Raw genomic sequence first — 252,615 nt, forward strand, 5'->3', positions numbered from 1 at the left:
AAAGTGTTTCGTTCCCATTCCCAGTCGGTCCCGACTGTCCCATTTTTGGGTAACAATCCTTTTCTTGGTATAAACTTTTCTCGCGGTAATCTCACACAGGAAAATAAGACAACACATTCTTCCTGTCGTTCCACTAGATGCTTGTCAGGTTTTGAACGCGCACTGGAAGTTTTTGAATTTCCTTCCTTAACAAATTGAACAGCGTGACGTAGTCTCGATTCTCATTATGACCTTCAATCCTGCCCTCTCGTTTTGCATGTCCGTCCATAATTGAAAGCAGGACAGTTTCAAGATAGGACCATTGTAGAGGAATCAAAAAGGGCAGCATTTAACACGCAACAAGATGGGGAGAGTGAGAGGGGGAGGGACGCCTGTTGAATAATCCTCTTTAGGTACATTAAAATTCTGACATGCCTTGAGGCTTTCTAGTCATTTTTCTTCATGATTTGGCTTTCTTTGTGCTCAAATCTCTTCTAGGATCGAGATTCTGCGGTTCTTACCCGGAATAAACAACAACCAATCTAAGAAGCGCAAATCTTCTCCCTTGAAACCACAACCTAGACTGAAATCTTGCTTAAAGTTTGGTACCTCAATCGCTGACAACGTTACTAAAGTTGAGACACTTTGTCCTCAACGGCATCTCTCATGTTTTGACGGCACTATCCACCGCTTCAGGAAGAAATTTTAATGTTGTTCCGCCGGCTGTTGAAGCCAACTGTTTTGAAACAAAAAACCCAACACTGTTTAATTTTGTTCTTCAAAGTTTGCTCTGTTTGACCACGGTGACTCAACAATTTTGTCGCAAATTGTCTTTAATTTTAGGACCGAAAAATCCGGCATTTCAGCATATTTGGACAACCCTTACTCGTTGTTTTTACTTTGAGTCATTCATAACAAGGTCAACAAGAAGCTCTAACACCCGAACTACGATGACATTTTCCTTGGCGCCAGTCTCAAAGAATTCCAGTCTAATTTGCTCAGCAAATAATACCTTAGTACCTCTGTATTTGCGTCCACCTTAAAAGGAATCGAAAAAATAAGCAAGATTTTCTTGTACAAGATATTTCGGATTGTTCGGTCGAAATCCTTTGGTGTGACCAACCGAAATGTCTGACAAGTTCCCACGGGGAGGCACTCAACAAAATTTTATATGGAGAGGCTCCGCCGGCTAAAGTCCAACCTTTTATATACCATCCAGTTTGTCAGAAATTAGAGGGTACTCCCATTAATGGTACTCTTTTCCCACATCTAGTTTGGAATTCTGCATCCCTTTTAGCTGCTGTAAGTGTATCATAAGCGTACGTCTATTAGGTCCCTTAAGGTCCTTTTAATTTAGAGACCAAAATGAAAGACAAGTGAAATCGCTACTCTTTTATATACCTGAAGCAGTAGTGGCATTTAGGCACCGAATTAAACTTTTTTCTGGCGTATTTAAGCAACTTTTGTGAGGAATACATTAACGCCGATGACGTCATGACACCCTCCATCGAAAAATAACTAAAACGGGTTGAATAAAACTAGAGCATGCCAAACAGGTTAAAAACGGTCTAGGCTACGTGATTCTATTGTTTCTATTGTAGTAAGAATGAAAAAGATGGGAGATAATGAGATGCCTCCGCAATATATTCATGAGATAAAGAAAATAGGCTATGACGTCATCGGCGTAAATGAATTCCACACAAGAGTAAGTTAAATCCGCAAGAAAAGGTTCATTCGGTGCCTATACCACTACTTAAGGTCCCTGAAAAAGGTACCCCTTCTGGCAGGAGCCACACAGTATAGGCCGTATGGGACTGCATGCCTCTGTCTCCAATAGTTTTATCAACTGGGCCACTAAAGTAATTTTTCACAAAGTAGTAAGGTTTACTTTAACAACTTATTTGGCAGACGACTTAGAGATTAGAACAACAAAACTCAACGCAAGGCTGGCAATACTTATGACCAAGGGCTGGTTTATTTGAGGCCAATATTTCGGATAACAAAATTAGCCTTCCTCAGGACCAGAACTACACTGAAACGAAAAAATTTTGCGGCTCCGCCTAAAATAAATCAGCTCCTTGCTGTATTGCCAGCCTTGCGTTCAGTTTTGTTTCAAATTCCCACTTCAAGTGACGTCTGGTATTAGCATCTCTACATTAGAGATCTGTCAAGAAAGAACCAGTCGGTTTTATTTACTCGTTGAGACTCCATTCTTGTCAAGACCACGTGACCAAGAAACGACTGGCTCTGGGGTCGAGAATTGCCCTGCTCGCGTTGAGTGGACCTCTGAGCATGCTTTCAAAGGTTTTTACTGGAGATTAGGATTGCGGCCTCTTCTTGTCGGCCGTAATAATATCCCAGTACGCTGGAGTATTTACCAAATTAGATATGGAAATTTTCAGAAGTAGAGCTGTACAACAATAACTAAAGCTAATTTTGCTTTAGTCAACGATGCCCAAGAACAATATGAAATCAATTTTGCATTTATTGTTGACCTAATTTTTGTTAGAAGTCGACGTCAAAGAAGTCACAGACCTGATGTCCGTCTCTTTCTCATGTTTCTTTGCTTTTTGGCAAAATAGTGGTGTTGTGTTTTACATTCACGGATGAGATTACCACACGAAAATGTCCACTTAATATAATTAGAGTTCAATGTTAAGTGATCAAGCATGCCAACAAAAGTCCCCACAATTTATTGATTTAATTTACTTTCGGCTTACCGCTCCTGAATGGCATGAAATGATTCGTCGTTTGTAATCACGCAAGGAGGTCAATCAATGGAATTGCAAAGTTACAAATAGAACATAAACCAATAAACGAGAGAAAGAGGTTAACCAATGGAATTGCAGCGCTGCAATAAATTGAAGGAATTCCAACTGACGTTGAAAAATAAACAAAGGAAAGAGATCAACCAGTGGAATTGCAGAGAGCTGCAAATTGAAGAAAATCCGGCTGACGTTGACTGAAATAAACAGAAAGAGATCAACCAATAGAATTGCATAGCGGCAAATTGAAGGAAATTCACCTGACGCTGAAAAATATACAAGCGGAAGGGATCAAAGCATTACAAACAAATAAGGAAAACGTTGTTAGGGATAGAGACAAGTCGACAGCAACGAATCTGACGTTGAAAAGTAAACAAGCGGAAGAGATCAAAAGGTCTTTGTTAATATATCCCTTCTACGGCAACAGTTGCTGCTGAACGTAGCAAAGCACGAAACTGACTAAATGAACTTGTAATCCCCTAAAAAATGTTGTACAAATGAGATGAAAGGGAAGGATGATGCTGGTAAAAAAAAAATCGGCTGTCGTAATAAATAAAGGAGACGACCAGCCACTATATGATGGGCGCGTTTGATAGTTTGTTTTCAAAAACAACGCGGAATTTACGTCATAATCTTAATCAGGTGAGGACATAGGCTTCTGCTGGTTATATAAGTCGACATGCGTATAAAACATCGTCCCTTTATGCTAAGGAAAAGGATAATAGTAAGTTATAACGTCTGGTTTCGTTTGTATTGGTAAATGAACCAAACGGCCCAAAATCGTTCGATGAAAGGAGAAGCGAAACAGACCCTGGACAACCATTTCAATATAGGGGGGAATGTACAGCAGCATGCTATTACCCCATTTGTCCAACAAATCGCGGAGAATAGTTTTCAAATAGGTGCATCAACCACCGCCGAAACTAGTGTTTTCGAAAAAAAAGCAACTGAAACGATCATGCAGCAACAGATCTCTGAATCGTCAAAGCAGAAAGGCGAAGAGGAGAAAGTCCAGAAAATTGACAAAATACATGGCGAACAGTCTAGTCACAAGAAAAAAGTTCCGGAAAAATTGGTAAAAACAGATAGCCCAGTGCCTCAGATCCTAGTGCTACCTAAACAACAAGACGAAGAAAAGATTGTCCAGGAGTTCAGAATGACTAAACAGGCTATAGCCGGGGGAGGAACGGATGAAGGCATCATGGAGCCTTCGCAGATGACAACTCACCCCACAAGCCAAGAACAAAAGAGAAAAACACAAGAAGTACTGAAAAAGAGCGACACCAAACAACCCACAGCGAATCGGTGCCCGATGTTAAAATCTCGAATTTCTACACAGTTTAATCTTCTAGATCAAGGGATGGGCAGCACCAGCAAGGTATCAAAAGTGCCGAAATCCAAGCGACACACTAATGGAAAGAAGATCGGGCGCCAAACCTCACAGATTCATGGATTGCAATCCAAGCCGCACGGAGAAAACCAAAGCAACTACAAGCAAGGCACGGTGAAGAGAAAGAGCAGGTTACCGCCCATAGATCAGCATGGTTATAGAGAAGGCACATCCTTTCTTCTTCAATGTGAAGTGCCGAAATCCAAGCGACAAACCTCACAGATTCTTGGACTGCAATCCAAGCCACAGGGAGAAAACCAAAGTAACTACAAGCAAGGCACGATGAGGAGAATGAACAAGTTACCGCCCATAGAGCAGCATGGTTCTAGAGAAGGCACATCCTCTCTTCTTCAAATTTCGCTAGCCAAAGAGCACGTGCTGATCAGAAGAATGACAAAACTTTCCATGCCATGCAGTCACATTGATGAGGTTGAAAGAAACAGTGGAACTGTGATCCAGCAGAAATCGGCTAGACGCCCTGGAGTAATGCAACATATGACTCGGTCGCAGCTAAGTCCGGTTGGGGAACAACAAGCTAAAAGGAAAGAGGATGCGTTACATGTGAGCCGTTACCCAAGATCGCGTGAGATGGTACCACAGCGTAAATTAGCGAAAAAATACACGGAGATTAACCAAGCTAGGAGTAAAAGGAGTGCGGCTAAAGTCAGTATACGACCCGTGAATGAAAGCTGCAAGGCTGTAATCTTTAACGGTCGCCGTGTCGCTATTCAGCAGGAAAGTAATGACTACGACTTTCCTGGAAGAAGGAATGGACTTTGTGCCGGGACAGACCCCGCCCAACAGGAGCTGACGTTCATCCGGGTCCTAAGGAAGCGTTTCTGATGAGTGATAATGATGAGTGATAACCCGGATTTAAAGAAGAAGTAACTGTTACAGGACATTTCAAAAACAAGCTAAATACGCAAAAAAACACTTTTAGCACGTGTAAATATTCGGCGAATATTTTTCTTCTGATATTGATAGGAGAAAAAAAAGTGAAATGAGATTTAATCTTTGGATGCTCAGATGCTCAGACAAACGCATTCGAAATCCATTCTCACCATGGCCAGATCCTCCCTTTCAGTAAGCACAAAAGAAAAAAAAAAAGGTTCTGCTGTCTACCGCTAAAAATTTCTCTAGAAAAACTAAAGGAGAATTGTATTAAGGTTACTTTTAGTTCCTGAGCCTGGAAAAACAAATTAACAATTATTGAATATTCCTAGGCAGTTGAGGATTACGAGTATCGTTCACCAACTTATTTATTTATGCCTAATATGAGGGTCTGAATGGGGGGGTCCACTTGTCGGTTGTCGGTTAAAATTTAGTTACTTTGTCGGTAGTCGGTTAAAAATTTCGATCTTTGTCGGTTGTCGGTTAATCTCAGTTAATAAGTAAAAATGCATGTTAATTATTAATATTTGTTATGTGTTTCAATCAGTTTCAAGACTTTGATCCCTATAAAAGATGTAAAACTTGTAAATATGCATCATTTGATTGAACTTAAACTTCATTATGCAACATGATAGTGTATTTCACCAAAGCGTTTATTGCAAATGCGAGCTTGGTTTCCCTGTTGATCACAGGGCACTATAAAAAGTAATGAAGAGAGGTTAATTAGACACAGAGGGAAACGCCCAGTCTAACCTTTTGGATACGTAAATTATTTTTAGTGAAAAACTGCAAGGGGTGACAGGTTGCACATCTATACCGGCGTGAAAGACCTTTAATATTTTGGCTCTAACAAGCATGTTCTTTGCCATGGTTTTCCTTTCTTTCAGGACATAAGGGATGGTTCTTTAAAAAATTAGCAACGTAGCGGTTGGTTTTGTATGAGATTCCACTTTTCCATTAAAGCTTCTTTTACGACCAGAAGAGAGTTACAGTGTACTGCGCAAGCGCGACCAGTAAATTTCGTCGTCGTGGTGTCGTCGACGACGCCAAACAAAGTACAATCACGTCGTCCTGCAATCCCCAAGCTTCAGCAGGTATAATGCACCTATCAATGTAATGCCGGCGGGGAGGGAGCAGAGCGTAGGGTGGAGATTTGACTTTCTTCAAACATTTGCAATCAAATTCCCTGCCAACGGGCAAGTCATTCCAGTCAAATGCAACCAAATTTCCCCACCCTAGGCTGTACATTGCTGTCAATCCCAAGGCAGAACCCAAGAAAGGCACAATAAAAATATCTCCAAATAAAACCCTGCAATCTTCTATAAACGTTGCTACATCACCAAAGATACATGTTCCTGTGACAGCTGCAATTATACGTTTTAACCATAATTGGTGTTACACTGCGTAGAATACATAAACCTTTAGGAGAAAGTCCACATTTTGTAAGTTTAAAGATACCGTTCTTAGTAAAGGGTACAAAAAAAGTCAGTTTCGTAAGTTTACACTGATTGTAGCGAATGAGCCATACACTAATCAATTGTACTTGAAAAATCGACTTGGTCTCTCTTTACTTTCGTTTATTTTGATTCCACAGTATTTTAAGAGGTTCAATTGATCAAAAACACGCTAAAACAAACGAAATTTGAAGACAAAACAGTGAAATTCACTAAGCCTTCGCTTGTTCTCATTGGCCTCCATGATTTCCTGATCTTTTCAAACCGTACGGCGCATGCGTGAAGCGTGGAAGTGGGAAACAGATGTTCCGTCGCAGTCTTTTTCGCCCAAGTCGGCAGTCAAATACCTCCACGTCGGGCGAAGAAAGATTCAAATATCCCCTCCCCTGGGAGAACAAGATCAGTCAAATGCCCTACCCCAGGGCCAACAAAGACAAGCAAATCCCCACCCCATACCCTGCCTCCCCCCCCCCCCCGCCGGCTTTGCATTGATAGGTGCATAAATCCACTGTTTAAGCGATTTTTGACGTCCTTTGTTTTTTCTTATCCTCGTAAATCCAGGTATCGTTGCTTTTTTCTCGTAACAAGCGATGTTGATTGAAAATTCGACTAAGAGTGTACTGTGAAAGGTTTGAACCCAGGAGTCATTTCAAAAGTAGGTTGAGTTTGATCGTCCGGGTGAACGTAGTCCTGAATAGGACTGTTGTTATTGACAGTGACTGACGTTTCGACAACCTGTGCGGTAGTCATCTTCAGAGTCAAAGTGAGTTGTATTACGTCAGTTGATATTATTATACTCTGGTTATTGATCTGATTGGTCAATTACGTCACGACGTTATTGGTCGTCTGTCAGTTAAGCTGTGATGTTATTGGCTATGAAGACTAAAACTATACTATAATGAATTGTTTTTACTGCGAAGAATGACAACAGCTGTGGAGGCCGAGCGAGCGAACTCGTAAGTGAGAAATTTATTTGTACCAGTATTTAGGTAAGGCAAATCATATATCTTTAATATAGAGGAAATAAACTTTATATGGAAAACAGCTATCACATCAGAATGTCTCTTTTTCCAAATCTAAACTCTGACAGACACTCGGACTCGGTCACCTCATTCAGGTTGAAAGTTGAATAATCTTTGTGCGGAAAGCAGGTGTTTTTCCACTCGAAAAAGTCAGACAACACAAAAAATTCTCCATCGTCAGTGAAATTAGACGTACGGCTTAAAAATTAGACCTCGCATTGTTTTAAAAGACGCTATTGCAAAAGACTTTGTTGCGAACGAACATCACAGTTTTACATTTGTGTTTACATTCAGTGTCGTCGTCGTCGACCTACCGACCGATTGCATCTTAAGTTTCCTTTTTCCTGCCGAAACTGACGTTCTCGTTCCAGTCTTTTCCCAGTCAACAGACGTCGTCGTCGTGAACTTCGTCGTGGTTCTTAAGTTCCCTATTGTGTCAAGAAAGGCAACATTTCTTTTCCTTCCTTGCTCGGTTTTGTTTCAGGGCGCGGACTTCGGTTTCTGTGAGTTTCATTTATTTCTGATTGCAATTTGTCTTTCAAATTGTGTTGGTAGCCTCTGTACATCATCAACCATCAAGCGTTCTTTTGAATTTTGAAACACTTTCCTCAAACTCTTTTGACAAATCGGTGGGTGACAAGCCGCAAAATGTGTGCTGGAAGGTTTCCGTAGTCTTTACATCAAGGATAACTTTTTTTGTTTAATCTTGTGCCTTTGTATACAACTGTGTCTAAAAACATTGTCTCAATAAATTTCGGTGGTGAATTTAATAGTAGGATCATGTAAGTTTGCTTCTTCCAAGAAAGTTACGATGTCTGGTTTAAAGACGGTCTAGCTGCTTAGACTATGTGTTTCAATATATGACATGAAAATGTTGGCAGAGGAAACTGCTGTCTTTGTGCCCATCGCGGTACGGTGGGTTTGGAGGTAGAGCTTTCCATTGAACGGGAAAGAATTTTCTTTGAGGATTAATTTAAGCATTTGTCGCATATAATGTTTAGGACTAGGCGGGTTGTAGAAATTTTTGGCGTACGCTCTGCAAACCGATTTCAATATCCTCGTTTTGTGGTACCGACTTGTAAAAAGACTTGTGAGGTGGTATCTTGGGTTACTTCCTAGAAAGGGAGGAAAAATACAATATACTCTTCTTTCTGAAAAAAATATAGATAATGTCGGTCCATGTCGGTAGTCGGTTAATAATTTTCCTGTCGGTAGTCGGTAATTTTTTTCGCGTTTTGTCGGTAGCCGGTAATATTTTTTGCCCTTTGTCGCTAGTCGGTTAACCCCATTCACACCCTTTAATATAACCGTTCAAATGATGAATTTCTCCAGCTACGAGTCGGAGTTGGGGAAGGGAGAGGCTGGTTTCTACCATTCAGAATATTTTCAGGTTGATTCTTATTAAAGTTTTGAAATCGAGGCACCTGGCATCTTTGCTTGCTGTGACATGAAGATTGAAGACTTCTTCCCTCCCTTTATTAGTATAGCTTTTTACCCTAGTGTGATGGCAGGTGTACTCACACTTCTGTTGGTATAATATTGTTGTGCCTATGGTTTTTCCTAACCTGTGTCGCACAATATCATTCTCTAATTCTGTATAGACGGGCTATACTAATTGTCTAGACGATGCATGGACCGGCTAAGGGGGCGGGGGGGGGGGGGGGGAGTTGTTTGTGAGATTTGGAAAAAATATCCTGCAGCCTCCCAAGCAAAGAAAAAAAGTTCATGCATTGCCAGCTCTGAGGAAAAAAAAATCACGTATGCATGCATGGTGCAGCCAAAGAAAAAATTCTTACAAATCATTAGCCTGAGTAGCAAGCGTTTCTGCTTGGTTTCGGAGGAAAAAAGGACCGAGGAACGGGATTTTCGATTTTGGCGGCGCGAGAAATGAAACGAGAGCCAAAAAATGTATCAATGAAATTGATTGTAATAAGTAAACACTATTAAACCAGTACAGAACGTTGTCATATTTTGTAGCTCTACTGACATTATAATCTGAGGATGAAGTACATTAAAAGCAACTTTGAATTGAATGGAGCCCTGAACAAAACACAACAACACTTGGATTCTAAAATATAATTGCTGGATTGATTAATAATGGTAATTAAACTGAGTGGAGTGGAATTTGGTCTGAAGTCATAAGAGTGATTTCAAAGTCGGACGAGCGCGCAGCGCGAGTTTCTATTTGAAATCACAAGTATGATTTCGGACCAAAATTGCACGACATGAGGTTCAGTTACCACTTTATTACAGCCATTTTGAAATCGCAGAATTCAGTCAGTACCAATATTTTATTGATCAAGTAGCCGGTTTGTTGAAAAGCGGGCACAAAAAGGCGGTTACATCTCATTTTGTATTCGAAACAGAAATGACTTAATTTAATATAGAGCAAAAATGGGGCGATTTAGAACACGAATGAGGCGATTTAGAACAGATGTGATTTAGAGCAAAAAATAGTGTGATTTGTGAATTAATCACATTGCTGTGAGCCAATCAAATTGCAGGGATCACCAGTGGTTTCAAAATGGATATAATAAAATTTAAATAAGGAAACAATAAACAACACACGCAACATGCAACCTTTAACAATTGTGGATTAAATATTGACTGCAAGTGCTGGCAAAACACTGCACAATATTCAAGAATATTCTTAAAACAAGGTCCAGGTATAGGCAATACCATGTCTGATTCCGGAAACAACATTTAGTCAAAACAAGGCTCGAATCAAAACAAATTTTCTCAAAAGTCAGCAGGTGTTTTGCAATGATTTCGATCCCGAGATCATAGTTGTTTCATTACCACAACTGGTTATAATTCGTGATTAATCCAATCTCGACCTCAGAGCTCTTCTGAGAAGCGCAAGTACTGGGGTCGGGATTGGTGATTAATTAATTTTGCAACTTGTTCACACTGACCATTTCTATCAGTCAGGGAAAAACACCATCAAGTAACTGATCGACATACAAAGGCTTTCGTAAATAGAATTCAAATATGAATTTGTACACTTCTATTTGACACTTCAAAATCTATGTGAGACCAATATACCTTTTTCATTATAATTTTGTACTACTTCATGTAGGTTAAAAGCAGGCTTTTATCGAGATCCAGTTTTGTTTTATTACTTATTGAATTTGTTAAGAAAGCTCAGTCGAAACCCAGGGGTTCATGGTCGAACTGACACGGAAGAATTTTGCACAAGTCTTTACTTTAATAAAATAAGCGCGCAAAACACAAATTAAAGCAACAGGAGCTATTAAAACGTCAAATTAAAGTGGAGATGTCAAAACTCGAGGAGACGGGGTGTCATCAGCAACTAAGTTAAAAGCACTTTATTTAAAATGTTTCTCTTGAAAGCTGTCTGTGTAACTGGTCACGAAATTGTCTTGAACATTGTTGAATAAAATATAACTTTAAATACCTAGAAATTCTGAAGTTAGAGCATTCTCCGTGCAAATTTAGCGGAGCGATGATCCCTCAAGCTTTAATGCTTTTTTGAGGTATAAAAATACCGGATCTTTGTTCTTTTCGCCTAATTGAAATGCTTTGTACTGCTTTGTGTTCCGTTTTTCCACGCCCGAACTGCTTAAAATAAACACATACTTCCTTAAAGTCTACTTTAAAATTACTTACTCTTCTAGAAACTGTCATTATGCGTCATTACTGTGGGAGCTTTTGGTGCTCTTCGGGTATTAGCGGATCACTTTTTACCACAAAAGGCGACTATTAAAACAGCTGGCTTATTCCACTCAAAAAGACTCAGTTTTTCGCAGGACGACTAGCGTGGTTTTCCTCTTCGTGGCACTCACCTCTGATCTTATCTGAACCTTCCTATTTGCCTTGAACATTAATTCTATCTGTAGTTTTCGTTTCGTTTTAACACGCAGCCTAATTTGTCAAGAAAAAATTTTTTAGACCAGCGCAGTGCTTGGTCATCTGACTGATCTGAGGTAAGTTGAAACACATGCATTTTCAAGTAATTTATCAAAACAGGGAACGTTTCTTTCAAGAATCCAAAACACCGCGAGAGTGGGTTAAGAAAAGAAAAAGAAATGTAAAAGAAAAAGTAAAAAGAATCAGACGCAGTCAACTTGTTTTAATTTTACTTCGGCATCTTAAAAGAAATATTCCTTTGAGGGGTTGAAGTTATCCTCAAGTACTAATGAATTCAAGACTATTTGCAAATTAGACCTACATGTAACCCCCGTAATGGTAGCAATTTTTCTAACCATTCTCCTTATGAAATCACAAGATAATGAGTGTGGGTTGAACGCAGCTCTCTTACTGGGAAGTCGAGGGAAGCTATAGACGTCGCAAATGCAAATTGCTAGTTTAGTTTCACAATCTTTACTGAGTTCAGCTGTTCATTCCCACACAAATACTTCATTCTTATTTAGTTAGCCAAGAAATTCCAGGGAAAAAAATTCAGCCAAGTTTAATTCAAATTTTTTTTGTGTGTGTTTTACTGACGGGATATTAAAAATGTTGTTGTCTGTAATCAAGCTGCCTAAAAGAAGTATGTCCACTTCGGCATTACTCAGGTCATTCTGCTTGGATAAATAAATGTTAAATTTCATCTTATATACTCCATATTTAAGGCCCCGTCCACTTGTATCCGGATATTTTTGAAAACGGAGTTTTTTTTCCTCGTTTGCGAAAAAATAGTACGCGTCCACCCGTAGCAAGAGAGCGAATCGTTCTCGCCGGTCTACACAACGATGGAAATACGGTAGCAGGCCTCACGGAGCATGCGTGATCCTAATAGTACATGATGCATGCATGACGTCATGGTATTCGAAACCTCCGTTTTCGTCGGTCCACAAGTAAACGAAAGTCCAACCTTTTTTTAAAATCTCCACTTTAGAGAGCGTTTTTGAAAAGATGCGTTTTCGGAGACCGTTTTCATCGAATGTGTTTTGACGGTGGGCCAAACGGGAGAAAAATCTTCAGTCAATGTTGCCAGGGGAATGATCGATATTTGACGTGCAAAAAGTCATCGCCGAGCGTCACTTTGCGATTTAAAGCGCAACGAGTTATCTAAAAAGTCACGTGTCGCGTCACGTGACCATTTTTCTTATGCCCATTAGTTTTTGAAAGAGAGTCTGTTGATTATGCTGTGTTGCTGCTCTCGGAAAAGTACAATTCTGCAAACTTTAAGTCGGTTTCAATTCCCACTCTGTCGTCTTGTTATTTAAGAAACTGATTCACGGTTCGCTATCTCGAAATATTCAGCGATATTCACCTCTCCTAGCGAGTGGATAATGAGCGAGTTCGGTTTTTTGCTACTATTTTTGAAGGTAAGAGTCAGAAGTCTTCAAAATGTGTTCAAAACATCATTTTCAGCAGAACAACAGTACAGTTATTCGAATAGAAAAGGCTGTTTTGTGAACTCCTCCACACTAACTCCCTAAATATACACTTCGATAATTTCTTTTTATTTTGCTTTTTGCTATTGCATGAATATTTCGCTAGAGGATATTTTTAGGAGAACTGACCTCGATTTTTTGAATTTCCTTGGCTACCAATTTTGTTTTTTCGAAAATGCTAGCTTTCACTAATTAGCAGTGACCCCTACTCACAGTGTCGCTATGAAATGACACGGGGTGAGAGACGACGAGGATCAGGAGCCGATAACCCCTGATCATGATGACCTTATCTCCATGCATGTGATATGATAGTTTGAGGTGTCATTTCAAGAAAACCTATTTTAGTCAGTAATTAATGATAAAATTTCATAGATACTGTTCCTTGAGTGACGTTTCAACTTAAATAATACCATTTGAATAATAAACCTTCGATCGGATCAAGAGACTTTAACTCTAGAACCAGCCTAAATAATTCAACGTTTTAATCCCACGGTGAAAAGAATTTTTATAACAATCAGAAGGAAATTTTACATAATTAAAAACCACGGGAATCTGATGTTTACCTTTGTACCGGGTATAACATTGAAAAACAAACAAAAATTTATTATTTTTTACCCTCAATAGATATAAATGGACTGGAAGAATATGATATTTATTTCCTTCCAAAAGGACATACACTCCTTCTTAAGTTTCCTAAAAGTCACTTTTCATGTTGAAGAATTTGGAACGTTTGCTAGATCTTGATATACTGTTTGCTGCTAATATTTGCTTTTTCTGCGAGCACAGGTCTATCCATTCTTTCTCTTTACATAGAATTAAGCGTCTTATCTACCCGCGACCGGTATTCCAGTGACACTGTGTCAATATATAGTGATAGTAAAATGCATATTCATGAAATTAAAGCAATTACCCTGGGTGATAGAGACCTATATACTTTATTTGCTTTTTTTTCTTCTTTTTAAACATATTGCAATAATGTTTATTTCTTAGCATACAGGTGTACAAATTCTCGGGTGGTTTTTTTGCGCGATCTTAGTCGCGCCAGGGGCCGCTTTAGACTCGCGAATGTGTCAGTCAACAGCCATTCCAGTTTGTTTTCCCGTCGGAAAATTTACTATTCGTTCGAATCCGTGTTCTTTGTATCACGAAGAAAGAAGACAGAATACCGCAATTTTTTCTAATCAATTATTGCAAAACTGCAATTGATCTAATGCTGCCCTTTAAAAGCACCATTGTTATGCAAGCGTAGGACCAAACTCATATTGGACAACTGTAGATTTAATTCTACGCGGTTACGAATTTGTTGAGAGCGCTGCTTTTCAGAGCATAGATCAAAAGGTACTCTTCACTAATATCCGCCACAATCTGGGACGCTTTGAACAGAACTGCTGACAAACTGTAAGTATAAATTTCACTTTTAGGTATATCGTAATCCCTCAAAATTATGAACTGTACATAATTTTCATTAAAACGACAGTGTCATTCCATGAATCATTTTCCCGCTGTGGGGAAAGCCTCATTTGTTCGGAAGATATCCGTCATCTTAAAGACTCGCAATTAATTACTCTAAAAAAAGTCTCTGTAGGCAAATACTGTCTCAGCTTCTCGTAAAATCCGAATTTAAAAGCCTTTGTTTTTGGTTTAATCAAAGTGTTGTTTGGGATAAAAAACAAAAACTCTAAAGCTGATAGGAATGCTTATACAACGCCATTTCTATGGAATGAGTTTTTAAGAGAGCAGTGGGAAAATCAATCTCATCTCACATATACAATCAACTGCATTTTTTTTTATCCATGATAAAACGAAAAGAACCAGCGTGAATCGATCTTGCTTTGTGAAATGTTTGCTTGCTCTTAATCTAAACAGTGAAATGCGACGAACCAATCTAAAAATCAGTTTAAAAAAAATCGCGTAGGCAGAATTACATAGCTTCAATTGAAAATTTTAGTATTTCGCAAATAAATTTAAATAAAATTCAAATAAATACAAAACAACAACAACAACAACAAAAATCTGCGTAACCTGATGATTTAACTTTCGGTTGTAAAAGTTCGAGTCCAAAAAAGACTCGCAGTGTTCCTAAATTATATTTTTCTCAAATATATCGTTTTTGGGAAACCCGATGACTTAATTTTCGGATTTTTAAAATTTGAGGTCAAAAAAGACAAGGCGCATGAAATAGTATTGCATTAAAGAATAATATGTTTTTTTTTGAACAGCAAAATTTACATTATTCCTCTGTGGTCTTGTTAGATTGGCTCAAACGAACTTCAGATGAATTTTATTACGTTTTAGTTTTCTTTACTTTTCATTCAAATTTTACAGTAAATAAAACTGTTATTTTTTTAAAAAAATGCATAAACTTAACATAACGGACAAAGCCTAGTTCTTTTCAAAACGAGAAGCAATTTTAAACGCAGATTCCTCTTAAAAATATTAAATACAAACCCTTCAGTGGAAGTCGCTTTGACATAAAGATAAAAGCTGTATATACATGGAAATTGCAGTAATTACACCATGCTGGTGTTCACTATGATACTTTGCGTGCAACAATATTTTTATTGAAGAACAGAGGATCCCTGGTATATCCTGTACAATCGAAGAAAACAGATAAATTATTTACCTAAACCACTATGGCCTCCCACATTATAGACGGTGTAATGTCTATATTGTCGAACGCTATGCGGCTGATTCGGTCTTTGGAATCGAAACACTGCTAATAGTGGAACAACGATCTCATTAAACCAGAGGTTTCATATAGACCAAAATTCATTCAGCCCGTTTCCGAAAAACGGAAGATTTTCATTCTACTAATTCATTTAAATATATATTTTTAGTATCACCTAATATGTTTTTCCACCAATAGCGTAGCTTCGATAGTTGATGTACATGTATATGGAACTGGTAAGTTGAATCATTAGTTATTATTACACCATTTAAGACTAGTGGGAATATTATTAATTTCTTTCTGGCCAAAAGCGCTAGTTGTTATACATCTGTTTTATTTGACATCAATTTTTTTGCAAAAAAAATAGCTTATAACTAGAAAATAGTTCGTAAATAAGTGTATTTCATTATATTCTGATCTTTCTTGTCATTGCTGAAAGACATGGATCGTAATCTGCCTATGAAACAGTTTTCTGTCCAGATTTTACCAAAATATTGAAAAATAACCGTAGTTCCTAACAGTGGTCAACAGTGGGCTCGCTACCTTATTTCTCTTCAGTCAAACAGGTTAGCATAAAAGTGTTCGAAAAATAAACCGTTTCGAAAATATGAGAGGTAGTCTTCTTCACAAGAAACGACGCTTTTATGCGGAATTCGAGATAAATTCGACAATTTTTATGGTGCCATTAAACGCTTTTATATATACTTCTAGCAGTCGCTACAATTCAGCGGAATGAAGAAGCCGAGTTTGCAAAATTGGTAGCTTGCGAAATTATCATTGCTATGATCCCACCATAATATTTTATCCACACTGGAAATTTCGTGTTTGATAGTTCTTTTCTTAATGCTAGAAAACTATTTATTCTTCGCTTTTCTTGAATAATTAGAGCACCACTTTGTAACCACGAAAAATGAAATTGGAGCAAAAGAAGATGATATATATTATTAATGCTGCACAATTTGTGCCCTTATGAGCTAACATTAAATGAGCGAAAATCTCAAAGCGCAGTTCACTCATATGATAACGAGCCATGGACGATTCTATTAAATCACACTTAGGATGAAAAATAGGTTTCATTAGCGAAAAATGTTTTATTTAAATCACGCTCTTTTAGCTCTAGTTTTCTAGGATGTCTGGGCCAAGATAAAAACCAAGACTCCTTGAAGCCCTAACATTAACATACGTAAAGACCAATTTTTATACATTTCTATAAAAAATCAGTTAAGAGAATTTTAGAAAGATCATAGCGTTTTCCCTGTAATGATCATTTTGTTCATTCTCGTAATTTTTGTTTTGATGATGTCTAGATATTATTAGGAGAAAATTAAGGTTGGCCACTCTTGGGACCTAATACCACAATCTCCTATCATAATAGTGAAAAATCTAAGGATCGTTGCAAGAAAAAAAAACTGAACTACACGGGAGTTTTGGAAGCTTCATTAAAAAGATAAATAAATCCAAAGGTCTGAAGTTAAAGAGAACAAAAGCTTCGATTGCTACCTATATAAATTTTCAGGGTTTTGTGAAATTTTAATTAAAACGCTTTGATACTCAAGATTTGTTTTTTGCGCAATATCCTCCGATATTGTACACGTACCCAGTTGGTAAGTGTGTTTCAGTGCTAAAATTGGTATTGTGCTAATTATACTTCCCTATTTTTAAGTCACTGCGTGACTTAGAATTAAAGCGGAAAAGGTTGAATTGACGCGAAGGTTGTTTTTTAGCGACGTTTTCGGATTGTAAAGTCTCTTTAGCCTTAAGACGCGTTCTAAACCATCCAAGATCAGTGATTGTTATTTATCCTTCATTCAAAATATTTCTCTATTTTTGATAATTCTTCATAACTAGCTACCGTTGACCTTATTTGGAAGACGTTTGCGATAATATCCGATAAAATGACAGCAATTGTGCATGCGCAGGGTAACAACAGAAAAAGGCACGGTAGCCGAGAAGCCCTGGGACAAAGTGCGTTAGCAAACCGTTTTTCATGTTGGTAGAGCTGGAAAAAATGGCTGAAATTTCACGCGTTTTGCAAAGAATGAATAGTCAAACTACTTCCTAAAAACATCGCAAAAACAGAACTCCTGTTTGAAGAATATCTGCTAGATTAAACATCTCTTTTGCAACTATCCCCCGAAGGGGAGGTGAATAGTGGCGGAGCTGTTCACCGACCCTGAGGGGGATAGTTGTTTTAGCGTTTACCAAATCAGTTGGATAAAAACAAAAAAAAGTAACTTTTTGTTAATTAAAGACGTCACTAAGTAGGAACTTTGTTTACCGTGTTACAAACATTTCGGGGATTTTGTCAAGTGCATTTTTACGATTTTGTTGCAAATTCAGCTTTAAAATAAGTTTCTATCTACCACTAAACACCGACAAGCCAAAGTTCGTTGCTTTCTCGGTATTTGTTTGTACGACTGCTTCATTTATCGCTCAAATTTCGTCTTCCAAAAATGTCTTGAAACGAGACGCCATCTTGACTGCGGTCGCAAAACAGTGAATAGCCAAGGATATCCCGAGTTACGGAAGCCAATCAAAACGAGCGAAAATTGCTATTTACTGATTAATGGTAAATACACAATATCCTGAATTTTCTGAGGAACTAAAGACAATTGAAGACGGGACTTTACATCGCTCGAGGACAGCATGTTTTAGTTTGTTTTCAAAGTATGATTTATTAAAAGAAGTTATGACACAATTATTGAATTCGGCTTTCATATCATTTGGAGAATTATGCTGATCTCGGAGAGTGTTATCCTTCGAGGCTTTCACGCTGATTTGCATAATTGTTTAGCTTATACAAAAGCCATGTTTGCCAATAATCTTGGCGTTATAAAAAGACGGAAGTTTTTGAGCGAAAAAATAATATCATTTATGAATATATTAAACAGATTTAATTTTTTCTTGGTATTAACGCAACTGTTGGCAAGTCTTTAAGCTTTCGAGGCCAATTTATATCGATAACAGAAGCAAAAAGTAAAAAAAAAACTTCTGATCCAAAGAGATCGGTTTGCCATCTGAGCGTCAAAGAGGGGAAGCTAAGCACTCGAAACAGCAATTCCGAATTCCAATAAAAGGATGCTTCAACCTTCCTTTTTAGGAAGTGACAGCGCAACTTAAATCATCGCTTTAATATCGCCTGAATGTTAATGATGAAATTGGAACTGAAATGACCTAGTTTTAGTTGTGTGATCTTTCCAGAAAACTACCAGTTTTTTTATGACAAGGACAAGATTCATTCGTCAGAAGGTACGACAACCCGAAATATCGTGCAAAATTTATGGGAAGGTTCGAAGCCAAGTGCTGAGCCAATAACTGAGTTATTAGTCAAAATACTCACATTGCAGACCCAGAATAGACCCTCTTTCACGGTTTTTTCAACTTCTGAGTGTTACCATTTAGCGAACATCTGTTGAAGGAACACCTTAACTAAGTTTTAGAGTAATTTGTTGAAAACTAACGAAGATAAACCTCTGCAAAGTCGCGAAATTTACGGACGTTTTATAGCGTGTGGTGTAGGCAAGTTTGTGTCGCCCCCCTCCCCCCAACCATACAAACGTCTATAAAATTTCGCGACTTTGTAAAGCAATATCTCTCGATAGGAAGATGACATTTAAACTAATTACAATCGTAAGACGCTGTTTCCAGCGGTTTCGATGGATTTTCACTTACGCTATACTGAAGTATCAAAACTTGAAAGAAAATAACGTGAAAGGGTCAGCTATTGGAGCGTTCCGGGAACCACAAAATATTTAAGCAGAAAATATGAACGGGAGGATGATATTTTTAACGTTTTGACGAAATCTAGTTTTCTTTTTTCGTATATCATCCTGCGGAAGTGCGAAAATGTGGAGAGCAGCTTCCATGTGGGCGAGAAAAATTACAAATGGGCCCCAAAAAGGTCGCGAGATGAGAGACTTTTCGTAGAAGTTTTGCGTTCCTGGTATAGTATTAAATGAGCAACCACTTAGCTAGAAGCATTTCACCGGTGTTAAAAAATAGATAAGCCACCATAAAGAAACTTAAAAGTTAACTTTTCCTACTGGCAAGGCAACTTCGTAGTTTAGGAGTGTTTTCAATTGCATATTGTTATAACGACGCATTTTGCAATAACTTACACATTTATAGTAACAGATTCATTTCATATCAGTATAATTATATATATGCACCATGCGCAACCGACCGATCCATAACGAGTTCCTGTTGAAGAATTGAAGGTCGTCGGTGAAAACGAGAGCCGATTTGGCTCTGCTTTCAAGTGGTAAGTGTCTTCTACCGAGTGAATATTTTCTGACAGACCATCGCATTATATTTAAAAAATGACCCCATAAAAATAGTCGCCTTATCTCCTCTTAAATAATTAAGCATTTCCCCGCCTCTTATAGATAGTACCGGTAGGTATTGTTTGAACATTTCTTATTAATAATAGTTTATGGGAGTTCCGGAAGGATATTACAGGATAATATTTGCCAAAGACAATCAGAGATCCAGCTGAAGACACTAAATGCATGGCCTAAAAGTAATAGTTCCTCCGTCTATTATGGAATATCATAATGTCAATAATTTTTAAAATGTCTTGGGAAGACAATGGGCTTTGCTTCATTGTGAAAAGTGCCAAAATATAATCAGTATTGCAAGTAAAACATTTACGATTCTAAGTACATTTATTTATTTAATAAGACTTTTTTTTCCAGAAAAAATAAATGAAGTTAAAAAAAAATCGAACAATTACATTTCGTTTTAACATTTTGTGAATTGTTGAACAAAGGTTAGGTTTGGTTACATAACATTATTTTGAATTCTTGAATCATTTTTAGTTTCGCCACTTAAGCCATAAATATCGACATTTTTCTATCTTAAGTGGCTAAAGAGGAAAACAAAATTGCGCACAACATTTGCTTTTGGAAAGAGAGATTTTTTTTTAAACTTGAGTTGACAGTTCGTAAATCCGGGGAGGAATATTTTTATTGTCCATCGCATTTTAGTGTCGTGCGGGAGGAACGCTGGAATCTGCTTCGTCGGTTCCTTAATTGGTACTTCCGGATAAAACCGCAGCCCCCACTTTTCAAGATATTAAGCTTTCTAGCTGCTTTCCTTCGCAGTTCTTTACACGAGATCGAAACTCTGTTATACAGTATCTTTCATTAATATCATGATAGCACTCTACAATTTCCCTTGGGTTATGTGTTATAAAGAAAACCGCGGAGTGGATGGGTGCGGCTGAAAACATTAACGTATCAGAGACTTTAAAGTTATAAGAACTTTTCAGGCGAGCTGGCAATGAGGTCCTCTAGAGGCTTGCAGCTTCGTTCGGTGCTTATTCGCTTAACTTGACGTTTACTCAATAAAAGTAAAAAATCTTGGAATTTTTCCGAAAGTTTGATTGTCAGCTTCACATATCATGTCGTTTCTCCTAAGACCTGTCGAATTTAACTGATTTATTGGCATCCTTGAACACCTGAATACAAAAAACTGACAAAAAGAATAATTGTTCTCCGGTACGTTGAATATTTTAATATCTAAAGCGGATAAAATTTAAAAAAAGAGTGTAGTTGATCAAGGTCGATCCGGAGGGTTCAAACATTGCGATATTGACATGCGGTTGTAGAAACATGCAGGATGCATTTGCAGCCGGCCTTTAGTCTTTGAATATTTAATCATGTTTCGGTCATTGACTCTTGCTGTTAACAAAATTTCCTCGTTGCTTGAGTGTAATAAACAACTCAATTTGGCTCTGTTTTAACAACGCCGAGGACTTTCGCTCTCGCCAACTGACAAGGTAAGCTTTGAATGAAGTTCTCATAAGGAGATCCAGTAGAAGAAGCTAGACAGTTTATTGTTTGGGTACATGGTTTCCACTATTCAGGAGCGATGATCCGGCAAAATTTGGTTAGTGTTTCTAAAGCCAATAAAGCCGCAAGACAACAACTCTACAATTAGAATCGCGTTTTGTGTGAAAACCCTGAGTCAAAAGTGTAAATTTTCATGTCTTAACAGTTGCCTTTACTAGTTGCTACCTAGAGGCATATTTTTCAAAAATCTTCTTGATTGTAAAACTCTCCAAGTACAGTAAAGGCTGTACGCAATACGTTCCGTCGCATTCGGTCAGATAACAGAAAAGCTTTTAGAAGAGAATGTGTGCTGGAGGCCAAGGTATGAGAGTGGTGTTCTTCAGTTCAAGTGATGACACCTGTCGTACCTCATAGTCACGCTGGAAACGACGCCAGAAAACATTTTGAATGTTAACCACAATATGACGAGGTAGTTTTTGGCGATGATGCTGAGATCTCTTTGTCAGTGTTTTCACTGAAATTTTTCTGTTTTCGATGAAAAATTTTCGAATTCGCCAAAAAACTGCGGTATTTACCGTCAGAAGATTGTTTGCCTTCCATCGTTCGCTTATCAAACCGTTTACTTACTCGGACCGGCATAAATGAAAACAGCGGGTAAAATATACCAATATCGAGACTGTGAATAACATCGTATCTGAGACAGATAATTAGAAATTATTAGACAAGACAAGACAGGACAATGCTTTATTTGGTGTCTTATACAGTCTTACAGTATGTACATCGACTTTATCGAAATAATTAAAATCATAACACAATTGCACACTAGTGGAACTATAATCAATGTTAACCTAAAGAACTAATGATCTTCTTTACTCATAGCAGTCGAATACGTATTTTGCAAATAATTTTGGCACTGGTTTGTTCTTGCTGAGAGGGTTTATTAACAACAGAAAAACATCATCTGGTGCCATTCTGTTAACTGATATTCTGTAGTCTTTGTTTAAGTATTCAAATAAAGTACTTCTTTTTTCTTGATACGCAGGGCACAGAGTTAAAAAGTGTATTTCTTCTTCTACGTTTTTTTTACAGATAGGACAGATCCTTTCTTCCGGTTTCTTATAAGGTCTTACATACCGACCTGTCTCTATCGCCAATTTGTGATTACTTAGACGGAGTTTAGTTAGAGTTATCCGGTGTCGGATGTTGGTGACCTGACGAAGATAATCTTTATATTTATAATTTTCTATTGTTTTAAATTTTCGGAAGGTTCTTAGTTTGTTCTTTTGGTTGGCGTCTTTTTTTACGTCATTGTTTACGTCACTTAACCATCTTTGTAATTCGATGTCTTTCAGTCTTTGTTTGATAATGTTCAAGATTCCTATGTCATTTTCATGTGCTTTTGTCCAGAGGTATCCCAGCCCTATTTCGTCTAATACGCGTTTGATTTTTTGGCTCCATAATTCCTTATTCATTCTCGACTTCATATCATTATAAACCACCTGTGATAATTTGTGTTTTGGGTGTTTGGTTAGAGTTATTCAAAACTTAAAATTCCTGTATTGTGCTTCAATTTTTAATCTTCCTGTTTCAGTCCTACATGCATTGTTGCTGCAGTATTTATTTACACCTAGCAACCATTTCAAGAATTTAATTTGAACTAGTTCTGCGGGATCTTTTTCTATTTGGTCGTTACAGTCAACACCCCAAATTTCACTTCCGTAGAGACGTATGGGGGATATCAGAGCATCGAATAGCTTAATCGTCAGCATAATATTTTCTCTAAAGTTGTCACCCATCTAGAGATGTAACATGCAACAACTGGAAAACCCTCGGGGGGGGGGGGGGGGGGGGGAGGACTGACAAGATTGACCTGGTGCCTGCAGGCAACGAGTTTGTTCAACAACATGAAAACAGAAAGCTGGGCAACTCTTTTGAAAATTTACTGAAAACCATTTGCCTCGAAAGTTTTCTCTCCTCTCGGAGTTGACTCATGCATTACGCAAAGAAATGTTGTCCATGGTACCTATGTAGGTTTAAAGTGGTTAATATCTCACGCACCAGTGTCACTCTCCTGAAGGTTCATGTCTACTAAATTTGCGTAATAAACCTGTTCAATAAGGGACTTGTCAGAAATTAGCAGGGGGGAAGGGGGGGTGGAAGCAGAGGGAGGGTCACAACTTTTTGAGACTCAGAAAAGGGAGGGATCATGAAAAATGGGCCGTTAAAAGGGGGAGGGTCATGCAAATATAGGCCCGTGATCATGTAAGAGGTTCACCTACAGAAGAAAAAGGAAGTTCCTTATTTGGTAAAAAAAAGAAAAAAATTAAAGAACAATGGAACATTATGGATATAAACTGTGAAGTACTATTGCAAGAATTTAACAAACATCTACTTTTCATTTATTACACGGCAATGCTATAGAGTCTTATTGCATTTTTATTATGAATAATGTTGTTATTAATGTTATTAGAGTTTTGGCTATCCTTTTCATCACTGTCTTCAGCGTCACCATCAATGCTGCTGTGAGCATCTTGATCATCATCATTTATATCATCAGCATTGATACAATCACTTTCATCATCATCATGATTTTCATTTAAGTTGAAGCTTGGATATTGCTTGATAATTTCCTGTTATTCATTGGTGAACAACCCTTCTCAAAGGCTTATTGGGTATATGGCCTTTGCGTTTTGAGGAGCCCACTTATTCCTTCATAATGAAGAGATAATGGGCCAATAGGCTCTGTAACATTATGCGACTCTTGCTGAGGTGCAATGGTTTCAATAACTTTTTTGCAGTTAGCTTCCATTCTTTTTGCCCTAGCTTTTTTTGCTTTCCTTTTATTTTGTTTTTGTTTCCTTTTTTCTTGTTGGCTTGGAATACTGCACCTTAAAGAGCCTGGAACATTATTCTTTCAATTCTGTAAGTTGGGGAGGGTCATGATAATTTAGGCCAAGCTTAAGGGGAGGGTTAGCAAATTTCACTCCCATTGAAGGGATGCGTCACCTAATTTCCGAACCCAAATTTAAAATTCCCACCCCCCCTCCCCCACTGCTAATTTCTGACAAGTCCCTAAGGTTCAGCATTTTGATAAATGAGCATGCGCTGAACCGTGAACCTCTCCCTTTAACCCGGGTTCTACTGTAGCAGTTGTTATCTGTCGCTAGCGACCCGCATTCCTAGTATGTAACTTGTACCTAGGCCTTCGTTCAAATTATTTAAGGATCCCACAAAATGGCTATCATTTACTCATTATTTTGTTCATTCTGAGGTTGAGATTCTCGTATGGCTTATATCTTAAGCCCCAGCAAACGGACTCAACATTGTTGGCCAGCAACTTCCAACATTGTAGGATGTTACATGTTGCGTCTGTCTGCACACCCTGTTGCATGCAGTTGCGTGTTGTTGGGAGTTGTTGCGCAAAGTTTGAAACCAGTCAAACTTTGGAGCCAACAACTCACAACATTTCTTTTGTTCCGTGATCGCCAAAACGTAGCGCAACATTGTTAGATCCGTTTGCACAGCTCTTCTAACATTGTTGGGGCCGCGCACGCGCACAACACGTGGTTTACAAAGTCTTAAGGGTTGTATCCATCCCACGATGCACTGCAGGTGCCAACATTTTTGGGAGTGCTGCATCCGTTTGCACACCACTGCTAACACGGACGCGGCAACTCCCGACATTGTTGGCCCAACAATGTTGGGAGTTGTTGCGTCCGTTTACACGTAGCTTTAAAGGTAAAAATATCATTTGCTCTATAAGAACTAAAATGATAAATTCTATCATGTTTTTAAAGTTGAATCTTGTCCTTTGTCTATTCAGTAATGTTTTCGATTCTCATTATTTGTTTACAGGAAATCTGACACTTAACGATGGGAGATGAGCAAAGCTCTAATGCAACTTCAAACGGTGACCCACTTGGTCGAAAAAATGTTGAAATTGCTTTCGAGGCATTTTTTGCTACTTTCGTCTTTGCTGCCTCTGTTCTTACCAACTCGATCGTTCTTTACGTCATCAGGAGGAACTCCAACCTCAAAACCTTCATCAACAAGATCATAGCCAACTTGTGTGTCATCGATTTGGTGGAGACACTTTTTATAATGCCCCTTTGGATAACGAACTTGGTGAAGGGACGCTGGATCTTTGGAAAAGTGATCTGTAGCATTTCCGGATGTCTCTTTGTTGCCATGGCCAACGCGACCCTTTATTCGCTTTTGCTCATCGCTGTCAGCAGGTATTTTAAGGTTGTAAAACCTCAACTTTTTTCCAGCGTTTTTGAAAGGAAGAAAAATAGGCTTCAACGTTTGATTGCTCTGTGTTGGATCGTTCCACTGGCTATCTCTAGCCCTCCCCTTTACGGGTGGGGTGAGTATATGTACGACTCACAGTCCGGTCTTTGTGCATACGACTGGTCTTTTGATTCTCTGAATGTGTCCTATATGGCATTTCTGGTTATAACGCAACCGTCTCCCTACATCATTTGCTGGTGTTACTATAAAATATACAATACCGTTCGTAAAAACAGGATTCAGATCTGCACGCGGGCTAATCGAGCTGCCTGCCAAAATGCCCACAACGCTGAAAATATGTGTATTCATACAACACTCGGGATGGCGTGCGTTGTGGTGCTCTGTTGGCTCCCAAAAGCAGTGCTTATTATAATATTTGCTGCTGGAAAACAAGGTTTGGATTTGCCGCTTATGATCTCCAGTTATCTGGTATTTTTAACTTGTTGTTTGAATCCTGTGGTTTATGGAATGATGAACCCTCAATTCAAGCCCGCCCTTAAAGCTTTCTTTCAAAAACGGAACTCTGACAGCCGTCCAGTGACCATCGCTGGATCCTTGGCTTCTCAAACAGATTACCAGTTGAAAACTTTGATTGCGAGCGCGGGGCGGCATAGCTAGCCTAGTCACCTAATCATGGATATAAAGTCTAATACAGCGGGAGCTCTGCGCACATTCACCTCTATCAAAATTTTTATCCCTGAAGGAATGAAGAATTAGCTGTTGAACATGACGATTTCACAGAGAAATATCCTTCATCATAAAATTCTTGAAAGTTACACAAAACTTTCGGACCTCATCCGGATCTCTTCATCAGTGACGTTTGCTGTTATTCGCAGCCTCGTTTTAAAAAGCTCTACGGAAAAATTGTTCCATTGATTGGCGGAAGGTGGAAGCCCTGATCACTGCTCATTGCCTCACGCCTAGTGTGAATATTTATGGCCTAACAAATCTCGCGAGAAAGTAGGTGGTTTTACCAGCCAATAAATTTACACTGGCACAGTCGATGGAGTGACCTGCGTCTTTAGCGTGTTCGGACACAGCAGCATTGAGTTTGAGATCGATCTCCAACCATAAGGATATCGATGGCATTTTTCTGGGCGTAAACATGACTCTTGTAGACTACCATCCGTTCCTCATTCTACGCAATCCAAACGGTTAAGCTCGCGCAGTGTGACTTCCTCGGGGGTTTTCTAAATCACTGTCATCAACGGTCCCATTTAAGAAGATCATATTCCGCTTAGGCCCGGTTCAGACGTCGAACTTTTCATGAGCCGAACCTAATTCGAATTAAGGCCGACCCAAATTAGTTAGACCGGCTGAATTGATTCAGACGCCGATCTTAATTGTAGCTGAAGTTAGTTGAAAAGGCAAAAAATACTCATTTCGCTCAAACTCCTTACAAAAACGTTATAACAATTTATGCATTAGGCTCGGTTCATGAAAAGTTCGCCGTCTGAATCAAAGCCTTTCCAAAGTCGCTCCAAAGGCAAAATTCCCAGCCGAGCTAGGCGAAAAGAAAGAGAAATTTAGAGAAAATGTAAAGTCTGAGGTCAAGGAGAACTGTCCGTAATAACAAAGTGTCTTTATTAAGCGGGAGTTCGTAAAGTGGGGTTCAACTGTCCTTCATTCAAATTCAAATTCAGTTTACTAAATAAAAGTGCACGAAAACTGTTTTCTGGAGAAAAGACATGGTGACTTATCGTCATGTAAACTGCAATGTTCATTTTATCACGAGTAAATTGTTTTTGCCAAGAAAATGAGGCATTTAAGTAAACCATGAACGATGACTTATGTAAACAGTGAATCGCATGAGGCCAATGATATTTCTCTATAACGCTAATGAAAAAAAAAAATATTTAAAAAAACAAAAACTAGTGAAAATAAAACTGCATTAAAGTTAATTTTAAGAGCTGCTGCTATCCAGTCAGCGTTCTCAAATTTCTGCACCTGCGGCTGTTAATGGATAGAGATCATCCGACAACTGTTGCATCCTAAACAGGTCTATTTAAAAACTAGGTACCGTTGCACTATGTCACCATGTTCATTGAACAGTCAATAAAAATTCAAACTTTCATTCATGCTTTTAGTACCAGCTCTTCTGATATTTACACCGGCCGACTTTTTCGCTGTTTCCACTCCTACGATCGGCCTACAAGATAAAGACCCGAAAGAAAAAAAAGAAACTGAGAAGCACGCTAGTCACACTAGTCCTCCTCCGGATGGTTTCAATACAGTTCCTTACAAAAGGCAACATGCTTTTTCTGTTACCCGTCGTTCAAAAATCAACAATTTTTTAAAAAATGTTGTGATAATGGCTGAAAATAGAGATTCGGGGAAGCAAAGAGGCAGTTAAATAAAAATGCTTAAGGGAGAAAAGATTTAGAACTTCCGGCGGGTGGCCCATAATTTCCTGTCAGACAAAACAAAGATGTAGGTGAACCGGAACCTTTTTTTCCCTTTTAATGTGTCGTGACTCTACCACTGACATTTGTATTGTTAGTGTCTTTACTCTCTTAGAAACTATTAATTTGAACTAAAACCTGAGCTATAGAAATTTCAAGTCAAATTTTCCTCTTCGGGCAGATTTGGTAGAATTCAGTCGTTGGCTACCTCTGTAATATTATGAAACAAATTTCCTTTAGGTATGGTCGTGACTTCACTAAAGTGACCCGAAGAGAGATGAAGGGGCTGTTTCAGACATGGAGGAAGGAAGATCCTATCCTAGAAGGCGGATCATCCTAGCGCCATATGCTTTCTGAATTCAGTTTAAATGTAAAGAGGTTGTACTTGTCCATAGCGCTAGGATAACTTCCTGAGAGGTAGGAACTTGAAGATCCTAGCACCATGTAAACTGCCTTCGCTAGGACGATCCTAATACTAGGGAAAAACCAGACAAAAATGGTGGTAGGTCACTCAGTGGGTAATCACGGTACTAAAGGGCGAGCTTTCTGTTTGGCGTAACCACGGGCTGATAAGTGTGATAATTCTACTGAAAGGTAGTTATTAACACTTGTCCAAGAAACCAAATTCGCATTTTTGTTATTGTAAACCCAACGAAAAGTTTGCTCCGTCTCCTAGGATCTTCCTGACACTTTGTATGAACCGTTCCCTAAAAGGTAAGCAATGATTAAAGGGAAGTAGGTCGGCAAAGCAGTGGTGCCGGTTACAACCATCTGCCAAGTGGGAAGTTCAAATTAGGCATATAAATGTGTTATAAACGTTGTCCAATGTTAGTTGTATTTACCCCATGAAGAAATCTCACACGCATCGGAAAAAAACTCAAAAGGTTACAACTACTAGAAGTTTCCGATCGTGCTGGCCACTTTAGCCTTTGTCAAAAATCAAAAACCCATTATAATGCCTTCGTCACCTGCGCTGGACGTTCGTAACCGAACAGAAGGATCAGCAGTGAGCGTTGCTTTCGTGATTGAAGCTGTCCTAATTATCGGGGGAAACTTGCTCACAATTGCCTTCTTTGCACTGGAGAAGAAGGATCGCAAGAAGAGCTTTTATCTAGTTTTCAATATGGCGTTTGCTGATGTGTTGTTAGGAGCTGTGTCTCTGCCTTTGTTCACTTACTTATCGATCGGTCCTGATTATCAGCTTTGGCGATCAAATGCACATCGAGATGTCTTTAAGAGTTTCTGGAGCGTCAGTGATACAATTCTGATGCATTCCTCGTTAATTTTCGCCGTCTGCATATCCTGTGAAAGATTTTACGCTATATTTTGGCCACTGAAGCATCGGGCATTGTCGCGGCGGACATACCGTATTGTTGCCATTATGGTCTGGGCTTCCGCCATTCTTGTTTCTTGCGCTATGTTCGCAATGATACAGTTTGCCCAGCTTTCACTACAAAATGCGTATCCTCTTGCCATAACATTCGAATTGATTTGTCTGTTTATCGTGTGTGCCTGTAACATTGGTATTTTTCAAAAGTTTAAGCAAGGAAATATCGCTTCACAACGGCAGAACAGTCAGAACAGAGTCAACTTAAACAAGCGCTTGACAAAAACCTTGCTCCTTGTTTCAGTCCTTGCTGTGTTGACCTACTTACCTTTAATCATTGTCAACTTTTTGATCTTTGTTCTTGAAGTCTCTATACCTCGAAAATATTTCTATTATAAAATTATAGTGTTTCTCAATTATTCTAACTCATTTGTCAACCCTCTGGTGTACGCATTGAGGATCCCCGCGTTTAAACAATGGCTGAGATCAATTTGTTGTTCAAGTCGTCAGGCCTTGGCTTACAACAATGGAGGACAAGGGCACGGGAATAACAGGGGTGCCATTTTGATGCTGGCGATCGATTCAGCTAAAAACGTTCCGACCCAAGCCATCTGAAGCAGGAGGCCGAACAGAATAACTTTCGTGAAACTGAATTAGTCTGTGTAAGTCAGTATCTCTTATCTCTGATCAAACTACGAAGGATAATAGGCATTGCCCTTTTTGTGGATGCAAGTCTAACAGTAGACGAAGTTCACTTTCTTTTTCGCTGTCCTACATACTCTATGATTAGGAATAAGTTTTACAATAAAATCAAGACACTGATTCCAAATATTACCCAGTTACCTGTAAACATTTTGATCAATGTGCTGATGGATTCCTCTAATTACTTCATCAATATGCAATTCATAAAATATATTTCAGCTTGCTTTGATGTTCGTGACAAATTATTAGCAAAGTAACGTAATGACGTACTTTAACTTGTAATTGAACACTACTCTCAGGCAGAGATAGATCACCTTTTTATATCTATTGTTTTACCTAATTTTAGCTATGCGCTTTCAGTCTATAGGACATCGGAGACCGATCTCACGGTTATACAAAATTTTTTAGACCGATGCCATAAACGCCGTTTTATTTCATTTCCAGTTTTTATCAAGAACCTTTTAAATAAACAAGACCGAAACATTTTAAAGAAATTAATATCAACGGATTGCCACCCACTGAAAGATATCATTCCTGTCCAGAAGACTTATGTACATAATCTTAGGAAAAAAGGCTGCGCACGCCCGAAAATTAATACAGAGCGTTTTATGAACACCTTTGTAAATAGGTTGATTTCTAAGCTCCATTTATTGTAATGACATACGTTTTTAATATATATATGTATATATATGTAGATATTTTTATCATCGTTTTCATCTTCCGTCTTATTGTAACATAAGATATGTAGTTTTATCTTTTGATGAAATGAAGACTCATTATTATGTACGGTCCTGCAAATAATTAAAAGCTCCTTGTTGTTGTTGTTGCTTATAGAAACTGGAGAGTCGTGCAGTTTACTAATCTGTTCAATGAATGATATTCTAACATGACGTTTCTTTTCCGGTGGTTCGCTTGGGTTTCTCAGGGTCAATGCCTCCAAAATTTGAGCATTATCTACGTCGCTATTAACAACAATTTGGAAAAATGATCTTCGCCCTATGTAGCGTAATCCAAGACAGTCTTGGATTCTGAATTCCACGCTGGGCAACTGAAAACAACACCCGTAATAAGGTTAATCCGAAGGGCGCATCAAAAATCTGACACAGGAGTTATAGCGAACAAGAAGATTCGCCCCTGTGACAAGAATGGGATTTGAATAAAGAATTAAAAGATTTCCGGTTACCAGAGAGAAATGCCCAGCTAACACATATGTTGCACGTCTCGCTGCGGTTTTGTTAACCTCCTCGCTTTCAAAGCCCAATGCTTTCTCTTAATGCAAATACTGTGCATTGAAAACTAAAGGGAAAGTCCTTTCACTTTTGAAGTGAGACAACAATGATAAGGATTTATTGTATCCCCAACGCTATGCTGCTCTGCTTGAATTTTAATGTCATTATGAAATATACATGTAGTTGTGATTACATGGAGAAAATCATTGAACATATGGTTGACTACCGGAGCGTGACCTTACTTTTTTTACCCGTTTTGCTATTAAATGTTCTAGTCATAAGAAGGCACCGGCCCCATGTCATCATAGACACACAAATGACCGTCAAACATGAATTCAAGATTTTAACATCAGCTCCTTGGCGATTTGTCGTTCACTCTATTCAATTTTCCGCGCCATGTTTATTAAAATTACGCAAGTTTTCTTTATTGCGGCCGGTCTTTGAGGGCGTGTTTCCGTTGGGTACTATGCCCGCAGTTACTATAGGGAAGGAAAGGTATTCAAATTCAAAATATATATACCATGTAAAACAAAACTCTAGCCTAGCCGACCCTGTTATGTGTTGTTATGGACAAGAAGCCAAATATTGCTACTGTAAAGTAAAAAGTTTCAGAAATCCCCTCCGGACTGAAACGTGGTTGACGTTTGGTGTACCGAGAGGTACTCATTTAACTTCATAACTACTGTTTCTGTGATGTAAAGCGTTGTAAGGTAGGTCGTTTTGTAGTTTGTCCTTAAACGGAATTCCCTACTGGTAAATAATTTTCCTCTTAGAAGTTCAAATTTTATGCAGTAACCTTTGCAAAGGGTCTACAAATTCAAACATTTCCACATTTTTTTCTTTGCTTATATAACTTGCATTTGTAACTGAAAACATGAAACTAAAAACAATCAGCTTCAAATTGTCAAGTAATCTCTTTTTTAACTTAACTTACCCTTCACTCTGAAAAATCATGAAATTTCGGTGAATATCGGCCTTATCACTTTTGCACAGAGTTGTTCCTGCTCTTTTTTGTTCTGTATCTTTCAAATACAACCTTAATAAAGACTAAGCATATGGTATTTATATTGCTTTTTGGTCTTTCCATTGTTTTGTAAAGGTTGTTATTTTCAATAAATGGAAGAGTAGCTCACATAACTTAGAGACGTATTGAGAAATTGGGGTCGAAACAATGGACATTAAGTTCGCTGAAATTTACGTTGACAAAAAAATAACGCGACTAAAGTTAACGCGAATTCTGGAAGTTCACATTAATTTCATGAAGCATTAATTTCCTATAACAAGTTACCCTGGATTTTCTTTACAAAGTTCAACCTACAGGTACAACTGTCAGCAAGGGAGACAACGCCCTTAATCTGTGTCTTTTTCCGCCTTCCTGAAACATCGATGTCATATTCTTTACAGATGTCTTTAAGTGTTGCCATTCGCCACACAGACAACTCATCTTTTGGCATGTTGCATAATTGAAGCGACTTCATGCATAATAGGGTGCTTGCACCTATTTAAATCTTGCTCTAAGGAAAGCATGATATTTTCTCTAACTTCTCGTAGAGCGTATTTGTTTTCTTCGGCTTCATAATCAGACTCAGCGAAGCAATTCAGAAACTATATAGTCTCTGACTTGAGCATATATTATTCTTTGGTTTCAGCAAACGACAATTCTTCACATATATTGTCTAAACTACCTTGCTTAATGTGACTAAATTGAATTTCAAATTTCTATGCTTGTAAACCCCACTCTCTGTTAAGGAGGAAACAAATATAGATTTCCGACATTTATACCCTACCCACTTCTCTTATGACCGATCCACGGAAAGGCGCAAGAGAAGAAAAGAATAAAGAATAATAATTGAGTTTCGAGGTCTAATAACCTGTTCAAAACAATAGAAAGGTGCATTTAAACAAACTGAAGATAATGGAGAAGAAGTGGAAGTTTGGCCCTTTCCAGTGGAGGGTTTAAGTATTGCTCCACCACTTTTCTCGTTCAAGAGGCGACTTACGCAATGCTCTTTCTGTTATAACCGTGATCATTGAAAAATTCAAATTCAAATTCACTATACTTCGCTTGGATATATTTTTCGCGCATCTACTTGAATACAGTCCTGGGGCGGGTGACTGAGGGTTGAATCCATTTATTATTACAATGAAAAAAAAAAAACATTGTCATAGCAAGAGAAATAAAGACATCGCAATTGCATGCGATGGATAACAATTTCACTTCATCACCAAGAAGAAACCAATAAAGCCAAAAACAATGCTGGCCATTGATTTGAAGGCCTTGAGTACTTAAAATAACTGATAACAGATTTAAATACCTTTTGAATTTCCTTCATTAGTATGACTGAACTTCGAGGCCTACGCGCTTGGTCCAAACTTTTAAGAGGTTCCAGGAGGGAAGGAATTATCCGATTTAATGCGTCTTTCCATTGTTTTAGATCCAGCCATTATTACGTGTCCAGTAAAGCGGAAAAACAGCTAATTATTTTTAGTAATAATCTCCTGTTCCACTTTAGCGAGCTACTCTTCCATTTATTGAAAATAATAAGCTGTTCAAAACAATGGAAAGACCAAAAAGCAATATAAAAACCATATGTTTAATCTTAGTTTATTAGGTTGCATTTGAAAGATACCTAACAATTAATAGCAGGAACAGCTCTGTGCAATAGTGATGAGGCCGATATTCCCAGAAATTTCGTAAATTTTTCAGAGTGAAGGGTAAGTTACGTTAAAAAGGAGATTACTTAATAATTTGAAGCTGATTGTTTTTAGTTTCATGTATGATTTTCAGTAGCCTTCGGGTTGCATTTCGTAATCTTTGATTTTATATGAGTTACAATACAAGTTATATAAGCAATTTGTAGACCCTTTACCATGAAGGTTACTGTATGAAATTTGAACTTCTAAAAGGCAATTTATTTACCAGTAGGGAATTCCGTTTAAGGACAAACGTAGTATGGCCCAACTGCGAATCGACCTACGTTGCAACGTTTTACATATTCAGAGAAACGATAGTTACGAAGTTAAATGATTACCTCTCAGTACACCAAACGTCAGCCACGTTTCAGACTGGCGGGGGTTTCTCAAACTTTTTACTTTAAAGTTATAGCAATATTTGGCTTCTTGACCATAACAACACATACATGTAACAGGGTCGGCCAGGCTAGAGTTTTGTTTTACATGGTATATATATAGCTCAATTTAGCAATACTTTATTTCGAACACCCAGATTTTCAGTATTGCTGTTTGCGCTGTTGATTTTGATTTTGAATATATTTCATGTGTCATACGTCAGTGCGGGCATAATATCCACTGAACGGAATCATGCCCTCAAAGTCTTGCCGCTATTAAGAAAGCTTGCGTACTTTTAATAAACATGGCGCGGAAAATTGAATAGAGTGAACGACAAATCGCCGACGAGCTCAGTGTGTTAAAATCTTGAATTCATGTTTTACAGTCATTTTTGTCTATGATGACATGGGGCCGGTGCCGTCTTATGACTACAACCTTTGATAGCCGAATGGTAAAAAATTAAGATGACGCTCTGTAGTCAACCATCTGTTCAGTGATTTTCTCCATATAATCACAACTAAATTTAATAATGATATCAAAATTAAAGCAGAGTAGCACAGAGTTGTCGAAAATACAATAAATACTATTGTTGCCTCACTTCAAAGGTGAGAGGACGTTCTTTTTAGTTTTTAATGCACTGTCATGGTTTGCCGTAAGAGAATGGATTGGGCTTTGAAAGCGAGGAAATTAACACAACCGCAGCGAGACGTGCAGCATATGTGTTAGCTGAGTATTTCTCTCTAGTCTCTCTCGCAACCAGAAATCTTTTAATTCTTCTTTATTCGAATCTCATTCTCGCCAAAGGGGCGAGTCTTCTTGTTCGTCATTACTCTTGTATCAGATTGTTGATGCGCCCTTCGGATTAACCTTATTACGGATTTTGTCTAATTTTCAGTTGCCCAATTATTTTTTGAACATTATTCAAGCTTCATGCTTCAAGTATTTGCATGTGTACTTAGATTATTGACCCATTAAAAACAAGAAAGATAATTTCCGGTAAACTATGGTAAAATCATTTTTGAGGGGCTTTTGAAAGTTGACAGGTTTTCCTCTATTTTTTCCTCTAGTCGTATGAGCTACGTTAAAAATAATCACATGAAAAAGCACCAAAAAAACTCACACAATTGCATTGCTTGTGTAACTGTCTCAGTCAGGCGAAATTGTTTTTATTGTCAATTAAAGATTTGAGACAAAGAGACGATGTCAATGACCTCGCGTTATTAGGTTTGAAATACACAAGCTAAAAAAATTCTTCCGGTTGCATGTGAAAGTTTTTAAGAATAACGAGCTGTCGCATTTGTTCTTAATTAAAAAAAGGCGTTAAACAAAGTCTTTCTTTGCAGTGGGTTAAAGCTTATTAGTTTAAACTTTGTTTTAAGTAGATTAAAAGTATACAAACAGGCGCTTCTCTTTTTAAGGCTTGGCTTAATCTATATATTATTAAAAATCCGATGTACTTTTAAATAGACTTAAAAGTCTATTTTCCCCACATTTGTGGTCTGTGAACAACGAACTAATACTGTGCGGTCATTGAACTACGGGTTTGGTTATTGAATTGTTGTTTGTTTAGTAAACGTACTTTTGTGAAGTTATTGACGTATATTTGTTGGCAAACATTCTGAAATAACACCACCTCGAATTGTCCATTTCTTGATTATCCTTTCGCAACATGGTACAGCCCCGTCTTGATGGGTCTCTGTGGATGTGACATTCCACTACCAAGATATTCTTTTTCCCTGACCATGGGTTCCTTCTTGTCACTTGCATCGAGTCTTTCTGTGTCTTCCTATGCCTGGCCAGCTGTAGCATGACAACCTGGGGTGACAGGCCACTTACACCCATCCTGCCGGGGAAGGGGCTGCCTTTAGGGCTGGCAGTCCCATTCACGCCGTTCTCTAAGTTGTATTTGTCTATGATTCATCTTCAGATACTATACTATACTATACTATACTATACTTTATTTTCATACATATCAATTTGCCATGCATCTCCGCCCGCAAATAGCAAAAGCTAGACGAGGGGGGCGGAGAGGAAAGGTTACAACAGTCATAACAGACGATATTGTAAAGTGACTAAATAAACTACGTTGATAAATAAGAAAAACAAGCTAACGTTACAAAATATATAGTCTTACAGAATGATATTACAAGATAAGTTTACTACTAATAGAACCTTTCAATTATTAGTGCATTGAGGATGTAGAATTTGCCATTTTTTCTAGGGGAAGAAGAAGAAGAGCTAATTTTTTATCCATTGACAAATTGCAAATTTGGAGTTTTTTCTCCTAGGTGGGTTTCCAGGCAATATAAAGGCTCTTGCCTGCACCGTACCGCAACCCTGACAGGGGTAGCTGAGGGGCTGCTGGCACTAGCAACCAGAGACTCTTGTGGGCCCGGTAGTCCACTTCCTCTTGATAGGCTAAACTCCAACCTACTCCATATTCTACTTTAATTAATGTTATTATTACGATTATAGTTATTATTATTATTATTATTATTATTATAATGATGATTATCATTTTTTGTCATCGTTATCATTTATCATCACAATTTTATCTTTTTTTCGTTTTTGCAGCCCAGCAATCTATAGTTTATTCTATCCTTCATATAATATGGCGAACAGCTCTCAAACTAGATCAAGTTCCCATGACCCCCTAGGGCGTTCTCGCAGTGAAATTGGTTTGGAAGTGGCCTTATCTATTCTTATTTGCCTCATGTCCATCCTCGACAACTTATTAGTCGTCTATGTTGTCCATAAAGACTCCAGACTCAAGAGCTTAACGAATGTATTCATCCACAACTTGGCATTGACCGACATTTCCTTAGCATCGCTTCACATGCCCTTTTGGGTAATAACCCTGTATACAGGGACTTGGATTTTTAGCGAGAGGTGGTGTGAGATTCAAGCTGTGATCCAGTGTACGTTAGGACTTGCTTCTATCCTGAATATGGGACTTATCGCCTTTAACCGGTATATCCGAGTCGTCAAACCAGCGTTTTACAGCAGACTTTTCCCGAGCAAGAGAATGGCACGATTCTACTGCGCCCTGGTATGGATAGCTTCTTTGCTTCTTGCAACACCGCCATTATACGGCTGGGGCAAGATGGCCTACCATCCTCTCTTTGCTGTCTGCACTTTTAATTGGACAATCGAGCATATTTCATGGGCCATAGTTACCGTAGGCGGATTGATCAACGGAACAACAGTTTCAATATTTTACTGCTACTACAAGATTTATAAGACCCTTAAAGACAGCACTCAAAATCTAAATGCCCACAGCTTACAAGATGGGGCGGCCTCGGGACGTCCTGCAACTGATATCAGACTCCTAAAAACCAGTTTCACGGTCGTTTGTGTATTTGTAATAACATGGGGACCAGTATCTGCCGTAGTGATTGTTGAGACCGCTGGGAGCTTTATCCCCAGAGAGATTTTTATGGCAGCTGTTTACCTTATGTTTACTAGTAGTTTAGCAAACCCAATTATATACGGGATTATGAATCCACATTTCCAAGGGGCCTTCAAAAGGGCTTTAATTTTTGGTCGTTATGGTAACAACCAAACAAGTCAGAGTTCTAAAAGAAATAGAGACAAGCCTTGAAGCCAACCTAAATCTCTGAGGCGACAGGAAGGCTAGGAGTAGGCTATTTGCGTAACGGCGTCGTTTTACTACTAGTACTAACAGAACCCATTTCGTGTCTCCTTTCGTATTTAAAATTTAATAATCCTTGCAAAGTTTGAATAATAATTTAGCCCCAGGTAAGAGGACCATGGATATACCATGTTCAACCATGGTTTTACCATGGTTGAACACGGTTTCCAGGTATAGTCTATCATGGTTTGGCACTGATATAACGATGGTTTGACCATGGTCAACCATGGTCAAACTGTTGTGACATAAGCAGGGATCAACCATGGTTGACCATGGTAAGGGAACATGTTAGACCATAGTAAGCCCGAATTTGCACAAGAAAGCGAGACCCTTAAGGATTCTGGTACTAGTAGTCAGAAGATGGCGTCATCTTGTAAATCGCCTCTGAGCCTGTAGAATAGCCGTGATTTCCCTGCTTCATTTCAGGCGAAACCGTTTATTCAGCACACTCTATGCAGCTACCCAGCAGCTGCTTCGACAGGAATGCGAATCAGGCAACGTCAACGACTGAGAAGGACTTCAAATTAATAAAAGAAGATCAAGATATGAGATAATATAAGTAAAAAAATTGCCTCTTTTAAAATCTTTACCCAGCCATGGACAGCAGTTTCTCCCTTGTTAGGACTCATCAGCACGGCAAAGCCAGCACGGTCTCAACGCCCATCCGATGCGTGACTCTCCAATTTAGAGACAGGCGCGGCGCAGCCTTGCTCCGTTACAGAAATCGCCCCAAAACCATCGTTTTTATGTGTGAACAGAATACCGTAAAATTCCGAAAATAAGTCCCGGTGCTTATATTTTCCAAAGGCCCTTTTTGAGAGGCTTATTTTTGGAGGGGCTTATGTACCGAGAGAAATTTGCGTTTAAAAATCGATTGGGCTAGCCATATCCTTGTTAGAAAATTTACCGTTTTCCTTTGTTTTACTTTGTATTTGAGAACAATTTCCAAGTACAAGCCCCTGGGGGCCTATATTTGGAGGGACGATTTAACAGAGGGTTTTTTGCGTTACGAGTTTTGGGGGCTTCTATTTGGAGGGGCTTATTTTCGGAATTCTACGGTAGGTTTGGAATTCTGCTCGGTATCCTAAAAAATTTATTTTCGCAAATATAGAAGGGAGCCTGCGCCTAACCCCTAAAAACTAATTAGAGATATTAAATATTTTTATGTGAGTACGTTGTAGCTATTAATTAAATAATCAAATTTGCTTTTCATTTAGTTTTAAATTTTTCTTACAACTGTTATGCATATCATTAGTGCCGCTGATTATCCCTTACTCTGCTCAAATTCTGCTCGAAAATGCCTTATTCTGCCGGCAGAATTCTCGCCTTAAAGACTGCTTATTCTGCTCGAACTGCCTGCAGAATTTATTCAAGCCTAGAACAGAAGCCCTAAGCTATACCGTATAGTTTGAAAATAGCCTTTGTCCTTTTGAACGTTCCCGCTTAGCAAGCATGTTTTTCCTATTAGACTGTATTTATTACGCTAAAAATTTGACTCCAATCAATGGAACTCAAATGCTTTATTTGACATATCGTGAATAATCACCGTATCATTGGTTGAGAAAATGTTTTCAAGAGCGTGAGGTTAATAAAAATCATGTCAGCATTTCACAATAACGCCATTATACAATACTTTGTTCATTCGTTCGCATTCATGGCGTAAAATTAAGGCTGAAACGCTTTTCATCTTCGGTCTCTCATTTCGTGATAGAAAATTACGTTTTCACGGCTAAAAGACAACAAGTTAGGGAGATTTGATTAGTCTGCATATATAAGATCGTGTTTTCAGTTTTTTGTCTAGTTTGGGTAATTTATTTTGTAATATATTATATATGCAAAACAGAGAAAATTGAGGATAAAATGCAGTATTACATGGATGAGAAAGGATTTCCTAAGATTAGAAATTGGACAAGGTAATCAAGAAATTGAAATTATCATCTTTTAAAAGAAACTGTCATTTGTCGTTAACTTAAACATATTCCTTGGTTTCACTCTAGTTCAATTCTTTTTTTCAGCCCAGCAGCAGACGTAAAATACAGCAATGAAAATGATGAAGCATATATGGGAACTCAGAAGGAAAAAAAATATGCACATAAACCAATATATTTCGGGTATTAAAGTTAATTCTTCATATTAGTGGCTATCATTTGTGTTTTCTGGTTTACTCGCTATGGTATATTTTAATCTTGCGTAACTATTAGAACTCAGGGCCAGTAACCCTGCGTTCGGTTTGAAAAGAACATCGAACACTTGTTAATTGGTTACTGAACGTTTGGAATGTATTTGTTATTACTATGGAAAAGGTACTGACGTTAAAAATATTTAACTTTTTCACAACAAGAAGAAGAAACTACTTGCATGCGATTAATAAAATCACTTTGTTACCAACAATGCCGAAGACAATAGACCTTTTTAACTTGTATGTTTTGTTTCCTTATTTATGACCGTGTTAAGTTACCCCAAAAAACAGTTTCTTCCAAATTTAGTCCTTTCCACGTGCATATGTACGCAAAATTTCTGAAAAGACAAAAAGTTAAATCCCTTGGGAACATACGTCATGTGGCCTGATTTGGAAAAACAAAACACAAGCTCAAAAGGTCTATACTGGGCCGTTTATTAGAAGGCAGTCGTTGACTACAAATTAATTTGCTGTCATTTATCTATCGATAAAAAGATCAGTTTCTTAGAGCTAAAATACTGAAAAGCGATATTACAACCACTATAACGAGTATTCATTTGATAGCATTCTTAAAAGTATACAAAGCAAAACGGAGCAGGAGCCTTCTGCAAAAGTAATGGGGCAAACTTCTTAGACATTTGCTCAATGTTTCAGATTGACATGTAAGGTGAGTTGAAAAAAAATTGTTATTTTCCACTTCAAAGCTTACCAATTTGGGTCTTACGATTTCCGGTAAACTAGGCCTACAGTAGACCTGCATTTTTTCTCATATCTTGATAATGTTTCGGTACTATTTTAGGCAAAAAAGTAGAAAACGTTTGAATTGATTTAAAAGGTCCCTTTTGAAAATTTTTACATAAGAAAATTGAAAGGAAGGAATACCCTTTCCTTTTCTTTCAGTTTATTTGCTTTTAATTCTTAAAACTGGCTGTATAAACATAAGCGTAGTTTTACCTTTTGAGAACTGTATTACACATGCACCACCAAATTTAAAAGTTGTGACTGGCACGATAGTTATTGAGTGAAATGAACACTGCGCGGTGGAGTAAACGTAAAACTGCGTTTGGATCTAGCGGGGACATTTTAAGTATAAATTTTTTATAGTTAACCCCCCCCCCCCCCCCAAAAAAAAAAAAAAAAAAAACCTTGTTAATTTGTCTTTTTTAAATTTCTTATCATTTTTTCCAAAATTCCTTTTACACACCACTGGAAATGAAAACGTTTTTGTAAAGCAAGGACAGGTGCACAGCCATTAATCTGGATAACAAATTGAAGTAAGGAAATTGATGTTTTAGACAATATTGACCAAATAATTTTCTATTTCGTGATAATCAATTTTCCACTTTGATGCCCAAATATGACAAAGCAAATCTCCTTTTTTGCGAGCTTTAATTTTTTTCCAAATCCGAACTCCCGTAATCTTCCGATCTCTCTCAGTATCCAGTTCTGTTTTATGTTTCCTACAGTTTGTGTATTAATTCTATTTTTATAATCATATTAGGTTCCTAAATTAGAGGAAATAATCTAGTAGGTTTTTTCCTTAGTCATTTTTGAAACTGAAATGGAAGGATGAGACATGATCTTGTGGCAGAAATGTATTTTAAGAACTAATTCTGGCATTCATACCATTTGCCACCACAATCTATTTGGTGTTTCCTTGCAAGTTTGTCATGTCCCTTTTTATGTGAATTCCACACATTCTACACTTCGGTTACACATTCTGTTTCTTGATCCTAGCTGGCTTGTAAGATGTCTGGGCTTAATACCTGATTCTGAGCTAAAAAGATGGGCGCCCCTCTTTTTTGTAACTCTCCGTTGTTATCCATCTCAAAGACTCGCTCGACAGATCATCTGTCTATGTCTCAAACTGCCCATGTAACGCCTTTGTACCCCAGTCCTCAACTCTCCCCTGCCTCCTACCTTTATATTTATTTGGTGATCCAACTTCACCATCAGTCTCCCTTCCCTATGCAGTTTTCCAGGGACGCTAATGACTTTGACTGACATGTAAATGAATATTCCGTTCTTCAGCGTCAATGGCTTTCTTCACACTGAACAATCCACGCCCTTCTCCTAATTTTGGAAGATACAAACAGCTTGCATTGACATTTGGATTTAGAGTGTAATGCATCGTCCCTGAGTTTTACCTTCCCATTCAACCAGTTACTTTTTGGTATATTTTACAATCCCTCCACTGTTTCAAAGTCGCGATATTGCTAAACTGTTAATGCCCTTGATGATATTGCCACCATTCGATGTCGGCTCTTCCTATCATTGCGTAGCAATGATTATACTCCTTCTTCATACTACCCTTCCTTGCCTTATTCTTAATGTCACCAGCCTCCGAAACACCCTAATATCTTACCATTCTTCTTCACGTCCAATATTCGGAACATACTTCCATCAGGTAACATCACCCCTTCTGACTATACAGACTTGCCTGTTTTCATTGCCGACCATCATAGCACACTATTCAGTTTAAAAATCCATTCCAGTGAGACTGTAGAACAAATAAACCCTTTGCACTGCCAAGTTAATTTTCTTGTTATATTTTCCTTCCATACATCTTAGAATCATCCAAGATAATCAGATGATTGACTTTGTCCTCTTCTTTGGTTAGCTGATAGCCAGCTTCATACTCACGCAGTATACCAATGATAGGCAATATTGCAATAACAAACATAGGGGAGAAGTGTGCAATATCTCCGTGCAATATCCCTTTCCCAATTGCCGCTTAAACCACACCCTCGCCAGGTCTTCATGCTTCCTTCATTAACCGTTTACTGTTGTCTGCAGAGGATAGAAGCTAAAGAGTTTTTTTATTATTAATGAATAAGAAATTTAACCGTAGGCTTTTTAATAGTCCACCCAGGCATGCAATCGCCAAGTTAGTTTTCTTTTTCTTGGAGTCACGTAATATTACTCTATCTATAGGCAATTGATCTTTGGTTCCCCTACTTTTCTCTCGACAGCCCTTTTGTTCATAAGTTAATGTTGTGATTGATACTAGTACAGATTTACTACTATAATCCCCGTAAGTACCTACTATCATCATCATCATCATCATCATCGTCATCATCACCATCATAACCATTATCATTATTGTCACCGTCATGGTCATCGTCAACATCGCTATCCTTATTATTATTGTTATTATTATCATCATCATCATTATTATCTATTTCATCTTTTTCCAGGCCGTGTCCTCATATAATATGATGAACAACTCTCTAACTGGAAGGAGTTTCCATGACCCCTTAGAACGTTCTACCAGTAAAATAGGTTTGGAAGTGACCTTGTCCATTCTTATTTGCCTCACCTCCTTCGTCGACAACTTATTAGTCGTCTATGTTGTCCATAAAGACTCCAGACTTAAGAGCTTAACGTATGTATTCATCCACAACTTAACATTGTCTGACATTTCCATGGCATCGCTGTACATGCCCTTTTGGGTAACAAGCCTGTATACAGGGACTTGGATTTTTAGCGAAACGTGGTGTGAGTTTCAAGGTGCAGTTTTGGGGACGTTAGTAATTGCTTCTGCCCTGAATATGGGACTTATCGCCTTCAACCGATATATCCGAGTCGTCAAACCAGAGCTATACAGCAGGCTTTTCCCAAGCAAGAGAGTGGCACGACTCTACTGTGCCCTGGTATGGATCGCTAGTCTGCTTCTCGCAACACCGCCATTATACGGCTGGGGCAAGATAGTGTACCATCCTCTTTTTACTGCCTGCTGTTTTGATTGGAAATTCGAAAATATTTCATACGCCATTGTTATCGTGGGCGTAGTGTTCAGCGGAACGACAGTTTCAATATTTCACTTCTACTACAAGATTTATAAGACTCTGAAAGAAAGCACTCAAAATCTAAATGCCCATAGCATGGAAGATAGATTGGCCTCATCAGGACGTCCTGAAACTGATATCAGACTCTTGAAAACTAGTTTCGCGGTCGTTTGTGTATTCCTGATGACATGGGGACCAACTACTTTTGTTGTGGTTCTTGAGACCGCTGGATGCTCTATTCCAAGGGAGATTTTTATAATATCCATGTACCTAATGTTCACAAGTAGTTTAGTAAATCCAATTATATACGGGATTATGAATCCGCAGTTTAGAGCAGCCTTCAAAAGGGCTTTAACATTTCGTGGTTACGGCAACAACCAAATATGTCACGGTTCTAGATGAAATGGAACCAAGCCTTCTAGGCAACTTTGATCTCTAGGTATGAGGGCTCAGAATGAGCCTCGAGGGCTGGCGTTTTTTTAGTGTTCGTGTTGTCGGTGTCGCCCTCGTTGACTTTGACAAGACAGGAGGATTGGGGAGGGCAGAAATAGCAACCAACAGGGTGGCTATTAGGTAAAGGAACGAGGAAAACTCCTAACTAGCTAACTCGCAATATTTCAATGAAACATTATTCATTTAAGGGTTACGTTTGATTGATTCCAACTACTCAAGGGGTTAAAGGCCTGGGTCAAAGGTGTGTTCTGAGGATATGAATGATTGGCAATATCTGTCGCTAGGTGACCTAGAACAAAATGAATTTTTCCTCAATAGTAAATCTTGAGGTTTTTCTTGTGCCTTAACGTTTAATTATGGTCACCAAAAACGAAGGAAATTGGCGAATTGGTGGCGAATTCACTTTGTTTGGATAAAAAAATTGCCTTTCTGAAAGAGGATAAACATATCTAACTTTCTACGTTAGGAATGAATGTACGCGAAGTTTAAAATTGAAGTTTTAAATAATTCAAGATTAAATTTGGGCGGTTAAATGAAGCTTTCCCTCATAATTTTTCAATGAAGAGCAATGGATGGTCACTGTCTAAACGTGAAGTGTTAGAAACATTTAATATGAATTTAAAAAATGTTGTTGCTTATTTCTTTTCTTAAACCAGCCACCAATTGCTCAATAATTTACGATTTTTAGCAAAATGGTCACTTGACATATCACATGACTTACGAACACAATATTTGTACTTTAAAATGTTAAGGAAAATGAGTCCTTTAAGTGCGCCAAATTTTAATCCAGCGCCATCATCTATGACGAAGTTATAGACAATAATTCATTTTCCACAGGTAAACCCCTTAGTTTCAGGCCTTAAACTAATGAGTACTTAAATATGCAAAGGTTTCTTAAAACAACATAGAGCCCAAAGTTTAATTGAGAAATCAATGGTTCTTCGGAGGATTAGTATTGTACGGTACAATAAAAATTCAAGCAGTATAACCAAAAAAAAGACTTAAAAATTCCATTGAAAGAAATTTAGCGTGAAAATTAAACCAATTTTCACGTATTTTAAAGAAGATCCATCTGACCGATTGGCAAAACCCGTTTTCAAAAACGGGATGAGGGTTGCGAATTACAAATAAGACGACCTTAATATGAAAGGTCTATTGTTAACTATTAACCTGTATACTGTAGCTGGCAGTATCTGAGTGCGTTTACTGCTTGTCGGCGACGGAGCGATCGGTGAAGCCGCAAGCGAAAATCCCAACTTCACTCACCTCCCATTTTTGGAGCCGCTTTACCGCCAAATTCATTTCACGGGGTAGTGTTGTGAACGGTAGTCGCACGGGGCAAGTTTTGCCAGCTACTTAGGCCACTTAGTGTTAGTGAAGTTATACAAGTCCCATACGCATAGAAGTGGACAAACCTCGAAATTTTTCCCAGTTAAAATGACTTACTAACTTATGACAGAAACAAAAAAATAAAATATTTGACTCAGGAATATTAAATACCACGCCTTTTCTTGAGGGCCATAAAACAAAAAAAGTGATAAATGGAGTGTTTGTAAATGATGTGATTATCTAGACTGAAAAAGAAATAAAGAAATAAAATACCCTGAGGTGCTTAATTTTTGCGAGTTAAATATTTTGCTTTCACTATTCTTATTTAATCATTAAACGTTTATTTCAAAGTCGAAATTCTATGATGTCACATTCATGGAATTTCGATGATTGATAGATTGTGGCACAAAACTTTACTCCGCTGTCTGAGGGAGAGTACTGGTATAAATCGAACCCGAGACCAAAGAGGGCATTACCGAGAAACAACGACCAGTGATATTTCGTACAAGGAGTTAAGTCCTCAAAACTTTTGGCGGAAGACGGAGTGCGACATGCTTTTCGGTTCCTACTGCAATCCGGACGAAAGGGTGTTACTATCCCTGCTCCATTTTAGACCAAACCGTTGCTGAAGCACACTCTGATACATGTTTTCATGATTTTTGATGTTTTCAGCTAAACAGAAGCTGCTTCGAAGGGAATGCAAACGCACGTCCACAACTGAAAAGGACTACAATTTAGTCAAGGCGCAACTAAAATGATGAATAATAGTAAAAAGCTGCGTTTTCGAAAATCTGTGTCCTTACCCAATTACAGCGCAAACTGTGCACTATTTTCGATAAAACCAATGTAATCCTAGATAAAACCAATGTACAATTTTCTGTGACTTTTTCAGTGCCTAGTTTACTACAGAAAGCACAATATTAGCTTAGATTTTGGGAAATTATTTACAAAAAAAAATGGGAATGAAATAGGAACGTAGTGCTTTGTTTGTAAACATTAGCTTATTTTAGGTGCAGCTCAAAAGATGAGTAAAAGAAAATATTGCGTCTTCTAAAATCCGTAACTGCCATTTCTAGCGCAAATAGTGCCATATTTCTGACGAAAAGAGCTGAAAAATATACTCCTTGGTGCCGCACATGTCTGTTTAACCTTTTAAATAAAACAACTTACATTTAAGTTTCTGTGACTTTTCAGCATCCAGTTAACGATAGAAAGCAGAACATTACCTGAGATTTTGAGGATTTCTGATTCGCAAGAAAGAAATGGGAGTGAGAACTTAAGAATGTAAACATCTGTTTCAGTAAACAATGGCTTGTTTAGGTGAAACAGAAGCAAAGGCTTTTCTTATGCCCAGCAAAGGATCATACACTATAAAGTTGTTGAAAAACTGCCCATTTTCAGCCCCTCATGCCAGCAACCCAAGCTCAAAGTCTTTACAATTGCTAGTTTACTATAAAAAAAGACACGTTTAAGAAAACGAGTTGGGTACATCACGAGAGACTAGTCTTGTAGAAGGAGCAATTACACCGAGGTAAATGGAAAACAGTTCATTTCTTAGTAGCGCCATTATGCAATATGCTTTATGTCCATTCATTCGCAGTAGTGCTTGTCTGATTTTAAGTGTAAGAGCTGACGCACTTTTTATCTTCCGTCTCTCATTTATTTATAGCTGATTACTCTTTTGCAGTAAAAGTCAAAAGGAGATTTTATTAGCCTGCATATATATGATCGTAGTTATCCAGTTTGGATTGAAAAGACGAAAAATAGTAATATAATGTGCAAAACAGAGCAAATTAAGGATAAAATTCAGTATAACATGGATGAAAAAAGATTTTATATTTGAAATTTACTTTGGTTTTACTTAAGTTCCATTACTTTATTCACTCTAGCAGGAATAAAATACAGTAAATACAAGGATGAAGCATATATGAAAGCTGAGAAGAAAAAATAATGAGGCGTTTAAAACCTGGGCTTCTCAGGTGCTAATAATTAAAAACAAAAGACGTAGTCAGAATAAATTTTATGACTTCCAATCGCACTTCGGGTAAACAAAACAGGATGAATGTGTTTTAGTTATTAAAGTTAATTCTTTCACATAAGGGATAATCATTTATGTGTTTTCTGGTTCATTCGCTTTGGTATATTTTAATTTTGCGTAATTAACTATAAGAAATCAGGGCCAAAAACTCTGCATTCGCTTTAATACTACATCGAACACATAGTCTTGGCATCAAGGTTGTTGGTAGCTTCTTGGAATCAATTTGTTATACTGTGAAAAAGGTACATTGAAATTATTTGACTTTTTCCCAAAAACAGAGAGAAAATAACCAATAAAGCCGAACACAATACAAGGCCGTTTATTAGAAGGCATTCATTTAGTTGACGACAATAGGCCTTTTCCACGATGGAGTCATTTTACTACTACTTAACTACAGAATCCTTCCGGGTTTTTCTTTCTTGTGCAAATTAGTCTTGGCGTTTTCAATGAATATTGTTACGTTATTACCTATGAAAAACTTTTAAAACTCTTTCTTCTCTTTTTTAACAACAAAAAGCCAATTTGTCCCAAATAAAACCAAAGACACCCTGTATGTTTTCTTTCCACATTCAGGACTATGTGATGTTACCCAAGAAAAGAGTTTCTTTCAAATTTTGTCCGACCCACGTAAACACAAGTGCGACATAATCTATGAAAATCTCTTGAGACCATTAAGTGATCTGAATGGGGGAAACAAAACATGCAAGCTGAAAAAGTCTTTACAAAGCCGTTTATTAGAAGGCAGTTGTTGATGATGAAATAAATTCCCATCATTAAGTTTTCATTATATAGCAGCATTTCATTTTACAGAGCAAAACCGAAAGGAGTCCTCAGCAAAAGCAACGAGGCCAAACGTTCCAGAAATTTGTTGAGTTTTTCAGATTGATAGGCAAGGTAAGATAAAAGCAAGGGTTTACATTTGCCACCTTCAAAGCTTACCGTTAGACCGTTTTAGGGCTTTTATCAGAAGACATTCTTAGTTACTGGCGTTCAATTGTTGCTATTTATCTATATAAATATAAAAACGAGAGTTACTTTGAGCTAACAGGATGAAAGCAATGTAACAACCATATATTAAGTCTTCAATAGGCACATTGTAGAATTAAAAAGATTAAAAGCAAACAGAGGAGGAGGCTGCAAAAGTAACGTGCCTAAACTACCCAGAAAGTGTACGCTCGATTGACAGGTAAGCTGAAAACAGTGTGTTCGCAACTTCTAAGCTTGCGTTTTAGTCCTCATTGTTTCGGTAAACTAATAGCTACAGTAAAACTCCATTGGTAAAATCTTGATAAAGTTACAATTTAATATATAAAAGTGAAAACATTTGAATTTTTTCAGTAAACCCTTTAAAAGAACACAACATGAAATTTAAAAGGAAAATTAAAAGCTTTTTTGGTGTTGCTCCGTTTACACGTTTTTTCTTCGAACTACCTATATCAATCACCATAGAGCTTACCACTACGTTTTAGGAACTGTTTAATACACGCACAGGTCCACCAAAAATTACGAAATTACAAAGTGGCACGATAGGTTGTATAGTGAAACTGTAGAGTAAAATCAAAAGTTCGTTTCAATCTAGGAGACTTTTCAGATATATCTTTTTATAGTTGTAACCCTCCAAAAATCATTTAATATTTGTCTCTCCTTATTTTAAAAAAAATTTCGGTTTTACAAACAAGATTTTTGCACAGTGACGACAGGTGCTCCCATTGGTGCTTATATTAACTGAAATAACAAAATTGATGTTTAGCTAAGAATGGGAGTAGGATAATAGTGGTGACCGAATTATCCTTTTTTGCAAGAAAACGTGCTTAGGAATACATTTACGCAAATAACGTCATTGCCTTTAAAGTTTTTCTCTTGAATAAAATGCGGGGGAATCTCATTATCTTGCAGTGCAATACATTAACGCCGATGACGTCAGAGCCGTCATAAAATGCGGAGGAATCTCAATATCCTACTGAGAGGCAATATTGCAGTCACAAGCAACATTGGGGATAGCAAATTCCCGTTGAATACCCCTCCTCACCCATATCCTCGCTGGGGTCTTCATACTTCCCACCGTTTAATGTTGTCTGCAAAGTCTACAAGCTCAAGAGTTGATATAATAATAGTTTAAAGAAATATTTCTTGTTTTGTAACAAAATAGTTATCATCAGTATCGTCACTTTCATTGTATTATTGTCGTTTAAGTATTGATATTGTTACTCTATCTTTATCTTTTTTGTGCAGGTTGTCCCGATATAACATGCAGAACAATTCTCAAACTGAACAAAGTTCCCATGACCCACTAGGACGTTCGCTTAGTGAAATTGGTTTGGAAGTGGCGTTGTCTATTCTTTTCTGCATCACCTCCATCTTCGGCAACCTATTAGTTGTCTATGTTGTTTATAAAGACTCCAGACTCAAGAGCTTAACGTATGTATTCATCTTCAACCTGGCATTGACTGACATTTCCATGGCATCGCTGCACATGCCCTTTTGGATAACAACCTTACGTACGGGGACTTGGGTTTTTAGTGAGAGGTGGTGTGGGCTCTCAGCTGCACTTATGATGACGTTGGCAAATGCTTCTGTTCTGACCATGGGACTTATCGCCTTCAACCGATACATCCGAGTCGTCAAACCAGCTCTGTACAACAGCTTTTTCCCGAGCAAGAGAATGGCAATATTCTACTGTGTAATCGTGTGGATAGCTTCAATGCTTTTTGCAACACCGCCATTGTACGGCTGGGGCAAGATAATATACTACCCTTCATACGCTGTCTGCGGTTTCGATTGGAAAATCGAGAATATTTCATATGCCATAGTTATCGGGGGCGGAGTGATCAACGGCACCACAGTTTCATTATTTTACTGCTACTACAAGATTTATAAAACTCTCAAAGAAAGCGCTCAAAATCTAAATACCCATAGCGTACAAGATGGAGCGGCCTCCTCAGCACGTCCTGAGACTGACGTAAGACTCTTGAAAACCTGCTTTACGGTCGTTTGTGTATTTCTGATGTCATGGGGAACAGTGTCTATTGCTATGAGTCTTGAGACTGCTGGGTTCCTTATCCCCAGAGAAATCTCTGTGTCAGTTGTTTTCATTATGAACACAAGTTATTTGGTAAATCCAATTATATACGGAATTATGAATCCGCAATTCAAAGAGGCCTTCAAAAGCGCTTTAAAATTAGGTTGTTTGAACAACAACCACTAAGTCAGGGTGGTAAAAAAAGGGGAACCAAGCCTCGTAGCCTACAAACATTAGAGGGGCTTTACTGTCACGAAATTAACTGATCAAAATTCGAACAGTGAGAACCGCCTCCAAATTGAGAAAAACATCCGCGCCCAAAACGTTGAAAAAGGCATAAAACATACACCAAATACCACAGGAGGCACAGATGGAAAAACTTGAAGAAGGTTGAAGCAGATTACAATTGTTGTTTTTGTAAACTTGTAGTTTGTAACGTTTTATATAGGGCTTGGTAGGTAGTTGCTGACACAGAACTAGAATTTGTCTTTCACACGTTGTTTTTTCAACTTCCATGGGCAATAAGGAAGTGTCACTGGCGTTATCATTAAATAAAAAATCCGTGACACAGCCGCATTTTAATCTCTTGAGACGATACAAGGCAAGAATTACGGGACATACTTTCGTGTGGTATTCTGATTTAACCTTGCATTGATAATGGCTGAAACCACTGTAAATAGGAATATGTGTTACACCCATAAGTCAGGATAAATTTGTTGCGATGAAATACAACGATGTTTACGCTAAATTAAAGGCTGCTTACCTAAAATACTGTTCAGATTATTAAAAGCGATCAAAAGCGGAGAAAATTAGGTTTCGAATGTTTGCACTAAATTTGGATGACTTTCAGCGGATATACAGTGTATTACAGATCACGATTTCTATGAGAATGTATCGCAAGATCGATAAAATGGTCAAAATGAATTAAACAGCTATTGAAGTGACCATACCTCATAAAGAGATGTCTCTGTATTGTTTTCTTTCTGTTTCTTGCCCTATAAACGCCATTTAAGCAGGCTTTGAATGAGAATGAATGAGAACTAAAGAACGTAAAGCTCTGCTTCAGTAAACATTGGCTTGTTTAGGTGAAACATATGCAAATTCTTTGCTCATGCCCAGCAAAGAATCATGCCCGGGGAGGGGGGGGGGGGGGGGGGAATCGGCATATGAGATGGGTGGTGATGCTCGTCGTCTCGCTTAGGGGTGTAAATTTCGGATTTTGGTCTCACTTAGGGTGTTCTGGGCAAAACGCCATCATATTTACCCGTGAAGGTCTCGTTTAGGGTTGCACGCGAAAAAAACTTAAAAATATATATTTGATAATGTATATTTTTAATGCGTTGTATTTACTCCAGTCATATAAATCCAAGTTTTCTCATTTGTCTGTGTCTTAACATGGTCTCTTTTAGGGGTCAAAAAAAGCTTGGGTCACGCCCAGATCGGTCTCCTTTAGGGGTTTCATTCAAAATTTCCGACGAGCATCCCCACCCCTTTCATAGGCGGAGTCCCCCCCGGGGGATCATGCACTATTAAAGTTGTTGAAAAACTGACCATTTACAGCCCCTCCTGCCAACAGCCAAAGCTCGAAGTCTTTACAATTGATAGTTTACTATAAAAAAAGACACTTTTAAGAAAACGATTTGAGTACGTCTCGAGAGACTAGTCTTGTATAACTAGCAATTACATCGAGGTAAATGGAAAACAGTTCATTTCTCAATAGCGTCATTATGTAATACGGCTTTATGTCCTTTCATTCGCAGCAGTGCTTGATATTAAGTGTAAGAGCTGACGCACTTTTTATCTTCCGACTCTCATATATTGATAGCTGATTACTCTTTTGCAGTAAAAGTCAGTAAGGAGATTTTATTAGCCTGCATATATATTATCGTGGTTTTTATCCAGTTTGGATTGGAAAGAAAAAAACTGAAAATATAATGTGCAAAACAGAAAATTGAGGATAAAATTCAGTATAACATGGATGAAAAAGGACTTCGTCAGATTTAAAATTTGAAATTTACTTTGGTTTTACTTAAGTTCCATTACTTTATTCATGTCTAGCAACAGAAATAAAATACAGTAAATACAAGAATGAAGCATATATGAAAGCCCAGAAGAAAACATAATGAGGGGGCTGGGCTTCCCAGGTGCTAATAAGACAAAAGAAGTAGTCAGAATATATTTTCTGACTTCTAATCGCACTTTGGCTAAATAAAACAGGGTCAATGTGTTTTTGATATTAAAGTTAATTCTAAGTTTCACATTAGGGATAATCATTTATGTGTTTGCTGGTTTACTCGCTTTGGTATGTTTTAATTTTGCGTAATTAATCAGGGCCGAAAACTCTGCATTCGCTTTGATACTACATTGAACACATGGTCTTGGCATAGTTGGTAGCTTCTTGGAATCAATTTGTTATACTGTGAAAAAGGTACATTGAACTTATTTGACTTTTTCCCAAAAAGAGAAAGAAAGTACTTGAATGCGACTAACAAAAAAACATTTTGTTACCAATAAAGCCGAGCACAATACAATGCCGTTTATTAGAAGGTATTCATAAGACAATTAGGCGACAATAGGCCTTTTGCACGATGGCGTCATTTTACTCCTACTTAAGTACAGAATCCTTCCGGGTTTTTCTTTCTTGTGCAAATTAGTCTTGGTAATAAAGCGGTTTGAATGAATATTGTTATTACCCATGAAAAACTTTAATGTATATTAAAAATATTTGACTTTTTTACAGCAGAAAACTCTTTCAACAAAAAACTACTTTGTCCTCAGTAAAACCAAAGACACCCTGTATGTTTACTTCCCACGTTTCAGAGCATGTAATGTTACCCAACAAAAGAGTTTCTTTCAAATTTTGTCCCATCCAAGTGCACACGAGTGCGGAATAATTATCTTTGAAAATCTCTTGAGACCATAAAGTGAAAACAAAACATGGAAGCTGAAAATGTCTATACAAAGCCGTTTATTAGAAGGCAGCTGTTGACAATAAAATAAATTCCCACCATAAAGTCCTTATTAGATGGCAGCATTTCATTTTACAAAGCAAAACCGAGCAGAAGCCCTCTGCAAAAGCAACGTGGCTAAACTTTCCAAAAAGTTGGTGAGTTTTTCAGATTTATAGGCAAGGTAAGTTAAAAGTGAGGTTTTTATTTGCCACCTTCGAAGCTTACCGTTTTAGGGCTTTTATCAGAAGACATTGTAAGTTACTGGCGTTCAATTGTTACCATTTATCTATAAATAAAAGAGGAGAGTTACTTTGAGCTAACAGAATAAAAGCAATGTAACAACAATATATTTAGTCTTCAATAGGTACATTAGTCTTCGATAGGTACATTAAAAAGATCAAAAGCAAACAGAGGAGGAGCCTGCAAAAGTAACGTGCCCGAACTGCCCTGGCTAATTTGGTGAAATAGTACGCTCGATTGACAGGTAAGCTGAAAACAGTGTGTTTGCCACTTCTAAGCTCGCCGTTTTAGGCCCTACATTTCAGGAAAGTTAGGGCTACAGATACATGCATTTGAAAGTTATATTTTTATAAGTTAGTCATTACGGAAAGTTGAAATGTTTGAATTGATTTAACAGACCCCTTGCAAAGAAAACAGCATGAAATTTATGAATGACAGAAATAGCGTTTTGTTTTTGTCCCGTTTACACTTTTTTTACTTCAAAGTGCCTATACCAAAATATAGCTTACCATTACGTTCTAGAAACGGTTAAACACAAGCACCACGCGGAACAAAACTTCAGGTCCACAAAAAATTACAAAATTACAGATTGGCACGATAGGTTGTATAGTGAAATAAATAAATATGAGTGGAGTAAACGCAAAACTTCCTGTCGATTTTGCGGGGACTTTTCCAATACATCTTTTTTATATAGTTATAACCCTATAAAAATCATTTATTTGTCTTTCCTTATGGTTTCCATAATTTTAATTTTACAATGGTTTTTGCACAGCGAGGACAGGTGCGTTCAGTGGTGGGGACATCAATTGGAATAACAAAAGGGATTTTTATTTAAGGATGGGAGTAGTATAATAGGGACCGAATTATCCTTCTCTTAAGTTTGCAGGAATAGATTAACGCCGATGACGTCATAGTTTATAAAAATGCGAAGAAATCTCATAAAATATTGTAATGAGCTCTTTTTAAGTGGTTTTACCGGTTTGACAGGTATTCTAGTTATTTAAAGGACGAGGAATGTCTCAGTTTAAACCTGCTCTTTCTTTCATGAAGCACAATTTTTTACCAACCTATTCTCTCCTCCTCCTCCTCGATTTTTTCCCCCTCTGTTATTTTTTAATTTTTCCATCCCAACCACCCTATTTTAACTGTTTTGCGTCCACCAGCGCCACTACAATTTTTATTGTTGTCCCTCCTCCTCCTCCTCCTCCTCCTCCTCCTCCTCCTCCTCCTCGATCTTCTCATTTTCATTGTTTTTCCTCTTCCTCCTCCTCCTTAATTTCTTTGTTTCCTCTTCCAGCCTCCTCTTTCTCCTCCCGCTTCTCAATCCGATTGTTTTCTTCACTTCTTAGTGTCTGACTGCTGTACACGCGAACCTTTTGCACAGGTGAGTTGCAATTCTCTTCAGTTCGTATTTCCTTCCATACAGTTCCAAATCGTTAATGAATATAAGATGATTCACCTTGTCTTCTTGTTTCCTTGGCTGCTAGCCAGCTATACATACTCGGGCAGTATGCTACTGAGAGGAAATATTGCAATAACAAGCAACATTGGGGATAGAAATTCCTGTTGAATATCCCTCTTGACTCATATCCTAGCCGGGGTCTTCTTACTTCTCTTACACGCCGTTTAATGTTTCAAATGTTGTTTGCAGCATCTACAAGCTCAAGAGTTTATAATAATTTTTTAACGAAATACTTGTTTTTTTATACCAAAATAATTATCATCAGTATCGTCACTTACATTGTATTATTGTCGTTTTAGTATTGATATTGTTACTCTATATTTATCCTTTATGTGCAGGTTGTCCTGACACAACATGCAAAACATCTCTCAAACTGCACGAAGTTCCCATGACCCCCTTGGACGTTCACCCAGTGAAATTGGTTTAGCAGTGACCTTGTCTATTCTTTTTTGCATCACCTCCATCCTCGACAACTTGTTAGTCATCTATGTTGTCCATAAAGACTCCAGACTCAAGAGCTTAACATATGTATTCATCTTCAACCTGGCATTGACTGACATTTCCATGGCATCGCTGCACATGCCCTTTTGGATAATAACCTTACGTACAGGGACTTGGATTTTTAGTGAGAAGTGGTGTGGGCTCTCAGCTGCACTTATGATGACGTTAGGGGCTGCTTCTATCCTGACTATGGGGCTTATCGCCTTCAATCGATACATCCGAGTCGCCAAACCAGCTCTGTACAACTACCTTTTCCCGAGCAAGAGAATGGCAATATTTTACTGTGTAATCGTGTGGATAGCTTCAATACTTGCTGCAACACCGCCATTGTACGGCTGGGGCAAGATGATATACTACCCTTCATACGCTGTCTGCGGTTTCGATTGGAAAATCGAGAATATTTCATATACCATAGTTACCGTGGGCGGGGTGATCAACGGAACCACAGTTTCAATATTTTACTGCTACTATAACATATATAAAACTCTTAAAGAAAGCACTCAAAATCTAAATTCCCATAGCGTACAAGATGGAGCGGCCCCCTCAGCACGTCCTGAGACTGATGTAAGACTCTTGAAAACCTGCTTTACGGTCGTTTGTGTATTTCTGATGTCATGGGGAACAGTGTCTGTTGCTATGAGTCTTGAGACTGCTGGGTTCGTTATCCCCAGAGAAATTTCTGTGTCAGTTATTTTCATTATGAACACAAGTTGTTTGGTAAATCCAATTATATACGGAATTATGAATCCGCAATTCAAAGAGGCTTTCAAAAGAGCTTTAAAATTAGGTTCTTTGAACAACAACCACTAAGTCAGGGTTCTATAAAAAATCGAACCAAGAATAAGCCTCGTAGCCAATCTTTATTCTTTTTACTGTACATGTGCTGTACTATATCACGGCGTTGATAATGGTTGAAACCGCTGTAAATAGTAGTATGACACGGGCTCATAAGTCACGATAACGAATTTCTGGTAACCTAGCCACGCAAGATCTCTCACACATACAAAGTCCTTGAGAGCCAAACAAGGAAAATCCCGAGGTTAAATGAGTGAGGAGTTCCATGTAAATAAAAACAGAGTCCAAAATTATACTGGTGTGTCTTTTCCTGACTCAAAGGCTACCATAAAAAGTCGAAAAACGTACTAAGAAGGGTCAAGAAACTCCCCTTTAATCCAAAACGAGAAATTTCCCTAATAAACCTCTTTCGAATGACGATAATAATTTTGCAAAAACAATTCTTTTAAGATAAATAAATATATCCGCGAAAAAAAAACCGAATGCACATTCATTTATCCAGTGGCACCCATAATTTCTTTAATAACAACACATTTGTTCTTTAGGGGCCGACCATTTGATTTTTCAGGATGAGGGGGAAGGAGGGTATGGGTGATTCGGCTTGGGAAAGAAATGTTTTTTCCCCAAACCTCTGGTAAAAGAATTTTTTCCTGGCATTCAACCGTGTACGATTTTTTTACAACATTATACATTATTAAACGTATTTAGTGCAAGATTCTTTTCCCCTCGAAAACAGTCTGCAGGATATTTTTTATATCACTCAAACCCCCCTCCCCCCTGCCCCTCAAAGTCAAATGGTCGGCCCCGTTGGAACAGGTGACCGCAGTCAATAATCATAAACTAAAGCAGTAATTACAAGAGTGAGGTTTATGAGTTTTTCTATTCTTAATGAGAAGACACCATGATACCATAAATTTGCATGCGTGTAATTATACTATTTTTTCTATAACAATATATTTCATAAGAATATCGAGGCCGAAATTTGTGGAATTTCAAGAATATTTTAAGAATAAACGCGAGGCTGAGAGTTTGAAAAGGACTCAACTTTGTATGTTGAAAATCCGTAAACGGTTTTCTCTCTATATAAAGGTAATACCTCTATATAGAGAGAAAACCGTTTACATAAAAACCCATAAATTGGCCATAAATCGGCCCGTGGACCACACAGGAGAGACGTGACTCACATTTTAAGTAAGGGAAGCTGTTTTTTATCGAAATCCTTTCATTTTCGTAGGTCACAGAAACGATAGGTTTTTTTCCCATACAAATCCTTATATTTTGAATGTTACGCAACAATGCCGATGCTCGCCGATGCTCATATTTCGAGCTTGGGCGACCTGTGTTCATGCTAAACATAAAACATTTTGCGCACTGACCGAATTCCAAAAATAATGGCCCAGTTTTGTTGTTAATTTTAGGTGTTGAAGTAAACTGTTTTTTGATGTCTGTTGCAACGAATGGCAAGGAGAGGCATGTATTGAAACGTGAAGAATTTGTGCCACCTTTTCGACTTTAATGCTCTGCCTGCAAAAATCACCAAAAAGCTATTATAGTTAATGCTCTATGATGAAATTGTTCTCCATCACTCAACAGGAGCTTTTTGTGTATGGGTAATTATAGGCAGTAAGTAATAACTTCAACACAGAATTAACATAAAAAAGCAATATCTTTCCCCTTAAATGTTTTAAGTAGCCATCAATTAAAAAGCTCTGGTTTAAACCTTTTAGAAAAGCGTGATAAGATGAGCTGATACCTTAGATGTAGGACTCGGTATTCCTCCATTCTTTCATTATCCCAAAATAGATTCAAAGAGTCAAGTCATCGAAAACTCTTAGAAATAGCCTGAGTATCAGGCGTTTCTGGGGGAAAAGGGGAAGGAGAGAGGCGAAAAGGGAGGGAGCGAAAGGAAATGAAATAATGCAATGTAATGCTGAAATATTAAAGAAAACAAATTCCCGGACAAAAGGGGGGGGGGGGGGGGGGGGGGCTGGACCCACCTTTAAATCCGCCCTTGGAGAGAAACTTGCAACTATTACCTATTATAACTAACTACTATACAGGTTAGGTACAATTCTCACTTCATTACAACTTGATTGCTGTAATAATTATCGTTTTTATTTTATTATTATCAGTTTTTGCAGGCTTAACAGTTCCATTGTCTCCTGATATAATATGGCGAACAGTTCTCAAACTGAACCGAGTTCCCACGATCCTTTAGGACGTTCAAGCAGCGAAATAAGTTTAGAAGTGGCCTTGGCCATTCTTATTTGCGTCACCTCAATCCTCGATAACTTGATAGTCGTCTATGTTGTCAATAATGACTCCAGGCTCAAGAAAGTTACGAATATGTTCATCCACAACCTGGCATTAACTGACATCTCCATGGCAACGCTACAAATGCCTTTTTGGATAATAAGCCTCCACAAAGGGGCATGGGTTTTTAGCGGGAAGTGGTGTGAACTTTCAGCTGCAATTATGTCTACGTTTGGACTCGCTTCTTTCTTGAATATGGGGCTTATCGCCTTCAACCGATACATTCGCGTGGTTAAACCAACACTGTATAACAAACTTTTCCCTGGCAAGAGAATGACAAGACTCTACTGTGTTATGGTATGGATAGCTTCTACGCTTCTTGCAACACCGCCATTGTACGGGCGAGGCAAGATGGCGTACCATCCCTCTTTTGCTTTCTGCACTGTTACCTATAATATTCAGTATGTTTCATATGCCATAGCTGTCACAGGACTGTTCATGGTAACCACCACTGCAATGTTTTATTTCTACTACAAGATTTATAAGACTCTCAGAGAAAGCACTCAAAATCTAAATGCCCATAACACAGAAGATGGAGTGACCCCATCACAACGTCGTCGAACTGATATAAAACTCTTGAAAACCAGTTTCACTGTCGTTTGTACGTTTTTGATGACATGGGGACCAAGCTGTACCGTTGTGATTGTTGAGACCGCCGGGTGTTTTATTCCCAGGAGGATTTTTATGACAGTGGCTTGCCTTATGTTCACAAGTAGTTTAGCAAATCCAATTATATACGGCATCATGAATCCACAGTTCCGAGCGGCCTTCAAAAGAGCTTTAAGTTTTGGTCGGCATGGCAACGACCAAGTGACGCCGAGTCGTACAGGAAATGAAACCAAGTCTTGAAGTCCATCTATTTCTTGGGATGACATGAGGGCTTAGAATTAGCTTGCAGCAAATGCGTATTATGCAGATACTAAACACACTGTACAAGTGAGCAGACATGGGTTGATGAGTACACCTTCATTTGATTAACTTGTGTTAGACCCAACCCAGCTCTCTAACGAATATCTCGCTTTGTCTCCGTGAGCACTATGATTCTCCTATATAAAACGTTTGTAGTTGTATATTTAGAATATTGTACCCATTTTGCCCTTCATTACCAGGAAATAAATTTTCATTAGAGTCAAAATATCAGTCAATATAATGAATGTGTAATCATTGCAGGAAAATAAACTAACGTCTTAATTTTCGTGCGGTCAGTAAATTTTGAAATAGAGAAGGACATTCAATAACGTCAATGAATTTTCGATTTAATAAAATGATAATCATTCGAAACAATAAAGAAACATTTGCAGCATCTAAATGTTCGTTAACGTTTACTTAATACATTATCATTACTAGTATCAACAGAGGTTATTAGTGTTGAATAAAAGCTCATGTTCCATATGCTTGCTTTTTCGAGTTGTGAGTTGCGTGAACCCAAACTTCTATTGATGTCATTATTGCGTTCTTTATTTTTATTTATCTTCCTGCTCCCTGATTTTACATGTATTGACTGAACATTGTACGCATCACTTGTTTGTTTGTGCGAGCACGGCAGCAAATTACAAACCTATTGAAATGATTGCAACGTACTATACGCGCCACCTCTGCAATACGAGTTTCAGGCAGTGTTGTAAAATTCGCTTCCGACTTAAAGCATGCCTCCAAATTCAACGTAATATTGGCAAGTAAAAATAAAAATAATAATATGGAATTTCCGGCGTTTGAGTGGATACGAATTAGCCAGAAATGAAATATTTCTGCGGCACGGGAGCAGTGGGGACTGGGGCAGTTGAAGTGCAGTATGGGTAGAATGGAGCGCTATAAAACGGATGCTTATCACGTGGGAAAGCATTCTAGGCCCACACCTCGTCTAGCTCATGTTATTTTTTATTTATTTATTTATTTTAGTATATATTTGATTCACTAGTGGCAGTTCGATTTTTCCAGGGGTTTCTTAGCTCGTTTGCGTTTCCTTAAATTATTTAGAGTTTGCCGTCCTTTGTTGGAATACTTGTTTTGTAAATAAGGGCAAAGTCCTTCCAGCCGTGTACCCTTCGTAGGATGGGCTTTTCAGAGCATGAGCCAAGGATCCTACCCAGATTTCCTGCCGAATTTTTTTCCTTACTGAGGTTTTTTTTCCGGCAGGTTTTTTCTGGCCTCTGTTCTGACTGTATTCTGTGTAAACTGTCGCTCAGCTCTGTTCTAGTTCTTACACCACATATTTGAATGTAATAGAAGATGTTGTATAATGTATTGTTATATCTGCGGTGCTCGGCCGAAACAGCCAAAATAAACAGAATGGTTTTTCTATTCATGTTGTACTGCGTAGTGGAGCCGAAATCGCTATTAATTTATATTCTATTATCAGAAACGAACATTCACCCAAGGAAAATGAAACGATAAAACGCTATAGAAATTGGCGTTAATGACTATGCCACAAAATTAAATGTTTGCTTCCTTGGCTAAACGGCTTATACATTAATTAATGCATCAATCAATCCCACCTGCGCCCAGCGCCGCCCCCCCCCCCGGACTACTGGGGGGCATTTGCCCGCCTTGTCAGTCCCAGGGATGGGGCATTTGCAAATTTTGCACTGCCCGGGGCCGGGCATTTGCCAACCCCGGGGCCATTCCCGAGCTTTTGACATACACGCGGTTTGCTATCAGAAGATAACTACACAGAAGGTTTTACTAGAAAAAAGGCAGATTGGCTCATATGTCAAGGATAGGAATAAATTGGAGAGGGTTGGAAAGGCATGTTCTCGATTTTATTCACGCATTTCTTGATTGCTTATCAAAATTACATAGCGAAATTGGAGCTATCGATGTGAATCAACGTTTTTTGGTTATTGAATCAAATTTCTGTTGAGATTACTTGTAGAACATCCTTTCATATTCATAAAACTATTCATAACATATAACTTTTCAGCACTCTATTAATTTTAATGTCAATTATTTTATATCAATACTAAAACCATAAACTGGTGCATGTCGTCGTTAGAATCGTTAGAATCCTAGCACTATTACAAAGGAAGACGTTAATTGAAATAAAAAATTAAACATTAAAATGCTTAAAATGGCGCTATTCGACTGTGCGATCAATGAAAAATGTTGCAGTGTTGACGGAGGACGGGGCATCTGCCATCTTTTTTCATCCCCACCCCAGGGGATTTGACCGCTCAAGAGTCCCCACCCCCGGGAATCTGCCATCCAAGGCAAAAGATGCCAATGCCCGGGGGTCAGCCTGGGGATGGGGGTGGGGGGCTAGGCGCAGGTGGAATTGACTGATGCATAAAATGAATAATAATTTCACGTTAATAAAAATTTATTTCCCGGTAATGAAGAGCAAAAAGGTGTAATACAGTTTTAGTTGCTCTAGGTAAGGTGCAGAGCGATAGACTCCAAGATGCTATCTATTATATCTTAAGAACTCTATTTAGGACTAAGAATGAAATCTACAAAAGCTTACTGAATCTCGTGGTCATGGATACTTTGAAACACCGTCGTTATTACCAAGCTCTGATGTTGATTTATAAATGTCTTTACTCAATAGGTCCAAAGTACATTGCCGGTTTTCTGAATTAATTGAGGTATGTTATAATCTAAGGGGTAAGGGAAGTAACTTGGTAAATCCTTTTCATTTATAGCCAGCAAGCTGTGGAACAAGCTACTGTCATACATTAGTAACTCCGATAATCTAACTGTGTTTAAAAAGGCTCTTCAAAAGTTCAATTTAAAATCATAATTTACTAGTTTTTCTCTTGCATTATGTTATACGGTTATTTTATCATTATTACTATTATATAATTTATTTTATTCTTTGCTGTCATAGTTTGTGACCTTTTTCTGAATTTTCATGTTCAATTTTCGCTCTTTTTTAAATATTTTTTTATACGATGATATATTTTTATGTAACAGATATTAGATCTTAAGTAGTTAAAGTTTTTACTGAGGTTTTTACTGTTTTCTAGTATAACTAACTTTTTTTACTACTTACACGAATGGAAAGACGACATGAAACCCAGAAGAAACTAATCAAATTATAAGCTTGCAAACCTGGGCTTCCTAATCGAGAACAAAATATATAAGCAGAATAAATTTCATGACTGTTAATCGCACTTCGGTTAAATAAAAGAACGTCGGTTTATTTCTGATATTAAAGTGATATAATTCTTTTATATTACGGATTCCTTTGTATTTTCTGATTTAATTCCCTTTGGTATATTTTTTTGCGCTTTTATGAAAATTCAGAGCTAGAAACCCTGCATTGAGCTCTTGGTCTTTCTAACTGAACGTTTGGAATCAATTCATTATTACTAGGAAAAAGGAACATTGTAAAAATATTTGACATTTTCACAACAAGAGGAAAAAGGTAATTGCATGCCATTAATAAAATTCACTTTGTCGCCAGTAAGCCGAAGACAATACTGGGCCGTTTATTAAAAGGAAGGTATTTATTACCTGAAACTAACAGTTGTTGAATGAATTTGCCGTCATTTATTTAGTTTCATAGATGTAACCGACTAAATAGTGACATGACTGCCATATAAATAGTCTTCGTTAGATGACATTTAAGATACAGAGCAAAACGGAGAAGGAGAACTGTGCAAAATTAATATATATATTGAGACCAAACTTCCCCGAAATTTGGTAAATTTTACAGATAGACAGGTAAAGTTAGTTGAAAACAATGTGTTATTTGCCACTTGAAAGATTCCCGTTTTTGGTCTCGCATGATTTTCGGTCAACTAAGGCTAAATGAAGTTCAAGACTTGATGTGGTTTTTATACAAATTAAAATATAAGCAAAGAAAATTCAAAAAGAAAATTCTGTGTCTCCCTTTTGAAAGGGAGACACAGAATTTTTCTTGTTGCTTAATTTATTTTAAGAGGCATTTTTTACCAAGTAGCGAATTCTGTTTAAAAACAAATGGAGCACCGCCGTACCATGAACTTACCTAGGCTAGAGGACGCTAAGATACGTACGATAGCTGATGGGTAAATGCTTGATGGAGTAGAGGCAACTGCGATTGGAACCGGGCGGGCTTTTTTTAAAATATATTTTCATTTTCATATTCAAAATCGCTAACAAGTGGAAATTTTATCCAGATTTGACATAAAAAAAAGAAATAGTGACAAATTCTATTTAGACCGTAATGTTTCTTCTGCTAATCAGTTGTTGCAACTAGCTCTCCTTGTTGAAAAAAATTTTTAAAAGACGAAAGAGGAAACCCAACCATTACTTCGTAATAACTGCTAAACTACTGGAGATACAAATTTTGCCTTCGTTGATGGTTGATAACTGTACTTATTATTTTTTATTTTATCATTCTTTTTTGCAGGCAGGCAATTAATAGTAACATTGTGTCCTGATATCATGGCCTACAGTTTTCAAAAAGGACCGAGTTCCCACGATCCACTAGGACGTTCGCGCAGCGAAATCAGTTTGGAAGTGGCCTTGTCTATTCTTATTTGCCTCATCTCCATCCTCGACAATTTCTTAGTCGTCTATGTTGTCAATAAAGACTCCAGACTCAAGCGCGTAACGAATATATTCATCCTGAACCTGGCTTTGACTGACATCTTTATGGCAACATTGTACATGCCTTTTTGGGTAATAAGCCTCCACTCGGGGACTTGGATTTTTAGCGAGAAGTGGTGTCAGCTTTCTGCTGCGATTCTGTCTACCTTAGCAGCTACTTCTCACCTGACAATGGGGCTTATCGCCTTCAACCGATATGTCCGAGTCGTCAAACCAGCGATGTACAGCAGGCTTTTCCCAAGCAAGAGAATGGCACGATTTTACTGCGCCCTCGTATGGATAGCTTCTACACTTGTTGCAACACCGCCATTGTACGGGTGGGGTAAGATAGCCTACCATCCCTCTTTTGCTATCTGCACTTTTTCCTGGAAGGTTCAGCATATTTCATATGGCATAGTTCTTATGGCATTATTGGTCAACGGAAACACAATTGCAATATTTTATTCCTACTACAAGATTTATAAGATTCTTAAAGAAAGCACTCACAACCTGAATGCCCATAGCACAGAAGATGGAGCGCCATCATCAGAACGTCGTCGAACTGATATCAAACTCTTGAAAACCAGTTTCGCTGTCGTTTGTACATTTGTGGTGACCATGGGACCAGGTTCTGTCCTTGTGATTTGCGAGACCGCTGGGTGTTTGATCCCCAGGACAATTTCTCTGGCAGCTATTTACCTCATGTTTACCAGTAGTTTAGTAAATCCAATTATATACGGGCTTATGAATCCGCAGTTTCAAGCGGCCTTCAAAAGAACGTTAAGTTTTGGTCGTTGTGGAAACAACCAAATAAGTCAGAGTTGGACAGGAAATGGCATCAGGCCTTGTAGCAAGGTTCGATGTCCTGAGACGATATGAGGACTCAGAATTAGCCTTCAGTACGTGCTTATTTTTTCAGGCAGAAGAAATCTTTTATCTCTTCTCTTGTAGTTAAATAGGATAGGACTGGATACGAGCTCGTAAATATGTGATGTAACTAGTAGTAACCATGGGCCTTTGTCACACGGCTGCCATTTTGTCCCCAGAGACTAAAGTAGCTTTGTTTTTTTCTGTCTAGCCTCGTTCCCAAGTTTTTCACTGCGAGGTCGAGGGTGGTAAAATAAAGCTTTTTCAGTCTCTCGGGACAATATGGCCGCCGTGTGACAAAGGCCTATAGACATGTATAGATTAGTGAGTGCCTTTCGAGTTTTCTCAACTTTATCGTCAATCATTACTTCAAAATAAGGGAAAGGTCATTTTTAAATAATAATTGTTTCTATGCTCTCCACGTAGACGGCTTCATATTTCAAAATGTGTTGTTAATGCTTAAGTATGGTCAATAAAAATGAGTAGAATTAAGATCGCAGAAATATTTATTTTGTAAAAAGTTAATATAAATACATCACTAAAAACATCCCAGGCATGGTAACCTCGAAGTAAATTCTGGCTTCTTTAGTTTAAATTCATTAAATAGACCACTTTCAAAGACTACTGTATGAAATTTGGAAGTAAGGAATAGTTTTTTCTTGTTCCTCGGTTTATTCGTTTATTTTTCTTCATGTTTATTGCCTATTGTAAACGTATTAGCTTACCATTTCTTTTTAAAAACTATTAAAACACACACCATGTCTCTTATATACGGGATTAGGAACCCTCATTTTCAATATTTTTTCTTGGTATCTTTACTTTTAATTGGTATTTTACTTGGGTAACTTTAAGGATTCAGGAACACACACCCGTTGTTACAGTATTCGCCCCGATAATTACTGCGAACGCGTAAGTCTTATTTACTTAAAGGGTGGGGAACTGAGCGTTGAATCCATTTGTTGTATTATTATTGATTACAAACATTGAACAATTTTTCAAGTATAAGAGGAAGCAACTGTATGCGTTAATAAAAATTACCATATTACTAACAGAGCCGAAAAGAATACCTGAGCCATTCATTTCTAGCCACTGTTCAGTTCTTAAGGTTAGACGTAAAAGCTATTGACGACCTTTTGAATTTCCGTCATCTTTTTAGGATGATGACTCAGATGAAAATGTTTTCCTTTCAAGGACGAATCATGGTAAATTGTAAGTCTTACGACAATGAGTTTACCATTAAAAGATACATTTAAGAAAACCACGGTTTGAATACACCACGAAAAAGCAATTATGAAGACAGAGCTATTGAATGATTTAGTGAAATTCAGTTGACTTCTTAATAACCTCATTAAACAATAGTGCGTTCGTTTTTGCGTATTCGGTGCTTACAATTGAGTGTAACAGCTGACGCGATATCCATCGTCCATCTCTCATTTCTTGGTAGAAATGGCGCAGTAAGGATTTTTGGTTGGTCTGCATAAATGAGTTTCTGTTTTTGTTGCCTAAATTGATAAAATAAGAATAAAATAAAGAATATATCATTCAAAGCAAAGCACCTTGAGAATAAACTGCGTGGATAGTTCATTAGATTTGAAATTGGACAGCTAGAAAATTACCTTTACAAGAGCGTGAAGGTTGGCAATAAGCGGTGTGCATTTGTGGTACCAACAATTTTTTTTTCAAAAAAATATAATTCAATGTTATTAGTTTGAAAAATAACTTATAATTTTGTATACAAAAGGAAACGAATCAGGGTCATAAAAAAGGTATCTTGTCTTAAACAGGATAGCGAAAGAACCATTTTTTTGTCTTAAACGGGATCAGGGTTTGAGGGCCTCAGCAGCACACCCCTACCCAAACTTCTCTTGAGTACCCCCCTCTCCGACCCGCCTCTCCCGCCCCCGCCCCTGGACTGCATGCTATTAATAAAAATGACTACATTACCAATAAAGCCAAACCATTAACTCTGGGGTATTCACTTATTGGCATTCAGTACTGAAGACTAATACGCAACAGCTATTGAGGACCCTTCTGTCGTTTTCATATAAGATTGTGAGTGCTGAGCTCTGACGCGGCCTTAGCCTTCTTTACGGACAGCATTAAAAGTTACACGAAGAGTACTGTGGAAAGGTAATAAGGTCAAAATTCCGAAATTTTTCATGAGTGACTGGTAAATTAAGTTGAAAACAATGTTTTTTACCACTTCGGAGCTTAGAGACTTTGGTTTCATTGTTTCCGAAAAAAAGGCCTGTGTGAAAAGTGCATTTAATTTTGTAAACTGTAATTTAGTTTACAGTACAAGTTATGCTTGAATTTATAGATCAAACGATATTACGGTATAAAGTTTGAACGGAGGGAAAAGCTTTTACCTTTTTTTCAATGTATTTATTTTAATTACTTATTTTCTAAAAGGTGCTATATTTATCAGAAGGAAATTCTGTTTAGAAGAAAGTTTATTCTGGTCCAACCAAGAACCAACTTCTAAAACAAGATTGTAATGAATAAATTATAGACACGAAAGTTGCAACGTAAAATGAATATCTCTCTGTGGAGCAGACTAATAATACCATGTTTCGGTCCTTGACACAAACACACTGAGAAGCGCAACATATGTTTACGAATATTTTCCTCTCGTAACCAGTAACTTTTTTAAGTAAAGCAAATGGGGAATGGACGGGAATATTTTATTGCAATTTTGAAAAGAAACAGTGAGAGGAGATCTGAATTGAAAGTTAATGAATACCACTTATCTGAGCGTGTTTTGTATCAAAAGTTAAAGCTACTGTTAAATAATTTATTAAGCCAGTTGATTTAAAATGGGAATTACAGAGATATACTTACACGAGAATCGCATACTACGTAATCATTTGTGATATTAAACTTCAATGAACAATGAATGAATTTTATATAATATATTTTAATAGAAACCAATACTCGCCACAGGAAGGAATCCTGTTTTTGTTTAATTACTATTATTTATGACCATTATTTATTGTTATTATTATTATTATTATTATTATTGTTATTATCATCATCATCATTATCATCATCACTATTACCATTATTTTTTGCAGGTCGTCAATCGTTTAATTGCATCTTGATATAATATGGCCAACAATTCTCAAACTCAGGGATCGAGTTCCTATGATCCCCTAGGACGCTCGAGCAGTGAAACTGGCTTGGAAGTGGCCTTGTCTATTCTTATTTGCCTCATCTCCATTCTCGACAACTTATTAGTCGTCTACGTTGTCAATAACGACTCCAAACTAAAGAACGTTACGAGTACATTCATCCACAACCTGGCATTGACTGACATTTCCATGGCATCGCTTCACATGCCCTTTTGGATAATTAGCCTGTATAAAGGAACCTGGATTTTTAGCGAGAAGTGGTGTGAGATTTCAGCTACGATTCTGTTTACGTGTGGACTTGCTTCTATCCTGACAATGGGGCTTATCGCCATTAACCGATATATCCGCGTCGTCAAACCGGCGCTGTACAACAGGCTTTTCCCGAGCAAGAGAATAGCACGAGTTTACTGCGCCCTCGTCTGGATAGCTTCCATGCTTCTTGCAACTCCGCCATTGTATGGGTTTGGCAAGATGGCGTACAATCCTCTTTTTGCCATCTGCTCTTTCGCTTGGAAAGCCGAGCATATTTTATATATCATACTTGTCGTGGGTGTAGTGATCAACGGAACCACAGTTCTAATATTTTACTGCTACTACAAGATTTATAAGACTCTGAAAGAAAGCACTCAAAATCTGAATGCCCATAGCATACAAGATGGAGCGGCCTTATCAGAAAGTCCTCGAACTGATATTAAACTGTTGAAGACCATTTTCACGATCGTGTGTATATTTCTGATGATATGGGGACCAGTGACCGTCGTTGTGATTGTTGAGTCCGCTGGGATATTTATTCCTCGGGAGATTTCTATGCCAGTCATTTACTTAGTATTCATAGGCAGTTTGTTAAATCCAATTATTTACGGGATTCTGAATCCGCAGTTCCAAGCGGCCTTCAAAAGGGCTTTACTGTTTAGTCGTTAGGGTTGGTAATTTTTACGTGCGTACGTGCGTAAAATTTACGTTCGCAAATAAAATAGATGCAATGTATGATAGTTCGGACGTAAGCGTATAAGTAGAACCTCGCTCACCTTCACGTTTAATCTCAACACTTTATATCTTGCCTCTATTTTATTTTCGTGATTAAAATTTATGTGCGTTAACGTGCGTAGCCAAAAACGCTTCAGTGGAAATCCACCCTTACAGCAACAAACAAATAAGTTAGAGTTGTACTAGATGGAACCAAGCCTTGTGGCCAACGTTGATTTCATGATACGACATGAAGTCTCAAAATTAAAGAACTTGCAGTGCTAGCCTGCGAAAAGGCTCCCAAGTTGAGAGCGGCGTAAAGGAATATCGCGAGCGAAGCTCGGCTATTACAGCGCAGGCGCATATTACAGACGGTTAAAAGCTAAGAGAGTCCGTGTCATCAACACGACCACCTTCTTAAATTTGATCTTAAAACAGAGAAGGATTTGAAAGTGCTTTCTTACTGGTTTACTTGTAAAATGTCTTGAACTAAAACCCAACAAATAAATTTGTGTTAGATATTTGGTAGTTGTTTACAACAAGAAAATGTAAGTAAAATGAGAACATAGGTATTCAAAGGGTCAGACCGCCAATTCGTTTTGCTGGATATGTCTGTACGTGGTAACTTTTCATGAGTGGGAAGCCTATAATGTGCGTGTCATTCCACAATAGACTGAAGTTGTTTTACCAATTTAGACGATATTCTCAAAGGAATTAAATTATGAACACATATGCACGTGGATACACGTTTATAGGACAATATTTGAAAACAAAAAAACAGTTCTCTGGGGTAACATCACGTGGTCTGAAATGGGAAGACAAATATATACAACCTAAAAAGTCCATTGATTTCGGCTCCGCTAAATCATCTTCCAATAGACCTTTTCCGAGTTACACAAACGCTCACTTTCAAAACGAGGCTAAGCGCAAAACCTTTCTTGTGTAAATGAGTTTTATTTGCATGAGGATAAAAATCGTTTTCAGGTCAATAGCTTCGCACTTAACCTCGCTTTTACGGACGAATTGCCTATTGCAAAACAATTTCTCCGAAGGAGGAGCCTGGCATAATATGAGCACAGCTACTGATAAGGCATATTATATATGGCTCAAAAGCCAATCCCATGCTTCACTAACCTTAATAAAACAATCTAAAATGTTGCGACTCAGTGGCGTAGCCGGTGGTAGTTTACTCGAAAAAAGTCTTTAGAAGAAATCTAGAATATGTATTTTTAAATAGGAAGTTCTTTCCAAGAAGAACATGGAGGTCAGATTTGAACATAGCGCTCTGTATGCAAACATTTCCTTGTTTGGAAAAAAACATAGGCAATATATGGTGTGCTTATAGTTAGTAAAGTACTTATACTCAATACTCCTATTTGATCAACAAAGACCTCACCACAAAAATATTTATGGAACCGGGGTCTCAGATGTAGTCTTTCAGGACGTTTTGGTGTACCAAACAGGTTTTTCCCGTTAGGCTGTATTTGGCACGCTGAACGTTGACACTGATCATCAAAACTCAAAGACTTCCTTATGGAAGTCAAACGTAACACCTCCACTTGAGAACGTGGCGCACAATTTCTCGGCTGAGTTCACCAGTGATGTTGGGCCACAGGTCAGTACCGCCACTTTACTCTCGCCCATCTCACTGGCATAGCCTTTCATCTTAGAGAATAGTTTTGGCAAGTCAGGGCGACCAAATTTCAGATCTGGTTGCATTTCTGGACGGATGTTGGCTTCTTCAAACTTGGACGAATCTCTCTCTCTGGTGAGATGGAAATAGTTTTCCATTACCTCTTGGGGCTGTCCCCGTACGACCAGATCGGGGCAGAAGGAGATCGGTAGTCTAAGATTCGTGTTCTTTTGGAAGTACTCCTTATCGTAATCAAGAACTGAGGTCACCATAAACAGGTCACGAACGGACCAGATAAACATAACCTTTAACCGACAAACAAAACCACTGTCAGAAATGCATTCCTATGTCACAGATCTTTCATAAGAATCACTACATTCTTAACGAGCGTTTTAATTGACAAATGATAATACAGACGCCAAGCTAAGGACATAGACTCATAGAGAATAGAAAAAAATGTTAAGCACAGCTAGCCCTCCGACTAGGCTTTCGTTTGAACTCACCATCGTAATGAAATTTAAGAGCTGGCCTTTCCAGTGCTAGACCCTCGCCAGACCAACCCTAACCAGTACAGTTTTTTTAGGAATGTGAGAAACTAACCCTTTACTGAAACAATAATTGGTCTTGTGTGCCTTAAAAAAAATTGTATCAACTTCATTGACATAGTAAATTTGCCTTCGGGCACACTGAAACAATTCACTCATTCGTTCCTCCTATCCTCTTCACATTAACAAAGTCTTATGTGGGAGTTCAACCCCTTAGCTTAGCCTTGTATGTATACCATTTTTGGCTGAAAGGGCACCCGTTTCGTACACCTTCTATTGACAAATGGAACCCCTTTCACATACTAAGTTTAAAACTTTGCATCCCTTTAAACTGCAGTACATGCACTGTCTTTTAAATATGAATAAATCACAAAACTAGAATTTTTTGTGACCGTTTTCGCAGATATAAAACGCAACTGTTAGCCATTTTGAGCCTTTTTACAGGCCGAAATGACACATTTCCCTACTCTTCCATATAATTCAGCTAGTGAAATCCTTACCCTTTCATGTACTTGAAGCCTGAAAGCTACCCGCAACTGATAAAGGCAATTTTATGAAAGTAAACCCCTGGGTGTTTGACCCCAATGACAATGCATCACCAGCCTTCTTAGAGACGATCTACTTTATGCTTGACACAATGTGGCGAAAAAAAACTTTGAATCAATTACCTTTTTGATGTCTCTCCCTCTTTTGCGCTGATGTAGTATATCGTTGCAGATTGATTGCATGGGAGTGATGCCAATACCACCACTTATAAACATAAACATCTTGTAACGATCACCATCGACGTCAAGACACGGAGCTCCGTAAGGCCCATCCAGGTACACTTTGATTTGTCTCGTCTGGTCCACATAGTCATAGAGTCGCTGGGTCCAGTCACCCAGAACTCGAATATGTAGTGAGACCATATTTTCGTGGGGTGAAGAGGACAAGCTAAATGGATGCCACTCGAACAGGGACACGCCCGGGACACATATAAAGCAGTATTGACCTGATTTGTATTTAAAATCCCTCTTAAGAAACGTGAGGCGGACCACGTTGGATGGCAAACGCACGGCTAGTATACTTCGTTGGTGCTTGTTGTTTGAAAATGAGATGAGCAGCCTGACTAATATGTCAAACAACCATGGAGCAGCTCCAAACGCAATCCCACCAGCGCCGTGTACGAATGCAGACCCAATTACAACCAGGAATAGAATCCAGTGGAAGCGATAAAAAGCTTCAAAGATACGCCGACGGATAAACCACAGGGAGAATAAACACAGAGCAGCCATGGTGCCGGTGAGGACTAGCCCAGATGCATCCCATTCATCTGACAAGAAGCCATGCCAAGCTCCAACCAGGACACTAAGATAAGCGCACAGCTTATGCCAAAATAGCGCTCTTTCAAATGGCAAGCCTGTGAAGAGAACCCACACAGAATTTCTGCAGGCAAAAGCGAAAGCCAGAGCTGCTGGAATGATCGCTATACTTCCAGTGCCCTCGGCTGCATCCTCGCCTTTCTGCATGCCAGAAGCCGCCAGAGCTCCAGCAAGACCTCCAACTAGCAGAAGAAAAAACAGAACTTCGCCAAGTACTATGCCGAACACTAGCCGAGTGTGGAAGATCTCAAGTGTCTTCCAGCGGCAATAATAGTACAGTGGCCAAGGCACCAATCGATTTAACACCGGTGATTCGTATTTGGAATTTTCATATGGCTTCCATCCTCTGACATCTTCTCCACGCTCAACGCCTTCAATGCTCAGTGGCTCGGCTCGATTATCTACAGGTTCTGTTTGTTGTTGCACGCCACTGTTGATAATTATCGCTTCAACAGCTGCTGGCCTCTCTTCCAGAGAGTTTTTAATGGAGACTTGGTAAGAATCTCCCATGTTACAGCTTCAACAGAACGTCTTTAACAAGACACACTAGTTTATATGTGTGTTACTATCATTGATGCGGTAGATGCGCCTACCAGTAAATAAATTCTTAACGGATTTAGTCACTCGCTCGCGCAGTTCGACGCCATTGTTTTGCTGCGTTGCTAAGAAAAACACAACGCGGACATTTCAAAAAACCACGCAAAACACACGTACGCATCATTTCGCTATACTTGCGGATTAAAATGATTTAAAAAGAGCATGATAGGCAGTACAAATAGCTCAAAACTTCAAAACCACGACAATTCCGCGACGAAAAAGATAGAAAAATTGAAGAAAGCTAATTTGCATGTTAAAGGAAAAGAAACTTTATGCAAATCAAGGCAGAGAAAGAAATCCTATTCTTTTAATAACTTAAACAAATTACGGGGAAAGAAGTATTCTAATTATGATTTAGCGACATGTGTCCGAGGTTCACAGCGATTAATACTATCAGTATTCTGAAATATTCAGGTTACGTCTGAAACGTCAAAATTGGTCGCTTGCACGCAATCTTTATTCCAAAAAAAAAAAAAGACTAAGGAATCATTCTGATGGATGAATCAGTTTATTATGTGATTTTTAACGACCGATTAGAACAGAGAGAAATTGTCAAAGTTCTTTTATATGATTTATCTTTCGACCCACCTCCTCCCCCACGAATTTATATACAAATCAAAGCAGCCTATTTCATCAGTGGCTTGTCGAGTGAAACTATTTAACTCGTTGAAGTCCCTTTGAAGCGTCGTGGACCAACGGTTGTCCATGTTCAAGATCAACTGCCATATTGGATTGTGCGGACTCTTGTGAACACAGGGAAATTCGCGGCTTAAGAACTCTAAATATAGACCGAAATTCTAACTGGCTCAAACACTTGTTAGAAGCCGGTTAACGTTACCGGATAATCATGTGATTGTCGTAGGCTTGTCATAAATACAGTTACGCCACCGTAAAATTCCCAAAATAAGCCCCGGGGCTTATATTTTTCAAAGGCCCTTTTTGAGGGACGTATATTCGGAGCGGCTTATCTACAGAGGGAAATTTGCGTTTCAAAATCGATTGGGCTAGCCTTATAGTTGGAAGTGTAGTTTACCGTTTTTGCTTTGTTTTACTTTGTATTTGAGGGCAATTTTCCAAGTACAAGCCCCCGGGAGGCTTATATTTGGAGGGGCGATTTAACGGCGAGTTTTTTACGTTACCGGTTTGGGGGGCTTAAATTATGAAGCTTATTTTCGAATTTTACGGTATGTTAATAATATGATTACTTTTGTAATATTTCTGGTCCCATTTGGTCCCAACGTAAACCTTAAGCTCCGTGCAAACGGACGCAAAATTGTTGGCCACCTCCCAGCTTTGTTGGATGTTGCATGTTGCGTCCGTCTGCAGACGCTGTTGCATGTTGTTGCGTGTTGTTGTGAGTTGTTGCGCAAAGTTTTGAAACCGGTCAAACCTTTAGCTACGTGCAAACGGACGCAACAACTCCCCACATGGTTGGGTCAGCAACGTTGGGATCGATTTGCTGTGGCTTTAAACCATGCGACGGTCACGGTCTAGAAGAACGCGTTTAAAACAAAGGAATAAAAAGGTTTTAAAGCAAAAAGTAACCATTGGAGCTCATTGGCAAATGTATAAAAAGAAGACGGTGTTAAAATCACAATCTCGTTATCCATCAAGATTTAACCCACATGCACCACAAGATAATTAAGCTTAGGTTAGACTACAGTTACCCCTGGTGCTAGTCTGCTACACAGCTGTTTTTAGTGTCGTCACGCTCCCAGCACCCCAGAAGGAGGATCGTTGCGTGACGACACTACAAACGGCTGTGTAGTAGACTACCCCGGTGCCAGAGGTTTTTCTCAAATCCTTGGGTACGGTTTATTTGGGGATTCTACGTTTCTGGGAAACTACCCATCTACCCCTCCCTTAAGCCAACATTAACACTTACTGATTTCTCACTTAGGGCAAAATTTTGGCTTAGGGGAGGGGTAGGTGGACAGTTGATGATCTGTTTCTTTCTTCCCAGGTCTTTCGAGAACGGACATCTGGAGGTAGGTTAGAGTACAGTGGGAAAAACTGTCATGAACATGTGCGAAGGGACTCAGACACGCTGAGAAGGAGTACATGAAGTCAGTAGTTTTTGTCAAAAGCAGGTTTAATCTCCTCCAAAGTCTTTCCTATAACAATGAAATCTATAGTGAAATCGCCGACCCCATAGAAAGCCGACACCCCAGCGAGGGTCTCCTTAGCCTGCGTGGCAAGCGTTTCCGCGCGAGTTCGTCGAGAAAGTTGGGACGAGGGCAAAAAAAGGGAATGACGGGGGAGGAGGAGGGGAGAGAAGGAAACGCTTGCCCGCAAACCCCACGATTTTGAAAAACTGCGTTTGCCCACGAACGCGGCTTTTGATTGGTGCGGTGCTGGTAGTGTTGATTAAATAGCAATCAATACATCAATCAGACCAGGTATGATTTGTTTACGTACGTCGCAGGTCTGGTCTGATGTGATTTGTGGTCGCAGATTACAAATGCTTTGGTCTGATATTTATTTGCATCGTGTCTGCGAAGGTTTATCATGATCAGATCTGAGTCCCTTCAAAGTATAATTGGAGATCGAGCAGTGGAGACTAGCGAAAGCCAATTTATTGGGAATGACGGCGTGCGTATCTGATTGGAAAAAATGGACTGTTTGTTGGAGATAACATCAACGTAAATCAGAACATCGGTAATCGACACTAGCTAGAGCCGCTATGGACAAGTGATTTGTCAACTTTTTGAAATGAAAAGATTCTTTTTGTTTATTGGAAATTTAGCATTTATTGTAGAGAACTTTTCGACACTGGCTGGCCTATGGAGAGTAGCCGCTCTGCAAAACTCATAGCCGGCGGAGTGAATTGTTCCGGGTAGATCATTTCTTTGCGACGTTTTGACAAGGTTTCAGATGAGATAAAACCACATATAACGTTCAAAATTTAACTTAACTATAAAGAACAAGAAATTCCGAAGCACTCGCTTAGCCGTTTCAACCTTCTTTTATTGTAACGCTTCTTTTTATTTCAGTTTTGCAATAGCGTGGAGCGTGTTTTAGGGAGCAAAGTAAATTTTTCAAATTTGGTAATCTGTCCGTTATCTATCTTGACGAGCTGTCAGTTTACAAATGAACCGAACCGTGAAATATCAAGGGAAGTTTTTCAGAATCGTGGGGTTTGCGGGCGAGCGTTTCCTCTTCTCCCCTCCCCTGCCCCCTTCCATTTTTTTTTGCTCCCGCTCTAACTTTCGCGCACTGACTTGATTGGAAACGCTTGCTACACAGGCTAGGGTCCCGTTCAACGACCGCTTGTGAAGTTTTAGGGGGCTTTAGCATCGACGACGGCAACGGCAACGGCAGCGAAAACGTCTCACTTTTAAAATAAATTCCCGTTTTTTTAAGCTTTGTCGCGTTTATTCCAATTTTCTGAAAATGGCAAATGTAGGCGAATTTCCCTGAAGTTGATTTCTTGAGGAGCGCACTCTGAGTTTAGAGAGAGAAAAAGAAATTCGTCGTCGCTTGTTTACGTCCTCCATGATACTAGCAATTAGGCATTTTCACGTCGTAGTCGTGCAAGGACGATAAAGAAATGTACTAAAAAGTGTGATGCACGTGCAAGGTTGTTGTTTTGCGTAATAAAGCTATTGCTTCTTTGACATCCTCGTTCCCGTCGCCGTCGTCGTTGCTAAAGCTCACACGGAAGCCGTCATTTATATTTTGGTCATCATACGACATGTTAATTTGCCATGAATTAAGATGAAAAATAACAAAGAAAGGCGCCAGTCTTCCGTGCTTGAGTAACCTTAAAAATCTCCAGTTTCATTTAATGTTTTTTTATGGTTCGTTGGCGTCTATTTAGACACAAAATATGTTTCTAAACGTTTGTTTTTTTTTTCGAAATTTCTACATCGCGGAAAAATAATGCAAAAACAGGACGTGATGCTGCAAATGTAAACTTTGTTCTGTTCTTATAAAAACAAAAGGCAAATATCACGCTGCTAAGTAATAGCCTTTATTTTCCCTTTTTTATTTAAAGTGCTGGACATCGTAAATACATTCATAACACCTGATGTTTTATGATCTAACGTTGGGAAGCCGATAACGTTGGGTAGCCGATATGAAGGAACTAAAAAGTGTGGTATGTATTTGAACGGAATTATTTACATCAGGCTGACTTTTCTTGCATTGCGCTGAGAAAAACCTTGCTTTCACAGGGTTATAGTTTTGCTTGCCTGCGTTGTTTTAATATGTTTTGCCAAGCGCATATTCTGATAAGCAGTAAGCAAATAAGGTTCGCCAAGTCGTGCACGAAAGGCATTTTTCATGGTTTTCCATAGCTTCTGGAGAACCATTAGTTCCTTGTGGGATATTTTTAATTGAATTTACAAAACTAAGCTATCCCAGTTTAACGACAATCAATTTGATAAGTGACTTTAAAACTTGTTTTCAAAATAATAAAATGTTAGCATGGACCTCACACAGCAAACTAGGGCCATTGGTAGACAAACAATTACCAGTTTTAAGCGACATTTTATGGGGATCGATGAAAGCAACTGACCTAAGTAATTTAAGGATAAAATAGGATATAAAACACAAGCTGCTTTCTCACGCAGTGGACTGGAAATTTTATGAATTTGCCGCTTGGTTTGTTTTCGTTTTCTATTTTGTTAATGAGCTGAGCCAATATGTATTAAAGCTGTGTCATGGTGCTATGAGCGATTAAGGGACGTAGCACACTTAGAAACAACCTTTTCACGGAAATGACAAAGCGAAATAGTTTTGTCACTCATTTTGGCTCAATATCAGCTTTTCGTTAAATCCAAAATCCATGTACTCATAACTGAAACCGTGACATATACAGAGGGGCTTATTGTAAATGTCATGAAATGTGTAAACGTTTTAATTTAAATGGTTTTGACCTGCCGACATTTTAAGACATTTTCGGAATATTGGTTCAGAAGCAAAGTAAATGAAACTTTTGGGAAAGGCACAAATAAAATAAATTCCGCTTACAATGTAAATCATGTACTCATATAGTATGGTGGTCAACATTTTTCGTCAATACGCAGACTCACAGAGGCGTAGCCAGCTTTTTGACTAGTTGAAGGCCTGGCTGACTGTAATCATTTCCGCATATCCTAAAATTGCACGCATACTGACCTCACCAACACTTTGAGCTCAGCAACGCATAATTTATTACAAGCAGTAGAGTAATCAATTAAAAATTTGTAGGCCCGGGTCTACAGGGCTTTGGGCTGATACATGCAATGGACGATACATAATTTTTAGCCTGGTCGAGTGAACACCAGCTACAAGTCTATGTGGGATCGAAGGCAAGAGTGAGTGAAACGGTCACTCTTACAATGAAACATTCAGTTGACAAAAATAGCTTCGTGTACCTTGGGTATCAGAGTTTTCTTTTTTTTCTACTGATTCCCGGTGGTTCTAGACAAAGCTGCGAGTGTGAGAGGCGAAGCCAGGACAGCGAGGCGCAAGAGTCATAGCACGCTTTATTTCATCCTTGATCTTTTGGGAACGGACCTCTGTGGAGGGCCACAGTTTGAACTGTATAACAAAACCAAATATTTTAAATATTTTATTTTACTGCTACTACAAGATTTATAAGACTCTGAAAGAAAGCACTCAAAATCTGAATGCCCATAGCATACAAGATGGAGCGGCCTTATCAGAAAGTCCTCGAAGTGATATTAAACTTTTGAAGACCAGTTTCACGATCGTTTGTATATTTCTGATGATATGGGGACCAGTGACCGTCGTTGTGATTGTTGAGTCCGCTGGGATATTTATTCCTCGGGATATTTCTATGCCAGTCGTTTACTTAGTATTCATAGGCAGTTTGGTAAATCCAATTATTTACGGGATTATGAATCCGCAGTTCCAAGCGGCCTTCAAAAGGGCTTTACTGTTTAGTCGTTAGGGTTGGTAATTTTTACGTGCGTACGTGAGTAAAATTTACGTTCGCAAATAAAATAGATGCAATGTATGATAGTTCCCACGTAAGCGTATAAGTAGAACCTCGCTCACCTTCACGTTTAATCTCAACACTTTATAATAATAATAATAATAATAATAATAATAATAATAATAATAATAATAATAATAATAATAATAATAACTGTTTATTCACAAATCCAAATCGAAAAAGTGAAAAGGAGATAAAAGAGGTTATCCCTTTCTAGTTTATCTCCTGATAATAAAATACATTAAGAAATAAATTATTTACAACTGTTTAAAATAGTAACTATATATGTATATAAAACATCACACAGTAAAAGAACTTAGTGTTCACTAGAAAAATCTATAAGATAACGTCTCGGTCTGTTCTTGAAAATATTCAAATTCTCCGCCTCAGCAACTTCCTTTGGGAGATTGTTCCACTTATCTATTATGCGTATAAAAAAAGAATGTTTAAAACTATTTAAAGTTGCTGATGTAAGCTTAAGTTTAAAACGGTGGTTGGCTCTTAAGGGCCGAAAATCATCTGCAAATGTAAAAAATGCCGAGGGATCAAGTCCATTAAGTCTATTTATTGTCTTATAACACTCGATAAGCGACGAAAATAATCTTCTTTGTTCAAGTGATGGCCATTTAAGGAGCTTTAGGCGTTCTTCGTAAGGCATGTCTTGCCCAATATTTCCAAGGGCGCATTTAGATGCTCTACGTTGTACTTTCTCCAAGGTGTTTAAGTCTTTTTTAAGGTGCGGACACCAAACTGGAGAGCAGTACTCGAGTATCGGACGTACTAGACTCTTATAAAGTTTTGAAAGCAACTGAGGATTTTTAGGACCCACCGTTCGCTTAATGAATCCAAGCACACTATTTGCCTTATTTGCGCATTTGTTAGCTTGTTAGCTTTATATCTTGCCTTATTTTATTTTCGCGATTAAAATTTATGTGCGTTAACGTGCGTAGCCAAAGACGCGTCAGTGGAAATCCACCCTTACCATAGGCGTACGGGCCGGGGGTCGAGGGGGACTGCAGACCCCCAAATTTTGGGCAACTCAGATTTTTTGGGCAGCGAGAGAAAATTTGGGCAAAGCTAGTTTTTATAGACGTCTCCATTTTATTTAATTATTTTAAAGACCTGAATATTAACCTAAAGTCGGCGTAATAATCCAGTTACATTACAGTGGTTGCTTAGCATGTGATGAGTAATTTACATATTTGCAGGTTTTTCTCGGTTTGGCACTATACTGCACTACACTAGCTGGAATGGGCTATTTCCAGTCGAGAACTGATTAAAATAAACTTTCGCATAACTTTCTAGAATCATCTCCACTCGACGAACAGTGTATGGCAGATAGCATTTAGCTATGGGTATTGCCTGCATAACAAGCGTTTCCGCGCGAGTTCGACTGGAAACGCTTGCTACGCAGGCTACAATGGGTATGAAATGAACAAGTGGCTGACTAATTCTCAGTTTGAATTACGAGAAGAATCTTAATTCGTTTAAAAAATCTATCGAGCGGTTTAAAATTATTCGCTAATTTGTTGACGTAGACCGAAATGTTTACAAAACCGCTAACAAGAGTGTATCGATACATACTAATCAAATCCTTCTTTCGATTATAGCAATCAAGCAGAGCTATCTCCACGATCTTTCACACATGTTTTTAAAAAGACTAAAACTACTATGAGGTGAAATTGCAGGTCAAAAGCGCCTCGTTTTCTACCGATAACGGCCAAAAATCAAGATTTTCCTTTTCTTACCGTATTTCTAATAATAAAAACTTCATTGCAAAATATCTCGATAACGCTCTTAAGGTTTTGCTTAAACTTCACGAACATCGAGGCAACCGTATCGGAGAAAAACGTTCCTGTGAACGATTTTGTAAGGTTCCCGTAATGGAGTCATTTCGTTGCTATGACAACTCCGATTTCATTGCAACCCTGGTGATGACAAATTTTCATCTTAATACAACTGTGGTCGCAATTTTTCCAAATGTTTGTTTATGGCGACGTAGTTTATGCTCAGACTTGGTATTGACTCTGAAAAAGTGTATCGACCCACCTTCATATGCCAGGACGGCCTACGTTGTTGCAAGATGGCCCTCATTTCTTTTCGACTCTTTCGTAAAAATTTGGGCAACGTGCGAGATGTTTTTGGGCAAATGGTTTACCGCCCCCCCTGGCAAAAAATTTCCCGTACGCCTATGACACGGCAATAAGTTATAAGTTATAGTTGTAGATGGAACCAAGCCTTGTAGCCAACATAAATGATTTCATGAGACGATATGAAGTCTCAGAATTAAAGAACTCGCAGTGCTAGCCTGCGAAAAGGCTCCCAAGTTGAGTGGGGCGTAAAGGAATATCGCGAGCCGAGCTCGGCTATTGCAGCGCAGCCGTATGTCACAGACGGTTAAAAGCTTAGAGAGTCCGTGTCATCAACACGACCACCTTCTTAAATTTGATTTTAAAACAGAGAAGGATTTGAAAGTGCTTTCTTACTGGTTTACTTGTAAAATGTTTTGATGTAAAACCCAGCAAATGAATTTATGTTAGATTTTTGGTAGTTATTTAAAAGAAGAAAATGTAAGTAAAATGAAAATATATATATTCAAAGGGATCAGACCGCGAATTCGTTTTGCTGGAAATGTCTGTACGTGGTAACTTTTCATCAGTGTGAAGCCTATAATGTGCGTGCGGTTCCACAATAGACTGAATTTGTTTTACCAATTTAGGCGATGTTGTCTAGGGAATTTTCCTTTTGACTCTTCATAAATTATGAACACATATGCAAGTGGATACACGTGGACAATATTTGAAAACAAAAAACAGTTCTCTGGGGTAAAATCACGTGGTCTGAAATGGGAAAACAAAAATATACAACCTAAAAAGTCTATTGGTTTCGGCTCCGCTAAATCATCCTCCAATAGACCATTTCCGAGTTACGCAAACGCTCACATTGAAAACGAGGCTAAGTGCAAAACCTTTCTCGTGTAAATGAGCTTTATTTGCATGAGGATAGAAAATCGTTTTTACGGACGAATTGCTCATTGCAAAACAATTTCTCCTAAGGAGGAGCCTGTCATAATATGACCACAGCTACTGGTAAGGCATATTATATATGGCTCAAAAGCCAATCCCATGCTTCATTAACCTTAATAAAATAATCTAAAATGTTGCGACTCAGTGGCGTGGGCGGCGTAGTTTACTCGAAAAAATTCTTTAGACGAGGTCTAGAATATGTATTTTTAAATAGGAAGTTGTTTACAAGAAGAAGAACATGAGGGTCAGATTTGAACATAGCGCTCTGTATGCAAACATTTCCTTGTTTGGAAAAAAACATAGGCAAATATATGGCGTGCTTATAGTTAGTAAAGTAGTTATACTCAATACTCCTATTTGGTCAAAAAAGACCTCACAACAAAAATATTTATAGAACCAGGGTCTCAGATGTAGTCTTTCAGGACGTTTTGGTGTACCGAACAGGTTTTTCCCGTTAGGCTGTATTTGGCACGCTGAAGGTTGACACTGATCATCAAAACTCAAAGACTTCCTTATGGAAGTCAAACGTAACACCTCCACTTGAGAACGTTGCGCACAATTTCTCGGCTGAGTTCACCAGTGATGTTGGGCCACAGGTCAGTACCGCCACTTTACTCTCGCCCATCTCACTGGCATAGCCTTTCATCTTAGAGAATAGTTTTAGCAAAGTCAGGGCGACCGAATTTCAGATCTGGTTGCATTTCTGGACGGATGTTGGCTTCAAACTTGGACGAATCTCTCTCTGGTGAGATGGAAATAGTTTTCCATCACCTCTTGGGGCTGTCCCCGTACGACCAGATCGGGGCAGAAGGAGATTTATTTTTATATTAAATATTACTTTTTAGTTATTTACCATGTATTGTATTTTGTTATGATTAATAAAGGCTGTCTTGTATCCCAAACAATGCCTGGCTTTCTGAGTTTTGTTGATTTAGTGTAAAAACTATGCCATTATAGTAATATCCTGTCACTGTAGGTGGAATACATACACACTGAAAAACTTAGTTGGCACTAAGCCTCTGTTATTATCAGATTATTTTTGTCCTGTATCATACAGTCAAACCCCTCTTTACGGACGCCAGCTTAATGTGGACTCCCTGTTATTATGGGAAGTTTCCTTGGTCACTGGGGAAAACCCTTGATATTTCTCTTTATTCAACCCTCTTAATACAGACTGCCCTTTTAAAGTGGATAATGGACGTTTTTTTCTTCCTCAATGAACAGATTCTCATATAAAGTCAACCTCGCTAATCCGCACACTCTCTAGTCCATTGTGTGCTGTAGTCAACCTCTTTTTTTGTAGGGTAAAAAACCTTTCACTTAATTGACGTCATGTCCATGTTCCCAGCATCATAGTACACCAAAATGAATGAATTGTGCACAACAATAATAGACAATTTTGACATCAATCGAGTTGGTAAATGTTACATAATTTTTGATCGATTTTCTCGAGACTTCCGTTTGTTTTCATGGACACAGTGTGTAGAATAAGAGCTTAGTGATGTTTAAATATGTTAGGTGTGATGCTGTAGTATTTCGATTAAAAAAGTGTATTTTTGACTTTTATAACAGGACCTACTTGATATGGATACCTCCGTTATATAGACACTTCCTATGGCCTCTTCAGTGTCCATATCAATGGGGTTTGACTGTAATTATGAAATATGGAACAGTTTTGTAAGATCGATCATTTGGTGTCCTGTTTAAAGTGTATTTTCAGCCATTCTTCACATTTTCCACCTTGCATGTCATAACCTAAGGCAAAGTAAAGTAACAAATAAATAATAAATTAAAAAATTATATGAGCAATCGAAAATACAGGCATTTTTTTAAGTACCTCAATCCGTGTACATTTAATTCATTGAAATGAAAGGGTTATCCAGCGATGACCAATGCTCTTATTATATTGTCAGCATTGACATTTTAATTCAGTAATCGAAAATTATATAAGTGGGAAACTGGTTTGCACTTGTCTCATGACAGTGATTAATCGACCACCATCATTTCAGTCAAGATTTTTGTATTCAAAGCTATCCTACAATGTGGGCTCGGTTGGGCATTTGTTGAACATCCATGGTGAGCCTGTTTTTATGTAGATTTCAAAAAAAGGTTTTCCAAAGGTCCAAAAAATGACACTCACCTTCTTTTTTTTCGATGTTTTGCTCCTTGTCGGGCAATTCTTTGAGCTGAAAAACTCTCGTGTTCGGTCGTTTTACCTCCCAAGAACGCACAAACGTTCATCGGACGGCATTTTTTCTTCACACCCCTGATTTCTCATTGTCTAAAGTCACAGCTCTCAAAGTAGTATGGGGAAAGGACACTTCTAGGCGCAGCAAAGAGCCAGGAAGTGACCTTCCCTCGTGTTTCTTGGCGTGAGCGCCATTTTGCAAATGTGGGTGACGTCATCATATATCCAGATCTGGTTGTGGCCCGGACTGTAAATCGCCCAAAGTCGCCTTAAGTTACGGTGACTTAAGGTCCCAGAGTAGACCTTACCCACAAAAAAACAATAAGACAATTAAGCACTGTTTTTTTGTGACCCTTTCTTTTATTCCTATATATAGGAATTACATCTTAACATTTTTTTATACTTGAATTTTAATATTCGACATCCTGACAAAAGAAAAATCAATGCATTATCCGCTTGTCGACAAACGATCAATTTCACTTGCGACTCAAATCTTGAGCATCTTTGTAAATTTTTCCCAAATCAAGGTTGTTGCTCTCCGCTGCTTTCATGTCGACCAGGGTAGCGAGGTCTTCATTCATAATAAACTCCACATCACGGAGTATGACGTCATGGCGAATGTAACTGGAGTCAACGCTTCTGATCTGAAGCACGTAATCCACACCATTAAACACCAAATGCAGCGTGTTGTGGCCTAAACAACGCAAACTGATGTTTTAGCAACTCATGCTGTTGTCAACCATGCTGGCCCAGGTAGGCGAATTTCACCTGTTGTTGGCATGGCGTGGGCGACAAAATTTTCTGGCACTGACGGACATTTAAACCCTAACCTTTCACATAACAACTGTTCCTAAAATGGTGACACAAACAACTGTACCCTTTAGCTATATCTGAAAGATGACATAAAGAAAAACAAACGTCTCCCTCACTCCTTGTTACTATAGAAAGACCATTCAAACTCTAATTTCGCCCAAGATTTTCTGCTCAGTTTTTACAATCTTGTCGTATTACTTGGATTTAATTATTCAACGTTCGATTCAGTCCCTATTTTTTGATATTTCAGATTCTGAACTGTTGAATATTGAAATTTTGAACTTCCCTATCCCTTCAAATGCTACAAAGATTAAAAGGCCCCTTTTCAAAAGATTTTTTCCGCATAGGCCATTATATGAAGTACCCGCCCCAAGTATGGCACATTATATTGTATTGCCAGAGATAACGTTTGGAGGTAATGGGTGCCTCTCTCTCAAGGCGAAGTCTTTCAATAGTGCTGTCATTGGGTAGTAAAGTGGCTATGAACCAAAGTCCTGCAACGTGAATACGGACACCGCTACTCCCCCTTTTTGTTCCACTTTCCTTCACTTGCAAGAAATAACTTTGTAAAGTTTAGAAGAAAGTTAGTGAAAATTCGTTTCCCATAGAATCACAGCCGTAAATGAGCCACAGAGTACTCGGCGAAAGGAATAGGCAATAGGAATATTCAGACACTTTTCAGTAGATTTTCTTGTAGGTCAGGTGACGAAGATTCTTTGACAATGCTGATAAAAGCACCTTAAAATTAGTTAAAAGAGCCAAGTTTAAGAATTTTTTTTTTAAATACTGGAGATATAGTCCCGTAAATGTGAAACTTTTTTACAGACGTTTGAAGGCGGACAAACATTTCCTTTCTCCAGTTCAAACGTCAGTTAAATTCTGTTGCTGTCTTAAAAGACAAATCTCTTAAACATGTCCATTTTACTAACTTCCAGGTGTTTTTGCATAAAGGTTAATGGAGTTTCTTTGCTTGTACCACATCAAACTCTAAAATTACCGTGATAATGGAGAATACCTGATTTGATACTGTACACATCCATGAGATTTTCTGTAAGTACCAAAACATCGTCTCCTTCCTTCAGATCCACGGTGTGGCTGCTTTTCGGCCCAGAACCTGGTCGTATAATTTTGACGAGATCATTCCTGTTTGTTCCTGTTAGGTCGGAAAGGAATTGGTAGTTATACTGTTCACCGGTAACTTGGACTTTCTTCATCCAACCAACGTACAGGTTTTTTGTTATTTTGCCGTTTACGTACAGTTCCACCAATGGTTCTACCTTGTAACTGAGCTTCAGTGTGCGAAGTAAGAACCAGGAACCGTCCTCGTTTCGTAGGGAGATCTTAAGCTCCTATCGATACCAAAGAGAGAAATACTTAACAATTAGACCCGTAGCACAATAGCCCATGAGGCGAAGTTCAGTTTTAAATCTTCTTCTTGTAACATGTTTAGCATAATCTTGACAAAAAACACCAAAATTGCAGTCATTAGGGCTGAGTCCCTTTAAAAGCAGGTGATGTAATTTGAAAACGGTCAAATTCCAGAAACTTTGAGGATAGAGACAGAGCACAACCAAGCTGGGATGCCTGAGATCGCACCAATTATGGTTTTCATAGGTTACCCAAGTAGCGTAGAAGCACATCTGGGAAGACTGTTTCAGGATGGCGGATGAGCAGCCTGTGTTTGTGCGCATGCTCATCTCACGCCGTTTCCCACTAGTGAAATTCACAAGCGTAAGATAAGCACAAGCAAGGGAAAAGGAAAAGGATTTCATTTTTTACGCTTGTGTCTGTTCCCCCTATAACGATTACTCATTTGCATAAGCCTCTGCTTATGTTTATCGCACAAGTGGGTACCAGGGCCGCTGAAGAATACTTGCGCGAAGAGTTGGATCTCAGACTTCCCGTAGTTCCGACCCCCCAACCAGGCAATCAAACCAGAGCTATCCGAATAAGTACAGCCTTATTGCGCATAACTGAAAGTTCTTCAAAACGTTTCTAATTTTATCTTTCGTCATTGAAAGCTAAAGATTGCTTTATGTGAAATATATTAGCCATGGACGAACATGAAGAACGACACTTTTACGCATTTTACTTTTTGTCATGTGCTTTGGTTTGTTTGTTGGTAGTTACTATAACAATGAGGATTTGTTAAAGCGATGAATAAAATTCTTTAATTTTACATTCTCGGCTGCGATTACGTTTAGAAACGGCAAGAAAAATGAATATTACACAAAGAAATGAGGAGGGTTTACAGAAATGAAATTCGTTACCGGGTCGTTGTAATCGAAGTTTTCTTCTCCAATATCCCCCGAGGACGTCACACGGATCCTGGGAACCTTTCCACTGTCATCAACTATGGTCTGCGTAATTCCCCCGGAATCTGTACTTACATGGATGAGGTCAATTTCGTAGACATTCTGCCCTTGAGATTGTTCTACCTGAAATCATTGCCATGCAGGACAATGTGATCGTTAAAAGGGCTTCCACGCACCAGAACTATGCCCTTGATGGTCCCAAACTCGTGCTTTTGGCGTTTTGAGCCATGAAAAAACCCTACACGTTCGTTAATACGATTAAAGTACACTCCCTTGATCTGCGCGTGCGCCTTCGGTATCCCTCCGAAAGTCAGTTCATTTTTAGCTGTACCAGTGGTGACATCGAGCACATTACTAAAGTCGGAAGTGAATTTGCCCACAGGACCATTAATAGCAATGACGTCATTACCGTAACCCGTTTTGACTTTAATGGTCTGACCAGGTTTCAGGTTGCCGAAGTCTTCGATGGTCACGTGATCATGAATATAATAATTTTCGTACCCGTCTGAATATGTCTGGATCACAGCACCCTTGAGTGGTCTTCCAGACGTCTTTACAAGTTTGGTATCGACAAAGACGGTTACACCTTGCGAGTTTTTATCATCTCTTTTTCCGTAAAAGTCGTACCCGATGGGTTCAGTACCACTAACGGTCCAGTAGGCATTTGAAAACTTTGACAAGTCGACCATGCGAAATTTACCAGCGCCAAGGTATTCCCCAGACATCGCACCTCCGGTTAAGGGCTTGAAGGAGAGTGGAGCGGGTGGCATGCCTAAAACGTCGATCATGTTGGCTGCGTTGCTCTCGTATATTGTGCCGAACTTTCCAAGAGGAAGCAAAAAGTTCCTGGTATCGTCCAACTCGTCTTTGGAATACTGCGTCAAAGTCCGCAGATTTTTTATGGTTACGTCAATATTGGACGAGGGATTGCTGCTGAAGACATCAATCAAAGTGGCGACAAGACCAAGGAGAGCGCCAACTATGGCGCCGAGAGGACCTGCGATTGTGGATCCAGTTGCTACGGAGTATATGAATGTACTTATTCCAACAATACCTATCAGCATAAACAGAACATGAACATTGATGGTTACTGTACATTTATTGCAAAGAAATATTGTAAGCAAAGAGCGGCTTTCAGTAGCGTGTCGAAAGTAATTTAGCAATTGCCTTGGTTTTGCGTTCCCGAGCTTCTCTATTGGCCCAATCTGAGTTAAGACAAAAACCAAACACACGCACTTTAAAACACTCTACTTGGTCTATACTCTCGTGACCACGGCACAGTATTCCCCAATACTGATGACCTTGTGTTCAGTTGGTAAGAAAATAGACTTGGTCGTGAAGTATAATCGCATCTTTGAGCTTTGAAAACGAGCGCACGCGTCCTGTGCATCTAGGGAAGGTCGCACGACTCTATACATCTTTACTGCTCTCATAAACCTGTAAGAACCTTTCGATAGATAAAAGATCGTCTTTTCCCAGCAAAATTTAGCCAACCTGCAGCTAAACTTTATAAAAGGAGACTGAAATGTGTTTTTTTTTTTTCATAATACAAAACAACACGACATATATTGGAGAAAAAATAAAATAAATTCTAGCAACTCGTAGTGACCCCTACGTTTAATCGCATAAAATGTAAGTAACAGGCATATTTAGCATGGTGACCAGCTCCCTGTTGACTTGATAGCTGGTAGAGTACATTAGTTCACGCGTTACCATGTTCCGCATTTTGAACGATCTTGATATTTTGTATTTAAAGGCAAATTGCAGGAAACTTTAAGAACAAGAGACCATTTAAGGTTTACCCGAAAAATGCCGACGTCAGCATTGACTTTCATGTTGAAGACCAAAGCACAATTTACTAGATGTCTACTAAAAAAATTAGACCCCTTGTCCTTGTTTCTTCAGCCCCGCCTCGATGATTACTCACTCATAGAAAACTTGGCCTCGTGGTATCATTGTTATATAGCAACCAATAAAAGAGCCAATCAGATTCACGGAATTGGAATGTAGTTTGGCTGTCGAACTTACCTGCGGCCATACTAAGACCAGACGATGCCATTCCAGCATCATTGCCATCCTTGCGAGCCGAGTCAAAAGCCCAGGCATTAACACCAATTGCAATAGCATCAAAAAAAGCTCCGAATACGTCAAGTGCTGTCCCAACTTTACTCCACTTTGCTGCTTTGTTAAGATACTTCAAGGTGTCGTCTGACTCGGGAAGAGAAGATACCACGGATTTGAATTCGTCGATAGCAGTGTCCTTCAATGCTTCAATCTTCGAAATAAAACTAAATTTATCCTTTCGCAGTTCTTTTATGTGTGGATTAATAAACATTACTTTATAGCATATCTGGAAATAAGGCTATAAGAATAATCTCAAGAACTAACAACTCGACGCGACTTCAGGTAATGCGAGAAAAGCTCGGACTGTTATCCTTATTTTGATAGGCGACGCTATGTGAGTTTACAAGTAGTTTTTAAGATCATAAGCAATTTAAATTGTCCTAGGCATCTGCAAGGATATTTTTTTTGGGATCTGGACTCCGAGGCAAGGACCTAAGTGATATCAGTGAACTCTATTTTCCGCGGGCTAAACAGCCAAAGCCGCTGGTAAAGACTGGACCTCGCCAAGGAACCTTGCATTTGTTTCAATGCTTAAGACACTTAGATATAGGAGATAACAAAAATGTGTTGCATATTTTTTTTCGAATTTAATTTATCTTATGTCTATTAATTAACAGTTGAGAAAACCCTCTCAATACTTTTTAAACGTTTAAATTGATGATCATTGGTTTATACCAGCGTTTCCTATTTTTAGATCCGCTGATCGATTTAATTATTATTATTATTATTATTATTATAATTATTATTATTATTATTATTATTATTATTATTATTATTATTATTATTATTGCCCCCGCAGGGATTTCGCCCAGAAGGCGAAATCCCGAGGAGGCACTCTAGTAACTCGCGCGTATATTAACGAAGTACTTACAGTTGAAATATACAGTCATACAGTCAATATAGAAAAAATCTCGATTTGCTTAAACAGGGGCCGCGAGGAATCGGTAGGTAATGATGACGTTTCTATTGTTTGCGCCCTCAAGTACGAAATGGTTAGGATGACGTAAAACACAAAAAATCCCGAAGGGACCGCTTACAATAGGTAGATTTTGTGACATTAATTGTGCATTTATACTTCGATACTCTTTTGGGTTACGTGTCATCAGTGACATTCTGTGGAGCAGTTGTTATGAAAGTTATGGACCAAAAGATACTCGTTAAGCGCAGATGAAGTTATAAGGTGCGTATAACAGTGTATATTTTAACACTAAGTGAGTTTGCTAAGATTAAGTCAGCCTCTTCCTTTATTTACGCTTTCACTTAGCTGCATTTACTGAGTTGGTCCAGCGCTCATTTTTTTCGCATTACCTCACGGATAAGGTCATCCTGATTGGTTATTGGTGATGACACTCCTCGGCTTATAGCGTTACGATAGTTTGCTATGGCTTTGTTTACGTTCTTGAACTGCTTCTTATTACTGATGTCATTTGCAATCAGACTTGTCCAGGGGTTCTGCACCACAGCACCTGCTGTTACATCAAGCACTGCAAGCGTTGTAATGGCCTGTTGTAAGCTTTCCATTGCTGCTTCCTTTTCACCTGTGTGAGAACATATCATAGTAAACTGTGTTCAATTTGTCATAAACACAAAGCGCGCATCTTGCACAATGCGCCCCACCCCCTTCCCCCGCAGGGTACAGGCTGATCGTTACCAATGAGACGCAAGCTGATCAAAAACAATTGCTTCGCCTATATTCTTCTTTATTGTCGGGTGACTTAGGAAAGATTTCAAGTATTGAAGAAACTGTTATGCTTTCTGAGCGCTGCCTTAGCAGCAGCGAAATGAAAGCCTGAAAAATTCAGTCTCCAACAAGATTTTTCAGATATCATTTCTCTGCCGCTAGAGTAGCGCCCACAACTGTATGCGATGAACTCGAAAACAAAATATGTTCTCTCTGCAGTGCAAATATATGTCTTTCATATATTCTCTCTACCGAAGAAGCTGTTTTCTTCAAGGGGATATTGAAAACGCTTGACTTAAAGAACAACTCAAAGTAGCAGTTTCGATCATGTTCCATCTTCCTTTTTTTAACCATTGACGTATATCCCCGCCCTAATGAGTTATCTCAATTATAATCTTTCTATTTTTTTTTTATAGACTATTAGTATAGGTGTCATACGGTTTCGAGATCAATTTGGAATTGATTTGCACCAGTGAGTTTTTCAAAAAGATGAAATTGCACGAGCCGCTAAGGCGAGTGTAATTTCAGCTGTTTTAAAAACTCACAATAGGTTTAATGTCCTCGATAGCGATTCACTTAAAAGTTACAACGCGCCAACCTCTTTTCATCTGGTTGATAGCATCGATTGTAATCGCTCGGGAACTCATTCCAAAAACAGTGGACGGCGGTGCCACAAACAAAGACACTTTGGTTAGCCTCTGTGTCCAGATCCCTGAGGACGCGGAGCGGACTGTTGCAGACAGCAAATGGAGGCACAGCACTAACAGCAATACACGATCCACACGGAGCTTCATTGCCAAGTGCTTCAAACCTACAAGATTAACCTTAAAAGTTACCAGCTAGCAACGTTTATCGCATGTAACTCTTAATGTTACGGCATTATATAAGCCCCTCAAAATGGGTCTTTGAAAAATACAAGCCCCATGCGTATTTTCGACTTATTACAACTGTACTACAAAACCCTCCTTAGGTTTTTAAACATTGTTTCTCTAAATTGTCTCTGGTGTGGGGTTTTGAAAATCTTCACTGAAATCATTGTAGAAGCGGTTTCGGCCACCTTTTAGCAGTTCTGCATGTTTGTCTTGTGTTCTTCGTAGTTCCGTGTAATGGCAGCTCTGCTAGAATACACTCTTTTTTATAACAATGTTGTTTCTTCTTGGAACTAAGTGATATTTTTAAAAACTTGTGAATAGTGCAGATTTTTAGATTTTTATTATAAACCTTCACTGTCTTCAAAATGATTGCAAATTTCAAAATAGATTTTTAATACTCGTAGCATCCCTAGTTTAATTTTTTTTATTTTGTATTTGGAATGTTCTTCTAGTATCCACAATTAGCTAATATCTAGCTAAATACTCTGATACTTAAATAAACTTCAATCATTCATTCATTCCGGTCCACGCTGAATATTCTTATTTTTGTGTAGAATTTAGGCTAAAAGTATTCCTGTTAATATTCTTAGATTATAAGGTATGACATTTTCATTTAGAATGTATTGGGGTATAAATTACAAGTGTTTAGTATCTACCATACATATGTATTACATGTACCCTCTTCTTGCATTGAACATTTCGCTACTGCAGGTTTTTATCGTTTTATTGGCCAGTTTTGCCGTTTAGAGAAAGGAACAATTTTACACGCTTTATTGTTAAAGACATATACTGGTATTGTATCAACAAATTTCAACACGCAAAATTATGTTCTTTTCAAAATCTCAACCTCGGATTTGTTTTTAAGTATTCTAAAAATTCCCAAAATTTCAGCCTCGATCAGATATTCTTAAAAAACATATTCTTATAAAAAAAATGTAGACGTTATCAGCTACTTATGCTAATTGCTAATTTCATATCATGTAACTTTCTGTGGGGAAAAGTTCGTTTCTTCTTTACCCTTCTTACTTGAAAAGGCCTATTGCAATGTGTCATAGTATCGATAGCAATTTTGCGATTGGTTTGTTTTCGCGTTACCAAAGATTGGTAAGCTTGCGCGTGACCTAAGCTTTGCAAATTGACTCACCCTTTGATTGCAAATCCAGTCTTCTCGAGATTGACAAGGGAATGAACTAAAAGGTTGTTCAATTTTTCTTTTAATGACTGAAGCCAAATAATGATATATTTATCAGTAAAAAAACCTTTGTCTAGTGATTGGTTCTTTAGGTTGACTAGATTACCAGCATGCTATTGTGTTCTAAAACAATGCATGAGAACAACGATATCCAAAATAGCCCATTTTAAAGTTGCCGGTGAAAACGAGGCTGGAGTTGACCTCGTTTTGATACAGCCCTTCCTGCTTTATTATGTAAATCATGTCTTTTTTATGCTAACTAGTTTTTTTTAAGCAAAATTTACATTAGAAAAGGATCGAGGTTTTTATCAAAACAAGGTCAACTAAGCACACAACTGTAAACTGGCCTATTAAAATTCTTATTTGGCAATAACACGTTTGATTGATTCTACTGTGAAAAATTAGCCAACCGCTTACGAAGTTCTTAATTAGTTCTCGCAGAATAGGGATCAAGAGGACCATCATCAAAGGAAACACCGGTCCAGCCTTCTGGTATGTGATACGTAAAATAATTATCTTGAAAAGATGGCAAAAACAGCAAAGTATAACATTGTATTATTGCAGAAATATTGGTATTTAGTCAATAAATGGTCACAAATTTTCTCCAAGAGATGACGAAATCGTACATTTCTTAGGTGTTACAGGGTGCAGCTGATATGGGTCCCCCTGGACTGGTAAATAAGAGTCAATTCAATACAATGCAATGCGAGAACGACTGACCTAGCTAGATAAAAAAAGCAAAAGCGTTAATTTTGACACCACAAATTTAAAAGCAGTATGAGTGCACAAGACTTTCAGAGCATCGCACAAGAGTTAGCCGGGTCTCAGGAAAATCCCAAAGCCACCCGGTCTCAAACCAGGTCAAGCGTTCCCGTCGCTAACGCACCAATAGGGAACTTAAGATAGAGACGTTTTCGGGGCGACGGCAACTTCAACCGGACGTGACATCATCATGTGTTGGATATTGCGCATGCTCGTGCTCACCACCTTGCCGTCGTGGTCCCGTCGGCGACGTGAAACTGGATTGTTTGGCGTTGTGGCGAAAACGTGAGTATTTAACTTTCATTTCAATCAGGTTTGTTGCGTTTAGCAACCAAAATTTTGCAGATTATCGTTCTTAAATTGTCCTTGTTTTCTTTGAGGCACATTTCAAGCTCGATTTCCAAGCTCTGTTATCTAAACTTACATCTTTGAATGTTTCTATGTTTTCATTTCACAGGGTCAAGATCCAACTTGGCAAACAGCCAACCGTAAGTGAGCTTGACATGGACAAAATTGTCCCACGAGCCAAATAAAAGTATCGAGACAAAAAATATGAACTCCGATATTTTAATTGTGTGTTTTTAGTTCGCTCTTTTCGTTGGAATATCATATAAATGAAACGCATTGAAAATATAGAATAGTAAGTAATACCATGTACTTACGTGGGAATACTGAAATAAAGTTGTTGCCGTTGTTCGGTTGTTGCATGCAAGTATTTCCCGTGAATTATTTCAATACCAAACAAAGAATACGGTTCCTTGGTAGCATTTTAATGTTCTTCGAATATTTGCAAGGCTTCGGCAAGCCTGTGGAGATCTTTTTTATCTTTTTTGCGGTGATTGGTGGATTTCGATCCCTGGCCTTTCTCAGTTTCTCTGCGTTTGCAATCTGTCTATTCTAGCTGTTATTTTGATTAAAGGCGATGAAAAACCCAATCGTATACGGTAGGAAAAGGGAAGCAAATACAGGTAGATTTTGTTCATAAACCATGCAAATCAACATTTAATTATGAAATCGAGGTCCAATTTGACTGTTGGATTATTCATTTTATGAATGGATTATTGAATCAACAAACGAAATCATTTTTCCATTAATGAATTCATTAGTTTGTTAGCGACGGGAACGCTTGACCTGGTTTGACTGTAAGACTTAAAGCCTAATAAGAAAAGCCAACTGACGAACCTTTGCCGGACACTGCTTTTGTTTCGACATCCAGCTTTCTCAGGCTTAAAGAGCAGTGACCAACTAAAACGGTGTTTGTTTTTTGACCCCATCATTATAATTTATTTACTATGGAGACTCACGTGGTGATAGCACTGACTTGATTCCAAGATCACTGGATGAAGCTCTACAATGCATGGCTGTAATAATTAATTTCTCATTTTAGAAGTTTTAGTTTTTTAAAATAAAAACAGACTGAACCAAGCAGTTGAGAGAGCTTAGTCCAATTTCCTCCTCCAAGAAAAGAATAGTTCGTAATTAAAATATAAAGCCTGATTCCTATTTGATTTTCCGAATCGTCTCTATCGCCTCAGTCGTCTCAAAAATTTTGAAGCGACCGGTTCAGGTCGATCTTGGGTTTCCAGTTAATTGTGAAGAGATAATTTATTGTTATTCAGTTATTTTGCTTTCGCTGATAAAAATATGAAAAGCCAATATAGAAATCATTTATTCTGTAGTCTTAACTTCTTTAAGCCGTAAACAACCTGCTGATTTATTGAGCGTAAACTTATTTGTCAAGTCATAATTGTATTTAGTCTTCAAACTGTGATCAACCTGTAAAAAGCCGTTATCCAACTGTGTAGCTTTTGAAAGTAATTAATGTTTGAAAACAAGCTTAGGTTTCCACCAATAGTCTTTTAGAAATGATTGTTGTGTTCTGTAATTTACCTCGCTAGTACATGACCTAATCTGTATCGCGTCATCAACTTAGAGTATTTACACCGACGTTTTGTAAGATTTTCTTTGGTCATGTTTGTGACTCTACCCGCAATATAGTCTTGGATTAAACTTCTACGTTGGACCCAAGCTCTGTTGTGATCATTGTCTCAAGGGTATTCAGCAGGCGTAAGAGATTCCGTACCTTCCCGCAGCCAGCGAGTGTCCCCAGGAAAAGGCCTTTCCCAGAGAGTTCTAGAGTTTTTCCCCGTCCGTCAGTTTACCCCTTTGTGAAGGCAAAACCTGTTTTCACACTATTAATTCTCTTCACATAATCGCCTCGATCATCTCAAAACCTCGTGGTGATTAATTCAGGCTAATTATCACGAACACCGAGTCGACAACGACAAGAACGACAAGGGTGGCGAAAAGGCAGCCATACGGTGCTCTGATGTTTACGCTTGCATTTTTTCATCTCAGCCACGTCCATTTGAAAAACATTTCGGCGATTGCTTCCCAATGGTTAACTCTTACATACTTATTCTTATAATGTTATGTGTGTTTATTGTATACGCATTCATAGACTGTTCAAAATATAAAGTTCGAGATTTTTGAACAACTTATAACAGGGGCACCCTCAATTTTCGGAAAATATCTGTTCGGAAGACGATTTGAGATCTAGAATTTTCGGAACATTTTTTGTAAAATTTCTTGCTTGCCTACCTCTCCTAGGATATTCGAACATCTAAAAACTGGTGTAATTGCCCATTTTTTAACGGATTTTTACCCTAAAAAGCTCACCTAGAATTTTCGGGAGCCTTTTTTCTGGCTGAAATTTTCGAAAAGGTAAGTTTTGATCCCTATGATTTTCGGATCTTGAGACTTTCAGCTAGGAAATCCGAACAGATGAAAAATTTTTAGGGGATGAAAATATGCCTATATCTACCGTTTAAATACTAAAATACGTTTAAGAATGCTATGTTTAAGTGGTTTTGAACTATATTCTCGTTGGGTGCCCCTGTAAGCTGCTGTTCGGTGCAGGAAGATTGACTGGGAAGGCTTCGACATGGCTAATTTAACCAAGCATGTCATTGACAAATGGGAGGTTTAATTTTAGACGTCGATGTTCTCCTTGTCTCAAAGACACTAGCAGGTAATCCAGTCAACCTAAGAAACCAATCAATAGACAAAGACTTTTTAGTGATAAATATATTATCATCTGGCTTCAGTCAAAAGAAAAATTGAACAATCTCTTAGTTCATTCCCATGTCAATCTCGAGAAAAATGGACCCGGACTTGAAACTAAGGCTGAGCCGATTGCAAAGCGTAGGTGTACGAAAACAAATTAAGCAATTGCTAAAATTACTCTCGATACACAGGCACCTTACCATTACATCATTGATGACGTAGATGCACCTACCAGTAAATAAATTCTTAACGGATTTAGCCACTCGCTCGTGCAGTTCGACGCCATTGTTTTGCTGCGTTGCTAGGAAAACACAACGCGGATATTTCAAAAAACCAAGCAAAACACACGTACGCATCATTTCGCTATACTTGCAGATTAAAATGATTTCAAAAGAGCATGATAGGCAGTAGAAATAGCTCAAAACCTCAAAACCACGACAATTCCGAAAAAGATAAAAAATTGGAAGAAAGCTAATTTGCATGTTAAAGGAAAAGAAGCTTTATGCAAATCAAGGTAGAGAAAAAAAATCCTATTCTTTCAATAACTTAGACCCTGTTTACATGGAGTGGGGGACCCCGGTCTAGTGGGGTAAGTTTCTTTTGTTTTGTGTCCCCCAGAGCGTGAAAACAAAAGAAACCAACCCCACTAAACCGGGGTCACCCACTCCATGTAAACAGGCCCTTAAACAAATTACAGGGAAAGAAGTATTCTTATTATAATTTAGCGACATTTCTCCGAGGTTCACAGCGATTAATACTATCACTATTCTGATATATTCATGCACGCGATCTCTATTCCAAAAACAAACGACTAAGGAATCATTCTGATGGATGAATCAGTTCATAATGTGATTTTTAACGACCGAATAGAACAGAGAGAAATTGTCAAAGTTCTTTTATATGATTTATCTTTCGACCCACCTCCTCCCCCACGAATTTATATACAAATCAAAGCAGCCTATTTTCATCAGTGGCTTGTCGAGTGAAACTATTTAACTCGTTGAAGTCCCTTTGAAGCGTCGTGGACCAACGGTTGTCCATGTTCAAGATCAACTGCCATATTGGATTGTGCGGACGCTTGTGAACACAGGGAAATTCGCGGCTTAAGAACTCTAAACATAGACTGAAATTCTAACTGGCTCAAACACTTGTTAGAAGCCGGTTAACGTTACCGGATAATCATGTTATTGTCGTAAGCTGGTCATAAATACAGTAGCCTCCCACGCAGGCGTTTTTAGGGGAGCTCGTTTTTCATCCCTCCCCACAAACGCCTGCTCAACCGAAGACAACATTCCTTTCCCATGCTTAGCCAATCACATTGTACTTTCCAAATTCTAGAAAGTTGACCTTGACCGCAAGGTAATCTGATAATGATTCGATCTGCATGAAACACTGGAAATACTCTCTAACCTCCAATAAATGTTAGATTCAGAGCGGCAAAAATAAGATTTAATCAAATTTTAGAATACTCCATGCACTTCATAACCTTAACGAAGGAAAGAAAAGAAGGAAAACGGTAACTGTAGGGTCACGTTTTAGTCGCGTTTAGCGTGTCAACACTTTATTGCACAACTGTTTATTGGTCACTTACCACGCAAATAAAACAATGGGAAAGAAATGTTGTCTTCGGCTGAGCAGGCGTTTGTGGGGAGGGGTGAAAAACGAGCTCCCCTAAAAACACTTGCGTGGGAGGCTATAAATACAGTTACGCTACCGTAAAATTCCCAAAATAAGCCCCGGGGCTTATATTTTTCAAAGGCCCTTTTTGAGGGGCTTATCTACGGAGGGAAATTTGCGTTTCAAAATCTATTGAGCTAGCCTTATAGTTGGAAGTGCATTTACCGTTTTTGCTTTGTTTTACTTTGCATTTCAGGGCAATTTTCCAAGTACAAGCTCCCGGGGAGCTAATATATTTGGAGGGGCGATTTAACGGGGAGTTTTTTGCGTTACCGGTTTGGGGGGGCTTATAATTGGAGGGGCTTATACATGGAGGGGCTTATTTACGCAATATTGTTGGCCAACAACTCCCAACTTTGTTGGATGTTACATGTTGCGTCCGTCTGCAGACGTTGTTGCATGTTGTTGCGTGTTGTTGGGAGTTGTTGCGCAAAGTTTTGAAACTGGTCAAACCTGTAGCTACGGGCAAACGGACGCAACAACTCCCAACATGGTTGGGTCAGCAACGTTGGGATCGATTTGCTGAGGCTTTAAACCATACGACGGTCACGGTCTAGAAGAACGCGTTGAAAACAAAGGAATATAAAGGTTTGAAAGCAAAAAGCAACCATTGGAGCTCATTGGCAAATGTATAATAAGAAGACTGTGTTAAAATCACAATTTCGTTATCCATTGTCAAGATTTAGCCCACATGCACCACAAGATAATTTTGCTTACGTTAGAGTACAGTTACCCCAGGTGCTAGTCTGCTGCACAGGCGCTTTTAGTGTCGTCACGCTCCCAGCACCCCAGGAGGAGGAGCGTTGCGTGACACAACAAACGGCTGTGTAGTAGACTACCCGGGTGCCAGAGGTTTTTATCAAATCCTTGGGTACGGTTTATTCGGGGATTCTACGTTTCTGGGAAACTACCCACCTACCCCTCCCTTAAGCCAACATTAACACTTACTTCTCACTTAGGGCAAAATGTTGCCTTAGGGGAGGGTAGGTGGACAGTTGATAATCTGTTTTTTTTCATCCCAGGTCTTTCGAGAACGGACATCTGGAGGTAGGTTAGAGTACAGGGGGCAAAACTGTCATGAACATGTGCGAAGGGACTCAGACACCGTGAGAACGAATACATGAAGTCAGTAGTTTTTGTCAAAAGCAGCTTTAATCTTCTCCTAAGACTTTCCTATAACAGTGAAATCCATAGTGAAATCGCCGACCTCATACAAAGCTTACACCCCAGCGAGGGTCCCTTTTAACGACCGCTGGTGAAGTATTAGGTAGCTTTAGAATCGACGACGGCAACGGCAGCGAAAACGTCATTTTTAAAATGAATTCCCGTTTTTTAAACTTTGTCGCGTTTATTCCAATTTGCTGAAAATGGCAAATGTAGGCGAACTTCCCTGGAGTTGATTTCTTGAGGAGCGCACTGAGGTTTAGAGAGAGAAAAAGAAATTCTTCGTCGCTTGTTTACGTCCTCCATAATACTTGCAATTAGGCATTTTCACGTCGTAGCCGTGCAAGGACGGTAAAGAAATGTACTAAAAAGCGTGATGCACGTGCAAGGTTGTTGTTTTGCGTAATAAACCTATTGCTTTTTTGACGTCCTCGTTCCCGTGGCCGTCATCGTTGCTAAAGCTCCCACGGAAGTCGTCATTGATATTTCGGTCATCATACGTCATGTTAATTTGCCATGAATTTAGATGAAAATAACAAAGAAAGGCGCGAGTCTTCCGTGCTTGGATAACCTTAAAAATCTCCAGTTTCCTTTAATGTTTTTTATGGGTCGTTGGCGTCTAAAATTAGACACAAAATATGTTTCTAAACGTTTGGGTTTTTTTTTTCGAAATTTGTACATCGCGGAAAAATAATGCAAAAACAGGACGTGATGCTGCAAATGTAAACTTTGTTTTGTTCTTATAAAAACAAAAGGCAAATATCACGCTGCTAAGTAATAGCCTTTAATTTCCCTTTTTTATTTAAAGTGCTGGACATCGTAAATACATTCATAACACCTGATGTTTTATGATCTAACGTTGGAAAGCCGATAGCGTTGGGAAACCGATATGAAGGAACTAAAAAGTGTGGTATGTATTTGAACGGAATTATTCACATCAGGCTGGTTTTTCTTTGCATTGTGCTGAGAAAAACCTTGCTTTCACAGGGTTTTATTTTTACTTGCCTGCGTTGTTTTGCCAAGCGCATATTCTGATAAGCAGTAAGCAAATAAGGTTCGCCAAGTCGTGCACGAATGGCATTTTCATGGTTTTCCATGGCTTCGGGGGAACCATTTAGTTCCTTGTGGGATATTTTTACTTGAATTTACAAAACTAAGCTGTCCCAGTTAATTACAATTAATTTGATAAGTGACTTTAAAACTTGTTTTCAAAATAATAAAATGTTAGCATGGGCCTCACACATTAAACTAGGGCCATTCGTGGACAAACAATTACTAGTTTTATACGACGTTTGATGGGGGTCGATGAAAGCAACTAACCTAAGTAATTTAAGGATAAAATAGGATATAAAACACAAGCTGCTTTCTTACGCAGTGGACTGGAAATTTTATGAATTTGTCGCTTGGTTTGTTTTCGTTTTCTATATTTTTTTAATGAGCTGAGCCAATATTCATTAAAGCTGTGTCATGGTGCTATGAGCGATTAAGTGACGTAGCACACTTAGAAAGAATCTTTTCACGGAAATGACAAAGCTAAATAGTTTTGTCACTCATTTTGGCTCAATATCAGCTTTTCGTTAAATCCAAAATCCATGTACTCATAACTGAAACTGTGACATATACAGAAGGGCTTATTGTAAATGTCATGAAATGTGTAAACGTTTTAATTTAAATGGTTTTGACCTGCCGACATTGTAAGACATTTACGGAATATTGGTTCAGAAGCAAGGTAAATGAAACTTTTGGGAAAGGCAAAAATAAAATAAATTCCGCTTACAATGTAAATCATGTACTCATATAGTATGGTGGTCAACATTTTTCGTCAATACACAGACTCACACAGGCGTAGCCAGCTTTTTGACTGGTTGAAGGCCTGGCTGACTTTCATTTCCGCATATTCTAAAATTGCACGCATACTGACCTCACCAACACTTTGAGCTCAGCAACGCATAATTTATTACAAGCAGTAGAGTAATCAATTAAAAATTTGTAGGCCAGGGCCTACAGGGCTTTGGGCTGATACATGCAATGGACGATATACAATTTTTAGCCTGGTCGAGTGAACACCAGCTACAAGTCTATGTGGGATCGAAGGCAAGAGTGAGTGAAACGGTCACTCTTACAATGAAATATTCAGTTGACAAAAATAGCTTCGTGTACCTTGGGTATCAGAGTTTTCTTTTTTTCTACTGATTCCCGGTGGTTCTAGACAAAGCTGCGAGTGTGAGAGGCGAAGCCAGGACAGCGATGCGCAAGAGTCATAGCACGGTTTATTTCATCCTTGATCTTTTGGGAAAGGACCTCTGTGGAGGGCCACAGTTTGAACTGTTTAACAAAACCAAATACAGTTTGTTATAGAATAACTACTGTCTCCATATAATTTATACCAGACATAAGCTACTGGGTGTACCTTATAGCAAGGCATCGTCCTGAAAAAAAATTGACTGTGGCTTAAAACTCTTGCAGAAAAATCTTAACGACTTGTTGAAAAACAGTGGCGACAAGCTAGTGGTGATTGACTTCTTCGCCGATTGGTGCGGTCCTTGTCGCACAATGGGACCAAAATTTGAGGTAAATGTCACCGATAAATATTCTATTTAGTGCCCAGGACCCTTAGACATTAAGCCGGTGGCCATGAAATATCTCTGTCATAGCTTAAAGTTCAAGTAGTTCAACCTGAATAAAGTGACGCTATACTTTAGCAAGCACTCTCTCTAGCTGTTGCGTGTTTAATTTGTCAAGGAACAGGAAGTCGTTGATCGTAATTACGTTTTATTCAATACTAGTTATTGGTTTTAATTTTGTCTTATTTCCGCCATGGTGCTAAAATTTCCGGGAATTACGGTCGAAACAAAAATGGAACACTTCGGCCCGGGTAGAACATAACCATAGAAGTGGTCTAACCACACAGTTGGCCCTCTTTGACAGCCGTTGCGGTCCGAGCCGAGCGAGACTTGCCATTCCATTTTCACTAAAGTTCATGGTGTCCAGAATTATTGCGAATTAACCAAAAATACCGTCTTACTTGAACGCCTAGGTTTTGTTAAAAAAAAAATGTTTCGATCCAAACAATGTTTTCCATTTTCTCTTGGTCTGTCTCGTCTGACTTATCGAACTGCCATTAAATAACGGAAAGAAACAATTGTAAAACTGAAATTTGTAGAGCTACATATACTGGGATTTTTTGCTTCGATTTATTCCTATATCGGCCGAAACTGCTTTTTGACATAAACAATATAATATAACTCTGGCAATTTCCGTGTGCTACTACCAATAGGTAACACCGCAAATTTATTAGTGAGGCTACTTTCGTTAACGTAGTAGTAGTAATTACGTAAAATAATGGAAGTATGGCATTATGTTATTTAATTGATTTATTTTTCTTCAGAAAATGGCCTCAGAGTATCCGGATGTAGTTTTTGCCAAAGTGAACATTCAAAAGGCCAAGGTACGTAATTATAAATATCTAACAAGCCTTTAAAATAAGACTAAATATCCATAAAATGCAGAGGTAGCTCACATTAGGGCGTCTTAATGTTTGTTTGATGTTGTTGTGTATTTTATGTAGTTGTTCTCGAAGATTTTGGCTAGATTTCATACAGTTACCGGCTGAACATCGACGTTTTAAACATCAGGGACACGGTTCGTAGCTTTCGCAACCGAGCGTATAGATTAAACCGTATAAAAAGATTTCCTGTTGGTATTATTTTGTGGTTTAGTTTCCAACGGAAAACGCTCTCAGAGCTACGGTTGCCATTGGCTTTTGTAACCGAGCTCGAGTAAGTGTTAAAAAGCATTTTTTCCCGTTACGCCTGCCATGGTATTTCGAAACTCGTGCATGCATGTCTTGAAAAACCCGATTCTCCAGTCTCGGGCAATCTAGATAACAATGTCACATCCACTCTCTCGAGTGGCCATTTTTAATTAGGTTTCACAACGTCGAGCAATAAATGTGATGTCACTTCACTAAATTTTCAGAAAATTTCTCTCAAACATGACTCGATACATATTTAAAAAACCCTTTTTGTCCAAACGGACAATATTCTTGTCCAGTCTTCATCGTCTTACGCTTAGATTGCAGACAGAACATTCTTCTTCAGAAGATCGCGAGTAGGATTTTAGATTTTGGCCCTTGGAAAGCAGGAAAGTAAGTTTCATCAGCACATTATGACCCATCTGATCCCTTTGTTTTCATTATAAACTTTCATAGCCCAATGGCGTCGCTTATCATAAATAATTAATTACTTCATTCGCATTATTTCCTTGCAAGATTTGTTAAAGATTAAAATTTGGGGTACGGCGAAAGATCAGCTAATTTTAAAGACCTACAACAAAGAGAAATTTAGTAGTGAATTGTGTGGGCAGGATTCCATTCCACAACTCAAGTCTGCCATTCTGGGCATTTCAAGGAGACTGGAAACCAGTTTCTTTACAAACCTTTTTCTGGCCTGCGGGACTGAGATTATTGTATGGCTTCTCTTTCTAATCTGTCGGTGGAATCCCAGGTATTATAATAACCCAGATAACTAAAGCCCCGGAAGACTCAGAGACATTAGAGTGGCTGAGTCTTTCTAAGGGTTTTGGAGGTAAGGGGGCAACGCAATTGTATTATAATTTTCACAGATAATATCCATGACATTACACATATCTTATGGTGCTTAGAACACAAGATCGGGAGGATTTTTTACACTAGCTCAGAATTGCGGAGCCTCTATCATGTGTTTAATGGGGTGGTCAGCGCAATGAATGAAAAGGGTGAACTGTTATGGCATAAAAACCACATTAACTCATAAAAGGTAACAGACATGATGATAGTGATTTACTTTTGAAGAATTTTGTCTAATTAGTTGATGTTGTTCTTAAATCTCAACCATTTGCATTTATTGTAGGACCTTGCAGAACAATACGCCATATCCTCCATCCCACATTTCAAGTTTTTCAAAAATAGAAAGGTAAATATTAGATCTCTGTCATGTACAGTAAATCTAGGACAGTAAAATCAAAACAATGTAACCATGCAGCTGTCTGAAATATCACATTCACATATAAGGGCGTTCAACTTACTACCTCTGACTGTACGCTGCGCAAAATTAATTCTGGCAAAGGCCCCTACAGCGTGTTGAGAAATATCCTTGAAAAGACCCGGGTGGACTCTCGCTCTCCAGAGATGGTCTGTGATTGGAGAGCGAAGCAATAGATGATTCAACACAAACAATGCCCTTAGCCCTAAAAACAAAAGAAGCTACTGCTTATTTAGACCGATGAAAATAGGGGTCTGGAAGAGCTACTGTACTACGCGGACTTGAGAAACGTTTTAAGACAAAAATAGTCATTTCGATTCCCTGTTTAAGATCAGAGATCTTACCCAAGACCCTCATTCATTTCGCATAGTATCGCAGAATTAAGTATTTACGAAAACTGACATACATTGTAATGGAATTAGATTTTTTTCTCAGAACAAAAACAAATTGGCAACACACAATGTAGACCTTTTATAGCCAACCTTCACCCTCTTTCAGAGGCTTCTGATCCAAAAAGACACCTTTTTCTGGACGCAGAATAGTGAAATTGTACACCCTGAGACTCAAGACTCAAGACCCTGAAGACAGTGTTACATATCCGTCAGATTAATTTAGGTTTCTGGGAAACTGTCCACCTACCCCTCCCCTAAGCCAGCATTTTGCCCTAAATGAGAAGTAAATGTTAATGTTGGCTTAAGGGAGGGGTAGGTGGGTAGTTTGCCAAAAACCTAAATTGGTCTCATAAGCAAATGCCCCTACCCCCACCCCCCCGGGGGAAGGAGCCCTTAGAGGAAGTAATAATAATATATCTGTGTTGTTGACTTTGTATTAATGCTGAACAAGACCAAACCACAGGAATCAGAAGAATGTTATTGGTTCTTTAACAAGTGTAGGGAACAACACCAATCAGGCTATCAAATAAATAGAGACAAGGTCAACCATGCATGCATTCACAACAAGCATGTATGATGTTTCACTTGTTTTCATTGGAGGCACTTATTATCAGGTGGTCTGGCGCAAGCTATAAATCAGGCTTCGTGCATGACAGTTTTATACATCATGTAAAAGTTGACTGCTAACGGAAGGAAATTTAGGCTTTCAATAGCAGTCTCAGCCCACTGGAAAAAAAATTACAAAAACGTCGCTGCATTTATTATAACAACAAACAAACAAACAAACAAACAGAGTACACAGCAAGAAAATCTGATACCAGTTTCTTAATTTTGTAGCGATACTTTGTGATACTGTTGTGAATGCTCCATTCTAATTCCATTTACAATTTTAATTTTAGGTCGTGGATGACGTCAGAGGGGCCGACGAGGAAAAACTTAACGAAAAAATTAACAAATGGAAGGATGCCATCATGTCAGAAAAATAGGGTCTCGGCGAATAAAAACAGAGTTATTAGACCGACCACTTAATTTAAAATACCTCATTAAATATACTTTACTTCTGCACCTGTGTGGTACCAGTGTCTCTCGAAAAACAACACACTTGCACGGAACTAAGACATGGTAAAAAACTGAGTTACCTGCAATAGCACAACTCACAAATGATGACTAATTTGTTAAGTTTGTCTGACTTCTCATTTTTGTCATTAGTCGAGCTGGCTTTCTTTTTGTTTCCGTGTGTGCGCACCAAAAGGGAAGTCATGGTCCCAGGCGTTCCTAGCGGAGTCCGTGGAAACTGGGGATAAGCATCGTGACGTAAGTGATAGCCTACTGCAACGCAGGCTACGTCTGTCTGACAACACCTAAAAATTTTTCAGAGGGCCATGTTTTTTTGTGAAGAAAGCTTAAGGAAAATTAATGAGAAAGATGTCGAGCTTTTCCGGAAGTGGTCGGTCCACGAAAGCGTTGATTACTTCGAAACGAGAAAATACTTCCGTCGTTTAAAAAAGGAGGATCTTTATGAGCAAAACTTCGATGGGGAGGCAAACCGGTCTGGTGTTGTAAACTTTCATTGTATGCAAACGAGTTGTGATGAGCATACTCAATCAATTCAGAAACAAATCGTCGAATACGATATAAAAATTAAATCCTGAAGGAGACTCGACCGTCGGTGAAGTAGGACGTGAAAAACTTTTAGCGAGGAAATCCTGTTTCGTGCACAGGTGGCCCAAACTTATAAGAGCTTTCTAGTTTTAATGACAAAGGTCAGACAAACATAATGAAAACAGACAAACAAAAGTGAGCAATTCGTTAATATTAATTTCAATTTGTTTGTCTAAGTTTCAGTTAAAAGTAGTAACTGTGCGTAGCGCTACGCGTGATCAAGTGGGTAACTTTAACATGAGTAAAAATTTAATCATTGACCCATTTAAGGATCCGCCTGAGACTAGCGCGGTGTCTATTTCTCTTTGGGACTATTTTCATTGACCCATTTAAGGATCCGCCTGAGACTAGCGCGGTGTCTATTTCTCTTTGGGACTATTTTGGAAGAAGATTTTTGACACAGTTTCTTGAACACCCCCTTGAAAGAGGAGATAAATTTTTGGAATTCTTGATGGGGGAGTAAGGTGTACCGCCCGTTTCCACAAATCCTGACCCTGTTTCAGATCAAAACATAACGTTTCCACACCTGTTTTCAGATTTCAAGCGTTTACAATCCTTACCCGCTTTTAGACTTGGCTTTTGAAAGTTGAACTCGGTTTGCCAGCCCATTATCTTTTCAGAGTGTAATCAACCTACTGTTTAAGCATGTTCTACTATTTAGTATTATTTGGCACGTTATGAATAGCGATAGTTTCAGCTATCTCACGACGGGAAACTGGCGGGTTTTTTTTTAACAAAAAACACCAGAATTGCTTCCAAGCGATATTTACTAACTATGGTCCACACAACCAGGGCGAGCAACTATCTCACGTCCCCCAGAGAGCCTTGGGCGCCTATTAAAATGGCAAACTGCCTGCGGAAAGTCCTTTTGGGATCTTACAGCATTTTGAGCTATATATACTGTAAGAGTAAATACTGTAAGAGTGGAGGAAAGCGAAGCTTTCCGAGCGAGGCACCAAGTGCCGAGAAGAAAAAGAGACCAGTTGTCTCTTTATTATATCTTAGCTGCTGTTATTCCTCCACAGTCATTACCTTAAGCGGTTTTCCGGAGCACTGGATAATATTTTACCAGGTTTGTAAGAAGATCGCATGACGGTTTGTCCGATTCCACAGTATAAAAATAAAGGCGATGCGCGGTATTAACTGTAAAATTTAACTACAATCAACAATCAAGGTCACAAATAACTCCTCTGTGCCTTGTGCCGTAGTACGCAGCGAAGTTGCGAAAACGTTTTTGCTAAATTTAAATCTGCACTTTAGCGATTGGAATGAAAAAAAGATCACTCCTAAAAAGTTTTTGCAATACAGCTCGCCTTTCTAGACTGTTTCTCTAAAAATATTATTTATTTATTTATTTATTTATTTGTTTACTCAATCTATTCATCTTGAGTAAAAGTTACTCACCAATACGTTCACTTCAATGTCCATTCTGAAATTTCTGTTTTCCCAATACTATACAAAATCCTAAGACTTCAGTCGCCTTTTTAAGCTCCTGACAAGAGAGAGGAACGGGGAATGTCAAAGATTGAAACTCATTTATAGTATATTATTTTGTATTGTGGCGTTACCAGGGTTACAGTAAGGAAATTGGCGATAACAATTTACCATGGGTAACGCGCACATGTACTCAACCTTCACCCTTAAGAACCACTCTAAATTAAAAAACAGTTCTTACCTCGAATACACTCCACTGAATTCCCTGTCACTGTTCAGATCGCCACTAGGTTGCCGTTATAGGTGTCGCCTTAGTGATACATGTTTCTGTCAGACTCAAAAGGGTGCCATAATAGGCTCATACAGAACTTCACGGTAATTGGCAATTCTGGCCTCCGGGCTGTGGGTGTTCTGCTGGATTTCTAAGGTAAAAAGAGGAGGATAAACTCAACAACAATAACAGTGACTGCATACTGAGAGAAATAACTAAAGATAGTGATAATGATGACGACGACAGGGCAATCACGTAAACATACGTGACAGCAGGGAGCATAGGAAATGATGACAATTTAAGTAGCGCAAGGATTGGCACATCGGGTTACTGTGCAGTCTTCTGTGCGAAAGGTCCCGAGTTCGGTTTCCAGGTGTCAACACAAATCCTTGTTTCGACGTAAAAAGAGAGATGAAGAGAATGAGTCCAACGTTGACAGACGATAACGAGCTTCCAAGGTACTTGTACCCTTTTTATGAAAAAGAAAGGTTTAACGAGTCAAAGAGACACTTGTCAGTATTCCTGGTTTTCAAACACATGACAAGGCGGTCATATTGGACGACAAAAGTAAGGTGTGAGGAAAATTATATTTCTATTTCCAGAAATTTCGGTCGAAACATAAAGGAAACGTTTCGGTCCAGGGAGAAATGTCCCAGAAAAAGTGGCCCACCCCTGTCTCGTCTCACTGAAACATGTAATTGTTAATATTCATCTCCAGGATTTAAAATTCACCAATCAAGAGAAATTCCAACATGGCCGCCGTACAGTGATTATCAACAGTAGCCACCTTCAATATATTTAAATTCTAACTTGACCCCAAGGCTTTAGGGACAAAATTGCAAATTTCTAACTACATTGTCTCGCAATGCCCAGAAGAGACTTGAGCACAGAGAAAAACAAACCAAATATAGAAAGCCAAGGATTCATGTTAGAATATATTGAACGTGGACTATTGATCCCCATGAGGTTTTATAATGTAGAAAATTACAAAAAGCTTTTACTATTCAGGGTGAATTCAATTATAAATCACCTTTTTTATCTTACCTTTACTCAACAAACGAATGTTTTGCTGGAAGAAGTTTAACCCAGCGTATTGGCTACCGCAGCGGGCCATTTGCTGCTTGTTTTGTTACCGTTTTCGGTTGTCATCTTCGCAAACAAGTCGTCCCATTGTTGCTCTTTACTGTCTGCTGTGATAAGGAAATGCGGCCGCTAGCTTTCGGAAACTTCCAAAGTAGCGTACGGTTCTCGAAGAAAAAAGGTACAGGAAGCACTTGAATTCCGCTATGTTCGACTTCTTGGAAAGCAAGCTTAAACAACCACAACAACAACGGTCAGGAGAATAGTTTCCATAGGCAAAAAAGAAAACCAAGTAAAACAGCAACAATTCTGCACGTGTATCACGCTTTTTGGTACATTTCGTTACTGCACGACCTGTGCAAGACGACCAATAGCCTCGTTTGTGAACAATAGATTTGGCATCTGCATATTTTGTGCATGGGTTTAGACCTATTTGGCTAACTCAATGTTGTACCCAATTCAAATCTCCCGGGGTTAAGATTCTTTGTGTATTGTATTTCCATTATAATGTGGCATTCACATTTAAATGATACGGAAATTCCTGAAACAAAACGTTATATTCCCAAAGGGTTTAAATTGGGTACAGCATAGCTATTATTTTCATCTCTACCGCATTGGAAATGTCATTTTTGTATCACGTCTCTAATGAACAATTCAAAACGAAAAACAAAGCTGGCGTGCGGTTCACAAAACTCCCGCCGAAAACATTGCTTGGTCCCGAAAAACCATTTTCATTGCACAAAGTTCATTAGTACAAATGCAGCTTTTTAAAAAAATTCAAATGGAAAAATAGAAAAACTCAGTTCAAAAGAAAGTGTTGGCCTACCATGCACAAATCTCCCAAGGCTCGTTAAAAAATGGATGGAAAAAAAAATGCTTGAATTGCTTTCATGACCCAGGTTTCTGGTGCGGTTAAGCTAGGCCTTGAAGCCAATTAGGCTATTTGCATGATGACGTCTTTTTACTACTAAGACTATAATTCATTTCGTTTTTTTCTTTCGTATTTAAATCTGGTAATCCCAGTGAGGTTCAAATAACAAAACCAGTAATTTCCTCATGAAAGCAAAACCCTGAAGGATCATGTAAATGACCAATTGGTCGATCACAAAACTACGCCCCGGCCACGCTAATGCGTTTTGTTAGACAATGCAACATTTCGATGCATTTTTCCGTCCAAACTAAGGCGCAGTCTGCAAGAATCCGGATATTTTTGTAACCGCATACTTTTTTGTACGAATCGGCTTTATGCACACGAACACAGTGAATCCGCACACCGAAACCGCTCTCCAGAGTAGGTTTTTTGGGATCGGACGGGTTTGGTTAATTTGTTGTGGACGACTGAAACCCGAAATTTTGAAATCAGCTACGTCATAAACTCGGGTCCAGTCTTCAGTAAAAAAACTCAAAATGGGGACAACAATTCTGTTGTTCTGACAAGTTTTGAAATGTTGGCAGGCTAAAAGAGCTGAAACTAGAAAAGATACGGCCAGTGTGCTCGAGATAGCTACAACTACATTCAAAACTGCCGCGAAATTTCATCACGGAAAAGAAAATGCTACAGATCATGGATTGTCAATTTTTCAGTTTCTTTTTTAACTAACGAGTGCCATACTAAGACCGGTAGTAAACATTTTTCCTCTTTTTGGAGCCTTTCTCCCGCTATATTAATTGCAGCGAAGATTCGTGATTCCGAAATGTTCTGTACCGCTGCAACAGCACTGTGCACCACTGTCAAAACGCTTTCCATCGCAGCGTCCAACAGACCGAATTTGCAACTGCCGCAGCCCAGCCCTTTCACAGCTCTTTTGGAGCGCTTCTTGAAGACACAAAACTTATAAAATCACTCCTTATCGATTGTAAATAACATCAGATCACCTCGATCAACACAAAAAAGCAAAACCTTCTCCATTCGCAACGCCTTCTGGGTTACTAAGTTAATAAAATTAATAATTAATTAATTTTCTATTTTTTGACGGAGAAATCTACCCATTTTATATACTGTGCATGCCTTGAGACAGCGCAGTTAATATAATGGCGACTGTCATCGGGCATAGCAGCGTCGAAGTCAGTAATTATTAGTTCGCACTACTGCTTATTGTAATCCACTTTCAACAATCTACAGAAAAGGCTATGTTTATTTCCAAGTTATCGGACTACTCTAATTCCATCTATGTACAATTATCTACAAATTTGTTTAATTTGAAACTTTACAAAATTTTCTTTTTTATTAACAAAACCGGCTTCACGTAAGCAATAAAACCTAATATTTAAAGACATTCTACTACGTGTGTTAACGTAAACACTCTAGATTCTTTTTTGACCAACTAAATAAAAGCTAAAAACAAAAACTAAGGCCCCAGGGTACTACGACAAAGAGAATCAAGAAATTCATCATGATTTACAACAATTCAAAAGTTTACAGTGTTAATTCCAAATTTCCGAATATATCTACGTTGCACACGGGATGAAATTTATTGAGCGGTATTAAAGCGATTGCTTTCTTTTATATTTCTACGATTCAGCAACGAAAAATTGTCTTGCGCCACTTTTTCGACCAATCAGAGGAAAAAAGACTTCATTTTGTGTTGCTCGAAAGACTTTTCCCGCGCTAGGAGTCGGCTCTCCCGATTTACTATGTTTACTGATTGTTTCTTGGATTGACGAATTACTCATGCACACAACGACACAGGTTCTGGTTGCGCAGTACCAAGTTCTCAGTGCATTGTGGGGTTACTGAAACAACTGGAACGTCTCACATTTCGCCTGAGAGCGACGATACCGTCAGAGGATTTAGACGATGCAGCGCTTATTCAAATAGGAATTCAGCTGCTTTACTTTGCTTTCAAGGATGTGAAGACCTGACTCGACTCTTAACAAATCATCCGGCTTGATAGGGTGTTGATAGTTTACCAAAAGGGACCTTCTATTCCCGGTCATGTGAAACTCTCTTGATGCCCGTGTTGTTATACCTGAAGTAAGCTTGTCCAAAGGTGGAAGCACAAAGCATTGACGACACTGTACACGTGTCTCCTGATTTTCTTGCTTAGAAGGCGGGGTTGGCGGGATGTCCCGCCTTCATCGGGCTGGGAATCCTCACGGAAAACAACTAACATGTCCTGTAACAACAACAACAACAAAAATAGTTAAAAAGGTGCCTTTAGCAAAGTTTTTAAGCCCAGGACAATCCTCATGCCCACCATTCATCAAAGAGATTTAAAGGCACTGAAAATAGGAGAAGAGAAGGAGGAGGAGGAAGAGGAGGAGGGGGAGGAGGAGTGGTGGAGGAGGAGGTGGAGGGGGGAGGAGGAGTGGAGGAGGACGAGGAGGGGAAGAAGGAGAAGTGGAGGAGGAGGAGGAGGAGGAGGAGGAGAAGGCGGAAGAGTGGAGGAGGGGGGGAGGAAGAGGAGGAGTGGAGAAGCGCGGACTCATTCCCGAACAGCGGCTGCTAATCGAGTCTACTTTAAAATCCGACACCGTTCAACTTACCGCAGTGTCGCTTTGTTCGTCTACATGAATCAGTACAAACATATCTGGATCGTCTGCATTTAAAATTGCCAAGTAATGAACTGTACTATCTTCTCCTACGAAAAGACGATGGGTATCCGGAAACTTGGCGGTGATAATACTGAAAAAAAAATTTACAAACATATGTTCAGATCATGAGAATTAAGAAAATGACCGAAAGTGACATCCTACGACAGCAATAAAAATCGTCAGATACTCTTAAGACAATACTGTGCAACAACAAGGCGGCTTTATTTGTCTGTGTCATGTTTTTAACATTAGACTTTCAGCCATAGTGTCCCCTCCCCGGTTGTTACTTTATGATTGGTGGGAGGGGAGATTGGGGTTTGCACTTTAAATTAACCAAAATAATTGTAGTAAGGAGCACAATATTAGTTAACCTAGATGTGTCCGTCTTTTCTTCAGTAAGATAATTGTTTCTGTGATGGACACGGTTGAAACCGGCCCGAACTGTCCGTCACTAAAGAGTCTGTTTTGAAGAGTTTAGTAACAGTAACATGCTTTAAAAACGGTAGGGAAGGGACCAATACCAGGTGTCCCTCTTATAGACGTGACTGTACAGAGAGATTGGACCGACAAGTACTTAATCGTGATGCGACTGCATCTATTAATTGAGCATTCGCCACTTGTAAATCTTCCGTAATGCACCTTATTGGCCCCCCCCCTCCCACCCCCTCCAATTTTTTTTATTTCTCCAGGGTATTACAGCCGTCCCAAGAGAAATTAAAAACAAAGCTTATGCAAATTTTTTTTCTGGTAGGGGGGGGGGGGGGGGGGGGCGCAAAATAAGGTGCATTATGAAAGATGTGCAAGTGGCGAATGCACAATTACCGGTTAAAATCTTACCGGAATAAATTAAGGTACCACGAGGCTCGATTGGCCAGTAAAGGTATCACCTGTGGATCCTCATCTCGTAAAGATTTGCTAACAACGACAGATAGTAACTGCTTGAACTCCTCAAAGCTCAGGCGAGTTGCTGAAGACTGAGAAGAAAACATTAATTCCAACAGATTTGTGAGGCAAGTGTTACCATCACTCTCAAAAAAAATAAATCTTGGAAAAATCAATAAAATGGGCTAACTCATTCGGGTGTCAGTCACTCGTCAAGGAAATACATACAGTCGAACCTACCGTAAGCGACCACCCAAAATGCAAAGATTTAGTGTTCCCTCACGAGAACTGATCTACATGGGCTCTCTTAATTATTAGAAGAGGTTTTAAGTTACAATATGTGTAGTTTCGTGTTGTCACCTATCGTTCTTCGCATGCTCTCAGTAGTGTAGTACATTCGGCGAACAAAGAGGTCAATCCATGGGTCAAGGGGTCGCTTTCAAGAGAGCAAAACAAAGGAAAATTGTACAACCGTCATCCAAAAAAGTAATCCCGCTCGCTTACAAGAGGTGGTCGTTCATGAGAGCTTCCCATCCTAATGATTTGACTGGGAAAACTTTGGTGTTTTGGGAGGTGGTCGCTTCCAAGAGTTGGTTGCACATGAAGGTTGGACGGTATTTGGCTAAGTTTGTAAGAGGAGACAAAACGGTTTTGGCGGCAACACCCATTTACTTCTAACTTACCTGTTCGGCCCCAGGGTACAGAGTCACTAGCCCTTTCATCCAGTGCGCTTTGACGTTATAATCCGACCCAGATCTCCGCACTTCACTTCGCTTACGACCTTTCTTCGTCCCATCTTTCTCCTCTTCCCCAATTCCCCCAATGAGCAAACGATGCCACAGCATATCCCGGCTGCAGTGAGTCTGGGCTCGACAGACCACGTGCACTAAATGAACACGTGCCCGCTGAAAAGCTTCGGTTATAAGTCTGAATTCTTTTTCAGAAACACTGTCACATAACGAAGCTTCGTAGGACGGCACAGCCAAGGATCTATTGGAACCAGATCGCTGTTCCATAATATTCTCGCCAGAGCGCGACGGCGCGAATGCGGCGGGAAACTGGAAACCGCTTTCATTATTGCCCAAGGCGAACAGGGAGTGGGGTGAGGAAGCTGAGCGATGGAACTCACCAGCGAAGAGAGGGTTTATAAATCCGCCTAAAGAGCCACTAGAACTGCTGCTTGGTAGGGTGAATCGAACACGCGGCCCTGGAGGATAAAGATGAAGACTAACATTGTCTCACATTATCGTGATGTACTAGGATGTTTGGCATTTACAGAAACCATCCGATTGAAAATATCACGTAAAATTAATGTCACATTAAACAGTTAAATTTTACGTTTTGGGAGAAGGACCGCCTACGAGGTAATCAGCTGCAGAGAATAAGAAGAGTAGAAAATTTCCAAATTTCCAAATTTGTAACGACTGAAAAAAAAAGAATCTTTTTTTTCAAGAACCAATGCGCTTCTTGTGGGCAAAGTAATATCGACCTTAAGTTTAGGTGGACGGCTACATAGAGGACGGTGACTTTGGCCGCGACAGGTTGGGGAGGGACGACGTCGACTTGGCGAAAGAAACAAGCTTTAAGCTTCAGTAGAGGTGACGGTCAAAGACTTTTCTTAACTTTATTGAAGGTTTGAGAATGAGTTCCCTGAAAGAGATCCGAGAGCTTTTGGTCGACTTTTATAATTATGATGGTGTCATATCACATGAGAAATTCGTTCTCTTGTACGATGAAATCTAGTTGAGCGCTTTGTTGCTCGAAAGTGAATGTTCGTCGCTCCGCTGAGCCTATTTGCGATCTAAAAAACCTGCAACCATCGTCAAGGGTAAAAAAGGCGACTGGTGAATGCCATGGCTTGCAACTGGCGAGACTACTGAGAAGTGCGAAAAAAGTAGGCGGGGTTTCGAAGGCAGAATGCTGCAGGAAAGCGCATCTAAAGCAAATTTACTGACCTCTTTCAGGCTCCACTTCTCCATTATCTGGCAAAGATGCTTTTCTGTTTCCGTTCATGCTAGAGAGAGAACTTGAAGATGGTGACTTTTTCCTCAAGTGCAAATCCAGTTTAGGAAACAATTCACGACGACTCGTCATCAACACAATGTACTCCATGTTCACGATGCCCTCTTCAGAAGATTCCTTCGGTGACACAACGAACGTGATGTCATACTCGTTATTGTCTCGGAGAATGTCGTACGTTCTCGTGTCCGAGTATCTCTCTTGTGTAAGGACACGATCGGTGCCGAACAACAAGTGCTGCGTTTTTTCGAACGGACTGGATTCGAGGGGAAGCGTCTGGAAATCGTAAAAGGAGGCGTTTTTCACCAGGTAGTTAAACACAGCTTGCGGAGATATATGGCTTGGAACAGCGACTTCCCCTAAAAAGGAAGCAAAGACGATACCGTCGGTTGCATCTAAGCGTGTTCACGTGACGAAAAAACATGTTCTAATTGGGTGAAAACATGACATGTTAAAAGTTTTGCCGCCAAACTGTTGCATGAAGTTTAGTGGTGGCGTTAGACGAATGTTCTCTTGCAAAGTAGGCAGCTGTTTGTCGACTTGATTTGTTTTCGATCAACAACATATTCATCGCAAAACGTTAAGAAGAATTTCTGGAGTTGTAATTCTTAAAAGCAAGTGTGCTGTTCTGAGCGAGAAATATTAATGAAAACTGAGAAAACTAAGCGTCCACGCTTAGATGCAACCGACGGTAAATAGGACAATAGAGCAGAAGAAGTAGGTGAAAGTAGCTTCAAGACAGTTTTGCTTAATTTTCATCCCTTTTTTTAAAAGATCCACGTTACTGCCATAACGTTTTAAAATTTAAATATGAAAAACCAAACAAAAATGCATATAAACAAACAAACAAAAAGACAAAGGAATTAATTAGCCATTGGTAGCATCCCATGTTTAATCCGTAATACATCAATTATACCTGTGATTTCTTTTAAAATAGTTTATTCGTCTAACTAATCTTCATACCCAGAACCCACAAACAAACGAACAAACAAATAAACAAAAAAAGAAGAAGAAGAAAAGGACGGAGAACAAGATTAGAAGGCAGCTAACCTGCGCAGAGGCGGTTTCTAGCAAACAGCGGACATTGAGGATACTCTTCCAAGAGTCCTTTGAGCATGGCAGTAACACCATAACCCTTGTTAAAGATTCTTTGGCTTCCATTCAAATATAGCTGTGCTTTACACAGATGAAAATCGTAATTAAACGATAGCAGATGAATATATTCTCGGTAGCGAGTGCAATCTTCCACAAACAACCGGCTCATCTGTATGAGAAATAAACAATCAAACAATACTTGCAGTTTTCCGAGAGGTTTTTCTCCGGGCACTCCGGTATTCCCCTCTCCTCAAAAACCAACACTTCCAAATTCCAATTCGATCTGGAACGCACGGAACCGTTTAAATGAGTTCATATGAACTCTTAAGTGCTTCGTGGGTAAAAAAGCAATAAAAAAGCAATAAATATAATAAAAACAAATTCCACTTACTGATATGGTACCTTATACGTAAAACAGCCCATACGGTAGTACACACACATTTGTTCAGTTTGCGTAACAGCACAAAAAAGAAGTCAACATTGACAGAATACAAAACAACTACATTTGAGGGCGAAAAAGATACTATTTTTTGTTGAGCTACACACATAAAATCCATTAGAATTTACAAGTGACACTGATGGGTTTTTGGCCAACTTTCCCTGTTATTTCACCTACTTTCTCTAAAGCGTTGAGATCTGATAACTTTCTTTCCGTGGAATATTTCTTGGAGATCAGCACTGACTAGCTAGTGACTAGGCAAATGTCCCTCAAAATTGATTAAATTGATCAATTATAACAAGTATACTAACCTGCCCTCCCACTGCTTTCCCTGAAGGAATCTGTGAACAACCAAGGGCGTATAGTCGGACGATAAAAAAGCAGCCCTACAGCACAGAGAAACGAAAATTAGCTATAAACCATTAGTTAGAAATTCATCACCACAGAGCTTAAGGGTTTCCTCGCGCTTACCAGTATTTCATCTGTTCTTGGAATTAAATGAGGCGTTACCGGGACGAAGGCGTAGCGTCAGTTTACGTTTGATCGTGATGTGAACCAAGCTCCCGCTGAAATGTTCCGGGACTTTTTGATCACTACAGTAAACACCCGCATATAAGAACACACGATTTCGGAGGTCAGGCTGATTGAGTTCTTATTTATCGGGTGCTTAATGACAAATCAGCCTCAAAATGTTCTTCAAATGTTCTTAAATTTATATTTAATACTACTATCCAAAACACGTTGCTAGAGGTATATTTAACATATTTTAGGAAAATAAAATAAATAATTATTCTGTAATTTGATTATATTAACAAACGAAGTTATCTGACAGCAAACATCAACTTACACGTTTTGTAATTATGACACTTTTTTCATTTTATAAGAACATGTTACAATTTTCAGGCTGACCTTGTTCTTATAAAAATGGGGCTTTACTGGCCAAATTTCAGCCCGGTGTTCTAAATCCATTTGTTCTTATATGCGGGTGTTTACTGTATTTGACGGGGTCTCTGTTTCTCTTTGTGTGGGGGCAGGGCAGGGAAGGGGGGGGGGGGATTGGGTGAAGAGGCTAAATTCCCTAAATTAGCCAGCCATAGGAGGAAAGACAGTCGTTTCATCATACCTCGAACACCAATTCCAACAGCATAATTCCTCCATGGGAGGACCTCTGTAAGTAGCACTGTAGAGTCTGTGAAGTCTTATCTTTTCTGTCTTTAGACGAATTTTGTTTCTTAACGTCTCCAGATTCTCTCTTTGGTTTGGAGTTGACATTTGAACGACCGTTATGCCTGCCAAGAAAAACAGTAAAAAGAGAAGCGATTTCTTAAAATGAGGTGAAAGGCAAAGTTTTTAATTAACCCTTGTCTCTTGCCACATGGAGAATTAAAAAAAAGTGTAATGTAACTGTGCGTTACCTCCTGCTTGGCTTGGGAGACTGTGGCCGAGTTTGCACCACAATAAACTGTAATGACTGCATGTACTGCACGTACTGCTGCAAATACGCCGATCGTAATTCTTGATGCCAAGCCTCTTCGGCAGCAGATGTCTTCTCTTTTACATAAATTGCTTCTCCTTCCTTTATGGCTACGAGAGTAAAAAAGACAGAAATCTAAGCAAACTATTCTGTGTCAATTGTGGGTGAGTGTAGGCCTGAAAATACTTTTGTCGACCGCGACTGACGTTTTGACGACCTGTGCGGTGGTCATCTTCACAGTCACCAGTCAGTCACTGTCAATAACAGACTTATTCAGGATTACACCTACCCGGACGATCAGCAGTCCTTTGCGATAGTATATAGTCCACCATGCTCTACAAGGTAGTTCTAATTTATGACCAAGGATGAATTGTTAAAGTGTGACCACTTAAATGAAAACTTCCGAGCAGTACTTTCTTGTGGTGCTGTTTATTATGCTGTACAAGATGTTTCTAACTTTTGAGCCTGTGGATGAAATTCCAAAGTGTGACCATTTAAATGAAAGCTACTGAGCAGTACTTTCCTATGGTGCTGTTTATTATGCTGTACAAGGTGTTTCTAACTTTTGATTCTGTGGATGAAATCCCTCCGTGTTACCATTCAAATGAAAGCTACCGCGCAGTACTTTCCTGCAGTGGCGCTGCTTATTATGCTGTACAAAGGTGATTTGGAGTTATTAACCTGTGGACGAAATCCTTAAGGGAGGCCGTTCAAGTAAAACACAAAGCCATGTATGCTACGCAACATTTTTCCTGCACCGTTTGCCCACTACACCAAGTGGTGCAAACATCCAAACAAAAGCAATGCATTTCAGGGTTGAAGATTGTGTCCTTTGTACAGCTCAAAACTGCTCAAATAACACTCTTGCTTGACTAACCTTCGCCGTGTTTCTGTTCTTTGCTGTTCTTCTTCTCTCTAGTCTCCTTTCTTGGCTCGTCACTGCAAGACTCCTCTTTAACAGTGTCGCTGTCAGATGCTGTGGACGATCTCTTTCGTCTCCAATTAGGATGAAATAACAATGGCGCTGCGCAGTAGTGAATCAACCTCGCCGAACGCTTGAGCGTTTCAATTTTGTCTTCCTGTGAGCCGAAAAATTAACAAATTTTATTATTCATTCCAAACATTTCCCTGATTCTGGTTGGCTAAAAGCACACGTTTAATTCACCATAACCAAATTTGGAAGAATTTTGTGTTTAGCGAGGAAATGACGTCAAAAATGTAGCGTTCTTTCAGGTTAATGCACCGTTAACCGAGAGGACCTGGCGACGAGGTTGGGTTTTTTTTGTTGTGAACTTGACAAATGGCGGACATTTCACTCGTTTCAAGAGTAAGAACTAGGCGAAAAAATAGCTAAAACATGGCAAGAACAGCAAGAAGACAACTCGAAGGGCAACATCTGCTATTTGGAGAATATATTTTCGGCCTCGACGGATAACACCCTCCTCGATATCCATAATTCTTCATAAGATACTCAGCCTCATTCATTAATTGTTAAATCATTCCTTTAGCAGGTCTCACAAAATTTATGATACTTTCACTTATGGAAAACTAAACAAATAAATAAATAAATAACGGATGTTACTAAGACGGGGAGCGGGGGGCGGAGGAACAAGCACGGGGAACGGAAAAGTAAAAGATGGGAACAAAACATAACTTGAACCCCTGCAGGTCCTATAGGTAACTTCATTTCCAATTTTCTGTTTTGTTCCCATTCTTCATTTTCCCATTCTCCGTGTTTGTTTCTCGCTCCCCGTCCCTCGTCCCCCGTTCCCCGTCCCCCGTTTTAGTAACATCAATAAATCACTATAAAGGCTTACACTTCAAAAACCTCGCATAATCAGTAGCAGTCTTTAAGAAGCATACGGGTTTCGCTCGTTTACCACTCAGAGAAGTGTGCAGTTAGTTTTACTGCAATATTGTGCACCATTGGACTGCACTACGTTGCATTGCACTACATTCCACCGCGTTGTAATGGATTGTATTGCTTTGTACTGCCCTGTATAATACTACTCCTATAAGGGGCGAAGACTGCTCTTTAGTGGGAATGCGATTTGTAAGTGACAGCTTATGAAAGTTCTCCTTACAATATTCTCAATTACCACCCACAACAATGGTTGCCTCTTTGAGAGGCTTAACTCGCACAAACTGTCGTCTGCAACATGCCAGGCTATAGGATATGAAATAGTCTTGCTTACATTGATCTGGACATGAGGAGGTCTGCGAAGCCACATGATATACAATTCGTCCAAGCTCTGCTCCAAAATTGCTCCTAAGTAAAAAAAAATACATTTTTATCGTCTGTTTGCCTATTTAAAGCTACTGAACTGCTCGACATTCCTCTGGTATTGAGAAACTACATAAACAAACATCTTTTCCTCAACATGAGACAAAATGACTTTTGTGTAAGGGATGGGTTTTTTTTGCTGAGGGTTTAACAAGGGATTTTTCTGTTCAACATTCACGTTGGCGCGTCAAATGCTGCAAAGAAAATATTCCCAAAGAATGGGTTAAATTTGCTACAAAGTTAAGCACAATGGATGGCAAAACATCTTAGAAAGCAAAGGCATTTACTTAGGGAAAGAGGACCTTGTGAAGCTAGTATGAAACATTTAAAAAGACCAGCAATAACCAATTATCAACTACCACCGATTTAACCAAATGCAGCAATTTAGATTGACTTACTTTTTATTTGCCCAGACCGAATCTCCTGAAAAAGAAAAAGGCAATGAGAAAATAGAAAATTGAAATCGATTGAAATATCTTAATTCTTAAGGAGAACAATCCGCCACAAACTAGCTACATAAAAAGAATGACAATAAAAGAGCTCTGCTTTAATGGAATATTCAATCGATCGGTCAAATCAGAAATCAAACGGTCAAGAAAGGAACAAAAGAAAAGAAACAAAAAACAAAAAGCGTTACCTTAAACTGGTACCCATGCCTTTTGACAAGGTCTCGGTTGTGAAAGTATTGGGCGCAATGCAGAGGCTTCGGAGGTGTGACGTCTCGGAGCACTTCATCAAACACCAGAATGTTTGGAGATGGCGGCATTTGTCTCGGCATTGCGCGTTCACGCTACAGAATTGAAAAAAAAGGCAGATAAATACACTATTTAAAGATTTGAATCAACTTTCCGCAGCGCACGTGTAGTCGCTACCACTTTTTGAAGCGGACACGAGCATAAGATAACAGGCCATTTCCGAGTTCCAAAAACTCTCACTTTCAAAACGACGCCAAGTATAAAACCTTTCTTGTGAAAATGAGTTTTATTTGCACGAGAGGAAAAAATCATTTTGACATCACTGGCTTCGCACTTAGCCTCGCTTTCAAACAGCGGCTTGGGGCAATTTGGAGATGCACTTTTGTCTTCGGTTGAGGAACATGTTTGAATGATAGAAATTGAAACATTCGCAAACGCCAATTATTCAAAAAAATCCTTACTATTTTTCCACTCGTCACCGTGAAATCTCGTCAAGGCAATATAGAAAACTGCCTTAGGTGTTTGGCCGCGGATGGACCTCAGTTAACACTTTTTAAGGTTCCCAGATAGAATATTTCATCACAAATGATGTGAAAGCACAAGGTAAAAAGGGTGCGTTACATCTGCCTTTACGTACGTCAAGAGGCGGTGGTCCAGGACGACTAACAAGCAAAACCATGTCCATATCATTGGCTGATAAACAGAACGGGTTCATTTCCTGCAAAAAAAAAAAATGGTTCAGATGACTGTTGGATATGCTTCAGATGGCATTTGAATAAATGCCGATAAGTTCAACAGGACCCTTGGAAGGGAGAGACCTCTCCAAACTAATCGAAGTAGTTGAACTGTCCCGACTGCTGGTCACGTAACAGCAGTTGGGACTATGGGGTCTAAGCCGTTGAAGTTCAACTATTTTGCTCGTTTCGATCACCTTGGGACGAATTCGGCGACTGAGACATTCCGGATGATTATATGCAAACAAAGCTAAGACACGACGGGATTGCGGACTATAGCCCAGGGCCCAGTTGATCGAAGGCCGATTAGCGCTTGACCCGGGGTTAAATTTAACCCGGGTTTCATTTTGTTGTGTTCAAAAGCATTTTCTCGGATAATTTTCTCTGTTATTTTTAAAGCTTCCAATATTCAACTTGTAGACAAGAAAAATTAAAACTGAAATTATTCTTTAGCTTTCATACATTTATGTATCTGAAATTAAATCTCGCACTTACCGTGGGTTATCTTAACCCAGCTTTGAACAACTCGGCCCAGAACAACAGGCCGTCCTAACCAACTGGCCACTACAACCCCATTTTTGAGGGGAGACGTTTCTATTAATTAATCGACTTTCAACCAATTACCTTGCCTTCCTTGCCTCTATTGATGTCAGCAAACAGAGTGTGGTGAAACAGCCCCAGTTTCTGGCTCAAAAGACACGCGGTTAGATGACATCGAGCGTTGCTCCAGTTCAGCAGGCGATGGAGTTGTTTTTCAAATGTGAGGTTCAAATCATTGGCCCAATTGTAAGTGAATGCTATCACCTACAAGAGAAACAAATATGAATGAGTCTACCAAAACTGTGTTCATTAGAGAACATAACATTTATTTCTTGTGACCAAAAAAGGCCGCTCTTCACCCTTGGGACCAGAAAAGTGCCCACTCCACCCTCTTATCACCAAAAAAGGACACCCTTCACCCTTGGGACCAGAAAAGTCTCCGCTCCACCCTCTTGTGACCAAAAAAACCGCTCCTCGCCCTTGGGACCAGAAAAGTGTCTGCTCCGCCCTCTAGTGACCAAAAAAGGCCGCTCTCCACCCTTGGGACCAGAAAAGTGTCCGCTCCACCCTCTTGTGACCAAAAAAATCCCGCTCCTCAGCTTGGGACCAGAAAAGAGCCCTTTCCTCACCGTTGGGACGATAAAAAGTGTCCGCCCCTCACCCTTGGGACCACAAAAAGTGTCCGCTCCACACCCTTGGGACCATAGAAAGTGTCCGCTCCTCACCCTTGGAACCATAAAAAAGGGTCCGCTCCTCACGCTTGGTACCAAAAAAAGGGTCCGCTTATCACGCTTGGGGCCATAAAAATTGTTCGCTCCTCACGCTTGGTACCAAAAAAAATTTACACGACAAATGAGCCAGCCTAGTTAGCTGGGATCCAGGTATCGAGATAGCGTAATACCGGGATAAACTTCACCTCAGCAAAGAGAGCCACCACTGTAAACCGGGCCTGCTGGCTCATGAAATCAAAGCCTAATGGATCGCTTACGGGAGATTTTCGTTAGTGGGAGTTCGACAGTAAAAGCACTTCATTTCTAACCCTCCTTAAATAGGCATCTCCTCTAAGCCGTCAGTTGTTCGTGGTCCCAGCCACGTATAAAGCATTGGATTTTAAAACTTTCTCTATAAGCGGACACCCATTCTAGGTGGACACCCTTCGGGTCACAGAAGGTTAAACCGTATCTGCTCCTCTTCACCAGAATTGATATGAATAATTGTTGTGATACATACTACTAACAACCCAAATTTTCTTCAGAGAGTGATAAAATACGTGACAGGTTGTAAAAACAGACGGGACTCACGTCTTTGTCCAAAAGAGTAACAAGAAGAAATTTCTGCCTGGGTACTCCCCCTAGGGATAGACTCGAAAGCGAGGTGGAGTCTGAAGGGATTCTGCCAGGAATTGGAGCGTTTGGATCAAGAGGCCTAAACCGCTGAAGACCTGTACGAACTGAATGAAAAGACAATGGTCAAATCAATAGAAAATAACCGGTAAGATATGTCACATGATTAGGGGGTTAGGAAAGGGCAAGGTTTAGACTGAAGGTTACTCTTTTGGGATCAGTTTAGGTTCCCGGGAAACTGACCACCTACCCCTCTCCTAAGCCAACATTTTGTCTTGAGCGAGAAGTAAGTGATAATGTTGGCTTAGGGGAGGGGTAGGTGGGCAGTTTTCTAGAAACCTAAATTTATCCCTCCCTTTTTAACATGATAGTTGCTAAATATGTCTCAATTTAGGTTTCCGGGAAACTGACCACCTACCCCTCCCCTAAGTCAACATTTTGCCCTAAGTGAGAAGTAAGCGATAATGTTGGCCTAGGGGAGGGGTAGGTGATAGTTGCTAAATATGTCTCAATCACTACCTAGCGTAGCATTTACTATATTTCTTCATATATCAAGCGCAACGTTGTTAAATCCTTTGAACCTGTGCACAAAACCGTATAACGTGACCATTCAAAAGAAATTCATCCACAGATTCAAAAACTTGTTCCAATAGGTAACAGACAGCTTATATCTCTGGTATGCCATATTTACAGAGTATACGTATACGTACTTCTTGGCCGATCAGACGGTTCTTGGGACAAATCTGAAAGGAAATGAACAACAAGCACAAGTTAAAAACGCCAAAGGAATCACCTCCTGGTTGATAACATACCGGTGTTCCATAGGTTCAGTGAAGCGAGGCTGGTACAAACTAAACTAAAAGAAGCCATAGCAAGGTGCTGTGGGATGTTTAAAGGGCAAAATTTGACTACACGCCACCTGGGAAATTTCTTGCTTTACCGTCAAATTCACTTGCCAAAAGGCAGACTTTTTAGAAATTAAACTATTTTAAGGACTCTGTTTTAGTTTGTAAAGAAGAAACAATAATTGATCCTCAAGGGGGCAACAGTATAGGGGAGTGTCCACACTTGGTGCCGCGAACCAGTGTCTGAGTACCGGCACAAAATGGTGTTGCGTTCACACCTTGAGTACCAGATATGTGACTGCGTACATACCTGCTCCATTTCGCCCTGTCAGAGGCCATTCTGAAACATGACCTTAGCAGCGAGTACAAAGCAGTGAACTGCCCCGGATCTAACAAAAACTGTGTGCACACACGGACCCGGTGCCCACTTAAGTGCCACTCGCGCACCGTCACCGTCCCCGAATTCAAGCGTGGGTACTTTGACCCTTTCACTGCCAGAGTGCTTAATGGAGTTTTGTAAGGTGACGCTAACTTTTGAGTCTGTGGACGAAATCCTATCATGTGACCATTCAGATGAAAGCTCTCTGCCTGTACTTACACATGGTGCTCTTTGTTTGTTAAAATTTTAGAAAATGAAATTTGGAAATTTGCCCGAAATTTGCCTTTGGCTACCTTTGGTAGTGAAAGAGTTACAAGAGGGTGTGTTCACATTAGTGCCCAGCGAATACCGTACTCGGGTACCGTGATCGGAAACGCAAGTGTGAACACTGCTGAGGATAATCCCATGAAATACCTTCCTCCAGACCCAAGCTTGCTCGCCACTGATCCACATTACGCCCGACCACAACAAAGAAATGGGACGAGTTAGGCAGTGGGGCAAACTGTTTTCCGGATTCATCTGTAGTTGATTCGTCCACGTCTTGTAACTACACAAGGAAAGGGTATAAAGCTCATAGTAACGGGTTAAAGAGATCCATCAGCTAGGAGCTTAATAATCATAAAGAACTGTACTCATAAACAAGTAACACTCTTCTTTCAACAGCAGATTGTGCTAACTCTTCGCAAGCGTAAAGCCTTGGCCATTGACTAATCCAAAGCGAATCGAACTGGGCGCGTAAAAGGTTTTAAAATAAATGTAAGAAATGACCTTTCTGCCCTTGAACTCCCGACTTACTCACGAGAGATCACAGGCTCAATCTACTTGGCATTCAGATTTTTTCGTCCGAAACGTCCATCGCTCGAAACATGATGAGTAAGACATCGTTGCCATTCAGCTTTCGAGGTTTTGTTTAACCATTATTTCCTATCACGAGAAAAATTATCAACGGCAATAATCTTATGTTTATTGAGCAATTTCACTACTCATTGTCGTTACCCTTAATGGCTGCCGTGCTGGATAATAATGCGGACAGTTTATTTCTGGCGGGTAATCACTCCCTTGTTCCTCAGCTGAGTTGCTGTTGGATAAAATAAAAAAAGAGCAGTTCAGTTAACCCATAATCAATTTGCCAGATTCATTTCATAATTTGACAAACACCAGCCATGGATGACCTTGTTACTTCAAAATTGAAATGTATTTACATTCGGCGGAGCTAGACGTAGTGGCAGTGACAGAGAATGTAAATACTTTCCTATTGGTATGAACGAACGTGAGCCGCTATGGAGTTAATTGACTCTATTGCTGTTACGTATATAAGGTTTTGAATAGGAAGAATTGAAATTATCCACAGCATTACTATTGACACCTTGAAGTTCCCCTTCAGCGCGGAGTTGATTGAAAAAAAGGGGACATATGGCTTATCCCCTTTCCCTAGTTACTGATGGTTCAATTCCCCTCGGCGTGCTACTCTATCAAGCAAAAGTTATACTTGAATATTCCAACTCACTTCCTTCCTTATTTCATTAAACCGATCCTTCGTTTTCTTCAAGGACGGCGTAACAACTGTGTGACACTCTATAGTCTTCATCTGTTTTCATTAACGCGCAAATCATGACGAATGCACGGTACTTACAGAGGCGTTTCCCTGTAAATCTTCGGCTTGAGGTCAGGGCACAACGACGATATAAGGCTCACTAGTTCACCCAAGAAAGCGTCGGAAGCAAAGTTGTTGATGAGCTTTCCGTCAATGCGATACACTGATGGAACACCAAGGTCGAAGAAGAAAGCAAACATGTCTTGGCCCAGCCCCTGAAGGCTGAAAAGAACAAAGCGTAACAAGTTGGAAGACAGAACTGATATAACTTAAGGTATGAAAAAACGGACAACAAAAAACGTGCAACTTGTCTTGTAACATTGCTGGAAAACGAGTTGAATAGCGAAGTTGCGCGTTTTACCATCCACGTTCAAACCTGCTGACAACCTGATTTGTTGCAAGACAGGTTTGATATGGGTGGTAAAAAGCGCAACATCGCTATTCAACTCGTTTTGCAGAAATGTTACAAGACAAGTTGCACGTTTTTTGTTGCCCGTTTTTCGGTACTTTTAGCGGTACAATGTAGTTGCAACTTTTGTTTTGCGTAACAAATCCTACGATATGCATGCAACTATTCAAATTAAACCTCACAAGAGAACTCTCGCACGAAAGCACCTATTTCTCCGTTCTGACACTTAAAATTTAAAAAGTCAGTAAGACACCTTGAATGAAGTTCTCCTCTTTCCCCATTCTCAAACTGAATTCGTTTCATTCTCCTCTCCAGTTCTTTTCGTCTCCGTGCCTCGATATCCTGCCACGTCGTTGGTCCATCCGATGACTGTCCAACACTTGTCGATTCTCGTCCGCCTGGCGAAAATGCCTTAGAGCCACTCACGTTGCTTGCCGACGACAATTTCCGAACCCTTTCTCGATCTGGCGAAGCAGACGCGAAGTGTTCCGAAACAGGAGTCCCAGGCTGTGAGGTGAATTCTTGGGATTCCTGTATTTCTGCTGCTGTGAAACTTTCAAAGGTGTGTTCCACATCTGATGAAGCTTCTGATTTGTCAGCCGTCTGGGGCGGTGCGAGGCCCGATTTTCTCTTTTTCTTTGAGCACGTTTCACTGCCTGAAAGATAAAGAGGAAAGTTAGTGACATCAGTTAGTTATTGACAGTGATCTGCCTTTGTTTTGGCTTTGCAGAGGGTTTTTTTATCGATTCGGATCTTGGTTTTGCACGGCCTTTACAGTCAAAGGTACAATGAGGGACAAAAGTGTTGAGACACTTCCGCAAAATGGCCCCTTTTTGAATATTGGACTTACCTATCCCCTTCCCCTGTCTACCTCCACCCCTCGCCCCCAAAATCAATGTTGTATTTTGGACCCTCAACTCTTTCTTTTACTTCAGACAACATTGATTCAGGGGGTGAGGGGATTTATGGCGTTTAAAAGGAATGAAATAATAAATGAAGTAAATGTTTGATAAAAGCACCCGTTCTAAACAAGTGTGTCAACTACTTTTGTCCCTGATTGTAGCTTTGTTTTGGTGGATACAATAAAAAAGACCATGAAATAAACCAAAATTTTTCAGAAACAGGTAAATAGTAAATTCTTTGTTTGCAGTGGAAGTGCATTTAGCGGTGCTAGCCAGATTAGAGGTAGCCGGAGAAAACAGCCGGTTTTGGTTGGTTTTCCCGCGAAATGACGTCTGAGCAGGGACTGCAGAAATTCCATACTGATGACGTGTCACTACCCAGGCCAGGGTAGTGCTTCTGATTGACCGCGTCGCGAGAGAAATTTGCTTCAACCAATCAGGAGCACTATCTCGATCTAGATAGCGAACGTCACCAATATGCAATTTCTGCAGTCGTTGCTCAGACGTCACTTCGTGGGGAAATCAGTAGAGGCGACGTGAAATGTCGGCTGTTGTCACAGGCCAGCTCAGAGACACTCTACGTAAATAATTTGACACAAATAATGCGAAAAGAACATAACATGATTAAAAACCCTACTGAACTAGCGTGAGAAATCAGTTAGCTATTTTCAGGCATCACAGAGTTGAACTCGGGTCTATTAAGAAACATATTGAAATGGCCATCAAAACGATTATGGTTGACGAGTTATGAAATTCATGGAAATACTGCAGCGGAGGTGGCGGGGAAAAGAAGTCAGCGCACCGGAAACGCAATCGGTAAATCCCGGGTTCAAAGCCCGCTCTAATGACTAACTGAATATTGTCCTCGTTAGCCTCAAGTTGAGCTTCTTAGCCATGCTTGTAAATGGCTAATTCATTTGTTTACTATTTGAGTGGAGTTCCCGTAAATAAGCTACAAAAGGTGAATGCACTGTCATTAACAACAAAGCACAATTTCACATTATTTTTCCCATCCATTTTCCCACCTTTTCCTTTGTCTTCCACGTCTTCATTATCAGCAGACACAGCTTCCGTTTTGAAGACGTCATCTTCCATCGTGGTTTGCCTTGAAACAGGTTGAGGACCAGAGGAACTACGCCGATGGGACAAAAAAGGATTCTTGGACACCCTACCTGGTCTCCCTGTAGATCCAGTTGAAGATAAACTACCTGCGGGCGGTGTTTTTCGTTGACCCACAAGTGAGGCTGTCCTGCTTCGAAACCCAGACTGAGTGTCAAAATCCAGCTGCCGCCTCGAGGATCTTTCTGTAGTCTCTGAATATGAGCCTAATTTGGGACCCTTTGGCGTTAGGCTAGAGGGTGAAGGGGGCTCTGATACGGACCTTTGGCGCGTCATTGGGGCCTTGCAGTACTTAGGCGGTACTTTTGATAAAGGAGCTGTTAAGAGGTAGTACTCGGTGAGAAGATCGCACAGTGCATGCCTTAAGGAGAGCTTCAGCTGGGTAGCGAGTTGATCAAGTCCAATGTCACCACGCTCCCAGATTGCAAACTGAACCATGATATCTTCCTCGGCTGAAACGTAACAAGCGATCCGTTAGTGAATACTAACCTCCCACTAACGAGCGCCAGTATTACACAGTACAGACCCAGGTCATGGGTTGGTAATGAGTGAGCATCTAAGAAAATGAAGCTCGTTCTAGAGTGTTGGGCATGCTCTATGACCTTGTTGTGATTTTGTTACGTCTACTGAGCGCATGACTCTGTGAAGACCACCGCAAATATATTAGATTATTCACAGGCCACTATTTTTCTGTAAGAAAGTAAAGATCGAGCACTCACCGTTACGAGCGGCCGTCTTGGCTCAAACGTATCGAGGGGGCGGGCGGTAAGCTTTATAGCAGTAAGGGGAAAGAGGCGAGAAAAAACCTTCCCCCGTCCCCGAAGTTGATTTGACCCTCATTCCCAGGCTGGACTCAGTACATTGGAAGCCAAGATGACCGCCCGTAAGCTTAATCCCGACGATCTTAAGGGATTAAAGAGATCCATCAGCTCGGAGCTCAATTGTAACTGTAACACTCTTCTTTCAACAGCAGATGGAAGCGCAGGCGAAATCAGTAGGGGGCTGTGAACGGTCTACAAATGGATTTAAACTGAGCTGTTTACCTAGCTGTCTCTTATCTTCACACAAGAACACCTCAGTCATCTGCTCGAAGTAGTCCAGTTCACCAACATAATTGCAGGCTGTCTTGCCACATGGGATGTAGATGTATCCACCTCGAGAGTTCAGTACCGACGCTGAGATACAGGCCAGACCTAAAAGAGGACACAAGGCGTTGATGGTTGATCAAGAGAGCGAAGAAATAACAACACAAAACCTTCGGACGTGATCAATGTCACTTCCCATACAACATTGCAAAAATACTCGCCCGCGGCTTGCGCTTCTCTTAGCACTTCTCAAGGTCAGAATTCTCGCACCACCTATTTGCTGGAATGCTTTACTAAGTTAAAATGCCTACCGGCGGCAAAGTCCATGCACAGTTTAAAATTGGAAAAATAACTACTTGTTCGTGCACGTCTGGGTTGTATAAGCACTTTCAGGGCATTTAACACCCAGTCGAAAGAAATGGAAGATTAAGTCGCAAACGGCACTTCTTGTTATAGAACTTCTGTCTGGACTAGACAACGCACCTGGTCGCGTATACTACGCTTTACTATTAACCCTTTAAGCCCTAAGAGTTATCAGCATCAAATTTCTCCTTGTAATATCAACGCTTTGTAAAGCAGAGTGGTCATGAGAATTACAGACATGATCACAAAAGATGTATTTGCTTAATATTTTATCAACTTCTCCCCAATACTTCTGTAGGAAATGAATAGGGGCAACAAATGAGAATTCAAATTTTGATCTTAACGTTTAAAGAGTTAATACAACACACTCATTTTACTCTGACCTTTCCCTCCAGAACTGTGCGGCCGGTTGTACAAATATATCTCCGGCTCCAGTCTGCAGCTTTCAGCGCTTGTATTACCAGAGGCCTCCGTCTTGCTGCCACTCACAGCTCTAAAATGATGGTTGGGGTTGTTGTCCATGTATCTTGGCGAGTGCAGAAGACTATGCAGATTTTGCCGCAAATAGAAAGTCAGCGGACATAGATAATTGACGTCCATGGGAGGAATTGTTAACGTGAGTGTTGTTTTGGGTGGCTGGCCTTGAGGCTGAATAAACTGTAAATAAAAACAGGAACTTTATTACACTGAAAATATTTTTCTTATACAGTCGAACCTTCTGTAAGCGACCAACCGGCAAAATGCAAAGATTTTAATGGTCGCTTACGCGAGGTGGTCTCCTACAAGAGTCAAACCACAGGAGTCTTTTTCGGAAGAGGTATAATTTACAGATATCTAATTTTGGTTAAGAATTCACTACATACGGTTTCTAAGTTACGATATGTGTATTTCCATGTCGTCACTAAATCTTTTCGCATACTCTGAGTAGCGTAGTAGTGTACATACTGCGACCATAGAGATCGGACACCACAGGTCGCGTGGTCGCGTACAAGGGGTGGTCGTTTCAAGGGGTGGTGTTTTGGACAGATGGTCGCTTATAAGAGGTGGTCGCTAACGGGGGTGACCAACATGGAAGTTCGACTTTATCATTATAAAGAAAAATGATAAATGAATAAATAAATAAATACAACAGAAAACACTTCATTCAGCAACGTACCCGGACATCAGCGTAAGTCAATTTACAGTTCGGATTTCTTGACAGAAGTACTGACAACACTTCTAACATCGCTTCATTGATCCTGTTCTGTAAAACCTCAACAAGATCTACCGTGATCTCAGGGCCCGGATCATCCACGCCGTATACATGAAGTGCAATGCTTTTGTCCACCACGGGCTGAAGCGTATGCACGCTGCGTCCGCTTTCACTGGCGGTGTCTCGGTCACGATCAATAGCTTGCAGATGTTTCTTTTTACTTTCTAGTTTACTTTCCTGTAAGATAAAAGGTCCAAAATTAGCACATCAGTTCGCGAGTTCGTTATCAACTCGTGGATGCTAGATGCGAGATGCTCGATTTACCGCTCCCTTCGCATAAACAAAATCATTGCTCTAAAATCTTCAGCTTTTTTTATGAAGGTTGGAAGTTCCAACACGTCTAACGATGAGCTTCTACATCAGCCAATGATACAAAATACCTTTATATCGAAGCACGTTCCAAAAATAACTCACAATTTCAGCGCTAGCTGAGATATCACCAAAGAAAACTAAATAGATTGGCACATATTTGCAAAACGTGGGGAAACAAACGCCCCTACTTAAAGAAACCGATCTATCACATAGCGAAGTAAAGAGTGAGAACGAGAACCCGTGGTAAGAGATAGGGGAAATGGCAGGAAATACCTAAACAAACGAAAGAGCACGTCAAGAAAGATTCTAACAGGTAATTTGTCTGAAAATTAGGCATTTAAGCCCAAATTTAGTGTTCATTGCGTGGAGTTCTCGATCGATAATCAATTCCATGAACAATGTCAAAAACATACGATTGTGAGCGTAGGTAATCAAATGGTATACTCGTGAAATTGGGAATAATTTCACTTGCGTTTTGTCCAAATCCTAATAATTTCCCTCGCCTTCAAAACGCGCGTGAAATTATTCCCTGATTTCACTCGTGACCATTTGATTACACATGCATACCTCAACTTGCGCCAAGTCCTCTTCGTCTAGTTCTGTTATTCCCGCCTTAACAAGCGACAACAATGAAGATGTCCTGGAGCCGGCCAGTGAAGCCACTGAGGACAAGCCCGATCGACAATCATCATCATCTTCATCAGGAGGGCGTAGTTCACATTGGAACGGGTTCCCATCTGAGTCGCTAGAGCACAAAGACTCGAACAACCTGGAAACGATAAACAAAGGATTTAAGGAGGCACAGCAGCAAAGACGTACGTTTCTAAAGGCCGAGGCAGCGTGGCCGAGCGGTTAGAGGGCTGGACTTGTAAACCGGAGGCCCCGAGTGTTAAAAGTCTCACCCTTACCGCTGCATGGATTTGAATTTAGTGGTCCCGAGTTCAAATCGTCGGCCACGCTTGTAAAATAGCCAACTGTTTCACCTCCTAACAGTTGGGATCCTCAGCTCTTTAATTTGTTTGTTTCATTATCCATGAAAAGCCCAATAAGGGGAGAGGATAATTAGGTTTTTTTAATATCATTTATCATTTTAAGGTCCTATTTAAACTTGGTTTTACCCTTTCGTGTTGGCAAGTGTGGCAAGTGTTTTAGTCAAACAGGAAACCTTAGGCTATGTAAAAGAGTTCACACTGAGAGAAAACCCTAAGATTGTAAACTTTCCGAAAAAAGGCTCCTAGAAGTGCCATCAAAGCATCATTTATTACCCATAAAAAGACACCTTCGTGCGTTTGGCAGTTTTTTTCACTGCCAAACGTAGTGGAAGATGTATAGTAAACTTCCGCTTATAACCCCCCCCCCCCCCCCCAGTAAGCCCCCCTGGAATCATCATCATCATCGTCATCATCATCATCCTTTAGCTTGTATTGAAATGAATGCGATAAGTAGCTTGTTTTGAAACGATTTTTTCAGTCCGCTTTTTAAGCCTTCCTAAAAACCCCATAGGAAGTTGAATAAGCCCAGAGATTATAAGCGGAAGTTTACGGTAAAGAATTAGAGTAAGAAAGATGGATATGGTTAAGTGCTTCCTTGCGCGAGGAATGAAAATGATGGTGAGGCGACCATAAGTCTGCGGGAAGACATCTCCTTTGTTGAATAAACAAAATAAGAGACGCCTACATGCAGGCTGGGAGACCATATGGTAAGAAAAGTGCTACTTATAAGCCGCCTTGCTAAAGCAGAATACTCACCTGAAGTAGAACACGGCTCCGTCACTATCTTTGTACACAAACATATCCTTTCTGTTTCTCACTCCGAACCTGTCCAGCACGCTCTTCACGGCCTTGAACCCTCGAGAGATCCCGGTCCGTCCCGAAGTATCCATTAGCCTCTGATGGACTGGTAGATGAGTGTGCCAGACACTGTTACAGCCAAAGTGTCCGGGTTGAAAAAGAAACTGCACTTGAACGAATCTGGTGGTAACACGGCCTACAGAAACACCATTTGATAAAAATAGAGAGCTTAACGACTGCGAGAACGAGATTTTCCCAACACTAAATAGTGCACGCGCGCGGACCAGCCTCATTTTGGCAGGAAAACGTGGTAGCCGTCGTCGGTCTACCACGAGTTTTCGCGAGAATGTCGTACTGGCCAAAACAAGTTATCATATGTTAGAAATTGTATCTATTAGCGATCGGGAAAAGACTTTTGTGGTGAAAAAGGTAGGTACAATGAAGCTTTCCGGGGTGTCTATTTTCAGAAAATAGGCGAGAAAAATGTCGCCCTAGTCCTCAAATCTAAACCTCTCTAATAAAAAATAAAATGTTTACTCAAAAAGCACTTACGAGTTTTTAAAGGTGATGTTACACGAGACGATTTGCAACGACAATTTTTGGCGCAACACAGCGTTGCAACATTGTTGTGACACTGTTTCGAATGGTTACAACATTGTTCCAGCATTTCAACGCTGTGTTGCGTTAAAAATCGTCGTTGCGAATCGCCCCGTATAATATCACCTTAGGAACTAGTTTAAACGTGTGCGTGAGTTCTAGATCGCATTGGAATTTGGAAGTGTTGATTTTTGAACAGACGGGAAAACCAGAGTACCCAGAGAAAAAACTCCCGGAGCAAGGGAGAGAACTAACAACAAACGCGACCCACATATGGCGTCGACGCCGGGGTTTGAACCAGGGTCACATTGGTTGGAGGCAAGTGCTCTAAGCACTGCGCCATCCTCGCCGCCCAAGAGGCACAGCAGCAAGGTTTGAGTATACTTTTTCTCAAAAGGTTTAAGGAACAAATGCAAACCGAAGGTTTTCTCTTGTGCCCTCTAAGGTTATTGAGAGAGTTGAAATGGGTGTTTGCGACATAACTCCAAAAAATCTAAATTCCCCAAAGGCAAGCTCATTTTCCGAATTCATTCCTCTTTCTTACCACTAAGGCGTTCTCATTGCGCCTAAAGGCTCATCAATACCCTTTCCTCACGTTTGCTGTCTATCAATGCAATCCCATGGCCATGGCCAGAAGTGACACTATTTACGCGCTCAGCTGTATCCCCTTGTCAGACACCTAGGCCCAATGAAAGCCCCATATGAACCCAATGTTTGTCCAATGTTAGCTACCTTTGCTATCTCCTTTGGTGATATGCACTCCCAGGGGCGACACTGACATCGTTAGCTCTTCGTGTTTCCAGATATCTTCATCTGATTCGGGAAACAACATTGAATTGCACACCTTGGTTTCATACAACTCCTGTAACAACATGCGCTAAAAAAAAAAACAAACAAAAAAATACATCAGTTAGTAGGCTAGTGCGCAAAGGACCTTTCTCTAAGACAAAATGACACTACACAAAGACCATGCGAAACCAGAAAAATCAAAAGGAACAGAAATTTCACAAGGAACAGTTCTGGGGCGAGTTGCTTAAAAACCTAAGGTGAGACGAAACTGCTAACGTCAGGAGTTAAAAGAGTATGTTCTGGGTTCAGGTTCCTCTACTGAAAATCCAAAACAATAGCCACTGAAGAAAGTTCCTTTTGAGGGGGGGGGGGGGGGGGGGGCTCTCCTCGTTACTTGTGTGAAATTGTTGAGTCGTTCGGTTTATTTACTGGTTAGCTAATTCTAGGAGCAGGTACAAAACTCAGATGCTTCAGCCCCAAAATAGACAAACTGTAATCACAGTTCGCAGGCATCGTTTAATGTATTCGGCTGCAGGGAACGGTAGTTTCTAATCCACTTACCTGGTTAACAATGCGGCACTTTTCGTGAATTGCGTTGGTCACCATCTCCACTAAACCTGTGGCTCTCGTGGCACAGAACGCTCTAGAATCATCAGGCTCTCTACATTTAAAAATCGTGCCATACCCACATAAATGTACAGCTCACTTTGTCACGAACTACTACTTTATGGCTGCTATCATTTTTCACTGAAATCCTTAAGTGTAACCATTTAAGGGACATATACTGCCAGAGCAGAACCCATTGGCCAATCGTGCGGTGACACAAATTAAAAGGCTGGCTGTTAAAATGAATAGTGGGAATGTTCTGGGCCCAGTTGTTTGAAGGCCGATTAGCGCTTAACCACGGGTTAAATTTAACCCAGGTTTCTTTTTCTTTTGTTCAAAAGTATTTTCTCACATAATTTCTCTGTTATTTCTAAGAGCATCCAATCATCAACATGTTGACAAAAAGAATTCAACCATTTTACTTCTTAAGCTTTCACATCTGAATCCAAATTTCACACTAATCCCTGGTTTATCTTAACCCAATAATTTTGCCTAAGTTTCCTGCGCGGATAGCCATTCGCATGGTATAAAACTGCCATGCTTGAGAGCTAGAGAAACACTGGAAGAAGACAAACAAAAGGCGTACATTATTCAAAACGGCAATTCCTTTCGTTTGTCTTGTCACAGTGCGTCCTCCAGCATGACGGTTTTGCACCACGCATTGGACTAGCTGCAAAGGACCTACTTCGTTGTGCAATTAAACACGACGCCGACCCACGTTCACCCGCGACCTCAGAATGACAAATTATGTTTCACCTGTAATGCTGATGGACTACGAGTGATCCGCTATTTTCCTCTGGCATAGCACAGACTGCGAAACAGGCGAGCGCGCAGGTGATTGCAGGTAGCTACCCCGAGGAAGGTGCGGGGAGGCGATTTTTTACGCGCGTATACATATCTCACTAGAAAACTGCGGGATTATTAATCCGTTACTTTCCTCTGAAGTGAGTAGAACCAGCGAAACACGCGAGTGCGCAGGAGATTACAGGTAGCCACCACGAGAAAGGTGACACGTGGGTGGCGACTTTCACGCGCGCATACTGTACATATTTCTGTAAGACTTTTAATGGGCTATTTTCCTTTGAGATAGTAGAGCCAGCGAAAAACCCGAGCACGAGTGAGGATACACGTAGCCACCACGAGGAAGGCGACACATGGGTGGCAATATTCACGCTTGCACGGATATTTCGTTCGCTCTACTATCCACGTAGAAAATGTGGGACTAGTCGTGGTCTATGTTGATGAAAGTAGTTCAATCTTTTGGATCTGTGGATCAAATACACAGTGCCCATTTACGAAACTATTATTATACTGTATTTTGTTTAGCTTGTTGTTTTCTTTTTGACGTTCAGTTTCCACTACCTTTGATGAAAGAAGATAGTCACTTCATTATCAAATATCCTCATCACCACCCAAAACGGTAAGTACTCTTCATCCAATAAGCAGCTCTGATCTCCTTGACGCGGTGTAAGAGGGCTGGGGGTGCCGCTATCCTCAACCACATCTTCTTCCCCAATACCAATGGATTCCGCATTGCTTTCCTCTACAGAGGGAATTACCAGCTTCCCTACGGGTGTGCTATTCGCTGACGACGTAAAAGAGGTGTCTTTTTCAGGCGTGCTTGGTTCCACTTGTAGAGGTTCCTGTTTACCCATGTCACCGAAAAGTGGGTGTTTGGAGGCCACGGTTGTTTCACCATCTCTAATCTTTCCGGGCCCTTCATCAGATATCGTGACTACCGGAAGTTCCATGGAAGTTTCAGAGTCAGTACACTCTTCTTTCTGCGCCATTTCAGCTTGTTCGTCTGAGTAAATAGCTAACAGATCATTACTTGTTGCAGCGAAGGGCTCAGAACGGACTGCGCTCTCTTCTTCCCCTGTTTCAACATTCACGCTCACATCGACTGAAGGTTGCTGGGTTTCTCCGAGGCTGTAACTGGCTGATTCAGGCGTTAGAGTCGTTGAATCGCATCCAAAATCTCCTTGATCGACTGCTTTCTGCTCCTCTCTCTTAGCTTCGCTAGAGTCTTCTTCAGGTGCCCTTGGCGAAGCAAAGGCAACCTCTCGGTCGACAAAGCTAACGACACAGAAATGAAAGAATTGTTGGATAGGGCGATTGAAGTCTTTTTAAGTAAATATCACGCACAAGTTGTTAAAAAAGTGGATAGTACACTTCACCGGATAAATCATTTTCCACTGAATAGTGCAGCTGATTTCCTAATACGTACCCAGTGGCGCTCTCTAGCTTTTGAACGACCGCAACCAGTTCTACATTCCCGTAAAGTAATCGCTTACCTAGTCAAATAGTAGTGCTTTTCCAATTTATTTATGGAGTATTCCGGCAAGTTGATTCTCTCAAATTCTTTAACAAACAGCTCCAAGCTTTGCTCAGCACCGTAGACAAACTGTAGACGCACATGACGCGAAATGCAGGATGGATGATCTTCACTGCTCTGCTTAACATGGTTCTCGACTTTCTCCAGCATTGTACTGTTCACAGGGCCGATGTGACGGAGCTCAGAGACTATCTCATCCTGGAGAAGCCAGCGAATTGTATCACATGTGAGGTTTACAGCTTGGCGCTGCGAATGGACCAGGCCGTGAAGGGGATCCATGCTTTGGATTCTGGAAATAAATAACAGTACAAACGACTTATTGACGGACTCAAGCAAAACTAACTACGAGAGAATGTCTGGACAACCATAATTTGACTAACAATAAACGACTGTTTAACTTTGACAATAGACGGATCGAAACGCACCAATGACACCACGAGTCTTCATAGCAAATACCATCACGGCTTAACTGACAGACGACCGATAACAATTTACTACATCGCGACTTAATTCACCAATCACATCAACAACCAGAGTTTAAAACCATCAACACGACGTGATACAACTCACTTTGACTCTAAAGAAGACTACAGCACAGGTTGTCCAAACGTCAATCACTGTCAACAACAACAGTCCTATTCTGGACTACGTTCACCCGGACGATCATACTCAACCTACTAACGAAATAACCCCTGGGTTCACACTTTTCACAATAAATAACAGTGTTATTGCACTCTATCGTTAGCCATACCTGGCTTGGCAAGTTTTTTGTCGAAGGGAATTGAAGCAAGCAAGGGCGGGACATTGAAAAGGAATAATAAATCTCTTATTTGATGTTTACGTCAATAAGATGTGGGGACATCTAACCTTTACTGGAACTTTTAATACAACGCAACTCGTAAAATATCCGTGCGTATCATCAAGAAGCTACATTTGTAAATTACGCTTGTTCAAGATATGCTGCCTCAGTATGCTCTTGCTTCTTCCCTTACCCGTCAATGTCATGAGAGGTGGCTTTTGAATCTTGCCGCCTGAATTCAAACAAACCAGATCGTTTATCCAGAGGGGAGAGTGACACGGGAGAACTATTGCTTGAGAAGGAATTGGAGCGAGATGGGGCGCATCGGGCTGAGGACTTGAGCACGGAGTAATCCGGTTCGGGAGACAGTGTCAGGCAGATGAGATCAAGGGTTATGCGAACCGTGGAACTGAAAGGATCCAAGAATTCTTCATCATCTTCACACTTCCGTATGATTTCTCCTATGGGAAAGAGGATAAATAATATAATCACACGACTTCGTCATGTCGGTCGCCTACTCGAAATCACCACAGCTTTCGACGTGCGTGTCACTTAATTGCTTGACAACTTACGAAATCGGTCAAACTTTTCAGCCAACAACTCCCAACATTTCTTTCGTTCCGTGATCGCCGAAGCGTAGCACAACAATGTTGGATCCGTTTGCACAGCTCTTCCAACATTGTTAGGGCCACGCAACACCGCGGCAAAACGTCTACGCATGCGCCAGGTTGAGCATTTCCGGTCTCTTTTTCAGTCACACTTTCCAGTCAGATCAAAGTCTCCCGCGCGCTTTCGGCTTCATTCTGTGTGCAGCTTGCGGTTCAGTTGTTCTGCTTCATGCTGCTCGTGTTTTTGACTATTTTGTGGTTATTGAAATTGCTTTTATGGATAACCAGGCACAGATCACTGAAATAATTAGTCGATTAGACTCAGAAAAGGTAAGATGATAATAACTCAGTCTGTAATTTTGGCTAGAGCGTCAGGTAAACTGATTTACATTCACGAAAACAAAGTTTTTGACTGTTATTTTTCACTTAACCTGGCTGAAACTAAGACATAAAAAGTTATCATTGCAAGCTTGTGTATCGTAGTTCTAATTTTCAGTTCTTCAATTTCTCAGTCTTCATGTCTTAAAGCCGATTCGAGCTTTATTTGGAAAACGACAACACACAATCGCTTCGTAGTTTTATTTAGCAGTGAGTTTTACCGTGTTTTAAAACGATACTCTTCTGAGTTGATTGCAATGAAACATAGGCTTAATTATACTGTTGAGGATGGCAGCAAGTTGACAACTCTATTAATTTTTTTCATTCTCAGAATCAGAGAGCGAAAGCTGGTTCGATGGCTTTTAGAAGTCGAAATTTTCATGCCATGTATTTAGCAGCTGGAAGTTTCGTGTTTACATGAGATGCAGCAGAGCCGCACAGTCTGAAATTTTTGAAGTCTTCAACCAAAGAACAACCATGTAAAAGAATTAAATAGGCATTTTCTTGAATGAAAGTCATTTCATCGATAGGCATGTTTAGTCTCCCGGCACTGAAAACTCGGGGTGTTCGTGATTGCAGTCATCAAAGTCGAAGTTGTTATTAAATCCCGCCCATCTTTTGTTTTGAGTTCTTGTTTTCTCTGATAATAAAAAAATTATTAAACGGACTAAAATTTTATTTCCTGGTTTTAGAGTTAATGATAATGATGACGTCTTTATTTTGGTTTCTTTCATAAGTATTGTTATTCTTTTCTTAGTTGTCGCCTTCTCCCAAATTAACTTATGCCAAACCAGTAGCATGCGAGAAAGCCAGTAAAAACAAATTCGTCTTGTCGAGCGCTCGCGACCTGAAAACTTCAAACATTATTTTCACCGTTGGTGCAAACAGATAACCATGTGGTGCAAAAGTTTGACGCTAGAAAAATATGAGTTTTTTCGCCCCCTTTTTTGTCTGTTTCTCCCTTTTTGCTTTTAAACTTGGTGCGACGGCAATGTCATGCTTACGCAATTGGTTTATATACTAAACCGGAAATAAAAAGCTGACCGGATGTCAAATTTTTTGCTCATGCGCATTGCGTTTTGCCGCGGTGTTGGGCCACGCACGCTCAATACGCATGGTTTGCAAAGACTTATGGGTTGTATCCTTCCCACGATGCACTGCAGGTCCAAAACATTGTTGGGAGTTGTTGCATCCGTTTGCTCACCACTACCAAAACGCACGCAACAATTCCCAACATTGTTGGCGCAACAATGTTGCGAGTTGTTGCGTCCGTTTGCACGCAGCCTAAGAGGAAAAGTTAATACTTCAGCTGAATTCGCTGCAATAATTACCTAAACACACAGGTAGCATGTTGATAGAAACAGGAGTCATGGGCTGTGTATGGCTGCTCTTGTCTCTCAGCGAACATGTCAGCATCAAAAACAGGGGCGATTTCGAATGTTCCTCATCTTCGGCTTCCCCTTTATAACAAAGACAATAATGTGACAATAAAAATTTATGGAAAATTAAATTAGTCTAAACTAAATCAAGTCATCCTAGTTTTTGCGCGCTCGAGCACTGTTCACAGATGATAGTGCATTCTTCTCCAGTGGATAAGGGTAAGGGAGAGCAACTGCGTTATTCAATGAATTAAGATTTACCCAGCGGATGTAAATATCCGCCTCTGGAACTGATACCAAAGGCACATTTAACTGCATTTTCCCCATTTAACAACAATAACGTAACTATGCCCTACAGGCAACACCCGTAACCAGGGAGCCCCTCGGGGCTTGAGGCCAACGGTACCCTTATTTTAACGACCTCTCGGCGCGTCTTCTATACGGAAAAGAAAAAAATCAAACAGGGATTTAAAGTCACACCTGGGTCTCCTGTACTGAAGGCTCCGCCCTTACCAACTTTGCTAATCCATGCTCAGTAAAATGCTGGTGTCCTGTAACATCGCTGCCACGTTCAGTAGTCCAGGTTCGAATTCGTCGCGGCCGCTGAATAGAAGAACCGAAGACTCACTAATACAGGGTTAGCCTTAACATCAGGTAAATATATAAACAAATTCCAGTCAACCTGTCAGTCACTTGTGTACAACTGTGTCTATTGTTTTAAACTCAAAATCTCGCCGGTCTTTGTGGTCGAGGCTAACCCTGCACAAATGAGTCTTTGGCGCTTTTATCCAGCGGCCGCGATGAATTGGAACCTGAACAATTACAAAACGTTAAATCACTAACCTTCGGATTCTCTGATACTTCCTTCACTTTCGAAATCAGACAAATCATCATCCATTTCATGAAACACACCATCATGGTCTATCAGGATCCCAGTACCTACATCCTCAAAGGTATCTGAACCAATATCACTGTCCTGGCCCTGAGAATCATCTTCGGTGACTACGTCAGTAAAGTCGGAAAATGATTCTGCGATAGACTAAACAAGCAAAAGCAATTTGGTTAAGGGCTGGACTCGCACTCAGGATGCTAATAGAGGACTTTAAAAGTAGGTTGAGCATGATCGGACTTTTGTTGACATTGACTGTCGTTTCAACAACCGCTGCAGCAGTCATCTTCATAGTTAAAGTGAGTCGTATCACATCCGTTGATGATATCAAACTCTGGTTAAGATACAACTCACTTTGACTTTGAAGATGATTACAAACTGTAAGTCCCCGTCAACCGTCAAGAACGGTCCTAATCAGGACTACATTCACCCGGATGATCATGCTCAACCTACTTATAGCTTCATTGTGTATGTGTTTTTTTTTCAGCCGAAAGGTTTGCACTGTTATTCTTATTGAAGAAGTTTAGGCCCTCTCCCGCTAACAAATTGTCAAAGTTCTAACATTTGATAATTTGTTTCCGCCACTACGACATTCTTGCTAAACCTCGTAAAAGAATGACCGCGGCTACCATGTTTTCCCGCCAAAATGACGCTGGTTCTCGCGCGCGCACTTCTTGTTTTTGAAGGTCTCTATTAACCATTTTGAGGTTGAGCAGTGGCCTGGGTCGGTGTTGTATCGAACTGCACAATGGGATTGTTTTGGGAGCGAATTTCGACCCAGGTTCCTTGTTCCCGCGCAACCTTGTAATAGCCAATAAAAGAAACAATAGAATCCCCAAACCAGTCCCATGGTGCAATTCCTCGCAACACCGAGCCAGTCCCACGCACAAACTCAAAATGGCCAATACTGCGCTTGGAGCCCGTCATCTTGGATAGTTTTCCTTGCAAATATAAAGGGCTGGGTCACATGGGTGCCACACTGTTAGGCTATTTATAGACTCCTCTTTCGCGCCAAAGAATTCTCAGCTAGTAAAAGCAGACTAGATTTTTCCACCGACGAGGTATAGGATCTTTTGTCTAGACGACCAACTACCACAATGGAGTTTGAGGACGTTTATAATGACAGAGTTACGCGGGAAAACAAATTCTTGAAAAAGAATTGAAGCCTTACATAATGTCACACTGAAACATAATGTCACACCAAAACCTTTTGCTTTTTACTGTTCTCGTTGCCGCCGCGCGCTATCATTGTTGCTTAATCCCTTATTAAGAAAATTTCACACTTGGATCGGCGCCTACCTTTCTAGGCCCTTCAGACAGTTGAGGGCAGTAAAAGAAGTATTCTCCGCTCGGAGGAACAGCTTTGAAGTATCGTCCAAGTACTGACATAAACTTAGCTGTGATAGACTTGTGAAGCCCGGGTACGGACTCGCACTCTCCCAATAAGGTATCCTTCAAAATCTTGACACGTTCTTCACTACTGGCTGGCGGCAAGTGAATTGGAACCGACTGAAACTTCTCGCTTGTTTCGGCGTCCCTGACAGCTTCTCTATTCGCCATTTCCTTGACGTAATGCCCACACAGGGTATGGATAAACTCTGTGATGTCTACTTCAAGGAAGTTTTCCTCGCACGCATCAACCGCTGATTGGACGTCACGCATGTTCACTTGTTGTCCATGCTGTAAACTGGTAAATGTCGATGACACAAAACTTCGGCAAAAAAGATCATGAACCGCATTACAGTGAAGGAGCAAGTCTTTAGAGGCACCAAACCGTCCTTTTGTTCGACCTTCTAAAGACCTAGGGACCTCATCCACGTTAAACAGGTCGACGAAGATGCTGGCTGCAAACTGAGTAAAATCTTGAAAGATATCTTCCCATCTTTTCGCTTCTTCTGGTGATGATTCCACAACAGACTTGCTGTCAGGTACCGATATCAGGGCTGATAAGGGGCAGTCATAACAATAAATGGGGATATTTAAACTGAAAGTGTCATCATCTTCACTTGCGCATCGATCATGAAATACCGGCTCCTCGTTGATGGGCGTGGTTTTCTCTTCAAATGTGACACATTTCTTCTCATCATCACCACTTGCTGAAAGCTCTACTTTCGTCTCCTGAGCTTTAACGCTTGAACTGTCAGGTTGCGGGGAGAAAGCAAAAGTGCTTTCGTCTCTTTCCACAGTGGGTGTTGGAGTCAAGCTCTTATCTGCAAAGAGCAACGAAGGTAAGGCCATAATGAAAAACCCTCAAGGCCAAATTAGCCATAAAAAATAACGTACGGAAATACAAGGACGCAATGACGTACAATACAATACAATGACGCCATCGTGCAAATGGCCTATTGGAGCTGCGTTTTCAAGATCTGGACACTCCTGACAACCCAATTAAGTTTATAATAACGATACGTACAATAACAAAAAGGCACTCTTGGATTAATTAAAAGTACCCTAATAACGACTTTCCAACGAACCTTCTAAAGAGCCCTGGGTCATAAAAGGGCCCTGCTTTTGCGCTTCTATGTTCTTTTTGGCACTTTGATCTGGAGTTTTGGCACCGCTACCCAAACTTGAACTTCTGCTGCGCCCCTTCTTGCCCATAAGCTGTACGTGCTTTAAGCTCGCCGGGAGAAACGTTAAAATGATGCGACCGCAACCAAGACCAGCCACAGCACGAATAAAACACCTCCACTTCATCGACAAGGCGCTCCTTTGCCTTGACTTTTTATCTGCTCCAAGAGTGTCAGCCACTGTGGATCGACCAGTGGATCGACCAGGATCTTCCACTTGACAGATCTCTTCTGGGAATGGTAACGGCACGCCATTTCTTCTCCTGCTTTGAACGTGCTGCGTGAATCGTTGCCAATCTGCCTCAGTGAGGGTGATTTCGCGATCATTCAATCGCTCCATGTTTTCAAGGAGGAGTTTGAAAAGGTTTTCATTAGGCGAGTCACTGCTATCAGCTGCAGCTGAGGAAAAAACATAACAAAGTCACAGTCGCACGACTCGTCACTGTCACAACATTCGTCACAGCGACAACACTCGTCAGTGACTTTAGACCAGAGAGTTGGATTTTCATCATTTTCTTTCATCACTAAAACGATCTCACAAAATTCACCACCGCACAAATTTTAGGACACGAATGGCAGACCATGTTGCAAGTCTCTACATTTAATGGTCCAAACAAATTGGGCTGTTTTGCACGACATGTTAATTCGACCGAATACTGGCGTCTTTTTGGTATCACGTGCTGCGTTATTTAGCGGCTGATGAACAAATGATAGTTTCCCTGTGTTGCGAACGAGTGCGAACACCAAATGACGTTATCATTCATTCAAAATATTCCTAATTCATCATAGCCAGCTACTGTTGACCAAATTTGGAAGAATTTTTCCATATTGAACCGATGACGTCAAAAGTGCAGTAACTTTGCAGATTATTGAACCGTTAACCGAGAAGACCTGGCGACGAGGTTGAGTTGCTTTCGAAGTGAGTAATGGCGGAACATTGTACTCGTTTCACGGCAAACTACTGTCTAAAAACATAACAAGAACAACAAGAAGACAACTCGACAGACGGCATCTGCTATTTGGAGTATATTTGCAGAACTGAACAGCCCTTTATCTCCTAAACTTCCTGATAAAGATGCACTATCGATGTGACTTTAAGCTTGACATCGACGGAGGTAAGCAAATCCAGGAAACACCCCACATTGGCGAAAATATCGGAACAATTAGGCGCAACAAGCATTAGAAAATTAATCCAGGTTTGTCGAAAGATAGCTTAAATAGAGTTTCTTTGGCCTATAAGCACGCCTCATAGCGGAAAACTTAATTTTCAAGAACACAATATGCCGTTAGAAAGGAGTGCGAAATGTAAGGTCTAACTATCATAAAAAACGTTTTTTGGGTTAAAGAATTCTGCCACTGCAGTCTCCGACAAAGTTCCACCTAGTAACAATTCTTTTATGTTCTAGAGAGTATCCCGAAAGTTATCACAGACATAAATGGGTTGCGTATTTATCTACCTTGTGGTAATGTCTCAATGAGGGATGAAAATACCATCTCAACTTGCCGAGATTTTGGTAGTAGACCAATGACATCAAAGGGAAAGGGCAGTTGCTCTACGACCCAGTTACTGTGGATTAATGAGGGCTCCACTTTCGACGTCTTGACAATCCTCTGAGGAGTGGTGACAGTCTTGTCGTCACTCATGGCCCACAGATGATCATAAGTAAGCAGCGCTGAGACGTGTTTTAAATCCACTTGAAAAATCTGTTCACAGAAAAGAAAAGGCATCAACTCTTTCTCTCACAGAGATGGCCAATGTCAACTTTGAAAACGCTACTAAATTTCGTTTTGTAAAAGGCTGAAAAAACGAATAACACAATGTGAAAGTATTGCCAAAGAGGTTTGATTTGAATGGTTAAACCACAGGATTTCATCCACAGACTCAAAAGTTAGAACAACATACTAAATAAATAGTACCATGTGAAAGTACTGCTGAAGAGGTTTCATTTGAATGCTTACACCACAGGATTTCGTTCACAGACTCAAAAGTTAGAACTACATACTAAATAATTAGTACCATGTGAAAGTACTGCTGAAGAGGTTTCATTTGAATGGTAACACCATAGGACTTCGTTCACAAACTCAAAATTCCGTAAAGTTCCGAAAGTACCGACCCCTCGAAAGTAGCGAACCTCCGAAAGTAGCGATAAAAAGTCACAGGTGTTACCAGACAGTAGCGATCCCCCCGAAAATAACGACCCTCCGAAAGTAGAGACCTCAAAATTGGTTTCCTTTTTTGCAAAAAAATAACGGATATGATTGATATCCTGAACAAATACCACACTGATCCGAGGTTTATTAATAGCGATTATTTGACATTCCTATTGATAACTATTAAAGTTTAGGATATACATTACCTTTTTCCAAAAGTATTCCTTTCACATTTTTTGCGACTTTATTTTTTGAAGTGCCCATGTAGGGTACACGCTTTAGCCACCCGAAAGTAACGACCCCCAGAAAGTAGCGTGCCTCCGAGAGTAACAATAGCAGAGGGATGCTAAATCCGAAAGTAACGAGGGTCGTTAATTCCGGAACTATACGGTAGAACTACATACTAAATAAATAGCACCATGTGAAACTACTGCCCAAGAAGTTTCATTTGAATGGTAACATCCGATCATCCTTATCAACATACCGCATCTGGAACCTCGTTATATTTCAGTCCATCTAGATATTTCAGCTCTGAAGGCAAATCAGTGAGTACCCCAAACTGTGGCTCGGCCCAGACCTCTGTCACCATGTTGAACTTTTGCCTCGTATTCCCCAAGGTTGGCTTTCCTTCTAATGTCCAGTCAGCTATTGCTTCTTCTCCTCGACCAGCTTCGGATGGCTGAAGATACGGCGGGAACAGCACGTACTGAATGATACAGGAGTAAAACTGGTCATCTTCTTTCGTGTGGTCCTATTGGCCGAACAGAAAAAAAGCAACAACTGACTTTTCTAGGCCGTCAAAGCTTCTTGATTCTCACATATACAGGGCTCGAAAAAGACAAAAGTAATTCCCGTAGAGTGGAATAAGGAGATTTCCCTTCCGGGCAAGTATTGTTTCATACTCTTTTGCTCATTGGGCAAGGACCCAGGCAAGTCCATTGTAACTAAAGTAAAGACAACCATTCTCCACTTCGTGTCGTTTCTAAAGTGTCCTATGCAGCTGTCTCGGACATGTAAAATCTGACTGTTACTTGTCCAAACGGTAAGTTAGAACTCAAGTTATTTTTCAAGCCCAGAAATACAATTGTTATCAAAATACAAAATATTAATAGGCATACTTTCAATCATGGAGTGGAAAGAGTTGTTGAACCTTACAAAAGAAGCTTATGGAGTTTCTGTCCACTTTATACCTCGAATTACGTCACGTGCACATGTGCAGTAGGACAACAAGCCTTTCCCATCTCTTAATGTTTAACTAGACACTGTTACACTCAGTAGATTCGAAAGACACGACTATAGACTCAAATGTAGAGCAGCTTCCTCAGATCGACACCGCAAGGTTGATTTGCAGAAAGACTCAACTAGGTTAGCAAAGATGAAAAGACTTGGATAATCCAGTTAACATGTAACTGTCAAGTCAAAAATTCTCGCGTTTCGCGCTCAAATTCTGAAACGTGATAAAACGTGTTCGTGAAACGTGTTAGTGTTCTAAACATTACATAACATCGCACGCAAAGATCGTGGCATGCTAAACGATTTTTACCAATTCTTCCTACCTTCATAATGAGTTCTTTAGCCATCGTAATAATTCCTACGTTGTTGTTCACAAAGTTGTACCCCTCCTGAAGTCGTAACCTAGAATACGAATTTGAAAATAAATTATTAAACTTGCAGCACCAAAAATTTAAACATAGCACATAGCAATGGATTAATCTTTACCAGTACATAACGCAATTAGTTTCTGGTGCTTATCCAGTCCATGGCACTATTAAACTTTCGAACAAAGAGTGATAACTGATTTATATATTCGGCTTCAGTCAGCCGATATATGTCAATTTCAACAGCGACTTACGCTTCGCGATTGGAGAAAAAACCGTCAATAACGCCTTGGACGAGAATAGCCCCAAAAAAGACTCTTTGAGGTTCAAAATATATATACGCTGTTAGCGAAATTTGCTTGCCCACAAAACACCTAGGAGCCCCGAAGAAAGCAATTAAAAATGTTCGTACGTGCCCAGATCGATTTTGAGTTAGGAAATGTCGGTTTCGAGGAGAGGGGAGAATCGGAGTTCTCAGAGAAATCCTCCCGAAGCAAGAACGAGAAACAAGAGCAAATTCAACCCACCTATGGAAATAATAAATTTGTTTTCGCCACAAAGTTTAGAAATAATGGGATTTGAAGACAGGCAACATTGGTGGGTGGTGTGTGTGTGTGGGGGGGGGGGGGGGGGGGTGAAAAAGTGGGTCTCCCCCTTGTCCCTTGTCCCTCACCCCCCCCCCCCCCCCTCCTCCATGTGAATGTGCATACTTAATGAGTCCAACTGCGAATCAACAATTAAATCTGCCCTTACTTTGTAAGAGTTGACAGTACCCTCGCTACGTCCTCAGCAGGCACTGCCGGTGACCCCTCCTCTTGCATGGTCCATATCCATCGATGATGGTGAAGATAGTGACACAGCACCTTCATGTGATTCTCATTTGTCCTGTTCGCATAAACTCCCGTCAAGCTCGGATACACAGAGTAATGCGGTCTCTCCGGGAAGGGAGTCAACATACCCTCGGGAATTTTTTCGTACCGAACAAGGATTTTTTCCAGGGGTTTATCGAACATGGTGGTACAAGGCTTTGCGGCCACCGCCCTCTTGTTTGTTATCTGTGCTGCGCGTTGCAGGCTTTTTCCTTTGACTGGGGGTTTGTGAGGTTTGAGATTCACTCCTAGAGGTGCCTCGATCTTGGACAGCTTCGTCTTTAGATCTGAAACAATCTAGTGCAAAGGAAATGAAAAAATAAAACGTGAATGATAAAAAATATGATCGGTAGAACTTTAGCGAAAAATTCATCCAGACTGTAAAATGAATACAAATCGTAATGTTTAATTTATGCCTTTCTCGTTATTTCGAGTTACTTTAACCACGTATATCAAAAACGTTGTAAGTAATGGAGGACAAAAAAATATTGTGCCACTTTCTAATCCAATCAGAAGTGGAAAAACACCACACATGTCCAACTAGCTCGTATTTTCCCTCGCTCGAGGAGAGCTGCCAACGGCTACATGTAAATTTTCTCGAGTTCTGATTGGTTGGTTACGTTGTCTTCGTCTTTCTGATTGGCCATGATATATCGCTTTGGTCTTGGTTTCGCGACAACTGAATCTAGTGAAAACTTCTTTACACGATAACCAGTGAGCAAACGAAGATTATCTCAATCCGGATTAATCTCATCAAGAACTAGCAGTTACAAAATAACATAACAAAACTTTACAGACCTCATGTCGAATGTGCCCGGGTGTTCCTCCAAGGAAAGCCACTCTGATAACAATACAAGGGCCTTTCACAGTGATTCGTGTAAGGCAGAAGGACGACGGCACATCTTCTGGGTTATTGCTGGAAAAATAACCGACTTCCACAGTCATGCGCGGAACGCACGAATCTCCATTTTGGAGACACTCAAGTCGCCCAACTGGCCAAGATCGGTGGGAAATTCTAAACGATGCTGCAAACTCCGAAGTCACATTGTCAATACAGCCAACCAAAACGCGAAACCTAAAACAAAGTCCAGAAGTTCGGCGCCAACGAGGTTCGTTGTCTCAGAAGTTGCGACCTTGCTGTTTGCGATAGCAAAACAGCGATATTTTCGCAACTTTTGTAGGATGCTGTTGAAGCGGATCAAGAAAGGCGTAGACAAGAAACTTTGAAAGGAGCGGGATGGGTTTCGACCCAAGAGAAGTACAACTGAACAGATCTTTGTACTTAGAAACATCATAGAGCAGGCAAATGAGTGGAGGGCAGGTCTGTATGCGCACTTTGTTGTAGACTTTGAAAAAGCCTTTGACTCTAAACACAGAGAAAGCCTATGGAATATAATGAGAAGTTATCGGATACCGGACAGGATAGTGAGAGTGATAGCGGGCATATACGTGGTCTTTGAGTGCGCAGTTGTCGATGGGAGTGTGACATCTGACTGGTTTATGATAAAGTCTGGGGTAAAACAGGGGTGCGTGATGTAGGGATTGCATTGGTCATGAGGAAGGCATCAGCAGACAAGAGAAGATGGATAAGGTGGAATTTAACAACACTGCTAGAGGACCTTGATTACGCAGATCACACTGCACTACTGTCATCTAAGTTCAATGACTTGCATGAAAAGACTGGGCGATTAGCGGAGGAAGCAGAAAGACAGTCGAGAGAGAACGAAACAAAGCTGGGAAGTAGCCAATGAGATTGCACAAGACAGAAAGTGTTGGTTAGACAGCATGGAGGCCTTATGCGCCTACGGGCGCGATGAGACTTGATGATGATGAGTTTATGAACGCTGTTGGCGACGAAAAACCCAACTTTGTTTCGAGGTTTGCACTTTGGTAAGCTAAACTTAACAATATAACTAACGGGTTTGCAGTATAGTTCCGAATTTCCTAGCGAACTTGGCCAGGTGCGCGGTCTGAGTACGCTTAAACCCATTAAACTGAACATGCTCTTTTGGAGATAGCCTGGAACAGGACAGTTGTGGAGGTGTTATGTTCAGATAAATTCGTCTTATATGGAATGGACACAAAATCGTTTTGAATTACTCCTGGCGTCAAATTAATTAAACTTTTAGATGTGCAATCTACAAGTGCAGCTATTGCTTTCAGCCTCAAAAACAATAGCCACCTATAAAAGTTTTAATAAATTGGCCCCTGAAAGAACAGATTTTTGGAATAAGAGCGCTGAAGTTTGAAAAGCGCGAATTTCTTTTTCTGAATGACGTTTTCGCCACCGCCGCCGTCGTTGCTGCTAAAAGACTAAGTAAGTAAGTAAGTAACAACTTTATTTAATGAGGGTAGCACATGACAGTAAAAACTGATGAACTACTGGCCCTCAATCGTAATTAAAATATTTAGAACTATAATAAAATAAACACGACGAACTAAAATTTAAAAAATACTACAAGATAAGAAAAAGTGATAAGTATATTAGAATAAAAAGATAAAAAGACATACATTAGACAGATGACAGAAAACTGATGAACTAGTGGCACTCAGTCTTAAATTACGAATATTAAAAACTACTAAGATAAACACGGCGAATTAAAAATACTATAAGATGAGAAAAGTGATATGTACATTAGAATTTAAAAATGCAAAAACATTATACTCATAAGAGCTAGGTTAAAAATATTTTTAAGAGCATTCTGAAACTGGCCAGCGGTGTCCTTCTACACCCATAAGAGCTTGGCTAAAAATATTTTTTAAGAGCATTCTTAAACTGGCCAGCGGTGTCCTTCTTTCACATATCAAGAGGAATCCTATTCCACAGCTCAGCTCCACGAACTTTAAAAGTACGTCTCCCCACTTTCCGTTTCCTTATTATAAAATGGACATACCAAATCAAACCTTCCATAACGGCTAGCTCTGCTATCACTCCTGAGATCTGAGTTTCTAGGTAATAGTTTCGTTATGTAGTCTGGGCAGTCATCTTCGTGTCTTATGCGCCTAAATATTAAACTACAGTTTTAAAGGTTTACTTCAAGCACCCAACGTAACTGTTAACGGAACAGTACCTGGAGATAAATTTGATGAAGGAGTGGTTTTCCAACAAGACAAACGAACTCCAATTTCTGCAAAGAGACGTCAGAGAGCTTAACGCCACTCTGCACTGGATTGCGCTGGAACGATCATTCTCCATAGGCAGATTTAGATTCTTTGGCAGAGGACTAAAAATAAACACGATATACCAATTGGTTACTTTGAGATCAAAAGTAAAAATCATTTCAGAAATATTAACAAAGCCAGACTTACACGTCATGATCCAAAACAAGTCCAATTCTATGGCAATGCATCCATCTTTGCCTAAAATTGCAGTAAGCTTTCGCTGTAATTTCATAGAGTAGTTAACGAAAGTAAGATGAATATGTGCGCTATTCGCTTAGAGTGACGTCAAAAAGGTTGGATATTTGGCAGGCTCTTTTCTCGCGTCATAACGGACGGTGTCGACATCAATGTCCACAAAAACAACCCAAAAAAAAGAGGGGCCAGTAGTTATTTTTAATAGAGGACTGCATTTGCTTAATCTTGCTAGCTCGCGGAGATACACGTAGTAATAGAATAACAATAAGCAATTATTTAAATGACAAATGACCTTAAAGAGTCCTTTATTTTCCTGTAAAGCAACACAGTAGGTCACTTTCACGTTCCAGAAACTCTCACTATACAAACGAGGCTGCATGTAAAACCTTTTTTGAAAACATGAGTTCTATTTACATGAGAATAAATAATCGTTTTCATAGCAATGGCTTTGCACACAGCCTCGCTTTGAAACAGAGGCTTGAGGTAACTCGGAAATGGCCCATTGCGTAAACCCCTTGGAGCGACGGCATTCTTATCCACATATGAACAGAGTATTGCTCAAACACTGAACATATTTAAAAGAATAGAATGTGATTTGATGACTCACCACCCTGTCGTATCAAGAGATAGCACTGGCTTCCAGAACACTGCAAACTGAGACTCGGGTGATTTGGAACTTTTTCTAAAGATGAAACAAAACTGGTCAAGTAAATTATAGACTGCATTACCTGTATTATCAGTGCAGATCATCCCCCTGCTTGTGACAATTATACATCGCTCTTAAGGTCGTTGATAATTCAAGAAAAAAAAGGTAGGTAAAAACTAAAAGAATACCGTAAAGAATGACTGCCAACGAGTATGACTTGGAATTGGAATTTCTTGTCGAATTATTGATCATGTGAGAAACCTACATCAAACGCTCAACACTTTTTCATCGAATATACACCACGTCTCGCAGTTTCACTATCGGAAGCTGTGTTTCCTGTCCTTAGTTGAACAAAGTCAGCAACATCTCTTACTAATCGACCAAAAGTTGGTACGCTTCAAAGACACACAACCTTTTTCTTTGGCATTTTAAAGTGCCAAATATATTATTAACAATGCTTTAAAAACAAACCTACCTTGCATGTTGCAATGATAAAATCTGTGAACAAAATTGGAAATTTACTTAGCTCATATATAAAGAACTTTAAATCACAAGGCAATAGAAACTGATATATCATTAAGGAATGAAATCTGTCACCATTGTCTGCCTCTGAAAAGGCATTTCTGGGCGAGGAAACTGGTTACAACATCTGAACTTTGTTGGATCACAACTCTAAACACCGGACCCCTAATCTGTAAACTCCTAATAACCTTGTTATAGCTTAAGAAAATGACCGACATTTGGCGTCCCCACCAATGGTTTCCCGCCAAATAAAGTCTAAGAAACGAGCGCAGAAATTCCGTACTAAGTACGCGTCGCTACCAAGAACTAGATAGTGCTTATAATTACTGTCACTGTTGTCACGGCTGTCCCTGTTGTACCCGTTGTCCCTCTTGTCGCTGTTGTCAATGTTGTTGCTATTGTCAACCTTGTCACTGTTGTCACTGTTGTCACCGTTGTCACCGTTCTCACTGTTGTCACTATTGTCACCGTTGTTGCTGTTGTCATTGTTGTCACCGTTGTCACCGTTGTCGCTGTGGTCGCTCTTGTCACCGTTGTCACCATTGTCACTATTGTCAACGTTGTCACTGTTGTCAACGTTGTCACCGTTGTCAGTGTTGTCACCTATGTCACTGTTGTCACCGTTCTCACCAGTCAGTGTTGTCACCTATGTCACTGTTGTCACCGTTCTCATTGTTGTCAACGTTGTCACCGTTGTCACTGTTGTCACCCTTGTCACTGTTGTCACCGTTGTCACCGTTGTCACTGTTGTCAACGTTGTCAACGTTGTCACTGTTGTCAACGTTGTTACCGTTGTCACTTTTGTCACCGTTGTCACTGTTGTCACTGTTGTCGCTGTTGTAACGGTTGTCCAAATTGTCACCGTTGTCGCTGTTGTCAATTTTGTCACCGTTGTCACTGTTGTCACTGTTGTTGCCGTCGTCACTGTTGTCCCCGTTGTCACCGTTGTCAAGGTTGTCACCATTGTCGATGTTGTCACAGTTGTGACTGTAAGCACTGTTGTAACCGTTGTCGCTGTTGTCACTCTTGTCACCGTTGTCACTGTTGTGGCTGTTGTCACCGTTGTCGCCTTTGTAACGGTTGTCACGGTTGTCACCATTGTCGCTGTTGCCACAGTTGTCACCGTTGTACCTATTATCGCTGTTGTCACCGTTGACACCGTTTTCACTGTTGTCACTGTTATCGCTGTTGTCGGTGTTGTCACTGTTGTCACCAATGTCACTGTTGTCCTTGTTGTCACTGTTGTAACCGTTGTCACTGTTGTCAACGTTGTCACCGTTGTCACTGCTGCCACCGTTGTCACTGTTGTCACCATTATCACCATTGTCACTGTTGTCAACGTTGTCACTGTTCTCACCGTTTTCGCTGTTGTCCCCGTTGTCACTGTTGTCACCGTTATCAATGTTGTCAACGTTGTCACCGTCATCACTGTTGTCACCGTTGTTACACTGTTGTCAACGTTGTCACCCTTGTCATTGTTGTCAAGTTTGTCACTGTTGTCAACGATGTGACCGTTGTCGCTGTTGTCACTGTTGTCAATGTTGCCGCTGTGGTCGCTCTTGTCACCGTTGTCACTGTTGTAAACGTTGTCACCATTGTCCCTGTTGTCAAGGTTGTCACCGTTGTCACTGTTGTCACCGTTGTCACCATTGTCATTGTTGTCAACGTTATCATTGTTGTCAACGTTGTCAACAATCTCAGTGTTGTCACCGTTGTCACCATTCTCACTGTTGTCACCAATATCACCGTTGTCACTGTTGTCAACGTTGCCACCATTGTCACTGTTGTCAACATTGTCACCGTTGTCCCTATTATCGCTGTTGTCATCGTTGTCGTTGTTGTCGGTGTTGTCACCGTTGTCAGGGTAGTTGCTGTTGTCACTGTTCTCAACGTTGTCACCGCTGTCACTGTTGTCACCGTGGTCACTGTTGTCACCGTTTTCGCTGTTGTCATCGTTATTACTGTTGTCACCGTTGTCACCGTTGTCAACGTTGTCAACGTTGTCGCTGTTGTCACTGTTGTTAACATTGACTGTTGTCACTGTTGTCACCGTTGTCACTGTTGTCAACATTGTCACCGTTGTCACTGCAGTCACCGTTGTCACCGTTGTCACCGTTGTCGACATTGTCACTGTTGTCACTGTTGTCACCGTTTTCGCTGTTGTTCCCGTTGTCACTATTGTCACCGTTGTCACTGTTGTCAAAGTTGTCACTGTTGTCATCGTTGTCACTGTTTTCAACGTTGTCACCGTTCTCACTGCTGTCACCGTTGTCACCGTTGTCACCGTTGTCAACATTGTCACTGTTGTCACTGTTGTCACCGTTTTCGCTGTTGTCCCCGTTGTCACTGCTGTCACCGTTGTCACTGTTGTCAACGTTGTCACAGTTGTCACTGTTGTCACCGTTATCACCCTTCTCACTGTTGTCACCGTTCTCACCGTTGTCAACGTTGTCAACATTGTCACTGTTGTCAGTGTTGTCACTGTGTGGATGTTGTCGCTGTTGTCACTGTTGCCAACGTTGTCACCGTTGTCACTGTTGTCACCGTATTCACTGTTGTCAAAGTTATCACTGTTGTCACCGTTGTCAGTGTTGTCAACGTTGTCACTGTTGTCACCGTTGTCACTTTTCTCACCGTTGTCACTGTTGTCAACGTTATCACCGTTTTCAGTGTTGTCACAGTTGTCACTGTTGTCACCGTTCTCACCGTTGTCAACGTTGTTACCGTTGTCACTGTTGTCACAATTGTCACTCTTGTCAACGCTGTCACCGTTCTCACTGTTGTCACCGTTGTCACCGTTATCACGTGTGTTACCGTTGTAATCGTTGTCAACGTTGTCACAGTTGTCACTGTTGTCACCGTTGTCACCTTTGTCACCGTTGTCACCGTTGTCACCGTTGTCAACGTTGTCAACATTGTCGCTGTTGTCAGTGTTGTCACTGTGTGGATGTTGTCGCTGTTGTCACTGTTGTCAACGTTGTCACCGTTGTCACTGTTATCAATGTTGTCACCATTTTCACTGTTGTAATCGTTGTCACTGTTGTCACCGTTGTCACCGTTGTCAGTGTCGTCAACGTTGTCACTGTTGTCACCGTTGTCACTTTTGTCACCGTTGTCACTGTTGTCAACGTTATCACCGTTTTCAGTGTTGTCACAGTTGTCACTGTTGTCACCGTTCTCACCGTTGTCAACGTTGTTACCGTTGTAACTGTTGTCACAGTTGTCACTGTTGTCAACGTTGTCACCGTTCTCACTGTTGTCACCGTTGTCACCCTTGTCACCGTTATCACGGGTGTCACCGTTGTCATCGTTGTCACCGTTGCCACTGTTGTTACTGTGGCCACCGTTTTTACCGTTGTCACTTTTTTCAATGTTGTCACAGTTGTCACTATTGTCAACGTTATCACCGTTTTCAGTGTTGTCACAGTTGTCACTGTTGTCACCGTTCTCACCGTTGTCAACGTTATCACCGTTTTCAGTGTTGTCACAGTTGTCACTGTTGTCACCGTTCTCACCGTTGTCAACGTTGTTACCGTTGTCACTGTTGTCACAGTTGTCACTGTTGTCAACGTTGTCACCGTTCTCACTGTTCTCACCGTTGTCACCCTTGTCACCGTTATCACGGGTGTCACCGTTGTCATCGTTGTCACCATTGTCACTGTTGTCATTGTTGTCAAAGTTTTCACTGTTGTCACCATTGTCACCCTTGTCACTGTTGTCACCGTTGTCACCGTTGTCAACGTTGTCACTGTTGTCCCCGTTATCACTGCTCTCACTGTTGTCGCTGTTGTCGCTGTTTTTACCGTTGTGGATGTTGTCGCTGTTGTCACTGTTGTTAACGTTGACTGTTGTCACTGTTGTCACCGTTGTCACTGTTGTCAACGTTGTCACCGTTGTCACTGCTGTCACCGTTGTCACCGTTAACACCGTTGTAAACATTGTCACTATTGTCACTGTTGTCACCGTTTTCGCTGTTGTTCCCGTTGTCACTGTTCTCACCGTTGTCACTGTTGTCAACGTTGTCACCGTTGTCACTGTTGTCACCGTTGTCACTGTTGTCAACGTTGTCAACATTGTCACTGTTGTCACTATTGTCACCGTTTTCGCTGTTGTCCCCGTTGTCACTGTTGTCAACGTTGTCACTGTTGTCACCGTTGTCACCGTTGTCACTGTTGTCACCGTTGTCAACATTGTCAACAATGTCACTGTTGTCAGTGTTGTCACCGTTGTCAACGGTGTCAACATTGTCACTGTTGTCAGTGTTGTCACTGTGTGGATGTTGTCGCTGTTATCACTGTTGCCAACGTTGTCACTGTTGTCACCGTTGTCACTGCTCTCACTGTTGTCGCTGTTGTCGCTGTTTTTACCGTTGTGGATGTTGTCGCTGTTGTCACTGTTGTTAACGTTGACTGTTGTCACTGTTGTCACCGTTGCCACAGTTGTCACTGTTGTCACCGTTCTCACCGTTGTCAACGTTATCACCGTTATCAGTGTTGTCACAGTTGTCACTGTTGTCACCGTTCTCACCGTTGTCAACGTTGTTACCGTTGTCACTGTTGTCACAGTTGTCACTGTTGTCAACGTTGTCACCGTTCTCACTGTTGTCACCGTTGTCACCCTTGTCACCGTTATCACGGGTGTCACCGTTGTCATCGTTGTCACTGTTGTCATTGTCGTCGAAGTTTTCACTGTTGTCACCATTGTCACCCTTGTCACTGTTGTCACCGTTGTCACCGTTGTCAACGTTGTCAACGTTGTCACTGTTGTCCCCGTTGTCACCGTTGTCACTGCTCTCACTGTTGTCGCTGTTGTCGCTGTTTTTACCGTTGTGGATGTTGTCGCTGCTGTCACTGTTCTTAACGTTGACTGTTGCCACTGTTGTCACCGTTGTCACTGTTGTCAACGTTCCCACCGTTGTCACTACTGTCACCGTTGTCACCGTTAACACCGTTGTCAACATTGTCAGTGTTGTCACTGTTGTCACCGTTTTCGCTGTTGTTCACGTTGTCACTGTTGTCACCGTTGTCACTGTTGTCAACGTTGCCACCGTTGTCACTGTTGTAAACGTTGTCAACATTGTCACTGTTGTCACTGTTGTCACCGTTTTCGCTGTTGTCCCCGTTGTCACTGTTGTCAACGTTGTCACCGTTGTCACTGTTGTCACCCTTGTCACCCTTGTCACTGTTGTCACCGTTGTCAACGTTGTCAACATTGTCACTGTTGTCAGTGTTGTCACCGTTGTCAACGTTGTCAACATTGTCACTGTTGTCAGTGTTGTCACTGTGTGGATGTTGTCGCTGTTGTCACTGTTGCCAACGTTGTCACTGTTGTCACCGTTGTCACTGCTCTCACTGTTGTCGCTGTTGTCGCTGTTTTTACCGTTGTGGATGTTGTCGCTATTGTCACTGTTGTTAACGTTGACTGTTGTCACTGTTGTCACCGTTGTCACTGTTGTCAAAGTTGTCACCGTTGTCACTGGTTTTACCGTTGTCACCGTTAACAGCGTTCTCAACATTGTCACTGTTGTCGCTGTTGTCACCGTTGTCACTGTTGTCAACGTCGTCACCGTTGTCACTGCTGTCATTGTTGTCACCGTTGACACCGTTGTCAACATTGTCACTGTTGTCACCGTTTTTGCTGTTGCCCCCGTTGTTACTGTTGTCACCCTTGTCACTGTTGTCAACGTTGTCACCGTTGTCACTGTTTTCACCATTGTCACCCTTGTCACTGTTGTCACCGTTGTCAACGTTGTCAACATTGTCACTGTTGTCAGTGTTGTCACCGTTGTCACCCTTGTCACGGTTATCACGGGTGTCACCGTTGTCATCGTTGTCACCGTTGTCACCGTTGTCACTGTTGTTACTGTGGTCACCTTTTTTACCGTTGTCACTGTTGTCACTGTTGTCATTGTTGTCAAAGTTTTCACTGTTGTCACCCTTGTCACCCTTGTCACTGTTGTCACCGTTGTCAACGTTGTCAACGTTGTTACCGTTGTCCCTGTTGTCACAGTTGTCACTCCTGTCAACGTTCTCACCGTTCTCACTGTTGTCCCCGTTGTCACCCTTGTCACCGTTATCACGGGTGTCACCATTGTCATCGTTGTCACCGTTGTCACTTTTGTCATTGTTGTCGAAGTTTTCACTGTTGTCACCATTGTCACACTTGTCACTGTTGTCACCGTTGTCACCGTTGTCAACGTTGTCAACGTTGTCACTAATGTCCCCGTTGTCACTGCTCTCACTGTTGTCGCTGTTGTCGCTGTTTGTACCGTTGTGGATGTTGTCGCTGTTGTCACTGTTTTTAACGTTGACTGTTGTCACTGTTGTCACCGTCGTCACTGTTGTCAACGTTGTCACCGTTGTCACTGCTGTCACCGTTGTTACCGTTAACACCGTTCTCAACATTGTCACTGTTGTCACCGTTTTCGCTGTTGTTCCCGTTGTCACTGTTGTCACCGTTGTCACTGTTGTCAACGTTGTCACCGTTGTCACAGTTGTCACCGTTGTCACTGTTGTCAACGTTGTCAACATTGTCACTGTTGTCACTGTTGTCACCGTTTTCGCTGTTGTCCCCGTTGTCACCGTTGTCACTGTTGTCAACGTTGTCACCGTTGTCACTGTTGTCACCGTTGTCACCCTTGTCACTGTTGTCACCGTTCTCAACGTTGTCAACATTGTCACAGTTGTCAGTGTTGTCACTGTGTGGATGTTCTCGCTGTTGTCACTGTTGCCAACGTCACTGTTGTCACCGTTGTCACTGTTCTCACTGTTGTCGCTGTTGTCGCTGTTTTTACCGTTGTGGATGTTGTCGCTGTTGTCACTGTTGTTAACGTTGACTGTTGTCACTGTTGTCACCGTTGTCACTGTTGTCAACGTTGTCACCGTTGTCACTGCTGTCACCGTTGTCACCGTTAACACCGTTGTCAACATTGTCACTGTTGTCACTGTTGTCACCGTTTTCACTGTTGTTCCCGTTGTCACTGTTGTCCCCGTTGTCACTGTTGTCACTGTTGTCACCGTTGTCACTGTTGTCACCGTTGTCACCCTTGTCACTGTTGTCACCGTTGTCAACGTTGTCAACATTGTCACTGTTGTCAGTGTTGTCACCGTTGTCAACGTTGTCAACATTGTCACTGTTGTCAGTGTTGTCACTGTGTGGATGTTGTCGCTGTTGTCACTGTTGCCAACGTCGTCACTGTTGTCACCGTTGTCACTGCTCTCACTGTTGTCGCTGTTGTCGCTGTTTTTACCGTTGTGGATGTTGTCGCTGTTGTCACTGTTGTTAACGTTGACTGTTGTCACTGTTGTCACCGTTGTCACTGTTGTCAACGTTGTCACCGTTGTCACTGCTGTCACCGTTGTCACCGTTAACACCGTTGTCAACATTGTCACTGTTGTCACTGTTGTCACCGTTTTCACTGTTGTTCCCGTTGTCACTGTTGTCCCCGTTGTCACTGTTGTCACTGTTGTCACCGTTGTCACTGTTGTCACCGTTGTCACCCTTGTCACTGTTGTCACCGTTGTCAACGTTGTCAACATTGTCACTGTTGTCAGTGTTGTCACCGTTGTCAACGTTGTCAACATTGTCACTGTTGTCAGTGTTGTCACTGTGTGGATGTTGTCGCTGTTGTCACTGTTGCCAACGTCGTCACTGTTGTCACCGTTGTCACTGCTCTCACTGTTGTCGCTGTTGTCGCTGTTTTTACCGTTGTGGATGTTGTCGCTGTTGTCACTGTTGTTAACGTTAACTGTTGTCACTGTTGTCACCGTTGTCACTGTTGTCAACGTTGTCACCGTTGTCACTCCTTTCACCGTTGTCACCGTTAACAGCGTTCTCAACATTGTCACTGTTGTCGCTGTCGTCACCGTTATCACTGTTGTCAACGTCGTCACCGTTGTCACTGCTGTCATTGTTGTCACCGTTGACACCGTTGTCAACATTGTCACTGTTATCACTGTTGTCACCGTTTTCGCTGTTGTCCCCGTTGTCACTGTTGTCACGGTTGTCACTGTTGTCAACGTTGTCACCGTTGTCCCTGTTGTCACCGTTGTCCCCCTTGTCACTGTTGTCACCGTTGTCAACATTGTCACTGTTGTCAGTGTTGTCACCGTTGTCACCCTTGTCACCGTTGTTACTGTGGTCACCTTTTTTACCGTTGTCGCTGTTGTCAATGTTGTCACCGTTGTCACTGTTGTCACTGTTGTCATTGTTGTCAAAGTTTTCACTGTTGTCACCCTTGACACCCTTGTCACTGTTGTCACCGTTGTCAACGTTGTCAACGTTGTTACCGTTGTCACTGTTGTCACAGTTGTCACTGTTGTCAACGTTGTCACCGTTCTCACTGTTGTCACCGTTGTCACCCTTGTCACCGTTATCACGGGTGTCACCGTTGTCATCGTTGTCACCGTTGTCACTTTTGTCATTGTTGTCGAAGTTTTCACTGTTGTCACCATTGTCACCCTTGTCACTGTTGTCACCGTTGTCACCGTTGTCAACGTTGTCAACGTTGTCACCGTTGTCCCTATTATCGCTGTTGTCATCGTTGTCGTTGTTGTCGGTGTTGTCACCGTTGTCAGGGTAGTTGCTGTTGTCACTGTTCTCAACGTTGTCACCGCTGTCACTGTTGTCACCGTTTTCGCTGTTGTCATCGTTATTACTGTGGTCACCGTTGTCACCGTTGTCAACGTTGTCAACGTTGTCGCTGTTGTCACTGTTGTCACCGTTTTCGCTCTTGTTCCCGTTGTTACTGTTGTCACCGTTGTCACTGTTGTCAACGTTGTCACCGTTGTCACTGTTGTCACCGTTGTCACTGTTGTCAACGTTGTCAACACTGTCACTGTTGTCACCGTTTTCGCTGTTGTCCCCGTTGTCACCGTTGTCACTGTTGTCTACGTTGTCACCGTTGTCACTGTTGTCACCGTTGTCACCCTTGTCACTGTTGTCACCGTTGTCAATGTTGTCAACATTGTCACTGTTGTCAGTGTTGTCACCGTTGTCAACGTTGTCAACATTGTCACAGTTGTCAGTGTTGGCACTGTTTGGATGTTGTCGCTATTGTCACTGTTGTTAACATTGACTGTTGTCACTGTTGTCACCCTTGTCACTGTTGTCAACGTTGTCACCGTTGTCACTGCTTTCACCGTTGTCACCGTTAACAGCGTTGTCAGCATTGTCACTGTTGTCACTGTTGTCACCGTTGTCACTGTTGTCAACGTTGTCACCGTTGTCACTGCTGTCATTGTTGTCACCGTTGACACCGTTGTCAACATTGTCACTGTTGTCACTGTTTTCACCGTTTTCGCTGTTGTCCCCGTTGTCACTGTTGTCAGCGTTATCACTGTTGTCAACGTTGTCAACGTTGTCACCGTTGTCACTGTTGTCATTGTTGTCACCCTTGTCACTGTTGTCACCGTTGTCAACGTTGTCAACATTGTCACTGTTGTCAGTATTGTCACCGTTGTCACTCTTGTCACCGTTATCACGGGTGTCACTGTTGTCACCGTTGTCACTGTTGTTACTGTGGTCACCTTTTTTACCGTTGTCGCTGTTGTCAATGTTGTCACCGTTGTCACTGTTGTCACTGTTGTCATTGTTCTCAAAGTTTTCACTGTTGTCACCGTTTTCACCCTTGTCACTGTTGTTACCGTTGTCAACGTTGTCACCGTTGTCACCGTTGTCAGTGTTGTCAACGTTGTCACTGTTGTCACCGTTGTCACTTTTGTCACCGTTGTCACTGTTGTCAACGTTGTCACCGTTTTCAGTGTTGTCACAGTTGTCACTGTTGTCACCGTTCTCACCGTTGTCATCGTTGTCACTGTTGTCACTGTTGTCACAGTTGTCACTGTTGTCAACGTTGTCACCGTTCTCATTGTTGTCACCGTTGTCACCGTTGTCACCGTTATCGCGGGTCCCACCGTTATCACTGTTGTCACCGTTGTCAACGTTTTCACTGTTGTCACTGTGGTCACCGTTTTTACCCTTGTCGCTGTTGTCAATGTTGTCAACGTTGTCACTGTCGTCACCGTTGTCATTGTGTTTAACGTTTTTACCGTTGTCACCGTTGTCACTGTTGTCACTGTGGTTAACCCTTTTTACCATTGTCGCTGTTGTCAATGTTGTCACCGTTGTCACTGTTGTCACTGTTGTCATTGTTGTCAAAGTTTTCACTGTTGTCACCGTTGTCACCCCTGTCACTGTTGTCACCGTTGTCAACGTTGTGAACGTTGTCACTGTTGTCACCTTTGTCACTGCTCTCACTGTTGTCGCTGTTGTCGCTGTTTTTACCGTTGTGGATGTTGTCGCAGTTGTCACTGTTGTTAACGTTGACTGTTGTCACTGTTGTCACCGTTGTCACTGTTGTCAACGTTGTCACCGTTGTCACTGCTGTCACCGTTTTCACCGTTGTCAACATTGTCACTATTGTCACTGTTGTCACCGTTTTCGCTGTTGTCCCCGTTGTCACTGTTGTCCCCATTGTCACTCTTGTCACCCTTGTCAATGTTGTCAAAGTTGTCACCGTTGTCACTGTTGTCACTGTTCTTACCGTTGTCACTGTTGTCGCTGTTGCCAACGTTATCACCGTTGTCACGTTTGTCACAGTTGTCACGTTCTCACTGTTGTCACCGTTGTCATCGTTGTAATGTTGTCAACGTTGTCAACGTTGTCACCGTCGTCACCGTTGTGAACGTTGTCACCGTTGTCATCGTTGTCACTATTGTAACGTTGTCACAGTTGTCAGTGTTGTCACCGTTGTCACCGGTGTCACTGTTGTAACATTGTCAGTGTTGTCAATGTTGTTACTGTTGTAACGTTGTCACTGCTGTCAATGTTGTCACTGTTGTCACCGTTGTCACCCTTGTCACTGTTGTCACCGTTGTCACTGTTGTCACCGTTGTCAACGTTGTCACTGTTGTTGCTGTTGTCAATGTTGTCACCGTTGACACTGTTGCCAACGTTGTCACCGTTGTCACTTTTATCACCGTTGTCACCGTTTTCACTGTTGTCAACATTGTCAACGTTGTCACGGTTGTCAATGTTGTCAACGTTGTTATCGTAGTCACTGTTGTCAACGTTGTCACCGTTGTCACTGTTGTCAACGTTGTCACTGTTGTCACTGTTGTCAATGTTGTCAAAGTTTTCACCGTTGTCACTAGTGTCAAGTTTTCACCGTTGTCACCTTTATCGCTGTTGTCACCGTTGTCGCCGTTGTCGCTGTTGACACCGTTGTCACTTTTCTCACCGTTATCACCGTTGTCACTGTTGTAACGTTGTCACAGTTGTCAGTGTTGTCACCAATGTCACCGTTGTGACTGTTGTAACGTTGTCACAGTTCTCAGTGTTGTCAACGTTGTCACTGTTGTCACCGTTGTCACTGTTGTCAACGCTGTCACCACTGTTACCGTTGTCACTTTTGTCACCGTTGTCACTGTTGTTGCTGTTGTTAATGTTGTCACCGTTGTAACTGTTGTCACTGTTGTCACTGTTGCCAACATTTTCACTGTTGTCAACGTTGTCACCGTTCTCACTGTTGTAACGTTGTCACCGTTGTCAGTGTTGTCAACGTTTTCACCGTTGTCACCGTTGTCACGATTGTCAACGTTGTCACCGTTGTCACTGTTGTCAACGTTTTCACCGTTGTCACTGTTGTCACCGTTGTCACTGTTGTAACCTTGTCTCCGTTGTCAGTGTTGTCAACGTTATCACCGTTGTCACTGTTGTTAACGTTGTCACCGTTGTCACTGTTCTCAACGTTGTCACCGTTGTCGCTGTTGTCAACGTTGTCACTGTGCTCAACGTTTTTACTTTTGTCACCAATGTCACCGTTGTCACTGTAACCTTGTCACTGTTGTCACTGTTGTCAACATTGTCACCGTTGTCACTGTTGTCACCGTTTTTACTGTTGTTACCGTTGCCACGGTTGTTGCAGTTGTCAACGTTTTAACCGTTGTCACTGTTGTCACCATTGTCGCTGTTGACACCGTTGTCACCATTGTCGCTGTTGTTACCCTTGTCACTGTTGTCGCTTTTGTCACCGTTGTCACCGTTGTCAACGTTGTTACCGTTGTCACCGTTGTGAACGTTGTCACCGTTGTCACTGTTGTCACCGTTGCCACTGTTGTCACTGGTATCAACGTTGTCACCGTTGTCAGTGTTGTCAACGTTGTCACCGTTGCCACTGTTTTCAACGTTGTCACTGTGTCACTGTTGTTACAGTTGTCACCGTTGTCACTGTTGTCACCGTTGTCGCCGTTATTACTGTTTTCACTGTTCTCACTGTTGTCGCTATTGTCTCGGTTGTCACCAGTCTCGCTGTTGTCACCGTTGTCACCGTTGTCGCTGTTGTCACCGTTGTAGCTGTTGTCACGGTTGTCACCGTTGTCGCTGTTGTCACTGTTGTTGCTGTTGTCACCGGTTTCAGTGTTGTCGCTGTTGTCACTGTTCTCGCCGTTGAGGGTGTTGTCACAGTTGTCGCTGTTATCACCGTTGTTATTGCTGTCGCTGTTGTCACCGTTGTCACCGTTGTCGCTGTTGGTGCTGTTGTTACTTTTGTCACTGTTGTTGCCGTTGTCACTGTTGTCGCTGTTTTCACGGTTGTCACCGTTGTCGCTGTTGTCACCGTTGTAGCTGTTGTCACGGTTGTCACCGTTGTCGCTGGTGTCACTGTTGTTGCTGTTGTCACCGTTTTCAGTGTTGTCGCTGTTGTCACTGTTCTCGCTGTTGAGGCGTTTGTCACTGTTGTCGCTTTTGTCACCGTTGTTGCTGTTGACACTGTTTTTGCCATTGTCGCTGTTGTCACCGTTGTCACTGTTGTCGCTGTTGTTACCCTTGTCGTTGTTGTCACTGTAGTCGCTGTTGTTACCCTTGTCGTTGTTGTCACTGTAGTCGCTGTTGTTATCGTTGTTACCGTTGTCACCCTTCCTCACTGTTGTCGCTGTTGTCACCGTTTTTGCTGTTGTCACCGTTGTCGCTTTTGTCACCGTTGTCATCGTTGTCGTTGTTGTTGCTGTCGTTGCTGTTGTCACCGTTGTCACCATTGTCGCTGTTTTTACCGTTTTCGCTGTTGTTACTGTTGTCGCCATTGTCGCTGTTGTCACCGTTGTCGGTGTTGTCACGGTTGTCGCTGTTTTAACCGTTGTCAGCGTTGTCGCTGTTGTCACGTTGACAGCGTTGTCACTGTTGTCACCATTGTCACCGTTTTCGCTGTTGTTACTTTTACCGCTTTCACAGTTGTTGCTGTTGTCACTGTTGTCGCTGTTGTCACCACTGTCACTGTTGGCGCTGTTGTTGCCATTGTCACCGTTGTCGCTGTTGTGATCGTTGTCACCGTTGTCACTGTTGTCACTTTTGTCGCGGTTGTCACCGTTGTCACTGTCTTAGCTGTTGTCACTGTTTTCACTTTTTTCGCTGTTGTCACCGTTGTCACCGTGATCACTGTTGTCACTGTTGTAGTTGTTGTCACTGTTTTCACCTTTTGTCACTGTTGTCGCTGTTGTCATTTTTCTCACTGTGGTCACTGTTGTCGGTGTTGTCACTGCTGTCACCGTTCTCGCTGGTCTTACTGTTGTCATTGTTGTCACTGTTGTTGTCGTTGTCGCTGTTGTCACCATTGTGATTGGTACCCAGATCTGGGTAGTGACACGTCATCAGTATAGAATGTCTGCGCTCGTTCCTGAGACGTCATTTTGCAAGGAAACCAGTGGTGACGTCACGAAATGTCGATTGTTTCATCAGGCTGGCCTTAAGAGCACTCATACTTACAGGGTTATTAGAGTTGGGTGGAAGATAGAACAGCGGAACTCCATTCTTGGTGCTTTCAGGTATGGTGTAATAACTGGAATTGGACGAGAAGGACTGAAGGTGGACAAGCATCTCATCTGCACTCTGCAAACTGAAACATAATTTCACTTTAACATGTATTCATCACTTAAGAAACGAGAAAACCGGGACGAGTTTACTTTTGCAAAGGCTTCTGGGATTGTTACTAGGGGCAACGAAAAAATTGGCCAATAGCTGACTGGCGAGTCCTCAGTAACAATCCCAGAAACAATTGCGCGACGCATTCGTTTTTAAATTGGCAAATGTCAAATGCCATCTTGACATTGGTGACCATACCGTAAAATTCCGAAAATAAGCCCCCCAAACCGGTAACGCAAAAAACCCTCGGTTAAATCGCCCCCCCCCCCCCAAAAAAAAAAAAAAATTATAAGACCCCGGGGGCTTGTACTTGGAAAATTGCCCTCAAATACAAAGTAAAACAAAGCACAAACGGTAAATTTACTTCTAACTATAAGACTAGCCCAGTCGATTTTGAAAAGCAATTTTCCATACGTAGATAAGCCTCTCCGAATATAAGCCCCTCCAAAAATAAGCCCCTCAAAAAGGGTCTTTGAAAGCTATAAGCACCGGGGCTTATTTTCGGAATTTTACGGTACAACTCACTGATTTCTGAGTTTGGTGGAAGCCAACAGTTACATTTCGGGTGACACTCGATATACCAAGTCAATATATGCACTATTGTGTCGTTCTATAGCCTAAACTTCTGAATGAGCACAGAACGTACTTAAAGGGAAAGAGAAATAAAAAAATACTCACGTTACATGTAAAAGAGAGCATTCAAGCAAATTATTATGCGCAGTGAAATTTGAAAAGATTTTGAACCATACTTTCTCGTGTGTGATTAAAATAGACCATTAAAATAGGCGATCTTTAGGCTGCAATGCTGTCAAATTTGGACATCATCCTGACCCTTTTTTCACTGAAGTTCAATAGTATGCTATTTCACCCATCTTCCATGAACTAAACTGAGACGCGTGTTGAAATCACTACACAACACATCCTGCTTTTGTTACCTTTTCATTGTTTGGCGAAATCGTCGGACCACCAGGGTTCTGGAAGGGAAAAGAAACACATCTAAGAATAACCTATGACGACAATTTCACAGTTAACGACAATTATCCACCATCTATTCCTATAAAACGCCAGGTCAAGCTATCTTTAGCTATTAAACAAAATGACTGACTAGTAATCATATAGAAACAAGCATTAAAATGACACTTAAGTCTATCTTAGCAATTGCTGTCGTTACGATCGTTACGATCGCTACATTCCGCGATACAATCACTACGATCGCTACGATTGCTAAGATGGTCACGATTATTAAGGTAGTTACCACTGCTATGATCGTTACGATTGCTGCTTTCGTTACGATCTCTACAACCTTTACAATCTTTGTCGACTTATTTACCAAAGTGTAGAATGAGCAAGTCATTTTACCTGTAACCACTACTGAAGGGTTGTTTGGTTGGATAAAGAACATCATGAAGGAACTCATAAGGTGCCTCTATTGTTACTTCAACATGAGTGATGCGGCTAGACAAGAAAAATGCAATTATGCAGAATGAGCTGTAGACCACGAGAGGAACGCGCGCTAGTGCGCGAGAAAAAGCGATACGTGGTACCACGCATATTGAATCGCCTAGGGTGAAGTGATCTTCCACATACTGAAGTGTTTCGCAGACTACAAGAAAAAAATCACGCGCACAAGAAACCATGACGCGTGACACCACGCGTGTTACATTTCCTCGCGTGACTCGATTTTTCATGCACTTGACTGATAGCGGTAACGTTAGCTTTACTCATTTAGGATTATTAAGAAATGAGGAAATTTAGTTCATTCGGGGGGAGGGGGCAGGCAGAGAGGTCTGTAACAGAGTTGACATGATTGCCACAATCAAGAAATTTGACCGAGTGAGATTGAACACCGTGAAAAGCAAAATCATAATTAAACTTCCATTTACCGCAGGGAAAACGTATGGAGGGCCCCAAGAATTGGCGATTTTTTTTACTAGCATCCGGTTCAAACGCTGAACTTATGCAACGAACCAAAAGTTAAAACGTTAATGAGTAAAAACACTAGATTTCGCTCATTAGTATAGGTAATAGCATGATTGGTAGTGATATTTGGCATAAATACCACGAGTTATATTTCAAAATTGTTATACGTAATTTCACGAGCCGTTAGGCGAGTGACATTTGGGACAATTTTGAAATATCACGAGTGGTATTTATGCCAAAAATCACGTACAAATCATGCTATTATTTGTTTATACGACTAACCGCAAAAGGTTGTAATTTTCACATGTAGGTATTTCAAATTAAGCTGAAATACCACTGCTCTAAGCCAATCAAATTGCAAAAATTTCTCATGTAGTAGTATAAGCAATATAATCACATGCGAACTCCGACGTTTGACTTGGATCTACGGGCGGTCATGTATAGGGCGAAGGTGAGAAAATAGAATGCCGTTGTCAGCTCACCCTCTTCCCCGAGTTGATATTTAAATAATAAAAAAACAGGACCTAATAACTTACTTGGTAGGGGTAAGAGGCCACGCCTACAAAAGCAAACACAAAATGAGACTACCGCAAGCATTTAGCCCGTGTACAGACCCCCCTCCCCACAGGAAAAATCGGAGAAGGTTTCCTGAGGGGAGGGGGGGTCCGTACACAGGCTACAAGCATTTTATGAAAGTGTCATTTGAAATGCAATTTTTTACCGCAGTAAGATTAGCTCAGTCGGTAGAGCAATTAACTGCAGAGCGGGAGGTTGTGGGTTCGATTCCGTGGGCCGGACCAACACTCAGGGTCTTAAAATAACTGAGAAATGAAGGTACTCCCTTTGCCCTGAAAACGGGTAGACCTTCCCATGGCTCGGATGACCACGTAAAATGGCGGCCCTGTCACCAGAATGTGACGTAAAAATTAGAATAGTGTCCTCCATTAGCGCTCTAGTCCTGAATACATGGACACTCAAAGTGCATTTTTTATGAGTATTATTACAAAGAATTCTACTCCAAAGTTGTTTCTACCACAAAGTGATACCCTTCAGAAGTGCTTACGTTGGGACAGTACCATAACTCTTACTGTTTCTCCCAACAAAGCTTTAGCATTTACACTCCGGATCTAAAACTAATGAATAGGAAATGGAATAGCGAGAAAACGTAAACAGCGTGTGATAAATCCACTTACAGAAAGCGCCAAATATTCGATCTGCACGTTATGTTTCCAAGGGATGGTCAGCGTCACTTGTAGTTGCTTTCCACCTTAACGAAAGAAAAAATTCACAAAGTACAAGAGAACACACTGATTAGGTCTTTTGGCTTACTGACAAAGAAAGAAAAAGAAAAAGAAACAAGCTGCGCTGTGAGCATTCCCAAACTTTGAGAGGATGTGATACAGCACTAGTTCCAGGGCTAAAAAAAAGTCATTTGCGGTTGTCCGAGACTGGTAGGTAAAGCACTTGCACCAGAGACCACGCCCTTTTCAACTAACACACTTTCTTGTACTGAATGTCAGAGACGCTGTGCTCTGCTACCACAAGGTATACTCTATATTTACCGTACATTAGACACTGTAATTTGTAGGCAATGTGCTCCACTTACCTTTCGTTATAGACACATCTTGAATTGAATATCCTTCTCTAAGTCGCACACTAAGAACACTGTTAATTGAATAAGAGTTACAAAATTTGTGACCAAAAATACCTGTTTAAGGTCACAAAAATTATCGGATTAACAAGTCTTGATCACCTGCTTTCTTCACTGCAACATCAGTAAATACATGACCTGATTTATAATTAAGCAAAGCGACTCGCAGTTTTCTTGTTTGCCACTCGCTTGTGCTATGCACAGTTTCGTAACTGGATAAATATCGTTCTCGTGTGTAAACGAATAGCAATGCTGATTCTTAAGCCTTCAAAGGATTGGGTAGACGTTCACAACAACTACTGCTTAAAAAATCAAAAAAATTTTGGGGTCATGTAGCAGATGCTCGGAAGAGAAGTCACCAATGGTGCCTAACCCTGACCCCAAACAATACTGAAACAATTCAAAGAATGACGAGTCAATGTTTTCTACGACCAATCAGGAGAGACATTTTGAGCAGCTCCTACACAACTGAAATTTTGAATTGCGCTGTTTGCTTGAAATTGGTAGTCTTGATGAAAAAGGAGTACATTTATGAAGAAGTGTAAGATACCTGGTGATACTGGTGTGAAGTTTGGTCTCAAGGTGCCTTTTACGCATTGACGGCTGCATCGCATTCTTTTCCCACTCACTCAGGGCATAGGACATTGACCTGAAACAAACATGATTTATTATGATATTTTCGAAACTTCAGAGGTTCTGCAAAGAGGCACTGTGGAGGAAATTAAGATAAGCTGCCCTGTCAGCCTGTTACCATTAAAACAAAGTCGTAAAATATGCAACAGCTACAAGACATGATTAAGGCTAAAGCACTAACCAAAACATCTGAAAAAAAAACTTCCAAACAAACAGGTAAGCTTTAAACAACAGACAAGGTAAAAAAGTCTGCGTCCAGACAAAGAAGCCCGTAAGGCCAGAGCATAGATATCTGGATGTCCACAACATGAAGTGATAGGAATGATTCTATTCCCCCTGATCCTAACCCATTGCAATGTTGTCCCTCCCCAACATAAATTTGCCGCTACCCATCCCATTTATACACCCCATGGGTGGAGTGAGGCACAGTAGGAGTTAAATGTCTCGCCCAAGAACACAACACAATGGCCAAGACCAGGACTCAAGAATGACCCTTGATGGATAATCAAAACCAATAGACTACCTTGCCTCCCACTAAAAACAACTGACAAACAAAACAATAAGTGCTTTGGAACATTGTAACAGACCCTTAATCACTCATTACCTTTTGCCTTTAAATGCCCAGGCTAAATCCTCACTGCTCAATTCTAAGCAATCACCTTCAATCATAAAAAGGAAGAAATAAAAATTACACTGCAGCAAATGAAACAAAGGTCAGGTCTGACCTCTAACCTTTTACATGTTAGGTGTAGGATTGGGACTTCTGGACCAGGAAAACTAACTAAAGCTTGCACAGCCAGCCAGTACAGAAATCTTGTGAGCTTGTAGAAGAGGTAGAGGCCGGTTTTGACAAGTCATGTTTATGAATTAACACCTACCTATCCACGAATCAATCTTGCTTAGATCAAAGTCTCTTTGAAAGCTCCAGCAGAGAAGAGCCTTGTGGTAGAGATTCATGGTGAAGTCCTCTGTGGAAAAAAAAGAACATGCACAAACGATTATTTATTTATATAAATAAATAAATAAATAAATAAGCAAGTAAGTAATGATTAAGAGCTAGCACATTGATCTTGTTTTTATTCATCTATCATTCCATATCTAATTTCAATTTGTCAAAATGTTGGTTTCTGAGGAGAGGGGAATTAGGTTTGAGATAACCAATAGCACAAAAACTTCCTGAGCATAATGAAAAAACAAATTATTCAAAAGAAATCTAGCATGGACAAATGTACACTTAGAGAAAGGAATCAAATATGTTAAAAGACATATACATATTAAATGATAAAGATCATACATCACATGAACCATAATATTGCTAATGCGACTAACAAAATGTACAGCAATTCATTAAAGATTAAAGTACAATTATTCTTTTAACGGTAAACAATAAATACCTGCTCCATCTGCACCCTTAGCTGCTCTGGAAACCTAAAAACAACACATCACTTTCTCAAACAAATGGCAAGAAAAACTTCTGTTGATCTACTGCAATTCAAACTTAAATCACAGGTTGGGAATCCTGTGGCATCTAGCACTGATCAAACTATATGTACATTGTATGAGTTAGCCTGTTCCAGGCATTCAGATAGTGGAGTGCGGCATGAAGTCAAAGAGCAAGACAAAAAAAAATAAGGAGAGAAAGAGGAAGAGGGTCCCCTACCCCTATAAGTTTGTCTACTAAAAACAATCAGGAGTCCATGTGCTGAGTTTAAATCCCAGGCTATTATATATGCCGAGTCATGTGGGGAAATTTTTTACTCACAGGAGGAGCATTAGCAAGATAAGCTCCTGAGCTTGCCATGGCAATGAACTGCATCAGGTCGCAGTGTGGAACATAAGCAAGGCTGAGAAGAAATAAAAGACAATAATTATTAGATCATTTTCACTGTCACGCAATAAACACGGCACAAAAAATAAATTGAAACCATCCTGTAGAAGAAGCCAAGAAAACGAAATTTCACAAAAGACTGATATTATATAAACAATTTGTCCAAGTCTCAGGTCTATGTCGCCCACAGTTTCCGAGTTATTTGCTGAAACGTTTCACGCACCATTGTAGAGCTTTGTATGGAGACGCCATATTTGTGTACAGTTTTGGTACACAAATTGGATGTCTAGAAAACACAGTGAGGGTTTTCAAGGTCTGTGTTTTTTAGACACCCCAAATATGGCCACTGGAAATCAACGAAAACATCTGGAGTTCACTTTTCCATAAAAGCTCTTTCTTTTCATTCCAGAACTAGCATACATGAGCATGAACACATCTTCTAATACTTAAAATGGTTAAACTCCTGAAAATCATGAGGAGAGGCTTTCTTTCCACAAAATAGCATTCATATGTTGTGTCACACACTGTGAAAACTTAGAAGTTCAAATTGCTGTATTTTCGAAATGAAACATGCTATGGGACTGGAAACTTGTACAAGGATTCATTTTTTGTTTATCTTCAACCTTGTGTAAATGAGAATTTGTAAAACCTATATAGCTGTCTTGACTTCACAATTTGATGACGTCAGTGCCGTGAAAACCATCTATAAAAAAATGATTATTAAAACCATGCATTTAAATAGTAAACTTTTATTAAAAATGTCAAAGAAAACAGTTTAATTGCATCAATGCATATGACTCACAACAATTTTAATTTAAATATTGAATGTTTCTTCTCTTATTTATTTATTCAATTTAATTACCATATTTTTAAACTGGCTCAAACGAAGTATACTCATATTAATATTATGTTTTCCTTAAAAGAATTTATAATTTTTGAAAGCCTAAGTGTTCAATACAAAATTCAATGTTTTGTGGACAAATTAAATCAGCTAGAAGGCCTAGTTGATGATCCCCATGTATGAGCAACATGAAAGTAATGCTCTTTCAAAAAATAACTTCAATAATTCTACTTCTAATTCTGTTTATGAAATTAATTATGTGTATTTTGTTTTTTTGTTATTGTCAAAAAATACAAACCTGCAGTGGGCATGAAAACCACTTCCAACTTTAATAAAAGAACAGCAAACAGTGCTGGCTCTGAACTGCGCCAAAAGAGAATCAACTGCTGAAGCATCGGGAAGTGCAAATACCCCATCAGTGATCACAACAGCCCCTGATCAGAAAGAAGTGAAGAATGAAGTGTTGCATGAAGTACAAACCATCAAAATTTGCGATCATAGTTTTGATGCCAGAAATAATCTTTGTCAGTGACTAAATAGGTGCAAAAACGCCCCAGAAACCGTACTACGAATAAGAAAAATTCTGTTTTGAGCTAAAAATGGGCTAAATCTCAAACTAAGGCACAGAAAAGCTCAAAAGATGATTTTTATACGGGAGATGTGGTGACCCGTACGGGAGACCTGCAGATTGGTGTCGTATCCGGGAGACTCCCAGATAATACGGAAGAGTTGGCACGTATGTGGGGGAAAAGCATAGAATTTAAGATAACGTAAGTTAAGTGAAAAAGCATCAACGGCAACTGCGCCTGGGTGGCACCTCAAATGGCTCATTTGAATAATCGCACCATAGGATTTCATTCACAGGGGAGTTCAAAAGATGGGAACCACCTAATGTATAAAAAATACAGCATAATAAGAAGTACATGCAACAACTCACAGGAAACTACTGCTGAGTAGATTTTATTTGAAAAGTGACACCATAGTAGTTTTGCATCACGTCTTTCATTCACAGTTATGGTGCAGAAGATAGAAAAGCAGCATTTTACATCTGCAGGGTTGTCAAACATAGCCGGCTGCCAGTGAAAACCACCACCTACTTGGTTAGTGGGGAGCTTAAGCAACTACAACGATGACCACAACGACGACTTCAAAAAGCAATAGGTTTAATGATCAAAACAACGGTTCTACACGTGCATCACGGTTTTTAGAACATTTCTTTGAGGTCCACTGCACGACTACGACGTGAAACCTCCTAATTTGCCATTTTATGGAGGACGTGGACATGCGACAACGAATTTTCCTTCCTCTTTTTGCACCTGAATAAAATCATTTAGAGTTCAACTCCAGGAAAAGTCACCTGCTTTTGACATATTGAGTTGGTCCAAATAGACGCGATCAAGTTTGAAAGAGCGCAAATTCATTTTTTTACTGACGTTTTCACTGCCGTCGTCGTTGTCATCCTTGCTTAAGGTCCCTACTATTGGCCTGCTACTCTGCTTGGCATTTCTTTGAGGACGGCAGTTTTTAAATAAAATATTATTATATTATTGTTTTAAATAAAATATCATATTATTCAAAACTTTCTGACAACCCTGCATCTGCCACATTTACTCTAATTTAGGATTTCAAGAGCTCAATGTTACCTGCACTTGCATTGCACGGAAGCAGCTGAAGCGCCAGAAGAGTGTTCCGCATTATTGCAATGGGTCCAGCCTCAGGGGACATGAGCGTCACTGAATCCTCATGCCTCCCTCCTTGGTCACTTTCAGCTTTATTACTCTGAAAATAGGATAATCATGATAAAAAAATAATAATAATTCTACTAGACAGTACTCAAATGCAAATCCAACATTCTGATTGGCTGATATGTATGGGCTACAATAAAACATGAAATCAAAATAAGAAAATCTCTAACAATGGAAACCATAAAGAGTACAAATCTTAAAATCAACATTAAAGTTAGCTCAAGCGTTTTGCATTTATTTCCAATATGTTTGATGGAGTTCATACTCGTAAACACTACATGATCCTTATTGTACAATGGACTGCTGGCCAGTTGCTGTTCTGAATAGCTGCACATCTAGCATGTTTGTATGTTTTGTATAGTGAGAGACTTAGATACCAGCTATAACCCTGAACTTCTTCCTTAAATAGGTTTGGGCAGGTCCATTCAGGCTATCATAATTACTTTTAGGCCACCGCCAAAATATATATCTGTCTGGATTTCACACAAGGTGCCTGTACTGAGTCTCTAGACAGCCAAGTCCAAGGAACAACTACTCACCCTCCCCACCCATGAAGCTTATGTCTAGTCAATCACTTCCCCCAAGCTCTGCTAGAAGTGTTTTGATTATAAGTCACAGCATTGATTTGGCTGGGCAAGCCCAAAAGAAAAATTCTCTGACTTTGTACTGCTTTCTGACTTGAAACTCTAACCAAAGTGACAAAATCTCCCCTCCCTACTCCCCTGATTTTGACACAAAACAAGTCAGCCACCCACCCATGGATAGGTCTGGACCTGGGCTCTCTGCTGACACCCAGCAAGATGGCAAGCCCCCTAGTTTTTTTCCAGCTACACTGGCTTGAACAAAGCAAAAACTAAGCGGGCACTGTTTAGCAAAATCACACAGATATATATATATTTTTTTTCTGCACAAACTTTACCTCCTCACTGCCATCATAGCCATGTAACGTAGAGGTAGTCTTAGCAAGGAAGTCTTCTAAACCTTTCAGCTGGTCTTGAATCAATTCTAGCACAGTATTTACATTCTGTTCTGTCACCAGACAACCTTGAATGAGCACCTTAAAGGAAGAAGTTTAAATAATAAACACAGGAAAAAATAACAGATTCCCATTTTTGGATATTTTAGGGTATTTAAAGATTACCCACAAAAATCCCAAATTTGGAAGAGTGAGACAAGTCCCAATCAGGGAACTTAGTTGGGAATTCCCTGGTTGGGACTTGTCTCACTTTGCTAAATTTGGGATTTTTATGGGTGTTCTTTAAATACCCTAAAATATCCCAAAATGGGAATCTGTTATTTTTTCCTGTCAAAAAGACATGATATTTACTATTGACATTCATTACATATAAAAAATTATGCACATTTTTAATAATTTAAATAGAAGAGGATGATGGGTATTGCAAATTTCAAAAACATGACACTGATAAAATTCATGCATGGAACTTTTATCTCTTTATTTTGCTTGGAGTTAAAGTTCAATGACCATGAAACAATTGAGAGTGTTTGGATTACAAACTAGTAATAATATTGTTATTTTCAGCATTGCAAGTTATTATGCACATCAAAAAGTAACAGAAATTCACAATATAGTTTCTTAATTTGATCAATTATTTTTGAGGAAATTCAAAACTACAGGTGATGTTACAAAAGACATTTTACCACAACAATTCTTAGTCAACACCAGGTTCAAATGCTGGAACAATGTTGCAGCCTTTTGAAACAATGTCACAATAATGTTGTAACACTGTGTTGCACTAAAGATCGTCATTGCAAATTGTCTCTAACATCACCTTAAAAGAAGTTCACAAAATTTTATGGTAGTTATCTGGCAAAACCTCCTTAGCCTACAAGACAGGTTTTGGAAGGGGAAAGGGGGAGCTGCCTTCAAAGGAAAGACAAAACCTGGGGCAAGAAGGGGGTGGGCACACCCTCTATTATGATTTCTAGTCATACAGTTATGTAAAATTCCCCCCTTCCCCACGCCCCTGCCTTTTTTTCAATGAGCTGCCACACAGGCTAAAATGTCTTACACAGTAGTGATCCTTTGCTTTCTTGTCATGATTTTGAGTTTGAAAAGCTGGTTTGAAGATCCTTATCTTACATGAAATTCCACAAACCAAACTACATAGACAGACACCTGAGTTTAACAAAAGGTACCTGTTCCAACCCTTTTCACACATACCTGTGGCACTTCAGGATTTAAGATGGATGTATAGGCCAGCACAGTGATGTACAACTCTGGAGACAGCACAATAGAGTTTCCTGGCACACAAAACTGTTCAGAAATGGAAAAATACATATCTGAGACTTTAGGGACAAAATTGCAAACTTTTCACAACTCCATTGTCTCACAATTCCCAGAAGAGACTTGAGCACAAAGAAAACAAAACCAAATATAGAAAAATGACCAGAAAGCCTCGGAGTCATGTTAGAATTTTAATATGCACTGTTCAATCCATTAAATTTTGTTTTTCTTTGAGTTGCAAAGAGTAGGATACTGAATAATTATAGTGTTACTAATTATTTATCCAAGGCTTTATTAAGAAAGTATAATCAAAGAGGAAAACACAAGGGCTAGATTCACCCCAACTGGTAATGCAGCTGTCTATGTCTTGCCCCAGGAAGGGGAGGGCAGGGATTCTCAGGGCTATTGACATTTGCAAGATACTTGCTAATGCTAAACATTAGCAAAATAAACATCAAACAGTTGACCAATAGGGATGTTTCAAGACTACAACTTAGCCTACTGTGACAGTTTTAGCTATTGTCCCTGTTATGAAGATTCAATTCCTGCTATTTCTCCTCGGCAGATCAGGAAAATCTCAAAAAGCCTGAAACTCTGACACCCTGCATCAGTAAGTTACATACATGTAAATCCCCTTCAGAAACATAGCTTTAATGTCACTAGACCAGGCATGTCCCCCACAACAGGTGCATAGTAAAAAAAACATAGTTAGCAGTGAATACAGTACTAACTGGAGCAACAAGACCACAAAGGCAGTTCTTCAGTTTTTCAAATGCTTCATCTGTGATAACAGTGCCTGATTGGATATCCTAAAAAAAAAAACAGAAAGAATATGACTTCCATGCAAATTGTTCTTCTCTTTCATTGGCCAAAAGCCCACCAAATGACCTGCAAATAACTGCCTACAAATAATGGTCTGCTTACGCGCAAAGTCATCCAACTGTGTTTGGTTGCATGCATAAAAAAAACCACGCTTTTCTCCTTTCTGTGATTGCACTTGCGTGAAAAATGGCAGATCGCTTCGCTTCCAGAAGATATTCATTAAAAAATAAACTTGGTGATCGAATGATAAAGCAGTTATTAAACTTGGTTATTGCAGATCAATTATTTGCCTCAGCCTTCAGCTTCGGCAAATAATTGATCTGCTCACCACTGACAAATCAAGATATCATTTTTGCTCAACCTCATTCACTTATTGTCAATTATTAGTAAGTGAACTTAACTGAACAAAACTTTATGAAGTTGTTTTGGTTCTTGTTTCCTTTTGTTTACTCTGAAGGTAGCTGGAGATCATGCTCATGTTAGCTCTTAGTAACAACCCTAAATGGTTACCTTCAAAAGGCAATAAATATTACTGATGGCATAACCTTACCACTGTGGCCAATGATGGGCTGATATCAAGGCAAAAAACAAATCGGTACCGCCTGCCAATAAAGGTGATATGAGTTGAGGGTACAAGTCTGTAAGGTCCTGGATTCCGCTGATTATTTGGAATGACTGACAAAACTTCCAGCTCTTCATTTGACCCAATCTACATGAAAATCAATAATAATGTTTACAAACTTAACAACTCCAGTCTATGGAATGGTCATGTGTACAATTCTCCTTAAAAGCAACAAAACAAAGACCTACAATAAATGACATTTGGAGAAAAAAAAAAAGGAATTCAGACTGTACATGTATAAGAATTGCCATAAACTGAAAAGGGGCATATTGTTGTAAGAGTTGTACTTAACCCATCCAACTAGGCCTGTGAAAGACATGGTTCATACAACTTTAGACAAAAAATTTTAATCAACTTTGTAAGGAAGTTTCAAGGATGAAACTTATTCTTCAAGGACTAATATTCACTTCATTAATCTGCAACATCCTTTGCTCCATTTCTAGAAGAAAGAATACAAGTACACCTGCCAGCCTTATGAAGTTAAACAGTTTTGGATAGGTCTTGCACGTTAGTCTCTCCAGTACAATTTTCTAAAAAAGAGAAGGGTCGCTGGCTGTCTGACTTGCCTTGAAGTCTAAAGTATAAGAATGATCAAGATAAATCAAAGTTGTACAAGCCCTGCCCTCCTTGTGTTTGTAACAGCTGTCATAGAGAACTTTAACATAACCCTGGTAAATCAAACTCTGAAGCGAGACAAAAAACAGTTCGAGTTAGCGGGGATTCTAGTTATAGGGGTCAATTGGAAAATTCAATTTGTCATGTTAAAAATTGATAGTTGCTGATTTTCAGCACTTCAGTGTTGGTGCAGTGCATATTAAACTTATTTCTTCAGAAAAGGCCACAAGACAGCTGACATGATAAGGCATTTTTTATGATAACCCGTGATCTGTTTAATTCAGCAATTAAATCAAATTGCTTTAGTTTTGACCAGTGTTAGAACTTTTAGTGTTTTAACTCTTCTAATGGGATGGCATCCGAGTGGAGTTAAGAAAACCTCAATTTTGAGTTATCGGGGTAAATTTGTGATCAAGGGAAAGGAAATTTAGTTCCAGTTAGCGAGGTTAGTGGGGAGTTAGATTTATCCCAACTTGAGTTAACTGCATAAAAATGACTGGAAAGTGGAGTGAAATCCAAGGGAAACTGGATCTAGATCGAGTTAGCGGGGAGTTTGAATTAATTATTAAGGTTCTACTGTACTGTTATTAATTTTTCCATGCCCATTTTTAAAAGAAAACTCTAATAACCCCTTCACTATAATGAAATTTACAATAAAGTTCTTAGCAGACATTCGACAACTTTAATTTAATTTGAAACTTACCAACTCATCTTTTGGCTTGGGGGAGGGGAGGGTGGAGTTAAATTGCTGAAAGAACCACTGTGCTCGAATACTCCTAGATATTCTGTACTCCTTTCCCATTAGAAGGAACACATCCAGAGCATCCTCCTGGAGAGAAAACAAAAATAAAACTCACATTAACATGTGTTTAACACTGCTGTCTTGGTTGTCATCCTGAGGTATTGGTACGCTTACGTCTCGGGGGGGGGGGGGGGGGGGGGGAGATCTCCATAATCCTTTATATGATACGAAAGCCAAATTCATCAATTTATTGTTTTATTATTCATTTAAAATAATTCCTATTTTAAAAACACAGCTAAAACATGCTTGCCTCCATCGATGTTAAGTTCATCTTCAATAGTGCACGTTTAGGGTTGTTCAGCTCCGCAAATATTCTCGAAATTGCAGATGTTGCCCTTCAAGTTGTCTTCTTGCTGTTCTTGCCATATTTTTAGCTATTATTTGGCCTAGTTCTGAGGCCCTGCCAGGGTAAATACCAACAAGTGACATGGCCCAAAAAGGAGCGACATTGCGTAAAATGAAATCGCGACAAGAGACAACCTCCCTCGGCCAAATTGCGACAGTGACGGTAAAGCTGACAATAAGCGACAAGCTTTTATAAACACCCATAAGAGACGTTTTAAAATTCAGACGGGCGACATGGGACCGCCTCCTGACAGGGCCTCAGTTCTTAATCTTGAAACAAGTGAAATGTCTGCCATTTTTGTTTTCAGAACCAAAACAACTCAACCTCGTCCCCAGGTCTTCTCGGTTAACGGTGCATAACCTGCAAGAAGGCTGCACTTTTGACGTCATCAGTTCATTAAACGAAAAATTCTTCCAAATGTGGTCATCAGTAGCTGGTTATGGTGAATTATGCGTATGCTTTTAGCCAATCAGAAACGGAGAAATATTTTGAATGAATAATAATAATAAATGATGTGGGACTCAATTACATGTATTAATCACAACTTTGGGGGCCGGCGCTAATCGGTAAAATATCGTTTAAAGTATTAACTTTAAATAAGGATAAAATATACGTGAACTTTTGCCTATCAGTATTCCAGGATTGGATATCGAAGTTTCTTTTCAATATTATAGCGATATGTGTGACATTGTAATAATATAAAACGAGAGGAAACAGATTCGAAAGAGGAAACGTCCCTCGTGATCACTTACCCCTCTTTCAGGCTCTTCTCCGACAAACATTATGTTTTCCTGAAAAACGTTACAATTTGCCAAGTTGATGCAGTACCTGAAACGTCATTTTCCATCGATAAAAAAATAAACCAGCACAGTAAAATGACTCAAATTGTGTTACGCTTCAACACGTTTTCAACCAAAATCGTCCACCATGTTGGTTCGATGAATTCTTTTTTCATGGGTGAGTCCGCTGTCCAGAAACGAAACTGCAGTACCTTTGCTTCCAGTAACACTCGGACTATTTTCGTACTGTTGACAAAACACTACGTATATTTTTTAAAGGATTTCTAAAACACAAAGTGCATATGAAGTGGTTCAGTTCTATCCTTGGTTTAAATTTTATTTCCTTTTGTTTTTGGTTTGATAATGAGTTTGAAACAAGAGAAAATGAAATTTAAACCAAGGATAAAATTGAACCACAACATGTCCTCCAAATCTACTTGCACTCGATTTGCTCAGTAGATTCTCCCCGCAAATTGAAAAGCCTCTGTCAACAACAGCAAGCTCCAACAAGCCTTACTGAGTAGTGTAATGTACATGTAATTAATAGGGGTAAAATAATGCCAGCAAAGTTATAGCCTGCGTAGCAGGTGTCAAAAGGGGTAGGGGGTAGGGGATAGGAAGGAAGCCTGCCACGCAAGCTAGCAAAGTTACCCAATGATGGAACAAAAAGGTCAACAAAGCAAAACATACAGATAAAAAATTTTAAAAATGCAAAGTTTTTGTTTTAATTTTCCCTCTTCACTTCAGGCTAACTTGTGCGAGTTTGGAGAAAATCTTATCGGTGGAGCTGCCATTATGAACTGGTGAAACAGGCAAACTGCATGGGACAAAGAAACGCTGCCAAGGTCCTAAGTTATTTCTTTGCCCTATTCTTCTAACTGTTTTTGTGAGCTTGCACTAGCTTCTCCCCCACCAAAATTTTCACCAACCTTGCATAAGTGAGCCAGACGAATTTCTAGGAAATGCATCTGTAAACATTACCTGTATTTGCAGGCTGGCAATAAACAATTGTTGGTTTCCAGCCATTTAAAGGTGGCCATCTATGAGTCATTTCACTAGCCTCCTGTTTGCGAACCTCTTAAGTACAGGTTTTTCTAACATGAAAAGGCAGCCATGTTGGTGGACAAAACAATACAATTTTAATTTTTCTTTTGGCAGAATTGTTTAGTTCCCAGTTGGGGGAAATACTTTTGTTCACATCCATCAACATGGCCCAAGTGATGTCAGCTGCAAAACTGTCCAGAGGTGTACACTGATGAAAAAACAAGCCTGGGACCAGGTTCTGCAGTGGGGGAAGATTGGAAAAAGGACAAAAAAAATCAGCCAGCGAAATCAGCCAAGCGCAACTTTCTTCCACCAACGAGCCTGGTCCCAGGCAATAAAAATCTTAAGAGCTCGGCCATCCACATTTTATTGGGAAAATGTATTTTGTATTACATCAACAAACTTGTCTCTTAATGTATCCTTAAAGGTTTTGTACCAAGATAATATCTTAAGCCGTCTGTTAACAATTTCCTCATGAGATAAGTGCATCTCATTCTCTATGATCTTGGGTAGGTCTCTCCAATCCTTGAGATAAATAAAGGGAGCCTTGAAAGTTTTCAGCAGATTCAAAGGAGACATTGTATCTTTTTTACATCTTCCAGGTGTAACCACATCTTCAATCACTGGCACTGATCCATAAGAACAAGCTTCGTATATGCGATAGCATTCAGTATTCATTCCCACAGGATTGAGAGTCAAGTCACTGTTAGCTAAAGCATAACGGAAGTCATTAGCTGATTCAGCTGTCTCGGCTGGTGCCCAGCTATCTCTTGTCTTCACAAAACAGACATTGTCAAGACCAAACTGATTTATAACCCGTTGCAGCACAACACGAGAAGAATTGGGATAAATAGTACCTAGAAAATTGCACCTAAATTTTCGCCGTTTTTGAGCATCAACAGACATAAAATAGACATTGGGGAAATTCCTGTACGTGGCTACTCCCAATGGCCACTGGTAAAAGGTTTTTGAATCGGCGTACGGGATGTCATAAACAATAAAAGCAAATTGAACAAGTCCGCCATGGATTTGCATGTATGGAAACAACCAATCATTTTCGCACCGTTCATTTCCCAAAATTACGACTGCTACATGACGAAGATTTGGAAGATTTTTAAGGGAATCAAGCCAGGCTCGCGCGAACTCAACCTTTTTTGGCTCTCGTCCGTTAACAACGAGCACAACATTTCTAGCCTGTCTTGGGACTTTCTCAGGAACAACGCCTGGGCCAGTGCGAAAGGTGAACCGCACACTACGAATCTGCTTTTGTCCATAACTCCACACTCCTCCAAGCCTCTCCTCTAAAGGGCCCTCGAGGATATGCTCCCAAAGGTACAACCCAATGGCCGCTTTCCCCAAAATTTCTACATCAATGGAATGTTGCGACGGTCTTGACTTGTACGCATTGGCAACTTTTTGGGTAGACTGCGCGACAACTGTCACTGGTTTTGGAAATGCTGCTTCATCCTCGCTCGACAGAAGGACTTTAAGTGCATAAATTGTAAGAACTAGGTAAATGGAAGCGAGGAGAACTACGGTCACCTTGCATTTTGAAGTCTTTGCAGTCTTTGACATTTCATCAGATGGTCCGCCATGTTTTTTTGAATACTATTACGGGCGCGCGCGCATGGGGAAATGATACCGCGACGTTGGGATCGCGGGCGCAGACATGGGGGATCATTGACAAGCCACAACAAAAACATGAACAAAAAAACTGTGGTAAATGAAAAACTCTAAACATGCAGGTATGAGTAGATTCACCTGATGTAAGCCTGGCTATTTTTAGGGAAGATTCATGCTAAGATCAGCTTGATATTGACACATACATGTACTATGATACAGCCGACCGCATGATGTACTAACTGTACTCTAGTGGTTCAGCCAATGTAACCCAGTGATCTTGCTGTAATTTGTCTTAAAAGGACGAAAAGTTGTTAGAGGTTTCATTGGAAGCGGTCACAAGTCGTGTTCAGGAGCTAAAGGAATCTATCCAGGCATTTCTGGTCAAGCTTGAACATGAGCAGATGAACTGGTAATTTTTAAACACATCATCTACAAGCTCATTGCAATTTATTCAGGGATCAACAAAACCTGGATCGGATCAACCCCTATGTTTCACTAAATGGCAAAAGGTTAAGGATTGGTTACAGTGGTTAATCAGATCCGGTTTGTTAAAGGTTTTGTTGATGGCCATTTTATTTTGAAGCTTATTGATATTTTGTGGGTGTAATGTCTAAATTTGTTTTATCATCAAATATCCTGCCATTTCGTTTGCATCACCGAAGAATGTATGTGAGTCTCACACCTACAGATTTAAGGAATTGATCTCCCACATCAAGGAAAATTTCTCACCCCTGACACACTTAAAGTTGGTGCCTGCCTTTCTTTACTCCCTTTGATTAAACAGTTGTCTCTCAACAAGACAAACATCTCAGGGGCAGATCCAGAGAGCGTGGTTTGGGTGGCTAGCCACCCATCTTTAGAACAGCCCACCAAAAAAACATTATGCGTGGAAAAACAAAAGGAAATACGTGGGTCCCCCCAAAAATATAGAAATATGTAGGTCGTAAAAACCTTGTGAAACCAACCAGCCCTTGTCCTTCCTAAATCACCATTTTTAGGGACAAACGTGGGACAACACAAAATAAATTAACGTATAGTTTGGTGGGCGATTGGTATCATCCACCCCTCATAAAAAAATCCTGGATCCACCCCTGCGTCTCAGCTCTAAGACAGACTCATAATGCAGTCGCAAAGGTGTCAATCTTAAATGGAGTTTACTGTACTTTGCTTTTTCTTCTTCATTTCAGGCCGTCCATCTTGGATAACTATGCCCTTCTTTCAGGTTCGAACAGCTTAACAATTTGGTACCATAAACTTTATATACTTTTGGAATTGACTTTATATAGGAAAAAGTTCTTATTGTTCTCATCGTTAGTGAACGTTAACTTTTAACAGGTCAAGTAAACACATTGACCAAACTACTCAAGAATGAAAAAACACCTTCCCTCAGAAACCTGGTCTTGCTACCTCTTCTGGTACAACAGGAAGTTGATCCTGACATTCAGGTGCAGATCATTATTGTTACAGTACTGCTCAAAGATAAGCATCCACGTCAATGAGCTTCAAACTCGCTAGCAAGAAATTTATAAATGCGAGTCGGTTTACCTAATGCGCTTCAAAAATGGGCTTGCATTAGAACTGATTAATATGTATGAGCTAGCGCATTGTTCCTGGTTTATTGTTGTCGCAACAGCCACAACAAAAGGCTTAACAACATCTACAAGACTCGGTGAAGACAATAACAGTAGACAAGACTATAGATGTTCTTTCCTTTTTCCAATGAAGTGAAATTAACAACCACATAACATAAAAATTAAAATGATCAAAGAAACATTTCCAGGAACCTACAAACACTTTCCTCTATTCACACAGAACATTACATTAATATTCCACATTCCACAACCTACTGTAATAATAATTAGCATCATTATTTTATTGATTACAGTAAGTTAAGTACAGATAGCAGCTCTTTGTGCAAATAAGGAATGCTGGCAATGCCGGATCCAGACCTTGAGATATGGAGGGGTGGGAGGGGGGCAGTCATCCAGTACCTTTGATAAAAGGGGGGCGGGGGTTTCCAAAAAAAATTTTCTCGGCCCTTTGGGGCTCAGTTTGGTCTAAAAATAGGAGGGGATCCAGGCCCCCTGGGCCCCTCCCCTGGACCCGCCACTCGCTGGTCCAGTTGTGTACAGTGCACCACATTAAATAGGACAATGGAATCAACAACAGGAAGGATTCAGCCATTCAGGCATTCTGAGCAAATTTTTCCATCACTGTATATGGCAGCTGTGATTAATTAGATTACTGAAGATAGACTTTTTTTTTTCAGAAATCAACAGACGGAAGGGTTCAAGCCTTCAACCATGAAGTTGGTTAGCACAATTAATTAAATTGTAGTTATTGATTGATCAATGCTAGAAATTTGAGTTTCATTATTTTAAATCCATCTTTTATTCATGTCATCAGTACTGTATAAATGGTGACCTTTTGCTTCAAGATCCTGTATCTTTTTTTTTTATCTGCTAGTCCCAGACTACTTGCGGACAAAGTACGATCCTGAAATAGAAGATGCAGAGCAAAGACTAGAAACTATGGCAACCAGCATCCCTACTGATCATGCGCAGGTAAAGCAGACCAAGTGCAAAAAAGTAACAGTATCATTTGCGGAACTGTACAGAACCCTAGTAACTCGAACTCTGAAGAGAAACAAAAAACAATTTGAGTTATTGGCGGTTCAAGTTATCTGGGTGGTTTAAATATTAAACTTGTATTAAAAAAATGAAATGACAATAGAGCTCTGTGTCTATCTTGATGTGTTACGCATTTTTCAGTATCGCCTAACATAAGGTCCTCTCAATTTTAAGTTAGTCACGTAACTGCAAGCATTACAAAGTCACGTAATATGAATTGCTTCATCTCCAATAAAACTGATTTATAACTTGCAGTTAATACTGACTAGGAATGTGAAAGAATCTCTTCATGCAGTTAAAGCAACATAATACAAAACAGGGAGCTTTAGCAACGACGATGGCGAAGGCAGCGAAAACGTCGCTATTAAAAATAATCTTTGTGTTTTTTTAAAATCTGTTGCGATCATTTCAATTCGCTTAAGACATCAAATGTAGGTAAAATGAATTGTAGGGGACCGAACCAAAGTTCGTCGTGTTGTGTGTACTTTCTTCCTAAAACCCACCGTGAGGGAGTGATTCACGTCACACTCGTGCAGTGACGGCAAAGAGAAGTACAAAACTTTCTTGACTTCCCCGTTGCTGTCGCCGTCGTTGTTGTCAAAGCTCCCTAACTCCCCCCCAAAAAAATGTTGTCATTGTTGATCTCATTTATTTGTTGTTGAATTGCAGAAGCAGATTGCTACCTTAAATGAACTTGCCACCAATCTCATTGACCACATCACATCAGCCCGAGAGGACTGGGAAGGAGAACAGAGTGCAGGTATTTCTCGCACGTGTTTTGCTGTGGACATATTCACCGTGTGACTACCTGGTTCTTAAGATCCGGTTTAGTATGAATAGCAACGACATAGAACCGGAACAAGTCGTTCACACACATTGGACATCGCGCCGTAGCAGTTGACCGAGAGGGTTTGACTTAATCCCAGTCCTCACTCCTGAATATTTACTTCCGTCTCAGTGGATTCCAGTCCTCCCCTTTATTTATTCACTTCCGCTAAGGTCCGACTGCACCAAAGTGTGAAACAGAATCTATCCGACACGTGACGCTCCATTTTTGGGTTCGGGGCGGCGCAGCCTCACTCCGTCACAGAAATGGCGCCAAAATCACCGTTCTTATTTGTTAACAGAAGTCCTACCCAGTATGATTTTCGTGCGGGCGCAAAAGCAATCCCGTATTGTGTGAACATAGCTTACGGTCCAGCTGGGGCCCGTTTCTCGAAAGTCCCGGTAACTTTACGGGCCCGAAATCAAATATTCAAATCGAAATATAAAGAATAAGAGCGCTGCTCCTGGCTAGCAAACAACTCCATTTTGTTTCATTAACTGACAGTTTTATCATGTTAGATGCAAAACTATTGAAACCTCGATCTTTGATGTAAACGGAGACAGCTTACCGGGCCCGTTAATTATCGGGACTTTCGAGAAACGGGCTCCAGTAACTGACTAATTATTCCATTTGATGGCCTAAGAAGGTCCTTTTGCTTTGTTTTGTTTTGTGTTTTTTTTACAGCCTCAAGAAGTTCTTCCACCGTTAATCCCGATCTCAATACTCTAGTGGCTGCTGTGACATTTGGCAAAGGTAAATGCAAGATTAACGTCGAGGTCGTTTTAAAACTCTATGGAATCCTTGCTGGTAATTACAGGGAAGGAATTACCGGGAAATTTTTTGAAAGGACTAATGTCGTGGCTCAATCTCAGTTTAAAGTATGATCATCTAAAATACGTTTGGCATGCTGGCTTACCGAGCGCGGAGAAATTGTTTGAAGTTTCTGCACCCCGGCGGTGGCGGGTCCAGAAGAGGAGCCCGGGGAGCCCGCCCCTATCTCATGGTGTGGATCCGGCAATGCCCGGGTGGTTTGTGTAAATGGTAAGCACCCTTTTAATTTCTGACCAATCACCAAGCGCGAAAAATCAGAGGTGCAAAATCAACTGGATCAAGAGTGTTATTTTATTCTCGGTGTGAATTTTATTTTCCCTTGGGTCAAATTCATTATCACAAATTGTCAAACCCAAACATAAAAGAAAAGAAAATGTAAACCAACGGTAAAGTTGAACCAACAACTGCGCCTCGTAACAGGTTTCAGTATCCCGAACGAGAGCTAAACTCACAGAACTCGCCAGCGTCGCGTCAGTCAACGCAGAAAGCTGGGGGCAATAACGCGTGTTTGGTACTTTCTCAGGATATTAAAAAGCGTTATATTTATTTTTCAACCGTCTTTTATTTTTTATAGGACTTAAACCGGCTAAAGTCACAAAGGGAAGAGGATCTAAATCAGATAAAGGTAGAAAGAAAACTACGACCCGTTTTGTTTTTTTGTACGGCTGTTTGTATTCTTTGGTATCCGGTCACCTCGCCACCAAACCATCTTGCTACCAGCGAAATTGCCACTAAGAAATGTAAAAGGATACGTCTCTAAAAGAAAAATCCATTCACTTTAAATTCAAAATAAAATTTAAGGAGGCCAGGGTCAAGTTAGACTTTCAAAAAAGTCTGAAAAAAGATCGCTCCGCTCGCAAAACTACAATCGTAAAACTTGTCTTTGGGCTTGAGAAAGAAGTAACTATCCTAGGTAAGTAAACAGTGTCAATTATTGCGGAGTTTTATAGGGTGGCGAGTAGACTTCGTGGTGGTGATTTCGTTTATAACAATGATAATAATTTATTTCTTATTAGGCGCAAATTAACATCTGAATATGATCAAATGCGCCTTACAACTATAACTGCCTGTAATAATTACAATAAAGTAAACTTGAGAATACCTAAAACTTTGTAATCTAAAATTTATCAATCTAACTATAACAGGCAAAAGCCTTCCTAAATAAGTAAGTCTTTATTGTTCGTTTAAAAACCAATCGTTGGTGGCGAGATGACCGTAAAAGGGTTCATCACACGCAACTTTAAGTTGAGGAAAGTATGAAACAACGTGATTGTAATATTTTTCACTCTTTTTAGGGCCAAATGTCTGGTCGAATGATAGATCGACGAACAAAGCTCCGAGCTCAGTGAAAGTCGACACCAAGGCGGCTGCTAGTGTCCATCCCTATGCTACATCAAACAGGCCCAACAGTCGGACGGGCCTTTGACAACAGGGACCTAGCAACGGGACTAAGCATCCATGTTTCGCTATTGGAGGGCCCAGTTTTACAGAACGTTAAATATTGGCACTTTTTATCTTGCAAATGTACAAATAAAATAAATAAGAGTCAGTACCTTCAGAAATTTACCCTCTTCTCGCGTAAGTTTTCAAACGCACTGCGCATGCCTCTGCATTTGTGTGTTTGGTATTCTCTATAGATATCAGTGTTCGCAACCACTGATCGAGACGCCAAAACGAGGCTAGCAACAGTTCTCTGGAGACCTAACCTGCGTAGCTGGCTCTTATGTTGCAGAGAGCGTATGCAAGAAGCAAAGCCGCGAGGAGAATGGAGCGAAACAACAAGGCTTTTGTCGCTCGTCCCCGCTAACTTCGCCGCTCATTTGCGTTTTCGCTTGCCTAGTCCTTAATCGTCCTCTGTTTTTATTCCGCGAGGCCTATGTGTATCGGATCACGTGGTCCGAGCGAGTGTTTTACCCTTTGATTCGGATACGTCCCCCAAGTGCATTGACCGCGAAGGCCTGGGAAGACGCCAGAGACTATGCAGAGTTTGCACCAGCCAAAACCGCAAGATAAACAGGCCATTAGCGACCAACCCCCGCTCATAGAAGTAACTGGTAGATCTTAAGTATAACTATTTAAAAGCCATGCAGAGTTAGAGGTATGTTTTGATTTGGGCTGTGCGTCGATTAGTCCCTTCAAAAGTTAGGTGATTTGGAGAGTTTCTGACAGATTCTTTTGGAGAGCTTTGCTTGAGAATACCTTTAGGGGAAGCCTTAGGCGAGCCCCTCGTTGGAGAGCCGCCAGGTGGAGAAGACCTCGATAGCGTGCTGTGGCGCTCACCAGTTCCTAACGCCACAGCAACTCTTCCAATTGAAAGTAAAGAATGTGAATTTGCTTCTCTTACTTCAGGTAACGCGGGTAGAATATAAGCCCGCGTGTTATGATGAGGAAAACGATAAATGAGCCAGAGTTTTGGCGCAAAAATGCAAACAAGTGTTCCTGTCGCAGCGGCTAAATTAGTTAGACACGTGAACACGGTTAAGCTTGGGCCTACCAATATAGACCAGCCGGGGTAGAACGTGGCAAAAGTTACTGCAAACACAGTAAGTGAAAATGCTACGTGTTTTGCTTCGTCAAATCTGTGTCCGCGGGGCAGGCCTTTGGTGCTATACGCAACTATCATGGACCCGATCAGAATAGCCGCTAAGTAACATGCGCAGAAATAGCGAACAATCATTCCACCGATGGTCTGGTGTTGTTTGCACGCGGCGTAGACGATGAGGCGCGAGTCGATTTGTTTTTCAAATTGTGGCGGGTCGGCAATGATCCATATCAGCGCGACAAAAACTGGAAAAAACCACAAGGCCGCTACTATAAAAAGTATAACCTTGGATCTGTCTTTCGTAAGAGGCTTGAGCAGCGCGCGGATTCGACAAACTTTAAGAAACTGGACCAATGCCCCGCCTGTGTAAACAAAGTAGAAGATTGGCGGCAGTAAACGACAGCTTGTATCAGAAAGCTTGTTTAGGTGGATGAAATTGAACATGTAAGCCAGGATGACGAGGACCAACAATAAGTTGTTGAGAATTCCACCCGTGTCTCGAATAATCGGAGTCTGGCGCTTTTGTACGACAATTGCAATGACAACCAACGTCGAACTCACGCACCCGGCTGTAAGGACACTCAGGGCTATCCCCCAGGCCTCTCCCCATTCCACGAACCTGACCGGGACTTCCTCGCATTTGGTTTTATTTTGGTCTGATATAAAACCTTTGGGACAACTAGTACATTGGGAACTTCCCAAGGAATCACTAACAGTGTCCAGGTCACATGGTACACATTCCCAGAAGCACTGATTGGGCTTGCTTCGGTAGGTACCAGGCTTGCAGATTTCTCCACAAGTAATTCGAGGTTTTACATTCTGGTGCCACTGCATCAGATCATCGCGCACGCTTAATCTCGGCGCTCTTCCCATGTTCCAAAATCCTATCTTGACGAGATCAAAATTGCCTTGAGGCGTTTCCTGCAGGTTGTAAATGTCATACGCTGCTTCAACCTCACCCCTTTGAAAGTCGATTCGGCCCGTAATTCCTTCAAATGCTGAGAGGTTCTTGAGACTTTGTAATAGATCGTCTGGACGCAGCGCGGAAATGCGATCAGAACACGAAGCTCCTGGAGAGTTGCATTTAAGTAAATTCCTCAGGGCATAAGCAACAGAATACACTGCGTCTCTGACATATGGAATAACCCCTTGGCTGTAGTCTCGGGCGTACGTCTCGTTCGAGATCCTCTCTGTACCCGAACACTGCTTGTAAAAGGGACTCGTGTAGTTCACGGCTGAACAGTTGAATTCGTCCTGCCAAAATTCATTCCACCAGATTCCTTTATCCATAAGAGGCCCCACCTTGATAATATGTTGTTCGAATTCTTTAAAAGGAAATCCATGGAAACCAAAGCCTATGGCACCTTGAATGACCGGCTTGAACCGCACTTCTTGACTGATCAATGCGGATTCTGCCCATCCGTCACTCGCAATCCACGTTTTCCCAGTCATTCCTTGTTTAAGTGCTTCCTCAAACACTTTTATTGCTTCTGGAACAAGGCTATACAATATTATAATTTGCACATGGTCCATGCTCTTCAGTCGAGTGATCACTTGAGGAATTAGATCTTCGGAGTCGTGGACGGGGAACAGCTGTCGCATGACGATGCATATTCCGCTATCATTCGCCGCGCTTACGAAAGCATCAATCCCGCTCCGGCCATACCAATCATCCACTCCAATGACAGCGACACAAGTCCACTTATAGTGAGCTACCAGCTGCGCCATAGCTAGTGACTGAAATTTATCCACCGGAACGGTACGAAAGAATGACGTAAACTGGGGGTCAGATAGTTCCGCACTTGATGCCCCGTAGCTTACTTGAGGCACATCCACGACTTGGAGGACATTTGCCACGTTAACTGAGATCCGCGAATCCAAACCTCCAATTACCGCTAAAATAGGATTTTCTTTTGATGACGTTGCTTGCGCAACACAGCTGTTCGTCACGAGGTAACGAGGGTCAAATTTGAGCGTGTTTCTGAAGACAAAATCCGAAACAACAGTTACTGCTTCTTGGTCATCGCCACACGTGTCGCGAATATCATATCCCAAAGTCACGTTTGTTAGAATAGAGTTGTTTTTGTTGATTTCGTCCACAGCGAACATCATAGCCTCGGCATACATTAGAACATTTGGTCGCAGGTCCGAGCATGATTCTTGTTGTTTGACCAGGTGGAGAGGAAATAATCCTCCTAAAATGATGTCACCATGCTTATAAGTTCTTGTGTTTCTGTAGTCTTTCAAAGAAAGAGAAACATCGACCAGGGTATCAACAGCGAGAAGAACAATTACACTGAAGAAACGTAGAGGGTCCATTATATAAATTATGACTTTTGAACTGTGGACGAAAAGTTGAGAAGATTATCGACTGATTACATGTTCCAAAATTCGGCAGTTCTAAAATGTAACAAATCCTGCTGCCTCTTTAGATGACTCTAAATCTACGTCAGATCACACGACGTCTGTACGTTAATCCCTTGAAACTGACTCGAAAACTGAAAGTAGTGAATAGCCATTAACATTGTCAAACGCTAAATTCACGAGCAAACACAATGCAAATGATATGTTACGTTTGAGGTCTTTGTATTGGCCTTCGTTTCCTGACGCGTGACTAAAAGCGGACATTAACATTGTCAATTGTTTTTATTGTCTAACATTGATCAGCGAATCGTGACCGACAGCAGGCCAACATTTTTTTCCGGTGGAAAACTTTCATTTTAAGAAAAAATGCAAAACAAAAAAGTGAAACTCAAAGATTAGTGTAGATGGACACTGAGACTTTCTGTTTTCATCCACAGACTCATGGTAGCCCTAGCAGTTCGCATAATAAACAGCACCACAGGATGAAGGATTACTTAATGTCAAGTTTTTTGATCTCATGATTTGAACCAGTGAACACGTAACAGGATTTGATCCACTAGCTTTAAAAGATAGAACTAACTTGTATGAATGTAATAAACAGTGCAGTTCCAAAGAATAGTCCCCCAGCTCAAGATCAGAGTCGAGTCTCCTTGAATTGGTTTTATATTTACTCCGGATAGAAGTGGTTTGCTTTCTCTGAATAAATGACAGAAGAGAAAAAAGATCACTGATATGCACAATAGCGTGAGTCATTTCCTGGTTTAATATATTTTCTAGCAATACAACACGACCTCCTGATTGCTTATTGGAGTTTAATGATCAACATTGATTGTTCATTTTGAATTTCAACAGAAACGGTCAACATCGAGTATACGTGGTCAGTTTGGTTCTTATCAGTCAAAGAGGTAGCAAAAAAGAGCTATAAAATAAATCGGTAGATTGAAGAATAATTGCAAGTGAATTCATTGTTCCGTGGGTCATATTTAAAGATTAGATGAGTTGATTGTGCATCAATGAAATATATTTCTCCAGTAATTGTTAATGATTGTTCCGTTTCTTAAAACGCCGGTGCGCAACCAATCTTCCATTCCGCCACAGTGCCGCCAGTCCACTGCAAAAATTGGGTTTAAGTTTTGGTACATAAGGCAAGTTTAAAATAACTATAATTTCAGTAATACTTTAACATCTTTGAAATTATAGGAGAAATGGGTTTTTATGACATTTAAAAGAGGTTTCAGTCGATTTAATTTCGAACGTCAACACTCTCAATTGTCGAAGCTAATGCGCCGGCGCGCGTGGACTGCGCCACGTTCTTGAATGATTCAGCGTTCTGCAAGAGAGAATGAGAGGTGTTCTTTGTTGCTAATTAACATTTAATTTAGAAACTGAAGAATGCGCTACTTAGCTCTGAATGATTGTCGCCGATGGTAAATATAGAGTGAAATTTTTACCTCCTTTCGATATCTGTGTTTAAAAACGGGAACTGAACGGCAGTGAAACCGAAACTATTGACAACCGGAAATGTAAGTCTAAAAAAAGAAAATTTCCGATTTAACTTAACTGGCGGATAAAGTGAGCAATACTTAGTAAACTTATGCCCACGTAAGAGATGACGTCAATAAAGGAAGTTATGTTAATTTTACAATCGTCATTTTACTTTTGTCGTTGGAATGGGATGATATTTTTTTCAACTTATACTGAGGCCCAGTTCAGACGCCGCTCCACTCATGTGCCGAACCTAACTGATGAATTAAGTACGGCAAAAGAGCGGCGTCTGAATCAATTTGGTACGGCAGTTTTAGTTTGGTGCGGCAAAAGCGTTAAGTTCGACAGAGTCTGTTAAGTTCGACAGAGTCTGTCGAACTTTTGTCGAACTTAACTTAGGTTCGACTGGTTCGACACACGGTACGCCGTCTGAATCAGATGTCGCGCCAGTGACGCTCCAAAGTCGAACTTATTCAGTTAGGTTCGACACATGAAAAGTACGGCGTCTGAACTAGGCCTGAGACTTTCAGGCTAACTAAAAGAATTAATAATATATAGTCTCCTCTGGTCAATTTTATTGCGTGTTCGGCGCTATGATAGTCGCGTCGTAAACTGAAAGTCAGTTTTATAAATAAGTCATCAGTCTCTTCTTCTCAGCTAGTCATCTGCAACTTTCAGCTCATGCTCCGCAATGAATTTGTGGAAGGAAAGCGTGTATGGTTTTAAGCAATATTTTGCTCTTGATAGAAGGTTCATGAAACGGGTATCTTTTCTGTCGAAACTGGCATGAAAAAAAAATAAGGATTCGGACCCCCGGAGCTGACCGGAGCCTCCCCGAATATAACTTACGGTACTTGAGTGCCACCCCTCCCCACCCCCCCCCCCCCCCCACTATCCCATGGAAACTACTTCTTAAAGGAACAAATACGCTGTAGACATGTGTGAAACTTAAGCGAGGCAGATCCAGGGATAGAATTACATAAAGGATGTGAGAATCACGCGATGCTCAGTGATTTGTAAATTCAGACAGTGTAAGAATAGAATCGATAATTGAGCAATCATGCACCACGCACGCGCGTGATGGAACTATTAAGCCGTCTATTAAAGTTTCATAACTCGGATATTAAATTTAAAATTATTCTAAAGTGAGAAGTAAGACAGGTGGAAGGGTCGTCCGCGGTCTCGGCGATCTTGCCGAACGGTAAACACCAGTATCGAATGTCGACAACTTCAAATTAGAGTGTAAAGACTGTAAAGTGAAACTCAAAAACCACTTAGTGGGATATAAATGTTGTCGTTCAATTTTATCCTTGGTTCAAATTTTCTTTTCTTTTGTTTCAAACTCATTATCATGTTATTATCATACATTACCATACCCAAAAACAAAAGAAAAGAAAACTTGAACCAAGGATAAAATTGAACCACAACATAAACACTAAGGATGCAATTTTATATAAGAATGGTAGCCAAAAACTCAGCCCATGCGTCAGACGTCTATTTTGTGTACATTTCAGGATAAGTCAGCGGATTTCTGGGAATATACGAGGCTATAAGTTTTTAGCCGTGTAGCAGCATGGGCACACAAAACAACGGCACGCGCGAGCGAGACATGCGTGTCTCTCGCGCGCGTCCCGTTTTTTCCTGTGCCATTTTTCTTACCAAGCCCCAGCTACGCAGGCGACCCAGGCCCTGATACGTTTTTAGAAATGGGACATGCGGCATCGTTTGATTGAAATTGTTAAAGCACAGGAGCCTGTAAAGCAACAAAAATAAACACACTTTGCCTAACGAGAATACATAAAGGTCGTAATTGCGGCCTGCGGGCAGAACTGACATGGTGAGAACATGGATTATCCGGATTCCATCGGGGTCCGGGAAATTTTTACTCGTGGAATCCTGAATCCGGGAAGTTTTTGCTCTTGGAATCCAGAACCCTGAGCTTTGGGATACGGTATTCAACTCAAGCAAACCGGAATCCCGCTAACGGTTGCAATCCGGAATCCAAATTCCACGCACAAAGCATCCGGAATCCAACAGCTGGAATCCAGAATCCACGGCGTGGAATCCAGAATCCAAGACTCTGCACCGTTTTTTTTTTTTTTAAGCCAGTGCCGTGATAGTCTGCTACACAGCCGTTTTTAGTTTCGTCACGCAACGTTCCTTCCCAAAAACGGCTGTGAGCATGAATAGCAGACTGGTACCGTGATGGCTGACGGAGAACTCATTGGAAAAAATCTTAGAAGTAAATTATCATATAAACACCCAGAGGAAAAATAAAACACCTTTAAACACTGTTTTGCTTGTGAATTTTTTAAAAGGTTTTTTTTTCTTTCTTAATAAGCTTTGAAGTGTTTAATTTCTTGCAGATTCAGAAAGTTAATCTTAAAAGAATACACAAATAACTGCTCTGTTTAATCCCGTGATAAGTTCAGGTCGCGGCAACTTTTTTAATAGCCTACCACGCAGGCGTCTTTAGGGGAGCTCGTTTTTTATCCCTCCCCACAGAGCTCTCCTAAAAATGCCTGCGTGGGAGGCTACTTTTTTAACGGTTTAACTTCAAATAGTTGAAATGGGTCAAAGAGCAACAAACTTCGTCACACTTCCAAGCATTCCAAACCTCTGTTCTTTTTTGTCAGCAGTGATACAATACAATAGACGAAAATTTAAGGTCAGTGATAATATTTTTTAACTCAACAATAGGTTGAAATTTTTGTGGTCACCAAAGTTTATCTCGACTTTTCTTTTCTTTTATTTCTTTTTAATTTAAAGAACCCAATTTTGCATACTTAATGATTCTCTAGTGTTTAAAAACCCTAGAGAATTCTGCGCTCCCTTGCCTGGCATGAAATTGGAGTGCACTTTCGGTTCTTTCATTATTCGGATTAGGGCCATTTACAATCTGCAGGTCTCAGCTGCTGGATGAGTGCAGACTGGGTGCTTGTTACTGGTTGTCGTGACTGGGCAAACAGATTAGCGTCTGCGCGATGCGATTTACTTTAAGTCACTACACTAATGGACTGGATACACAAGACAAATTCGCGTGCTTAAGCATCACCGCCTGTCTGACTGACTCGATTTCACCAAAGGTGAGGTAAGTTGATTCTTTTTCCATTCTACATGTTAAGCTTCGAATCACTTTTTCATCCGTTTAGCTATACCTTCAGAAGTCTGATTCCGTACTTATCTCACTTCGAGCGGTCGTTTATCAACTTATCCACTGGGCTGCTATTATTTGACAAACGCTGTTGTAGTCGGTTCGCGGCAGGATTGTTACGTACTTTTGTTTGTAAAAGGCTTAACACTTCAGCCCTTCGCGCGCTTGGCAAACGGATTTTCCTTTGGAATTTAGTGACTGTGTTTATTTGCGTTGCAAGAAGCTTGAAAATTCAGGCACTCTAAGAACGCGCTCATAGCTTTCTGATAGGGTCACGTCGCATTATAAATGGCTAATGAATTCGACTATTACCATCCATGTCAAAGTGCCACCTGCAGTAAATAAAATCTCACTCATATTTATAGCCCGGTCCTATCATAACGTGCAGGGTACTGCATTTTTTCGATCACAAGCCCAATTGATGAATATTTTTCATAGCGAGACTATCTTGTGACTTAATAGCCGCAAGATTAATATGTAAGCAGTAAAGAAGTAAATTTCTTTGGAGGCAGTCCAAGAATTATACTGGCGTCATTTTTGCCTTTAGTTTTCTCTTAATCATTATTCCTACACTGGTAATGTCTCCAGAAAACATCTGCAATTATTCGTGTCAAAATTTAAATAACACTGACATCTAACACTTTAAAAGCTACAGTGCGTAACGTGACCTATCTTATGCTCTACTCTAGTAATAAGAAACTGTAGGCTGCTTTTGAAACTCTCAAGTATGGAAAGTCTCTCGTTCTTAAAGAGTGTTTTTCGATTGAGCAATTTCCAAGCCGATCGTCTAACTTTTACGAGTAAAGTGCGTTACCGTATCTCCACCGTGAACTGACGCATGTTTAAGGAAAGCGTGGAGCAGGTCCGGAGTGGTAGGGGGGGTACTCGTCCAATATTTAAGTATAGGTGAGCCGTGGAGGATTTTAGGACAAAAAATTCCTAAAAAACATATCCTGTTTAGGACAACACCAGCCCTCAATTTTATTACCCTATTTAGGACAAAGGACAAACTAGCCTGCGAACAGCAGACGCATTTCCAGTCGTCGCTTCTCTCCCTCCGAAAAATAGCTATTTTTCGGAGGGAGAGTTCTAAGCGACGACCGGAAATGCGTCTAATGTTCGCAGGCTAAGGACAAACTGCACGCCGTCTTGTTTTTAAGCCATTTACTGGTAATCGCTACAGAGCAAATTCACGTATAAGTCATTGCTTTTGTATACTTGAAGTTCAAACAAAATTCATCTAGCAAATCAAATCGTGCATGCAGGCAATACCCTCGCACGAAATTGTGTACTCTGGTTAGGACAGACTCCCACGATCATTAAGTGCACCGTTTAGGATAGAAAGCTCAAAAACCATAACCTGTCCAGAGGCATATCCTCGTATAGACCATATGATGGTGTCCCCCCCCGGGGGAGCAGGTTGTTTACCTTCACGTTCGTCAACCGGTTGAGAATTATAATCAGGTGACATGCTCATGAAGCTGGCTATTTTAGTGGTTTCCTTAATCCTTTAAGTCCCAGTATCAGCATAAAAATTCTCCATACTGATCTCCATACGTAGTAATAAAAGATCAAAACATTTTCTCTTAAACGATCATTTTGTTAAATCTCACCATCTGTTCTCTTGAGTATGTATCGAAATTGTTAAGAGAAAATTGGTTTTGGTGGCTGTCTTTTCTCACGAAACTCGAAGCTGAGAAGTGACCATATCGTCTGATATCGTATTTTGTGCGTAAGGATGTTGTCATGAGTAAAGCTAAAACGCTCTTCAGCAAATAAAGGTTTAAGGTTTTCTTTCTTTGTCCCTAACTTGGACCCATAAATTTAGTTACGCCAGTGATAAAAGCGTTTGAAAAAGAAAGTTAGAATTGTGTCCTTCCTCCAGACGGCTGAAAAAAGCGTTCTAAGATTTGCACGTCAAAATTCGTGATCCGGAAGTCCGAGAAACCTATAATCACAAAAGCTGAAATCCGAATAAGTTTTTGTTAGTCAAATACGTTGCGTTGAACCGCAAACCTTTTTATCCTCGATAGTTACAACCCTCCAGGCCAAGTTCATGTTGCGAAAAAGGGAATTAAAATCTCATACGTAAGTTTGCTGAGATCTTTGCAGCGTTTTCCCCTGTATGGTCGATCAACAGTCTATCAAACTCAAATTCATGATATTTTCCCATTTCTTTCCTGGCATAACTACAAATTTTAGCTTTCTTCCCATTGACTCGTTGCTATGGAAACCAACATTTCTTCAACGAGACAATTTGGCCTTTTCCTCTCCCCACTTATCACCAAAATTGATCGCTGATCCTTCAGTTCTTCGCCAAGTAACGGAACGCGTAAAAAATGCATTAGATTATGAACATCAGATTATCTTGGAGTAAAAGTACATGGTTTAAAGTGGTTACTATCGCGCTAGCTCAACAATTCGTATCTTTCCAAATCCTTCACCTTAATCTATGAGCGGAATATATTTGCACCAATCAAGTACATTGAATAAGAAAGAAGTTCAAGCGCTGTAGATTGAAGATTACTTACTGCACGTCGCGCGTTTTCCGCAAAGACTTAGAAGTGTTATCCTTAGAGGAAATAACAAGTCCGAAATGTGCTAAAAATAATTCCACGAGTTTAAGTGTAATGTCGGGTGGATTGTACCCTAAGGAAAACGTCAGGAATTGCGTGAAGAAAGAGGTAGAAAATAAGTTTTATATATAGAGCCATCCCGCTGATTTCATGGGGCAAAAGTTCAGCTGAGTGTCACTGAGACACCAAGAACTTAAAAAAAATTACATCTTACCGCAATGAACGCAGGAAATCCAGCAAGAAAAACGCAAGTCGATACTTCACCACAATTTATGAATCTGGAAAAATCTTTCTCGTGTCAACGCTCGCCTTAAGTACATTGAAAGGGGAAGAAGGAGGATATAATTGCCCTTCCTATTTTGCAAAGGCTAGTTGTAGCTTGGAAAGGCAGATGTAGTTTATATGAAATTTATATGCAATGTCTAACGCGCAAGTATGATCTTTTTAAAGTTATGGGTCGGTTATTTAAACAAAGACTAGCTTAGACCGCGGTTTGGGAAATCTTTGGGCCTCAAGAACTCTTCATTTTGTGACTTATTTTAAGAAGACAAATTCTTTTTAAGTATATGCTTTCATGAAACTCTCACGATAAGTTATGCTTACATTAAAGGCTTCGGTAAACTGAAAATGGCTTAGAAAGGGGGTTTGTTGAACACTGGCTACGTTTACAATGTAAATAACTGGCCCATGGAATTTTACTCTTCAAGAGTGTTGGTAAATATTTAAAAAGATTATTCGATACTTCTAAGGAAAAGTGGCAGATGATGCTTATTGCCTGCCAAAGTAAGTTTACTTGCTTGCTATATATTCGCGGTATACATAAATGTTTGAGGCTTGTGTGGAGTCTAGAGATGACGTTTTTAGATTTCAATGTTTTATGTTTCAAGACTGAAACAATAAGTTGATGCACTTTTTATTTTAATTTTGGTGCAAAGAAAACCCAGGGGTTAAATTTGTTCCGTCAATATTTCTTTCTTGAGTCACTAAGAAGTCTGCTGATAAAAATGTAGAATAAAGACAAGTTAAATTCTGCTAATTAAGATATTTTACAAGGTGTCTATGAGAGTGAAAGCTAAAATTCTGTGTTTTATATTTTGCATACTTTACAAAATTTAGCAGGGATTTTTTTCCTTGTTTCGAAGGACTTATTTCTATCTATTGCGCTTTCATTGTATTTTCATGCAGCGTAAAAAACAAACAGTCTCACTGCAACCAATGAGACTAGTTTTCACGCCACACAATTGAAGAGCAATTGTAGCTCCTTTCTTAACCCGCATAAATTAGCTAGTATAAGCTTTGCATATGATTTGCTGACATTATACGACTGTGTCACGGTCTCTTGGTGGTTTTCATTATAAATACAAACTATTCAATGAAGTTTGAACAAATTGATGGATGATAGGCGGTTTTTTAGAGCGATTAGGAGCTGAAAATGAGGACGGTTTAGGAAATACAGGCCATCAAGTTTACGGTTATAAAGGATTAGCCGTTTGCGTTAAGTTTCGGGAAACAAGAGATTTTGCGGGTTTAATTAGTTTTCCTGAACATGGCGGATACCGATCTGAAACTGTCATCCACTAATGGAGAAAAGCAATTCACGATTTGCACTTTCTGCAACAACTCCACCAACGGATATGAAAAGCGTTTGTTTGCCACGGAACAACCGAAAGGACCATTTTTTCCTTGTTTGGCCGAGTTACAAAGAGATAAAACTAAGTTGGATCTTCTAGGTCGAGCTGTTGTGTGTGTTGCCTGTTTTCATCATCTCTTACGACAGTGGAGTAGCTTTGAACGAAGGGGTATTCCTATACGAAAACGAGAGTATAATATAATCACAGGTATGTTAAATTAATTCGTCATATTCATGTACAGATCAGCCGTCTCGATCGAAAACATAGGGGGTTCCCAAAACTTTTCTTGCGAGATCATTCGGGTAATTGTTCCGTTTATAAGCTCAATCGCATCTCTGCAGGACAGTATTGTTAAAATCCTAAAAGTGAAACCCAGAATAGAGTATTATTCTCGCGGTGAATATAACCTGGCCGTGCTATACGGTAATTACAGACCGAAGTACTTAAGTGTTCTGATATCATGCGCATTTTATTTGCTTGGGTGCTGAACCAAATATGATTTAATTTTCAAAATAATACATACACTTGAATGGTTGTTACATAAATAATTGGACAGAAAGATATAATTCAACTGAAATGGAGCGTTAAAAACTAATGAAGCCTTTTTGTTCACGTGGGAAAAACGGACTGAACTTTCATTACAATTTCTTCAACCATTCTTGGTGTCGCTTATTTTTTTGTAGTACTTTCTTTTGAGCGTTTACGGAACAAACGTCTGTATCCGTGTGTCAAAACATACAAAAACGTGATATAGTTAAATTAATGTACACGTTTACGATTTTCTATTTACGCTAAGTTTTGTGTCATGCACTTCATATATCCGTCTTGAGACATCCGACACGTTAATTTTGGCATGTGTCTTGCTTTGCGGTCAATTAGTTAAAGTGACTTTAAATATATATCTTTGGAAGCAGGCGCTTTGAAACTTCGCTAAATCAATTAAATGCCAAAATTTGTGTTTACACAAAAAAGGTGGATGTACTTAATTTTCCGTCGGACATATGACTACTGAATATGATTGAATCTCACGCTCAGTGGTAAAGCATGCATGAAATTTTACGCTGGGATGACTTAAAAATAGAAGTTACATAAAAAGTTTTCTCCAACCTTATTATCTAACCGATCCGCTCGGCAAAATTTAATTTATGTAAAGTGCTTTACCGTTGCAAAAACGCTTTAAGCCTATTCTTTACCTAATTGGACTCTATGTAATTAATCTTATTTTATGCATGAACAAATGTTATTTCCGTGTACAAAAATATTTCGACTTAATGAACGCTCGTCCGGAGTAGTTTTTGTTTTTGGTTCAAAAGTTCAAAACCGGTGGTGACAATTTTATACCCTTGATTGCCCGCTGGCCCGGTAAACGCTTAGAAAAACTGGCCAATTACCTGTTAACCGTGTTTGCTCATTGGTGTCTCACTATATTAGTCAAACGATGTTTTCATTGTTATTTCGCTCTCGTTTTATATTGTTGGACATATTTTACAGAACACATAGCAAGATTTATCTCAGCTATCTCTAGTCCCATTGTCCACGCATTTACTGAGAGAATCAATGTGGCTTAGAGCTCAGAGTGCTTTGCACGGTAAAGCGCTGATGAGGGGAAGAATATCGCCAGAGTGCACTGTTTACCTTTCAGTTTTGCTTACATGTCAGCTCCTGGTTATGTTAACCAAGTCGCCTCCAGTAGTATTTTATCAGCCGGATATTATACTTCCGAAACAGGAGAACAAAATTGTGTCGTTTACAGAGCAGTACAAACGTAATCTTGGCGTTTCGGTAACTTAACTTTCTTACTAAGTTCTCCAAACTCAGTCGACAAGGCAAGTTTTTTCTTCCTTCTGTCACCTGGCGTCCATGGATAAATGAAGGGCCATTCGTTATGTGACAATGAATTCAACGTAGGCCGATATAACATTAAGAACTCAGTAGACTACTTGGCTTACTGTAACGTCTATTCTTCGGTGCGATATTTTCTTTATATCAGACCGTATTCTGCTCGCCGTACATGTCGTGGTTCATTTCACCACAATGGATTTTATTAATCTTGAATCAGCCAGACTCAAAGACTTGTTTGGAACCGAACTCGGAGATGGTTGTCCCTCTTTACAAACATCTCCAGGTCGTTTGACCCGTACTTTCCCTCGGGTAAATTAGTAGCAGTCCCTCGGGATTCCTCGCAGCGAACAAACCGAAAGTGAACGTAATGCTACGCTAAGGAAACTGTTGCTGGACGCTTCTCTCCTGTGGATTTGTAGTCAACCTGCCGCCTTTTTAACATATTACGTGAGAATGGTGTCCTACCTCAAGATCGATCGCCAATACGAAGGAACATTAAAAACAAGCTGTAAACCTTTGCTTCACGACTCTGTAAGTGGAACTTGGATTCTGGATTCCAATCGTTAGTGGGATTCCGGATTTCTCAGCCTTTTTTCCGGATTCCAATGGCGAGATTCCCCAACCAACAATTTCCCGCATTCCGGAATCCGAATTCCCTTACAAGGGGCCATAAGCCGTTATAATTAAGCACCGTTCTTTTAAAGGTTATCACAATGGCGGAGGCAGCTGAAGCTCGAAGCAATTGTTGTTTTCTTTAAAATGATGTGACTTTATGTTGACGATTTCAAACTTATACACATTTTTTTTCCCTACACATGATTAATAAAATCTGCAGCTTTTCTGTTTTTTGCCTGGTGCCGTTAAGAATGATCGAGTTATTTAATAAAATTTTTAAATGGAAAAAGTCACCCTTAGTTTTTAGTTCTAAGTAAACCTCTATATTTGATATTGGCATTCAGTTGTTGTGTTCTTTTATTTCATGCTTATTGTTTTGAAAACATATCTCGCAGTCATTTAACCCATTCAGCAAGTACAAACAGCTATTTTGTGTCACATTCTATTTTCGTTAAGTTAAAATGAAGATCATTCTTGAAATTTTGTTTTGCTGCGTTAAGTTTACACATATCACTCCAGTTTGGTCAAAGTTTGAATTTTCCACAACTCTAACTTTCGAAGAAAATGAATTATTCATTAAACGAATTAACTTCGCGAGTATAATCATGTTATTATTGGCCAATGTGGGGTCAGATAATTGCTCAAAGATATTTACGAAGTCCGGAACATATTGCGTCATGCAAATGACTCTTGGTGTTTCCTAGGCGTACTGTGATAAACAATGGTGTTTTGACTTGTATTGTGTTTGCCAACTCTTTGCATTCGTTCAGTTCGTGATGTCTTTGTATCGGTTATTAGACCCTGGCAGATGTTTCAAATGTTTTGGGGCTCATTCGCAATTTCGAGGGCAGTTTGTCATATTCTAAATCGTAAGTGAAGCTCTGATATTCATGCAGTTGGCCAGCCTTTTACAGTTATGAATGGCGTGTGTCGTAGATGGCAAGTATAGATGTGTCCTAAGTGTGTTAAGCACCTAGATTTAAAGTATCGCATAAGGATCCTAGCGAAGGTGAAAACATCAAACTGTCTAAGAAAATAACCGTTTGTCTTCAACTTAATAATTCACACAGATTCTAAAGTCGTTCTTTGACTTCTTTTCCACCTCTCTGCGGAGAAAATTGCATTCGTAGCTTTGTTTCTTGTTAGTCAACTATTGGATTTTCTTTTCCACAAGCAGTGACGATTGAGGATTACAGTACAATCGGGTTCTGCACAGGTGCTGTATTTCCGCAAATACATCACTTTAATTACAAGCTCTGAAATTCCTTATGTATGGAGTTGTATGGAGTTATTAGATCAGGTGACAAAAAATGACTTACAAAATTCACCAAAACGGGCTTGTTTTGCTAGGAGAATTCTCCAAATACAGTAGTCTCGTATATTAGCATATATTTTAAGAGAGAAAATCGCTATTGTTTACTTTTTAACGCCCGAAGTGGTGGTTTTTATTATCGCATCAAGCAAAAGGAAATGCCGAGGTTTTCTTCCTTGAAAGTTACTCAAACAAGTTACAAATTACCTCAAGTTTTACCTCTGAAGTTGAAATGCGGTCTTAGTGTTACTTAGGGTATGTAGCGTGCAGCAATAGCTTAGAGCGAACTTGTTCATCACATGAGGCGTTATTTATAATTTATTTCATGTTTTAAGGGCGTCTACGTCTTTACTACGGTAACATTAAGAATGTGGTGCTACTGAAAGTTATGACGAGTTCGACACAAACTAATTTTTAAGGAAGTGTCATGACTTAAAAGGTCCATTGGAGAAGTTGTGGACTTTAAATGAAATAACACAACGAAGACAACAAACCAAATTATATCCCACCCTCTTATGGTGGTTTATCAAGTTCAATGTAACAAAAAGAAAAGTATTGTAACCAGAATAATATAAGAAGGAAATTGTTTCTTTTCTTAGCTCAGATCTATACCATTTTCAAGAAGGGCAGTTTTTTGTCGAACGTGTAGCATTGTAATTGCGTGAACTGACAAGCCCACACGAACAAATTCCTGACTCGAAAGGTCGCATAATTTACTATTTCTGAAGGTTAAAACTCAGTTAAAGCCACGCATGGGACGCTATACGTAGTAAATCGTTTTGTATTGTCAATAATGTGATTAAATGACTGCACGGTAAGAGTTCAGAATAACATGAAAACAGCACCACAGGAAAGTACTACTCTACAGATTCAATTTCAATGTCAGACTTGAGAATTTATCATTAGGCTCATAAAATGCTATATAACCCAACGTGCGCGGTGAAAACGCTGTAGCAAAGTCAACAAGTTCTGTTGCTCAGTAGCTTCTATTTCAAATGTCACGTTTAAGGATTTCTTATAAAGTCTCAAAAAGTCTCATTAAACAGTGCCACAAGGGAGTGTTGATTGGAATGGTTCAATTGAAAAGTCACTGTTCTAGAGAGGAGTCTGTAAAGTACTGTTTCACTCCTTTTACAGTAAAATTTGTTTGAACAATTAATTTTTAGGATTTTATCGGCAGTGAAGTAATATGGCCGCCTGATATTTAAAAGTATCAGAATGCAAATTGGCTCTCGTCTTCAAATAGGACGTTACGTGCAGGAAACTTTTCTGGCCATGCTCTTTAAATAACACCCCAGTTTATTACATCTTAGAGGCCTTAATTTTAATGTAAAATTAATTTGTGCGCATTGTAACTCAATCATTTCAGACGACCGTGTTAGTAACTACCAGGTTCGCAGAGAAGACGAAATACGCAAAGAGGCGGAACAAAAAATAAAGGAAGTCCAAGATCGTGAGGAGCGAATACGACAAGAAGCCGAACTAAGGTTCGAGAAATATCGGCAACGCCAAGCGGAAATCCGACGTGAAGCCGAGGAAAGGCTTCTGGAAGAACAGGCCAGAGCCGAGGCGTTGAAAAAGGAGACTTCGACAAAGCTTAAAGAGGAGCAGCTGAGAGAGGAACAGCTCCGACAGGAGGCTGAAGAACGCATTCGAGAAGAGAAGGAGAAACGCGATTACATTCGTCAAGAAGCAGAGAGACTGCTTCGAGAGGAGAAGTTACTTGAATCCGAAAAAATCAAACAGTCATCCCAACCTTCAAGTCCTGAGGTGACAAAACAGGAACCCCAACCTCTGAACTCTGACATTGTTACTTCGTATAGAACAGAAGTTATTATACCTTTCGTAGAAACTGTCAATAAAAATTCTCCCTCGAAGGAAACTGCGGAACAAAGAGAATCAGACAATATGGATGGTAGTATTAGTGAAAGAGAACTAAGTGCGAGAAGTAAGTCTCGTAAAATGATGGTGTTTGACCCTGAAACCGGCTGCTATCGGAAAAAATCTGAAAATGAAGACCAGGAAAATACATTTACTGAGAGCAAAAAGGAAAGAGTCGAATATCGGTTTCGTCTTCGCTCAGACGAGAAGCCTGAGAAAGCAACAGATGCGAAAGATTTGTCTTCAAAACCGGACAAGGCATCCGAAGACATTCAGGTTATTAGAACTGAGCAAAGCGTTACTATAAATGGCAAAAATAAGTCGAGAGGCGATGAAGGAGATGAAGAGGATCTTAAGAAAGCTGGCGAAATTATGAAAGCTAAGTTTGAAAAAGGTCGAAAGAAATTCGAGGAAGAACCCTTTGAAAGGGAACGGATTGATCCTAAAACCGTGAGAACGGCGAGGCAAACCTCTGACGATTCACTGGAGGAGAAGATCAAAGAAATGGAGAAAAGACGAGAACGGCTTTTTCTTAAAAGACCGTCCATGGAATTGGAGAAGAGAAGGTCTTCTGATGAGCAAAAGGATCTTTCTCCGAGAGGGGAGGCCGAGAGTCATAGAGAAGAGTCAAAGAGCCCTGCAGATGATACTGTCAAGAGACCTAGAAGTCGAAGCGAGCGCACCAAACGGCGCTTAACAGCTGAAGAGATGAGCTTGAAGAAGACCACAAGCGAGGAAGACGTAGCAGAGCGACGTCGGAGTAGTTCTGGATCTGCTAAGGTACCGTAAATCCTCCTTTTCATGCAAGGGAAGAAAGTTATTTTCATAACTTTTAAGCCCCCTCTCTTTTAACCCCCCAACCCCTCCTTCTATTAAGCAACCCCCTCAAAATGGTCTTGAAACAAATAAACCCCCCAAGGGGGGGGAGTTAATAGAAGACAGTGGCGGATCCAGGGGAGGGGCGCGCGGGACCCCCCCCCCCCCCCCCCCCCCTTTTCTAAGGGTCTGGATGAGGCACTGGAAGATATACGGTTCACAATCACCTTAAACTCTAGCTGGTCAAACACTTGTCACAACATTGGGCTTAACATTTTAACAACGTAGTGTCCAAGAGTGAAATAACTGAAAAACCTTTGAATTCCCAAAGAACGTTAATAAAATCGAGTCGCTTATTTTTCTATTTCACTCTGCCAGGTTCCAAAGACAGAGGAAAGAATAACAGAAACAAAGAAAGAAACTTTCCGGATCGAACTAGACCGCTCAAACAGTAAACCCGAAGACGAGGTTTTCGTGACACGGGAAAAACCGGTTGAGGCAGGTTCTATAGATCTCATGAGCTGGGAAGATGACTCCACCGACGGTACAACCCCTGTCAAGGACAAGGATCATAATACAGAGTTTAGAAAACGGGCCGACAGCACGGAAGGCGAGACGTTTCCAAAGGCAGGGAATTTGGTAGAGATAGAAGCGCCTATTAGTGTTACTCCGAAGACAACGGTCGAGAGTACTCCAGATACAACAGGAGCCATTTTGGATCTTGACGAGGTAGGTAATCGTTCTGTTGATCATGTGGTGAGAAAGAGTGGTGGCCTGGGGCTGGCAATCCCCGGTAATTCGATCAACCTTGTTCCTCTGGCTTTTTCCCCTCGGAGCTGTATTCTGTATACACTCAAGGTCAAGGTGTTTATAGTTTTGAGAACTATACAATGAAACTACTGAATCTATCACTTGGCAAAGCTGTGAACTGGTATTTTCACTACCCCTGTTTTTAAGGTTTTGACTTTAAAGATAACCCGAGAGCGCATTTTATATTCAGATATGAAACCTTTTAAGACTGAATATTGTCAAGCGCTCTTGGGATAAGGTCGAGCTGGGGAGAAATCTAAATCGAAGCTATCCTTAAAATGTTTACGCGTCTTGTACATACCGTAAAATTCCGAAAATAATCCTTAGGGCTTATATTTTTCAAAGGCCCTTTTTGAGGGGCTTATTTTTGGAGGGGCCTATATTCGGAGGGCCTTATCTACGGAGGGAAATTTGCGTTTCAAAATCGATCGGGCTAGCCTTATAGTTGGACGTAAATTTACGGTTTTGCTTTGTTTTACTTTGTATTTGAAGGCAATTTCCAAGTACAAGCCCCCCCCCCCGGGGGGGGGGTGGGGGGCTTATATTTGGAGGGGCGATTTAACTGAGGGTTTTTTGCGTTACGAGTTTAGGGGGCTTATATTTGGAGGGGCTTATTTTCGGAATTTTACGGTATCATAACTTTCAATTCTCTTTCCACAACTGTACAAACTGATTCTAACAACGTTGGGAAGTTTGTTCAGAAAAACGCTTAAATTACCTTTTTTCCTTTTCATTTAATATGGGTACAAAATAATTTTGCTTTTCACTTCACGTACGAGTGAGGCTTGTTTTGATAAAAATTCAATATACTACAGCTTTATCGAAGTGTTTAAACTAATCTTTTGTAATACCTATGAGCCTTGCAAATGTCCATTACAATGCAAGTTCAATTAAGGTCCGCTGGTTTAACACAATAAGCACCAAGTCTTGATGCTGTTGAATACGACTACTGATTTACTTAATTTACATAAGATTCCTACTTCAACGTAGCTATGGTGGAATCAGCATCCTTTGCTCAACATACGGCTGTATAAGAATTTCGTCACTTTAATTGTGTTAACAGGACTCTAACATGTCTACACCTGTTTTGGAATCTATCTCCACGTGGGACAATAGAGCTCGTGCAAGCAACACGGCGGACGAGGACAGAAGACGCCGCGAGCTGGAACACGAAGAAAGAAAGCGAAGAATAGAGGAACGCCAGCGAGCCGCAAAAGAACTCAAAGCGAAGCGAAAATCCGGTAGTGACTTTGATGAAAGTACCAGAACCGAGGAACCTGCTCGAGAAATGACGATGAAAGAGAAACGGCGTTCTTTGGTTGATATGTGGGAATCATTTAGCGAGCCACAAAGTACTGTCATCTCTTTTGAAGAATCTGAACCGAAACCCTCACAGCAACGCAAAAAGGTTTTAGTGCGAGAAAATAGGACTATTTCGGTAAGTAGAACGTAAATAGGCTACAATCTTAAACCTCTGGGGGAAATTAAAACTCTCGAAGTCCAACGGCACCTTTAATTAAAACTTCTAAAGCTACCGGGCAATGATCAGGTCCGCTGAGTACCGGTCGAGGCAAGTGAGGGTGCGACTGAAGGTGTTTGGATTAGGGTTTGGTTTTGGGCTACACTAGTCACAACTTTTGAACACCCGCCGATCAGCAAACGTATACTCCAGACTGATCTCCATACAGTTTTCTTAAAGAACTAACAAGAGAATTTATAAAAGATCAAAGTATTTTCCTTTAAGTAATCATTTTAATAATTCTCTTAGCCATTTCTTGTGATGATCTATTGATATTGTCAGAGAAAGAGTTTAACTCTCTACCCTAACCTTCCTGGATCGAAGGGCCTCGCAGGGTATTAACTCTCCGGACCAGAAAAATATTTCACTGAAGGAATAGAAATAAAAAAAAAATACATGTATTTGCATATTATAATAAAATTAAAATTAAAAGATACAATGTATACGAAGAAAAAAGTACGAAATGTAAAGGAATCTACGAAATTAGGGCTTCTTTTGGGGGGCGAGTTTATTTCTAAACCTTTTTGATACATTTCTAAATAGTGAAAAAAGGAGGTTTTTTCACCGAGGCAACTGCCTTAGTTGGTTGGTTTTAGTGTTTTACCAATATTACTTCGTTTGTCGTTCTTTTTCTCATTCAATTAATTCATTCGTGTGTGGTCTTTTTTGTCAAAATAAATTTGGTTCTTTGGCGGATGAAGAAAGACAATGTCCAATCTATTGGGAAAGTTCTTTTTTGAATAATTCTGTAAAATAACAAACTGTGAACATCCGATCGTTGAAGGACATCTGTCGATGAGCAGGCAAGACACAATTGTTCAAAATTTATGCGAGAACTCAAAGAAATATGATTTTTGCGGCGATTAATTTGTGTTTTCGTTTCTTCGGCTTATGCTTTTGACATGTTTCAGTGCTTTTTCAAGGTTTGTTCTTAAGTACAATGATAGTTTCAATTTCTTACTTACTCTTTACTTGTTACTCTTGATGTTTACACGGTCTGCAGGTCTTTTAAGAACTTATTGTCTAGTATTCAAATATCGAAATATCCGTATCACATGGAAATGTCTGAAAGAGAGCCACAATGAATGAAAGGTCAAGTGGGATGGAAAGTGGGAGGGAACTGTTACCTGTTTAGATATCAGATTTATTTCCACCAAACGCCTTCTTAATCAATATCTGAGATCCTCTTGTAAATATTCACTGATTTATCAAGAGGCTCTTGAGAAAAAAATTTACATAGTAACACGCATGTCTCGGGAGAATTGATTACATTTTCGTGCAACCCGTTGTAGCGGGCGGTAAAAGAAAGTCGCTTAACAGGCGGAATTTTCAGTGCTTACAAACCTTGTTTTTCTGCTTAGTTTGACCCTGCAGAAGATAACAACAACGGCATAGACATGGAGCTCGATGATGAGGAGAAATTTACCTCGAGTAGGCCTATTCCTGCGACGAGGAAAAAGAAATTGAGTGAAGAAGAGCAGAGATGGGAAAATGCAGAAAATTTCCAGCCAGGACGTCTTCAGAAAACCGTATTTCATAGTTTGTCGGAATCTGAACCAGCGATGGAGGAGCCGAAGGCCAAGCCAAGAAAAGGACCAAGTAGATATGACTGGATGAAAGGCGAGAGCTTCGAGGACCAAGAAGCATTGGTCCCGACCAAACTCAAAATCGACTGGCAAAACAACCAGGCTACCGATGAAAGGTTAGAAAGCGTGAATTGTTTGTATCGTTGAATATCGCTTCGTATTGACCCGGCATGGGGTAAATAAGTCGCTAAAACGGTCACGATCATTTAATCGCGGTTCCGTTTTGTTTTAATTTGTGGCGATCGATACGCCATGTTTCTTTAGTGCCTGCCTCAGCAAGACCAATATGTGACGAATAATGCTGGGTTACGTAAAATAGCACGAACTGTTGGTTCAGGGATTTAGCATGAATTCCTCAGTCGATTTGCGGTTTCATCGGTCAAAATTGTAAAATTTTAATGATCTGTTTTCTGCAATTAAATTTTTACGTAAGCGATGATACAATGGCAATATCTTTGTTATTTCGAAATTTGCCATATTGCTTAAATGACCCTAAATGAACAACGGAACATTTTCGGAGTTTATTAACAGACGATAAATTTACAATGCAAAATACTTGAAGTTCTGTAGCCTTAATTCATAATTCTTTGTGTGGTAAATTCATTGCAATATGGTACATAAAAAATAGGATTAAAAGTATGATAGGCGACCTTTTGTATTTGTGTTTAACAAGTTTCGAATTTTGTTTTTGTTTTTTGACAGCACCGAACTTAAACGTAGTCACGCATTCCATTGTTACATGTAACGAATTTCGCTGTTCAGTTATGGTTTTTTTTGGCGGTCAATATAAATCTTTATATTGGGCGCTAATTTTCGTTACGCTTGGATCTTCCGTTAAAAAGGCAAAATGAAACGTAACCCATCCTTGCAAAAGAATACGAAAAAGGCTGACTGGCCGCACATTGCGCGATTCTAACTCGTCAATATGTCTCAGTTTCACCGGTTTTGATTTCGTTCTTATAGTATTCTGTCACAAGAAAATAACACTGAATTTTGTTCTTTTTTTTCTTTCTTTTGGTTTAGCGGAGATAAGGTTACAGGAAGTCAGCCAAAGGTACTATTATTATTACTTTTATTATTATTTTTTAAAGAGAAATTCCATGGAGAAACAAGTGAACTAGAAAACTAATCAAAACAGTACAGTATTCCAAAAACGTGACAGTGTTCCACCACTATCCACCTCCCCTTTGGGGGATAGTTGTACAAGGTCCATGTTCGGTAATTCGGATTCCGGAAGTTGAGTAATTTTTTCCTCTTTTTCTGGAATGTGGAATCCAGGGCTTTGGACTCCGGAATTAAACTCAAGAAAACCGGAATCCTACTAACGATTGGAATCCGGAGTCTACAGTGTGAAAATCCAGAGTCCAAGACCGTCTTTGATTACACAGGCCTATATATCCCCTATAAGGTGACTGCCCTCTTTTGTGGAAAAGCTATTTAGGGTTTTTGACCTTGGACAAAAGATTATTCGTTGATGCATTTTTGACGTCTTGCTTCCGTGATCGTTCCAGCCAGCGCCACGGCAGATTGAGGCCAAAACCGTAAGTCGGGACTCGCAAAGCAGCAGTGATGATAGCGAGAGTGAAAGTGAGGGCGAAAGCAAGAGTGAGGAGGAGGAGAGAAAACCACGAATTGACACAGATGAGAATCACAAGCTCACTGAAGAAGAAAAGCAGTGGGAAAGTGCCGGACATTTCCAGCCCAAAAAGTTGAATACCTCTCTGATGGCGAGCTTCCTTCAAGGTGATTCTGGTGACGTTGTACCCATGCCTAAGAAGCCACACGAAGCACCAAAGAGACCTCCCCAGATGAGCCCTGAACAAAGAGTAGAAGCACCGATAAAGGCCCCAAAGGATCAAGTTGAAATAGAAAAGATAAGGTAAGGTGTTTTCTACCTGTAGTTCAAACCACCTCGGGAATGCTCTTACCGTAAATGATCGATTAAGCGCCGCGGCGCTTATTTCATTTTCCCTGCTATAGGTGCGGCACTTATTCGAGAGTGGCGCTTATTTCAACTACGGGTAAGACACTGAGGGGGATATAGAGAGAATTAAGTGACGTGCGTGCAAGGTGTAAGTTTTATAGCCTTGAACTGTTATATAAACCCGGTTTCAAGAGTCGCCCCTAGCTACATTTAACACTTTATATCTCGCGAGTTGGTAGAGGTCTTACGCTGTAATACGGGGGGGGGGGGGGGGGGGGGGGCGGGCGTTAATTTGTAAATACCTCTATTAGCGCTGCGGCGCTTATTCGAGTGCGGCGCTTAATCGATCATTTACGGTAAGCTTCCGATACACCTTAGAATATCATCCACAGTCACAAAAGAATTATATATCCACCTTGTACAGCGTAATAAAAGTCAGCATAGGAAAGTACTGCTTTGTAGCCTTTTTTTCTTTTTTCATGTCACCCCCTTTAAGGGAATCCGGATTCCGGTATCCGGGATTTTTTGCTTATGGAATCCGCAATCCGAGAAAATTTTCACTTGTGCAATTCGGAATCCGGGAAATTTTGTCTATGGGATCCGGAATCACGGGCTTTGGAATGCGTTATTAAGCTCAAGGAATTCGGAATCCCACTAACGATTGCAATCCGCAATCCAATACCTGGAGTCCGGAATCCATGGCGTAGAATCCAGAATGTAAGACTGTCTTGGATACACTGAAGGATATTTATCCACAAACTCAAAAGTTAAAAACACCTTATGTAACGCATTAAACATTACCACCAGAAAGAACTGGTCATTTACTGTAAGTGAGGTGGTACAAAAAGTAACCAGAGCCCTAGACTCATAAAAAAGAGCCACCGTGTACAAAATAAATCATAGCTTTCTCCGTTTATGTTAATAGGGAATTCAAGGTACCATGACGGTGAAAACGTCGCTTAAAAAATTAATTCGCGTGTTCTCTATCTCCATCGCGGTTATTCCTACTCACTTACTTTGTCAAATGTAGGCGAACGTTGCTGGAGTTGGATTCCTAAGAACCACATCCAAGTTTGAAGAGAAAGGAAATTTCGTCGTCGTTTGTACATGTTTACCGTCCTCCACAAAACATGAAATTAGGAATTTTCACATCGACTTCGAGCAGTGGCGACAAAGAAATATAAAAAGTGTGCTGCACGTGCAAAGTTGTTGAGTTTGTTTAAAGGGCCCAATAAAAAAAAATTCTCGTCTCCGCCCGCATCATTTTTGGGGGCCGCTTCTCTTTTTTGTTTTTTGGTTACTGGAAAAGTTGGAACAAACAGAAACCAACAGGTGTCACTTTCAACACCAATTATTTTACAGTCCTTCGTAACAGACGTTACTTTTCATAAAACGAAGCATTTATTTAATCATACTGGATCCTATATTGGCGCTTTTAGTGCATGCTTCCTATTGAGATATATCGTACGACGCATCATGTTTTTTAAAACGTGTATAAAAATAAACCAAATTTGTGTCTAATAAATAGAGGATATTACACGGTGGCGAGAAGATATGAATTTTATGTTCGAGTGGCAAGAACAATATCTCACGAGTGAGCGAAGCGAACGAGTGAGATATTGTTCTTGCCACGAGAACATAAAATTCATATCTTCGAGCCAACGTGTAATGTTCTATTTATTATATGGAGAAACCAATTCAACAAAAGCAAAAGGCGGGAATCGTGACGTCATTGAACGATACGACACTCACAAAGGTGACATACGGAAAATACGCCACTCCGGTCCCGGATGAAGTGGCGTATGGAATCTACGAGTGGTTTAGTTCCCAGTAAAACACTCTCCTCCATATAATAAATAATCATTATGACGTTTCATTTATTGATATTTTACTGTAGAACTCTCACTTATCCCTAGGGGAGTATTAGAAGGCATTCAGTTATTGGCAATGGTAAAGAAGTCGGAGATAACTAAAGAAAGCGCCCGTTCGCATTCTTTTTAAAAGAATCCGGACAAGAAACCTTTTTTTTACTTGGCCTTAAACCTATAATTGCTTTTTTGACGTTCTCATTGCCGGCGCCGTCTAAGGATTGATAGTTTTCATTGACGCGTATAATCCTTATTTTATTGTTATTTCCGTTGTAGCCCTGTAAACGAAGAAAAGGCAGAAACAGAGGTAAGAAAAATCTTGCGGGTCTGTTTAAAATTGGGGTAGTTTAACGATTATTGAGTCGGGGGGGGGGGAGGAGTGGAGGTTAAGTAGTGCTGGATTACTGACACCAAAGAGCTAAATGAATTTAATATTTTTCAAGTCTTTCCTTAAGACCTCAGTGCAATTTGAAAGGTTTGAATTAAAGAACCGCCCTGCAAGGCGGGATACCTGTAGACTGCAAAACAGTCCGTATTTTTGCGTGTTCAAATACGCGCGAACGGTCAAACAAAAGCTCTGGAGCGAGACTGAAAACAGAGAGCGAGATGCGTGAGACTCTAACGTTATTCTTACGCTACGCTAAACCGATTTTGAGACAAAAAATCGACTGTTTTCCAGTCTAGTATACCTGTGATTGAAGTCTGTTTGGGCGCCATAACTTGAAGCTCTTGCACTGACTAATGCCCAGTTTAGATGGAGGTGGGGGACCCCAGGTAGGTGAGGTAACCCTCTTAGAAGGGGTAACCCGCCTGTCCATATAATCTCTCTTTTTACATGATAGGTGGGGTGATACGCCTCATGTTAGCTCACTTATCTGGGGCCCCCACCTCCATGTTATCAGGCCCTAAGATTACATGTATAGGAGGGTTATTTTTTACCCCACCTAAGCGGGTTACCCCAACTACCTGGGGTACCCCATCTCCATGTAAACAGGCCCTAAGAAGTGACAACTAAAGTAATTGCTGTTACTCGAGCATGACAAGTTCCCTTGGCTGCTTGTAAAAAGCCCGTTTATTTTTCACGTTTGCGCTTTGTCTCTGCCTTGTGCCCGTGTTTGTGTAAAGTACAGAGATGTGCTGGGCTTTTAATGAAATAAATGATGAAATGTTTATCGTAACGGTAACCTGTAAAATAGTAATTGTCAACTACACAGTTACTTGTTCATTAAAATTCTAAGCTATGCATTGTCGCCAATGCGTGACATGACTCGCGATTTTGTGTGCTGTATCGCGCATGTGCTGTGGTATTTTGCTCTGTTTCGTGAGTGATCAACTTCTGTTAAAAACAAAATACCTCTTGTAAAAGACTGAATACCAGTAGTGGTCACTCGGTGGTACCTGTACTTAACACGTTTGCCATATATTCGTCAGTCATGTTATGACTAAACTATCTGTTTCTTGTGGCTGAATTAGTTTACATTCTTGACGGTTCTGTTCTTAGACTCAAATAGTTGTTCTATTGCTTTGTCTTGTATGTATGGCTACCTAAATATAACCTTGAGTTAAACGTTGTTCATCTCCAGCAACTCTACCCTACTGTGTGCTGTATATCTTAAGCGCTCTTCATCTCTAACGTGCTTCAAAGCTGGTATTGCTGTGCTCCAGTAGGTGAATAAGCCCGTTCAAAAACAAGGGACCTTTGTACTCACCTTTTTGACCAGAAAATTAACACCTTGCATACCTGTCTATCGGTCTTCCATATGAAATAGAATCATCCTTTCTTTCCCTCTAAAAACGTCCTAAAGCTAAACTGTATCCATCAATTGTAGCCTTACACGCCGGGGACGTATACCTACGAAGAGTCAAGCGATTCTGACGACGACATTCCCGGATGGCGAAAAGTCGAGGAGCAACGACGACAACAAGAGCGGGAAGAACTTGAAAGAGCAAGAATGGAAGAGAGACGCCGAATGGAACGAGAGGCTATAGAGGAAGAAAATGAAGAAGGTGGGAGCGATTCTAGCGATGATGAATTTGAGGCAAAAGTTCGCACAAAGGAGATTCGGAGAATCAATCCCAGTCTTCTTGGTCAGTTTCTGAATGAGCCTGAAAAGGAACCAGAAAGACCTGTCAAGTCAAGGAAACCCCTGGAGCAAAAGGTTGAAGTGTCTAATGTTCAGCTGATCGAGTCGGCGCCCAGTATCGATCTACCCTTAGAAGAGGAGGGGCATGAGCGAACAGAAGAAGATGTGTACGAAGAGAAAGTGAAGAGCCGGCAGGTTCGAAAGCTGAAGCTTGATAACAGTCCATTCCTGCAAGCCAAGGAAGAGGATCACGCCCGTAAGGATGTACCCCGTGGTTCTAGAATTGTTGTACAAGAAGAGAGCTACGTTCAGAAAATCGATCACACCATCGTGGAGTCCGTACCGTCCAGTGACATAGGAACCAACGAGGTATTCATTTGTCGTTCCACGCATACTTCGTCAACTAACTTCTTTCCCTCTTTCACTCATATTTTTCAACCTGACACATGAGGGCTTCATTTGGAGATCAGAAGTTATTGTTAGTAATACCTTCAACAATGCTTGTTTATTTTGTCACCCTTCCTGTTTATAGCACTTGCTTCAACAACGCATGCGCATACTATACCCCTTACACAGAAAACTACCCCTGAATTGTGTAGCAGTCTCAATTGGAGATCACAAGTTGTTGTTGGTTTTTAATTTCCGCTACTCTGAATGTCTCCTTTTGCACCCTCCCAAGGTTTGAACGCTCGTCAATACAACAGTGAACTCTTTTAACATTACGGTAAACGACCATAGTACTGATACGACCAAACCGTATTCTTTTTCGGCCTTTTACTACACCATTAAAAAACAAGTGTTCCGGCTTCTTATGATATGATTTAAAGTGCACCAAAAATATATATTTTAAAAAGGTTTTGAACATAAATTAATAAAAACTAAAGTGGTGTTGTTAAGCAATAAAAATTATGAATTTTCAGGCTTAATTTTGAACCTAGTCGCGCATATTACTAGGCAGTAGTGCTGCTAAATTAGTGTTATTAATATTATTTAGTATTATTAACATTATTTATTATTGTTATTTCAGCCTGAGATCAATACGTACGTTACATCTACGAAAGAAAGTTCTGAGTCTTCATCCAGTGACGAGGATGATAGTGTTCCTGGGTGGCGTAAAGTAGAGGAACAAAGACGAAAACAAGAAAGGGAAGAAATCGAGCGCGCAAAGCTGGAAGAGCAGCGGCGACGAGAGCGAGACGCAAGCGGATCAGAAAAAGAAGACTCTGATTCAGTCGATGATGAATTCGAAGCCAAGGTTAAAACGAAAGAGATTCGAAAGATCAATCCGAATTTATTGACCCACTTTATGGGTGAATCCGTTGACAGAGACACGCCGCCAAGTTCTGAAAGACTCCAGAAAGAGACAATAGAAATTGAGCGTGTGCAATCAAAAGAAAAGTCATCTTCAAGTGAAGACAGTGACATCGAAGAACGCAAAGAAAAGGAGATAGATGACGAAAATGATGAGTTTGAACTAAAAGTTAAGAGTGGTCAGGTCAAACGATTAGTTCTCGATAACAGTCCTTTCACGCAATCGGCAGTAAAGGAAGAACCTGCATTGCTTCGAAAGCGTACAGACGAAAAATCCCAGAAAGAAACTAAAGAAATTCAGCGAATGCGGTCGATAGAGTCATCATCTAGCGAGGACAGTGATGTTGAAGACGTCAAGAAAAAGGATAGCGATGATGAGTTTGAGCAAAAAGTCAAGGCGGGGCAAGTAAGAAAGTTGGTTCTTGATAATAGCCCCTTCGTGCAAACGTCAATCAAAGAAGAACCTCAAAAACGTCCAACAGCAGCGAAGAGGACATCTGCACCAAAAGCAGCGGTACAAGAAGAGACGCTTGTTCAAGTAGTTGATGAGAAAGTTGTTGAGTCCGAGCCTGATCTGGTTTACCATGAACCAAGAGAAGACGATGAATACGAGGAAAAGGTTAAATCACGACTTGTAAAGAAACTGAGCCAAGACCAATTCGGGTTCCTTCGTAAGCAAGAAGAAGAGGAGCGGAAGAAAGCCCAGGAAGAGGAACGGCGAAGAGCAGAGCGCGAGGAGCGTGAGAGGGTCAAAAAAGAAGAGGAGCGTAGAAGGCGACTAGAGGCTGAAGCACAAGCCAAGGAAGAGGAAAGAATTCGCAGAGAAGAGGAAGCGCGTAGACGGGAAGAAGAAGAAACGGCACGGAAGGAAGAAGAGAGGAGGCGAAGGAGAGAGGAAGCGGAAAGAATTAGACGAGAAGAAGAGGAGAGGTTAAGGAAAGAAGAGGAAGAGGAGCAGTTGCGATTAGAAGAGATGCGCCGACAGAAACAGGCTGCCAAAAAGAAATTCGAGTCTGGTGTCTTTGATGAGATAAGCATAAACCATACAGAGAATGATATCTATAGCGTGGGACGTCTAGATTCTAACAAGCTCATGCAATTTCAACAGGGCCCACAAGAAGATCCAAAGATAAAGTCAAAGAAGAGAGATAAGGAGAGTAAGGTGACTGAGGAGTACAAAGCACCCGAATCTCAAGTGGAAACTGTCAACATAGCGACTGTGGATTTGATCGAAAGCAGTCCTTACACTGATGGTTTTGACAAATTTCAGTCCGAAGATTTAGAGTACGAAGAAAAAAGAAAGAGCGTTGGAAAACTTGACAGGGACTGGTACATTAAGCAGCAATTAAAGCAAGCTGAAGAGCACGACCAGCGAGCCAGGCAGTTAGAAGAACAAAGGCTACGAGAAGAGAGAAGTGAAATGGTACGATTAAGGGAAGAGACAAGCTCTAAACAACGGGAGGAGGCAGAGCCAATTGAAGAAACACGAGACAGAAGTGATTCTGGGAAGAGAAGAAGCAAACTCGCTGCTGACAAATTTAGTCTATTTGAGCATGACTCAAGACCAGAACCTACGAAATCGAGCAAAGAGAAAAGAAAGAAAGATGACTCTGTTAAAAAGGGTGGAAGAGATGATTTACAAGCTAAAAATGAAAAGAGAAAATCTAAGAGCTCTGAAGAGGGAAATGTTATTATTCTGACGAAAGAGGAGGAAGAAAAAGCAGTGCGTCTTCAACGGGAGAGGGAAGAAACAGAGTTACTTCGCCAAGAAGAGGAGAGAAGGAGGCTTACTTCCCAGGAGGAAACTTACGAAGATGAAAGGGAGAGCGATAAACTAAAAACTGTCGGAAAGCTTAACCAAGAACAGTTCTCCATGTTCAAACAGGAACGGGTTGAGGACAAAGCAAAGCCACGCAAACAGCCATCACAAGTTGTGGAAGAAGTCATCAACGTCCAAAGTCAGAAAGAAGTAGAGAGTGCTGCTCCAGTTAGTTTTGATCAGGCTGATTTTGGTCCTTCTGAGACACCTGAAGACGCTGAGTACGAACAAAGGATCAACACAGGCGGGAAACTTGATGTAAGCAAATTCTTGGACTCGAGAGCGCAAGAGGATGATGAAAAAAGACAGCGCTCGAAGATGTTAGCAGCAGAAAGAATGCGACAGGAACAGGAAGAAATGGCCAAACTGAGAGCCGAAGAGAAAAAACGTATGCAAGAGGAATCAGATGAAGGCTATGTAGAAGAAACCACTGGAGACCGTGTCAAGCCAACGGCTACGAAAGAATCGGACTACGGCAAGTCGCGAAAAATTTCTATTGAAAGAAGAAAATCACAACCAGATGAACCCGCTGAGGAGAGACGCGTGCAAGGAACGAGTGTCGGCCGCCTTCCAAAGGAACTTTGTTCAGCGTTTGAAGGCGACACACCCAAAACAGGAAACTCGGATTCTCGTCAAAAATCAAGGAAAAGCAAAGGGTCCCACCCTCAGTCAGGCGGGGATTCCCAGTTGAGAAGCTCTTCTGATGATAGTCTGTCGTATGTGGCGCAAGACAGGAACCTGAATGGTAGTGTCAGTCCTAGAGAGAAAGAATACTTAGACGAGAAAGCTATGGAGAGGTATGAGGTTATTTATGTAGCTCCGCGATTCACCACAACAAACAGGCAAATGCGATTTTAATTACCTTAACCCTTCTTTTTTTCAACGTGAATCCCGGTGTTCATCCTCATGTGAAAACGAATTTTTATTCACACGCAAATTGAACTCATTCTCACGAGACTGTTGTACGCCTGTTCTCGCTTTGATGACGAGGCTAAGCTCAACTGATTAATGAGCAATTAATTCCGTAAACATGACTTAGTGGAATTTCCTGCATTCCACTTTGGTGAGAATGTACATGGAAACGATTTGGCGTCGCTGGTGGACAAGTTTCAAAGAAATCACTGAATTTTGACTATCCAAACCTCACGTTGGTATCTTTTCTTCACAGTAATGCCGAACATGTATTTTTTAGACTTCTGAATTCGGTTAATGTGGCAGGTGTTCAAAAATTGGTGAAGAAATAACACGCATTTAAATTTTTAGGTGGAAACAGCCACATTCTCTGTAAAATTTTTTGTGTTTTCGAGGAATGTTGGCCCAATGATTTAGAGAAAACTAGCTGCACTATGACCTTCAATATATGGAGTTGATTGTTTTTTAACTTGATTTGAAGTGATAAGGATTTGCTGATAAGAAAGTGGTTCAGTTATCCCTGCGAATACGCTGTGGCATTGTAATATTTGTCTCTAATGGACTCCCAAAAAGATATTATTACTGTCACATTGCATCAACCATCACTTAACATTCCGTGTAGTTCCTTTATAGCTGAATTTCAGGCCAAGTTTATCATCTTTTATTTATTTATTTATTTATTTATTTATTTGTTGTTCATTTATTTTGTGGTAGGCGAGATTCAGGCAGTGAAACGCAACATAATAGTAAACTGATTGAGGTATGTGTTAGTATTGATAAGGTTAAATAAACAGTTTGAACACTAGCGAATGTCATGAGTAGGCTGAATGTGATCAATATGATCGGAAGTACTACTTAGTGTAGTCCCAAGTGGGTCCGTTGCTAACAGTGACTGACGTTTCGACAGCCATTGCGATAGCCACTATTAGAGTCAAGGAGAGTTGTGTATTGTCTGTTGATAGTATTTAACTCTGACTCTTGACCTGTCAGTTGAGCCGTTATGCTGTTGACTGTGAATCATGAACTAGGCTTGAGTAGTGCGTTTTGACTCTTCTGTTAAAATTGATGAGCTTTAAAGTCCAGGAATCTACTGGTGTTTTTACCCATTCTAAGTACCACAATCCGCGTAGCTTTGGCTCAATTAATTTCCATTCCATCGTATAAGCTTACAACAAGAAGGAAAGCTTACAAACTAATTTCCATTTCTATGGTGGATAGAATTATTCACTGTGTCCTGTACTATTCACCTGCGGAGAAATTGTGGCTAGATTGGAAGAAACCCTTGAAGGTTAACACAGGAATGTGTTCATTGTCCACATAGTTTTAGAAAAATAAACCACTGACAACGCATTTTAATTTAAACATGCAAATCTGCATGGGGGCTGCGAACAGACGAGCTACGTAAATCTTGTTCCAAAAAAGTCATTTAAAAGCGATGAAAGGTTCTAGTCTTTCAATATATGTCGCTTCGTCTGACTTGTCTGTTTTCCTTTCAGTCTTACACTCCTGAAGAAAAACCAGTTCCAAAAAAACTCCACACAAGCATGCTGGCTGCCTTTCAAAAAAGCCAAACGGAACCGGAAGTGCAGCTTCGTCAAGGAAAGGGTGAAAAGCGTTCGAGACCAAAAAGTATCGGCAATGTGGATTTGTTGAGGTGGGAAGAGGACTCAAACGTACGCCAGTCCTCCTCCAGCGGATCCAAAAAAGAGGAGACTGGGCGCCAACCTAGACCAAAGAGCATTGCGCATTAGAATGCGTACGTTTTCTAAAAGAAATATAGTACGAAAAAAATGGTTGTAGAAAATGGCAATAATAACAACAATAATAGGTAATTTAAAACAAATTTGAAATCAAATTTCCCCATTTGCTATCGTCCATATTGTAGTATAAGGTTAGGTGGAATGAATAGTAATGAAATGTTCTCCTTTGTATCACCCGAATTCGTTGCTTGTGCCTATTAACAGTACTCGTTTGGCAAGGAGTTTAGGACTGGATGTGCATTATTATGATACTCAAGGAACGGTCTACGATCGTATTTTCGTGCTTTTCCACTTTTGTGCGCTCTTAGGGCCTGTTTACATGGAGGTGGGGGACCCCAGGTAGGTGAGGTAACTCGCCTGTCCATATAATCTCTCATTTTAATTTGATCACGTTAACATGATAGGTGGGGTGACCCGCCACATTTTACCTCACCTATCTGGGGTCCCCCACCTTCATGTAAACAGGCCCTAAGGAACTTCTACACTGTACCCCTGGGATTTAGCAGAGATGGGGTGGCTTCTTGTTCAAGGTTAAATGGTCGCCTTTGCTGTGACGACTTTAAGTTGTGTGGAGGTCCGAGTTGCTTGGGCGTTCCAACGCAAACGCTAGTGCTGCGACACGCCCTTTCTTAGCCTGGCGAAATGATGGGCGAACTAGTTATATTGGCTTGTCGACAACCTGGACGCAAAAGTTGGTAAAAGCCCCGCCAAAAAATCAACGAGGTTTACTTCCTTATGCTAGCGTTTACGTTTGCATTATCTCGGTTCATTCATCCACAGGGTAAACGCTAGCGCGGGGAATTTTTGTTGTTGGAGCTTGCGCTTTCATTTGCATCGAGGCAGTTCACACGTGTGATTGGTTGTGATCACATCAACCTTGTGACCTAGTCTTTAAAATTTTACACATAAGAATTGAATTTATATCAAAGCAGTCAGTGTAATCTTGGTAAGAGTAATATGTAGTTATAGTATTTAGTAACAATGAGGTTTGAAATTTTTGTATAGAAGCTGTTCTTGATAGACTATAATAGAGACTCGACGCAACGTCACTTCAGTTAAGTCTAGAGAGGCAGTTATATTTGCAAGAGGAAGGAATGTTGACGTTTTGGTTTATTTTCTGCATTTGTTTGTTGTTTTGTCTTATTCGTTTATTAAGTTAAAAAATTGTCACAAGTTGAAGCTGAATATGGCGAAACGAGTAAAATGAAAACGGTTTCACCTTCTTAAAACGCAAAATTCAGTCATTCATTGTTGTTTTCCAGAGAAATACTACGCGTATAATGATCGGCAAAACTCGGAATAAAAGCCACAGCGCCGTTTGTTTCGTTCTCAGTTCGTTCACATTTTGTAATACTCAGCTGCAATTGTGGTTTTACTAGCGTTTTCACAAGTTTTGAACTATTGGTCCTGAGATTCAAAACAATAGCCACACTCGTATGTTGGATTTTTCTAGTGCTGTATTGTAAAATGATACAATGATTTAAAATAATCTCATAGCGCTCAATTCACTTATATATTTTCACGGTCGACGTAAACATTTTCCCTCACAATGATCAAAATAAAAATTTTGTAGGATGTTGATATAATTATTTGTAAGTGAATTTGCAACTTTGAATTTATTAAACCGTAAATTTACTTGATCATGGCGTCTTTTCTTCCTGTTAGCTGCTAAGATGTTCATTGTTTTGATGAGGTTCGAATGTCTTGCCATCGAACTTTAACAGAAGCCTCTTTAAAAGATATTCAAATCAACGATAGCAAGCAACATACCCCCAGCTCACCCAATCCCACCCGACTGTGGCGAATTTTTTTTTAGGACTGATCGATCTTGACCCATCAGCACCGGCATTTTGTCAAAAGCACCATTTGAGGCTAGCTGAGCCGCCTTCAGCCCACTATCAGGCTGAAAGCAACCAAAACTGCCCAAAACGCTGTTAATGGGTCGAGCGCTACGCTGGCTGCCCTCTGGTGCTGGAATGCAAAGCTTTCCGAAGTTCGGGCATGCACAGGAGGCATATAGTTTTGAAGTTTACAAGTGACACTGTCCCCTCTACTTTTCACCTTTCGCTTTCTCTGCTACCCGTTTCTTTGGCTATTCTGTCCCCACCTTTAGTTTTGCTGAGAATTTAGTGGGCTTTATTTCGTGGGAAAACTTTTCCCGAAAAATCCCGAGGATCGGGTAATTAATTGAAAGGAAGTACGGCTTGGTAGTAAAACAAGATTTGATAGAACTTTTTTCGTTAATTATAGATGGTGTTTAGGTTTTTCTCTGGGCTGTTGAACTGAATAGTGGTCATTGGGGGTTTGCTTCAAAGGTCTTTTACGTGTGACCGTTAAAGCTGATGACGTCAGAAGTGGGGAAAGGGAAGGGACTAAGGGCAGCAGGAGTGAATGGAGTAACGTAAAAAGCAGTTTTCATGCACGCATGTCGAGTGCAGTTGTAACGGATTTTTGTATCCATTGATTAAATCCCTTATTGTGGTCAGTTATAGTGAGTCTCTACAAATAACATTGTGTGTAAGCATTTTGGTATGTTTTGTGGTGAGAATAAGCTAACACAACAGAAATCCTTCTTCATCCTCAATACTTAACGAGTAATTAAATTTACCGTGCGGACGAAAAAATCCCACGTGTTTTCTTTCTTTTTTTCCAAACGGACCAATAAAATTCAAGTACTCAACGATGCAACCATTAAAAACTTTAACAAAAGTTTGAACTTAACTTGACCTTTCAAGAAACAGCCATCAAATTTATGGATGTTATTGTTCCGCTTGCAAAAAAATCTTGAGAATCAGAAAACTATGTGAATGGACAATCTTCTTCCAAGTGTCCCGGTTTGAGTCAACGCACTGTAAGAAGCGTAAAGGGGACCATTCTGTTAATTGTAAGAAATTACTTATTATAATTAGAAAGGTCTTGAAGATTCCGAGAACATTAAATATAAACATATCCGGAACCACACTGGTGAAGAAACGTCATGTCCAACTAGCAGAGAAGCGTTTCCAAGGTAATAGCTCTGTGAAATGAGGTTTTATCCGGCGGGGGTATAATTGACAATTGATTTTGCTAAATGCCCCTTTTGGAAATACCGATATAGCAAGACCACTAACTTCAAAAAGAATGATTGTTTTTTTATAAAGCAAATAACGGGAAAATACCGGTAAACTGAGTGGCACTTTAGAAAGTAAGTAAGGGACATATTCATTATAATGTAAAGTATGAACACGGCACTAGTCAGTAAGAAAAGGGATAGGTAGGGGGTGTGGACATTAATAGGGGTGGGGTAAGAATTCTATATATTACTCACTTGCACGAAAAGATTTAAACTATAATATTATAATAGCTGTATAAACGGTTTTGTTTTGATGCAAGTAAGGGAAAGTTAAAAAAGCTAATAACAAGAAATTTAGCTGTCCTTGTAAGAGGTTATAAACTGTAAGAACCAGTTTTTGGATGCCGGGAAAGACCACTAATATCGGCTAAAGTGGTTTGGTAAATGTAATCCCTTACTGCATAAATAAACGTGGGAAAATCAAATGTCACGGTTGAAGACATTACTTATACATTGCAGCTCTTTAAAACAAAGGACTCCTTTCGCCTCTTGCAGCTAACAATTACTAAAAAATGTAAGGAGAAATGAAATTCCCTCGAAGAAAACGAGATAATTTAGAGACCTTTACAGGAGAGACGTTACAGGAGAGATCTAAGAACCCTCTTCTAAGTTGAGCAATGGTTATAGTATTGATGATTGGAAAGCAATTAAATCGGAAATGCTTCGGCAAGGGGTGCTTCAGCAAAAACTCGAAGCTTCTAGTTGTGGTGGCTATTTTTGCAAAGGTCACACTCTGTTGATCAGTATTGTTACCCTTTTGCTAAATATATTCAAGAACAGTTTAGCAAACTACCACGGCAAGTCGACAAGTACTCTAGCCTTGTCTGGATCGAGGCTGCGACATAATCTAGCTTACGTTTCTGTAAACGCAGTTTTGGTGTGATCTGGTGCAACTGGTTGATCCAACACACAACATTGACCGAAAAGATTTTATTCGCACCCGGAAAGAAGGTACTTTCTTAGCTTTATTGAAGCTGTCACATATCAATATCCCAGAATTTACTCAGACAAAAACTGGAGTTAATTGCGATGTCTTAACTTTGAGTCGAAGTCAAGATGAATTGGGAGGTGTGCATTTTCATATGAACCTCCACATCACTAACCTGTGGAAGCTGTAAAATTTGGATTTTATGCAATCTGAAATAGGGATATCTAAACTTGCACTTTGTACTGTGATAGAAATGTTAAAGAAACAGGAAGGATTATAGCCAAACTATCGATTAAAATCCTGTTTAACAAACCCAGGACTGGGTATTTAGTTCTTAAATGATTAACTCATAAAAGAAGCGGTAAAAGCTAGGTAGTTGGCCTTCAAATTTCAGGTTTTCAAAGCTGCAAACTTTCAGTGTAGTAATGCGGACATGAGCGTTTCAGTTTTAGGTCCGATATTCCAAATGAGCACCTATTTACAATAAATTTTTGCATTCTAAAAAATAACCAGAAACGACTATTCAAAACAAATTTGTGACACTAGAAATAGTATACTTTGTTTGCATTTATCAGTCTGGAGTTAATGGCCTTTGCTTTTTCTAGTTTGTTTTCCACGATAACTTCGATTCTTTACGCTTGATATACTTCAGTACAAATACCATTAGCATAAAGCAACAAAGCAACCGACGGGATTTAAAAATCGCATCTGCTGATTTTTCAATTTCACCTTCATTTTAACGTATTTTTCGTTTTTCTTATGATAAAAGACATTGCGCCAGTGTTGGTCTGCCAAACTTTTTCCCTGTAGTTTTAGGGACCTTGGAGAAAACTGAACTGTTGTAAATAGAACTTTCCAGTACACAGGACCGAAAGAGACGGCCCAAATTATGCATAAAACAACAAATTTCAGTACTAGCCAAAAGGATCATACAGGCTCCAAATTCCATGAAAATTTACGCGAAAAGGGAGTTTTCCACTTTTGGAGTATGCCTTCTCAGTTATCAATCGCGATTTGATTGAATTCACTGTTAATTAAAAGTGCTTTAAAACATTGTGAAAAAAAACAAGAGTTAATTATGCAGTCTCGTTCCTTCTAGTTTTCGGAATTTTGTAAGGCGACTCTAACTTTTGACTCTGTGGACGAAATCCTGTGGTGTGACCATTCAAATGAAAGCGCCTTGCCTGTACTTTCACATGGTCTTCTTTGTTTTTCAAAATTTACAAAATAAAATTTGGAAATGTGGTCGAAATTTGCCTTTGCCTACATTTGGCAGGAAAAGGAATAAAGATGACAGGTGAAAGCCTGTATTTGGCAGTTACGTAAACCCTAATTACGCATGGACGCCATTAAGCCATAGACACAACACAAAACAAAAAAGATTTCTAAAGGAATGACATATGGCAATTAACAAATCCATAACAATCTTGGCTGGGCCTAGTTAGCAACTGAAGCACAATTTTTTGTCTGCCTTGAACTCTCATCTATTCTCCAACATGAATGTCTCCAAATCTTATAATTGTTTTTTTTTCTGTATTTTTTTATGTGGATATGTAAGATAGCTTAGTGTTCCAATTCATAGCCTTTACAAAGGCAGCAAGTAGTTTTTCTTACTCTAGACAGCTTTCGCCAAAAAAAAAATCGCAATTCGATCGCCTGCCTGTGTAAGTAAACCTCAACTCTAAATAACCAATTCGTGCTGGACTAAAAGCACTTTTAATCGGAATCATGTGTGATCGAGCCGAAGGGGAGCGATTACAGAGCAACGATCAAAATCCTAAAACACGCAGCTATAACTCCAAAACTCCGCAGGAATGCCAAACAATAAATGTTTCTTTCTATGTACATTTTAAATAGAAGATAGATGGTAATTTACAACTGGTGGCCCAAGCAAATTCGTCGAAAAGAAATACGTTGTACGACTGAATTGCCGGCTTTCGAAGGAACCACTAAACTGACGAAGATTTACTTACCAAATGCTCTTAACCAGGTATATGATAAAAACATTGTCGGTTCATCAGTGTACACACCAGCTGAAAATTAAGTATAGTTATCGCGTTATTCTCATTTTGCTAGAGAATGGTCATCCCTTAGGGACTTTAATGTTTCATAACGCATTGCTTCTCTTAAGATTGCTGCCGTTAAAATGATCGATAAACGTTTACTTACTTTTATACCATAATAACGAATGTTGTTTTCAAAATCCAAACAGTTGTTTCTTCTGCTTTGTTTTTATTTCTGTACACTTCAGTTTTCTCAGTCTTCAAAACTTCTCTAAATGAAGATAACTCTCTAGTGAATGATGCTGATGAACCAGAGTTCATACTTGAGTTTCTTGTTTGTTTTACTCTGCCACGATTTATACCCTGGCGTTAACAAGCTCAAAGCTGAAAATGAATGATATATTCATCGAGTATCTTATTTTATACCAGACCAAGAGCCATAATCGACCAGACTCGAGACCTAAAAGGAAACTTTGAATTAATCACGGTTTGACCCATAATTTTAAGACAATTATAAGCTAGGAAGAATTGCAAATCACCATGTGACACGACATATTGAAACATTATTTTACACTTAATGGGAAAAATTGTGCCATATTACAGTACACAAATATCTCAGGGCAGGAATCAGACCAACAAAGATGTCTCGTAAGATTGCAAAAAATGGAGAATTCTTTGTTTTCCCATGACGTCACTAAAATTCAAAATAAAGAATTATTGATCCTCTTAAAATTTTACTTCCATGAAGAGCTAGAGCCGCTAAAAACTTGTATTTTCGTAAATTTTCACTCCGAGAGGGTTCTTCGTTTTGTGATAGAGTGCGCTTGAATTTCTAACCTTTTGCCTGACATGGCATTTACGTGGCGGCCGAGAGAGTCGTCATGTAACTTTAAAAGGTGACTTTCTTGGGGGATTTCGCTATCCGAAGAGTCCTTGTATATAAGGAAAAGTACTACTTTTTACTAGCAAGGGCGGCACAGTTGGTTACTGTGCGGCCTTCGGTGCGCGAGGTCCCAAGTTCGATCCCCGCTGACACCACATTCTTGTTTCAGCTTTTCTCCTCTCTGTGTAACTTTGACTGGCATAAACTACCCTAAAAACCGAGCATTGATGGAGGGAGGGGGGGGGGGTAAAATGAGCGCACCGTCGACGTCAAGTTAATCAGTTATTAGCGGAGCTCCACGCGCGCGCGAAGCGCGCGCGTGGGCGGAGCCCCATAGCTAAGGGAATCTACCCATCCAAGAAAATTTGGTAATCACGTGACCGTACACCGAACGAACGAACGAACGACCGTCCGTCCGCACCACAGAGCAACCAATGTTTACTCTCACACTTTCTGGCGAGTTTGGGAGCCCAGGAAAAAACTAATTGCACATCAATGTTGTGATGAATTGACAGCTGTCAAAACAGGGTATCCGCTGACCAGTATCACCTGACCGTACCGCGGGCTCAAGTGTCGACCCATCGAGGTCGAGTCTTTTTTTGCAGTTATCCGTTGACAAATTACCAGCTTCAAATGATCGCTGGCTTAAGTTTATTTTTTCCAGTGATTCATATGAAATTTGTTGTGTTTATGTCATTATGGCCCCGCACTATTAAGATTTTGATTTCAAACTGACCTCGGACGCGAAAATTCAGCCAGGTTTTTTAAAAATACAGGCGGAGAAGACCTTTTCTTACCATGGTCACGCGTTGGTCACGCTCTACGTCCAATTTTTATGCTCTGATTGGTCAAAATTTGACAGGTGAGTTCATGCGGAAAATTTATGCAGCATCTTGAAAGTTGTTTACTTTGACAGCTGAAGCTGACAGAGTTTTGTGTCAACTTGTGATGTTTTCAACTGCCTTTTTAGACCGGATGTACAAAATGAAATACAGCTTCTATCAAGAGTCTTCTGTTATTCATGGCTGGTTTGTTTATTGGGTTTTTGGTTGAGAAATGCGTCGCTTGTCAAAATTCGGTAATCCGATTTCGGATGGCATCGTTTTTGGTTTTTACCTTGCTTAATGCGTAAGAGGGTTTAAAAGTCTCAACCAACTGTGGCCTTCCTTGATAGCTTTCAGGAACTGAATCTCGAATGGTAAGCCTGAGTAATTATTGTATTTGATGTTTGTTTTTGTTATATCTAATTTCATGAAGTCGAGCACAGTTTATGCGGCAAGTTTATGCACGTTTGTAAGATTTGAGTCAATGATCTGACATAGCGTCAGGTTTTATATAAGCTTACAGGACTTTAAAAGGCCTTCACAATATCTTTTCTCACCGCAAATAGAAAGACAACGATCCGAAGAATATTTAGTTATGAATATGGCTGTAGAAAGAAAACTTTGAGCGATTTTCTTGCTTCGAGGAGTTCACCTTCGAAAACAGTAAACACCGCACCGGGATGCCGGCTTAAGCTTTGCGCTTAAAGACTCAGGATTTTTAGAGACACTTTAATACTTGTCTTCGTGAATGAAAATTGTTGCCTCTGTAAATGTTTCACCGAATTATATTCTTTTATTGATTGTAAGTAGTCTCTCTTGCAATTTTAATCGCTTGTACGTGCCGGTTGTTTTCATCGTTCATGAACATCGCTTGCAGGAGTACTAAAAAATGTCGCGCGTATCAAACGCTTTATAAGATTACACATCGTTATAACTGAAACCATTAAATAACAAAAAATAATAATAATAAATTCGTTGTTATGTTGAAGGGTAACTCTATTAAAGTTCATTCAAACTCTCGACCACACTGACAGCTCGCACTAGAAATGAAAACCGGCTGGCCGTATGGAAGATTTTGGAATTTTTTTGAACGGTTTCGCTAAAAGCCTTCACGGTGACGTCATCAGATTGCAAAGTCAAAAAAGCGAGGTTTTATGAACTCTTATTTACACTAGGTTGAAGATTAATAGGAAATAACTCTTCGTACAAGTTTCCAGCCCCGAAGCATGTTTCATTTCGAAAATACAGCAGTTTGAACTTCGGAGTTTTCACAGTGCGTGACACCAAAGTAGGAATGCTATCTCCTTGAAAAAAGTCTCTCCTTTTGATTTTCAGCAGTTTAACCATTTCAAGTATTAGAAGATATGTTTATGCGCAAGTATACTAGTTCTCGAGTGAAAAGGAGGAGCTTTTATAGAAAAAGTGAACTCCAGATGTTTTTGTTGATTTCCGGCGGCCATATTGGTGGACAGTTTCTGTCCACCAATATGGCGTCTCCATACAAAGCTCTATAAAGGTGCGTGAAATGTTTCGGCAACTAACTCAGAAACTGTGGGCCACAAAGACCTGAGATTTGGACAAATTGTTTGTATATTAGTCTTTTATAACATTTCATTTTCATGGCTTCTTCCACTGGACGGTTTCAAATGTATTTTTTTGTGCCGTGTTTATTGCGTGACAGTGAAAACGAAGAATTGATCGTCCTGAATATTGACGAAGTGTAATTTGTCTTGAAAAATTGTGAAATGCCGCATTCTGTCCGAGGTTCGTATGATAAATAGAATTGTTTCACCTCAGATGTGATGTATATTAAAAGAGTATGAAAGGTTGGTTTACACACCCCTAGATTTGTTGGCAAGAATTTGTAAAGTAAACCTGTCGAACGCAAAAAAAATTCGGCTTGATTTGTTTTCCAAGAATTTGTTTTTGAGTCCTAATCTACTGTGATCAAGAGCCTTTATGGCTCTCGAATGTGATCGAACATGTTTGCTATTTTTTGGGTGTACATATAAGGCTATCAACTCGATGTAAGATGTTTCACTCTAAAATAACTTCGCCTTTCCCTCAAAAGTCACATGAATGTGCCCTTAAGTTAACCGATTTGTGGATTACAAGTTTATCGTTTGATTTAAATTATAAATTTTTTAATGGGAGCTTCGCTTTTAGCCCTGGCTAAATCTACATATTATTACTGTCACGAGTTATCGACGTAAGATATGGGTTCCTTTACTTTTTTACGTTTACTTTAATGTTTGTTAGTTCCTAGAGTGATGAATTCACGCTTTCGTAGCATACCGTAAAATTCCGAAAATAGGCCCCGGGGAATATATTTTTCAAAGGCCCTTTTTGAGGGGCTCATTTTTGGAGGGGCTTATCTACGGAGAGAAATTTGCCTTTCAAAATCGATTGGGCTAGACATATAGTTGGAAGTAAATTTACCGTTTTTGCTTTGTTTTACTTTGTATTTGAGGGCAATTTTCCAAGTACAAGCCCCCGGGGGGCTTATATTTGGAGGGGCAATTTAACGGAGGGTCTTTTGCGTTACTGCATTGGGGGGCTTATATTTGGAGGCGGCTTATACATGGAGGGGCTTATTTTCGGAATTTTACGGTATTTCGCTGACTCATGTTTCTGTTGGTTTCCGGCTGCCATGTTGGTGCCCCTAAGAGGGGTACCAACTTGGCTTCTCCATACAAAGCTCTATAAATTCAGGCAAAACATTTCTCCAAATATCTTGCATATGAAAAATTGCCCTACCTTAATCTTGGCAGAGACCTTTGTACATTTACCTTCTTTCATTTCCCAGATTCTGGACTTTATCTATTGAACGGGTTTTTTTTTATTTTCGATGACGTGACAGTAAAGACCAGCAAGATAGTTTTCTTAAAGACAACCACTGTCTTCTTTTTTTTATAGAAACGAAACAAAACTGCTAACTATGGGGATCAAACAACGCAACGGAACCTTCAAACTTTCGGAATAATGCAGATATTCTGAAAAATGTCTCACGTGAACAGCCAAAGAGTCATCAAACATTTGCATGCTACACAGGACCATCAACACAAAGACACAGAATATGAAAAAGTATCAACAGATATATTCGGGAATACGAACGCGGAACGGCAGTTGCGTGATCCCAGCGATAGGTACCCAACTGAGACGGTCACCTTCAATATCCCAAATGAAGAAATATCTAAGAAAAATGTGCAGACAACAAAAACCTCGACTCAAGTTATTCGCACATATTATCAAAATGGTAAGCAACACACAGAATTGACCATTCAGCAAAACCCACCTTTTATGACTTCAGTTAAAGTTAACACTGGAGAAAAAAACACGGAAGCTAAAACCTCTCATAAAGAAGCAAAATACCCACACGCTTCCTACTGTACACCTTCATATTCGCAAGTGAAATCCAACAAGTACTCTCCTGTAGAATATGGTCTGCATAATATAGCAAAGGCTTCTGGCTACGAGAATCAAAGTGATCACAGCTTAACAGAAATAACAAAACCCAAGGTCAAGAGCAAGTCACAAACAAGCTACACATACAAAATTCAAAACGGAGTAGCCATATTAAAAACCATAGAAAGGTGCGAAGAAAAACCTACGACAACAAGTGAGAAAAACGAAAAGGGCGAACAAGTAAACGGAAAACAAACCTCAAGCAATAGTGGACAAACAGAAGATAAAACAAAAGAAACGCCCTGCTTAAAAACACACATGGCATCAGCAACCAGAAAAGGAGAAGAAAAGAATAGAAGAGACTTCCTGAAGGACAAAAAAGACTCCCAAGGATTACATGCAATAGAAGAATTCAAGCAGCACAGCAATACCGTCAACCTTCAACAAACAGTGCCTCATCAAAAAGTAGAAAAGAAAAATGTAGAAAAGTGGATAACGCACACTATTAAACAGCAAGACCTCCGTTCAGAAACGCGGCCTCCACTCAACAAGTTATCAACAGCCAAAATGCAATTTCTTCAAAACCAAGAAACGCAGAAAGTTAAAAAGGTTACCTTCTCCACACCAGCAGATAAAACCATTCCCGACTTCACTCAAAACAGCTTCATCTTGCAAACACCAGAAACATCTCCGCCTCCAAAACTGGACAAACGCAAAGCCGAAGAGTGGATAACGCACACAATAAAACACGAAGAGCTAAGATCAGAGCAGCCTCCACCAACCAACAAGCTGTCGGCACATAAAGTGCAATTTCTGCAAACACAAGAAACACAGCCAGCCACAAAAGTCGACGGTACCTCACCAGGCAGACTGGTCATTCCCGATTTCGAGAAGCAAACCTCTACCTTCAAGGTGGACGAAAAGCCGCCGCCTCCCAAAACAGAGAAACTTCATGCCGAACAGTGGATAACAACTACCATTAGGCAAGAAGACCTGCGTTCAGAAATGCCTGCACCCGCAAATAAGCTGACAGCAGATAAACTACACTTTCTTCAAAAACAAGATACGCAACCAGTTGCAAAGGCTGATGGAGTGTCGCCAGGCAGACTTGTTATTCCCGACTTCGAGCAGCACAGCTCTACCGTCGAGGTTCAAGAGACAGTGCCTTCTCCCAAAGTGGACAAGCGAAATGCAGAACGGTGGATAACGCACACTTTTAAACAGGAAGAGCTCCGTTCAGAACTGCCGCCTCCAGTCAACAAGCTGCCAACAGACAAAGTGCAATTCCTTCAAGACCAAGAAACGCAGAGAGTTGACAAGGCCAACTTCTCCACACCAGGAAGGATAATCATTCCCGATTTTAGTCAGGACAGCTCAACCTTACAAACACAACAAACATCTCCGCCTCCAAAACTGGACAAACGCAAAGCCGAAGAGTGGATAACGCACACAATAAAACACGAAGAGCTAAGATCAGAGCAGCCTCCACCAACCAACAAGCTGTCGGCACTTACAGTGCAATTTCTGCAAACACAAGAAACACAGCCAGCCACAAAAGTCGACGGTCCCTCACCAGGCAGACTGGTCATTCCCGATTTCGAGAAGCAAACCTCTACCTTCAAGGTGGACGAAAAGCCGCCGCCTCCCAAAACAGAGAAACTTCATGCCGAACAGTGGATAACAACTACCATTAGGCAAGAAGACCTGCGTTCAGAAATGCCTGCACCCGCAAATAAGCTGACAGCAGATAAACTACACTTTCTTCAAAAACAAGATACGCAACCAGTTGCAAAGGCTGATGGAGTGTCGCCAGGCAGACTTGTTATTCCCGACTTCGAGCAGCACAGCTCTACCGTCGAGGCTCAAGAGACAGTGCCTTCTCCCAAAGTGGACAAGCGAAATGCAGAACGGTGGATAAGGCACACTTTTAAACAGGAAGAGCTCCGTTCAGAACTGCCGACTCCAGTCAACAAGCTGCCAACAGACAAAGTGCAATTCCTTCAAGACCAAGAAACGCAGAGAGTTGACAAGGCCAACTTCTCCACACCAGGAAGGATAATCATTCCCGATTTCAGTCAGGACAGCTCAACCTTACAAACACAACAAACATCTCCGCAACCAAAACTGGACAAACGCAAAGCCGAAGAGTGGATAACGCACACAATAAAACACGAAGAGCTAAGATCAGAGCAGCCTCCACCAACCAACAAGCTGTCGGCACATAAAGTGCAATTTCTGCAAACACAAGAAACACAGCCAGCCACAAAAGTCGACGGTCCCTCACCAGGCAGACTGGTCATTCCCGATTTCGAGAAGCAAACCTCTACCTTCAAGGTGGACGAAAAGCCGCCGCCTCCCAAAACAGAGAGACTTCATGCCAAACAGTGGATAACAACTACCATTAGGCAAGAAGACCTGCGTTCAGAAATGCCTACACCCGCAAATAAGCTGACAGCAGATAAACTATATTTTCTTCAAAAACAAGATACGCAACCAGTTGCAAAGGCTGATGGAGTGTCGCCAGGCAGACTTGTTATTCCCGACTTCGAGCAGCACAGCTCTACCGTCGAGGTTCAAGAGACAGTGCCTTCTCCCAAAGTGGACAAGCGAAATGCACAACGGTGGATAACGCACACTTTTAAACAGGAAGAGCTCCGTTCAGAACTGCCGCCTCCAGTCAACAAGCTGCCAACAGACAAAGTGCAATTCCTTCAAGACCAAGAAACGCAGAGAGTTGACAAGGCCAACTTCTCCACACCAGGAAGGATAATCATTCCCGATTTTAGTCAGGACAGCTCAACCTTACAAACACAACAAACATCTCCGCCTCCAAAACTGGACAAACGCAAAGCCGAAGAGTGGATAACGCACACAATAAAACACGAAGAGCTAAGATCAGAGCCGCCTCCACCAACCAACAAGCTGTCGGCACTTACAGTGCAATTTCTGCAAACACAAGAAACACAGCCAGCCACAAAAGTCGACGGTCCCTCACCAGGCAGACTGGTCATTCCCGATTTCGAGAAGCAAACCTCTACCTTCAAGGTGGACGAAAAGCCGCCGCCTCCCAAAACAGAGAAACTTCATGCCGAACAGTGGATAACAACTACCATTAGGCAAGAAGACCTGCGTATAGAAATGCCTGCACCCGCAAATAAGCTGACAGCAGATAAACTACATTTTCTTCAAAAACAAGATACGCAACCAGTTGCAAAGGCTGATGGAGTGTCGCCAGGCAGACTTGTTATTCCCGACTTCGAGAAGCACAGCTCTACCGTCGAGGTTCAAGAGTTAGTGCCTTCTCCCAAAGTGGACAAGCGAAATGCAGAACGGTGGATAACGCACACTTTTAAAGAAGAAGAGCTCCGTTCAGAACTGCCGACTCCAGTCAACAAGCTGTCAACAGACAAAGTGCAATTCCTTCAAGACCAAGAAACGCAGAGAGTTGACAAGGCCAACTTCTCCACACCAGGAAGGATAATCATTCCCGATTTCAGTCAGGACAGCTCAACCTTACAAACACAACAAACATCTCCGCCTCCAAAACTGGACAAACGCAAAGCCGAAGAGTGGATAACGCACACAATAAAACACGAAGAGCTAAGATTAGAGCCGTCTCCACCAACCAACAAGCTGTCGGCACATAAAGTGCAATTTCTGCAAACACAAGAAACACAGCCAGCCACAAAAGTCGACGGTCCCTCACCAGGCAGACTGGTCATTCCCGATTTCGAGAAGCAAACCTCTACCTTCAAGGTGGACGAAAAGCCGCCGCCTCCCAAAACAGAGAAACTTCATGCCGAACAGTGGATAACAACTACCATTAGGCAAGAAGACCTGCGTTCAGAAATGCCTGCACCCGCAAATAAGCTGACAGCAGATAAACTACATTTTCTTCAAAAACAAGATACGCAACCAGTTGCAAAGGCTGATGGAGTGTCGCCAGGCAGACTTGTTATTCCCGACTTCGAGCAGCACAGCTCTACCGTCGAGGTTCAAGAGACAGTGCCTTCTCCCAAAGTGGACAAGCGAAATGCACAACGGTGGATAACGCACACTTTTAAACAGGAAGAGCTCCGTTCAGAACTGCCGCCTCCAGTCAACAAGCTGCCAACAGACAAAGTGCAATTCCTTCAAGACCAAGAAACGCAGAGAGTTGACAAGGCCAACTTCTCCACACCAGGAAGGATAATCATTCCCGATTTCAGTCAGGACAGCTCAACCTTACAAACACAACAAACATCTCCGCCTCCAAAACTGGACAAACGCAAAGCCGAAGAGTGGATAACGCACACAATAAAACACGAAGAGCTAAGATCAGAGCCGCCTCCACCAACCAACAAGCTGTCGGCACTTACAGTGCAATTTCTGCAAACACAAGAAACACAGCCAGCCACAAAAGTCGACGGTCCCTCACCAGGCAGACTGGTCATTCCCGATTTCGAGAAGCAAACCTCTACCTTCAAGGTGGACGAAAAGCCGCCGCCTCCCAAAACAGAGAAACTTCATGCCGAACAGTGGATAACAACTACCATTAGGCAAGAAGACCTGCGTTCAGAAATGCCTGCACCCGCAAATAAGCTGACAGCAGATAAACTACATTTTCTTCAAAAACAAGATACGCAACCAGTTGCAAAGGCTGATGGAGTGTCGCCAGGCAGACTTGTTATTCCCGACTTCGAGAAGCACAGCTCTACCGTCGAGGTTCAAGAGTTAGTGCCTTCTCCCAAAGTGGACAAGCGAAATGCAGAACGGTGGATAACGCACACTTTTAAAGAAGAAGAGCTCCGTTCAGAACTGCCGACTCCAGTCAACAAGCTGTCAACAGACAAAGTGCAATTCCTTCAAGACCAAGAAACGCAGAGAGTTGACAAGGCCAACTTCTCCACACCAGGAAGGATAATCATTCCCGATTTCAGTCAGGACAGCTCAACCTTACAAACACAACAAACATCTCCGCCTCCAAAACTGGACAAACGCAAAGCCGAAGAGTGGATAACGCACACAATAAAACACGAAGAGCTAAGATCAGAGCCGCCTCCACAAACCAACAAGCTGTCGGCACATAAAGTGCAATTTCTGCAAACACAAGAAACACAGCCAGCCACAAAAGTCGACGGTCCCTCACCAGGCAGACTGGTCATTCCCGATTTCGAGAAGCAAACCTCTACCTTCAGGGTGGACGAAAAGCCGCCGCCTCCCAAAACAGAGAAACTTCATGCCGAACAGTGGATAACAACTACCATTAGGCAAGAAGACCTGCGTTCAGGAATTCCTGCACCCGCAAATAAGCTGACAGCAGATAAACTACATTTTCTTCAAAAACAAGATACGCAACCAGTTGTAAAGGCTGATGGAGTGTCGCCAGGCAGACTTGTTATTCTTGAATTCGAGCAGCACAGCTCTACCGTCGAGGTTCAAGAGACAGTGCCTTCTCCCAAAGTGGACAAGCGAAATGCAGAACGGTGGATAACGCACACTTTTAAACAGGAAGAGCTCCGTTCAGAACTGCCGCCTCCAGTCAACAAGCTGCCAACAGACAAAGTGCAATTCCTTCAAGACCAAGAAACGCAGAGAGTTGACAATGCCAACTTCTCCACACCAGGAAGGATAATCATTCCCGATTTCAGTCAGGACAGCTCAACCTTACAAACACAACAAACATCTCCGCCTCCAAAACTGGACAAACGCAAAGCCGAAGAGTGGATAACGCACACAATAAAACACGAAGAGCTAAGATCAGAGCCGCCTCCACCAACCAACAAGCTGTCGGCACATAAAGTGCAATTTCTGCAAACACAAGAAACACAGCCAGCCACAAAAGTCGACGGTCCCTCACCAGGCAGACTGGTCATTCCCGATTTCGAGAAGCAAACCTCTACCTTCAGGGTAGACGAAAAGCCGCCGCCTCCCAAAACAGAGAAACTTCATGCCGAACAGTGGATAACAACTACCATTAGGCAAGAAGACCTGCGTTCAGAAATGCCTGCACCCGCAAATAAGCTGACAGCAGATAAACTACATTTTCTTCAAAAACAAGATACGCAACCAGTTGCAAAGGCTGATGGAGTGTCGCCAGGCAGACTTGTTATTCCCGACTTCGAGCAGCACAGCTCTACCGTCGAGGTTCAAGAGACAGTGCCTTCTCCCAAAGTGGACAAGCGAAATGCAGAACGGTGGATAACGCACACTTTTAAAGAAGAAGAGCTCCGTTCAGAACTGCCGCCTCCAGTCAACAAGCTGCCAACAGACAAAGTGCAATTCCTTCAAGACCAAGAAACGCAGAGAGTTGACAAGGCCAACTTCTCCACACCAGGAAGGATAATCATTCCCGATTTCAGTCAGGACAGCTCAACCTTACAAACACAACAAACATCTCCGCCTCCAAAACTGGACAAACGCAAAGCCGAAGAGTGGATAACGCACACAATAAAACACGAAGAGCTAAGATCAGAGCCGCCTCCACCAACCAACAAGCTGTCGGCACATAAAGTGCAATTTCTGCAAACACAAGAAACACAGCCAGCCACAAAAGTCGACGGTCCCTCACCAGGCAGACTGGTCATTCCCGATTTCGAGAAGCAAACCTCTACCTTCAAGGTGGACGAAAAGCCGCCGCCTCCCAAAACAGAGAAACTTCATGCCGAACAGTGGATAACAACTACCATTAGGCAAGAAGACCTGCGTTCAGAAATGCCTGCACCCGCAAATAAGCTGACAGCAGATAAACTACATTTTCTTCAAAAACAAGATACGCAACCAGTTGCAAAGGCTGATGGAGTGTCGCCAGGCAGACTTGTTATTCCCGAATTCGAGCAGCACAGCTCTACCGTCGAGGTTCAAGAGACAGTGCCTTCTCCCAAAGTGGACAAGCGAAATGCAGAACGGTGGATAACGCACACTTTTAAACAGGAAGAGCTCCGTTCAGAACTGCCGCCTCCAGTCAACAAGCTGCCAACAGACAAAGTGCAATTCCTTCAAGACCAAGAAACGCAGAGAGTTGACAAGGCCAACTTCTCCACACCAGGAAGGATAATCATTCCCGATTTTAGTCAGGACAGCTCAACCTTACAAACACAACAAACATCTGCGCCTCCAAAACTGGACAAACGCAAAGCCGAAGAGTGGATAACGCACACAATAAAACACGAAGAGCTAAGATCAGAGCCGCCTCCACCAACCAACAAGCTGTCGGCACATAAAGTGCAATTTCTGCAAACACAAGAAACACAGCCAGCCACAAAAGTCGACGGTCCCTCACCAGGCAGACTGGTCATTCCCGATTTCGAGAAGCAAACCTCTACCTTCAGGGTAGACGAAAAGCCGCCGCCTCCCAAAACAGAGAAACTTCATGCCGAACAGTGGATAACAACTACCATTAGGCAAGAAGACCTGCGTTCAGAAATGCCTGCACCCGCAAATAAGCTGACAGCAGATAAACTACATTTTCTTCAAAAACAAGATACGCAACCAGTTGCAAAGGCTGATGGAGTGTCGCCAGGCAGACTTGTTATTCCCGACTTCGAGCAGCACAGCTCTACCGTCGAGGTTCAAGAGACAGTGCCTTCTCCCAAAGTGGACAAGCGAAATGCAGAACGGTGGATAACGCACACTTTTAAAGAAGAAGAGCTCCGTTCAGAACTGCCGTCTCCATTCAACAAGCTGTCAACAGACAAAGTGCAATTCCTTCAAGACCAAGAAACGCAGAGAGTTGACAAGGCCAACTTCTCCACACCAGGAAGGATAATCATTCCCGATTTCAGTCAGGACAGCTCCACCTTACAAACACAAAAAACATCTCCGCCTCCAAAACTGGACAAACGCAAAGCCGAAGAGTGGATAACGCACACAATAAAACACGAAGAGCTAAGATCAGAGCCGCCTCCACCAACCAACAAGCTGTCGGCACTTACAGTGCAATTTCTGCAAACACAAGAAACACAGCCAGCCACAAAAGTCGACGGTCCCTCACCAGGCAGACTGGTCATTCCCGATTTCGAGAAGCAAACCTCTACCTTCAAGGTGGACGAAAAGCCGCCGCCTCCCATAACAGAGAAACTTCATGCCGAACAGTGGATAACAACTACCATTAGGCAAGAAGACCTGCGTTCAGGAATTCCTGCACCCGCAAATAAGCTGACAGCAGATAAACTACATTTTCTTCAAAAACAAGATACGCAACCAGTTGCAAAGGCTGATGGAGTGTCGCCAGGCAGACTTGTTATTCCCGACTTCGAGCAGCACAGCTCTACCGTCGAGGTTCAAGAGACAGTGCCTTCTCCCAAAGTGGACAAGCGAAATGCAGAACGGTGGATAACGCACACTTTTAAAGAAGAAGAGCTCCGTTCAGAACTGCCGCCTCCAGTCAACAAGCTGTCAACAGACAAAGTGCAATTCCTTCAAGACCAAGAAACGCAGAGAGTTGACAAGGCCAACTTCTCCACACCAGGAAGGATAATCATTCCCGATTTCAGTCAGGACAGCTCAACCTTACAAACACAACAAACATCTGCGCCTCCAAAACTGGACAAACGCAAAGCCGAAGAGTGGATAACGCACACAATAAAACACGAAGAGCTAAGATCAGAGCCGCCTCCACCAACCAACAAGCTGTCGGCACATAAAGTGCAATTTCTGCAAACACAAGAAACACAGCCAGCCACAAAAGTCGACGGTCCCTCACCAGGCAGACTGGTCATTCCCGATTTCCAGAAGCAAACCTCTACCTTCAGGGTGGACGAAAAGCCGCCGCCTCCCAAAACAGAGAAACTTCATGCCGAACAGTGGATAACAACTACCATTAGGCAAGAAGACCTGCGTTCAGAAATGCCTGCACCCGCAAATAAGCTGACAGCAGATAAACTACATTTTCTTCAAAAACAAGATACGCAACCAGTTGCAAAGGCTGATGGAGTGTCGCCAGGCAGACTTGTTATTCCCGACTTCGAGCAGCACAGCTCTACCGTCGAGGTTCAAGAGACAGTGCCTTCTCCCAAAGTGGACAAGCGAAATGCAGAACGGTGTATAACGCACACTTTTAAACAGGAAGAGCTCCGTTCAGAACTGCCGCCTCCAGTCAACAAGCTGCCAACAGACAAAGTGCAATTCCTTCAAGACCAAGAAACGCAGAGAGTTGACAAGGCCAACTTCTCCACACCAGGAAGGATAATCATTCCCGATTTCAATCAGGACAGCTCAACCTTACAAACACAACAAACATCTCCGCCTCCAAAACTGGACAAACGCAAAGCCGAAGAGTGGATAACGCGCACAATAAAACACGAAGAGCTAAGATCAGAGCCGCCTCCACCAACCAACAAGCTGTCGGCACATAAAGTGCAATTTCTGCAAACACAAGAAACACAGCCAGCCACAAAAGTCGACGGTCCCTCACCAGGCAGACTGGTCATTCCCGATTTCGAGAAGCAAACCTCTACCTTCAGGGTAGACGAAAAGCCGCCGCCTCCCAAAACAGAGAAACTTCATGCCGAACAGTGGATAACAACTACCATTAGGCAAGAAGACCTGCGTTCAGAAATGCCTGCACCCGCAAATAAGCTGACAGCAGATAAACTACATTTTCTTCAAAAACAAGATACGCAACCAGTTGCAAAGGCTGATGGAGTGTCGCCAGGCAGACTTGTTATTCCCGACTTCGAGCAGCACAGCTCTACCGTCGAGGTTCAAGAGACAGTGCCTTCTCCCAAAGTGGACAAGCGAAATGCAGAACGGTGGATAACGCACACTTTTAAAGAAGAAGAGCTCCGTTCAGAACTGCCGTCTCCATTCAACAAGCTGTCAACAGACAAAGTGCAATTCCTTCAAGACCAAGAAACGCAGAGAGTTGACAAGGCCAACTTCTCCACACCAGGAAGGATAATCATTCCCGATTTCAGTCAGGACAGCTCCACCTTACAAACACAAAAAACATCTCCGCCTCCAAAACTGGACAAACGCAAAGCCGAAGAGTGGATAACGCACACAATAAAACACGAAGAGCTAAGATCAGAGCCGCCTCCACCAACCAACAAGCTGTCGGCACTTACAGTGCAATTTCTGCAAACACAAGAAACACAGCCAGCCACAAAAGTCGACGGTCCCTCACCAGGCAGACTGGTCATTCCCGATTTCGAGAAGCAAACCTCTACCTTCAAGGTCGACGAAAAGCCGCCGCCTCCCATAACAGAGAAACTTCATGCCGAACAGTGGATAACAACTACCATTAGGCAAGAAGACCTGCGTTCAGGAATTCCTGCACCCGCAAATAAGCTGACAGCAGATAAACTACATTTTCTTCAAAAACAAGATACGCAACCAGTTGCAAAGGCTGATGGAGTGTCGCCAGGCAGACTTGTTATTCCCGACTTCGAGCAGCACAGCTCTACCGTCGAGGTTCAAGAGACAGTGCCTTCTCCCAAAGTGGACAAGCGAAATGCAGAACGGTGGATAACGCACACTTTTAAAGAAGAAGAGCTCCGTTCAGAACTGCCGCCTCCAGTCAACAAGCTGTCAACAGACAAAGTGCAATTCCTTCAAGACCAAGAAACGCAGAGAGTTGACAAGGCCAACTTCTCCACACCAGGAAGGATAATCATTCCCGATTTCAGTCAGGACAGCTCAACCTTACAAACACAACAAACAACTCCGCCTCCAAAACTCGACAAACGCAAAGCCGAAGAGTGGATAACGCACACAATAAAACACGAAGAGCTAAGATCAGAGCCGTCTCCACCAACCAACAAGCTGTCGGCACATAAAGTGCAATTTCTGCAAACACAAGAAACACAGCCAGCCACAAAATTCGACGGTCCCTCACCAGGCAGACTGGTCATTCCCGATTTCGAGAAGCAAACCTCTACCTTCAGGGTGGACGAAAAGCCGCCGCCTCCCAAAACAGAGAAACTTCATGCCGAACAGTGGATAACAACTACCATTAGGCAAGAAGACCTGCGTTCAGAAATGCCTGCACCCGCAAATAAGCTGACAGCAGATAAACTACATTTTCTTCAAAAACAAGATACGCAACCAGTTGCAAAGGCTGATGGAGTGTCGCCAGGCAGACTTGTTATTCCCGACTTCGAGCAGCACAGCTCTACCGTCGAGGTTCAAGAGACAGTGCCTTCTCCCAAAGTGGACAAGCGAAATGCAGAACGGTGTATAACGCACACTTTTAAACAGGAAGAGCTCCGTTCAGAACTGCCGCCTCCAGTCAACAAGCTGCCAACAGACAAAGTGCAATTCCTTCAAGACCAAGAAACGCAGAGAGTTGACAAGGCCAACTTCTCCACACCAGGAAGGATAATCATTCCCGATTTCAATCAGGACAGCTCAACCTTACAAACACAACAAACATCTCCGCCTCCAAAACTGGACAAACGCAAAGCCGAAGAGTGGATAACGCGCACAATAAAACACGAAGAGCTAAGATCAGAGCCGCCTCCACCAACCAACAAGCTGTCGGCACATAAAGTGCAATTTCTGCAAACACAAGAAACACAGCCAGCCACAAAAGTCGACGGTCCCTCACCAGGCAGACTGGTCATTCCCGATTTCGAGAAGCAAACCTCTACCTTCAGGGTAGACGAAAAGCCGCCGCCTCCCAAAACAGAGAAACTTCATGCCGAACAGTGGATAACAACTACCATTAGGCAAGAAGACCTGCGTTCAGAAATGCCTGCACCCGCAAATAAGCTGACAGCAGATAAACTACATTTTCTTCAAAAACAACATACGCAACCAGTTGCAAAGGCTGATGGAGTGTCGCCAGGCAGACTTGTTATTCCCGACTTCGAGCAGCACAGCTCTACCGTCGAGGTTCAAGAGACAGTGCCTTCTCCCAAAGTGGACAAGCGAAATGCAGAACGGTGGATAACGCACACTTTTAAACAGGAAGAGCTCCGTTCAGAACTGCCGCCTCCAGTCAACAAGCTGCCAACAGACAAAGTGCAATTCCTTCAAGACCAAGAAACGCAGAGAGTTGACAAGGCCAACTTCTCCACACCAGGAAGGATAATCATTCCCGATTTCAGTCAGGACAGCTCAACCTTACAAACACAACAAACATCTCCGCCTCCAAAACTGGACAAACGCAAAGCCGAAGAGTGGATAACGCACACAATAAAACACGAAGAGCTAAGATCAGAGCCGCCTCCACCAACCAACAAGCTGTCGGCACATAAAGTGCAATTTCTGCAAACACAAGAAACACAGCCAGCCACAAAAGTCGACGGTCCCTCACCAGGCAGACTGGTCATTCCCGATTTCGAGAAGCAAACCTCTACCTTCAGGGTAGACGAAAAGCCGCCGCCTCCCAAAACAGAGAAACTTCATGCCGAACAGTGGATAACAACTACCATTAGGCAAGAAGACCTGCGTTCAGAAATGCCTGCACCCGCAAATAAGCTGACAGCAGATAAACTACATTTTCTTCAAAAACAAGATACGCAACCAGTTGTAAAGGCTGATGGAGTGTCGCCAGGCAGACTTGTTATTCTTGAATTCGAGCAGCACAGCTCTACCGTCGAGGTTCAAGAGACAGTGCCTTCTCCCAAAGTGGACAAGCGAAATGCAGAACGGTGGATAACGCACACTTTTAAACAGGAAGAGCTCCGTTCAGAACTGCCGCCTCCAGTCAACAAGCTGCCAACAGACAAAGTGCAATTCCTTCAAGACCAAGAAACGCAGAGAGTTGACAAGGCCAACTTCTCCACACCAGGAAGGATAATCATTCCCGATTTCAGTCAGGACAGCTCAACCTTACAAACACAACAAACATCTGCGCCTCCAAAACTGGACAAACGCAAAGCCGAAGAGTGGATAACGCACACAATAAAACACGAAGAGCTAAGATCAGAGCCGCCTCCACCAACCAACAAGCTGTCGGCACATAAAGTGCAATTTCTGCAAACACAAGAAACACAGCCAGCCACAAAAGTCGACGGTCCCTCACCAGGCAGACTGGTCATTCCCGATTTCGAGAAGGAAACCTCTACCTTCAGGGTGGACGAAAAGCCGCCGCCTCCCAAAACAGAGAAACTTCATGCCGAACAGTGGATAACAACTACCATTAGGCAAGAAGACCTGCGTTCAGAAATGCCTGCACCCGCAAATAAGCTGACAGCAGATAAACTACATTTTCTTCAAAAACAAGATACGCAACCAGTTGCAAAGGCTGATGGAGTGTCGCCAGGCAGACTTGTTATTCCCGACTTCGAGCAGCACAGCTCTACCGTCGAGGTTCAAGAGACAGTGCCTTCTCCCAAAGTGGACAAGCGAAATGCAGAACGGTGGATAACGCACACTTTTAAAGAAGAAGAGCTCCGTTCAGAACTGCCGCCTCCAGTCAACAAGCTGCCAACAGACAAAGTGCAATTCCTTCAAGACCAAGAAACGCAGAGAGTTGACAAGGCCAACTTCTCCACACCAGGAAGGATAATCATTCCCGATTTCAGTCAGGACAGCTCAACCTTACAAACACAACAAACATCTCCGCCTCCAAAACTGGACAAACGCAAAGCCGAAGAGTGGATAACGCACACTATAAAACACGAAGAGCTAAGATCAGAGCCGCCTCCACCAGCCAACAAGCTGTCGGCACATAAAGTGCAATTTCTGCAAACACAAGAAACACAGCCAGCCACAAAAGTCGACGGTCCTTCACCAGGCAGACTGGTCATTCCCGATTTCCAGAAGCAAACCTCTACCTTCAGGGTGGACGAAAAGCCGCCGCCTCCCAAAACAGAGAAACTTCATGCCGAACAGTGGATAACAACTACCATTAGGCAAGAAGACCTGCGTTCAGAAATGCCTGCAGCCGCAAATAAGCTGACAGCAGATAAACTACATTTTCTTCAAAAACAAGATACGCAACCAGTTGCAAAGGCTGATGGAGTGTCGCCAGGCAGACTTGTTATTCCCGACTTCGAGCAGCACAGCTCTACCGTCGAGGTTCAAGAGACAGTGCCTTCTCCCAAAGTGGACAAGCGAAATGCAGAACGGTGGATAACGCACACTTTTAAAGAAGAAGAGCTCCGTTCAGAACTGCCGCCTCCAGTCAACAAGCTGCCAACAGACAAAGTGCAATTCCTTCAAGACCAAGAAACGCAGAGAGTTGACAAGGCCAACTTCTCCACACCAGGAAGGATAATCATTCCCGATTTCAGTCAGGACAGCTCAACCTTACAAACACAACAAACATCTCCGCCTCCAAAACTGGACAAACGCAAAGCCGAAGAGTGGATAACGCACACAATAAAACACGAAGAGCTAAGATCAGAGCCGCCTCCACCAACCAACAAGCTGTCGGCACATAAAGTGCAATTTCTGCAAACACAAGAAACACAGCCAGCCACAAAAGTCGACGGTCCCTCACCAGGCAGACTGGTCATTCCCG

General features: G+C 40.6%; 16 protein-coding genes and 1 pseudogene across 18 annotated transcripts; 12 read left to right on the forward strand and 5 right to left on the reverse strand.

The window, feature by feature from the left end:
• The first annotated feature begins 21,195 nt into the window (after positions 1–21,195).
• Positions 21,196–26,680, forward strand: LOC140921700 (green-sensitive opsin P521-like). Its single transcript, XM_073371711.1, has 2 exons — positions 21,196–21,311; positions 25,180–26,680. Exon 2 carries the CDS (start codon positions 25,198–25,200, stop codon positions 26,230–26,232), a length of 1,035 nt encoding a protein of 344 aa, XP_073227812.1. The 5' UTR covers positions 21,196–21,311; positions 25,180–25,197; the 3' UTR covers positions 26,233–26,680.
• A 2,291-nt stretch (positions 26,681–28,971) lies between these two features.
• On the forward strand, positions 28,972–29,958 carry LOC140921935 (adenosine receptor A3-like). The gene has a single exon (XM_073371947.1). The coding sequence runs from the start codon at positions 28,972–28,974 to the stop codon at positions 29,956–29,958; it is 987 nt and encodes a 328-aa protein (XP_073228048.1).
• Positions 29,959–36,954: 6,996 nt separating this feature from the next.
• On the forward strand, positions 36,955–38,000 carry LOC140921570 (rhodopsin, GQ-coupled-like). The gene has a single exon (XM_073371570.1). The coding sequence runs from the start codon at positions 36,955–36,957 to the stop codon at positions 37,942–37,944; it is 990 nt and encodes a 329-aa protein (XP_073227671.1). The 3' UTR covers positions 37,945–38,000.
• Positions 38,001–43,389: 5,389 nt separating this feature from the next.
• On the forward strand, positions 43,390–44,364 carry LOC140921936 (rhodopsin, GQ-coupled-like). The gene has a single exon (XM_073371949.1). It carries the CDS (start codon positions 43,390–43,392, stop codon positions 44,362–44,364), a length of 975 nt encoding a protein of 324 aa, XP_073228050.1.
• A 5,666-nt stretch (positions 44,365–50,030) lies between these two features.
• On the forward strand, positions 50,031–50,987 carry LOC140921937 (melanopsin-like). Its single transcript, XM_073371950.1, has one exon. The coding sequence runs from the start codon at positions 50,031–50,033 to the stop codon at positions 50,985–50,987; it is 957 nt and encodes a 318-aa protein (XP_073228051.1).
• Positions 50,988–55,808: 4,821 nt separating this feature from the next.
• Positions 55,809–56,765, forward strand: LOC140921938 (melanopsin-like). Its single transcript, XM_073371951.1, has one exon. The coding sequence runs from the start codon at positions 55,809–55,811 to the stop codon at positions 56,763–56,765; it is 957 nt and encodes a 318-aa protein (XP_073228052.1).
• Positions 56,766–58,922: 2,157 nt separating this feature from the next.
• Positions 58,923–59,958, forward strand: LOC140921315 (melanopsin-A-like). Its single transcript, XM_073371309.1, has one exon. It carries the CDS (start codon positions 58,923–58,925, stop codon positions 59,910–59,912), a length of 990 nt encoding a protein of 329 aa, XP_073227410.1. The 3' UTR covers positions 59,913–59,958.
• Positions 59,959–64,430: 4,472 nt separating this feature from the next.
• Positions 64,431–65,453, forward strand: LOC140921939 (G-protein coupled receptor 161-like). The gene has a single exon (XM_073371952.1). The coding sequence runs from the start codon at positions 64,431–64,433 to the stop codon at positions 65,451–65,453; it is 1,023 nt and encodes a 340-aa protein (XP_073228053.1).
• Positions 65,454–68,548: 3,095 nt separating this feature from the next.
• Positions 68,549–69,588, forward strand: LOC140922132 (melatonin receptor type 1C-like). The gene has a single exon (XM_073372153.1). The coding sequence runs from the start codon at positions 68,549–68,551 to the stop codon at positions 69,491–69,493; it is 945 nt and encodes a 314-aa protein (XP_073228254.1). The 3' UTR covers positions 69,494–69,588.
• A 1,185-nt stretch (positions 69,589–70,773) lies between these two features.
• On the reverse strand, positions 70,774–73,587 carry LOC140921940 (superoxide-generating NADPH oxidase heavy chain subunit A-like). Its single transcript, XM_073371953.1, has 2 exons — positions 72,385–73,587; positions 70,774–71,476 (listed from the first exon to the last, which is right to left on the reverse strand). Exons 1-2 carry the CDS (start codon positions 73,585–73,587, stop codon positions 71,051–71,053), a joined length of 1,629 nt encoding a protein of 542 aa, XP_073228054.1. The 3' UTR covers positions 70,774–71,050.
• Positions 73,588–77,607: 4,020 nt separating this feature from the next.
• LOC140921199 (thioredoxin-like) lies at positions 77,608–106,976 on the forward strand. 3 transcript variants are annotated; one of them, XM_073371176.1, is made up of 5 exons: positions 77,614–77,773; positions 102,965–103,069; positions 103,887–103,946; positions 105,388–105,450; positions 106,811–106,976. In XM_073371176.1, exons 1-5 carry the CDS (start codon positions 77,753–77,755, stop codon positions 106,895–106,897), a joined length of 336 nt encoding a protein of 111 aa, XP_073227277.1. In that variant the 5' UTR covers positions 77,614–77,752; the 3' UTR covers positions 106,898–106,976. The 3 variants fall into 3 exon arrangements, with proteins under 3 accessions (XP_073227279.1, XP_073227277.1, XP_073227278.1); XM_073371177.1 differs by lacking the exon at positions 77,614–77,773 and adding an exon at positions 101,227–101,408; XM_073371178.1 differs by lacking the exon at positions 105,388–105,450 and having other exon boundaries at positions 77,608–77,773.
• Positions 85,202–92,559, reverse strand: LOC140921728 (uncharacterized; annotated as a pseudogene).
• Positions 106,977–112,475: 5,499 nt separating the features above from the next.
• On the reverse strand, positions 112,476–184,376 carry LOC140922134 (KICSTOR complex protein SZT2-like). The gene is made up of 64 exons (XM_073372155.1): positions 184,277–184,376; positions 183,080–183,205; positions 181,690–181,848; positions 181,049–181,126; positions 180,255–180,347; positions 178,992–179,129; positions 177,971–178,106; positions 176,626–176,761; positions 175,421–175,502; positions 175,053–175,086; positions 174,537–174,626; positions 174,263–174,317; positions 173,576–173,674; positions 172,981–173,039; positions 172,568–172,641; positions 171,911–171,933; positions 170,814–170,909; positions 170,390–170,428; positions 169,299–169,428; positions 155,494–155,516; positions 154,980–155,054; positions 154,325–154,375; positions 154,087–154,239; positions 151,814–151,931; positions 150,900–151,312; positions 150,105–150,183; positions 149,033–149,299; positions 147,855–148,101; positions 146,302–146,796; positions 145,127–146,037; positions 143,782–143,977; positions 142,891–143,019; positions 140,767–141,034; positions 139,734–140,063; positions 138,802–139,515; positions 137,395–137,494; positions 136,777–136,921; positions 135,406–135,643; positions 134,225–134,426; positions 133,250–133,498; positions 132,477–132,750; positions 131,689–131,838; positions 130,552–131,097; positions 128,878–129,280; positions 128,255–128,437; positions 127,618–127,699; positions 127,036–127,168; positions 126,108–126,140; positions 125,356–125,504; positions 124,139–124,318; positions 123,418–123,498; positions 122,723–122,875; positions 122,484–122,508; positions 121,997–122,070; positions 120,679–120,880; positions 119,743–119,911; positions 119,451–119,616; positions 118,639–118,713; positions 117,844–118,057; positions 116,730–117,152; positions 115,458–115,981; positions 114,730–114,866; positions 113,845–113,983; positions 112,476–113,474 (listed from the first exon to the last, which is right to left on the reverse strand). Exons 1-64 carry the CDS (start codon positions 184,304–184,306, stop codon positions 113,322–113,324), a joined length of 11,748 nt encoding a protein of 3,915 aa, XP_073228256.1. The 5' UTR covers positions 184,307–184,376; the 3' UTR covers positions 112,476–113,321.
• Positions 184,377–185,698: 1,322 nt separating this feature from the next.
• LOC140921941 (ribitol-5-phosphate xylosyltransferase 1-like) lies at positions 185,699–186,943 on the reverse strand (the record flags this gene model as incomplete). Its single annotated transcript, XM_073371954.1, has 1 exon — positions 185,699–186,943. A coding segment is annotated over one exon (1,230 nt), but the record flags the coding sequence as incomplete, so codon positions are not given.
• Positions 186,944–187,000: 57 nt separating this feature from the next.
• On the forward strand, positions 187,001–192,823 carry LOC140953930 (mediator of RNA polymerase II transcription subunit 8-like). The gene is made up of 10 exons (XM_073403307.1): positions 187,001–187,092; positions 187,270–187,379; positions 188,158–188,192; positions 188,306–188,415; positions 189,240–189,282; positions 189,437–189,534; positions 190,270–190,360; positions 191,111–191,179; positions 191,832–191,882; positions 192,553–192,823. The coding sequence occupies exons 1-10, from the start codon at positions 187,087–187,089 to the stop codon at positions 192,681–192,683; spliced, it is 744 nt and encodes a 247-aa protein (XP_073259408.1). The 5' UTR covers positions 187,001–187,086; the 3' UTR covers positions 192,684–192,823.
• Positions 192,824–192,973: 150 nt separating this feature from the next.
• On the reverse strand, positions 192,974–196,573 carry LOC140953929 (extracellular calcium-sensing receptor-like). Its single transcript, XM_073403306.1, has one exon. The coding sequence runs from the start codon at positions 196,116–196,118 to the stop codon at positions 193,350–193,352; it is 2,769 nt and encodes a 922-aa protein (XP_073259407.1). The 5' UTR covers positions 196,119–196,573; the 3' UTR covers positions 192,974–193,349.
• An 8,119-nt stretch (positions 196,574–204,692) lies between these two features.
• LOC140922129 (uncharacterized) lies at positions 204,693–228,708 on the forward strand. Its single transcript, XM_073372149.1, has 12 exons — positions 204,693–205,216; positions 210,148–211,439; positions 211,854–212,204; positions 213,349–213,723; positions 215,166–215,506; positions 216,414–216,444; positions 216,902–217,269; positions 219,459–219,489; positions 221,012–221,635; positions 222,294–225,193; positions 226,023–226,068; positions 226,805–228,708. Exons 1-12 carry the CDS (start codon positions 204,925–204,927, stop codon positions 227,057–227,059), a joined length of 6,906 nt encoding a protein of 2,301 aa, XP_073228250.1. The 5' UTR covers positions 204,693–204,924; the 3' UTR covers positions 227,060–228,708.
• Positions 228,709–252,615: the final 23,907 nt, after the last annotated feature.

Source organism: Porites lutea, chromosome 12 (genome assembly GCF_958299795.1).
Source record: "Porites lutea chromosome 12, jaPorLute2.1, whole genome shotgun sequence".
Lineage (NCBI taxonomy): Eukaryota > Metazoa > Cnidaria > Anthozoa > Scleractinia > Poritidae > Porites > Porites lutea.

What these genes read in the sequence shown, in the direction of transcription:
- LOC140921700 (XM_073371711.1), top strand. Translation starts at nt 25,198, where the DNA reads ATGGGAGATGAGCAAAGCTCTAATGCAACTTCAAACGGTGACCCACTT.
- LOC140921935 (XM_073371947.1), top strand. Translation starts at nt 28,972, where the DNA reads ATGCCTTCGTCACCTGCGCTGGACGTTCGTAACCGAACAGAAGGATCA.
- LOC140921570 (XM_073371570.1), top strand. Translation starts at nt 36,955, where the DNA reads ATGGCGAACAGCTCTCAAACTAGATCAAGTTCCCATGACCCCCTAGGG.
- LOC140921936 (XM_073371949.1), top strand. Translation starts at nt 43,390, where the DNA reads ATGATGAACAACTCTCTAACTGGAAGGAGTTTCCATGACCCCTTAGAA.
- LOC140921937 (XM_073371950.1), top strand. Translation starts at nt 50,031, where the DNA reads ATGCAGAACAATTCTCAAACTGAACAAAGTTCCCATGACCCACTAGGA.
- LOC140921938 (XM_073371951.1), top strand. Translation starts at nt 55,809, where the DNA reads ATGCAAAACATCTCTCAAACTGCACGAAGTTCCCATGACCCCCTTGGA.
- LOC140921315 (XM_073371309.1), top strand. Translation starts at nt 58,923, where the DNA reads ATGGCGAACAGTTCTCAAACTGAACCGAGTTCCCACGATCCTTTAGGA.
- LOC140921939 (XM_073371952.1), top strand. Translation starts at nt 64,431, where the DNA reads ATGGCCTACAGTTTTCAAAAAGGACCGAGTTCCCACGATCCACTAGGA.
- LOC140922132 (XM_073372153.1), top strand. Translation starts at nt 68,549, where the DNA reads ATGGCCAACAATTCTCAAACTCAGGGATCGAGTTCCTATGATCCCCTA.
- LOC140921940 (XM_073371953.1), bottom strand. Translation starts at nt 73,587, where the DNA reads ATGGGAGATTCTTACCAAGTCTCCATTAAAAACTCTCTGGAAGAGAGG. An exon ending in GAGGGAGAGACATCAAAAAG is followed by an intron (nt 71,477 to 72,384) that starts GTAATTGATTCA and finishes TGTCGGTTAAAG; the next exon opens with GTTATGTTTATCTGGTCCGT.
- LOC140921199 (XM_073371176.1), top strand. Translation starts at nt 77,753, where the DNA reads ATGAAGGAACTAAAAAGTGTG. An exon ending in TGAACATTCAAAAGGCCAAG is followed by an intron (nt 103,947 to 105,387) that starts GTACGTAATTAT and finishes CATTTATTGTAG; the next exon opens with GACCTTGCAGAACAATACGC. An exon ending in AGTTTTTCAAAAATAGAAAG is followed by an intron (nt 105,451 to 106,810) that starts GTAAATATTAGA and finishes TTTTAATTTTAG; the next exon opens with GTCGTGGATGACGTCAGAGG.
- LOC140922134 (XM_073372155.1), bottom strand. Translation starts at nt 184,306, where the DNA reads ATGTTTGTCGGAGAAGAGCCTGAAAGAGGG. An exon ending in TGTCTGAAGGGCCTAGAAAG is followed by an intron (nt 143,978 to 145,126) that starts GTAGGCGCCGAT and finishes TTGCTTGTTTAG; the next exon opens with TCTATCGCAGAATCATTTTC. An exon ending in TAGAAACCGCCTCTGCGCAG is followed by an intron (nt 117,153 to 117,843) that starts GTTAGCTGCCTT and finishes CTTCCTTTTTAG; the next exon opens with GGGAAGTCGCTGTTCCAAGC.
- LOC140953930 (XM_073403307.1), top strand. An exon ending in GGAAGGAGAACAGAGTGCAG is followed by an intron (nt 190,361 to 191,110) that starts GTATTTCTCGCA and finishes TTTTTTTTACAG; the next exon opens with CCTCAAGAAGTTCTTCCACC. An exon ending in AGGATCTAAATCAGATAAAG is followed by an intron (nt 191,883 to 192,552) that starts GTAGAAAGAAAA and finishes CACTCTTTTTAG; the next exon opens with GGCCAAATGTCTGGTCGAAT.
- LOC140953929 (XM_073403306.1), bottom strand. Translation starts at nt 196,118, where the DNA reads ATGGACCCTCTACGTTTCTTCAGTGTAATTGTTCTTCTCGCTGTTGAT.
- LOC140922129 (XM_073372149.1), top strand. Translation starts at nt 204,925, where the DNA reads ATGGCGGATACCGATCTGAAACTGTCATCCACTAATGGAGAAAAGCAA. An exon ending in AACCAGGCTACCGATGAAAG is followed by an intron (nt 215,507 to 216,413) that starts GTTAGAAAGCGT and finishes CTTTTGGTTTAG; the next exon opens with CGGAGATAAGGTTACAGGAA. An exon ending in AAGAAAAGGCAGAAACAGAG is followed by an intron (nt 219,490 to 221,011) that starts GTAAGAAAAATC and finishes CATCAATTGTAG; the next exon opens with CCTTACACGCCGGGGACGTA.